The sequence below is a fragment of the Polypterus senegalus genome, chromosome 7 (assembly GCF_016835505.1).
Source record: "Polypterus senegalus isolate Bchr_013 chromosome 7, ASM1683550v1, whole genome shotgun sequence".
Classification (NCBI taxonomy): domain Eukaryota; kingdom Metazoa; phylum Chordata; class Cladistia; order Polypteriformes; family Polypteridae; genus Polypterus; species Polypterus senegalus.
This window is the reverse complement of record NC_053160.1, coordinates 188,566,612-188,854,969: the sequence shown is the minus strand read 5'-3', so window position 1 is coordinate 188,854,969 and position 288,358 is coordinate 188,566,612. Positions and strand designations below refer to the sequence as shown.

The following is a 288,358-nucleotide window of genomic DNA, read 5'->3' as shown; positions in this document are numbered from 1 at the left end:
ACCAAGATTCTTTGCAGTAGAGGCAGGTCTGATGAGATCACCGCCAAGATGGACTGGGAAGGAGCTCATTTTATTAAGTTGCACTTTAGTGCCAATTTGCAGGAGTTCAGTTTTGTTGCAGTTTCATTTTAAAGAGTTCTGCTCCATCCAGGTTTTAATTTCACTAAGGCAGGTTGTGAGCTGAGAAAGCTCTGATGAAGTTTCACTTTTAACATTGAAGTAGAGTTGAGTATTGTCTGCATAAAAATGATAACCCAGTCCATAGCTACGAATAATATGGCCAAGGGGAAACATATAAATACAGAGGAGAAGAGGGCTGAGGACAGAGCCCTGAGGAGCTCCTTGTATGACTGGCACCAAGCTGGATCTGCTGTTGCCAAGACTAACAAACTCTTGCCTATCAGTCAGATAGGACTTGAACCACTGGAGGGCAGTGCCAGAGATACCCAGCATGTTCCCCATTGTGGACAGTAGAACGTCATGTCTGCACTGAGGTCTAACAGAATGAATATGCTGGTTTGTCTGCTGCCATAAGCAAATCATTGGTTACCCGCAGCAGTGCAGTTTCACAACTGTGCTGTACCCTGACACCAGTCTGAAAGGGTTCCATCAAATTATTAGAAGTTAAGTAGTTGATGAGTTGGGAAGCTACTATACGTATAAAACATCAGTTACCCACTGACTCAAAAGAGGAGAGTTAGGATTCTTCCAGTTGAGCAAGATAAGCCTATGTGCCAATAGTGAAGTAAAGGCAATCACAGTTTGTTTGTCCTTCTCCACTTTAAGCCTATCTGGAAGAACATCAAACGCTGCTGTTAATGGTCCAATAGACAAAATGGTCCAAAATGATGTTAATTTTGGCATGGTGGCACAGTGGGTAGCGCTGCTGTCTCGCAGTAAGGAGACCCGGGTTCGTTTTGTGGGTCCTCCCGGCGTGGAGTTTGCATGTTCTCCCCGTGTCTGCGTGGGTTTCCTCCCACAGTCCAAAGACAGGCAGGTTAGGCACATTGGCAATCCTAAATTGTCCCCAGTGTGTGCTTAGTGTGTTGTGTGTGCCCTGCAGTGGGCTGGCGCCCTGCCCAGGGTTTGTTTCCTGCGTTGCGCCCTGTGTTGGCTGGGATTGGCTCCAGAAGATCCCCGTGACCCTGTAGTTAGGATAATGGAAGGATGTTTGGTGTTAATTTGTCACAGGCTCAAAACATGCGCCCCAACGAGGCTGGAACTTGATCGCAGTGTTCGCAGGTTGGATCTCGCCCTGGAAACATTTTGAATGATTTTTAACGAGACAGATGTGTTCTGTTTCTGTCTCGTTCCTGATGCTTGCTGGATTGGGCACCTCCCTGGATTGATGGATGTAATCATTAAACTTCCTCTTCAGAGATATTGTGACAAGGTGTCCTCAGAATTTAATGGATGTTTAGGGCAATTCACAACACAGAGAAGCCAAACCTGTGCTCACCGTGATGACATCTGGCACTGTCACCTGGTGGAATCTTCCAGATTTACATAAAGAACGTGCGCAAGTATAAACAGTACAACGCTGGCGCAGCAGTAGCATCCGCTGGGGCACACGTCACGTCACGTGAAGTAGAAACCTGGCCTTAGACTGATACTTGATATCACTTTGATAGTGAAATGTGTTAAAGTACAGTATGTGTGTTCAATTTTACAGGTAAGTCGTTAACTTAATTCAAATAATGAATACCGTTAATAATTACACATGTTGTGGCGGCGCTGCTGCCTTGTAGTAGGGAGTCACGTCCCTGGGGTTTGCATGTTTTCCTGGGTGGGTTTCCACAGTGGGCTTTGGGTTTGGGCATTTGGTGACACTAAAATGACGCCAGTGTGTCTCTCTGTCTGCTCGTGTTCACCTTGCGATGAGCTGATGATCCGTCCAGGGATTCTGTTTCTGTCTCGTGCCCGATGCTTGCTGGAATGGGCGCATCCCTGGATTGATGGTTTTAATCATTAAACGTCCTCTTCAGAGATATTGTGGAAAGGTGTTCTCGGAATTTAATGGACGTTTACATCACGTCACATGATGTATAAACCTGGCCTACTAATATTGATTCTCCCTGCAAATGTAAGATGGAGGGTAGACCACCTACTCACATCTTGTCTCATTTTTTTTCCCATACAGACAACAAAAAAAGTTTGTGGAAAAATGCTTTATATTTATTTGTGATATTTATCCCTAGATATTGAAATTGATTTGCTAAGGTAAATGGGAAGGGGTCCGGTCCAATGTTGTGGGCTAGAGAATTCACTGGAAAAGCACACTTTTACTCAAATTGGTTTTGAGTCTTTTGAAAATCTGCTAATGTTTTTAGGACTACTGGCACATAAATTTGTTGGTCAAATATATAAAGTCTCATATCATCTGCTTATAGTGATATTTTCTGGAGTCCTTCTCCAAAATTCCTCTGTATCTCTAACAAATTTCTAAAAGTAGACAGCCAGTGGTTCAATGGCAATTGCAAAGAACAGAGGCGATTAAGGGCATCCTTGTCGAGTACCACGTTCTTGTTTGAAGTAGTCTGAACTAATGATGTTAATACAAACAGAGGCTTCTGTAACCATATAAAGTAGATTGATCCATGCCCATCCATGTTTGGGAACAGGAACAGTTGTCAGAGCGCCTGGGGTGGTGGTCCTCCTTGGAGAATTGTGGACAGTTGTTGGGTGGGGGTATAATTGAGGACATTCATCACAGCAATGTCGAATGCATAATCAACCTGCGGTGCCCCACCGTGACTCATTACCATTAAATACAACAGTAACTTGTGGCCCAATGACGTATGGTGTATCCATACTGAGGCTTGGCAGATGGGATGCTCTGCTCATAGCTAGCTTGCCTTCTTCCCGTGGTGCATCCTGCTGCCACCTCTTCACCAAGTCAAACTCTGCACTAGAGATCTTATTAGGCAGCAGCTTAGAATATGCTCTGGCATTCCCGTCTTTGGACAGAGGGGGGCAGTCTAGTTTCTTCACTCCACCAGGTCTCAGCAGTGCTAATTGGGTGGGCTCAGGCGAACATTGTGGACTGTCTGGATCAGGAAGTCTTTGTTGGTCACACATCCTCCATTTGATTCTTCTCTCCATCGCCTATTAAGGTGTATTTGTTTACACATCAAGCAATTATTTTGTAACTCATGCACACACCCACCCAACACCCATGAACTGAACCTGCTTGTCTTTGGGGTGTTGGGAGGAAAACCGACTGAGCCACAGGAAGGACAGACAGACTCCACACAGGTAGAGATTTGAACCCAGAGCCCAGAATTCACAAATTAACTTATAATTGTGCTAAACACTAAAACACTCCGTTTATGCATTTTGGGAGATGTTCTCAGAAGTTTATATGTATTTGAACATCAGGTCGAGCCAGAGGCTATTGCAATGGCCAGGGATGAATGAAGCACAGCACCTCCAGAGAACGCCAAGATCTGGTGTCACATGATCTCTAGTTTCGTTGAGGCAACTGAAACCAAATACGGCCCATCGTGATTGGCTGATGGCTACAATGCAGACAAACCGGTTTGGACGCTTGGGACGTGTGAGCAAGACGGGCATGTGCTGCCTTGAATAACAGGGGAGGAGGAAACGGCACAGCAGCTGGCGGACTGCACTGGCGCAGAGTGCTTTACAGACACACAAATAAATGGGAAACCATCCACCTGTCCGTTTAATAGAGTGCAGTGGATTCACAAAGTCGTCAGGCTCCTCTACTCTCCACACATATTGCTGGGTTGCAGCCTTGTGCTAAAATCATTTCAAGTCAAGTCAAGTCAAGTAGAGCTTTATTGTCATCTCAAGGAAATAACGTCCTCCAGGACCAAAAGTGCAACCTACAACACAACAGGACAATCAGACAGCATTCCAGATACTGTAGATCACAATAGGATGAACAGGACGGAGGAAAAATAATATAATATCTGTACATACAACTGCACATATATAAATTCAAATATACAAATACAAATATGTAAATACCTAAATAAGGAAATATATCTAGTAAAAAGGACTTTGGAGAGGGGGGCACATCAGGGAGGCTGTAACAACTGCAGGCTATAGACTGACGACTATAAGAATTCTCTGTCATCAAGCAACACTCAGAAACACAGGATGACTAAGCAACAGACAACAAACTGAAATCTCACATTAACACAAGTGGTCAGATCCTTTGTTTTGACAACATTATCTATCTATCTATCTATCTATCTATCTATCTATCTATCTATCGTATATTGCCTTTCATCCATCTATCTATCTATTGATCATATATTGCTTGCCTTTCATGTCTATCTATCTATCTATCTATCTATCTATCTATCTATCTATCTATCTATCTATCTATCTATCTATTATATAGTGCCTTTCATGTCTATCTATCTATCTATTATATAGTGCCTTTCATATCTATCTATCTATCTATCTATCTATCTATCTATCTATCTATCTATCTATCTATCTATCTATTGTCTTTCATGTCTATCTATCTATCTATCTATCTATCTATCTATCTATTGCCTTTCATGTCTATCTATCTATCTATTATATAGTGCCTTTCATATCTATCTATCTATCTATCTATCTATCTATCTATCTATCTATCTATCTATCTATCTATCTATCTATCTATCTATTGTCTTTCATGTCTACCTATCTATCTATCTATCTATCTATCTATCTATCTATCTATCTATTGTCAGAGGTGGCTGGGGTGGCGACCTGGCCAGGACGCCCAGGAGGACCGGAGGATGGCTTGCTCCTTCCCCAGATCATCTGGGGGCGACCGCCCTGGTTCCTTTGGGGGCCACGGGTACAGAGCTTTGAAACTCAACCCTGTAGGGGCCCATGGTCACTGCCAGGGGGCGCCCCCATGCCTTTGGAGCCCTGGACCTCAACACTTCCGCCACACCAGGAAGTGCTGGGGGGAAGAAGAGCAGGGACACCTGGAGTGCTTCCGGGGATGCAGCCGGCACTTCCGCCACACAGGGGCGTGTCGGTGGGTGATTGCCGGAACCCACCTGGAGCACATCCGGGTGATAATAAAAGGGGCCGCCTCCCTTCATTCGAGGCGAGAGTCAGGAGCTGAGTGGACTGAGCTAGAGAAGGCAAGAAGGCGGCCTGAAGAGGAAAGTGAAGGCATTGTGTGGCCAGGACTTTGCGGTCTTTGGGGGTTTGTGGTGCACTTTGAACTGTAATTAGTGTAAATAAACGTGTTTGTGGGTGAAATGAACGTGTCCACCTGTCTGTGTCTGGGCCAGTCTTCACACTATCTATCTATCTATCTATCTATCTATCTATCTATCTATCTATCTATCTATCTATATATCTATCTCCTAACACAGGGTCACAGGGGCCCGCTGGAGCCAATCCCAGCCAACAAAGGGCGCAAGGCAGGAAAAAACCCCGGACAGGGTGCCAGCCCTCAGCAGGGCGCACACACCCACATACCAAGCACACACTAGAGACAATTTAGGATCACCTAACCTGCATGTCTTTGGACTGTGGGAGGAAACCCACACAGACACAGGGAGAACATGCAAACTCCACGCAGGGAGGTTAGGGTCAGGTTAGGGTTGCCAGATTAGAAAATTAGAAATACGGGATCTCTCTCTCTATTACTATATATATAAATTTATATATGCCCCCTACAGACCCAGACCAATATATTATACTGTAGAAAAGTAGAGACAAGTTAAAAACATAAAACAAGGATTTTAATGGGTTATGAGGAAAACAAAAATAAAATCATTTGAAAATGATTTAATACAAGCAAAAAAAAATTCTGTAAAAGTGAAATCATTTGAAAATATTTATTTAATACAGACAACAGAGAAATATTATTATTATTTAATACAGGCAGTTAGGAAGAAAGTGGGCCTTGACAAGTCATAACAACCCACTGTGTTGACCCTTCATGTGGCAATGCTGATCCAGAACTGCACAACAGTGCGGCTGGAGAGCCAAATGGTGACAGAGTTGCTGTCCTCAGCCAACCACAGCGACTGGACAAATTACAAACAGGCAGCAAACACTCGTTTCCTCGTTACATTTGAGTTATTTTCATCAAGAGAATCTGAGAAAAGCAAGTATACAGTGGTGTGAAAAACTATTTGCCCCCTTCCTGATTTCTTATTCTTTTGCATGTTTGTCACACAAAATGTTTCTGATCATCAAACACATTTAACCATTAGTCAAATATAACACAAGTAAACACAAAATGCAGTTTTTAAATGATGGTTTTTATTATTTAGGGAGAAAAAAATCCAAACCTACATGGCCCTGTGTGAAAAGTAATTGCCCCTGAACCTAATAACTGGTTGGGCCACCCTTAGCAGCAATAACTGCAATCAAGCGTTTGCGATAACTTGCAATGAGTCTTTTACGGCGCTCTGGAGGAACTTTGGCCCACTCATCTTTGCAGAATTGTTGTAATTCAGCTTTATTTGAGGGTTTTCTAGCATGAAGCGCCTTTTTAAGGTCATGCCATAGCATCTCAATTGGATTCAGGTCAGGACTTTGACTAGGCCACTCCAAAGTCTTCATTTTGTTTTTCTTCAGCCATTCAGAGGTGGATTTGCTGGTGTGTTTTGGGTCATTGTCCTGTTGCAGTACCCAAGATCGCTTCAGCTCGAGTTGACGAACAGATGGCCGGACATTCTCCTTCAGGATTTTTTGGTAGACATTAGAATTCATGGTTCCATCTATCACAGCAGGCCTTCCAGGTCCTGAAGCAGCAAAACAACCCCAGACCATCACACTACCACCACCATATTTTACTGTTGGTATGATGTTCTTTTTCTGAAATGCTGTGTTCCTTTTACGCCAGATGTAACGGGACATTTGCCTTCCAAAAAGTTCAACTTTTGTCTCATCAGTCCACAAGGTATTTTCCCAAAAGTCTTGGCAATCATTGAGATGTTTCTTAGCAAAATTGAGACAAGCCCTAATGTTCTTTTTGCTAAACAGTGGTTTGCGTCTTGGAAATCTGCCATGCAGGCCGTTTTTGCCCAGTCTCTTTCTTATGGTGGAGTCGTGAACACTGACCTTAATTGAGGCAAGTGAGGCCTGCAGTTCTTTAGACGTTGTCCTGGGGTCTTTGTGACCTCTCGGATGAGTCGTCTCTGCTGCTCTTGGGGTCATTTTGGTCGGCCGGCCACTCCTGGGAAGGTTCACCACTGTTCCATGTTTTTGCCATTTGTGGATAATGGCTCTCACTGTGGTTCGCTGGAGTCCCAAAGCTTTAGAAATGGCTTTATAACCTTTACCAGACTGATAGATCTCAATGACTTCTGTTCTCATTTGTTCCTGAATTTCTTTGGATCTTGGCATGATGTCTAGCTTTTGAGGTGCTTTTGGTCTACTTCTCTGTGTCAGGCAGCTCCTATTGAAGTGATTTCTTGATTGAAACAGGTGTGGCAGTAATCAGGAAATTGAACTCAGGTGTGATACACCACAGTTAGGTGATTTTTGAACAAGGGGGCAATTACTTTTTCACACAGGGCCATGTAGGTTTGGATTTTTTTTTCTCCCTAAAAACTGCATTTTGTGTTATATTTGACTAATGGTTAAATGTGTTTGATGATCAGAAACATTTTGTGTGACAAACATGCAAAAGAATAAGAAATCAGGAAGGGGGCAAATAGTTTTTCACACCACTGTAATTACTTATTAAGTACCGTAAGAAGGTAGTAAAAATATATTTTAATTACGAAATTTGAAAATGAACTAAATACGGGGCATTTGGGTGTCCCTGAAAGGTCAGTATGGGACAGGGGACAAAATGATGAAATATGGAACATGTCCCATATATAAGGGATGTCTGGTATCCCTAGCTCAGGTGCATCCCATTGTCCTCATCATCACCGAGGAGTTTGTGGCCAGTTCAGTTGACTGGACTTGACCAGTAAAGGCCCACACACACACACACACGCACACACATCTGTCTGTGGAGGCTCCCACTTCTGAGCCAAAACCAAACCATGAGTTCCAGGGAATTACCTGCCGAGCTCAGAGTCAGGACTGACGTGCGAAATGGAAGCGGCTGAGTTGTTCTTCTTGTTTTTTGAGGTGTGAGAGTTCATTAAAAAATGCATTTTGCTCCTAAAGCCTTTTGGTTTGTTTGATGCTAAGGAGCCATGTGGGGATTTTTAAAGCCTTTTTTTCCCTTTAGAAGGATTTTTTTTTGCTTTTATTTCGCCTGCACAGGAGCAATAGCAGCTGGCTGATTGAGGAGGGTGCGTTTAGAAAGCTTACTTGAACTTGTAGTTCTTGTTATTCGTATTTAAACCAGCGATGCTGAGGCAGAGCAGAAGGCAGCAACAGCTGACACCGGCATCTCTGCAAGTAAATGTTTAGTGACGAATAGTTATAAGGAACAAAAAGAGTAATTCTTTAATGGGGAGAAGAGGCAGCGGCTGACGTCAAAGAGAGGGGCTTCACGGTACGTAGTCAGACGGCCAGCGTTAAGATGCCAATCAGACACAAGTGGTTGTAGTGAGATGGTAAGAAATGAACTGGCAGCAGATATTCACTAAGTGAGTTTTTAAACCTGTTTTACTGCTTTTACAGTCAAGGAGCAGTGGAACAGGTTTGGTAATGTGGGACAGGTACATACCTAAATTTGGAATTAATTGGTCAGATTGAGGAGCATCCACTGGTACAGCGCCTTGCTGCACCCACCACATGATGAAACAGCTCAGGATCCCAGTTGGTGACACCCCAGGCAGACACGTGGTCCAGTCCCCGCCCCCCTCTATCTGTCACAGCCAGATGTTAGGTGGGCATCCCCTTGGCCTGGTCCAGCTGCTCGGGTACTCAGCAATGAGGGTCCTGTGAACCTGACCACCCTCGGGTAATCGCACCACATGGCCGTAGTGTCATAACTGACGCTCCCTCACAATGCAGGTATGTGCCTCAATCGGGACTCCGTGAGCAACACAAAGTCAAACCAACGGTACCCAAGGATTCTCCGAAGAGACACACATAAAGGAGTCCAGTCTTCATCTCAGGTCACTGGATGGCGTCCATGACTCACAAACAGGAAGCACCAGGACTCTAAAGACTTGGACCTTCGTCCTTTTGCAGATATCAGGAGCGCCACACACCCCTTTGTGGTGACCTCATGACCCCCCATGCTCTCCCAATCCGTCAACTGACTTCACAGGAAGAGTCACCAGAGTCACATGAATGTCACTGCCGAGGTCGACACTCTCTCTGCAGACAGACACTCCGCTGAAGGCCTGGAAATAGGAAATAACAATTGGATTTAATAGGAATTTTAAGAATCTCCTCAGTGGGTTAATAAGGAATTAAAAAAGAAACTGCAAAGGAAAAAACAAACAAAGACGTGTAAGAATAATAACTCCCAAGTGAATCGTAGAGCATATGAGAACATGAGGGTGACCATTAAAAAAGATATCAGGGAGGCTAAAAGACAATTGGAGAAGAAAATAGCAGATAAAGTGAAAGACGAGCTGAACATCACTGACAAAGTCATCTAATGTGAGGTGGGCAATATGGACTCTGGGGGCAGCCGAACAGTAGAACAGAACCGGGGTGCATTTCTCAAAATCAATTGATCTTACTCTTCTTTACATACGTTGTTCATAATCTAGTAAGCTTTACAAGCCATTTGTTAGGAGACCCAAAGAGATTCTTTCAGTATTTTAGTGGTAAAAAATCAGTCAAGGGGGTGGCACGGTGGTCCTTCTCCACTTTAAGCCAATCTGGAAGAACATCAAACGCAGCTGTTAATGGGTTAGGAGGGATTGTGACACCAAGGCTGCCTGATAGACAAAATGGTCCAAAATTATGTTAATTTTGGCACGGTGGCACAGTGGGTAGCGCTGCTGCCTTGCAGTTAGGAGACCCGGATTCGCTTCCCGGGTCATCCCTGCGTGGAGTTTGCATGTTCTCCCTGTGTCTGCGTGGGTTTCCTCCCACAGTCCAAAGCCATGCAGGTTAGGTGGACTGGTGATTCTAAATTGGCCCTGGTGTGTGTGTGTGTGTGTGTGTGTGCCCTGCGGTGGGCTGGTTTGTTTCCTGCCTTGTGCCCTGTGTTGGCTTGGATTGGCTCCAGCAGACCCCCGTGACCCTGTAGTTAGGATATAGCGGGTTGGATAATGGATGGATGGATATTATATTATATTATATTATATTATATTATATTATATTATATTATATTATATTATATTATATTATATTATATTATATTATATTACTGCGGTGGGCTGGCGCCCTGCCTAGGGTTTGTTTCCTACCTTGTGCCCTGTGTTGGCTGGGATTGGCTCCAGCAGACCCCTGTGACCCTGTAGTTAGGATATAGCGAGCTGGATAATGGATGGATGGATATTATATTATATTATATTATATTATATTATATTATATTATATTATATTATATTATATTATATTATATTATATTATATTACTGTGGTGGGCTGGTGCCCTGTCCAGGGTTTGTTTCCTGCCTTGTGCCCTGTGTTGGCTGGGATTGGCTCCAGCAGACCCCCATGACCCTGTAGTTAGGATATAGCGAGTTGGATAATGAATGGATGGATTTTATATTATATTATATTATATTATATTATATTATATTATATTATATTATATTATATTATATTATATTATATTATATTATATTATATTACTGCGGTGGGCTGGCGCCCTGCCCAGGGTTTGTTTCCTACCTTGCGCCCCGTGTTGGCTGGGATTGGCCAAGTCAAGGATCAGATGAAGTGGATCAGGGATAGTAAAGGAGGGTTAAAAACTACAGAGAGTGTAATAGCAGACGCTCTAAACTCACATTTTTCTGAGGTTTTCACATGTGAGGAAGTGGATGACCTCCCAGCGGTAACAGGGACTACTAAGGAGGTACTGAGGAATTTGGAAATTGTAGAAGGAGACGTACTGCAAAGATTAAAAAAGCTGAAATCAAACAAATCACTAGGGGCAGATAATATTTTCCCTTGAGATCTTAAGGAGGCTAGTGAGTACAGATAGAAACCCTTGATGCATATTTTTAGGAAGTCACTGCATGCTGGAGAAATTCTGAAGGACTGGAAAACGGCAGATATCATCCCGTTATGTCAGCGTTTCTCAATCTTTAAGTATTTGTAACCCGAGTTTTCATAACAGTTTTAATGGCGCCCCCCTAACATTTTTTTGAAACCCTAATTAAATGTATTCCTTTATATTTTTTACTTCTGATACACTGCCACAAGTTTTATTATACCTACTTAACTTTTGTTGACATTTATCTAACTCTAAATTTATTTTTCTAGTCTCAGAATGTAAGTTTTGTTTTTGTTTCAATTATTGTATTTTTCATATTTTCGATTCTTGTTTTCTTTTTTTTCACATCTTCGCGCCCCCTTTTTTGTTACTTTGCGCACAGGTTGAGAACCGCCGTGTTATGTAAAGAGGGTGACCGGGCAGATCCAAGCAACTGTAGGCCAGTAAACTTAACAGGAAACGTCACAGGAACATTAATGGAATGAATTATTAAGGATAAGATTGAGCAGCACATGGCAAGGACAGGAGTTATGAGGAACAGTCAGCGTGGCGTCAGAAGAGGGAGGTCGTGTTTTACTAACAGGCTGGGATTCTATGAGGAGGCAACAAAAGCATACGATCAGAGAGGAGCTCATGAGATTATTTATCTGGACTTTCAGAAAGCATTTGATGAGGTGCCACCTGAGAGGTTGGGCATCAAATTAAAAGAAGTGGCAGTTCAGGGTGTGGTGTGTACTTTGTAGATGGGTGCAGAATTGGCTCAGACACAGGAAGCAGAGGGTGACGGTGCCAGTGAACTTCATCCAGAATTGGGTGTTAAGAGTTAACAGTGGTGACCAGCAGGGGGCAGTGCTGGGTCTGCTGCTGTTTTTAATATCTATAAATAATTTAGAAAGGAAAATAAATACAACAACAACAACAACATTTATTTCTATAGCACATTTACATACAAATAATGTCGCTCAAAGTGCTTTGCATAATGAAGAAAAGAGAAATAAAAAGTAAGAATTAGAATAAGACAACACTGATTAACATAGAATAAGAGTAAGGACCGATGACCAGGGGGGACAGAAAAAAAAAACTCCAGACGGCTGGAGAAAAAAAATAAAATCTGCAGGGGTTCAGAGGTCATGAGACCACCCAGTCCCCTCTGGGCATTCTACCTAACATAACTAAATGGTCCTCTTTGTGTGGACTTGATGATGATAGTCATGTAGACTTCTGGGTTTTAATCCATCAATGTAGGACATCACGGTGCTTTGATAAGGTGGTGATGGCGCAGGCCGCCATCACAGAAAACCAGGAAAAGAAACAGAAGAGAGAGTAGGGATCAGTATGGATTTTAGAGCCACCATAAATAGTTATGACAATGAATTGAATATACAGAGCATCAGGATTAAATGAAGATGAAGTTATCAGAAAGCCATGTTAAAGTAATGAGTTTTCAGCCGTGTTTTAAAGAGCTCCACCGTATCAGCCTGGTGAATTCCTATTGGCAGGCTGTTCCAGATTTTAGGTGCTTAACAGCAGAAGGCCACCCGCCCGCCTCACCACTTCCTTTAAGTTTTGATCTTGGAATTCTCAGCAGACCCTCATTTGAAGATCTAAGGTTATGATTTGGAATATAAGATGTCAGACACTCCGATATATACGATGGGGCGAGATTATTTAAGGCTTTATAAACCAGAAACAGTATTTTAAAGTCAATCCTGAATGGCACAGGTAACCAGTGTAGTGACATCAAAACTGGAGTAATGTGTTCAGATTTTCTTTTCCTAGTTAGGATTCTAGCAGCTCCATTCTGCACTCGTTGCAAACGATTTATGTCTTTTCTGGGTGGTCCTGAGAGGAATGCGTTACAGTAATCTAGTCAGCTGAAAACAGAAAATCCTCAGATGCAGGTGTGTGAGTGAAGTTTGTCACATCAGACCTAAGAAGTCTCCCAACTGGAATGGCTGCCAAATGGACTTCAGCAAAGCACTGCTGAGGAGAAAGTGTCTGAAGACTGGTATCAAAGGCATATGTCACATGAGGGTACAAGTATGAAGGGGGCTTTGCTCAGTAAGAAATGTGGCACTTTCAGCCTTTAACCACAAAAGGGCGCTAATATAAAGGAGGGGCGCTGCTGAGTAAGAAATGGCGTACTGTCAGGTCTGGACCACATGCGGGGGCTGGCACAACCAATTCTGCCCCCTAGTGGCTCAGATAGACCCATTTTTTTGGACCTGATGTTAAGGTTAACTCGTCAGGGTCCCACTTTTTATAGCTACCCCTACCCCTAGCCTGAAGTTAAAATTTGTAGGTTAAATATGTCCTTGGGCACAATATTTAACCCTAGTTATCCTGATATTTACATATTTTGTATATATAGTGCCTTATTTAATTGTTAACTAATGGACTATAAGTGCCACCTCATCTAATTGAGGAATGCATATACTGTAGATCTTAAAAAAAATTTATAAGGATATTTGAGGTCTAATTAGATTTGGTGTTGCTTAAAATTGGATCTTAAAGCAAAGTTCTAAAAGACAATTTTAAGATATTATTTGAAATACTGTTGGAAGCCATTCTTTTTTCTTTTTTTAAAAGGTATTGGTGGGCAGGAATGTATTTATTTTTATTTTAAAGTGAAAAAGAAGTATAATTAGACAAATCTATGAACACTGGAATTCAAAATAAGATTTTATACTGAAAACGCTCCAGGAGACATCAGTGCCATCAGCACCCCGGCCTGATCCCACCTTCGATGTCAATGGTGCTCATATAACAAGTGAAAGTTAAAAGTAACATGAATCTGCTTGTTGAGCAGCTGTACCCGCACCTCCCAGTTGGCTTTTATACCCGCGTCATAAAAGCCCCTAAAAATACCCCAAAGGTCAAAACCTTTCACCCCGATATGATCTCTGTAACAAACTCAGGAGGGCTCATGAAGAGCAGCCTTGAAGGTTAAAAAGAACAAAAGGTCTGAATTGCAGCCAGCGTCCTGCAGTGGGTGGTTAATTTCATCTATCTATTATATAGTGCCTTTTAGATCTATCTATCTATTATATAGTGCCTTTCATATCTATCTATCTATCTATCTATCTATTAGATAGTGCCTTTCAGATCTATCTATCTATCTATTATATAGTGCCTTTCAGATCTATCTATCTATCTATCTATCTATTATATAGTGCCTTTCAGATCTATCTATCTATCTATCTATTATATAGTGCCTTTCAGATCTATCTATCTATCTATCTATCTATCTATCTATCTATCTATCTATCTATCTATCTATCTATCTATCTATCTATCTATCTGTCTATCTATTATATAGTGCCTTTCAGATCTACCTATGTATCTGTCTATCTATCTATCTATCTATCTAGATATCCTTAAATTCATTCATCCATCCATTTTATAAATCCATCCATCCATCCATCGACCCTTAACACTGTCTGTCCATCCATTCATCAACCCACATCTGTTCTAAACACATCAATCTTTTTTCTAACTCTGTCCTACAATCCATCCATCCATCCATCCATCAATCCAGCCATCCTTTTACTGAATCTATCTGTCCTTACAGTCATTCATTCATTAATTCATCCTTCTATTTTTCTAAATCTAGCCATTCTTTTAAACCCTCTCTGTTCATTCAACCATCCATTCATCTCTCTCTCTTTCCAACCTCAGTATATCCATCCATTAATCCATCAGTCCTCTCTTTTTAACCTTATGTATTAATCTATCCATATACCCATCCATTCTTTTTCTAAACTTATCTGTCCTCACATTCCTTCATCCATCCATTTTCTGACCCACTATGTCAGTCCGTCCATCAATTCATCAATCCATCCCTTTTCTCAACATATCTCTCCTCTCATTTATTCCTCCATCCATTTGCCAGTCTTCTCCAGTGCAGGGTACCTGCACAAGACACCCATGCCACCTGTGCTAAGGACACAACAGGAAGCAGCCCCAGACAAGATGCCAGCTAACTGCAAGCCACACTCGATTCAACAACTAATCTGAGGTCCTCCAGCTTGCCCATCTGCTCACCCGCTTGTCCACCACTAACCCCTCTGGTCACCTGCTAGTTTCTCTTCTTTAGATTATCTCCCATGGCACCAGCTAATGCCCAGAGTGGCAGCGTTCCGAAAGATCTCCCACTTCTGGATTCACTGGGGCTCTGCAGGCAGTCGGTCATTTAGGTCCCTTGGCAGTGACTGCCAGTCAATCTCCTTTTTCACTGCCAGCCCCTGCCCTGTAAAGTCCCTGAATGCACTTTGCCAACCCCGTCGCCCTCTGTTCCTCATATTTTGAAAAAGCTCTCCATCGCTTTGGCTTTCCATTCACTCTGTTAGAGTTTCAGTATTGCGCAGCTGGGACATCCTGATGCCATCCAGAAGCCAGTCAGAGTGGGTATGGTGGCAGGTCTGCTCCATCTGGCACTTTCTTTAATGTGTGACATCATCTTATCATAGTGGGGGTGACAGCTGCCTAGTGACAGGCTGGGTCCCTTAAGTAAACTTCATGTCCCTTTAATGCCAACTCTACGTATTTCAGCTTCAAATGTCATAATGAATATCAGCTGAGTTACAGCTGAGGTGACACCTCAGCCTGCAGGAATTCCAGTTAAAGTTTAACCACAATGAGCCATAAATGATGCAATAATAAAAGGGACTCTGGCATGAAAGCCCACAGGGAATCTGAACTGAGAAGAAGACAGGTTTCCCTACTATGGTCACGTTCTTCAAGTAGGAGAACAATGTTGGCATCTGAATGTCTGCCTGCTTGGCACAATGACAGGAAAAGAATCTGCGCGCATCTTTGCTGATCAAGAAATCCATTCATTGCATCACACACTTGCTGCAGATTTGATGGCTGCACATCCATGATGCGAATCTCCAGTTCCACCGCATCCCAAAGGTACTCGATTGGAATTGAACACCCAAACATTTATCTTGTCTTTCATCCCACCATTACCTTGAACAACCACAATAGATATATATACAGTATATATAGTCACAAACTTGACAAAAGCCACAAAAAGGTTTGGGGCAGCCACCCATATATTGTATCCTGGCTGCAAAATCACATGAATAACTGAACAGGTTGGAATCCAGAAAAGAACTGATTTGCTTGTCACAAAAATGACGGCTTTAAGGGAGAGCGGAGGAAGTGATGTCATCACTAGGATCAGAATCGGAAGTAGTGTCAGAAGGGGTCAGGACCAAGAGTGACATCATTGAGCTCATGTGGGATTTCCCATAACTGGTCTGCAGAGAAGTGAGAGTAAAGAGTAAGCGCACTCCATCACTGCCACCCCCTGCTCTGGCATGGAATTGCTCTCATTCAGGCTAAAGGGCTCAAGTAAGGAGAATTCCTTCCTCTTTTTCCTCTCCAGACCGAATGTTGGAAATTGCACCTGGGCTCAATTATGTCACTTCCGGTTCTGGGCACAACTACCTCATGTCCGGTTCTGGTGCCACAGATGAAGACGCTTCCTGCCCAGACAATGTCATTTCCCCTGCCCAGCTTTAAAACTGCCATGATTTTGTCTACCTGCCAGTTCTGTTTTGGACTGATGTCTGTAACGACCTGGATAACCAAACCTTCTCTTTCTGACAGCCAAATTCAAGTATACAAGTGGCTGCCCCCAAACCTTTTTGCCATTTGGTCTGAGTCCTTTTACAGTACATTCACACTAGCTGTGCTGTCTGTCTATAATGGGTTAGAATCGAAGTAGTCAACATAGACCTACCTCAGCAATAACGTTTGGTGGGGACCATGCAATGCATACATCTCTGTTATATGCCATTTGTTATGGGATTCATAAAAGCAGTGTTAATGTTTGTGATGCACCATCTGTTGTTATGACAACCGCAATGCCTTTTATTACTGAAAATGTTTGTGATGCACCATCTGTTGTTATGACAACAACAATGCCTTTTATTACTGAAAATGTCTGTGATGCACCATCTGTTGTTATGACAACCACAATGCCTTTTATTACTGTTGTTATGACAACAACAATGCCTTTTATTACTGAAAATGTTGGTGATGCACCCTCTGTTGGAATGACAACCGCAATGCCTTTTATTACTGAAGATTTTGTATGTGCTGGAATGGCAGAGACATAGCAACTGGATGGATACACAGACACATATCCTGTGATTAAGATGGATATACAGTACATATTGTCACACTTGCGCATCAGAGAGTCACCTTCTTGGCTCTTCCAAGGTAAGTAATATGACCCTGGAACGAGAGGGGGCCACTGTCATAATGCCTGTTTCTATTCCCACAGCTCCCAAGAAGACACCCAATGAGGAGAACTGACTCTGCTTCCTCAGGTCAAAGGACTATAAATTCAAGATAATCCCAGAAAATTTGGTTGTAGACTCAGCGCAGGATGGAGGTCTACCTCAGCGACGACTGCACTTTAGTGTTTTCTGTTTTCCTTTTTGCACCAAGGAGTGCTGTTTCATTTGTTATTGGCACCATTATTAAACAACGCTGCCCAGTTGGCATCCCAACATTTATTTGGGAATTCCTTCAACCTCGTGCCTTGAAAGTTACTCACCTGTGGGACCCTCTATAGAGAAGTTCACACCTCACAAGAACTTGCTCAAAGTTCAGTTCACACAGATTAAAAGGAATAAATTTACGTTCATAGTTCACCATTTCAATTTTGAACTACAGTAGTTCATGTTCAGTTCATAGAACCTCTTCAATTGAACCAGCAGCCCATCACTACCATTTACCGTTTGGTATTGGCCTAACTGTTGTGGATATTGGTACCAGTGACGTGCTCATGGCTTGTAACTCTTTCAGAGTCAGTCAGTCATTGTCCAACCTGCTATATCCTAACACAGGGAGGCAGGGCGCCAGGCCACCGCAGGACACACACACACACAACAACACACCAAGTACACACTAGGGACACTTTAGAATCGCCTGCATGTCTTTGCACTGTGGGAGGAAACCGGGCATCTAACTGCGAGGCAGCAGCGCTACCACTGCGCCACCGTGCCCCCTTTCTTGAGAGTCAGATTGACAAATCTATGAACCCCAAAAGAGTCGCTTGTTCACTAATCAATTTGCAGCCAGCATGGACATTGCTACTGGTTATGTTTCATATCTCATCTCATTCTTTACACACACATAGCTATGGCGCATATTTGGCTAAGAAAGAACGTTACGTTTATAGCGGCGAGAGAGCGGAGAGAGCGCATTTGCTCCTCACCCTCCATGTGTTCAAAATTGCCGTTGCGATTCCACAATTCATACTCATTCAATACAAATGAAAGTAAAGAGAGATGTCCAAAAAAACAATTCAATTTTGACCTTACGTAATTGCAATATTTAGTTGTTTTTAAAAGCTTTTATTTCTGATGCTTTAATCAATTTTAATAGACTGTTCAACAAAAAGATATCAAGAAAAACAAAAGAATATTTTATTTAAGGACAAAATTTCGTTTTTAAATATTGGATTGTTCCTATTTTTCTTAGTTTGATCCCATTTCTTATAAAACTGAAAACCGTTTATGGTCTTTACCTTTATTTATAAATGAAGTCCGTGCGCTTATCCTTCTCCACGGAAATCTCCGCCACTTTCTTCAAAAAGTCCCTCTGTATTTTCCTTTAGTTTTAAAACTCTTAATCTTCCATTTTGGCAGTCAGTCGGAACAAAAAATACAAATAAGAAGCCCGCTGCAGTGCACTTGACTTTCTGATGTCGCTAACACGTTCTCAAGTACAAGTAGGGGGCGCGAAGTAACAAAAAGGGGGGGGCGAAGATGTGAAAAAAAGAAAATAAGAATCAAAAATATGAAAAAACCATCTGTTGAAACCAAAACAAGTGAACTTAAACTACATTCTGATACTAGAACAATAAACATAGAGTTAGATAAATGTCGATAAGAGTTAAGTAGGTATAATAAAATATGCATCTACATTTCAAAAAAATGTTAGGGGGGCGCGATTTAAACTGTTATGAAAACTCGGGTCGCAAATACTTAAAGGTTGAGAAACGCTGCGCTAACTTATTGACGACACTGCCTGGAAGAACAGCAGCAATGAGCACCTGTTGGGCTCACATGCGCCTCCTTCAGGACGGCACGGTACTGTCTGCCTCACTCACCCTGTGCCTTTTCGCTGCGTTTTTATGGCCGATCAGCGAGACTAAACATGTCACACACAATCATTAAAGATATTAGCCAGACTGTGGAAAGTCACGTCGTATATTAAACGTGTCTGCAAACCTTATATTGGCGGCATACAGAGAGACAGCAAACCCGTCTTTGTGTGATGGAGAGCGCAGTCCGAGGTGAGGTGGGACTTGCGTCTGGCACACCTCCCGTTTCTCTCCTCTATTTAAACAGGAAGTGCGCAAATTCAGCGATTTTGACTATGAAAATGCTCACAATTATTGAAATCATACAGAAAGCAAATTTATAGCACAGACCAGCGGACACATTTATTTTATGTTATCATTATTAGTTTGAGCCTCACCTGTCTCCCCTGACCGCACGTCCCTGATTGGTACAAAGTTATACGAGATGTGGCAGAAAAGTAACGAGACTGGCAACGCTGTGCTGGTGTCCTTGATAGAGCCCGTGTATCAGTCCCCTCCCATAGCTCAGTGCGAGTTTCAACTCCTTCCGTTAACTACGTGATTTTTGTGACTGCTATTAGTGAAGTTGTGTTTTTGGTTGTGCGTCTCGCAAAATGGAACAGCGGAATTTGGAGCAACGTTGTGCCATTAAACGGCAAGTGTGACGTTTGAAAAGTTAAAACAGGCCTATGGGGAACATTTCTTTATCCCGAGCTCAAGTTTTTCGCTGGCACAAATCATTTTTGGAAGGCAGAAAACACTTTGAAGATGAACACCGTTCAGGGAGGCCTTCAACTTCGAAAACCAATGAAAACATCGAACGTGTGAAATCAGTTAGATCAGACCGTCGTTTAACATTAAGAATGTTGAGTGAACCATTAAATTTGAACATATTTACCGTTCATCAAATTTTGACTGAACATTTGCACATGCGAAAGGTCTGTGCCAAAATGGTGCCGAAAAACTGCCCTCTCCATAACCTCAAAAGGCATTCCTGTGGTTCCCCAGCCCCTTTACTCACCTGACCTCAGTCCGTGTGACTTTTTCCTTTTTCTTCAACTGAAAAATGTCCTCAAAGGACGTCATTTCGGGACTTTAGAAAACATCCAAAAGAGTGTAACGGACATGCTGAAGACCATACCGGTTGAAGACTTCCAGCGCTGCTACCAACAGTGGGAACAACGTCTCCATCGGTGTGTAGCTGCCCAAGGGAACTACTTTGAAGGGGAGAACATTGATGTTTGAAAAAAAGAAAAACTTTGGTAAATAAAAAATCAGTCTCATTACTTTTCTGCCACACCTCGTATATTGTAGAAATGGAAGTAAAAGAATACAGTGCACAGTTACGTAAAGTCATTTTCGTAGTTTTCACATGGGGCCTATGCATGCCTATCCTCCCGCTCAAAAAAAAATTAAATAGATGCAAGTACACATATAAATTACCGCTCTATTTCCAAATGGTGACTGTAGAACCAGTGTGTAGGTGAATTAACTTATTATGCTGCCGGTCAAAATTCGCGTCACATATTGCATGTCCAACGAGAAAAAATATAAAGTACAACGTTGTCCTAAAAGCGAAAGCGGAGCTTCAGCGAGTGCTCAGCAGCGGAGGTGCAGCTTAAGCACAAGCAGGCGACACAGACAGCGCCTAATTGATTTCAGGTTATTTTTCCGAATACAAATAAATGGCAAAATTAATATTCGTAAAAATCTACTATTTGTGCTTATCCGAATAGCCTACCGCGTATTCGGATTATTACATCATTACAATTATTACATTACAGGGTAAGGCAAGACATTTAATCTGGACCCAAACCAGATCCAGAATAGCACATAAAACTGAACTCGCTCACGTTCAACTTCTTCACTTGCAACATACGTTAAGTTCACCGTTCTTAGAAAAATGATTTTGTTCACTGAACGCGCTCTTTTGTAGTTCATGCACATCACTGAATTTCAAGGGTCATCTGATTGTCATCTGAAAAGGTCTGGATATTTGTGTCGATGTGTTATTTCCGTTTTTTTTTTAATCATTAATGAATTTACTATCCTGTTTCCGCTTTGTTATTCTGGGGGTGTCCCGACCGTGAATGCGATCTCTCGTCCCGTTCCGCGGTCTCTTTTGTCCTCGCGCACTTGCCGTCCTTTGTGTTTTTGCCGCTTTAAAGTCCCCGCCGATTTGCCGTCATTCACGTAAGGCTTTCAAGATGTGCGCGTTAGTGACTAAACGAATAAAATTAAAAGAAGTGAACACTGTTTAAAAATGATTAGATGATGGCTGTATGATGTTTATCTTTAATTATATATTACCCAGACATTCAGCAAGCGTTCGGTCAGAGCTTTTAATCGCGGTACCCGGCGGCTCTTGACGCTTCTTCGGGCTCCTTGAGCACCACGCGCCGCTGATAAATGCAAATTATTTTACAGGTTGTGTCAACTGTTAGATTTGTTTAATATTTATGTTTCAAGAGCTGCTTCATGACTTATTCTAAAGTAGTTTAACGTGAGCTGTCAAAAGCAGTGGAAAGATTAACTCGTAGTTTTTAGGTTTCTAGGCTGTGGTTCCTTATTTATTTTATACCACGCATACAAATCAGTATCATCCGACCGAAGAACTGGAGGTCTGCATAGCTAGAAAATAATCAAAAGAATTGTATATTGTAATGGTTGGACTTGCTGGACCCCTGCTTCCTTACCCAGCAAACAAACTGACATGGGGCCAGCCAGTGTGGACAGACATATTGGCCTTGTGAGCAGCCAACAATGGCCCAGTTGGGATTTGCACTTTGGTGTAATGCTGGCCCAGAGGGGGCAAACAGTCGGGTAACCCAAATGAGGTCACGAACCTTGCAGGTTTAGGTGAATTGGTGTTTCTAAATTGACCTGTGTGTGTGTGTGTGTGTGTGTGTAAACCCAGTGATGGGCTGGCATCCTGTCCAGGGTCTGTTCCTGCCTTCTGCCTTGTGCTAGCTGGGATAGGCTCCAGCAGACCTCTGTGAACCTTTTCATGACTTGTGAGGTTGGGAGTATGTACTGATAGCGCATTGCCGTGCCAACCACACGATGAACCACCTGAGTGCAGCGGGTGACCCCTCGGCACCACACCGGAACAGTGTGAGGTTTTTTACGGTGGCCACCAACCTCCAAGTTTTCCCTGTAATTTGGAGGATCTGCTTGCAGGGATGGTTAAGTTAGAAAAATGGGAGACTGACCTGAGAAAAGACTTTTTCTTACTAGTCCGTCCATTTTATATACTCGCTTATTTAGAACTAGACATTAAGTCCGTTACAATAATGGGCGCTAGAACAGTAGTGCATAAACATTAGTAGGAACAGTCGATATTAAATGGCAAGGGACTTTGTATGTGGCTGTAATATGCGTCACTGTATTGTATGCCTTTAATTTTCTCTCTTAGTAATATTGGTTTGTATTTCCGTAAAATGCCTGTAATTTTCTCTGACAGTAAAACAGCGGAACCTCAGGTCACGACCATAATTCGTTTCAAAACTCTGGTCGAAACCCGATTTGGGCTTGAACCCAAGTCATTTCCCCCATAGGATTGTATGTAAGTACAATTAATCTGTTCCAGACCATACAAACTGTATGTAAATATATATTTTTTAAGTTTTTAAGCACAAATATAGCTAATTACACCATAGAATGCACAACGTAATAGTAAACTACAGTAAATGTAAAAACATTGAATAACACTGAGAAAACCTTGAACAATAGAGAAAACTAACACTGCAAGAGTTTGCGCTATAGCGCTACGAACCACTCACTAAAAACACTTTTTTTAATGAGTTTTAAGCGCAGGGAAAAAAAATGAACATTTGAAAAATCCATAATTTAATAAACAACCAAGAAAAGTAACATTGCAACAATGCACGCGTGCGCCTGTGTGTCTGTCTCTCTCTCTTTCTCTCTCGCCCGCGCGCTCACATCTCTCTCTCTCTCCCGCGCGCGCACATCTCTCTCTCTCTCTCTCTCTCTCTCTCTCTCTCGCCCGCGCGCTCACATCTCTGTCTCTCTCTCTCTCTCGCCCGCGCGCGCACATCTCTCTCTCTCGCCCGCCCGCGTGCGCACATCTCTCTCTCTCTCTCGTGTGTGTATCTCTCTCGCTGCATAGGGAATGCGCAGGGAGAGACTGAACACGTGCGTCCCCGCGCATGCGCACTTAACCAGAAGACACACAAACACGAACACCTGAACGCACACAGGGGTTTTATTAAAGAGGATAGGGTTGCTGGGCAGCTGAAGCTTGTCCAAGAAAGCAATGGGCACAGGCAGGAATAATCTCTGCAAAGCATACCAACCCATCAGAAGATAAACACACTCATTCACACACATCGTAAAGGGCCAATTTAACATCTTCAGTTCACATAACCTGTGTAACATTGGAGTCTGTAAGGACACCAGAACACTCGGAAAGAAGAAACATGGACGGCAGACTCCACACAAGGAGGATCCAGCATGTGAATGCTGGTCTACTTACTGTGAGGCAGCAGCTCTACCACTGGGCCACCCTGTACAGCTCCTTTCCTTGAAGCTTCTTTGTAGTCTTGTGTTATTTCTTCAAATTAGATAGATACTTTATTAATCCCAAGGGGAAATTAGCGATGTATAATTATAAAGATTGATTAATGAATAAGAAAGGGAATTAAAAAAGACACAACACTAATGCTGCATTACTTCATTTATTCTTACAAAATGTCTTTGCATTTATTGGTATTGGTTTGCATCCTGAGTCCCCCATGCGTGGAGTTTGCATGCTCTCCCTGTATCTGTGTGGGTTTTGTCCAAGTTATCCCAGTTTCCTCCCACAGTTCAACGACTTGCATTAGGTGGACTGGCAATTCTAAATTGGCCCTTGGTATGTGACTGGGCTCTGTGTGTGTGCTCGCCCTACGATGGACTGGCACCCTGTCCAAAGTTTGTTCCTACCTTGTGCCCTATGCTAGCTGGGAAAGTCTCCAGCACCACCTGCAAGAGTGGTGTTTCGGGGTGGCAATTGGGGCAACTGCGCCTAAGGGGGACCCGCTTTTGAGGTCTGCGTGTCCCATTCGAGCAGATTTGTTAAGTTATATTCTCCAGTATGTATGTGTGTGTGTGTGTATATATTATATATATACTCAGCAAAAAAAGAAATGTCCTCTGACTTTGAACTGTTTTTACTTTCAGTAAACTTAATGTGTAAATAGTTGTATGAACACTAAAAGAGTCAACACCATAAGACATCAACTAAAAATGTTTCACAATGTGTCCCTGAATGAAGGGAGGCTCAAAATCAAAAGTACCAGTCAGTATGTGGTGTGGCCACCAGCTGCTTGAAGTACTGCAGTGCATCTCCTCCTCATGGACTGGACCAGATTTGTCAGTTCTTGCTGTGAGATGTTACCCCACTCTTCCACCAAGGCACCTGCAAGTTCCTGGACATTTCTGGGGGGAATGGCCCTAGCCATCGATCCAAATCGATCCCACTCCAGGGTACAGGCCTCGGTGTAACGCTCATTCCTTTGACAATAAACACAAATCCGTCCATCACCCCTGGTGAGACAAAACCATGACTCATCAGTGAAGAGCACTTTTTGCCACTCCTGTCTGGCCCAGCGAAGGTGGGTTTGTGCCCATAGGCAGCGTTGTTGCTGGTGATGTCTGGTAAGGACCTGCCTTACAACAGGCCTACAAGCCCTCAGTCCAGCCTCTCTCAGCCTATTGCAGACAGTCTGAGCACCGATGGAGGGATTGTGTGTTCCTGGTGTGACTCGGGCAGTTGTTGTGGCCATCCTGTACCTGTCACGCAGGTGTGATATTCGGATGTACCGATCCTGTGCAGGTGTTGTTACACGTGGTCTTCCACTGCGAGGATGATCAGCTGTCCTTCCTGTCTCCCTGTAGCGCTGTCTTAGGCGTCTCACAGTGCGGACATGACAATTTACTGCCCTAGCCACATCAGCAGTCCTCATGCCTCCCTGCAGCAGGCCTAATGCACGTTCACGCAGATGAGCAGGGACCCTGGGCATCTTTCACAGTCGGTAGACAAGTCTCTTTAGTGTCCTGCGTTTTTAGAACTGTGACCTTAAATGCCTACTTTCTGTAAGCTGTTAAGGTCTTAACGACCATTCCACAGGTGCATGTTAATTAATTAATTATGGTTAATTGAACATGCATGGAAAACATTGTTGAAACCCTTTACAATGAAGATCTGTAAAGTTATTTGGATTTTTAAAACATTATTGTTGAAATACACAGTCCTGAAAAAGGGACGTTTCTTGTTTTGCTGAGTATATATATATGCTGCTGCTGGAGTATGGGAATTTCCCCTTGGGATTAATAAAGTATCTATCAAATATATATATATATATATATACAGTACATACAGTACAGGCCAAGAGTTTGGACTCACCTCCTCATTCAATGTGTTTTCTTTATTTTCGTGACCATTTCCAGCACTCCATCACTCTCCTTCTTGGTCAAATAGCCCTTACACAGCCTGGAGGTGTCCTGTTGACAAATCAATGATCGTCCAACTAACCGGACTTCTGCACAACACAACTGCTGGTCCCAACCCCATTGATAAAGCAAGAAATTCCACTAAATAACCTGATAAGGCTCACCTGTGAAGTGAAAACCATTTCAGGTGACTGCCTGTTGAAGCTCATTGAGAGAATGCCAAGAGTGTGCAAAGCAGTAATCAGAGTTTTGAAGACACTAGAATATAAAACATGTTTTCAGTCATTTCACCTTTTTTTGTTAAGTACAGAACTCCACATGTGTTCATTCAGGGTTTTGACTCTGCAGCTGCATGAATAAAAGGTAAAGTAGATATCCCAAAAATTGATAGAAATCTACCTTTTCTACCTAATACTTGTATGCAAAATTTGGTTGACCTAAGCGAAAGTGTACTCAAGTTATCACACAGACAGACAGATACATAGACATAATTCCAGAAATGTTATTTTCGAACTCCGGGAGGTCTAAAACGTTGAGATTCATCAAAATGTAATTTTTGGAGGATTCCAATACTTTCCCTATACTTCTTATACGAGAATGTAAAAAGGGAGCAATTTTAGCCAATATAAAAATAATACTTTTTGAAGTCATTCAAGTTATTTCTACTTCTAAAGTCAAAATGTAGCGCTCACTAAAAATGCAAATTCACTGCGTTACTTACTCTGCAACAACATTAAAAAGTGGGAATCTAATTGGCGTAGTGACAACGTTGGCCAGTGATACCAAACCTTCACTGGTTCAATGAGGGATTTGTTAAACTTGTACTTTCAGCGATTAACCCATTTTGGGCCACTAGGAGCAGCCCCCACATTAGGCCAGTATGGGATTCAATTGAGCTTTCCTAGGCCCACACTGTTCATAGTCTGCCCACATGGTGCCACTGTGTGCATATTTGCTGGGCACCTGGCTGGTAGGCCAGTATAACAGATGGTCAGGAAGGGAGCTTTGACATTCCTTGTCCTGACCAGAAGGCCAGAATAATGAATGGAGAGGCATCCCGTCCAGGATGGCTAGCTGTCCCTTTTTCAGATGGGAGGCCAGAGCAAATGAGAGACACTGGGAGACTGCCTGCCATGCTCTGGTTGTCCCTTCCCATACATGGGGTTGCAGAATCCTTTATGGAGAGCCCCTGTACGGACGCCTGAAGAGCAGAATGGGATTTGTGGTCCATTGGGGTGGTGAGGGGTAGCTGTAGGGAGATGAATGTTTAGATGCGAGGACGGTTCTGCCTAACTAGGGAGTGCTTCCTGAGATAATGGTTTTGGAACCAGAAGGTTAAGTTTAAATGGGAGCCCTCCACTTTTCACTAGAGATTCGTAGTCAGGAGAGGAGGAGGAGGAGAAGTGTAGGGAGAGGGGAAAAAATATTCTGAAAGAGAAGTGTACAGATCACGAGAAAGAACCTGTACAAATGTATTTTTGGGTCATAAAATTAATTAATTTGGACCTGGGACTGTCGCCGTGTTGATGTGTCTGGGGTTTGGGGCTCTGTGATGCTCACTAGTAGCCATGGAATACAGCACAGATGATAACAGAATATATTACGAGTCTCGGATTATCAAACCCCCACATTCCAGGGGTTCCAAGTCTGCTACACCCAGAATTGAGGGTTGCTTGATGAGGGAAAGCGTATACCAGGTTAGCGCCACCACCTCCTTAACATAAGAAGGGGCGTTTGGGAGTAAGTGCTTGTTTAGTTTCAACTTCGTCCTTGGTAGGAAGTGCTTACTGTCCTGCTGATAAGTTCACAAATTGCATAAAGAATTAGCAGCAGGGATTGAGCTAATTAGCTGACCTTCCTGTTCCACTTGCAGCCAGCAGTCAACTGTCTCCTCTCCCTGAAGGCGCCAGAAGCAACTCTCTGGCTGGCTGCCCATCATTTGTCCTCCTGCCCAAGGGATGGGTCATTCTGGGCTGTATGTTGTAAGCCATGGGCACAGCAGGTCACTGGCAGGTGGAGTGATTGGGTTGATCCAGCATTTGTATATAGTGAACCTAACCCCCCCCTGCATCACGGATGCCCCGCCCTCCCACTTTGTCTAACCCTGCCCACTTGTCTTTATCTAAAACTCCACCCACTTGACAATTAGGGTATAAGGATCTGGCAGCAGAAATGAACAAGTGGAAACAAGGCAAGCGTTAGGATTTTAGAAACTTCAGTTTTCTTATTAGAGTTGTTGAATAGAAGATTATTCCAGTTCAATGAGCTTTTGTTGAAGTGTGATATGACGAGAGTGATCCTCACCCCAAGATTTAAATTATATAGGGAGGTGGATCACCCGGATCGCTTGGCTTCGACATCGGCTCATGAACTGGTGCACTATTGGCTTAACAAAACTTCGAACGAATATTAATGGCTTCCTAACGGATTTAATAAAAGGTAGATAATAGGGTGTTGTCAGTGTCTCTTATCTCCTGATTGATTGGCCTGGTTTAAAGGACAATTGGGAGATGGAGGTATGTTTTCGTTTTTGTTTGTTCTTTTTTCCTTCTTTTCTCTTGGGGTACTTAGATAGCCATCCCCTGATCCAATTCTGAACTTAACCTCACTGGAGGGGTGACCCTGATGTTAATCAGTATATGGGCAGCTTCAGTGGAGGTGAGTAGGAAGTAAGGAAAGGGAAAGGGAGTTATGGTTTTTGGATTATCTCTCCCTCTCGCCTGATTCTAACCCTAACCCCTAGGGGGTTTAGGCCCTAATGTTAAATCAGTAAAGTGGGCAGTAAAATCAGATGGGGCTTTAGGTGAGGGAGGATTTATTAGTTTTGTGTTTAGTTTCAGAAGGAGGAGGATAGAAAAGTTTTTTATAAATTAAATGTTTGTTTAGGACAATTATACAGAGGTGGGAATTATGAACGTTTATGGTCGGCTTAAAGAAAAATAAATCCCTAATCAAATAAAAGTTGCACATGATCTGGTTTTTAGCTTTAGTGTACTGTTCTGGGGAATATCCATAAAGTACTATATGATGGAACTAATAATGATTGATTTAAAAATATTTTAAAGTGATGTGTAGGCAATGGTTCGTTACAACAGCCTAATTGAAACTTTGTATAAGATTAATTAAAATCATTGGTTGATTCAGGATGGTAGTACTGAGGAGATAATAGTAGGATAGTGCTCAAATAGTTAGGTGATCATGTAGTAATTTAGATGGATTTAGTGATCCTCTTAAAATAAAAATATTATGACGGAAAAAGTGTACCCATGCATTGCCGCAAGGCTCAGATCCCCTAACCTAACCCCCGCCCTCCCACTTTGTCTAACCCTGCCCACTTGTCTTTATCTAAAACTCCACCCACTTGACAAGTAGGGTATAAGGATCTGGCAGCAGAAATGAACAAGTGGAAACAAGGCAAGCGTTAGGATTTTGGAAACTTCAGTTTTCTTATTAGAGTTTGTTTTTCCTAATACACCGGGTGTATCAGACAATCTGAATTGACGGTTATTCACAGTCAAGTGAAGTACCCCCCAATGAAATGCTTTTTCTGTATTAACAAACAGTATGTGGACATGTCATCTTTTAAGATGCTGTTTTAATGAAGATCAGATCTTGACATGATTAAAAAAAATGAGTTTCCATCCACCCATCCATTTTCTACCCCGCTGAATCCGAATACAGGGTCACGGGGGTCTGCTGGAGCCAATCCCAGCCAACACAGGGCACAAGGCAGGAACCAATCCTGGGCAGGGTGCCAACCCACCGCAGAAAAATGAGTTTATTTAATGAAAAATTAACAGATATGCCATTTTTTTCTGTCTGTGGGGGCGGTTGTCCTATGTGCCCACAGCCTTGGGACTGTCCTCTTCTCAAATGAGCCAGGGTGAGGGAGTAAACAATCATGAGAGTTTCATAGCGGGAGCAGTAACTGATTATACAATACAATGCAATACAATTTATTTTTTGTAGAGCCCAAAATCACACAAGGAGTGCCGCAATGGGCTTTAACAGACCCTGCCTCTTGACAGCCCCCCAGCCTTGACTCTCTAAGAAGACAAGGAACAACTCCCAAAAAACCCCAGTAGGGAAAAAAAATGGAAGAAACCTTGGGAAAGACAGTTCAAAGAGAGACCCCTGTCCAGGTAGGTTGGTCTTGCAGTGGGTGTCAAAAAGAAGGGGGATCAACACAATACAATACACAGAACAGAACAAATCCTCAATACAGTATAAAAATAAACATTCTAGAAGTATGGAGCAGAATTTGACAATGGATGACATCAAATAATAGGATTTGGATTTGTTTAGAGTCCTGGAGACCTCTTCCATCAAGCTGCCTCCCCAGTTTGGCCATTCCACAGCTGAAACAGTGCTGGGCCAGCCAATCCAATCAAAGGACCCCTCTTTCCCACGATTCCTGCAATCCTCCATCAGGGATGACTTTACCATAGGCAGGCAAACAACTTGGCAGGTGTGCTGTGGGCACCAAGTGCCACATTTGAATACCGAGAAGAGAAACAGAATAGGTGAGGGTTAGTAACAAATTCTAACTCTCATGTTACTTATGTTTTAGTGCTAATGACTGACAACAGAGATGCAGTCTGTACAGTGAATTTCCCCTTGGGATTAATAAAGTATCTATCTATTGTGGAGCCGATCCGGACACAGACAGGCGGACATGTTGTTTCTCAAACACCACACGTTTATTTACAATTATTTATAATTATTAAATGGTCACACAGACCCAAATAATGGTCACTAAGACCTAGTTCAGTGCACAATCCCCAAATTACTCAGTCCTGGCCACAAATGCCTTTCTTCGGGCCGCCTCCACACCTCCTCTGTGATTCGTCCTGCCTCCTCCCGACTCCAGCGCTGAATGAATGGAGACGGCCCCTTTTATACAGTCCCCGGATGAGCTCCAGGTGTTCCCGGCATTCCTCCCTTGGCCACGCCCCAGCGTGGTCGGAAGTGCCGGCTGTCCTCCCGGCAGCTCTCCGGTGCCGTCCTAAATCTTCCCTCCAGCACTTCCTGGTGTGGCGGAAGTGCTGGGGTAACAGGTCCCCAAGGCATTGGGGCGCCTCCTGGCGGTGACCACGGGCCCCTACAGGGTGGAGCTTCCATGCCCTGTACCTGTGGCCCCCAGAGCAACCAGGAAGGCGGCCCCCACGTGATCCAGGGTGGGCTTTGACCTTCTTCCGGTCCCTCACGGCGTCCCGGCCGGGTCGTTGCCCCTGGCATCCCTGACACTATCTATCTATCTATCATATAGTGCCTTTCTATCTATCTATCTATCTATCTATCTATCTATCTATCTATCTATCTATCTATCTATCTATCTATCTATCTATCATATAGTGCCTTTCTATCTATCTATCTATCTATCTATCTATCTATCTATCTATCTATCATATAGTGCCTATCTATCTATCTATCTATCTATCTATCTATCTATCTATCTATCTATCTATCTATCTATCTATCATATAGTGCCTATCTATCTATCTATCTATCTATCATATAGTGCCTTTCTATCTATCTATCTACAGTTAATCAGCAGCTCTAGTCAGGGTGTGCTAAACTGAAGTCGTGAGTCTTCAGCCTGAGAGTGAAGGGGCATCTCTTATTGTAACAGGCAGACCACTCCACAGTTTAGGGGGTCCTGTAACTAAAAGCTCGACCTCCCACTGTTATTTTATTAATCCCTGGAATCCTAAGCAGACCGGCATCTTGAGATCTTAATGTGTGCTCAGGTTTGTAAGTCATGATAAGTTCAGACCAGTAAGCCGGACCTCAGCCATTTAATACTTTATATGTTAAAAGGAGGATTTTGAAATCTGCCCTAAACTTAACTGGGCGCCAGTGTAAAGATTTAAGAACTGGAGTTATGTGTTCGTATTTTCTTGTTCTTGTGATAATTCTTGCAGCAGCATTTTGTATTAACTGTCAGCTGTATAAAGAACAGTTTGAACATCCAGTGAACACCGCATTGCAGTAGTCAATCCTACTAGAAAGAAATGCAGGAATTAATTTTTCAGAATTCTGTTTATTTAGAAAGTGCCTTAATTTCCTAACATTTTTAAGATGTAAGAAACCTGATTTGGAGAACTTTGTGATGTGCGCTTTAAATGACCTGCTAGAGTCAAAGATAACTCCTAGATTGTGGGCTGATTCAGTAACATTAATGGAGACTCCAACTGAGTTAAATGATGACAGAATATCGTTGTGATCAGCGTCACTTCCTCCAACAATTAACATCTCTGTGTTTAAAGACAAGTCGTTCTCATCCATCCACTCCTTTAATTCACTAACACAACTAATTAAAGACAACATCGGAGAAACTTCATTTGATCTAAAAGAAAAGTAGAACTGGGTGTCATCTGCATACGAGTGAAAATGAACATCTAATGAGAGATCCCAGTGGAAGCCTGTAAAGTGAGAACAGTGACGGTCCGAGTACTGAGTCCTGCGGGACACCATATTGAACTTCTGTGTATAATGATGGAGTCCTGTCAGCACATTTCTGTACGTATTGGAATCGATTTGATAAATAAGAACTAAAGCAAGCGAGCACGGGGCCTGTGAGCCCAACGTCATTTTCTAGCCTGTGCAGTAAAATCGAATGGTCAGTGGTGTCAAACGCTGCATTTAAGTCTAACAATATAATTACATTATTCATACATCGAGAGTATAAAATGCAGTCAAAATGTGCAAAGCATAGCATTTCTCCAAACAATATGACATTGATACAGTGATATCCAAATACATATGCTAAAATTCCAAATAGAAAAGTAAAATCATGTGTTATGCCCACATATGTTAAAAAAGAAAAAAAAAGCATTCATGGGGTGGATTTACTTTCATGTGGCTGCATATGTTCACTCATTCAAGGCACTTCAGAGTTGTCAAATAATCTAAAATGCTTGTCCTCCGAGACTCAGTGCTGACCCCAAGCCTAACTGAGAGCAGTGCTGCTTATAGACTTGGTTAGACCCTAAGCTGTATGAAGCTTAGAAACTCCTTGTTAAAAGTTCAACACTGATGCCTGGGCTGCCCACTGCTGGCGTATTCATCCTAGAACCGTGGGTATTGACAGTCCTAAATTGAGATGGATCGGGCCATTGGGACATAGAACTCAGAAAAGGTGTTTAGGAGAGATGGCAGTGGAGTTTCTAACCAGATTGTTAAATGGAATCTTGGAAAGTGAGAGGATGCCTGAGGAGTGGAGAAGAAGTGGACTGGTGCCGATATTTAAGAATAAGGGGGATGTGCAGGACTGTAGTAACTACAGGAGGATAAAAGTGATGAACCACAATATGAAGTTATGGGATAGAGTAGTGGAAGCTCAGTTAAGAAGTCAGGTGATGACTAGTGAGCAGCAGGATGGTTTCATGCCTAAGAAAGAGCACCACAGATGCCATATTTGCTCTGACGGTGTTGATGGAGAAGTTTAGAGAAGAACAGAAGGAGTTGCATTGTGTCTTTGTGGACCTGGAGAAAGCATTTGACAGGATGACTCGAGAGGAGCTGTGGTATTGTATGAGGAAGTCGGGAGTGGCAGAGAAGTACATAAGAGTTGTATAGGATATGTTCGAGGGGAGTGTGACTGTGATGATGACTGCGGTAGAAGTGACGGAGGTGGGATTACATCAGGGATCGGCTCTGAGCCCTTTCTTATTTACAATGGTGATGGACAGGCTGACAGACGAGATTAGACAGGAGTCCCATGCACTGTGATGTTTGCTGATGACATTGTGATCTGTAGTGAGAGTAGGGAGCAGGCTGAGGAGACCCTGGAGAGGAATGAGGAATGAAGGTCAGTAGGACCACCAGGACAGAATACATGTGTGTGTGAATGAGAGGGAAGTCAGTGGAATGGTGAGGATGAGGGGAGTAGAGTTGGCGAAGATGGAGGAGTTTAAATACTTGGGATCAACAATGCAAAATAATGGGAAGTTTGGAAGAGAGGTGAAGAAGAGAGTGCAGGGAGTGTGGAGTGGGTGGAGAAGAGTGTCAGGAGTGATTTGTGACAGACGAGTATCAGCAAGAGTGACAGAGAAGGTCTACAGGATGGTAGTGAGACCAGCTGGGTTATATGAGCTGGAGACGGTGGCACAGGAGACAGAGCTGGAGGTGGCAGAGTTAAAGATGGTAAGATTGGCATTGGGTGTGACGAGGATGGACAGGATTAGAAATGAGGACATTAGAGGGTCAGCTCAGGTAAGATGTTGGTTGGGAGACAAAGTCAGAGAGGCGAGATGACGTTGGTTTGGACATGTGCAGAGGAGAGATGCTGGGTATATTGGGAGAAGGAGGCTAAGGGTGGAGCTGCCTGGGAAGTGGAGAAGGGGAAGGCCTAAGAGAAGGTTTATGGATGTGGTGAGAGAGGACATGATTATGGTGGGTGTAACAAAGCAAGATGGCGAGGACAGGAAGATATGGAAGAAGATGATCTGCTATGGCGACCCCTAATGTGAGCAGCTGAAAAAAGATGAAGAAAAAGAACTCAGTAAAGGATGTGTCAAAAGGAGCTCAATGCTTTTATTTTAATTAGTCCAAGCAGGGTTCAAAACAAATGTGCATTACCCTCAATAAATAATGCTCAATAAAAGCGTTTTTATTTTTGGATGGAGGTTAAAATCGGGCAATAAACAAACAATCCAATGAATTGGTTAAAACGGAGGCCTATAACACAGACAGGTTCTGTCACGAGCCTCCGTGTCACCTCCCAAAACAATTCCTCCTCACCTTGGCCCTTTTTGGTCTTCTCAGCATGAAGAGAAACCCAGCAAGTCCCGCTTCTTTCTGCCACCGCCATCCCTCACCCCAGTGCTGGTTGAAGCCAATATGGAGCCCTAGGTTGGGAACGAGGACGCACACCTCTTTAATTACCAAAACGCTGCCCCTCAGTGACCGTAATGTAGATGGGGGATTTGAATTGAGTAAAAGGGTCCAGAGTGTGTGCAGATTGACTTTTATAAATCGAGCCATTTGTTGTTCATAGCATGCCTTCAAAAGTTTGGTCCCTCTTGTTCTCAGTAGCGTGCCACATGATGTCTGTAGCAGGTCTTCAAAGAGTTGGTGTTTGGCTAGCAAGGTCACCCACGATGACTGTAGTGACTTACCAGAATGGTGGCCCTCTTTGTTCATAGCACGGATGTAAGTACAGTGTGTGTGCCGCATGAGTTACATAAATGGTGTCCAGTAACTTACATAAACGGCATGTTTGCAGGTCAGGCTTCACCACTAACTACTCTTGTGTGTATCAGTGAGTCACTTCAATTGTCATATTTTGTAAATATTTAAAATATTGTACTGTGCATGGGTGGCACGGTGGCACAATGGGTAGCACTGCTGCCCTGTAGTAAGGTGATGTGGGTTTGCTTCCCGGATCCTCCCTGCGTGGAGTTTGCATGTTCTCTCCGTGTCTGCATGGGTTTCCTCCCAAAGTCCAAAGACATGCAAGTTAGGTGGATTGGCGATTCTAAATTGTCCTTAGTGTGTGTGTGTGCCCTGCAGTGGGCTGGCGCCCTGCCCCTGGGTTTGTTTCCTGCCTTGTGCCCTGTGTTAGATGGGATTGGCTCCAGCAGAGCCCTGTGACCCTGTAATTAGGATATAGTGGGTTGGATGATGGATGGATGGATGTACTGTGCATGTAAGGCACCTTAAGATTGTGTTCACCATGAAAGGCACTATATAAAGCCAAAAGGGTGCAGTTAAATCTCCAGCACATAAACAATCTTATATAAGTGTGAGAACTCCATACCCGCTGCCTTAGTGTGCAAATATGGAAAAAATGATACTGTACATGTAAGATTCCTGGAGATTGTCTTCACTGTGAAAGGCACTATATAACACGAAAAGCTTAGTTAAAAATCCACTTCAGTTGCCATATTGTGAAAACAGTGAAAACTGTCTACTGTACATTTATAGCTCCTTGGAAAGACACTGTGTAAAGGTGCATGTGGGCTTGTAAGGCACATTAAAATTGTGTTCATCACGAAAGGCACTATATAAAACCAAAAGGGTAAAAAAGTTAAATCTCCAGTGCAGGTTGTTTAAGTTTGAAAAATTCACGTCCGCTGCCATCGTGTACAAATATGGAAACAACCGTGCAAGTGAAGTGCTGTTCACTGTAAAAGGCACTCTGATGATTCCTTCTTTAGACCTTTAAAGTTTCTATGAAGGAATCCGATTGTGCATGTAAAGTACCTTGCAATTGTCTTCATCATGAAAGATGCTATTTAAAACTAAAAGGCTATGGAAGATTCATTTCAGTTGCTATCTGTCCACCTGCTTGCCCACTTCATTCTCAGTAAAGTTTAGTACCCAACTCTCCAGTGCTGAGCCCAATCCTGGACAAGATGCCAGTCTTACCAGTTTGGCATATTAGACTGGTGTGGCTCCTAGCTGACCACCCACCTGCTCTTCTCCCTTCATTTCTTTTCAGATTGCAGATGACCTTGTAGGCATTTGACATCTGTGGATTATGGAGAATTTACCTAATATGATTGTGGTGTGGTTCTGTATGCCAGCTCTCAAATGTGGTTGTTTTCAAATCAGTGAGCATCTTCTAATTTCTTGGCACAGAGCCTCATGTTCACTTCTGGGACCCACCGGGCTGATGAAGTGAAGGCCTGACCTAAAAATGACAGGACCAGCTCTTATGCTGGCTTAGTCACGGCCACTTAGTGAAGATGGTCTTGATGAGTCAAACAAAGCAGGCATAGAAAAGTTTGCATTTCACCCAGTATGAAAGATTACGCCATTCTAGAAGGATTTCAGAGGGCGGCTTAAACTCAATAAGAGAAAGAATACCAGTCTCTGGGTAGGTATGTATGTATGATTATATGGGTGGTCACCTACCAGGTAACACATGTGGTTGGTCTGCCAGTCGGCACACATCCGCCACAGTTGCGAGAAGCAAACACGTTGCGTACTCTTTGCATTATTTGACAGTAAACTATGTAACATATATATGTGTATGTATATATGTTGTCGCAGATGGCCGGGGTTCTTGTCCGGCTGGGACTCCTCTTTACTCTATGGACTGGGGGTGCAAGCCTAGTCAGGACAGTACCTCCCCCGGAACGCTAGATGGCAGCCACAGGCATGGGAGTTTGGGACTCAAACCTGTTGGGGTCCATGGCCACCACCAGAGGGCGCTACAGTGGTTCCTAAGCCCATGTGGGCAGTTCTTCCAGCACGCCCGAAAGTGCAGCCAGAAATGGGTAGTCAAACACCTGGAGCACTTCCGGGTGGGCTATAAAAGGAGCCAGCAGCCACCACTCTGGAAGCCAGTGTTGAGAGGAGAGGGACTAAGCTTCACAGAGAGGTGAGGAGGAAAAGAAGAAGAAAAGGAAAAGAGAAAATATTGTTTGTGCTGTGTTTGGGACTGTGTTGTTGTGCTTGTGGGAACGGGATAGAAAATAAAAGCCCTGTGTGCTTTGAACCTGCGTCTTATGTCTGTCTGTGTCAATTATTATATTAATATTATATATATATATATATATATATATATATATATATATATATATATATATACTGCTCAAAAGAATTAAAGGAACACTTTTAATCAGAGTATAGCATAAAGTCAATGAAACTTATGGGATATTAATTTGGTCAGTTAAGTAGCAGAGGGGGTTGTTAATCAGTTTCAGCTGCTGTGGTGTTAATGAAATTAACAACAGATGCACTAGAGGGGCAACAATGAGATGACCCCCAAAACAGGAATGGTTTAACAGGTGGAGGCCACTGACATTTTTCCCTCCTCATCTTTTCTGACTGTTTCTTCACTAGTTTTGCATTTGGCTACAGTCAGTGTCACTACTGGTAGCATGAGGCGATACCTGGACCCTACAGAGGTTGCACAGGTAGTCCAACTTCTCCAGGATGGCACATCAATACGTGTCATTGCCAGAAGGTTTGCTGTGTCTCCTGCACAGTCTCAAGGGCATGGAGGAGATTCTAGGAGACAAGCAGTTACTTAGGGAGAGCTGGAGAGGGCCATAGAAGGTCCATAACCCATCAGCAGGACCAGTATCTGCTCCTTTGGGCAAGGAGGAACAGGATGAGCACTGCCAGAGCCCTACAAAATGACCTCCAGCAGGCCACTGGTGTGAATGTCTCTGACCAAACAATCAGAAACAGACTTCATGAGGGTTGCCTGAGGGCCCAAATGTCTACTGCGCCTGTGCTCACTGCACAGCACGGGGAGCTCAATTGGCATTTGCCATAGAATACCAGAATTGTCAGGTCCACCACTGGCGTCCTGTGCTTTTCACAGATGAGAGCAGGTTCACCCTGAGTATATGTGAAAGACGTGAAAGGGTCTGGAGAAGCTGTGGAGAATATTATGCTGCCTGTAACATCGTTTAGCATGACTGGTTTGGTGGTGGGTCAGTGATGATCTTGGAGGCATATCCATGGAGCGACTCACAGACCTCTACAGGCTAGACAACGGCATCTTGACTGCCATTAGGTATCAGGATGAAATCCTTGGACCCATTGTCAGACCCTACGCTGGTGCAGTAGGTCCTGGTTTTCTCCTAATGCACGACAATGCCCGGCCTCATGTGGCAAGAGTATGCAGGCAGTACCTGGAGGATGAAGGAATTAAAACAATTGAATGGCCTTCACGATCCCCTGACTAAAACCCAATAGAACATTTGTGGGACATTATGTTTCGGTCCATTAGGCGCCATCAGGTTGCTCCTCAGACTGTACAACAGCTCAGGGATGCCCTCATACAGATCTGGGAGGAAATGCCACAAGACACCATCCGTCGTCTCATTAGGAGCATACCCCGACGTTGGCAAGCATGCATACAAGCTCGTGGGGGCCACACAAGATACTGAAAAGCATTTCGAGCAGCAGAAATTAAGTTTTTGAAAAAATGGACTAGCCTGCCACATCTTCATTTCACTCTGATTTTAGGATGTCTACACAATTGAGCCCTCTGTAGGCAGAAAACTTTTATTTCCATTAAAAGACTTGGCATCCTTCTGTTCCTAAGACATTGCCCTGTCGTTATTTGTATAGATATCCAACTTCATATTGAGATCTGATGTATCTAATGTGTTTCTTTAAAGTGTTCCTTTAATTTTTGTGAGCAGTGTATATATATTTATATATGGCTTTGTCAGTCTCATGCAAGTGCTCTTCTCTTGGTTGGCCCAGAGCCCCCTAGTGGTGACTTCATTTTTTGACAACTGTTTTCTTTGGATTGCTTTGCTGGCAACTCCTTTATGCCTTTTGTACTCTTCAGAGCTTCACAGCGAGAGTGCATTTTATAAGGATTTGTTGCTTGCCCGTATTACTAGTTGGAGTTTCATGGTGATATCCCCCTCTAGTGGGCAGTTTTGGATGTTCTTTTGGAACTTCTTAGGTCTTGTGTTTGTACTTTGGGGATCCTCATCCATGCCAGGTGGTCTTGTCAGTTAAATAGCCAGTTCCCATTTCTGCCATCTTATTGTGTAAATTGTGACGAGGGCGTTCCATTGGTGTGAATTAGCCAGTGGCATCTCTACATTAAGGGCAAGTAGAGCATTGCCATACATCTCCAGCAGATGGTGCTGTTATGTAACCATTAAATAAGGAGTACAATCGCCTTAATAATAATTTAATGTATAAATATGGCAAACTCAGCTTAGTCAATTGTAATTAAAATTTTCCATGATATGTAAATTTCATAATTAGGAAAATCTTCTTTTTTTGGATTATGTGACATGCTTTTTCTTCCTGTTTCAGGTCCCTGGAACCTCTCTTCTTACCTTTGCTCAGGTTCTGCCAAGACGGTTGACGGCTGAGCACTCTTAAGTGATCCATAATTTAAAGGGTGCGTGGACTGGCACATCTCTCTGTTGTGTAGTAGTCCTCATAAACCACAACAAATACTTAACTATGGTATAATTTAGCACTTCTTCACCAAAACTGGAAATGTATGAATATTCATTTGTGTTTCTGCTTTCAGTGCTGAATGTTGATCCTGTTCCATGGTGCTTGTACTGTATGGCAATATGTTGATACGCCTTCATTTTGAGTGATTTGTTTATGCCACTATTCAGTTGCCATTTCCTCATCACTAGTGCTTGTAGTGTAATACACTGTGAAGCACAGAGTCTCTCCCGCGGTCCCTCATATGAGTGTACTGCAGCTCGTCTCTTTCCTTGGCCGCTCCCCGTTTTCCTTGCTGTTGTTCTCTATGACACCTTCTGTGCGCCCCACCCACCTGCAAATACATTGCTTGCATGGCTCCACCCCTTCCAACAGCTCTCTCTCTCTCGCTCGCTCTCTCTCAGGCTCCGCCCCTTCCAAAAGGTATTTTCCAGTTATTTAACATTGCTGGATCAATCCTGTTAGCTACCCTAAGTAAGTCTCTTCTTGTTCATTTTGCTGAAATGTACTAACAGTTTTACTTAACCCTAAAACTGACTTTATTTACTTAGGATTTAGGATTTATGTTCACTATATGCGATTGCTGGATCAACCCAATCACTCTACCTGTCACCTCTTGTATTGCAGGAATGTGGTAACAATTTTATTTAATTTGTAAAGTAGCTGTAGATAAAGGGTACTTTGAAAGGAGGAGGACGAGGAGGTTAGGAGCACACGCTGATGCAGCACATTACCGCACCCACCACATGGCACTATATAAAATCGCAAAGTTGCAAGTTTAATCTGATCACATAGTGCAACCATAGGCTAATCCCCTTACCTGCCAGTGCTCTGTCACCTCAAATACTGTGACAGTTTTACTTAACCTGTAATGTGCCTAGGGCTGATGGGTACCTTAAAAGGCACTATATAAAATCACACGTTTGCCAGTTTAATCCCCATCGCTGACTCATAGTGCAAATTTGTGGAAAGGTTACAAGCATTGTATCTTCCCTTTGAAGTGCCTGTGGGTTTTGCTCACCATGGAAATGCACAATACTAGGGGTCGCCAACTCCAGTCCTGGAGGACCACCATGGCTGCTGGTTTTCATTCTAACCATCTTCTTCATTAGTGACCTGTTTATGCTGCTAATTAGCTTCATTTTAATTGACCTGCTCTTGAAGACTCAGACCCCGTAATTGTTTCTTTTTTCTTAATTAGCAGCCAAACAATAATGAGATACAAAATGAGCAAAAAAAAAAAAAAACTGGGGTCCATCATACAATATATGAAAATAAAGAAAGATGAGGGTCTCAGGATTCTGCTCAGGTCCACAAAACATTTTAACAGAGCTCTTAGAAAAGAGAAAATCAACAATTTCAGAAATGTGTGCTAATGCATCATGAGAGCAGCAACAAGCCACAGAGTTAAAGAACGGGCTTAATTAACAACAAGAATCGGCGGCTAATTAAGTAACTGGTTGGAGTGAAGTTGGTCGAAGTTTGAGGCCCTGACTTAGTGGGTCTTCTCTTGGCTCCCTCACTTCACATTTCAATTCTCTGTGGGTGCCATTTAAGGAGAGAAATGAAGCAATTCAGAGGAACGATGAAGGAATTCAGGGAAACAAATCTTAAAAGATAGGTCAATTAAAATGAATTCCCAAGACGTTAATTTGCAGCACAAACAGGGCACTCATTAAAAAAAGGGTTAGAATGAAAACCTGAAGCCACGGTGGTCCTCCAGGACTGGACTTGGCGACCCCTGCCCTGTACTCTTGTGTAAGGCGATAGAATTGCCGGCCACCATATGCTTCCATTTGTGAATCACTTCATCTGCCAGGGCTCATGTATTGAAAGTTGGTAACAATTTTACACCACTAAAGTGGCTAACGGTTATGGGCATCTTGAAAGGTGCTGTACCAAATAAGCCAGTTTAATCCCCAATGCTGACTTGTAATGCAATATTACAAAACTTTTAGCTTGCCTATAAACTGCCTTTCGGTTATGTTCACTGTGGAAAAGTTTTGCCAGGTCATCTGCTGGTTGCCACAAGTGAGTCATTTCACCTGGCATTGCTCGTATTGTAGGATTGCAGTAGCAATTTTAATTAGCCTGTAAAACAGCTGTGGATGATAAACGCTTTCAAATAGCAGTGTTGTTAGTTCATTGGCTCCCTTTGTAGACCAATGCCACCACAGAAGAAATCCAGTAAGAATTTTGAATAACCAGTCAAGTGCCTTCGGGTTGTTTTCATTGTGGGTGCCCCAAGTGGGTTACTTGGCCCGCAAGACTGACCCAGTAGAAATGTGGACATAACTGTGCAGCACCTACAAACTGTTCAAATTAAAAGGCGCTGTATAAAATCGTGAGGTGGCTGGTGTCTACTGCTGAGTCACAATGTGACAAGTCAACCACAGATCCTGTCCGTCCAAGCAGCAGTCGCTTAAATTACAAGTAGCAGGGTGCCTTTGAGATTTGTAAGTTGCTTTGGTTAAGTGCATCAGTCATAAGGAATTAACACAAAGTCACATGGCATTCCTAAGGGTGGCCTCCCATCTGTCTGATCAGATGATTGGCTCTCTCTGTCACTGGCCTTCAAGGATTGCCCAATAAAAGTCACTGAATGATTGACCAGCTCAGATTGGCCTTCATGTAATTTGACACCATTTGTTGCTCCCTGTCAGTCATCTTGATTGGCAGGACTCCAGCAACTTCAGGACAGCTGCTTGATTTAAGCCATTTGGGGTTGAATTACACAGGTAGCAAATATAAATGAATATATATAGGGTGAGGCAAACGTATGAATGGTGGAAACAATTTATTCACAAAACATACTTCACATGTGCAAGATGATTTACAGGAAGGTCTCAACCTGTTCACCATCATGTTCAGCACATGTACTATATGTGCCACATAATTGTGTGTGTGTGTGTGTGTGTGTGTGTATATGTATATATATATATATTGTCAGGGATGCCAGGGGCCATGACCCGGCCGGGACGACATGAGGGACCTGATGTGGGTCTGTGCCCACCCTGGATCACGTGGGGGTCGCCTTCCTGGTTGATAAATAGATAGATAGATAGATAGATAGAAAGGCACTATATGATAGATAGATAGATAGATAGTGTCAAGGATGCCAGGGGCAACGACCCGGCCGGGACGCCGTGAGGGACCGGAAGAAGGTCAAAGCCCACCCTGGATCACGTGGGGACCGCCTTCCTGGTTGCTCTGGGGGCCACAGGTACAGGGCATGGAAGCTCCACCCTGTAGGGGCCCGTGGTCACCGACAGGAGGCGCCCCAATGCCTTGGGGACCTGTTACCCCAGCACTTCCGCCACACCAGGAAGTGCTGGGGGGAAGAAATAGGATGGCGCCCGGAGAGCTGCTGGGAGGACAGCCAGCACTTCCACCATGCTGGGATGTGGCTAGACGAGGAATGCCAGGAACACCTGGGGCTCATCCGGGTCATATATAAAAGGGGCCGTCTCCCTTCATTCGAGGCTGGAGTCGGGAGGAGGAAGGACGAATCTCAGGAGAGCTGTAGAGGCGGCCCGAAGAGAGGCATTGTGGCCAGGACTGAGTTTTGGGGGGTTTTTGTGCACGTGACTGGGTCTTAGTGACCATTACTGGGGTCTGTGTGACCAATTTAAATACTGTAAATATTGTAAATAAACGTGTGGTGGTTGAGAACAACATGTCCACCTGCCTGTGTCCGGGTCAACTTCCACTATATTTATATATATATATATATATATATTGTGGTGGATTGCCGGCAGTTTACTCCGGCCCTCACCCCTGGCCGCTAGGAGGAGCTCTCCTGAGAGCATATCACGGGCCCAATTCCAGCAGGGCCTCATGGACTATGTAGTTTTTATACACAGCCCTGCTGGATACCTTGGGGGCCACTGGGAGTCGCTGTCGGGAGGCCAATAGACTCATTTGGACATCATGACCCGGAAGTTCGTCACAGGAAGAGCGACGGGCTTCCAGGGTGAAGAAAGTACTGTTTACCCTGACCGGAAGGAATAAGGACTTGTGGAACTGTTGGGCAGAAAGACTTCCGGGTCAGGGGGAATAAAAGGACTCTGGGAACTCCCAGACAACGAGCTGAGCTGGGTGGTAGGAGGGCAACACGTCTGGGAGTGGAGGATTGTTGATTTATTATTGTTATTGTGGTTCATGAATATAGTGGAGTGGAGGTGCTTGGTGCACATTATTATAATAAAAGAATAATTGTAGCACTTTTACCAGGTGTTTGGCGTGGTACCTGAGGGTTTAAGGGAGCACTACTGCCCCCTACTGCGACAATATATATATATATATATATATACATACACATATATATATATATATATATATATACACATACACATATATACACATATATACATATACACATATAAACATATATATGTATATATGTGTATAGATATATGTATATGTGTATATATATATATATATATATACATACAGTACAGGCCAAAAGTTTGGACACACCTCGTCATTCAATGTGTTTCTCTCTTTATTTTCATGCCCATTTACATTGGTAGATTCTCACTGAAGGCATCAAAACTCTGAATGAACACACGTGGAGTTCTGTACTTAACAAAAAAAGGTGAAATGACTGAAAACATGTTTTATATTCTAGTTTCTTCACAATAGCCACCCTTTGCTCTGATTACTGCTTTGCACACTCTTGGCATTCTCTCAATGAGCTTCAACAGGCAGTCACCTGAAATGGTTTTCACTTCACAGGTGGGCCTTATCAGGGTTATTTAGTGGAATTTCTTGCTTTATCAATGGGGTTGGGACCAGCAGTTGTGTTGTGCAGAAGTCCGGTTAGTTGGACGATCATTGATTTTTCAACAGGACACCTCCAGGCTGTGTAAGGGCTATTTGACCAAGAAGGAGAGTGATGGAGTGCTGGAAATGGTCACGAAAATAAAGAAAAGACATTGAATGAGGAGGTGTGTCCAAACGTTTGGCCTGTATTGTATGTACTGTATATATATATATATACATATATATGTATGTATATACAGTATGTATGTGTGTATGTGTATGTGTATATATATGTGTATATAAAATATACACTAGGGGGGCAAGCCCTCCTGGCGCATTCAGTGCCCAACCCCCAGTTGCAGCCAGAATATTAGTAAAATCTGTAACTGTACAAAAGAAAAATGGTTATTTATTGCAGAGAAAATTATGAAATTGTATAAATATGTAAAAAAAAAATATTATTTAAAGGGGTAAAAATCATGAAATGACAACAAAATATTTACTCTCTTACCGATTGGAGTATTCCTGTAAAACTGAGGTCCACTGTGCTTGATGAGTATTTATAAGAGACTAAATAAATGATCCATTCATTTTAACTGACAAAGACCACGACTTTCTTGAGATTTTAGTTTATAATTTAAAAACGGAATAAGAATCTGAAAATCTAACAACATCACATTAAAGTTCGAGAAATTCTGAAAAGAATGATACCAAACATGTATACTGTATGTAGGTTTTAAAATAAGCCCGATTTAAAAGCGTGACAAAAAAACATCACATAAAATTGTTGCACAAAATCATTGCACTTTTAGGCTTAGGACTTTATATGTGTGTGTGTGTGTGTGTGTGTGTGTATAAAATTTGTCCTCACCAAATACTTTGACCATGGCGAAGGTGGTAAATAAGTGGCATTGTTAACCACCCTGAGCATGGAAATAGCTGCCTTATAAATGTAATATGTCTTCATCAGTCACTCTGAGGATGGGAAGTGTGATATATAAATAAAATGTGTAACTTGGGAAAGACGCTATATAAATAGAATTTATTCTTGTCAAGCACTTTGAGCCATTGAAAGGTGCTACATAATATACTGTAATACACGTCTTTAAGCACACTGTAACCGTCATTGCAGGAAATGTGGATAGGAAGATGAGATGAAATCATGAAGCACTTGAAGCATGGGAAAGGCACTATATAAATAAACTTTATTCTCATCAATCACTCTGAGCATGGGAAATGTGATATAAATATCATTTTACCATGGGAAAGGCAGTATATAAATGTATCATTCACTGTGATCATGGGAAGGTGATACATAAATAAAAAGCACTTTGAGCCTTAGAAAGGTGCTTTCATTAACAAAACAAAACAAGTAATGCGATGTTTCATCAGGTGGTGGGGTTGAAGGTCGACTTCCATGCATGTCTAGCAACTCTAACAATCTGGTATCAATTTTTTTTTTTGTTGTTGGATGAACGTCTTTACAGCTCAGACAAATCCTGGGGTTGGGGAAACACTGCTTGTAAGGCAGCCGGAGTAACATCATCATCGATGAACTTCACCTCATCGTCTTCTCGAATGAAACATTCAAAGGTCCTCGGATTCTGGAACGGGAAGGCTGACGGACACGCTTGGGATAAGAACAGGGCTGCCGTCTATATTCCAACCCTGGGCTGTCCTGTTGAAAGTGGGGCGCTTGGCCACTGGGTTGCGGAATTCAGGGATGTTAGGGGTGGAATTAACAGGATTCAGGTCCAGCTCTGGCAGCTTGAAAGTGATGAGCTTGGAAGCTTTATCAAATCCACCAAATGGAGTGGCAACCCTAGAGAGAAAACAAAGAACACAGATGGGATGGACGGTGATACTAGAAGCAAACAACAGTGTCTGTCTTCATATAGCGACTCTCTTATCTGTGTTCTGTAGGGTAGCAGAGTGATCGGCTCTGCTGTTTCACAGGCACAGTATGGTGTCCAAGGTTTCAAGCCCTGTGCCTGGTTGTTGCCTGTGTGGAGTGTCCCTGTGGGTACTCTGGCTTTCCAGTGGTTTAGTATGTGTAGATGTACAAGTTTGATTGTGTTATTTTATGCTATTTATTTATTACCAGCTGTGTAAGCCTGTGATGTAAAAAGCCTGGGGCCTCATGTATAACGCCGTGCGTAGAACTCGCACTATAACATGGCGTAAGCACAAAAGCCGAAATGTGCTTGCGCACAGAAAAATCCAGATGCAGGAATCTGTGCGTACTCCAACTTCCACGTTCTTCCGTTACATAAATCCCGATCAGCGTGAAAACTAACGCTTGTGCACGCGCTTTATGTCCCGCCCCAACTCCTCCCAGAATTATACCTATTTGAATATGCAAATCAATATAAATCGCCCTTAAGCGCAGCCTTCTGTGAAAAGACAATGGGAAAAGCACGGGGAAAAATATAAGAATTTCAGCGAATACCAAGTGGAGGCAAAGGAAAAACATACTATTTGTTCAAATAAACTGTGGGATAATCAACAAGAGGAAGTTGATCGAGTGACATAGCGTGTTGGAGAAACTTGAAAGCTCACATTCACAAAATCGCACAGTGCCGGAAATAAAAAAGAAGTCACATATCAAAGTCGCCGTGAAAAGGCGAGTTGTAGCCCACCATCTGAGTGTCATATGAAAGCTTATTAGGGTACAGAGAAAAAAAGGCACACGGTAGGGAAAAAGCACGAAATGTCAACTTCAATCTCGACATTTCTACTTTAATCACGTAGTTTATTTTGTCATTTAGTAGAACATCATAAACGTCATCTTAAAATCGTTTAATTAACCAGTTTCTAAAATCACATCGTAATTAAAGTAGCACATTAAATGCTTTGTTTTGTATTTGATCTTCTACTCGTATGTGCCTATGTGTGTGAATCACTACTTGCTTCTTAAACTGGCTCTCTTCCTCCAACTGGACACAGAGTCCATTACATTCGTGATATTACAGCTCTCTGAATAACTCAAATACTGAGATGTATACGTGATGTCATTAAGAGTTAAAGCACGTTATTAAACATGGGTTTTACAGCGCAGCGATTGTGCACGACCATCGATGAAATAATTTATTGCAGCAGTACTCAGGGGGGCTCTAGGTTTGTGGTGGCACTGGGCAGAGAAAGAATCGGTGGCTCCTTCCCCGCCAATGTCAGTAAGGTAGCTTATGCACGGTGGATGGCCACATCAGTTGCGGAAACTGGATAGCCGCCTCGTGCTCATGACACAAGCATTTAACTTTTGTCGAAATTTGCCGCTGCGTTTTTTGCTGTGTCGTTATTTTCTCTTTCTGTTTTATATTCAATATATATTGGCGTGGCCGCCCCAAGAGTCCATGCTTTTCTTTCCCCAAGTAACCGATCGCCACACAATCAGCTCTGTAATAGAAGTTAAGCCATCTGTAAACTTAGCGCCGATTCTTCAAAACGTTTAAGGAACATTGAAATATCTTCGTAGTACATGTTTAATTATTCTATCCTTCACGCCAGTCCCAGTGAAGAATATAGATCATTTAAATGAAGTTAAAGTTTTACCTGTATAATATAATAAACATATTTTGCTGCATTTCATCTTAAAAATGATATCGTCATCATATGTAAATACGCGCTTTATAAAGTGGCTCAGGTTGTGAGATATTATAACTGTAGTGCAAGTTTACAGTGAGGTGATTGTACTTATAAGTCCTAACAGTTCTACAAGGTGTAATTGATTGAGTGCATTTAAAGTTCTTGGGATTAAACTGTTTTGAACCGCGAGGTCCGTACAGGAAAGGCTTTGAAACGTTTTGCAGTGGCTGAGACAGCGTGTCCATGAAACTGTATACCGATAATTCTCTTTCCGATCAGCTGCTGCTGTGATTCACACTCAGATACAGTGATAGAAATACTCCGAGTCGTGCAGTGAGAGGAATATGGAAAAAGATTACTTTAATTTTTTTGAGCAGTTTATATTACAATATCAAAGTGTATATTGAAATGTATTGTAAAATATGTCAATTATTGATGTTTGTATATTGCAATATTTCCCAAAATATCTCCTTCTATAATACGCTACCGTGGCTGTTCATTTGTCAGTCCAGGATTTTAAATATCCTGTAGCTTGCAAACCGTTTCACCAATTGACTTGAAATTTGGTACACATAATACTACGTCTACTATCCGCTTTCGGGGTGATGATTTTTATTACTCTTTTTATTTTTATTATCGTAGAATCAACTCTCGGCAGCAAGGCGGCTGTGCGGCGCATCTGTATGGGCGTCATTCTCATTCCCTACCACCTTAGCTAATCATTCTTGAGGCAGATTGAAGACTTAAGTGCCAGCTTAAGTGAAAAATGAAAGAAAACGTACTAAATAATTGCACCAAAAAAAAACTAACGTAATCAGTTTTAACGCGAAAAGATGCCGACGAATGAAGTTTAGCAGCGGGCTGCTAGGGTGGAGAAAAGAAGAGCTGATCAGGAAGCAGCAAGCGCATCAACCTCTGAGAGAACGAATGATAAACCGAGACAGAGAAAGAGAGTCTGAACACTAGGAATGGTCAAGTCAAGTGTGTTCACTGCACGCCGTTACTGGTAAGCATATGTCTAATTTTAAAAACTAATAATAATAATAATATATTACAAAATACCTTTGTATATTATAAATTGTAGTTATACTGTACAATGTATTTTAGAGTTTATATTTCAGCATATCAGTTTTGAATAATGCAGTATATTTTAAAAATTGATGAACCTTGACAGTATCATCCACTTGCTATCTCATTGCTGTTTTTTATATTGAGATCTGCTCTTTTGCTGCCACAGTGTGATTTGGCCAAATTATAAACTTGTTATTTAGCCAGTATTTGATTTACCATATCTTACTTTTTGTTATGTATTTTGTTTTTCCCCATTGGACGTTGTTTGTCCTTGAGGAAGTGAGTAATGGCAGGGTGCACTTCATTTTTCCACATATGAAATTTACGTTTCTCTTCATTTAAATTATATAATGGACCTCAAAACATAAATGTGGCCTGACGTTTGATATCATTTTGTCATTTTCCAACTCGCTATATCCTAACTACAGGGTCACGGGGGTCTGCAGGAGCCACTTCCAGGAACAAATCCCCGGGCAGGGCGCCAGCCCACCGCAGGGCACACGCTAAGGACAATTTAGGATCACCAATGCACCTAACCTGCATGTCTTTGGACTGTGGGAGGAAACCCACGCAGACACGGGGAGAACATGCAAACTCCACGCAGGGAGGACCCGCGAAGTGAACCTGGGTCTCCTAACTATGAGGCGGCAGCGCTACCACTGCGCCACCATGCCTCCCGACGTTTGTTATATTAACTCTTTCAGGGCTGATGTTGACGTTTGTCAAAAGGAGGAGTTGACGATAATCGGTAATCAGCTGTAAACTGTGACAAAACCAACCGTTACATTTTTATGGCGTTATTTCAGTGCCACTATTCTGAGCGCACGTAAAAAAATATTGCAAGTGCAAGCACGTAAAAAAATATTGCAAGTGCAAGTGTTGCATTTTGAGGAGAAATTTATTTTGAGCGTACAAAAGCTGAATTTGAGTGAACAAAATTCATTGCTGCGTGCAAAAAATGTATTTCAGTGTTTGCACTTATCCATATACACACACACAATAGCACCCCCTCTCGCTCAGTTTTTTCATTTGCGCTTGCTCGCAATGTGTTGCTTGCGCTCACAACATTCTCTGCTGCGGCTCAACTCTCTGTACACCGTTATAAGTGTGCCACAAAACCAACCAATCACAGACTTGGTTTCAAAAATTCTGATTGGCTCTTACGGTCTCCAATCAGCTCGCTAGCTGCCGCATTCCGGAAACAGTCCGAAATGTATGGCGTTATTTCAGTGCCACTATTCTGAGCGCACGTAAAAAAATATTGCAAGTGCAAGTGTTGCATTTTGAGGAGAAATTTATTTTGAGCGTACAAAAGCTGAATTTGAGTGAACAAAATTCATTGCTGCGTGCAAAAAATGTATTTCAGTGTTTGCACTTATCCATATATACACACACAATAGCACCCCCTCTCGCTCAGTTTTTTCATTTGCGCTTGCTCGCAATGTGTTGCTTGCGCTCACAACATTCTCTGCTGCAAGCGCTCAACTCTCTGTACACCGTTATAAGTGTGCCACAAAACCAACCAATCACAGACTTGGTTTCAAAAATTCTGATTGGCTCTTACGGTCTCCAATCAGCTCGCTAGCTGCTGCATTCCGGAAACAGTCCGAAATGTAGCTAAATCCAGCTAAACTCAATTAAACCCCAATTTGCGGATAATATCTTTAATTATTTTATTTTAAAATATATTATTTGTTAAGACTATCGTTGGTGTAGTATAATGTAGTTGCATTATACAACCATGCCAACTGACTCTCCAAATTATATTTGAGTAGCTCTCTTTTATGTCGTCGAATACTGAACAGCAGCTGATTGAAAACCGTAAGAGCCAATCAGAATTTTTGAAACCAAGTCTGTGATTGGTTGGTTTTGTAACACTTATAACGGTGTACAGAGAGTTGAGCGCGCAGCAGAGAATGTTGTGAGCTTAGCAACACATTGCGAGCAAGCGCAAAATGAAAAACTGAGCGAGAGGAGGTGCTATTGTGTGTGTGTATATGGATAAGCGCAAACACTGAAATACATTTTTGCACGCAGCAATGAATTTTGTTCACTCAAATTCAGCTTTGTACTCAAAATAAATTTCTCTTCAAAATGCAACACTTGCACTTGCAATCTTTTTTTACGTGCGCTCAGAATAGTGGCACTGAAATAACGCCATAGAAATGTAGCTAAATCCAGCTAAACTCAATTAAACCCCAATTTGCGGATAATATCTTTAATAATTTTATTTTAAAATATATTATTTGTTAAGACTATCGTTGGTGTAGTATAATGTAGTTGCATTATACAACCATGCCAGCTAGCGAGCTGATTGGAGACCGTAAGAGCCAATCAGAATTTTTGAAACCAAGTCTGTGATTGGTTGGTTTTGTGTCACACTTATAACGGTGTACAGAGAGTTGAGCGCTCGCAGCAGAGAATGTTGTGAGCGCAAGCAACACATTGCGAGCAAGCGCAAATGAAAAAACTGAGCGAGAGGGGGTGCTATTGTGTGTGTGTATATGGATAAGCGCAAACACTGAAATACATTTTTTGCACGCAGCAATGAATTTTGTTCACTCAAATTCAGCTTTTGTACGCTCAAAATAAATTTCTCTTCAAAATGCAACACTTGCACTTGCAATCTTTTTTTTACGTGCGCTCAGAATAGTGGCATTGAAATAACGCCATACGGATTTTAGTTAAACTCTCTTTGGTAGAAGGAAAGTTAGCTTCATTGGTTTTGACCGAGATTTCCTGCACTCCCGTGGGTATCAAGGGGCAGACGATGGCAAAAATGGCACTGACATCTGGCGAGAGATCAAAGTGAACGCGTAAAGCAAAATACTCTGTGGATGACGTTTTGCCTGTTCTCTCTGAATTGGACTAAGACTTGTCGGACTCTATAATTTTGATACAAGTGATCAAAAACGAATATGAAGTTTTGCAGATTGGTCCTTAGCTAATCGTGGTGCTGAACAGGTTCATCTAGCTGACACAGCCTATGGCACTTTTCACTTGGGAGGAATGCCACTTAACAATGATAAGAGGTAGAAACCAGATTGCAATCCACTATGACCGTGACCACTGCTGCTGCCCCGTGCAGCCATGTGAACCCAGCCTGGCAGGCTTGGCAAACTGGCAGCCACAGCATGCATGCAGCAACAGACATTTTATTTTGATTTCTATGTGAAGCCATAGAATGATTTTTGGAAAAAATATTCAGCCCTCAAAGAGTTAATGTTATTATGTCCTTTATTTATAGACGCTTCTTAAACGAAGATCAAATATTGATATGTCCACATATGTTTAAAAAAGAAAACAACACGTCTTAGGGTGCAGCTACTTTTTCCACATATCTTAGGTGAAGGGCTGACTGCATTTCAGCAGCCGTTCTCGCGAGAGTCCAGAATTTACCAAAGACTCCCCAACATTACCACTCGGAGTGTTTGAGCAGCCTGCAGATGTGCAGAGCTGAGGCGCCCAGTCGTCTTATTTCTTTATCTATTATTGTAACTTTCATTTCTCACAAGGCACTAAATTAATAGATTTATTACTTTTGTAAGCCAAAGGCTGTTTTTTTTTTTTTGTCTGTCTGACTCGTCTAGCACGGAGGATCAGACACAGAAAAGACGCTTGAAAGAAATTCAAATCCTGCCAGATCTGTAGGGTTTTATCTGGGATCTCCTTTAGGGTCTGATTTGGATGAAGCAAATTCTCTTCAAGTCCAAGTTATTAACCTGACGCCAAAGGTTGGGCTGTCTGGGTCAACAGGGCATTTGCCATCCAACTCTGACACGAGTCTGTTTCAGGCTCTGATCTCAACTTGTGATGTGTATAAAGCACATCTGTCCACAGAATCCATCTCTTCCATTCCAACCTCTCCACCACCACAGGCAACATCAAAGAGCTGTCAAAGGACGTGAGGGACAAGACCTGCACAAGACTGGAATGGGCCATCAGCAAGAAGCTTGGTGAGGAGGTGCCAACTGTTGGTGCGATTATTCGGAAATGGAGGCACAGGGCCCACATGCAAACCACACAAGAGTGTGAGGGGGTTCAGGCCGAGGGCATTGAACTCTAATTTCACCTTCGCTTACCTCCTTTAGCTCTGCTGTCACTTCTTGAAGTTTTTTTTTTTTTTTTTACCTGTTAAAATTTTTGTAATCGGGTCCTTCTGGTTTTGGCTCAGGCATGGGCATTTGTGGGTTCAAGGTGCCTTGCAGGTCAGGATCATTGATGATTTCTTGCTCCCATGGTGAGTGGTAGGATTTTGGAATGGCTGTGGTGTTGAACTTCTCTGACGGTACGTCCTTCAGGGGGCCGCCATACCCTGCATTTGAGAAACATCACAGTTTAATGGAAATCGACGACTTGTCTAAAAACTGGGACTAAACAAATTGCTTTGGGATGAGGGTCATGTATATAAAACGATCAATTAGCAGATGCAATCTCTGTATACGTGACTGTGTATCTCAAACACATCCACAAATTACAGAAATAAGGAAAATAATGGGGCTGCACCCATTTAGCATATTGAGATGGGGCTTGCCTTGAAAGGCACTATATAGAACAGGGGTCGCCAAATCTGGTCTTGGAGGGCTGCAGTGGCTGCAGGTTTTCATTCTGACCCTTTTCTTACTGAGTGACCTGTAACTTCTTTTGAACTAATTTGAATTGATTTGCTCTTGAAGACTCAGACCCCTTAATTGTTTCTTTGTCCGTAATTAGCAGCCATACAATAATGAGATACAAAACAAGCCCAAAACATGACCAGCAAACTGTGTCCATCATACATCTTATCATCTACATCATGCTACACCGATCCCTCTCCCACCTGGACTGAGGCAGTGGTGCTGTAAGAATTATGTTTCTGGACTTCTCTAGCGCCTTCAACACCATCCAACCTCTGCTCCTTAGGGACAAGCTGACAGAGATGGGAGCAGATTCACACCTGGTGGCATGGATCGTGGACTATCTTACAGACAGACCTCAGTATGTGCGTCTCGGGAACTGCAGGTCTGACATTGTGGTCAGCAACACAGGAGCGCCGCAGGTGACTGGACTTTCTCTGGTCCTGTTCAGCCAACATACATTGGACTTCCAATACGACTCAGAGTCCTGCCATGTGCAAAAGTTCACTGATGACACTGCTATGGTGGGCTGCATCAGGAGTGGGCAGGAGGAGGAGTATAGGAACCTAATCAAGGACTTTGTTAAATGGTGTGACTCAAACCACCTACAACTGAACACCAGCAAAACCAAGGAGCTGGTGGTGGATTTTAGGAGGACCAGTCCCCTCATGGACCCTGTGATCATCAGAGGTGACTGTGCAGAGGGTACACACCTATAAATACCTGGGAGTGCAGCTGGATGATAAACTGGACTGGACTGCCAATACTGATGCCCTGTGCAAGAGAGGACAGAGCCAACTATACTGACTTAGAAGGCTGGCGTCCTTCAACATCTGCAATAAAATGCTGCAGATGTTCTATCAGACGGTTGTGGCGAGTGCCCTCTTCTATGTGGTGGTGTGCTGGGGAGGCAGCATAAAGAAGAGGGACGCCTCACGCCTGGACAAACTGGTGAGGAAGGCAGGCTTTATTGTGGGGATGGAGCTGGGCAATCTGAGAACCGTGGCAGAGCGACGGGCGCTGAGCAGACTCCTGTCTATCATGGAGAATCCACTGCATCCACTGAACAGGATCATCTCCAGACAGAGGAGCATCTTCAGGGACAGACTGACAGACTGAGAAGACCCCACACTATGCGACTCTTCAGTTCCACTCGGGGGGTAAACGTTAACATTATACAAAGTTATTGTCTGTTATACCTCCATTGTTATCACTCTTTAATTTAATATTGTTATTATCAGTAGGCTGCTGCTGGAGTATGGGAATTTCCCCTTGGGATTAATAAAGTATCTATCTATCTATCTATCTATCTATCTATCTATCTATCTATCTATCTATCTATCTATCTATCTATCTATCTATCTATCTATCAATCAATGAGGTTAATGCTTTGGAGTTCAAACCCTGAGGTTGTTGGTCCAAATCCGTTATGACTCTGTGTGACCCTGAGCCAATCACTTGACCTTCCTGTGCTCCCAACTGAAAAACCAAAACCAAATGTAACCAAATTTTGCGAGTCGCCGTGAATAAAGGCGTCAGCTCAATGTATATATCTATCATGTAGTACCTTTTCAGTCAAGACCAGTGCCCCCGCTCCCATTTAATGATTTGGCTGAAATTCTTTAGAGATATGGAAAAGTTTTCCTTCCTTTGGTCGCTTGTTGTCTGCTCTCACTTGACCTCCCCCTCAACTCATTCTTTGGCATGACAGGCGCTGAGGGGATTGGCGTCGTTAAGTAAATCGTAAACATGGCAGGGATAAACAGGATGAGGGGCTCTTCCTGTCTGCACACTTGGGGAAACAGTTTTTCATTTCTTTAGGGATGCTCGATATTCCTATGCACACTTGTGCAGACATTCATCTTTGTCTCACTGTCATTTGTGTAAACAGCCTTGAAGGGGTGACAAGAATAATGGCGGCTAGAAAAGATATGAGTCTGATGAAAATGCAGTCCTCCAAAGCACTGACAGACACGAGAGGAAATAATGAGACTTCTCGAGATGAAGTTATGGAAACAATTTATATCCTTAATTGAGCTCACTTAAGGGTCTGTGAATATCATCAGTAAACGGACACCGAGGGTCACCCATACTCCTCATTAGCGAATAATGAGTCAGTCGAATCACATGTGTTACTACCACAGTCATCAGACCTAACAGTAATGGACTAGCTGAGGCCGTGGGAGGGCATAGCCTGTCTGGGCAGCATTGGTTGCAAGAAGAGCAGCAAAACAATACTAAAATGTCCAATAAAAAAAAAAAAACAGGTTATCATTACATATACACTGATTAGCAACAATATCTATCTATCTATCTATCTATCTATCTATCTATCTATCTATCATATAGTACCTTTCACATCTATCTATTATATAGTGCCTTTCACATCTATCTATCTATCTATCTATCTATCTATCTATCTATTATATAGTGCCTTTCACATCTATCTATCTATCTATCTATCTATCTATCTATCTATCTATCTATCTATTATATAGTGCCTTTCACATCTATCTATCTATCTATCTATCTATCTATCTATCTATCTATCTATCTATCATATAGCGCCTTTCACATCTGTCTATATATCTATCTATTACAGGGGTCCTCGGGACGCAGTTCCGTTCCTATGACAGTGATGTAACCCTAATTCTAAACACACCCTAGTCTAAGTCACTTACCTATCCTAACATATTTAAAAAACCATAATCTAGAAAATAAAAACACAACTTAGCCACAGAAAAAGGAAAAGGACATAAATATACTGTACTGTAGTAACAAAAAAAAAAGAGTGTAAAAAAAAAAAAATCCTTACCTTTATTCCTTCTCACGTCTTAATTTTTAAAAGTTTTTATGTTAGTGAGCGTTGTAAACTCGAGACGTTGTATGTCGAGACGTTGTAACCCGAGGACCCCCTGTATATAGTCCCTTTCATATCTATCTGTCTATCTATCTATCTATCTATCTATCTATTATATAGTGCCTTTCATATCTATCTATCTATCTATCTATCTATCTATCTATCTATCTATCTATCTATCTATCTATCTATCTATCATTTAAAGCACCTGCCTCATATTGTGTACGTCTCCCACTGACTTGTCGAATCATAGATTCCATAAGACCACCAGAGCTGTTCTGTGTTATTTGTCACCAAGATGTTAGCAGCAGATCCTTTAAGTCTTGTAAGTTTCAAGGTGGGGCCTTCATTTATCGGACTCTTTTTTTTTTTTTTGGCCAGCATATCCCACAGATGTTCATTCAAATTGAGATCTGAGGAATTCATAGGCCAAGTCAACCCCTTAAACTCTTTGTCGTGTTCCTCAAACCGTCACTGAATAAAGTTTGAAGTGGGGTACGGCACGTTATCCTACCTGGAGCGATGGTCTCTGGATTTGGTGGGGTCCTCGGGTCTGGTGTGTTTGGAGGAGTTTTGGGTGCCAGGCCTCCATCCACACCACCCAGTTCTCCTTTGCTGTGTTCACTGATATCGCTCTTCTGTGTCTGGAGAGGCATGCAGTTCTACAAACCAAACAAGGGAAACAAAAAACAGACATCTTAACGACTCGATAGTGTAGTGACAGCCATCAGGAAAGTGAAAAATAAAAATGTGAATACGCGGGGAATTGGTCACCAAAAACAGAAGGGAACCAAGAAGACGGCTTGTGGTGTCGTAAAGGCCCAAAATGCCCTGTCATTAGTCTGGGGATGGAGCAAATCGTAAAGAGTCTACTCCTTCCACCTGAACCCAAAGTGGTCTGTGTGGTCACCCACCTACCTACGTGCCCATCTATAAAAAATACTTAAAAAAGGCAGAAATAATGAGAGAAAGCAGAAGGAGAAATAAATGACTAATAAACAGAAGTGAGATAAAAGACAGAGCCTGGGTCTACAAAAAGATCAAAGGTACTTTGACATTTCCGTGTAATGTTCTGAAGTGACGGTGACCGTTGCTGCCCCCTCCTCCAAAAAGTAAGGACCTACAATGCTAAATTTTGCAACGGTGCACCAAACTGTAACCCTCCTCACTGTGCGGGGGTTTCTAATGAAGTTTATGAGGGTTGGTTTCAACCCAAAAGTGAAATTTCTGCTCATTCACGCAACCATTCAAATGGAAATGTGCCTCGACGCTGATGTCACAGGACGATGGCATCTCGATGAACGGTTTGTTGGCTCACAACTCTCCATGGGCTCTCCCAGCCTCTCTCAGTGAGTTCCTGTGCTACCATTATTTTGTATGGATGGAAATTAAGGTCCTCATGCAAAATCAAAGACGTGCTGGAACGTCTAGGGGACTGCAAAATGGACGCCCTTACAGGTTGGATGTTTTCAGGCGTTTGTACAGTCCGAGGACGGCCTGGAGATTTTCTGTTCAATGTTGTACCCGTCTGTCTAAATCGGAGGAATGCTGAAGTGCGTTTGGAAGGCATGTTGCGTAGTGATGATGGATTTGTTGTTTTTGAAGAACACTTCGACAGTGAAAACACCGGACCAAGACATGTGGCCGATTGAAAGCTACAAGGGACCGCCTATCAAAGGACCACCACACCTCAGCTACCTCTACCTTGGGAAATGTGGTACTTCATTTTGGCTCAACCTGTGTAGAGTATAGGGTGGCACAGTAGCCCGGTGGTTGGCACTTCTACTTCATGGATCTACCGTCTTGGGTTCAAAGATCCCCTTCAGTTCGAAGATTGTCTTCAGAAAATGTAGACTTGCACTGTTGCAACAAAGAGACTGAGGAAATCCTAAAGATTCACTTTCAAGGTTTGATTATTTTTAAAATAAGTATTTGTCTTTGAAATTGACGATTATAATTAAGTTAGTGATGTGTGCTGCTTTGCGTATTTTATTTATACATTTATTGTTGAAGTTGAAGCAGTAACAAGACATACAGTGCATCCGGAAAGTATTCACAGCGCATCACTTTTTCCACATTTTGTTATGTTACAGCCTTATTACAAAATGGATTAAATTCATTTTGTTCCTCAGAATTCTGCACACAACACCCCATAATGACAACGTGAAAAAAGTTTACTTGAGATTTTTGCAAATTTATTAAAAATACAAAAACTGAGAAATCACGTGTACATAAGTATTCACAGCCTTTTCCATGAAGCTCCAAATTGAGCTCAGGTGCATCCTGTTTCCCCTGATCATCCTTGAGATGTTTCTGCAGCTTCATTGGAGTCCACCTGTGGTCAATTCAGTTGATGTGACATGATTTGAAAGGCACACACCTGTCTATAGAAGGTCCCACAGTTGACAGTTCATGTCAGAGCACAAACCAAGCATGAAGTCAAAGGAATTGTCTGTAGACCCCTAAGACAGGATTGTCTCGAGGCACAAATCTGGGGAAGGTTACAGAAACATGTCTGCTGCTTTGAAGGTCCCAATGAGCACAGTGGCCTCCATCATCCGTAAGTTGAAGAAGTTCGAAACCACCAGGACTCTTCCTAGAGCTGGCCGGCCATCTAAACTGAGCAGTCGGGGGAGAAGGGCCTTAGTCAGGGAGGTGACCAAGAACCCGATGGTCACTCTGTCAGAGCTCCAGAGGTCCTCTATGAAGAGAGGAGAACCTTCCAGAAGGACAACCATCTCTGCAGCAATCCACCAATCAGGCCTGTATGGTAGAGTGGCCAGATGGAAGCCACTCCTTAGTAAAAGGCACATGGAAGCCCACCTGGAGTTTACCAAATGGCACCTGAAGGACTCTCAGACCATGAGAAACAAAATTCTCTGGTCTGATGAGACAAAGATTGAACTCTTTGGTGTGAATGCCAGGCATCACGTTTGGAGGAACCCGGGCACCGCTCATCACCAGGCCAGTACCATCCCTACAGTGAAGCATGGTGGTGACAGCATCAGGAACTGGGAGACTAGTCAGGATAAAGGGAAAGATGACTGCAGCAACGTACAGAGACATCCTGGATGAAAACCTGCTCCAGAGCACTCTTGACCTCAGACTTGGCCGACGGTTCATCTTTCAGCAAGACAACGACCCTAAGCACACAGCCAAGACATCAAAGGAGTGACTTCAGGACAACTCTGTGAATGTCCTTGAGTGGCCCAGACTTGAATCCGATTGAACATCTCTGGAGATCTTAAAATGGCTGTGCACCGACGCTTCCCATCCAACCTGATGGAGCTTGAGAGGTTCTGCCAAGAGGAATGGGCGACACTGGCCAAGGATAGGTGTGCCAAGCTTGTGGCATCAGATTCAAAAAGACTTGAGGCTGGAATTGCTGCCAAAGGTGCATCGACAAAGTATTGAGCAAAGGCTGTGAATACTTATGGACATGGGATTTCTTAGTTTGTTTATTTTTAATAAATTTGCAAAAACCTCCTGTAAAGTTTTTTCACGTTGTCATTGTGGGGTGTTGTGTGTAGAATTCTGAGGAAAAAAATGAATTTAATCCATTTTGGAATAAGGCTGTAACATAACAAAATGTGGAAAAAGTGATGCGCTGTGAATACTTTCCGGATGCACTGTACTAATGTAGTGGATAAAGGGAGTGGTGGGGGGAGGTCGGGGACCCCAAGAAAGTTCCGTTCAGGGCCCCAGTTTGGTTTTGGGTGGCGCTGACTGTAGACTGAAGCTCCTGAAATCGCCATAATGCCCTTGAGGTCTTAAAAGACTGCAGGCAGTGGGTTTACCTTTTTTAAGCCAGCATACTTACACTCATTTGGATGTTGGCTTCGTTCTGCAAGTTCTCAAAGGTGTACTTTTCTGAACGCCGCTGGCGCATCTTGAAGAGCCGGGAGCCTCTGTTGGAGAGCAGCGACAGCTCCTCAAACATGATGTCTCTAGGGACGCTGATCTTTTTCCCCAGGTCCATGGTGTCTGATTCTTAAAACAAACAAAAAATAATAAGAAATCCATCAGTAAATGAAATAAGAACACCAATGAAAAGAAGCCAGCCACCCTGAGTGTGCGATGCACATTAACACAATGGTCTCAAACTCCAGTCCTGGTGGGCCGCAGTGGTGCAGGTTTTCATTCTAACCCGTTTCTTAATCAGTGACCAGTTTTTGCTGCTAATTAACTTCTTTTGAATTCATTGTAATTGACTTGCTCTTGAAGACTCTGACCCCTTAATTCAGTGGTCTCAAACTCCAGTCCTGGAGGGCCGCAGTGGCTGCAGGTTTTCATTCTAACCATCTTCTTAAATAGTGACCAGGTTTTGCTGCTAATTACTTCTTTTAATTAACTTGACTCAGGCCCTTTAGTTGTTTCTTTTTCCTTAATTAGCAGCCAAACAATAATGAGACACAAAACAAGCCGCCACATCACACAATATCTGAAAATAAAGAACGGTGAAGGTCTCCATAAGGTTGATCTCTGAACTCGCCAAAACACTTTGATGATGTTCTTATGAAAAATAGAAAATCAACAGTTTTGGAAATGTCAGCTGTGGCAGAACGAGAGCAACAACAAGCCGTGGAATTAAATAACGAGTTTAATTAACAGCAAGAATTTTCTTCTTATTAAGAAACTGGTTGGAGTTTGGCTCGTTTCATGTCTCATTTCTGTTTGGCTGCATTTCAATGAGGAAACTAATCAATTCACAGGACTGAATCCTTCTAACAGGGTTATTAAAATGTGAATTAGCAGTGAAAAGAGGTTACTGATTAGGAAAAGGGTTAGAATAAAAACCTGCAGCCGCTGCGGCCCTCCAGGCCTGGAGTTTGAGACCACTGAATTAATGGGTCAGAGTCTTCAAGAGCAAGTCAATTACAATGAATTCAAAAGAAGTTAATTAGCAGCAAAAACTGGTCACTGATTAAGAAACGGGTTAGAATGAAAACCTGCAGCCATTGCGGCCCTCTAGGCCTGGAGTTTGACACCCATGCCTTAATTGTTTCTTTTTCCTTAATTAGCAGTCAAACTATAACGGGACATAAAATGAGCCAAAACAGGACCAGCAAACTGTGACCATCACACAATATGTGAAAATAAAGAAAGGTGAGGGTCTCAGGAATGCTGATCTGCTCAGGTCCCCGGTGCTCTTAGAAAAGAGAAAATCAACAATTTTGGAAATGTCTGCCATTGCACAATTAAAGCACTAACAAGCCATGGAATTAAAGAACGGGTTTAGAGTTGGTGCTTGTATTCTGAAGTCTGCAGAGATGTCAGAGGTTGAGGAAATTCTAAGAAGGATCCAGTCTCATAAGGGAGTGGTTGGAACTATTGTTGTAAATGCTCAAGGGACACCAGTTAGGACAACGCTAGACAAACTCCACCACACTCCAATATGCTGCACTTTTGTGTCAGATCACAATACTGGCCAGAGCAGGGGTCTGCAACACGTCGCTCGTGAGCTACCGGTAGCTCGCCAAAGGGTAAATGAATCCTACATCAATATGAAAACTTTATTAGATTAATTGATAGATTGATTAGATTAGACGATGTTTCCAAAAAATCATATCACGATCCTTTTAACACAAAATCACGATCCACAATCTGAATTGCACTCATATCTTTTCAATGTGGCAGACACTTAAGAGAATATCTGGACTCAAACTCACCAAGACCTAAGTAACACGTTATTTTAAATATCAAACAAAGTTGAATTCAATTGTTCTCTCGTTCGCTAGTTAAGCGGAGTTAAAGAACTCGGCGTCTGATTAAGCAACTGATTGGAGTGAAATTGGTTGAAGTTTGAGGCCCCGATTCAGTTGGTCTTCTATTGGCCCACTCGCTTCACGTTTCATTTCTTTTCGGTTGCCGAAAAAATTCAGAGGAACAAATCTTTAAAACACAAGTCCATTAAAATGAACGGAAAAGAAGTTGACACTGGTCTACAAAAAATTATTTTTTGTTTGCTACTGGGAACTTCAGAGCAGCTCTTTTGCACGGATTTCATATAAATTAAGCTAGTATGTCAGGTTTTCGAAATACTCATCATTTTGTCACTTTTGAATATCAATATAATATATCAACATGATATCTGGAGTTTGGACTCTGTCCCACCAAAATTGTTTTGATGTGTTTATTCTGAAAACAAACCAGAGACACGTTAAAGTATACAGTAATCCCTCGCTATATCGCGCTCAGGTCCGTCGCGACAAGGCAGGCAAACCAAGCAATTGGGGCCCCAAGACAACGACTGGTTAAGAATAAAATGCAGCGACAAACTGTGTGAGCGCCCCATTGATAGTGAATGCAGTAAAGTGCAATGACACTGTTATCGGGATCCCCCTCAAGAGGCCCCCCTCGCTGACAGCAGCCAGCCAACCACGCGATCTCTGCTGCCGGCAAAATACAAAACTTCCTCCTTGGCAGTCATGAAGCGGAATTATGCTTCAGGAAGCCAAAAAAGAAAGAAGAGAAAATTACATGAGGTCCACGGTGGGCCAAGAAAAGCTCACAGGACTGGCACTTGTGTCAATTGAGCGGGATGTTCGCCAGTCTTTGGACGTGGAGGACATTGTGATTGCCTTTGCAGAAAACAAGGCTCGCAAACAGCAGTTTTAGATAATTTGCACATGTTTGAGAGAACTGAAAAATGTTAATGTGAGTATGTATGTATGTGTGTGTGTGTTTTTAAGTATGTTGGATTTAGTTATTGTGCACTTTTTTAATGTATATTTGATTTTATGGTACAGTGGTGTTTTTTGCAAATGTTCAATTGTTGAAAATGTTAAATTTTATGCACTTTATATGCAACAGCAGTATTTGCACTGTAAACCTTTTTTATTTATATAAAGTGTGAGTGAATTTAAACTGTATGGCTATGCTGCGGTTCCTTTGAGTGCGTGCGTGCGTGCGTGCGTGCGGGGGGCCTCCATGTCCATTTTGCTTGGGGCCCCCAAATTCCTTCAAACGGCCCTGATTGCGCTTCGACTTTCGCGGCTTCACTCTATCGCAGATTTTAAATGTAAGCATATCTAAATATATATCACAGATTTTTCGCTGGTTCGCCGCTTTCTGCGTACAATGGGTCTTTTAATTTAGGTTACATGCTTCCTCAGTTTGTTTGCCCAGTTGATTTCATACAAGGGACGCTATTGGCGGATGGCTTAGAAGCTACCCAATCAGAGCACGTATTACATATTAACTAAAACTCCTCAATGATATACGATATGCTTCCCGCGCGGTGCTTGAGATTGTTTGCTTCTCTCTATCTTTCTCACGCTATCTGCCTGACGGACGGGGTGTGAGCAGAGGGGCTGTTTGCACAGACGACACGGACGCTCCCCTACAAAATGCCGCTTTATCGCTGTGCTTCTGTATACTTAAAAGCACGTATTGATTTTTTGATTGTTTGCTTTTCTTAGCGAGCGCTCGCTCTGACATTCTCTGCTCCTGACGGGCGCTCCTTTAAAGATAAGATATGTTTGCATTCTTTTAATTGTGAGAAAGAACTGTCATCTCTGTCTTGTCATGGAGCGCAGTTTAAACGTTTGACTAAAGGGTGTTATTTCATGTCTAGAGGACTGGTTGGGAGAGTTTATAAGGGCTTAAAATATATAAAAATAACCATACAAACATATGGTTTCTACTTCGCGGATTTTCACCTATCGCGCTGGGGGGTCAGGAACGCAACCCCCGCGATCGAGGAGGGATTACTGTATTTACGTCAGTTTACCTCAGTAAAAAAGTGAGGTCATCGTGCTCAAAAAATGATGGAGGCCCTCGCTTTTGCGCTTGTACTGCACGTCCGTCTCTCTTTACAAGAACCAACAGCAGTCACCCATCAAGCTCAGAGTGAATTTTCTCCAATATCGGTTTTCCATCACCTTTTATATCTTAATGAAATCTTTCCCAGTGCTCATTGCTGACATCGCCCAGATTTGGTGGAATAAAGTCGAGATGAGAATGTAAAAAATGCATCTTCAGTGACATTCGGGCTCCCGTAAGCCGGGTTATTCTCTACCGAAGCGTATTACTGCCACGACATAATAAAAAAAAATATGCTCACTATCACGTTATAACGTGAAAATATTACATTATAACGTGAAAACATCACGTTAAAACGAGAAATTGTATCATGTGATAACGTGAAAATATAAGATAACGTGAAAACATCACGTTAAAACGACAAATAGTATTACGTTAAAATGTGATACTATTTCACGTAATTACGTGATAAAGTTTCATGTTATAACGTGAAACTTTTTTGGTTATCCAGTGAGGAGTGCACGTCTGCAAATGAAACGGCTCATTTACACGACTTGATCAAATTCTACTTTATGCTTGGGGTCAGACATGGAGAGATTCTGCTCCTGCTGACTAAGGTGGATGGTTTTGTAATAAGTATGCGTACACTGAGAAGAATTTTAAAAGACATGGGGCTTTACAGACGAAAGAATCAGTCCGACATTTTGGAGGTAGCATCATTTCTCATTGACCAGCTGGAAGGGCACGGAAGGCTCCATGGATACAAGCTACACCATCTCAGCTGCATTCAAGCTGGGCATGTTGTGACCCAAACCACGGTGAGGCATTTAATAAAGTTTCTAGACCCCCGTGGTGTTGTGCAAAGACGGAGGAATCGACTGATGCGACGCGTGTACATTAATCCTGGACCTAATTTTATGTGGCATGTTGACTCTTATGACAAACTAAAGCCGTTTGGAATATGTATAAATGGAGCGATTGATGGTTTTTCAAGGCTCATGATATGGCTTCATGCTTATTCAACAAACAGCGATTTTACGTTTTAACGTGATACTATTTGTCGTTTTAACGTGATGTTTTCACGTTATAATCTTATATTTTCACGTTATCACATGATACGATTTCTCGTTTTAACGTGATGTTTTCACGTTATAATGTAATATTTTCACGTTATAACGTGATAGTGAGCATATTTTTTTTATTATGTCGTGGCAGTAATACGCTTCCGTAATTCTCTGCTCTGTGACTGCCAAGAAAATTCTGGACAACCCGCACGAATGAGGGTGCTGACTCAGTGGGCTTCAGTGTCCTTTTGAACTCCTCGTCAAAGCATCAGTTCACAGATTTCAGGAGCAACACAAACACCTTCCTTAATGTTGGCTTCACTTTTCTCGAGACCAAACTTATTTCTTAAATGCTGAAAAGCATCGCCGTTTCTGTCCATCGCCTTGACAAAATTTTCAAAGTAACGGTGAATCTAATGAACGAAATGTCCTGAAATGCAATGTTACGTTTAACAGTAAAACCTCGACCTACTGCACCGTCATGTCTGAGTGTCTCGTTATGCTTTAGAGCAAGCGTCCCCAAAGTGGTCGATTTGAACTTTCTAGGGGTCGATAGTTTCAATAAAAAAATTTGGGGGTTGACGACAGCAAAAATAGACCCCCTTACTACTACTATTTGTTTGTTACTTCAAAATATCTATGATTCCTAATTAAGAAGTAAAATAATTCAAAAAAACACTTTTTTGATAAAAACACATTACATACCAAAAAACGAAAAGATAAAATGTGTCATTAAAAGAGTCACACGTAAGAGTGCATGAAAATACATGTAGCAGAAACATGTCTGTGCATTGTCTTATCGAACGTATCAAATCAAGTGCGGACATGAAAAACCGTTACATGTCCTCAGTTGCTCGTGTCGGGCCGAGACAACGGATGTTCGATATTAGCAGAATCTATCAGTCTTGTACGGTCAGGCTTTCATAAAACACTAGAAATTGGTTCGTTTGATGTGACATGTACTTATTTGTGATTTGAACTTTGAATATACAGTGGTGTGAAAAACTATTTGCCTCCTTCCTGATTTCTTCTTCTTTTGCATGTTTGTCACACAAAATGTTTCTGATCACCAAACACATTTAACCATTAGTCAAATATAACACAAGTAAACACAAAATGCAGTTTTTAAATGATGGTTCTTATTATTTAGGGAGAAAAAAAATCCAAACCTACATGGCCCTGTGTGAAAAAGTAATTGCCCCCTTGTTCAAAAATCACCTACCTGTGGTGTATCACACCTGAGTTCAATTTCCTGATTACTGCCACACCTGTTTCAATCAAGAAATCACTTTAATAGGAGCTGCCTGACACAGAGAAGTAGACCAAAAGCACCTCAAAAGCTAGACATCATGCCAAGATCCAAAGAAATTCAGGAACAAATGAGAACAGAAGTAATTGAGATCTATCAGTCTTGTAAAGGTTATAAAGCCATTTCTAAAGCTTTGGGACTCCAGCGAACCACAGTGAGAGCCATTATCCACAAATGGCAAAAACATGGAACAGTGGTGAACCTTCCCAGGAGTGGCCGGCCGACCAAAATAACCCCAAGAACGCAGAGACGACTCATCCGAGAGGTCACAAAAGACCCCAGGACAACGTCTAAAGAACTGCAGACCTCACTTGCCTCAATTAAGGTCAGTGTTCACGACTCCACCATAAGAAAGTGACTGGGCAAAAACGGCCTGCATGGCAGATTTCCAAGACACAAACCACTGTTAAGCAAAAAGAACATTAGGGCTCGTCTCAATTTTGCTAACAAACATCTCAATGATTGCCAAGACTTTTGGTAAAATACCTTGTGGACTGATGAGACAAAAGTTGAACTTTTTGGAAGGCAAATGTCCCGTTATATCTGGAGTAAAAGGAATACAGCATTTCAGAAAAAGAACATCATACCAACAGTAAAATATGGTGGTGGTAGTGTGATGGTCTGGGGTTGTTTTTCTGCTTCAGGACCTGGAAGGCTTGCTGTGATAGATGGAACCATGAATTCTACGGTCTACCAAAAAATCCTGAAGGAGAATGTCCGGCCATCTGTTCGTCAACTCAAGCTGAAGCGATCTTGGGTGCTGCAACAGGACAATGACCCAAAACACACCAGCAAATCCACCTCTGAATGGCTGAAGAAAAACAAAATGAAGACTTTGGAGTGGCCTAGTCAAAGTCCTGACCTGAATCCAATTGAGATGCTATGGCATGACCTTAAAAAGGTGGTTCATGCTAGAAAACCCTCAAATAAAGATGAATTACAACAATTCTGCAAAGATCAGTGGGCCAAAATTCCTCCAGAGCGCTGAAAAGACTCATTGCAAGTTATCGCAAACGCTTGATTGCAGTTATTGCTGCTAAGTGTGGCCCAACCAGTTATTAGGTTCAGGGGGCAATTACTTTGTCACACAGGGCCATGTAGGTTTGGATTTTTTTTTCTCGCTAAATAATAAAAACCATCATTTAAAAACTGCATTTTGTGTTTACTTGTGTTATATTTGACTAATGGTTAAATGTGTTTGATGATCAGAAACATTTTGTGTGACAAACATGCAAAAGAATAAGAAATCAGGAAGGGGGCAAATAGTTTTTCACACCACTGTAATTATTTATTGAGGAGCAGTACTACGAAAAAGAAAATCGGAGGACACAGTTTATTCGAGTTTGAACAAAAATCTTCTGTTTCAAGTAAATTAATTACTTAATTGTTTTTTTTTTATCACAGCTGTCAAAATTGTTTCTTAATAAAAGTTTTTATTTGTTCAGATAATAATATGACTGAACCAAAAAAGAAATGCAGACAGTACAGCTTGGACTATTTGTACTTATTTTGAACTTGCATATTTATTTCATAAATGTCAAAAATGTAAATAAGCTCTGCTGATATTTTTTTGCTTTAATTTTCGTTAGTGCAGGTTTCGATATTAAAAGTTGCACAAGATAATGCCATATTCCGTAGTCTTTTTAACCTTTTTCAATCATTAATTACAAGTGATTAAAATGAAAAGTTTGCTATCTAGTGAAATATTTAATATCGAGTACTGTACAAATTTATTAATTTGAGTAAGTAAAGTAAATGACTAGGGGGGTCGATGGTTTTAAAAATTTTTGGTAAAGGGGTCTGCAGCTGAAAAAAAGTTTCGGAACTCTTGCTTTAGAGTCACATAAGACCTGGGGCCTCATGTATAAACGGTGCATACGCACAGAAATGTTGCGTAAGAACTTTTCCACGTTCAAATCGCGATGTATAAAACCTACACTTGGCGTAAAGCCACGCACTTTTCCACGGTACCTCATACCTTGTCGTACGCAAGTTCTCCGCTCGGTTTTGCAAACTGGTGGCACCCAGCGTCAAAGCAGTGCTACTGTTCCTGTGTGATTACTCATTATTTTCATGATGCGGCTTTATAAATACACAGAAACTAACCGCATATTGTTTATTAGTGTAATGCATCTGATTGTAATTAACTCGTAACAATATAATGGTCCAGGGAACAGCCATAGTATTCCAAATGCCATAACTGCTTTAGCGTTGTTACTCTCACTTCTCCTTCTTCTTCTTCTTCTTCTTTCAGCTCCTCCCGTTAGGAGTTGCCACAGCGGATCATCTTTTTCCATATTACTCTCACTGCACGACTCGGAGTATTTCTATCACTGTATCTGAGTGTGAATCACAGCAGCAGCTGATCAGAAAGAGAATTATCGGTATACAGCTTCAAGGACACGCTGTCTCAGCCACGGCAAAATGTTTTAAAGCTTTTCCTGTACGGACCTCGCGGTTCACAAACAGTTTCATCCCAAGAACTTTAAATGCACTCAATCAATTGCTCCTTGTAGAACTGTCTGTACTTATAAGTACAATCACCTCACTGTAAACTTGCACTACAGTTATAATATCTCACAACCTGAGCCACTTTATAAAGCGCGTATTTACAGATGATGACGATATCATTTTTAAGGTGAAATGCAGCAAAATATGTTTGTTAAATTATATACAGATAAAACTTGAACTTCATTTAAATAATCTATATTCTTCACTGGGAGTGTCGTGAAGGATAGAATAATTAAACATGTACTACGAAGATATTTCAATGTTCTTTAAACGTTTTGAAGAATCGGCGCTAATCTTACAGATGGCTTAACTTCTATTACAGAGCTGATTGTGTGGCGATCGGTTACTTGGGGAAAGAAAAGCACTGACTGCAGTGACGGCTACGCCAACATATATTGAATATAAAACAGAAAGAGAAAATAACAACACAGCTAAAAACGCAGCGACAAATTTCGACAATAAATTATTTCATCGAAGTGAAACATGTTTAATAACGTGCTTTAACTCCTATCATCATGAATATGACATCACGTATACATCTCAGTATTTTAGTTATTCAGAGAGCTGTAATATCACGAATGTAATGGACTCTGTGTCCAGTTGGAGGAAGAGAGCCGGTTTAAGAAGCAAGTAGTGATTCACACACATAGATCACATACAGTAGAAGATCAAATACAAAACAAAGCATTTAATGTGCTACTTTAATTACGATGTGATTTGAGAAACTGGTTAATTAAACGATTTTAAGATGAAGTTTATAATGTTCTACTAAATGACAAAATAAACTACGTGATTAAAGTCGAAATTTCGAGATTGAAGTTGACATCTCGTGCTTTTTCCCCACTGGGCCTTTTTTTTCTCTGTACCCTAATAAACTTTCATATGACACTCAGACGGTGGGCTACAACTCGGCTTTTCACGGCGACTTTGATATGTGACTTCTTTTTTATTTCCGGCACTGTGCGATTTTGTGAACGTGAGCTTGCAAGATTCTCCAACACGCTATGTCACTCGATCAGCTTCCTTTTGTTGATTATTCCACGGTTTATTTGAACAAATCGTATGTTTTTCCTTTGCCTCCACTTGGTATTCACTGAAATTCTTATATTTTCCCCGTGCTTTTAACAGAAGGCTGCGCTTAAGGGCGATTTATATTGATTTGCATATTCAAATAGGTATAATTCTGGGAGGATTTGGGGCGGGACATAAAGCGCGTGCACGAGCGTTAGTTTTCACGCTGATTGGGATTTATGTAGCGGAAGAACGTGGAAGTTGCCGTACGCACAGATTCCTGCATCTGGATTTTTCTGTGCGTAAGCACATTTCGGCTTTTGTGCTTACGCCATGTTATAGTGCGAGTTCTACGCACGGCGTTATACATGAGGCCCCAGGTAATCAGTAACAAATATTTTTTTCTGCTAATTAAACTTGAATAATTTTAAATAAAATTAATAACGATAAGGTAAACAACTCACAGCTGTTAGTAACGTGTGGCGAAATCATTTATCTCTGTGGCATCCCTAGTAGAATTACCGGTATTTATCAAAATGGTTATCCGCCTTTACTGTCCCGTCACCCTAGTTGTCCATAATTAAAAAATGGGACGTGCTGCTGGACCAAAACGGTTTTCAGATTTGGAGTCGGCAAGTGAAACCTGTTAAAGTAAAGGTGAAAGACTCCCAGTAGCAAAATGCTTGTTGACCAGCGTTAGTAGCAAAAACTGGTCACAAAGTAAGAAAAGGGTTAGAATGAAAACCTGCAGCCACTGCGGCCCTCTGGGACTGGAGTTTGAGACCCCTGCATCAGCACAAACAAACTCTCATCAGGTTTGGTTTGCAGGTGAACTGCAGCAGTTACTCCATTTCCCTTCGGCCTGCCCTACGGCATACAGTATACTTAATGCTGTGACTGGTATTTTATTATTAATGCCCGATAGACGTGCCACTCACTGTGTATACTGTGCTTGTGTCAGAACCGCCACTGCAGCTGGTGGTACTACAATATGTGACACCTTGGAAACGTATGGCATCCCCTTCAGATTTCAGCTCCCTTTAATTATTCAAACCATCACATCTTTGGGGTGGAGGAAGAAAACCAGAGTACCTGGAGAAAAGCCCACCGGCACATGGGTAGAGCATGCGGATCTCACACAGATAGTAGCCAGGCTGAGACTCGGACCCCAGATGAAGCATATAACCCCTCTGCCATCTTATATTTCCCCTTTCATCTCCTCCAGCACTTCCAGGAGGATACTGAGGCGTTCCCAGGTCAGCCGAGAGTGAGAATTTCTTCAGCGTGTCCTGAGTCTGCCCTGAGGTCTTTTTCGACAGGAGGTATTCCAATTCAAATGGCCAGACCACCTCAACTGGCTCTTTCTGAGGTGAAGAAGCAGCATCTCTCCTTTCAGCTGCATTCCTCACTTTATCTTTAAGGCCGAGCCCAGACACCCTGTGAACAAAACTCATTTCCACCACCACTTACTGTCTATCAGTGATCAAGTTCTTTTTCGTCACGGCCCACAGCTCATGGCCATAGGTGAGGGTAGGAATGTAGATCGACCGGTAAGTCGAGAGCTTTGCATTTTATCACCATGGCTGACCAGTATAACATCCACATGACTTCCAATCCGTTGTTCGCTTTTTCCCCCACTTGTGAAGAAGACCTCAAGACCTCTTAAATGTCTCCGCTTGAGGCAGCACCATGTCCCCGACCCGGAGAGGGCACTCCACCTTTTTCTGCTAACCATGACCTCGGACTTGGAGGTGCTGCTGATCCTCATCCCTTCCGCTTCACATTTGGTTGTAAATCATCACGGTGCACGTCTGAGGTCGCAGCCCGATGAAGCCAGCAGGACCCACAACATCAACGAAATGCAGAGATGCGACCCTGAGGCCACCAAACTGGAAGCCCTGCACTCCTTGGCTGCACCTAGAAATCCTATCCATAAAAATCAGGAACAGAATTGGGGACAAAGGGCAGCCCTGGTGGACCCCCACCAAGATTGAGTCTGGTAAGGTGAAATCAAATCTCTGCAAAAGGGTCTAAATTATTTAAAAACATAAAACACAAAATACCTGTGACCCTGAATTAGAGTCTTAAGAATGCTCTGCTGTTGTCCATTAAGATCTGGAGGGTCCCAGTGGTGTCCTTCCTGCCTGTTGCATTCTAGAACGGTGACATTAAATACCAGATCTCCCTGTCTGTCCTTAGCCCATGCTAGTCAGACCAGGAATGTGGGATCTTCAATCAAACATTTTATACACCTGGTGGGCTTTGGGGTCTTAACGTAACCCAGCTCATCTACTGGGCAATCAACTGGTAAAGCAATACAGCAAGAAGGGCACCTCATCTTTCAAGTCTAAGCTTAGCCATGCAGGGCACAATCTAAAATGAATGTATCCCCGGTAAAGTTTGGGATGAGGAAGGGGACACGCTGGAGGACAAGGGCAATAACGTGTCTGCTTAGCCGTCCCAGTAGACCTCAGCAGAATGTGGCTCAGTTTTGTCTCCCCTGTCACCAACATCTAAAAACAAAGAAGGCAATGAAACTCTAGTCACCCGGCAGCTGAGGCCTCAAAAAAGTGGCTAAGAGCCCCCCGGTCTCTAATGCTGATGTCACAGTCCCAATCCGGTCTGAAAGTCAATCCCAAAGGAATGCTCACCAGCTGTTCCAGAGCTTCACTCCTTTCCAAGAGCTCCACACAGTTGTTCAGACCCCTAAAATAGCTTTAAAAGAAGAGGAGCAACTACAAAAGGCCAAGGGGTGGCAAGTATGGCTGGGCATAGACACACAGGAGTGCATAAGATGGTCACAATAGAACAAAGAACATCACACACAGGAGCCTACCGTTCCCATTCCCGTGAATCTCCCGGACAATGGCTGCTGCCTGCATCTTCCTTTCCTTGGTCATCATCGCGGTGTGTGACATCATCTTTGGTGATGTCCAAAGAGCCGAGATCTTGGGCGCTGCCAAAAAGAGAAGAAGACAGAGACTGCTAAAGTCTTTCTATCAATCAGCCATTCCACTTCCTGATCTAACGCACTCTGAACGTGACAGTGGACGTCTGAAATTCCCAGAAACTCCCAAGATATTAAACTTCCAGAAAATCGGTACTACTTGAAAAAGAAAAGTCCAAGGTGAGATGCGAGTGGACCAAACTTGGAGGTTTGTCCATCGAAATTGGATCAGATGAGTGGGCCCGTTAGTCATGGAGTTGATATACACACATGGGAGAATCCAAAAGGAGCACTGTGAGGTCTTTTAGAGTCTTGCTGATCCACTGGCCAGTCAGGTCAGGTCAGGTCAGGTTGGGGAGCATGCACTAGTACAGCATGTTGCCGCACTCACCACACGACAAACCAGTTTGGGATCCTGGTTTGCAACCCCCTAGGCAGACAAGTCCCACCCTCCGGAAAAGACCCCCTATCTGCCGCGGCCAGGTATTATGTGGGTGTCCCCTTGGCCTGGTCCAGCCACTCGGGTCCTCAACAGTTAGATGGATCACCCTCGGGTAATCACACCACATGGCCATAGTGCCGTAACTGACGCTACCTCACAATGCAGGTCATGTGCCTCATTCGGGACTCCATGAGCGAAACAAAGTCAAACCAAGGATTCTCCAATCAACTTCAAAAACAAATACAGCAAGCTTAATCTTATAAAGCTAACCCTGGACATGCTGGGCACTGTATAAAAATAAGGGCATCTGGGTGTAAAGCATGGCGTGGATGGACTGGAGGCCTCCTCATCGCATGGCTGGCTCCTCAGGAGTGAAACACAGAAGATAATGAGAAGTCTGAGGAAGGACCAGGACGGCCCTCTGTTTTTTTTTTTTTTTTAGCTGTTACATTTCCATTATAATTAGAATAAAAGGGGGTTTCCATTACGGACCCCAGCTCTCATTTCTGTGTTTTCTATTCTTTCTTATAGTGGACACACCTAATAAACCAGCACTGTAGCTGTGTCAGGGGTCACTGTGCCAGTGTTGAGATGCTCAGTTCGTAGACCCAAGGATGGACCAGCGGGTGAGAGACACAAGGTTCAAGGTGCCAAAAAAAATAAAACACAAAAGCATAGCCTCTTTAGTCATGGAGTTGAAATCAAGCGCTAAATAACGTCCATGAAAACAGTGTAAGCAGAGTGTTTGGTTAATAATTAAAATCCATAAAACCCATAAGATAAATGGCAGTCCCATTCATAGAGCAGCAATCCTTAGTCGCCAAGTACCCTGTTTATTGACAGAGCCCGTCGCATTCCTCGCCCCTTTAAGCTTGCAGGTGATACCAAGATAGGTGGATTAGCAGATAATTTGGAATCCATTATATCATCACAGAGGGACTTGGATAGCAGACAGGCTTGGGCAGATTTGTGGCAAATGATATTTAATGTCAGTAAATGTAAAGAGTTACACATAAGAAGAAAAAATGTTAGGTTTGAATACACAATGGGGGGGTCGGAAAATCGAGAGCCCACCTTATGAGAAGGATTTAGGAGTCATAGTGGACTCTAAGCTATCAACTGCCAGTCAGTGTTCAGAAGCCGTTAAGAAGGCTAACAGCATGTCAGGTTATATAGCGCCTTGATATGTGGAGTACAAGTCACAGGAGGTTCTGCTCAAGCTTTATAATACACTGGTGAGGCCTCATCTGGAGTACTGGGTGCAGTTTGGGTCTCCAGGTTACAAAAAGGACATAACAGCACAAGAGAAGGTCCAGAGAAGAGCGACTAGGCTGATTCCAGGTCTACAGGGGTTGAGTTATGAGGAAAGATTAAAAGAGCTGAGCCTTCACAGTTTAAGCAAAAGAAGATGAAGAGGTGACATGACTGAAGTGTTTAAAATGATGAAGGGAATTAGTACAGAGGATCAAGACTTGTATTTTAAAATGAGTTTATCAAGAACACGGGGACACAGCTGAAAACTTGTTAAGGGGAAATTTCGCACAAACATTAGGAAGTTTTTCTTTACACAAAGAATGATAGACACTTGGAATAAGCGACCAAGTAGTGTGGTAGACAGCAAGACGTTAGGGACTTTCAAAACTCGACTTGATGTTTTTTTGGAAGAAATAAGTAGAAAGGACTGGCGAGCTTTGTTGGGCTGAATGGCCTGCTCTCGTCCAGAGTGTTCTTAACAACTCCAATCTCTGTCCTTGCACTCACGCCTGCTTGCGACTCTCTGCAGTTCTCCTTCTGACGAGCTCCGCTTCTATTCTGCTCCCAGTCAGCCTCTGTGCCCTCTGTCCAGGAACTCGAACCCTTGGACTCTCTTCCTGTCACCTCCTGTCGGTTCCCACATACCAGTCCAAAGTCTGTAAAATCACGACCCTGCTGTCCACCCTGATGATGACCAGACTCACAATACAGCCCTTTTTCTTTCTGCGTCTCCCACCATTTCATTTCTCCAATTTTGCATTTGCTTCCCATCCAACCTGATGGAGCGTGAGAGGTGCTGCAAAGAGGAATAGGCGAGACTGGCAAGGATAGGAGTGCCAAGCTTGTGGCATCAAATTCAAAAAGACTTGAGGCTGGAATTGCTGCCAAAGGTGCATCGACAAAGTATTGAGCAAAGGCTGTGAATACTTATGGACATGGGATTTCTCAGTTTTTTTATTTTTAATAAATTTGCAAAAAACTCAAGTAAACTTTTTTCACTTTGTCATTATGGGGTGTTGTGTGTAGAATTCTGAGGAAAAAAATAAATTTAATCCATTTCGGAATAAGGCTGTAACATAAGAAAATGTGGAAAAAGTGATGCGCTGGGAATACTTTCCGGATGCACCATGTATATATATATATATATATATATATATATATATATATATATATATATATATATATATATATATATATATATATATATATATGATATATATATATATATATATATATATATATATATATATATATATATATATATATATATATATATATATATATATTTTTTATGTAGGTAGATCATTTCCACCTGGTCATTTTAAAAGTAGCTCGCAAGCCGAAAAAGTGTGGGCACCCCTGCTGTAGTTGGTATATAGCGGGTTGGATAATGGATGGACGGATGGATCAATAACATCAATAATATTTTAACTCTTTGAGGGCTGAATATTTTTTCTGAAAAGCACACATTGCACTGGGTTCACACATAAACCAACATAAAACATCTTGTGTTACACGCTCTGGCTGCTGTTGGTGCCTGTTTGGCATCTCTGGCAGCAGTGGCTGCGCAGGGGTGGCTCGATGGCCAGCAGGATTGCACAGCAGGACGGCTACCTCTCTGTTCACACAGCAGTTGCGGTGTGACACAATCTGGTTTGTACCTCTTGTCATCATAAGTGTTGGTCCTCCTAGGTGAATGCTGCTGTAGGCGTATCAGCTACATGAACGTGTTCAGCACCACAGTTAGCTGGGGACCGATAGGCTGATGCTGGTACCTCATTTTCATTTTCGCTATCCATCTTCAGATCACTTGCATCAAACTCGGAGTCCAAAAAGTCAGAGTCCGATTCAGCGATAATATGTAAAACGTCCATGGAGAATTTTGCTTTAGTCTTGCCAGATGTCTTTGCCATTGTAGAAGCTGTTTGCTCTTCGCTACTCATGCACGCGCAGGGAATCGAGGTCAAATCAACACAGCTATGTAACTTTCCCTCATGCAAAGACAGTTGGGCGAGTTTTCTTCGCAGTTTGCAGCCGATTGCCGTCCTCTACCCCTGAATTTCAACAAAAGTCGAACATTAACCCTGAAAGAGTTAAAATTTAAATTGAGGAAGCAGATTCTCTACCCTCTTTTTTATTCTATTTATTTTTATTCATTTATTATCCATTTACCTATTTTTTACTAGTTTAAAATTTTACTCTGCTGGCCCAGCTCTCTTTCTCATGGGTCGATTTGTTTCGAACCTAGTTTTGTTAAACTTGACTTGCTTGTTTGGCATGCTATTTGATTTTAATAAAATCAATAAAACTGCGGTGGGCTGGCACCCTGCCCGGGGTTTGTTTCCTGCCTTGCGCCCTGTGTTGGCTGGGATTGGCTGACCCCCATGACCCTGTAGTTAGGATATAGCGGGTTGGATATGGATGGATGGATAGATATTTATGCATGGGGCGGCACGGTGGCACAGTGGTAGCTCTGCTGCCTCGCAGTTAGGAGATCTGGGTTCACTTCCCGGGTCCTCCCCACGTGGAGTTTGTATGTTCTCCCCGTGTCTGCGTGGGTTTCCTTCCCGGTGCTCCGGTCTCCTCCCACAGTCCAAAGACGTTGGAGATTCTAAATTGTCCCAAGTGTGTGTGCTTGGTGTGTGTGTGCCCTGTACTGTGCATGGGTGGCACGGTGGCACAATGGGTAACACTGCTGCCCTGTAGTAAGGTGATGTGGGTTCGCTTCCCGGATCCTCCCTGCGTGGAGTTTGCATGTTCTCCCCATGTCTGCATGGGTTTCCTCCCACAGTCCAAAGGTTAAGTGGATTGGCGATTCTAAATTGTCCTTAGTGTGTGTGTGTGCCCTGCAGTGGGCTGGCGCCCTGCCCCTGGGTTTGTTTCCTGCCTTGTGCCCTGTGTTGGCTGGAATTGGCTCCAGCAGACCCCTGTGACCCTGTAGTTAGGGTATAGCGGGTTGGATAATGGATGGATGAAATGAACTTTACAAAATATATAAAAGGAACTGTATAATGAATGTGATAGGAAGTATTTAATATAAATAAAAAGAGCTGTGTAAGAGGTGTGAGAGGTAATTTGAAAGATGAATTGAGCTGTAAGATGTATGAAAGACACTATATGAAATAAAATAGATATGAAAGCTGCTATATGAGATGGATATGAAAGGAACTGTATTATAACTAAAAGGTGACGCGTGATGCATAAGCAGATAGATTGATAGAATGATGTGAAAGTCACTATATAATAGACACAGTGGCTAGAAAACGCTCGTTATGATAGATAGGCGCTTCTCCTATATTTCTAAGATAGTTGGTTTGAAAGAAAAACGGACACAGACGTGAAAGGCACGATATAATCGATACAGAAGACAAAAAATGTCCTTTATGATAGATAGTTAGATAGGTAGATAGATAGATAGATAGATAGATAGATAGATAGATAGATAGATAGATGAGAGGCACTATAAGATATGCATGTAAGGAGCTATATTAGATACATATAACTGTATTCATCCTTGAAGCGATATTTACTAATCTAATGTATGATTTTCCTTTCTATTCAGTGTTAATTAATTTGATCATGATATGTGATTTTATTCTTTTTGTGCAAGTCTGAATATTTGTGAAAAAAGAGTGTGGTGTAGATGGGGGTCTGGACTTGAATGTAAGGAAACAAAGGGGGGGACTCCACTTTAGAGAGCAGGGCAAGCAGCCATTGAAACTGGCAGAAGAGTAAGAAGATAACGAGCATCGTATTAATGAACAGTGTGACGTGCTGCGTCAGTGTGTTTGCTTAGTGAGACTCACTAGATAAAGCAGCACATAGCACTCCGGCCACGGAGTGTTCACACTAGTATGGGAGTGAGGGTACAAGCGTACAATAATCGGTTTAAGTACAAACAGTGTAACTGGTGACCCCACATTTGTAAGTAAGGGGCTTAGCATTGGGAAAGCAGTCAACAAGGCAAGCAAGCAGACGGAACGTGAAGTTTAGGAACTGAAAACTCACACAGCGTTTGGTTTGTGTGTGCGGAGATGCCAGCTGATCCAACGCCTCAAGTGCAAGGTTGCTAAACTTGAGGAGCAGGCGGCCAGCCCACTTTGTAGTAGAGTACAGAGGGTTGGGGTTGGGCACCGGGTCCAGGTGTCCTTTAGGGTTGTCTCAGAAAATGTCACCTCACCACAAGTGAGTCACAGTCGGCCATAAGAATAAAACGGGGCACAATGTCCAGGGGCACAGCTGGAAGTACAAACAGTTTTCAGGACCTTGCAGAGTTGGGTGGTGAATCTGATAACCCTGAGGTGATCGGTGGGGATGGGGAGCCACAGAGGGGCACCACAAAACATGTCCCCCGAAAAAAATGAAGTTGTGAAATCATTAACCCTTTGAAGGCTGAATATTTTTTCCAAAACATGCAGTTTCCCGAAAAGCACCCAAAGCAACGGTCTCACACATAAGTCAACCTAAAATATCAGTTGCTGGGTGCTGTGGCCGCCAGTTCACAGTCTTTTGTGGCTCAGGACGCTCACAGGCGGCATGACGGCTGGCAGGAATGTGTGGCCGTCTTTGCGTGACGGCGGCAGGAGTCGCGGTCACAGTGCAACACAATCTGGTTTGTAGCTCATGTCCTTAGGAGTGGCGGTCTTCATCTACACATACGTGTTCAGCATCACGATTGGCTGGAGATCGATCAGCTGATGCCGGGGACCTCACTTTCAATCTCAATCTTAATCTCCAGATCACTTGCATCAGAATCGGAGTCCGACAGGTCAGAGTTCAATTCAGCGATAATATAAAAAACGTTGTCCACGCTTTGTGCCTTCACTTCGATCTCTCACCAGATGTCGATGCCATTTTTGTCGCTGTTTGCTCTGCACATGGAAATCTCAGTCAAACTAACAAAGCTAACTTTCCTTCTAGCAAAGAGGGTCAAACTAAAACGTAATGGCGGGTTTTGTCACCATTTGCAGTTGCTTACTTGCTCTCAACAAGAAGAAAGAGTTAAGGGTTAAGAAGCAGAAAGCCTCATATGATGTCTCGCCTTTTGGGTGCATGGATGAGAGACCTCCCTGGATGGGTGGATAGACGCTTGGCCAGGAGATGGGCTGGATCCAGTTGCCGTTGTTCATGCTGAAACAAGTGACATATAGTAAGTAGGACAGACGGGCAGTTCTGCAAATTAGTTAGGTGCCAAGCTTAGGAGGAGAACTGACAAGGCGGTCTTCTCTGACGTTCTGCCTGTACCACGCACCAGTCTAGATAAGACGGAGAGTGGAAGCACAGAAGGTTTAACACGTCGCCCAGACCTTGGTGTAGGACCGAGAGGCATTGGGACGTGTCCTGGACAGATGGGACCTGTCACGTCATGATGGTTACAGTACACGGTATTGGGGATATGCAATAGTGGGCTACCTGAGGATCATTTAAACTAAGTAAGGGGGTACGGAATTTAGGACTGGTCAGGTTGATTATGTTTCAGCCATGGTGTGCCTCCCGGCTGCAATTTATGTTTGATTAGTTATGTTTTGTGGACGTTGTTCTTCTTATTTATTACTAACTCTCTGTTTATCAGGTGTTCTTCTGCGTTCCTTACATTTTGTGGGTGAAACCTCAAGAGGCAGGACCACCCTGACATCATGGCTGAAAGACCACCCTTAACCTATAATACAATATATTGGGAGGCTGGAGGAGGGGATCCTTCATTATTGTATGAAATCTCTATCTAGAAAAGCCAAATCCCACTGAGTCACTCATCATGAAATTTCCCGCACCACGAGGACTTAGGAGTTGACATTTGGAGAGTAGGTTACCCTTGACCCATAGGTGCTCGCTGAGAGACGGTTTTAAGAATTTCGTGGTCCAAGTGCAAAATCTCTTATAGTTTTTTAGACCCATTTGTCTGTCTGTCCGCTTTTCACGAGAGAACTATTTCACGGATTTAGATTGTAGATTTTTGCGACTTTCTCATCGTGCTAAGTATCACAGTTCGCTTGCGGTAACCGATTTATTAGTGCAAATCCGAGAAAAACTCATCAGGCTGAGGAGCCCTCATCACTCACGTGTCTGCCTCGGGGTGTAACCTTAAGGGCTCGTTTATACTTCACGCTCAGAACACGTACACGTCCGCATCATGGTTGCCACGCGTACCCAGCGTTCATTTGATGCGGCCTCTGAGCAGGTCCTCAGAAATTAACGCGACGCGAGTTGCAATACCGGCAAAAAGTCGGGGGGCGCAGTGTGCTGAAAGTTGGAATGTGACATCAGAGTCTGTGGTTACTATCTACATGTGACAGAAAGTCGCTTTGCGGATCCTACGAGATCGGTGTGCGCGCTTCGATGTTTGATGATTGGTTCGGTGTGGTGAAGCAAAATGCTGACATACAGATGTATTCGTGGTGCTTTCATATTCAAGCGTCGCATATTCCCGATCATAATGACACGATACGTTTTAAAAGTCTCACATACTGTCTTCTGTGCCGTCTTTTTTTGCTAGGGCTTCCATCCGGTCCTGACAGCAGCGGATCGCCAGCTATAGATCGCCACATCGAGCACATTAAATGTATGATAATCGAACTCTCTGCACATTTAGAATCTTTAGATTTATACTTGATATCACTTTCATGGTGAAATGCATTGAAGTACGAGTATGTATGTTACATGTTACAGATAAATCGGTAATTTTGTTTAAATAATGAACACTGTTAATAATTACACACATGGTGGTGACACGGTGGCGGAGCGTTAGTGCTGCTGTTTTGCAGCGAGTCACGTCGCTGGTATTCCCTGCCTGGAGTGTACATGTTTTCCTGCTGGGTTTCCTTCCAAAGATATGCAGATTTGGTTACACTAAAATGACGCTAGTGTACATATGTGAGTGCTGGTATTCATCTTGCTATGAGCTGATGCCTTGTCCAGGGATTGTTTCTACCTCGTGTCCAATGCTGGCTGAAATGGACAAATCCCAGGATTGGTGGATTTAATCATTAAACATCCTTTTCAGAGATATAAGAAGGTGGTATCGTGGCAGCAGAGCCAGAGCTAAGCTAAAAGCCTAGCAACTAGAGAGAAAGTGGAGCTACAAGCCTTCAGTGCCTTCTGTGATCCTGAGAAATGTGAACTCACTACCAAATAAGATCGACGAACTGGTGAAAAATGTCAGGACCTACAGAGAATGCAGTTTGTTGTGTAAATTGTGAATTTCCCCTTGGGATTAATTTATCTATCTATCTATCTATCTATCTATCTATCTATCTATCTATCTATCTATCTATCTATCTATCTATCTATCTATCTATCTATCTATCTATCTATCTATCTATCTATCTATCTATTATATAGTGCCTTTTCTATCCTATCTATCTATCTATCTATCTATCTATCTATCTATCTATCTATCTATCTATCTATCTATCTATCTATCTATCATATAGTGCCTTTCACATCTGCCTATCTATCTATCTATTACAGGGGTCCTCGGGACGCAGTTCCGTTCCTATGACAGTGATGTAACCCTAATTCTAAACACACCCTAGTCTAAGTCACTTACCTATCCTAACATATTTAAAAAACCATAATCTAGAACATAAAAACACAACTTAGCCACAGAAAAAGGAAAAGGACATAAATATACTGTACTGTAGTAACAAAAAAAGGAGTGTAAAAAAAAAAAAAAAATCCTTACCCTTATTCCTTCTCACGTCTCAATTTTTAAAAGTTTTTATGGTAGTGAGCGTTGTAAACTCGAGACGTTGTATGTCGAGACGTTGTAACCCGAGGACCCCCTGTATATAGTGCCTTTCATATCTATCTATCTATCTATCTATCTATCTATCTATCTATCTATCTATCTATCTATCTATCTATCTATCTATCTATCTATCTATCTATCTATCTATTATATAGTGCCTTTTCTATCCTATCTATCTATCTATCTATCTATCTATCTATCTATCTATCTATCTATCTATTATATAGTGCCTTTTCTATCTTTTATAAACAGTAAAAGTCTTGCATAGCAGTAGCGTCCGCTGCATGAAGTATAACCCCGGCAATACTCCGCTTAGTTAGCGAACAAGAGAAATGCTTAACGGATTTAGATCTTTTTTTTTCTTTCTATAATTTGCTTGAACTGATTTTGTGACTTCTTTCATTGCACTAAGTACCTACCATAGTTAGCTTGCGGTACCGATGTATTTATGCAAATCCAACACAAGAGTGGGGGTCTACGTCTCGCCACGTGTTGGAGCGCACCTCGCCTCCGCTTAGCTAGCGATACCCGTTTGTTCAACAGATATTATCACCTACAGATTGTTAAGGAGTAACGCTTGACGTTTTTGTGAGAGAGATCAGAGCTCCATGTGTTTTAGAGGGTAGCTGCTCATTGCCAGACTTATCACGGCCATGTGCTTTTCTCCCCATGCGGGGAACGCTCTCCCATCAGAGCTAAACACGATCAGACACAGTGCCAACGTCTATTGATTTCTTAAGTTTGTCCTGTTTCATTACTATGTGGGTGAATCCACAGGGTACAGCTAGTGTTCATATAATTGTGAGTATTGATTTTTCTCGTTTTAGAATTCGTCTCATTTAAGTTTTGGTGTTTCGAAATTAGGATTTGTTTGCTTTGTGTTGCCTTCTTTTTGCAATTAATCCCAAATTCCTTAGATTACAAATATTGTAGGGTGGCACGGTGGCGCAGTGGGTAGCACTGCAGCCTCACAGTAAGGAGACCTGGGTTCACTTCCTGGGTCCTCCCTGTGTGGACTTTGCATGTTCTCCTTGTGCCTGTGTGGGTTTGTTTCAGGTGCTCCGGTTTCCTCCCAGCAGACCCCTGTGTTAGGATTTAGCGGGTTGGACAATGACTGACTTGTATTTTATGTGGGACTTATACATTTGTTTATTTGGTTTATGCCATGATAAAAAGCGACTTACGACATTTGAGACACGATTGTTTCCTTTTCTTTTGTTTTTCTAATGGGAGTACAGGTTAGGTGAAATGACTTGCTCAAGGTCACATAGTATCAGCAGTGGGATTTGACCCCTCAGGGTTTGATGTCCAAACTCTTAACCACTATGCCATACTGCCGACAGGAAGGCAGGAGGTTTTATGGCTCCTTTCCCTTGAAGGGCAGCTATGTATATTATTCTGTTTTTTTGGGACATTTTGAAGAAGTAAACTGAAGTTTGAACGCTATGCGACTGTTCAATTCCTCCTGGGGTGTTTAAACGTTAACATTATACAAAGTTATTGTCTGTTATACCTGCATTGTTATCACTTTTTAATTTAATATTGTTCTTTATCAGTATGTTGCTGCTGGAGTATGTGAATTTCCCCTTGGGATTAATAAAGTATCTATCTATCTATCTATCTATCTATCTATCTATCTATCTATCTATCTATCTATCTATCTATCTATCTATCTATCTATCTATCTAGATTCCCTTTTTGGGCCTGCGTGGGCCAAAGCCTTCATTTATAGGTTAGCGCCAGGCTGCCTCTTGTGAGGCCAATCTACACTCTTGACTAAGAAAACAAGAAAAGAGTCCACTCTGGCCTTTCTTCCATTGTTCCTCAGTGTTACTAGACCAGTCTAACCTGTTGCTGATGTGGACCCCCCAAATCCGTGTAGCAGTGCACCACCTCCACATCTACTCTGTGAATACTAACCAGGCATTGAGGCTCTTTTGTGTTGTGTCTTCAAGGAGCAGTTTCTTGGTTTTGAAAAGAAACTGTTCAGTTGCAAATTGGTGAAAGAAGGAATGAAATGGAATTGCTTGCCACTTGGTGCAAGGTGAATGGCGACCTGTCTGTCAGTGTGAAGAAGATCTAGGAGATGGTTATTGACCGTAGAGGGACTCGAGCCATTTACAGTCCCTTGTGCATTAATGGTTCAGTGGTGGAGGAGGAGGACGTGGTTTTAAGTTGCTGGATGATGACATGGCGCCTAATCAAACGGGCACAACAACGTACAGTATTCCCTTTCTGAGGAGGCTGAAAAGAGCTGCACATCCATCTTCCCTTCTTATCAGTTTCTATAGGAGTGCCATTGAGAGCCACCTGACGTGCTGCAGTTCTTTTTCATATGGGAGCTGTACCACCTCAGACTGTGTGGACATGACAGCCCAGTCCATCATTAGCACTTTCTTCTCCCCATCCAGAGTGTTTACAGCAATACTCTGTGTCAGAATAGCAAACTCCATCATTAAAGAGCCCATTCAGCCTTTTCACAGATCTCCTCACTCTGCTGCCCTCTGGTAGTTAGTAGGACAGCCTGCCATAAAGCCCTAAATCCTTCTCAGAGGTGGCTTCCTGTTGCTCAGTGTCTCCCACCGTGTATTTATAATTGACATTCCTTTTGCCCACGTGTAGCACTTTGCACTTTTCTACGTTAAACTGCATTTTCCAAATGTTCGCCCAGTTCTGAAGCTTGTCGAGGTTTTTCTGAATTGCTTTTGCTGCCTCCTCAGTGTCCTCCCATCTGCAAATTTTACAAGTTTACTAACTATGCCGAAATTGTAGAAGTAACGGACCAAGGACAGACCCCTGAGGGACTCCACTGATGCCCCCATATTCCTCATCACAAACATTTGTAGCAATGAAATGCATTGCATTTGTCATTCTAACAGATGGTGCATCACAAACATTACCACTGCTTTTAAAAATTGTGTACCATATGGTATATAACAGAGACATATGTGCATTGCATTTGTCATTCTAACAGATGGCACGTCACAAACATTTGTAGTATTACATTTTATTACTACAAATGTTTATGGTGTACCATCTGTTGGAATAACAAATGCAATGCATTTTATTTTGCAAATGCATGCAATATTGCACAATACATTCCAATAGATGGTGCACTACATGCATTACCTCTGAGGTATATATTTATTATTTTGATTTCTACCCATCTTACATGGATAACACAGCTAGTGTGTATATATACTACTGTAGATGTGCTACTAACCTAAAATGGATTGAAATCTATGTAATAAATGTAAACCTCAGTGTATTCTTAATTAACATTTGCCATGAACTGTCTATTGGGATGTATTTTGCTATGCATGTAGTAATAAAATCCACTGCATTTTTCATTCCAACAGATGGCACATCACATACATTTTTTGCAGTAATAAAATGCATTGCACATTTATATTTCCAACTGATGGTGCATCACAAACAATAGCGCTGCTTTTACAAATTCTGTACCAAATGGCATATAACAGAGGCATATGTGCATTGCATTTGTCATTCTAACAGATGGCACGTCACAAACATTTGTAGTATTACATTTTATTACTACAAATGTTTATGGTGTACCATCTGTTGGAATGGCAAATGCAATGTATTTTATTATTGCACGCATTACAAAATACATTCCAATAGATGGTGCACTACATGCATTACCTCTGAGGTCTACGTTTATTCTTTTGATTTCTACCCATCTTAGATGTGTAACACAGCTAGTGTGTATATACACTCACCTAAAGGATTATTAGGAACACCTGTTCAGTTTCTCATTAATGCAATTATCTAATCAACCAATCACATGGCAGTTGCTTCAATGCATTTAGGGGTGTGGTCCTGGTCAAGACAATCGCCTGAACTCCAAACTGAATGTCAGAATGGCAAAGAAAGGTGATTTAAGCAATTTGGAGCGTGGCATGGTTGTTGGTGCCAGACGGGCCAGTCTGAGTATTTCACAATCTGCTCAGTTACTGGGATTTTCACGCACAACCATTTCTAGGGTTTACAAAGAATGGTGTGAAAAGGGAAAAACATCCAGTATGCGGCAGTCCTGTGGGCGAAAATGCCTTGTTGATGCTAGAGGTCAGAGGAGAATGGGCCGACTGATTCAAGCTGATAGAAGAGCAACTTTGACTGAAATAACCACTCGTTACAACCGAGGTATGCAGCAAAGCATTTGTGAAGCCACAACACGCACAACCTTGAGGCGGATGGGCTACAACAGCAGAAGACCCCACCGGGTACCACTCATCTCCACTACAAATTGGAAAAAGAGGCTACAATTTGCATGAGCTCACCAAAATTGGACAGTTGAAGACTGGAAAAATGTTGCCTGGTCTGACGAGTCTCGATTTCTGTTGAGACATTCAAATGGTGGAGTCAGAATTTGGCGTAAACAGAATGAGAACATGGATCCATCATGCCTTGTTACCACTGTGCAGGCTGGTGGTGGTGGTGTAATGGTGTGGGGGATGTTTTCTTGGCACACTTTTGGCCCCTTAGTGCCAATTGGGCATCGTTTAAATGCCACAGCCTACCTGAGCATTGTTTCTGACCATGTCCATCCCTTCATGACCACCATGTACCCATCCTCTGATGGCTACTTCCAGCAGGATAATGCACCATGTCACAAAGCTCGAATCATTTCAAATTGGTTTCTTGAACATGACAATGAGTTCACTGTATTAAAATGGCCCCCCAGTCACCAGATCTCAACCCAATAGAGCATCTTTGGGATGTGGTGGAACGGGAGCTTCGTGCCCTGGATGTGCATCCCACAAATCTCCATCAACTGCAAGATGCTATCCTATCAATATGGGCCAACATTTCTAAAGAATGCTTTCAGCACCTTGTTGAATCAATGCCACGTAGAATTAAGGCAGTTCTGAAGGCGAAAGGGGGTCAAACACCGTATTAGTATGGTGGTCCTAATAATCCTTTAGGTGAGTGTATACTACTGTAGATGTGCTACTAATCAGAAATGGATTGAAATGTACTGTATGTAATAAATGTAAACATCAATGTATTCTTAATTAATGTTTGCCATACACCATCTATTGAAATGTATTTTTACTATGCATGTAGTAATACAATCCACTGCATTTATCATTCCAACAGATGGCACACCACAGACATTTGCAATAATAAAATAAATTGCACATTTATCTTTCCAACCGATGGTGCATCACAAACATTAGCACTACTTTTATGAATCCCATAGCATATAACAGAAACATAGCAACTGGATGGTCACTGAGATACACTGACACACAGACAGACACTGGTCCTTTTATTAAGGTAGATACATTTTATTTATATATATATTTTTTTTTTTGTTTAATTTTTTTTTTGAATTTTAAGTATATTTTAAATGAATTTGAATAATTTATATACATTTAATTAATAAATTAACTTTTCCTTGGGGACAAATAAAGCATAATCTAATGTAATTTAATCTGCCCAGGATGGAATGCCATTTTCTTTCCATAAACCCTGACACTAAGTCAGAAGATATGGAGAGAACATGTGATCTCCATACAGACAATAATCAGATTAGGTCTCAAAACTGGACCTTTGGTATTGTGAGGCAGCAGCATTAAACATGGAGTCACCCCAAACATCTATGACATACCACTAACAAATTCATTTTATTGTGTTATTACCCTGGCAGCACTGGGCACAAGGTGGGAAACATCCTGGGATGGAATGCCAGTGCCCATTCATGCCGACACACCCGCACCCACACATGATGAATGGAGAATCTCTGATGAATCCATTGGAGGAGGTAGAAGAAAGCCAGAGTAGCCATGGAAATAAAACCTCAACCATGGGGAGAACATGCAGACTCCACTAATACAATAACTGGGCATACAAATTCATGATAATGGACCTGTAAGGCAGAAATACTGAGCACGGTGTCACCCTAAGTGTACAAACAGAGATTTTCCAAAAATATTCAACTCAAGAAGGAAACTTTAAAAAAATGAGACCTCTTGTGTAGATATACCTGTATACTGTATGCCATCCACGCATCCTTTAAATCTGCTCATTCTAAAACGGATTATGGGGAAGCTGGAGCCCATCCTGGCAAGCACAGGGCACAAGACAGGCACAACCCCTGGACAGATAGCCAGTCGATCAGAGGGCAAACACACACATAAGCCAGTTTGGCATTGCCAGTCCACCTTACCAGCATATCTTTGGACTGTGGGAGGAAACTGGAGGCATTCAAATAAAACCCATGCAGGCACAACGATAACATGCAAATGCAAAGCAGAGAGGGCCTGAGTTGTGAGGTCACAGTACTACAACTGCGCCACCATGACACCCCATTGTGTACATTTAAATACTTTTATATATAGTGTATATATACTTATTTAACAAGCATGCATAAATCCATCCATTATCCAACCCACTATACCCTAACTACACAGTCACGGAGGTCTGCTGGAGCCAATCCCAGCCAACACAGAGCGTAAGGCAGGGAACAAACCCCGGGCAGGGGGCCAGCCCACCACAGGGCACGTGCAAACACACACACACATACACACACCCACACACCAAGCACACACTAGGAACAATTTAGAATCGCCAATGGGGAGAACATGCAAACTCCACGCAGGAAGGACCCATGAAGCTAACCCAGGTCTACTAACTGCGAGGCAGCAGCGCTACCCACTGCGCCACCATGCCGTTGCATGCATAAATATGTTATATATACCTATATCTACGTGTGTGTGTGTGTGTGTGTGTGTGTATATATATATATATATATATATATATATATATATATATATATATATATATATATATATATATATATATATATATGTATGTATGTATGTATATATATGTGTGTGTGTATATACAGGGTGGTTCAGATCTAATTATGCAGATCCAGATCGTCTGGATGACTTTGATTTATGTGGGGACAATTCCAGTTCGGCACGAAGATGATTCTTCATGTTGTCAGTTCTCGATGGTCCGGAATTTTTCGGGTGATTTTCTATGTAATAAACTTAATAAGTTATAACGTAATGAAAAATGCATAATTAGATCTGGATCACCTTATATATATATATATATATATATATATACACTGTATATACAGTATATATATATATATATGGTGATCCAGATATATATATTATACACACACATACATACTGAATGTAGGATCAGTACTGTTGCATTTACAGAGCATAATGGTATGTATATGTGCTGTATAGAGAGATCCATATATATGGATACAGTAAATATAAATGGGTTTGTAGGCTCATTATTGTCACATTTATAGAGTATAAGTGAAATTCTTTCCATTATATATATATACAGGTATATGTGTGTGTGTGTGTGTATTTATGTATGTGTATGTATATACTGTGTATATATATAATATATAATACACACAAACAAACACACACACATACTGTATGTAGGGTCTGTGCTGTTAACATGTACAGTGCACAATGGTATGAATATATTCTGTGTATACATATATATATATATATATATATATATATATATATATATATATATATATATATATATATATATATATATATATATATATATATATAAATGTATGCATAAAGTAAATATAAATGGATTTGTAGGCACATTATTGTCACATGTATAGAGTACAAGTGAATTTCTTTCTATTCAATATATATATATATATATATATAAATGTGAACACCATCTTGTTGAAAATCAGCGTCATTTTTAGACTTTTCATTGACTGTGCCACCTAACTTTTTCCTCTTGATTTTGTTTTCCTGACCCTCAGCCTTTCGGGATCACCCAGCATATTCCCACACTAACGGTGTGTTGCAGTCAACAGTGCACTACAGCGGTTCCCCTGTCCTTGCCTCGTCCCTCACAGTCCATGTGAGTTTTCAAGGTGACACCTCAAATGTCCCACAATGGCAGTTCCCTTTCCCAATTTCTCTCTCTCCTCTTTTGTTTTAAACATTTTGCCCATTTGAAATGAATGAAGATGCCACCTACCTCTGTGTATTTGGCGTTTTCCAACCTGGCTCAGGTGGGAGCTCCGGGGTCAGCCTGGGGTTGTCTGATTGGGGTCTGAACAGTACCCAATACCACAGTGAACTGGTGGGCTGGGGGTTGGGGTGGGGAATGTCTCCATGATGACTGGCATGCGGCTTACATCAAGCTGCTAAATATAGAGCCAAACACGGCGACCAGTCACAGAGGAGGACGGGACAAAAGGACTGAACAGCCTGCCACACGCAAACACACACCAGCAGCTGTGCCCAAGAATAGCTCTTATTATAGGGCTAACTTTGGGAATATGATGAGCTTGTGCACCCTCAGTTTATCTCCCAATGTGGTGGAACTGATGAAGTGATCAAAGCTGAAATCTGAGAAGCACTGTGCCACTCTGCAGAGGGGCGTCAGGGACAGGCTGGTGCAGCGAGTGTGAAATGCCATGAGACGGATTGTTCCTGTTATGTAAGTGTCCTTAGATAATGGCTGCGGGCTGCTGGAGTGGATTTCCTTCAGTCTGGCGTGTGCACTGGTGGAGGTTAGGAGTCGGTGGAAGTTACCCCCACCGTCAGAACACATCCAGCCTTGGCACGTGTACCCACCACACCCACCTGAAGGCACTGCTTTGGCATGTGGACAGAGAAAAGCTTTTTTTGGACCTTTGTAGGTCAGTGTTATCCTTAACAATCTGCTAAAAACTCGGCTGAAGGCATAACCATGGAAACAGATTTATTTATTAGTGGTCAGGTAGCTCCTCGCTTCTCTTAAACCCCGGTGAAGGTGTTAAAGTGTGCCATTTACTGTACGCCACTAGCACACAGCAAATAAATGTGCCTGGCACAGTGGTCAGTGCTGGGGCCGCACACCTCCTGTGACCCCACTTCACTTCCCAGCCTTGATCACTGCTTGTTTGGTGTTCACAAGTCCCCCATGGCTCTCTGGGGGTCTTCAGGGCTCCACCACCTATCCATGATAAGAGACTTGGGACGGTCCGGTGTTGTCGGCTCCTGCTTCACAGCCTCTGCTGCTGGGGTAGGATTTGGCTCCCTGATAATGGAAGGACAGCGGGGAAGTGCACGTGCTGTTTCTGTCATCCCTTGGAGATCTGTTCTAGTAGTAACAGTAGTACTAAGAGTAGTGGTAGTTTTGTCACATGTATAGTAATAATACAAGGTTAGTATTATTTTTGTAGTGATCTTTAATCCTTTATTCGCCATATACAGTTTCTTGTATACAGAATTTATTTTTCACATACCCCAACTTATTCAGAGTTTTAGGGTCAGAGCACAGGGTCAGCTATTTGTACAGCGCCCCTCAGGCAACTAAGGGTTATGGGCCCAACAGAGTCGCATCCTGTCTGTCACTGCCAGGGTTCGACCCGGCAGCCTTTGAATAACTAGCCCAGATCCACATGAACAGCCATAGTAATAGTAATAGTAGTTTTAGTAGTAATAACCGTATTGTCTCGTGTACAGTAATAATAATGATAATAATAACCATATTGTCATATGTTCAGCAATAAAAATAATATCTGTATTGTCTCATGTACAGTAATAACAGTAATAGTAGTATTGGTGGCAATAACTGTATTGTCTCATGTACAGTAATAACAATAATAATATAATAATAATGTTTTGTCACATGCACAGTAATAACAGCAATAACTATTGGTATTAATACCCATATTGTCTCATTTACAGTAATAGTAATAACTTAGTGTACAATAATAATAATAGTGGTAGTAAAAACCACATATTGTCACACATACTGTACATACAATAATAACAGTACTAACAATAGTGATAATCAATAGTATTGTCACATGTACATTATAGTAATGCGACTAGTGCTGTTGTCACATGTACAGCTATAATTTAATAATGTGAAGAGAAGTGGGTACTGCTGGCATCTCATTGGGTCCATTTCTCCCACCTGGACGTGGTCTGTGTAGTTTTTTTTTCTTTCCCCCCTCTGCATTCCTAGGTATGGTCAGGATGGGACAGATGACTCCAAACTGAGTGTGAGTGGGCTGTGTGACAGACTGGTGCAGTTTCAGGGTTGTTTTTCTGTCTTGTCCAGTCCAGTGATGCCCAGATAGGCCCAGATCTACTACTACTACTACTACTCAGACAATCACTCTCTGCTTACTATTCCTGACTGATTCTTCTCTAGTTTTGCGTTTTCCTAATGTCCTTGTAGTACTAGTAGCATGAGGTGGCACCTGCAGCTGATTCAGGTAGTCCAGCTCCTCCAGGGTGACACATGCATATGTGCCATCACAAGAAGGTTAACAGTGTCACCCACCACAGTCTCAAGAGCATGGAGGAGATATAAGGAGACAGGTTGTTACACAAGGAGAGCTGGACATGGCAGTAGAAGGGCATCAATCTACCAGCAGGACTGGTATCTGCTTCTTTGTGTGAGGAGGAATAGGAGGAGCACTGCCAAAGCCCTACAAAATGACCGCCAGCTGGCTACTAATGTGAATGTGTCTGACCAAACTGTCAGAAACGGACTCCATGAACGTGGTATGAGGGTCCTGTAGTGGGACCTGTGCTCACAGCCCATCACTGTGCAGCTGGATTGGCATTCCCTAAGAATATCACAATTGGCGGCTCCAGCATTGGCACCTGGTTCTCTTCAAAGATGAGAGCACAGGGAGCACATGTGACAGATGTGGAAGAGTCTGAACGTTATGCAGCCAGCAACATCACCCAGCATTGACCGGGTTGGCGATGGCTCAGTGATAGTCTGGGTAGGCATATCCTTGGATGTTCACACAGACCTTGGCGACGGTTCCCTGACAGCTGTTAGGTACTGGGATAAAATCCATCGAGCAGTTTTCAGACCTGGTGCAGTGAGCTCTGGGTTCCTCCTGGTGCAGGACAATCCTGGCCACACGTGACCAGAGTGTGTAGGCAGTTCTGGGTGATGAAGGCGTTGATGCCATTGACTGGCCCACACATTACCCAGACATGAGTCCAACTGGGCCATTATGTGTCGGTTCATCTGATGCCACCAAGTAGCACCACAGACTGTCCAGGAGCTCAATGGTGCCCTGATCCAGGTCTGGGAGTAGACCCCCCTCCCTCCATCTCATCAGGAGCAGGCGCAGATGTTATCAGGGCTCCATACGGACATGTGGGGGGCAAACACAGCACTGAGTCACATTATGAGTTGCCAAGTTCAAATTGTCGGATGACTTTTTTGACTTTGATTTTCATTGTGATGCAGTGGGTTGGCGATTTGGGTTTCCACCGACTGTTGTTGCCTCATTTTGTTCTCAATGAATTACACAAAATATGGCTCAGTAAAAATTTTCCACTTGAATATTTTGTTCATCGAGATCCAATTTGCGATTTAAGTGATCCCTAAGTTTGTTTTTTTTGAGCAGTGTATATACAGTATATAACTAGCCAAAGTACCCGACGTTTACTGGGTATATTTGTAGAATGGGACAAGGTGGGGCACGAAAAAAAAAAGGAAATCGAAGTAGAAGCTATTTATTGAAACAAACTCGTTTACTGCGACTGTTTATGGTAGAAAAATTAAAGAGAGTTTGTCGACTATCAGCTTTGTGGTATTCGTGTAAATGACCGCAAAATCATTCCTCATATAGGGGATGTAATGACGTAGAGAAACTGAGGAAATAACGGAAGGCAAACGCTGATCTCTAAAATGGCAATCTTTAAAATTGTTGCACTGTTGGTAAATGCAGCGAGGTACACAATTGATTATATGTTATTTCATTTATTCTGTTTCTTTGTAAAACGTTCAAAAATGCGGTGCTTGTGACGGTATAACAACGGTAATAAAGAATGTAAAATGTGAGATGTGAATAAAGATAAAGGCGTCAGTCTCTACGTGTCACTTTATTTAAATGAAGGGCTGCTGCAATTAGTGGTGTCACCTGTTATTTCAGGACTCATCTAGACTCGTGTATAGGTAGGCCTGTTGTTTTGATTGGGAAAATGGTTCAAGGGGGTTCTTTAGAGTAAGTGGGCAAAAATCAGAGAGAAGAGGTCCGATACTTCAATCAAATTTACTTATTCAATTATAACATATAAATACATATGAATAGTATAATGCAATAACAATAGATTACAGAAACAAATATATATGCTTACAGTAATATATTTAAAGACACAAACTTATGCTTAATGCAGTGACAATAGACATACAAAAACAAAACTATGCTCACAGTAATATCAAAAGACCCAGAGCCATCATCCTAGACGAGTAGACTGAGGGGGCCCGCTTGTCAGTCTCGTCAGAGGATCAACTCATGTGCCTGTCAAAGACCGGGCGGTGCGCGCATTCCCAACGATTGAGCCTCCAAAGAAACTGAGGGCGGAACCTTCCCTTATATACTAATTAGGTGTCCTTGCCCAAAACCGGTATACGTGGAAGCAGTGCATACAGAAGTGATCAGTTTCAGCACACACCCTTCCACGGAACGCGGTGTTGTCTTTCCCTTACTTGGTCCTATCGGAGACGGCACCTAGTACCAGAAGACACACAATAATACAGTGAAGTCCCTCGAAGTGAAAAACAATTCAGCATGACCCTTTGGCCATCTTCCCAGTACATTCCTTCTTGAAGCTGGTCTTGCACTGAAGCGACCAACGCCCATCTGCTCTCCTGATTCCCTTCCTCTCTTTATTTCACCTTTGCTTTTTACAGAGAAAAATCCTTCCATTACACCTGTCCACGTGTAAGCAAACATCGTAACAACTCATCGCTCTCTCTTACCGTTATACGTAACGTCTGTAATCGCTAATATGTCAGTTACTGTTTTTAGAAATAAGAAGTGATTGTATTCTTATGAGTATTTATAATATTTATAATTTCATTTTTATTATTACTAGGGGAGACCCGGGTTCACTTCCTGGTTCCTCCCTGCGTGGAGTTTGCATGTTCTCCCTGTGTCTGTGCGGGTTTCCTCCCACAGTCCAAAGACATGCAGGTTAGGCGCATTGGTGATCCTAAATTGTCCCTAGTGTGTGCTTGGTGTGTGTGTGTGCCCTGCAGTGGGGTGGCGCCCTGCCCAGGGTTTGTTTCCTGCCATGCACCCTGTGTTGGCTGGGATTGGCTCTAGCAGACCCCCGTGACCCTGTAGTTAGGATATATAGCGGGTGGGATAATGGAAGGATTATAGGCTTCGCCCCCTGCTCACTACGCTCGCTAACCCCCAGGTTTGGTTAACCAGATATACAATTTAAAGAGATTGTTATTTTCATGGGAATTATTACATATGCATTATTTTCACTTTTACTTTAAATCTTCAGTTAAAACAATATTTGGAATGAACTTTTGAATATCACTTTGAATTTTGATTCCGTGTTTGGACTTACATCGTAACAACACAATGTATAACTGCCTGTGAGTGAATTTCATTTCTTTCTCTCTAATAAATAAACCGACGTTTTTGAATGTTTGTCCCTGTGATTTGTTAATTGTCTTTGCAAAAGCTATTCTAAAGGTAAACGTTTTAATACGAATGGCATATCGAGAATCTCCTTTTGTGTCTAATGTTATTTGCGGAATATATACTACGTTACCTTTCTTGTCGCCTGTTAAAATTTTACATGTTAGAATTGTTTGACCAATTTTCAATACAACTAATCTTGTTCCATTGCATAGTCCAAATTACTCAATAATATTACTATATGTCCTTCTTTCTACAGTAATTCAGACGGTGGAAGACCAGACAGTGTTAACAGTTGTAGATATTCTTCGTGATATTGTAAATTGATGTTTTGATCTTCCGCACCAACACCAGCAACTGCTTCAGCATAGTCTACTGATATGTATTTAACCAATTTGCAGTGTAACCGATCGACAATTTTTGCGTTAATACGTTTGACTTCATCGTTTCTCACTGCCATATTCAGATGAATGGGCGATTCTAAACTGGATCTTCGTAAGTGTGTGTGTGTGTGTTGACAAGTAAGCCCTTTAATGGATTGGTGTCTGTCCAGGTAAAGCACCAGAATGACCGTGCTCTTGTTTGAAAATAGTTGTAAGTAGGGACGTGACATAAAAGAATCTCATGGTAAATGTCTCTGTCTCGCTGGACTTCCTTCCAAAAAGTCTTTTCAAAAAGTCCCGTCTCGTCACAGGATTTGTCTCGATTCATCCCAAGGTTTTTTTTTATTATAATAGAGAGATAGAATGAAATAATTAAAAATGTGCAGTTATTAAAATTACTAAAAAATTTCACAAAATGTAATGAAAACCAAAGAAATGTTTGAATTTTACGTATATTTTGTCACATGGGTTTTAATTTTAAATATGTCACGTGAGTGACTTTATATTTTGATGATAAAAAAAAATATTAGTGATGCCCCAGTCTGATCCAGACTTGAGTATTTCTGCCAATAGTGCATTCCCAAATAAAAATTTAGTGTTGTTGGGTGGATTGCAATATAATCCAAAATCTGAAAATGTGCGTAAAAACTTTAAGGGGGAGGGGGGGGCGACACAAAAACTATTCTGAAGAAATGGGGCACACATGGAGAAAGGCTGAGAAACACTGAATTAAGGAAAGAAAGCTGAGGTGTCTGTGTTTTATTTTTAAATGGCGACTCTGTTGTTATTGCTTGCTGTCCCATTTGTCATCCACTGTGCCTCTTTATCGATGTCTCTGCTCTTGCGAGTCGAAGAATAAAGAATTTGTTCTTTTAAGTTCCGACTGGTTTCCAGAATTGCAGCAACTCCTTGAACCGTGAACTTTGTCCTGTCCAACTCGTCCTCCTCGTTAGGGCTTCGTGCTTAAATTTAAAAGAAATGCCAGCAAAGCAGGAGTTAAGCAACAACTCTTTGGTTCTGCTGTTTGCTGCATTGCAAGTCCACTCTCGATGAGGCCTAACCCAGTGACGCACTGCAAAAGCGCACAACACTCCATTGTATATTGCAGTACAGAGCAGCAGTACACGTGGCACTGCTCGGGTAAATCATGGTAAACGTTTGTCGTTTTGTCTGCTCTTCTGGCTTCAGTCTGTTCGGATGTTTCACTTGATCTGAGCCAGCAGGTGGCACACACCATTGGCCGTTATACTGTTCCCTGCGTCACCCATTGGCAACAGGTGCTTATAGCGCGACTGTGATTGGCTCGCATTTGTTTCTACTGCCTGTGGTGGGTTGGCACCCTGCCCAGGATTGGTTCCTGCCTTGTGCCCTGTGTTGGCTGGGATTGGCTCCAGCAGACCCCCATGACCCTGTATTCGGATTCAGCGGGTTAGAAAATGGATGGATGGATGTTTCTACTGCGCTATGCTACTGAGCTGCGAACCTGCAGTTGCCTCGGCGACAGACAAGCAGTCTTCCACAGACGTGCTGCGCTGCGAACCTGCAGTTGCCTCGGTGACGGACAGGCAGTCCTCCACAGATGTGCTGCGATGCAAACCTGCGGTTGCCTTGACGACAGATAAGCAGTCCTCCACAGACCTGCTGCGCTGTGAACCCGCGGTTGCCTCGGCAACGGACAAGCAGCTACAAGAGTTCAGAAACCAGAAACCTCACAATATATAGACAATAATAATAATAACAGCAATAATTCCATCATTATTTCATTATATTCACTTCTGGGGCCCACGTAATCCAGTGTTAAGGTGTCTGCAGCTGAAGCCTATGGTGGCAACATTGTGTCTAAGGCAAGAGCCCACCCATGATGGAGTGCCAGTCTCCCTGCATACTCTGTCACATTTTAGTGCCTCACAGAGATTTGCAAGCTGCTTGCCATTTCTTTGTGAGGGTCTCATTTTGTCTTTGCCTGCACAATTTTATTTGCATCCACCGATTTCCTTAGAAAGCAGGCGTCAGTTTATTAAAGCTCCCCCTGCCTAGAGACAGAAAGGAGAGCAGCTGTCCACCCCATCGCAGTGGGCGCTGGACAGGAAAGTGACAAGTTCGCTTTACACACAGCTGCTCCCCTTGTTCATGAGATCATAAAGTCTCAGGGTGGCTGCTCATTCCTGGGGCCTTGGGTGACCTTATCAGGCTGGGCCTGCAGGATATGAAGCTCGACTTCACGTATCGGGTTATAAGGCTAACAGGTGATTTTGGAGGTATGTTTTGGGGATGAGCCAAAAAAATGTGGTTAAAACCGAAAGTACCAAAGAAAACTACACACCCTAACCAGAACATTAATCTGAAACAAAGATAATGCAAGCTCGAGTGTTAAACCAAAGAAGCGTGAGAAACACGCATTGCTTTTATCTTCAAGATTTTTCTCTGCAAATTCGGACGTTGATCAGACTGGAGTGCCGGTTTATATAGCATAGCATCACAAGAATGACATCATACTGTGTGTAACATCTCTGTAGACACGTCCCGAATTACCCACCATCGCATCTTAGATAGATAGATAGATAGATAGATAGATAGATAGATAGATAGATAGATAGATATGAACAGCACTATATAATACAAAGATAGATAGATAGATGTGTAAGGCACTATATGATAGATAGATAGGAAAGGCACTATATAATAGATAGATAGATAGATAGATATATACTTTATTAATTCCAAGTGGAAATCCCCAACTCCAGCAGCAGCATACTGATAAAAAACAATATTAAATTAAAGAGTGATAACAATGCAGGTATAACAGACAATAACTTTGTATAATGTTAACGTTTACCCCCCCGGGTGGAATTGAAGAGTCACATAGTGTGGGGTCTCCTCAGTCTGTCAGTGGAGCAGGATGGTGACAGCAGTCTGTCTCTGAAGCTGCTCCTCTGTCTGGAGATGATCTTGTTCAGTGGATTCTCCATGATTGACAGGAGTCTGCTCAGCGCCCGTCGCTCTGCCATGGATGTCCAACTGTCCAGCTCCGTGCCTACAATAGAGCCTGCCATCCTCACCAGTCTGTCCAGGCGTGAGGCGTCCCTCTTCTTTATGCTGCCTCCCCAGCACACCACTGAGTAGAAGAGGGCGCTGTAACCTAACACAGGGTCATGGGGGTCTGCTGGAGCCAATCCCAGCCAACATAGGGCACAAGGCAGGAACATTTTGTTATGTTATACAGTAATCCCTCCTCGATTGCGGGGGTTGCGTTCCAGACACCCCCGCGATAGGTGAAAATCCGCGAAGTAGAAACCATATGTTTGTATGGTTATTTTTTGTATATTTTAAGCCCTTATAAACTCTCCCACCCTGTTAACATTATTAGAGCCCTCTAGATATGAAATAACACCCTTTAGTCAAACATTTAAACTGCGCTCCATGACAAGACAGAGATGACAGTTCTTTCTCACAATTAAAAGAAAGCAAACATATCATCTTTAAAGGAGCGCCCGTCAGGAGCAGATAATGTCAGAGAGAGCGCTCGCTAAGAAAAGCAAACAATCAAAAAATCAATACGTACTTTTAAGTATACAGAAGCACGGCGATAAAGCGGCATTTTGTAGAGGAGCGTCCGTGTCGTCTGTGCAAACAGCCCCTCTGCTCACACCCCGTCCGTCAGGCAGAGAGAGTGAGAAAGATAGAGAGAAGCAAAAATCAAGCGCCACGCGGGAAGCATATCTTATATCATTGAGGAGTTTTAGTTAATATGTAATACGTGCTCTGATTGGGTAGCTTCTAAGCCATCCGCCAATAGCGTCCGTTGTATGAAATCAACTGGGCAAACAAACTGAGGAAGCATGTAACCTAAATTAAAAGACCCATTGTACGCAGAAATCCGCGAACCAGCGAAAAATCTGTGATATATATTTAGATATGCTTACATTTAAAATCCGCGACAGAGTGAAGCCGTGAAAGTCGAAGCGCGATATAGCGAGGGATTACTGTATTATATTGTATTATATTATTGTACTAGCAAAATATCCGTGCTTCGCAGCGGAGAAGTAGTGGGTTAAAGAAGCAATGAAAAAGAAAAGGAAACATTTTGAAAATAACGTAACATGATTGTCAATGTAATTGTTTTGTCACTGTTGTGAGTGATGAGTGTTGCTGTCATATATATATATATATATATATATATATATATATATATATATATATATATATATATATATATATATATATACTGTATATATAAATATATATATATTTGCACACACACACATAAACATATATATATATACATATCTATACATATACACATACATACATACACACACATATATACACACAAATACATATATATACATATACATACATATCTACATATATACACACACAGCTATTTCGTATCAGTGCAATACACTGCTTGTTAAAACTGTCATCAAGGATTTGATTCTCATTATTTCTTTCAATCAGGTTCGTATTTGTAGGATGTGTTGTGTTCAAGTTACATTCCGTGTTTGTCAATCGTTGTAAAGATGACAGGTTTCATTCATCGATTCGTTTCTTACTGCATCAATAAACAGCTCGTCTTCTTCTTTATCTGAGACCCGACACACTGCATGCACGGGCTTAGCGGGACATTGACTTTTTCCAACGTGTGCTTTGTTTCCGCAGTAGTTGGATTTATGAATATGCTTGTATGTATCAGACGCTTCATAGTTTTTGCTGCCTTTTCAATTGTGTAATTCGGTTTTTGTTCAGCGCTCTTTGGAACTGTTGCCTTTTATCTGTGCACTGCGTCAGTTCACGTGAGCCACTCGGTGTACTTGTATCGAAGTTTCCCAGCTGTGCTGGTGCCATCTCCTGCTATGTCCATAGCTTTATTTAATGTTACCTTAGTCCTGGCACTTAAAACTTTCTCTTGCAGTTTCGCTGAGTTTGTGCCAAACACCACCCTGACCATCTCATCTTCCTCTCCATAAACACAGTCCTTAACCCGTGAATATTTAGTGGGAGTTTGCTATTGGATTGCCGCTGACGGACGGACGGCCTTATATGGGCAGGCACTAAATTACAAACGCCAGCGGCAGCCTGTCTATGAACTTAATTTAAAGTGTAGGTTTACATCGTGCTTTGTTTCCGAAGTAGCAGAACTCATGAATATGGTTGTATATGTCACTCGCCGCTTCTTATTGTTTCTGCCTTCTCAATTATATAATGCATGTTTTCTTCAGCGCTTTTTGGAGGTCTTCCTGATTTTCTATGTACTGCGTGATTACGTGGGAGGCGTGATGATGTCACATGAAACTCCGCCCCCCCACGGCATTCAAGCTCATCTCCATTACAGTAAATGGAGAAAAACTGCTTCCAGTTATGACCATTACGCGTAGAATTTCGAAATGAAACCTGCCCAACTTTTGTAAGGAAGCTGTAAGGAATGAACCTGCCAAATTTCAGCCTTCCACCCACACAGGAAGTTGGAGAATTAGTGATAAGTGAGTGAGTGAGTGAGTGAGGGCTTTGCCTTTTATTAGTATAGATATAAACAACCTTGGCATTGAACTTGAGTGTGACGTAGGCTTGAGATGTAAATCTGGTTAAGCCTGAGTCAGACTCGGGGTAGCTTGCAACTGTCTGCTTTACAGTGTTAAGGCAGAGTAACACTCAGGACTGTATTCTGCTGCCATCTTTGGATGAAATAACCAAAACATCTTTAATATTTCTATGTAGTATGCCACTCTTATGTAACTTATAAATATTCATGAGTGGGCGGGAGCCTCCAACTGCAAAACACAAGGCAAACGAAAAGCCGTAAAGGCAGTTTTAGATTGAGCTGAAACTGAAGCATTGCTCAACTTGAAATGATCGTGTTGATGATGTGCATTGGTCCTCAGATGTGGACACGGAAAGTGATAATAATGCATAATATGGCACCGCTCAACCGAATCACCCATGATGTGCCTGCTGAATTCAGCTGTGTAAAGCTTCACAATGTTGAGACAATAGCTGTATGAGAAAAAAGACAAAATGATTGCAATCAAGTGCAAGGACAAGCAACCACACAGCAAATATGTCTAAGTAAACTCAATATACAGTCATATGAAAAAGTTTGGGAACCCCTCTCAGTGTGCATAATAATTTACTCTACTTTCAAGAAAAATGTGAAAAACTGGCTGTGCAAAAATGTGTGCCCCCTTGTCGTTGTGCTGATCTGAATGCCTGTCCCTGCTCAATGCTGATTACTTGGTTAGATGAGCTCATTAAGCCTTGAACTTCATAGACAGGAGTGTCCAATCATGAGTGGTCAAAGGTATTTAAGGTGGTCAATTGCAAGTTGTGCTTCCTTCCCTTTGACTCTCCTCTGAAGAGTGACAGACAACATGGGATCCTCAAAGCAACTCTCAGAAGATCTGAAAATAAAGATTGTTGAGTCTCCTGGTTTTGGGGAAGGCTACAAAAAGCCATCTCAGACGTTTAAACTGTCAGTTTCAAGTGTAAGGAATGGAATCAGGAAATGGAAGGCCACAGGCACAGTTGATGTTAAACCAACTCAGGTCTGGCAGGTCAAGAAAAATACAGGAGTGGCATATGAAGAGGCAGGATTGTGAAAATGGTGGCAGACAACCACAGATCACCTCCAAAGACCTCAAGAACATCTCGCTGCAGATGGTGTATCTGGACATCTTTCTACAATTCAGCACATCAGTATGGCAGGGTGATGAGAAAGAAGCCCTTTCTGCACTCGCACCACAAACAGAGTCGCTTGTTGTATCAAATGCTCATTTAGACAAGTCAGATTCATTTTGGAACAAAGAGCTTTGGACTGATGAGACACAAATGGAGTTATTTGGTCAGAACAAAAAGCTCTTTGCATGGTGGACGAAGAACAAGAAAAACACCTGCTACCTCCTGTCAAATTTGGTGGAGGTCCCATCATGCTGTGGGGCTGTGTGGCCAGTTCAGGGACTGGGGTTCTTGTTAAAGTCGAGGGTCGGATGAATTCAACCCAATATCAACCAGTTCTTCAGGATAATGTTCAAGCATCAGTCACAAAGTTGAAGTTACACAGGGGTTGGATATTCCAACAAGACAATGACCCAAAACACAGTTGGCAATCTACAAAGGCATTCATGCAGAAGGAGAAGTACAATGTTCTGGAATGGCCGTCACAGTCCACTGACTTGAATGTCATCGAAAATCTATGGGATGATTTGAAGCAGGCTGTCCATCAAATTGAACTGAACTGGAGAGATTTTGTATGAAGAATGGGGTCAGAAATACCAACATCAGAGTCCAGACCCTCATCACAGGCTACAGGAGGACAGCGTTGAGAGGCTCAAAGGAGCAAAAGGAGGCTCAGCTAAGTATTGATGTCATATCTCTGTTGGGTGCCCACATTTATGCACCTGTCTAATTTTGTTATGATGCATGTTGCGTATTTTCTGTTAATCCAATAAACTTCATGTCACTGCTGAAATCCTACTGTGTCCATAAGGCACGTCAGATATTAAAAGGAAGTCGCTACTTTGAAAGCTCAGCCAATGAGAAACAAAAATCCAAAGAATTAAACTTTTTCATATGTATTCTAAATCCCCAAGGTATACACAAGTATTCACAAACACAGCACACAAATGTGGGGGGACCCAAAAATAACGAGAATATATAAAAAAAAAAATCATAATTTCCAAAGTTGAATCACCCTCTAAATACTCTCCCTGAGGCACAATACACGTGTCCCACCGCTTTTTCCATTGTTCAAAACTCCAGTGCCTCCGTCGTTTGCTTCTTGACCTCCTCCGCATCCTGAAAACGCTTTCTTTTAAGGTCCCTCTTCATTCTTGGAAATAAGAAAAAAATGACAGGGTGCAAAGTCCAGGGAGTACGGGGGTGCAGGACACCGTTGTCAATCCTGTTTTTCGTGAGAAACTGCCGCCCACTCATTGCTGTCGTGATGCAGAAGCCATTCGCCTGATCGCCACAGTTCGGGTTGTTTTTCCTCCGCACTGCCCCACGCGATCACTCGAGCACTTTAAGGTTACAAACTGTTGCCTGCCTCAAAGCTTCTTCTTTGAAAGCCTCTCCAAGCATTGCGACAGCTTCTGCTGCTGGCTGTTTTCCCCAAAGAGGAAACAGAACTTGATGCAAACACGTTATTCATTCAAATCTGCCATCAGAAAATCAACGAAGACGGTAACAGAGGCTCAAGAATAAAAAAATTGATACGGACCTTACAGACCTTTTTTTTATTTTTATTAATTTTATTACAATCCATACAAAGCAATCAAGTTTTTACAAAAAGAAAAATTGAGTTAAGAACAGATCGATCCCCACCCCTGAGAGAGAGCAAGCCAAACGGCGTAAAATTTAGGCTTGTAAACATACCTAAATTAATAAATTCTCTGTGCTTTATGAACTTATTTTAAAATATTACTGATTAGATCCTGCCATGTTTTGAAAAAAGTCTGCACAGATCCTCTAACTGAGTATTTGATTTTTTCCAATTTTAAATAATATAACACACCGGTTTCCCACTGACTTAAAAGAGGAGAGTTTGGGTTCTTCCAGTTTATCAGAATAAGTCTGCGTGCCAACAGTGTAGTGAATGCCATCACAGTTTGTTTGTCTTTCTCCACTTTAAACCCCTCTAGAAGACCCCCAAACACAGCTGTTAATGGGTTAGGAGGGATTGTGAGTCCAAGGCTGTCTGAAAGGTAATTAAAAATGTTTGTCCATTTGGTGCAGGCCCAGAACATGTGACCCAGTGAGGCTGGAGCTCGATTGCAACGTTCGCAGGTTGGCTCTCGCCCTGGAAACATTTTGGAGAGTTTTAGTCGAGACAGATGTGCTTCGATATATAATTTTAAGTTGTATAATTGTATGCTTTGCGCATATGGAGCTCGAGTGAATTCTCTGCATTGCTACTTTCCACTCCTTTTCTGATATATTAATTGAGAGGTCATTTTCCCAGTGTCCTCTTGGATCTTTGAAAGGAAGGGACTGTAAAATGATTTTATATATTGCAGAGATGGAGTCTAAGTCCTTGAGACTGAGCAATATTTTTTCCAGCGTGGATGAGGGTGCAAGATGAGGAAAATCTGGAAGGTTCTGTTTAACAAAGTTCCTGATTTGAAGATAGTGAAAGAAATGTGTAGCTGGAATGTTAAATTTGGAATGTAATTGTTCATAGGATGCAAAGACGTTGTCTATATAAAGATCTCTAAGCAAGTTAATTCCAAATTTTTTCCAGATATTAAAAACTGCACATGTTTGTGAAGGTTCAAAGAGGTGGTTCTCTTGCAGGGGTGCCACAGATAGAAGCTTCTCCGTCTTAAAACGCACACACGTGCCGGTCCCAGGACATAACAGCGGTTCAAAAACGTTACAGTAATGTGTGCATGCCCATCTGCCATGCATCTTGACACCCTACCCATCAAATGAAACTTCAAAGTCTCGTCTTTCCGATGATGTAAACCATTTTGACACACAACAACCACAGCACTGACACTAAAGCCTTTTTTTCAGAGAAGTACATACTTTTAAGAGTTGACTTTCCCTACCTTTGAAGACCCCCTGCAAGTCAAACATCAACATTTCCGAGCAGTATTGATCCCATTGTGTCCGTAAGGCTCCAGCGAATATAATCCAGTAAAACGATTTAGGTCCAAAACACATGATATATCCTCAAAGGGACAAAAACTCCAGAAAACGTTTCATAACTTGAGACCACCTACGTAATTTTTTTTCATTTATATTGCTCATATCAGACGTAATTTGTTTCTGTCGGCGATAACCATGCTACCGCATGAAACACGAAAGTGTTAGCTTCCGAAAGACACCTAAGTTGGCCAATTACGACGGGTCTGGGGTTGACTGGCACCTCGTATAGCCAACCAGTGTCACAGAAAGCTTGAGGATGACGTATAGCTCTGAACTCTGGTAGAATCTACCAGTTTGATTGGACACTGTGACTGACACTCAAAACTTACAGCCAATGAGCAGCCGAGCATTTTGATATGTAACTTGCCATACTAACTTGTAAACAAACGATCGAGCTGCGTGAAGGTGGCATTTGTGCCAGTCTGCAGAGTTGGTGCGTGGTTGTTTATTGTGATTTCGCCAAGTTTTTCGCATTTTAAATATGAATAAAAGTAGAAGTTTAAACGTAAATAAACGCTCGATTAAATAATAGATGCATGTACGCGGCGTGAAAGTATTCAACCGGCCCCAGTGACGTCTAATGGCAGAGAGCGACGTGTGCCACCCTTGTGCTTTCTGCTTGCTAGTGATTGCTGCCATCAAGTGGCACATGGAAAAACGCTGAGCTGTGTTGTAACAGTTTGTAAAAGAAATGTATATAGTTTGTGTGCATTTTATAAAAAAAGTAAAAAATATAAATATATTTTTGGCCCATAAGACTTGTATTGACTATTTTTACATAGAAATGTGTATTTTTTATTGTTTTTATTATTTTTATAACTAATAGAGTGACACTGTGTGTAGATATAGATTCCTTTAGGTGTAAGCTTTCAGTAGAGCCCTCATTGATATCTGTGGGTTGAAGCATTCAAAAGTTTTTACACTTTATCCATACGGTCCAAAATGTGGATAATGGTCCCTCTAAAAAGCCCCTGGACATGCCCACATAAAAGCTGGTGTAAAAATATCATTTTGACTGGTATTCTTTTCAAATTTGAAATGTGAGTAGTCAACAAGTTATTCTGTTGGTACAAAGTGTGTTTCTGTCCCCACCTACCTACTGCAGCTTTATTTTCCTTTATTTTCATAAAAAAACTTAGGCGAGAACAAAAAAATTCGTTTTTTTTGTGAGTTCTAATGTGCATAACTTTTGATCAGTCACACCTACAGTGATTCTGACTACTAAGGGTGAAACTAGAGAATGTGACCTTTACAAAGAGACCAGACATGAGTTTATACTCCAGATAGTTCAATAACAGCAATGATTCTAATTTGGAGAGGTTGAATTACAAGCGATTTAGCAAAAATGACCCCGCATGATAAGGGGTTAAAATGCTTTGTGGCAGTAGGGGGCGCCAGTGCTCCCTTGAACCCTCAGGTACAACTCCAGACACCGGGTAAAAGTCCAATACTTTTTATTTTGTTCTTCAGTGCACCAAGCACCCTCCACACTACTCATACAATAAACCAACAACACTCTATCAATAAACTCTCCTCCTCACCCAGACACTTAGCCACCCTTCCTCCCAGCTCAGCTCCCCGTCTGGACTGAGGCACCCTGACCCGGAGGTATTCCTGTCCCGACAGTCCATAGTTCCTTACTCACTCCTTCCGGGTCAGGGCAATCAGTCCTTTACTTTAACCCGGGAGCACGTCGTTCCTTCCTGTCATGTGACCCTGACGTACTCCCGGGTCATAAGGCATAAAAGAACCCATAAGCCCCCCTACAGCGACTCCTGGTGGCCCCCAAGGTATCCAGCAGGGTTGTGTTAAAACACTACAAAGTCCATAAGGCCCTGCTGGACCTCGGGGCATGTTCCTGCTGTCGGGAGAGCTCCTCCTGGCAGCCTGGGGGTGCGAACCGGCATGGGAAGCCGGCAGTCCTCCACAGCTTTCTACATTGGTTCCAGATTCTAAGTGAGTGGAGCACAATTGGGTTATTAGTGTATTGCCGATAACGTGTGTTTATTGGAGCGCAGAGCAAGGAATACAAAGAAGTACTGCAGGATTTTACTTCTATTGCGGCCCATGCCTGTGTATGTTCTTCTATTTGTGTCCAGGTTCTTATCGCCTTACAGACCTTTTTCCCCAAAGGACGCCGCTTGGCCAAATGATTCCGAGGGCAGCCTGGTACACGTGCTTAGCCGGCACATGTCAGAACTAATGCCCCTCCGGACTCCAGACAAAAATAATAATAATTCTTTGCGTTTATCTAGCGCTTTTCTCACCACTCAAATCGCTCAGCAATTGCAGGTTAAGGGCCTTGCTCAAGGGCCCAACAGAGCAGAGTCCCTATTGGCATTTACGGGATTCGAACCGGCAACCTTCTGATTGCCAGTGCAGATCCCTCGCCTCAGAGCCACCACTCCCAGATCCTTAGCCTTTATTTTTGCTCCCCCATAAGACACCCACCCACTGCCCAAAGAATAGATAAAGAGTCCAAAATGTTCTTACTGTAAATGATAAAATATAATGATAAAGTTGTATTGATGATCAAAACTGGTTGTCTACCTTTGGCTTCCCATTAGAGGAAATAGCAAATATATATATGAAAAAATACTTTTTAAAACCCACGCTTATATTAAGTTAAAAAGTGTACTAAAAAGGGAAAAAAAAGTCTGTCATACATCACTCGTAAAATGAAAGCGTGGGCGCTTTTCATCAATCAACATTCTAAAAACACTTCTTAAAATCTTAGCAAAAGTGCCCAAGCACAAAGCAAAGACAACACAAGACGGGCTTAGGGACGACTCTGAATGTCCTCGAGTGGCCCAGTCAGAGCTCAACCGAACATCTCTGGAGAGATCTTAAAGTAACTCCTCCACTGATGGTCTATATCCATTTTAATGGTGAAGCTGGGTGATAGATAGATAGATAGATAGAAAGGCACTATATAATAGATAGATAGATAGATTATTAATTCCAAGGGGATGGTAACAGCAGGAACTGGGAGACCAGACAGGGTTGAGGGAAAGATGAATGGAGCAAAGTACAGAGTGGCCCAGTCAGATCCCAGACTTGAACCCAGTCGAACATCCCTGGAGATATCTGAATGTAGCAGGCCCCCGATGGTCTCCATCAAAGCTGACAGAGCTTGAGAGGATCTGCAGAGAACAATGGCAGAAGATCCTCAAATCCAGGTGTGTGAAGCTTGTCACGCCAGATCCAGGTACACTGCGGTATGGAATGATGGACAAAGGGTCTTCTTCAAAAGGGCCCTGATTACTTGTGCCAATGTGACATTTCAATTTTTTTGTTTTCATTAAATTTGCAAAAATTGCTAAAATCCTGTTTCCACTTTGTCATATCTGGGGCATGGAGCCCAGGATGGGCTCAGGTAAGGGGAGCCAATGTGGCAGGCTGAATGAATGTGCAGCTGCCCCTGATGTTTCCACTTGTCCTGTTGGCAGCTGGCTGGGTGGCTTTTCTCTCTTTAGCTCAGCTTGTTAAAGCAGGTGCTGTCTGATCCAGTGATCCATGTTCAAATTCTGCTTCTGGTACGTCTCAGGTTGGACATGAAGCAGCTGAGGGAGATGCAGGGCTGGGACCAGCAATTTGACACACTTGGCCACACTGTAGCACCAGCATCTGCATCCTGTGGCCACCATGGTTTGAACCTACTTGAAAAAAATTCTTGCCAGTGATAAAATTTGTACCAGATAAGCCTACAGTGGATGGTCAAAGTGTCGCCAACAACCAGCTGGTATGATTGGCAGTTCCATGGGCAATGGTGACCTCCAATGTAATGCCCTTTACTTTGGCTGTGTGCCATTTGAGAATGTTCTTCTTCTTCATTTGCCATTTGAGTCCGTGTTTGTGCCACCTTATTATACAGATCTAGAAGGCATCATTTTCAGCCGCTCAGTCATACATGCCTTCTCAAACCTGCTTTCGACACGCTGAGCACAATTTGGGCAGGGTATCTGTTCACTAGGACCACTTAACCATCTCTAATCAGTGTGACTCACATATCTTTAGAAATGTGGAAGAGAAAAGCTCAGAGACACAATTAGAGCATTAAAACTCCATACAGACAACAATAAACCTTGGGATTTGAACTCAGAACTTTGGATTCATGGACTAGGACCACTAACCAGTGTTCTCTGTCAATTAATCATTCGATCTGAGGATGACCCAGTGCTGTTTACTGCAGTTCAGTGGGCAAGGCACACATCATACTTAACATCTTGAATGGAGCTTCACCTTATCGTCTGCCCCTGGTCAAGAGATATTACCCTGTGATCCATGGTGGGCATCACCACCTTTTAAATGTTACAAAATGTTGATGTAAAAGCTGTGATGGTGCTATTACTCTAAGCATGGCTGATTCCTTCATAGTCTTTCCATTGACACCACTGTATCCCCAACAGAGACTATAGTGACAGCATGTGGATCTCGAGGCCACCAAGATATGAACCTGTCTGTTTACTGCATAAACGACAGGATTACAAATTGCTTATGCGATCAATGGTCTCAAAATAGTTGACAGCAGATTAATGGCCTTTGAAATAAAGGCCACCATGTGAGGGTGACTTCACGATTTGGAATGTCAGCCACGATCTAAGAATAGCCCACCTTGGCACACTGAACGGTTAATTTATGCTGAGAAGTGGCAAATATGGGGTGTGTGGGCTGCCAGGTCATCTGGGCTTTTAAGAAGAAACGTAAGTGGGCTGGCACAGTGGGCAGTGCTCAACATAAATTCAAGCCCTCCTCCTTGATCTGCCAGCATGATCTGCTGCAAATCTCCCTGATCCTCGGTGCTGGCTCTGCTCCTGAGAGCCCCTCATTAATTAAATGTTATCAGTCACCTAATCCTATTTGTGTAAATATTTACCCATCACACTTTAATGCCATTACATAATTTGGACGTGACATGAATGTGGACGCAAGTCAGAGATTTTATAAGACGATGAATGAACTCTCAAGGAGAGCCTCAGTGGGGAGATGACAACTCCATCTATTATATAGTGTCTTTCACTATCTATCTATCTATCTATCTATCTATCTATCTATCTATCTATCTATCATATAGTGCCTTTCATATCTATCTATCTATCTATCTATCTATCTATCTATCTATCTATCTATCTATCTAATCCTGCCTACTCTACTAATATTAAAATCTATCTATCTATCATATAGTGCCTTTCACTCCTATCTATCTATCTATCTATCTATCTATCATATAGTGCCTTTCACTCCTATCTATCTATCTATCTATCTATCTATTATATAGTGTCTTTCATGTCTATCTATCTATCTATCTATCTATCTATCTATCTATCTATCTATCTATCTATCTATCTATCATATAGTGCCTTTCATATCTATCTATCTATCTATCTATCTATCTATCTATCTATCTATCTATCTATCTATCTATCTATCTATCTATCTATCATATAGTGCCTTTCACTCCTATCTATCTATCTATCTATCTATCTATCTATCTATCTATCTATCTATCTATCTATCTAATAGTGTCTTTCATGTCTATCTATCTATCTATCTATCTATCTATCTATCTATCTATCTAATCCTGCCTACTCTACTAATATTAAAATCTATCTATCTATTATATAGTGTCTTTCATATCTATCTATCTATCTATCTATCTATCTATCTATCTATCTATCTATCTATCTATCTATCTATCTATCTATCTAATCCTGCCTACTCTACTAATATTAAAATCTATCTATCTATCATATAGTGCCTTTCACTCCTATCTATCTATCTATCTATCTATCTATCTATCTATCTATCTATTATATAGTGCCTCTCATTATCTATCTATCTATCTATCTATCTATCTATCTATCTATCTATCTATCTATCTATCTATCTATCTATCTATTATATAGTGCCTTTCAGATCTATCTATCTATCTATTATATAGTGCCTTTCAGATCTATCTATCTATCATGTAGCACTTCTCTCTTCTTTCTGTCTCTGATATAGTGCCTTTACATTATAAATTTTGAGCCCTGTATTTGCTTTCATAAATTAAATTATGTAACTAACAGTGATCTCAAAATGGCCTTTTCTCTGTACCCATTTCTGGGTTAGTGTTAGAAATGTATCACTTTTTCTTGTATTCCACTATTTTTTAATGTTTTCTGATGTATGGATAATGAGTAATATTAATAATAAAAAGAAGTAATAATAAAATGAGGATCATAAAACAGTCTTGTTCGAGGTCAGGGCTGTTGTGGTTTCCCTCTCTCTTTTGGCCTCATCTTTTTTTGATGAATTTGGGCCTTTTTGAGTTGTAAACCTGTAAGTCATATCAGCTGTGAAGTCTGATGAATGTGGACGACTTAAACCGTATTGTAAATTTCTTTCTAGTATTTTTTCCCTTTTAGCAGTGTTGGGCCATGTTCAGGTATTTCTATATTTTGAAATATTCTCCCATATTCATTTCTAAGGTGTATCGTTGACCCTTCCTCCTCACCTTTGCCTTCTTTCACTTATTTATTTGGTTGTCGTTTTCAGATGTTCACACCCGCACTCAGGGTGCTTCCCGTCATCTCTTGTCTCTTTTCTTACAGATGGTAGGCACTCGCCCAGTACAGCCCATTGCCACCAGTTTGCCGTTCTGGAAAGCGTGGCAGGTCATGTCATGTATGTGCCTGGGTTGGTGTGCCGATTTGAACAAACAGACCTGAGCAGGACAAGAAGAGGGTTTAATAAAATTGTTTTAATGAATAGGTCCGTAATCCAAAAAATGTGGTCAAAATGTGATCATAAATGAGCAGACAGCAAGATAAAGCAGAAAAATCCACAGAATCATAAACTAGTTAGGAACACAATGGCAGGAGGCACAAGACAAAGTTTGTCATTTCAAAAATCCATAAAATTCGACATACACAACCAGAAGACTTAAATAAATGGAGGTTACCCCTCGTTGACAAACCTACACAATACCCGAGGACCACCCGTTTTCAGATCATGTGACAGTTACATAATACATGCTGACTGGCGACCTGTTGTGCGTGATGTCATAAGATGGCGGTGGGCAGATCTTTGTATCATAACATTTGGATTAGGCACACGTCTTCGTGAAAATGAATGGAATGGTGGTTCTGAGGCTAGGGATTTGTGCCGGCAATCAGAAGGTTGACAGTGCAAATCCTTTAAATGCTCCTTGAGCGAGACCCTTAACGGGTAATTTCTCCGTCCTGGGTATGACATTAACCTGCATCCAGCCCTGCAAGCGATTCCTCCAACTTACAGGGAAAACTTGAGGGTTGGTGGCAGGATTGGCACTCCAGCCACCATGAAAAACAATCGGCTGCACTCGGGTCGCAATTTGGGTGGTCTGTTGTGTGGTGGGTGCGGCAATGCGCTGTAAAAATCAGTGCATGCTCCCAACCTCTCTTTCTGGCCCTGATTAACAACAGTGATGAGCAAACTGCTGAATTCGTGTTCGGTGAAAGTGCGGGAAGGCTTAGGAATTTCGGCGAACTCAATGGAATGTGTTAAAGTGAAGGGGGAACGAGAAAATGAACTAGTTTTGAGTGGGTTATGATGGTGCGATGGTCAAGTGTCCCTGTGTGCTAGGGAACCATCTGCCGACAACGCTGGATCAATTAGTTTGGACAAATATGTAATCTGAGCTGTGAGGCAACTGTGCCAGCCACGATGCCACTGTGCCCTTTCTGAGTTCACAGTACCCCAAGTCCTTTATCTGTCATTGCGTGTCCTGAGCTGCTATCACTACAACTAACTAACAGACACCCACAGAGGCCTGTGATGTAAGGGATCAGCGTTATGTACTCGGATGCAGTCATTGTCACTACCCCATCTGCACTACATGCTTAATCTCGCAGTGAAGACACAATGTGTGATTAATCTGTGCAGAACAATGAAGCATTTTCAAAATATTCTCATCATGGTCAGCTAATGTACCCCTGAAATGAAAATTTAAACACATGCAGGGTGCAAATCAAGCTAGAGTACTGATCAGGTAGTGACATCACACATACATGTCTATACCGTCAATTATTAGCAGATCGGGCAGCACCATAAGTACGCTTACAATATGCATGCATGAAAGTTCTGCTCAAATCGGGCAGGTAGCACAGAACGGGTAGTGACGTCTCCATCCATAGTTGCTACAGCTCTGTGATGTTACGCTGGCCTCACAAATCATCGCGAGGGGAGAAAAAAGTTTGTCTGAGATGGCTGTTTTTTCTTAGAAAAATTGCCAATAAAGGCCAAAGGCAAACCCGACAAATTTAATGCGAAAAACGTTTCACGACTATTTTATGCTATTAAATATCTTCGTCTCTTGATCGGACACTCTTTCAGTCCACTATTTTTAGTCCGAGCTTTTCCATCTTTGGTCCTAATAAATGGGCAACAATTACAAAACAGTACTGAATTGAATAATCTTTTTATGTTTTCTTATGTGCCAAATTGTTACGATTCTGAGCACTGTTAATGGTTTTGTGTTCAAATTTGCATTTACTTTTCCATTTTCCGGATTTATTTCAGTTCTGGAATATTTTGAGTTCAATTCTATTCAGATTTTGCGTTTTCAGTTTCATTTTGGTGCAAATTATATTTCTTTACGTCGTCATTTTTTTTTCTTTGCACAATGGAATTTTATATTTGTGTTCACCGTCATTTTGAGTGTTTTTTGCTGTCCATAACAGGGGGTCCGTTGCCACCACATAGCCAGTGGAAGCTGCCTCATTGTGACATCTTTTTCTGAAGGGTATTTAAGATGACGACACACAGGATTTATTGTCCAAGATTGTGGATACTTCCTAAATCTTTCGCGAGTGATTCTTAGTGTAGTTGCGTTTTTTCCAAAGTTGCCAAAGTTCAGCAGCTCCAACTCAAAAAATAAAATGGGATTCAACAAAAGCCTGATGCGCAGAAATGATTCCACAGACAAAATATCTTTGTTTTTTAAAAGTTTAGTTAAGTTTCAAAGTAAAAACAGTTACCATCCATCCATTTTCTAACCCGCTGAATCCGAATACAGGGTCACGGGGGTCTGCTGGAGCCATCCCAGCCAACACAGGGCACAAGGCAGGAACCAATCCTGGGCAGGGTGCCAACCCACCACAGGGCACACACCCACACACCAAGCACACACTAGGGCCAATTGAGAATCGCCAATCCACCAAACCTGCATGTCTTTGGATTGTGGGAGGAAACCCATGCAGACACGGGGAGAACATGCAAACTCTACGCAGGGAGGACCCGGGAAGCAACCGGGTCTCCTAACTGCGAGGCAGCAGCGCTACCACTGCGCCACCGTGCCGCCAAAAAAAAAAACAGTTACTAAAAAGAAAATTTTAATAGCAAAAAGGGAAAAATTCACGTTAAGAAAAGTTCAGTTCTAAGCTTAATCTTGTTACATCTCAAATCGTTACTATTTACTTAACATTTCTGAACCATTTCAAAACGGTATGCTTGTCCCATTTCTAAGTTGAAAATGGGTCTTTCAAGTCCCTGCTTACTGGGACCTGTTCTAGACACAACTGAATCAATTATCACACAGTTTCTCAGTTATAGTAAGGAGGTTGTATCTCTTATTAACCTAAAGGGGGAAAAGACAATACCATAAGCTATGACTATGAAAGAAATTTCTATTCTATTCAAATTAAGCAAACATTAATATGAGTTTAACTCAAAACTTGAACTTTCTAAGATTGGTTGTTACACTTAGTTTGTAAATTCTGTGCAGTTCATCTTTTGGCTACATTTTTAGGTCTCGGATTTTTTGGTGTATGTTTTGAGTTTTGTAGCTCTTATGAATGGTGTTTTGTTTTCCAGTTTTATCACATTTTGTCAAGCTGTGTTTGGGAATCTACATATGCTCATATTTATATTTTGGAGTGTAGGATCCATTTCGGAGACGTGGGCCGTCTCATTTTATGGAGCACTTGACTGTACGTCAACATGGAAAGTCATCTGGAGGTGTTGCCGTCGTGAAGGTACAGCATCGAGGTCAGGTTTCTTAAAAAGAATTAGCATATTCTATTGTAAGATGTCATGCTTTGTTATTTTTTGACTGTTTTTTTTTTTGGATTATATTTTAGGACCTGTCTGTTGGTTGTGTTGTCACTGGTTACTGTTATGGTTTTGTTAGGACTGAATTGCTTTTTTTGAATTTTTGTATGTTTTTCTGCATTGATTCTGGTAATCCTACACTCATTTTTTGTTGGTTTTTAGTCCGACATTCGTTTGTGGTGATTCTCTTTTGTTTTGAAGGTTTGAAATTTTTTTTAGCTCAGTTTGTATGCCATTTTGGTTTTTACCCTCGCCACCATCACTATAGCAAATGCTGTTGTTCTTAGGGCACGTCCTCTGCGGTTGTGCCATGACGTGTCTGGTTACAAATCGGGAGTGGTCTTCCCTTAGACCTTCTCGTATAATCAGATATGGGGAATGGATATTTGAGGAGTAAACCACGAGACAATGACTATGGTCTTATTGTATGTATATTAAAGAAGCATCAACAACAAATTAAATTAATAATAGATTGATTAATTATTATAAAAGTAAAGCTGAATAAATCGGACTCTGCAGCTGCATGAATAAAAGATAGAGTACCACTTCTGGTTAGCAGAAATATTTCAAAAGTTGATAGAAATCTACATTTTGTGCCTAATATTTGTAAGCAAAATTTGGTTGACCTAAGTAAAAGTGTACTCAAGTTATTGTGTTTACACACACACACACAGGCAAATGGTATTTTTGGAATCAGGGAAGTCTAAAACATCGAGATTCATCAAAATCTCGAAATGGAATTTTTGGAGGATTCCAATACTTTTCCTATACTTCATATACGACAAAGTCAGGGGTCTAAAACATCGAGATTCATAAAAATCTCGAAATGGAATTTTTGGAGGATTCCAATACTTTTCCTATTCTTCATATACGACAAAGTCAGGGAAGTCTAAAACATCGAGATTCATAAAAATCTCGAAATCGAATCTTTGTACAATTGCATAAATTCTAGACTAATTTAGACATCCCTGAGTCTGATTTAGTTTCTCATTGGGAAAGTATTTGTATCACCCAGAATTTCATTTTTGAAGTTTTGATGAGTCTTGACATTTTAGGCCTCCCTGACTTTCTCATAAACGAAGTATAGGGAAAGTATTGTAATCATCCAAAAATTTGATTTCGAGATTTGATGAATTTCGATGTTTTAGACCTCCCTGACTTTCTCGTAAACAAAGTATAGGGAAAGTATTGTAATTGTCCAAAAATTCCATTTCGAGATTTGGATGAATCTCGACATTTAGACCTCCCTGAGTCCGAAAATACCATTTTTTGAAATTATGTCAGTGTGTGTAAACATGATCACTTGTGTATTGTCACATGGGGGCGAGACCAGACCATGTGGGGGCGACCGCCCTGGTGGCTATGGGGACCATGAGTACAGAGCTTCAAAGCTCAACCCTGTAGGTACCCATGGTCACAGCCAGGGGGCACCCTAATGCCTTGGGAGCCCTGGATCTCAGCACTTCTTCCACACCCAGAAGTGCTGGGGGGAAGAGGATCGGGGACACCCAGAGTGCTTCCGGGTGCACAGCTGGTACTTCCGCCACACCAGGGAGTGCCGGTGGAAGATTGTCGGAATGCAACTGGAGCACATCCGGGTGATTATAAAAGGGGCTGCCTCCCTCCATACGATAGCTGGAGTCGGGAGAGAGGGAAGGAGGCTGCCTGAAGAAGGAAAAGGCATTTGAGGAGTTGGCCTGGACGTTTGGGGACTTTGGGGTTTGTGCACTGTAAATATGGAAAATAAAGCGTGTTGTGGGCGATTTAAACGTATCCGCCTGTCTGTGTCCAGGTCATCTTCTACAGTGTGTTTTCACGGAGGTCAACCAAATTTTGCATACAAGTATTACGTACAAAATGTAGATTTCCATCAACTTTTGGCTATTTCCGTTAACCTTTTATTCATGCAGCTGCAGAGTCCGATTTATTCAACTTTCCTTTTATAATAATTGTTCGATATGTTATTGATTTGATTTGTTGTTGATGGTTCTTTAATATACATAATATAAAAATATAATCCTTGTCTTGCGGTTTACTCCTCAAATATCCATCCGCATATCTGATTATACGAGAGAGTCGAGGGGAGACCATTTTTATTAAACAGTACCAATAGTTATATGGGGGTTATGTTGTTTTGTTTTAACAGGATTTTCCGGGTGTTCTGGTTATTTAATTCATTATTTACTGATTAGTGGGTCTGAAATAGTTGCAGCTTTCATCATCCCGGGTGTCTGCTCTGCTTGTTGTTAGTTGTCACTATGAGGGTTAAATGAAGGGAGCAAACTACATAGGAAAAGGAGTAAATGATAGGAAAACAACAAAAGAGAGCTACGCATTTAAACTTTAGAAATAATAGGGAAATTCTTTTCTAAATGTCTTGTAAATGTAAAAACTTTACTGCTGCGCTTTCCTGAATGCAGAATTAAAGAAGAGAAAAGAAAAGACCAGCTGATGTATAAATGAGATCAATTACTGTCACTGGTTGTGAGGCTGGTTTCAGCCACATGGGGGACCCCAGGACCGAGTTTGGGAACCTCGAAATCGAGAATTGAAAAATAAACCCAGAAATGAATTCTATGACTCAGAAAACCCCCCAAACAAGTATAAGACCACACCACACGATAAAGAATATTAAATAAAAAAATGACTAACACAACCCAAATGTAACAGCCTTGGCTTCGACGATGTTTTGATTGCTCCAGTTTTGACCCGTTTTTCTTTTCACTCGTCTGTTCTCCCACTCATTTCACTGGTTTGGAATCAATTCATATTTTCTTTGTGTTTATTTCAATCGTTGTGATTGATTTGCCACTTGTTTTGGGGGTTTTTAGTCTCATTGAATTCATTACCGTTTTGATGCTCATTTTTCATTTAACAATCTACATTTTTAATTGTATAATTTTGTGGTTCGCTTTGGGCGACATTTTGTATTTCAACGATTGCCGTCATCGTGGACAACCATTGGCAGGGGAGTGTCCTGCTCTGTCAGAGGTCGTGACCTGTGGGTGACCGGCATGACGAGTTAAAAGATTGTCTGAAAGTCCAATCCAGTTTGTGCTAAACATCCTTCTACTTAAAACTTCGATTGTTTGATTCATTTGGTTGTGCATGAGAACTTTTGACTTGGATTTTCATCTCTCTTTTTGGCTTGTTGATTGTGTGTTTGGATCTCGCCCTCCTACGTAGTTCTCACTAAAATATTATGTCAGTTCGAACAGCTGGGAAGCCCACCCATTATTTTGCTTCTGGTCCCTTCCAAATCAAATCTGCTTTTCCGCAAACCAAAGCAGAAGAGTCGGTTTGATTGTTTGCTCCCTGGTTTTGGTGTCTGCTAGTTTCTTACTTCATATGGTGTAATATCGCTGCTGCCCTTGTGGCCTGTCAGTTTTTTTCACCTGTGGAAGAACACAAATCTAAAAGCTGTGTATTTCTTTTTTTTATATACGTGTATTCCAAAAATAATCCTGTTGAGTAGCCTACACAACTAAAACGTGACAAATCATAAATATATTGTTTACTGTTCAGTTCATTACCTGATATCTCATCATTTATATTGCATAAAACTTCAGACTCTGCATATTTTGCCAGATTTCTGTTATGATTCTATAGTGCAGTGCTTGGATCAGCCAGCGGCATGCACTGCAAATATCATCAACCAAAAACTGTTACATAGTGACCCAGACTTACAGTACCAACTCTCTTCTTTTTATCAGATCCTGCCTACTACGCCAAATGTCTCCGATCTCACTAAGCAAGCCACCTCTCATTCCTATTGCGACCTTTCCTTGTAGACAGCTTATTAAACATTAGCGTCATTTAGTCTGTCCGTTTTACATGTCCCAAACGTTCCACTTTCACAATGTCGCCTCCTTCTTCTTCTCTTTCATTTCAAGAGTCACACTAAACGTTAGTTCACTTGTAAAGTTGAGAATCAAACCTCCAATCGATTTTTGTGTTACTGTGAATATCGACTAAAGAAATATTAGAATCACTCAATCCTAATAAGTGGGGTGCCCGTGTTTTAGGTGAAGTTTTTTTTTTCTCATTATTCATTTATTGTCTCCAGACCCTGGGGTACACATTGTAATTCGTGTCACTCCTAGCTTTTCCATAGACCCCACAGTCGGAACCTGAAGCCCTGTACTGAATATCAGAATCTGTTTTCGATCGCTGCGATTGAAAGACATATTTGATTGGAGGACCATACGAAGCGGATGATGGTGGAGCAGAAAGGGTGGCTTTTAAGGAGAGGGGATGCTGTTGGTACTGCTGGATCCCTTTGGAGCGTGGCTTGTAGGAAACCTTCTCTTTCCACTCCATCGGTGGTTCCGGTAGCGTTTTCCTCTGAGCTGCTGAAATAACGCTGGCCGCGACATACTCTTGAACATTTTGGTAATTAAAGGCCTCGTCAACCAGACCCAGCGGACTTCTTGCGGCAGCCTGCCATGGAGTCGGTGCTTTCCCACCATGATCTATGAACGACCTTTGCTTCTGGAAAAGGCCATCGGTAGGCTGGAAGACAGGAGTGGTACATGGGGAGATGCTCTGGAAGTCGGAAGATGGCAGTCTTCTTGGCAGGCTCAAGGATCGACTCCGGTCGAGGCCCTAGGAGGACAAATTCAAGACGTTATGTACAGATAAGCAGCTTGCAATGACAGCCCCCACTTTATACCGCTAATGAAAATTCGGGGACCTGGCACGGCATTTCAAGGTGGAGCCTGAAAGAGCAAAACCTGCCATTTGCTGAGCTACAGTGCAGCTGATGTTTCGAGGATTAGTAAAGTCTGAGTTTAGAGCTAACCTAAACCAAATGGAGATTATCTAAAAAAAAATAAAAGAGGACGTTAGGGCAAATTTGGACTAAAAATTAACTTCTTGAGTGACAGAAATTGAAGCAAAGAGTAGCTGTAGTCAAGGCAAAGATCTGGTACAGGTGAGTCCATAAATCGTAACTGTTGTACCTCACTGCATTTAACAGGAGACAGACACGCGGTTGAAGTAACAAAGTCAGTGTCAGTACTGAGTGATCCAGGAAACCAAATACGAAACCTAAATGTGAACAGAAATCGTAGTCGAGAGAAACGGGAAGTTTAAGAACAGCACAAATGAACTTAGAAATTATTTTGTCTTGAAATCCGCAACCTTGGACAAGAAAGTGAACTTGATACCTGGTGACCCCAGATTTCACTGTAGTAGTGACCTCTAATTTTGCCTATTGAAACCACAGACAAACCACCTGGAAACAAAATGGGTGTTGCAGGAGAAACAGAAGGAGAATTAAGAAGGATTTTAAGAAGAAGGCAAATAAACTTAGACTTTGAGATAAGATAGTGAATTTTATACCCTGTTAACCCCAGATGTCACTCAGGCGATGACCTCAAATGGTCAGTCGGTCATTCTCCAATCCGCTATATCCTAACACAGGGCACAAGGCAGGAACAAACCCCGGGCAGGGCGCCAGCCCACCGCAGGCCACACACACCCACACACCCGGGACAATTTAGGATCGTCAATGCACCTCACCTGCATGTCTTTGGACTGTGGGAGGAAACCCACGCAGACACGGGGAGAACATGCAAACTCCACGCAGGGAGCACCCGGGAAATGAACTCGGATCTCCTAACTGTGAGGCAGGAGCGCTACCACTGCGCCACCATGCCACCACCTTGAATGGTGCCTATGACAATTCTCTAAATTATGTCATCCTATTGGAAAGGAAATGGCATTGTGGGAGAATGTGACAATTAATAAAATCAAAATACAGCAATTTGCAACCACCAGTGTAATAATGAAGACAGTGAAAGAAATGTGTTGCTGGAAAGTTACATTTAGAATGTAATTGTTAGTAGGATTCAAAGACGTTGTCTATGTACGGATCTCTAAGTGATTTAATCCCAAATGTTTTCCAGACATTAAAAACTGCATACGTTTGCGAGGGTTGGAAAAGGTAGTTCTTGTGCAGAGGTGCCACCGATAAAAGATTCTCTATCTTAAAATACGTTCTACATTGGTTCCATATTCTAAGTGAGTGAAGCACTATTGGGTTATTAGTATATATATTAATTCACAAGAAGTTAATTAGCAGCACAAACAGGGCACTCATTAAAAACTGGGTTAGAGTGAAAACCTGCAGCCACGGTGGTCCTCCAGGACCGGACTTGGCGACCTCTGTTATAGCGAGTCCACGGCTCGAAATGGATGGCCAGTTTTTTAATAAATAATCGCCGCACTCGTGCCACGTCCCCATTATAAATAGGAGGAGGGCAAGTGCAGAGGGGGAAGAAAAGAGAGAAGACGGACAGATGGAGGTTAAGAAGGACAGAAGGCAGGAAGCTAAGAGCCGGTGCAGGACTGATCGAGTGAGAGCAGGCTCTCTGGTTAGTGCAGGCAGCCGAGGAGAGACCCCCTGGAATGGGGGCTTGGCCAACACTTAGGGGGGCTGAATGAAGGGCTGGCTCCAGCTGAGCGAACTCAGGAGCTGCAGTGCTCCAGAAGGTGGTTGGCTTGCCGTATAAGACCGGGAAGGCAGCGGGAGTCAGGGAGGCATGGGAGAGTTTGCCCCAGTGTGAGCACCCTGTTCGCTGGGGAACCCGAGTCTCGGTCTGACGGATCAGCTGTATGAAGCCAGGGAGTCGGAAGGCTACCGGACCACTGTGGAGGGCAGCTGCACCTTCAGGTAGGGTGACTCCCCTGTCACAGGGCCCGTATGGGAGAAGCAGGAGAGCCACCAGCAAAAGGAAGTTTTAAAAGCGTACAGTTTCCAGCCTGTTGTTTTTAAACTCGTTTTAAAGGAATATCTATTGGATTTTTAACCTCCACTTTTATCACCGTGATTTTATGGATTATTTATTTATTGACTTTGAACCACTGTACTTTGGGCATCCATTGACTCTTTTTAATAAAAGCACTTCTACACCTTTTAGCTCCATCCCCTTGCTCTGTTTGAGGATTACCAACGGTGTTGGGTTCAAGGGCTCCCAAAAGGAAAGAGGGAGTGTGGAGCAGGACCCACACCTTCACGTAGGGTTTTTAATTCGACTAGGAAAAAGAGAATTTAAACAATTTTTAGCAAACGGCTGCAACAGAACAAAATCTGAAGGGGTCCAAAGACTGTGTGAAAGTGACGCAGGTGACACGGTGAGCCCAGACAACCCCACGTGTCCTCACTTTTCGTTCTCTCCAACCTACTTTTCCTTTACCTGTCCCGACGCCAGTGGTGTTGTTTGGTTGGGGGACATTGTTGTGTTTGGGACTTTAGCCCCTGATCTCAGGCACTCGGCCCCTAACCTTCAACAGTCGTCCGCGAAAAAACCTGTCCTAAGACCTTCAGCCCGTTATCGTTATCGCTCAACCCCAAATATCCTGACTGGGTGGGTGAGCTCTTCACAGGGAAACACACACACACTTTTCCTTCTAACATATGCTGGACTAACTAACTGCATTATTAGAGAGGACGCTAAGCCCTTAAACAATGCTAAAGCTAGCGACTCGCCTTCCAGACACCACTGAAGTGAACATAAACTCCAAAAAAAAAAAAAATTGAAAGCTAAAAATACGAGTTTGGACGGAGGAAATCTCCCTTAGGAAAAGTCAAACAGCCTCATTAAAGAATTAAGAGCCACAGCCACACAACGTGAGGAGGAACCACATTCCTTTATAAAAGACAATAATAGTAGACTAGGAATAGCAGGCATGGCCCACTGGAAAAAAATCATAAAAATAAATTGATGGAGTAGACTTTAAAAATGAGTGGCTCTTGTGTTAGGCACATTTTTATATACACAAACACTTATACATATACATATATGTGTGTGTGTATAATATATATAGATATATAGAGATATATCATACAGATAGATGTATACATACAGTATATATCATTCATAGAGAGAGAGAGATGTACTGTATATATATATATAGATATATATCATACAGATATATGTAGATATATATATTACTGTATACAAATAGAAATAGATTTACTGTGTATAATGTATAATACTGTATATAAATACAGGGTGATGAACAAGCAGATATGAACATGACATTTAACACTCTCAGATCTCCAATTTAGCATCACAGCGGGTCACAGATTAAGTCAACTTCAATATAAATCTGGAATTCATTAGTGGAGGTTTAAATTAAACCACCCCATAATAAGCACTTAATGAAAAACGGATTGATGTAGATAGAGAGCCCCCTGGTGGTTAAGATGTCACACCATAAAGTGTACTGTCTTGCTGTAGGGCCTCCTTCCCGACTCTCTCTGTGGATCAGTGTGTCGGGGCTCACATCTTTCCACTATGGAGATGTCATTTGTAAGTTACTTTGGGCAACAACATCAACTGAATCAACGTGGTCATTGAATTTACTGTCATATATCTGAAACAAATCAATTAAGTTTAGGTAAGTTGAACTTTGCCACTCCAGTGCCGTCATCTATGAGTAGTCGGACATATAATGAATAGATAGAGAGACTGATATGAAAGGCACTATGCAATAGATAGAGAAATGTGAAAAGTACCTTTAAAATAGACTAATACATTTGAAAGGCACTATATAAAAACCAGAGGGATGTACTGGAAAGATACAATATATTAAATGGATAGATAACTGTGAAAGGTGCTATATAATAGATAGATAGGAAAGAGGCAATAAAGAGATAAATATGAAAGGCACTATTGAACAAATAAATAGATACAATGAAACATACTTTACAATGATATATGTGAAAGGTGCTAAATAATAAATTGGAAGGAGATAACAGATAAACAGATATGAAAGGCACTATATAATAAATAAGTAAGAGTTAGGAAATAATGAGAGAGATATAAAAGGCACTGTAGAACAGATAAACAGAAAAAGTGAAATACATATTATAATGTCATATGTGAAAGGTGCTATAATAAAAATGAAACGAAAGGCAATAGATATGAAAGGAATGATAGGGTAGATAATAGATACATGTGAAAGTCACTATAAAATAAATAGATACGAAATAGGTGATAGATATGAAAAGCACTATGTAATAGATAGGAAAGAGGCAGTAGATAGACATGAAAGGCACTATAAAATAAATAGAAAGAGGCAATAGATAAATGTTAAAGGTAGTGTATAATAGGAAATAAGTGATGGATATGAAAAGCACTGTGTAACAGATACATGTGAAAGACACTATATAACAGATAGGAAAGAGGCAATAAGAAAATGATAATGAAAGGCACAACAGAATAGAGAAATGTGAAAGGCACTCTATAATAACTAGAAAGACAATAGATAAATATGAAAGGCACTACAGAGCAGATCAATCGATAAATGTGAATGGCACTATATAATAGTTACATGTGAAAGGCACTACATATTACATTGATAGGAAAAAGGTGATTGATGTGAAGGATGCTGTATAATAAATAAATATGAAAGGCACTATATAATAAATAGGAAAGAGGCAATAGATATGAAAGTCACCATGGAATAGATAAATGTGAATGGCACTATATAACAGATATGTGAAAGGCACTATATGATAAATACAGGAAACAGTTGTTAGATATGAAAGGCACAATGTAATAGATACATGTAGAAGGAGTAAAATAATAAATAGATTGGAAAACGACAATAAACAGCTATGACAGGCACTACAGAACAGACAGATACATGTGAAAATCACTATATAATAAATTAATAGAAAGGCAATATATACATATGAAAGGCACTATAAAACTGATAATTAGATAAATGTGAATGTCAGTATAATTAGATTTTTTTAATGTTAACTTGGATCACTGATAGGCACGCTGCAGAAAAGTCACATGTGAAAGAAGGTCACCTGCGATGTGTTGTGACCTACGCGACTGGACCTCCAGTGCCTCCGGTCCACCTTCGCCTTATAAAGAGACATTTTAATAGATGGGCCCAGAGGGTTTTGGCAGCCACCTGTCAAGTTTCTTTAAATTAACCCAATTAATCTACTCAGGCAGAAGTGACACCCGAGCTAGTTAACTTGAGTGACAATTGCTGGTGACATCAGAGTGACCAAGTCCTATCGCTTATTCTCGGTTCTTCATCCAGGCACTGGCCGATTCACGGAAACTGCTTACAAATCCTGATTTATTGCGCTCATTTTTTCTCATAAAATCCCTGAAGTTTTCCCCTTGGTTAATTGTTAACCATTTTAAAAAATGTTCCTGGACTTGTGTCACTGCGACATTACGTAACTGTTTCACTCAGCTAATGGACTTTAAACGTCGGACGCTTTTAACAGGAATCGGCTTAGCGCGGCGCTCCGTGTTCTGCACTGCCCGGCTTAAGCTGTGCGCTCGCCGTTTATTTACAGGCTGCCGGCTTTGCCCTGATTCGCACCGACCCCCGCTCTCCCAAAAAAAGAAAAAAAAGTCCGACGCCTCAGTGACGTCACGGCTCTCGCCCAGCCCCGAGCCCGCCCTGTCGTCTCCAGTTGTCTGAAGCGGAGTTCAGGCAAATGAGATGTGGCTGCTGCCCCCAGCTGGTAAGGCTGCGCAACTCCAACTTGATGAGTCGAATATCCCATTGTGGACTGCAAGAGGTGTTAGGGCATTCTTTTTTAAAATAACAGTTGGAAATGTTCCGAAAATAAGAATACAAAGTAGGAAGCTGAAATCAGATACCACCAGGAATGCCAGTCTATAGCAGGATCTGGGGGCAAATCATAAAAGTACCATCAAATTCTGCATACAAAAATCAGGCTGGAATTTGAACCTGGGATTTGATTCCATTGGTGTGAGGCAATTATGCCAAGAGCCGAGTCACAGTACAATTATAAAGTCTTCAGCCCTCTTCACCTTCTGCACAACTTTATTATGCTGGATATTAAATTTTCAATAGATATATTTTCAATTTTTGTCCATCACTCTATGCTCTAAAACCCATGCGCAATTTAAAATATGTTTCCAGAAAGGTTTTCAAATTTAATAAAAATTAAAAACTGAAATCTCTCATTCTTAGAAGTATGTAGACACCTAATTCAGTACTTTAGTGAAGCCCCTTTGGCAGCAATTACAGTTTTAGGTCTTTGTGGGGTAAATCTCTACAAGCTTTGCACACCTGGATTTGGGCAGTTGATCCCATTCTTCTTGGCAGATCCTCTCAAGCTCTCTCAGATTGGATGGAGACCTTCTGTGAAGTGCCATCTTCAGTGTTCTCCACACGTGTTCTATGGGGTTGCCGCCTGGGCTTTGATGGGGCAATCAGAGTCTTGTCCTGAAGCTATCTTGTCTGTACGCTCCACGTCATTTAACTGTTGCCCCAGTCTGAGGTGGTGTGCAATCTGAAGCAGGTTTTCTTCAAGGACCGCTCTGTATTTGACTGCATTGATCCTCTCCTTAGTTCTGACCTGTCTCCCTGTCCCTGCGCCCCATGACATGACATTGCCACCACCATGATTCTCCATAAAGAGACGAACAGATGATGAACAGTTTCTGATCTTCACAAGACATGGTGCTTGCAGTTCTGCCCACAGAGTAATCTTTTTGTCACACCAGACCAGACGGTCATCGTCCTTATTCTCCCAAAGTCCTTTAAACTGTTGTATTTTAATCAAGAGTGGGTTCTGTCTGGCCACGCTACCACGTGCCTGGTTGATGGAGTGCTGAAAATGGTGGCTGCTGCCCCCTGCTGGGAAGGCTGCGCAAACCCAACTTGATGGGTCGAATATCCCACTGTGGACAGTAAGGGGTGTTGTCCTTCTATTGGGCTCTCCCATCTCAGCAGAGGACTTCTGAACCTCTGTTACTGTCACCAGTGGGTTCCTGGTCGCCTCACTGAACAGGGCCAGTTACTCGGTTTGATCAGACAGCCCACTTTTACGAAGATTTCTGTTCCAAATTTCTTCCATCTCACAGTTCTTGAGGCCCCTGCACTCCTGGGAACACTCAAAGCTTTACAAATGATTTGATCCCCTTGCCCTGATCTGTGCCTCACCGCAGTTTGATTACGGAGGTCTACAGAGTGTCCCGTAAACTTGGTTGGACTTTTGTAATGACCATACAGTGTGAATTATGGACCTTCTGTCCACGGGTACACACGTGTGTGCTTTTCTAAACGACATCCAGTCAATTCAAATGGCCGCAAGTGGACTCCAGTTATGTTCTTGAAACATACTCACCGAAAACCCGATGGAAGAAACAAGCCCACGTGAGCAATCTATTTAGTTAGCCAATAAAAGGTGTCATTTCTCCTGTATCAGCCTATGGCTAACCCAGTACAACAATCTACTGTTCTAGAAACATCCATCCATCCATTATCCAACCCGCTATATACTGACTAAAGGGTCACAGGGGGTCTACATCTCAAAGAGAAAAAAAACAAACAGGGGGGCACAGCCAAAGGTCCTAGAATACTTCTAGGAATGGGACATTTCAGTTCTTGACGTCTGATAAATTTGCAAACCATGTTGTCACTTTGTCATTATGGGTTATGTGGCACATTTCTCCACTTAAAACTAAAACTAGAACACAGTGAAGTGCACAGAGAGCGAAGGGGTCTGAAGACTTTATCAGTCCACTGTCCTTTGAAGGCATCGCCAACTGATTGGACGCCGGTTACTCAAGGAAAAGTCAAAAATCACAGAGTAGGGAGCTTAAGGACTTCACCTTTAAAAGTGGGATGAGTTTTTCATGAGTTAAAATATGTTGTCCACATCCATCTGTCCATTCATCCATTTTCCAAACCCACGTTATCCTGAGTATCCTGCAATGCGGTGCTCACTGGATGTTCAAACTGTTCTTTATTCAGCTGACAGTTAATACAAAATGCTGCTGCAAGAATTATTACAAGAACAAGAAAACACGAACACATAACTCCATCCATCCATTTTCTAACCCGCTGAATCCGAACACAGGGTCATGGGGGTCTGCTGGAGCCAATCCCAGCCAACACAGGGCACAAGGCAGGAACCAATCCTGGGCAGGGTGCCAACCCACCGCAGGACGAACACATAACTCCAGTTCTTAAATCCTTACAGCGGCTCCCAGTTAAGTTTAGGGCAGATTTCAAAATCCTCCTTTTAACATATAAAGTATTAAATGGCTGAGGTCCGGCTTACTGGTCTGAACTTATCATGACTTACAAACCTGAGCGCACATTAAGATCTCAAGATGCCGGTCTGCTTATTATTCCAAGGATTAATAAAATAACAGAGGGAGGTCGAACTTTTACTTACAGGACCCCCCTAAACTGTGGAGTGGTCTGCCTGCTACAATAAGAGATGCCCCTTCGGTCTCCTGGCTGAAGACTCACGACTTCACACACCCTGACTAAAGCTGCTGGTTAGCTACCCAGACTACATCTCTGTTGTTAGTCATTAGCACTAAAACACAAGTAACATCCGTCCATCCATTATCCAACCCGCTATATCCGAACTACAGGGTCACGGGGGGTCTGCTGGAGCCAATCCCAGCCAACACAGGGCACAAGGCAGGAAACAAATCCCGGGCAGGGCAGAACATAAGTAACATGATAGTTATAATTTGTGACTAACCCTCACCTATTCTGTTTCTCTTCTCGGTACTCAAATGTGGCACTTGGTGCCCACTGCCCACCTGCCAAGTTTGTTTTGCCTGCCTAAGGTAAAGTCATCCCTTATGGAGGATCACAGGAATCGTGAGGTAGAGGGGTCCTTACATCGGATTGGCTGGCCCAGTGCTGACTCAACTGTGGAATGGCCAATAGGGGGAGACAGCTTGATGGCCGAGGTCTCCAGGACTCTCTGAACAAATCCAAATCATATTATGGGATATCATCTACTGTTAAACTCTGCTCTGTACTTGTAAAATTTTTATTTTTCTACTGTATTGAGGATTTGTTCTGTTCTGTGTATTGTATTGTATTGACCCCCTTTTTCTTTTTGACACCCACTGCGCAACCCAAACTACCTGGAAAGGGGTCTCTCTTTGAACTGCCTTTCCGGAGGTTTCTTCCATTTTTTCCCTACTGGAGTTTTTTTGGGAGTTTTTTCTCGTCTTTTTAGAGAGTCAAGGCTGGGGGGCTGTCAAGAGGCAGGGCCTGTTAAAGCCCATTATGGCACTTCTTGTGTGATGTTGGGTTATACAGAAATAAATTGTATTGTATTGTATTGTATGGTCATGGTGAACCTGGAGCCTATCCCGACAGATATTAGGGTGCAGGATGCCAGTTCATCACAAGGTGAGTGCACACACACACACACACACACACACACACACACACACACACACACACACACACACCTTGGGACCCACCTAACCTGCATGTGTTTGAATTGTGGGAGGACACCTGGTGAAACTCAGACAATGTGCAGACTCCATACAGGGATCATAATCTGTGGAATTCGTCTCATTTCATTCTCAAACTTGCTTAATGCCGTTCCAGGTCAGGGGTCTTAAGCTGTTACGCCGTACCCAGAGTTTCATCACTGGCTCAGCGTCGTTTTTGTTTTAACACATTGACTTTGTGGTCATTTGAATACTATTTTGTAATTGCTGCTTCTAAATCTGTTTTCGTTTGGTTTATGTTGGATTATTTTAAAGTATTTTGTTTTGCTTGTTAGTTCGCTTTTATTGGGTGTGTTTCCATATAACCGAGATGGCCACATCTGCCTGTCTATCTGCCTGCAGACAATCCAACTCCTAGAGTACCAATTTTGTTGACATTTGGCCCACTTATTCTGCTAGGAAATTTGTTAGGAAAATTCAGCTTTTGTTTAGATGTCTCAAGTAAAGGACGCTTTACACGTTTTAGAAATTTCAAAATTACCCACAAAAACGTTTTAGCAAAATTTCAAACTTAATCTGTTTTAAAACAGAGAAACATTCTTTGAGTTCGGCCCTGTCACAATACTTGTCTTTTCCAGTGATTTTTGGTCTCGGCGAGTTGGAGGCACACGCCCATGACTTCCCCTTGTGTGGTGTGACATACCCATTGCCACAGTCCAACCAGTCTGCGACTCTCTCTGTGTGCATGACAACCAATGAGTACTCTCCTGGAAGTACAATCCACCTTGTATTTGTGTGCCTGTCCAGTTGCAACAGATGTAGTAATAAAATGCATTGCGTTTGTCATTCCAACAGATGGTATGTCACAAACAGCACTGTCCACGCTGGGAGGACCCCGGATACGCACCCATGGACAGCAGTGCAACCACTGTTTTTACAAATCCTATACCAAATACCACGTAACAGAGACGTATACCTTGCATTTGTCATTCTAACAGATACATTGTTACAAACATTATTAATAATAAATAGAAAATTCTTTACATTTATATAGCGCCTTTCTCACTACTCAAAGCCCTCTTCATGCTTGGGGGATCCTGGACATGCACCCATGATCTCTTGAATGCGAGACAGCAGCACTGCCACTGCTTTTACAAATCCCATACCAAATGCCACATAACAGAGACATATGCCTTGCATGTGTCATTCCAACAGATAGAATGTCACAAACATTAATAGTTATAAATAAATCATTCTTTACATTTATATAGCGCCTTTCTTATTACTCAAAGTGCTCTCCACACTGGGAGGACCCCGGATACGCACCCATGGACAGCAGTGCAACCACTGCTTTTACTAATCCCATACCAAATGCCACATAACAGAGACATATGCCTTGCATGTGTCATTCCAACAGATAGAATGTCACAAACATTTAATAGTTATAAATAAATCCATCCATCCATTTTCTAACCCGCTGAATCAGAACACAGGGTCACGGGGGTCTGCTGGAGCCAATCTCAGCCAACACAGGGCACAAGGCAGGAACCAATCCTGGGCAGAGTGCCAACCCACCACAGTAAATAAATCATTCTTTACATTTATATAGCGCCTTTCTTATTACTCAAAATGCTCTCCACACTGGGAGGACCCCGGATGTGTACCCATGGACAGCAGTGCAACCACTGTTTTTACAAATCCTATACTAAATACCACGTAACAGAGACGTATACCTTGCATTTGTCATTCTAACAGATACATTGTTACAAACATTATTAATAATAAATGGAAAATTATTTACATTTATATAGCGCCTTTCTCACTACACAAAGCTCTCTTCATGCTTGGAGGATCCCGGACATGCACCCATGATCTCCTGAATGCGAGACAGCAGCACTACCACTGCTTTGACAATTCCCATTCCAAATGCCACATAACAGAGACATATGCCTTGCATGTGTTATTCCAACAGATAGAATGTCACAAACATTAATAGTTATAAATAAATCATTCTTTACATTTATATAGCGCCTTTCTTATTACTCAAAGTGCTCTCCACACTGGGAGGACCCCGGATACGCACCCATGGACAGCAGTGCAACCACTGCTTTTACTAATCCTATGCCAAATGCCACATAACAGAGACATATGCATTGCATCTGTCATTCCAACAGATGGCGCATCACATATTTTAACACTGCTTTTATGAATCCCATAACAAATGACAAATGCAATGCACTTGGTGCATCACCAAGGTATGATTAAGACCCTCACAGGCCCCTTGGGCGACTTAGCTCCTAAACAAATTGTTGATCATATTTTTAACAGTTGTTACGGGCAAACAGCGCATCATTTAATGCAGCATGATATTTTTTTACTCTTGAGAATTCAGTGCGAGATTCGGTCACATCATAGAGCTTCACACTTCATCATTTTCTCCTGCGGATACTTAATCGTGTCATTGAGCGCTTCCCCTTGGTCAATAGCCGATACTTTTATCATGCGTGTTGATTGACGTAAAGGCCCCTTGCCATTAAGGACCCCTGGGCATGCACCAAGAACACCCGGATTGTAGGTCTACCCATGCACATCACAAACATTTGTAGTATAGTGTTTTATTACTACAAATATTTTGAATGCACCACCTGTTGGAATGAAAAAGGCAGCGCATTGTATTACTAAATGCATTACAAAATACATTGCAATAGATAGAATGCACTGCTAGGTCTATTCTGATTCATTAAATTTCAGCCCACCTTGGATAGGTGGCCCAGCTAGTTCATATAATGTAGGGACGAGGAATAAAGCAGATGTCACATTACACAACTTCTGTCCCTATCATATCCATTTTTTTATTTGACTGTTCAAATACATTTTGCAAGCAATTCAAATCTGATGTGACCATTTGCCAATATCTGCAACATTATTAAAATTAATGGCTACCTCAACTCAATGTCACATTACACAAAGGGGATGTCCAACTTGATGACTGCAGTGGCTGATCGAGCACGTCAATTTACACAACAATAAATCAGTGGGGGAGTCAAATTACATGATGGCGTGACCACAGTCAGAGGTGCCCTCTAGTGGCAAAGATAAACTTTAAATCACAAGGGCTGCCAGTGCTCTGCCCCTTACCAAACGTGGAGTCTATTTTGTGTAACCGTGATAAAAGTGTCCTGGGTTCAGATCCTTGCCCGGTGACTACCCGCCTGTATGGACTTGGCATTTTTCTTCTGGCTGCTCCCAGAGATTAATGGGTAATTCTTAATTGGCATTGTGTGGCTGAGTGTGTCCTGTACTGCTCTTCTGTTCTATCCAAGGTTGGTTCCTGCCTGGTGCCATCAGGTGCTTCACATCCAATCTTAAACTGGACTAAGCAAATATGAAATATGGCACAGTCAGTGGTGCCCCCTAGTGGCAAAGATAAATTATAAATAACTAGGGCTGCCTGAGCTGTGCCCCTTACCAAATGTGGGGTCTATCGTGTGCAACCCTGATAAAAGCATCTTGGGTTCAGTGTGCAGTGGTGCCCCCTAGTGGCTAAGATAAGCTCTAAACCACAGGGTTTCCATTTCAATAGCCCATTATTGTCTGTGACCTTGTCAACTGTATGACAAAAGTGTCATCTTAATAAAAGCTGCCCAGATGGGACAATAGGATTGCAGGGGGATTTTATTTTCTATTTCTGTTTGGTAAACCAGCATGACTCAATGGCCCCGCATGGCCCGTTTTTCTCCGTAAATGATTTCCTTATATGCATTTGTCTAAGGGACGCAGCTCATGAGACAAGGTCATTGTAATAAGGAGAGCAATTCCAGTATCTGAACCGTTGACACCGCCAAGCCGGAGCGTATCAATGTCAAATGAAATGAATGGCATAGCAAAAGCAGACTTTAAGTCATGCTGGGACTCGATCTGGCAGTTTAGTGGAAATCTAATGAATGCAGCAAACCCAACATCTGATATGATGAGTGCTTTTGGACAGAAGGCTCAGCAAATACTAGCGGGCAGCTGCCGCCCAGCATCCACATCTCAGACAGGGGACTTCTTTGTCAGCCTGCCATCTTCTGAATTAACGGCCCAGTCAGGGAGGATCAGGAGAGTGGACTTGTTTAGTAAATTGTAGTGCCAGGCTTTGTTTCACTGAGGCTTGGCATGGTGGCTTTAGAACTCTCTGTCTGTGTGGAGTCTGAATGTTCTCTCCGTGTCTCTGTGTTTGATTTTTCTCCTGGTACTTCTCTTTTCCTCCCACAGTCTCAAAGATGTCCAGGAGAGGTGAGTATGTGGGCATGTCCAAGGCTGCTACCCAATCATGCCAGGCTAGGCTCCAACCTCCTATAACCTTGACTTGGATTAATCGAGTTTGAGAATATATGTATGTATGTGGGGTGGCACAGTGATCAATGCTGCTGCCCCAAGGAGCCTGTGCACCGGGTTTAAATCCATGTGGAGTCTGCAAGTCCCCCCAGGGTCTTTGTAAACTTCCCTTCAGGTATTTCAGCTTTTGTTCCTCAACTAAGAAGACACGCAGGAGATGAAATCAGACCCCTTCAAAGTGGAAAGTGAGTGTGTGTGTGTGTGTGTGTGTGTGACCGAACTCTGCATTGGATATTATCCTACACTGTTGGCTCCTACCTTGTGCCTGATGCTGCCAGGGTAAGCACCCTTAACTGGTTTAAGTAAGTTTGAGAATTATTAGTTACGTTATGCTACACACTGCGTTGTTCATTGCAGCAAGGGAAGAATACGACAAATGTATCCAATCAGAAAAACAGACACAGAGTGCACAAAGATGTCAATTTAATTACCATAGGTGCCATCTGTGACAGACAGGTATAGGGGCAATGCCCTCCAACACCAGAGTACTGCTAGAGAAAAGTGGCAGTGGTAAAAGTGAGCTACTACAGCTATGCCACTTATCACACCTTAATGAAACGAGAAGTGTCTGTCCAGTTGCTGATGTCTTTGTCATTTCAACAGATGGCGCATCACAAACATCAACATTGCTTTCACAAATCTCATACCAATTGGCATATAGCAGAGACATTGCATTTCATTTATCATTCCAACAGATGGCACATCAGAAATATTTGTGATAAAATGATTGCATTTGTCATTCCAACAGGTGGTGCACTGCAAACATTAACACTGCTTTCACAAATCCCATACTAAGTGGCATATTATGGTGATATGTATTGCATTCATCATTCCAGCAGATAGTGCATCACAAACATTTGTAGTGATACAATTCATTGCATTTATCATTCAAACAGAGGGTGCATCACACACATTAATGCTGTTTTTACAGATCAGTCATTTTCTAACCCGCTTTGTCCTGAAAGGGGTTGTGGAGGGTGCTGGAGCCTATCCCAGCCAGCATTGGGCTCAAGGCAGGAACAAACCCGGGACAGGGCGCCAGTCCATTGCAAGGTGAACACGCGCACACACCAAACACACACTAGGGCCACTTTAGTAATGCCAATCCACCTAACTGCATATCTTTGGACTGTGGGAAGCAACCGGAGAGCCCAGAAGAAACCAATGCAGACATGCAAAGTCCACACAGGGAGGACCTGAAACATGAGCCCTGGTCTCCAGACTGCAAGGCAGAAGTGCTACCACTTGTGTCACTTGCTGCCCTACTTGTACAAATCCCATACCAAATCGCATATTCACTATTCATTTTTGAAGAAAGCTTTCAGCGCCCCTTCGATTCAACAATTGGACACCTGACTATGCATGCATGTCATCATCTTTCATAGCCCCAAATGATTGCTGTAACCAAAAGAAGCGATTGTGTGACAGCAACTTGCTTGGAAACCATGGACTGGGCTGTTCTGTCGCAGCAAGAGATTTTAATGATAACATCAGGAGATGAAATGGAGTCAAAGAATACAAGTGGGGGTCAATACTACAATGACAAATCGCTCTTACGCCAGGTCAGGAATACAAGACAAGAATCAGAAACCGCTGAACGTAAAGAAAGTCAGAATACTGAGATCAGAGAGGCACAGAGAATCGCACATCGAGTATTTCAGTTCAATGACGTATAAATTAGAATTGCACGTATTAGAACTTAGGGGTTACGTCGATGACAACACACATGACGCGGGTTCGTGGAAGAGTTACCTAGGAATTGACCCACGATCCTGACACAAAATGGCACCGCAGGAAAACAATAACAGCGATTGTGTTTTAAAGGAAGGCACACAGAGAAACTACAGTCAAATCTGGATTTCCTGGGTTGCCACATTGATCTTTAAAAAAACACAAAGGGAAATTAAGTACAAAAGTAAATCAAAAGTAAACGCAATTTGAACCGATAGCAACGCATCGAAGCTGACGCAACACAACACGTCCGCAATGGCTTATGGGTAGTTGGAACACGCACAGGGCAGCACTCAGCAGGTAGATTTGTGGAAGCCAAGGTCTCATGAAGTTGGACGCTCGGCTGTGGGATCGCACCGTTTTTGAACGACACGCCGTAGTGAGATTTCGGTGGACTGAGGAGAATGAAACCTGCTAAAATTCACCAACGGATGTCGGCTGAGTACGGAAATGAAAACAGCAGGACTCAGTCAGTCAGTCATTATCCAACCCGCTATATCCTAACACAGGGTCACGGGGGTCTGCTAGAGCCAATCCCAGCCAGGACACGGCGCAAGGCAGGAACAAATCCCGTCTAGGGTGCCAGCCCACCGCAGGGCACACACACCACATCAAGCACACACTAAGAACTCAAAGAAAATGAAATGAAGGGGTGCAAAGGTTTAATGTGTGAAGAACAAGTGGAACTGACGAGACTCGATCTGGTCGACCATCCACGTTGTGCACACAACGCCTTCATCAGGGGGATTGTTGGAAAAGGCGCCATAATGAGATTTGTTTGGGCAGAAGGAGTGAAACCTGCTGAAATTCACCTTGGCATCAACTAGAGTCCTGGAGGGTCGCAGTGGCTGCAGGTTTTCATTCTAACCGTCTTCTTAATTAGTGATCAGTTTTGACTGCTAATTCACTTTTTTTGCTTTAGTTTTAATTAACTTGACTCGAGCCCCATAGTTGTTTCTTTTTTTTTTAGCAGCCAAACAATAATGAGAAATGAAACGAGCCGCCACATGACCAGCTCACCTGTGCCCATCACACGATATCTGAAAATAAAAAAAGTGAAGGTCTCAATAAGGTTGATCTCTCAGTTCACCAAAACATCGTGACGGGTGTTCTTAGAAAAAAATATAAAATCTGCAGTTTTGGAAATGTCTGCTGAGGCAGAATGAGGGCAGCAACCAGCCATTAAATTAAACAACGAGTTTAATTAACAGCAAGAATGGGCTTCTCATTATGAAACTGGTTGGAGTTCGAAGCCCCAATTTAGCTGGTCATCTGTCATCTCGTTTCACATCTCATTTCTGTTTGGCTGTCATTTAATGAAGAAAAGAATCGATTCAGAGGACTGAATCTTTATAAAGGATTAAAATGAAGGGGAAAGGAGTTAATTAGCAGTGAAAACTGATTAGGAAAAGGATTTGAATGAAAACCTGCAGCCACTGCGTCCCTCCAGGACGGGAGTTGGGGACCCGTGAAGTAGATTAACAGCTGAGCGCCTCGCTGTGAGTCTTCAAATTACCCATAAGCCATTGCGGACGTGTTGTATTGCGCCAGCTTCTATCCGTTGCTGTCGGTTCAAATTCCCTTCACTTTTTGATTTACCTTTGTACATTTTTATTACGATTTGGCCCTTTCCCTTTGTGTCTTTTTAGAGATCTGTGTGGTTACCCAGATCACATTGCCATTGCCGTGTAATTTTCAAAATTGACTTTACTTTATGATTAACTCTTGTACCCATCATAACATTGACCCAAATTCTTGCAACCATAAGAAAACAAACAAAGCAATATTAAAGTGTCGTAAAACTATTACACTACGATGCAACACAAAACGCTGAAATAAACGAAACATTAATAATGTCACATTCGTAATAACCACAGTCCCCCGCATTATCATTAAATCAGTATTTTGTGACGTATATAAGACTTGCACAGTAGCACACAGTAATGGAAAAGGATCCCAAAATGCCAAATGTGATATTGTCAGAAACATGTTATGAGCGTGGTGACCAAAAGAGAAATGAAACAATAAGTAAGGTTGACTTTCAAAGAAATAAAGGGTGACACACAGCATGACACTAAAATACCCCAAATATCCTGTCACCGTGACATCTTTCCAGGAAGCAGACCTGGAGCAACGTGGTAATAATAATAATAATAATAATAATAATAATAATAATAATATACTGCGGTGGGCTGGCGCCCTGCCCGGTGTTTTGTTTCCTGCCTTGCGCCCTGTGTTGGCTGGGAATGGCTCCAGCAGACCCTCGTGACCCTGTAGTTTTGGATATAGCGGCTTGGATAATGGATGGATAATAATAATAATACTACATTTTATTTACAGTATATAGCACCTTTTACATGAGCAGACTGGGTCTCATAACCGGTGACGAGGTTGACCCACTCGGCTCATTATTTATTGTAATTCTCTTAAAAGTTGTGATGAGTACGCGGCTCGCTACTTGCTGTGAGCCTATGATATGAACTCTATCTAAACTGCTGCCAAACTTAATCTGTACACTCTTGTTTAGACGCAACTTAAAATTTGACGACATGCTTAGAAATAAAATTTAGTGAAAAATAAAAATTTAGTAACACGGCTTACACGTCATTAGAGTACGTGTCAAATGTCAATGTTATGTCCAAGTGGCAGTACCCTAGTAAGCTAGTAGCTGCTCATTTACAATGGAATAAATGATAATCAAGTTTATAATGAAAACCTCACATGATTGAAATGTTCCATTAACTTAACGATAAACTAGAAATGTTCCATCATATCCTGTGCTTTATAACTTTATCTCATCATACTAATAATCACAGCTGAAAACCACTAATTATCGCTCACGTCGGCGACCGGCGATCCATCATCCAACCCGCTATATCCTAACACAGGATCACGGGGATCTGCTAGAGCCAGTCCTAGCCAGCACAGGACACAAGGCAGGAACAAATCCCGGGCAGGATGCCAGCCCACCGCAGGGCATACACACAGCCACACACTAGGGACAATTTAACCTGCGTGTATTTGGACTGTGGGAGGAAACCCACGCAGGGAGGACCTAGGGAAGCGAACCCAGGTCTTCTTACTGCGTGGCAGCTGCGCTACCACTGCGCCACCGTGCCGCTAAAATGCATAATCCATAATCTAAACTAATTATTAGTACCGAAGAATTTAAATACTAGATATGAGAGAAAATAAATTGCAATAATGTATATGCTAACCGAAATGTGGCGGTATCGAAACAGAAATCGGCAAAAGGCAGTTTTGACCAAATTTTTCGCTGCAACGTTGTGTACTGACAACTAAAAGAACTTGATGACGTAATACGGTATATTATATATGTATATCGCAGTACCGGGCAGATAATGTGTAGTAGTTTTTTTTTTCTTTATTTCGCCTTTGTACAATTTCTTGTATTAGGAATTTGTTAGTTTTCGCATACCCCTTGTGGTCAGAGCGCAGAGTCAGCCATTGTGCCGCGCCCCTGGAGCAATTACAGGTTAAGGGTCTTACTCAGGGGCCCAGCAGAGTAGGATCTCTTTTGGCAGTGACGGGGAATCGAACCGGCAACCTTCTGGATATCAGCGCAGATCCTCAGCCTCAGAGCAGGAAATTAATTTTAATGTCAAACAGTAACCAGTTCATAAAATTTATTTCATGAACGGCCGGCCCATGACCAGACCGGACTCCACGGCCCACCGGGCATTACCCAAATGCCCTAATGGCCAGTCCACTCATGCCTGTGGAAACCAAAGACACAATGGAACCCGTCGGGACCTTCTCAACTCCCACAGCGGTTTGGGAGAACTTAACCTCCGACCGAGTCACCCACAGACACGAGGACCTGGCGTGGACGGCCATACAAGGGGGTCTTCCTCTGCGCTCGCTCACGCAAGTCTGCAAATCGTGCAGATACAGACATTGTCCGTGGTGCGTCCTGCGGGGAGAAGACGCACTACACTTCTTCTGGGACTGCCCGGTTATACGAAAAAAAGAAATACTGTATATGTAAATGTTATTCACACTCTAGAAACAAGAAATGTTACGGACATAACTGCGCCTTTGACATTCTTTACAGTTTTTTTCTGTGCGAGGGGGTAACCTTGATGTATTTTTTACTTTGGCGCGCAGATGCACGCTACTGCCGCCGCCGCTCTTCACTAACTCCGTGAATATGCTAATGACATTTTGAAATGACGCCACCGATTCTTTATTGTCACCGTCCTTCTTTAATTGGAGGACGTGTGTCCTACAAGAGGAGAATACGACGTCCGTTCACGTTCTGTAAAAACATTTTCTGCCGTGTTGATGACACAGACGGAGCCTTTATATAAACACACCCATAATTCATCGCAGTCGGGTGCACCCCACTATTTAATTGTTAGACGGTCGATGTAAAGCACGCTCCATTAAATACGGAAAGGTTGCGGGGGCAACTTGTATACCAAAAGGCATCTTAACAAATGCGTACAGGCCGTATGAAGCAATTTTAAACCGACGCCAAATAGGTATTTGTGAGATGAAAGCTTACAGTATATGTGCATTCTGTAATTACAAAACGCAAATTGACGGTCTTCTCCGTACCGTTTCACGCTAAGTCGACTTCTAATCGCATTAAAGTAAAATTCTTCCCATTTGTGGGGCTGGTGTCTGTCCCAGTGCAGGACTCTCATAAAACCAATGGCCACTTTGAATGAACATTCATGTCTGTAGGAGATGTGGGAGGACAAATAGTGGACGATTCTTCGAATCACACAAGTGCTTTGCAGCTTTAAAACGTTCTTTGAACAAAGCGTCTAAACGTTCAGAGACCAAATAAAAAAGACAAGACACACGCTAATCAAGACTGAACTGCGGGTTGGCGGATATTAGCAGGTGTTACGTCATCCTTCGGATGCCACAACTGCCAGTCCCTTAGGCTTCTATTACTCTTGAGGACCCTCAGTCACCAGTCATCCATAATAAAAAACAAAGAAATAGAAAAGGATGAACGCCGCCAAGACCCCCGACCATCATGCTAAGGTGCTCTACCCAAATAAAGGTGCTGTGAAGATTGGGTTACTAAAGAGAAACACAGAGCTTAAAATAAAACAGCCAAAGGGTCATGGAAACGATTTATAAATAGAGAGAAGGTCAGTCGGAGGATCTGCCAATGTGAACCTGACTGAAACCGAATACTGGCCCACATTCTTAAACACTCATGTGCTTCGTACAAACTACTTGATTATAAACCGCCCTTCTTTGCTGTTTTAAAAAAAAGTCAAGTTTGGAAAATAAATGTTTTTTATGAAGGGTTATATTTGACAACTCTTAGTAAATAATCAGGGTAAGGGGACAGGATACCTTCAGAAATTACAGGGGGTGTAAAGCATCCTCTGCTAGTAAAGTAGTTTATTTCCTTGGTAGTATAGTAAAATACAGTGTAGGAATAGTTGTTTATATAAATTGACAGTACTGGGGTGTTGTGCCATGTTAGCCATTATGAATGTAGTGAGAAGGCAAGCAAAAGGACCCCCTAACTAAAAACATTACAGTATGCAAGGTTTCCAGACAACTCAGGCCCCTTCTTCCTGCCTGAAATTGTGCATATTGAAATCTTTTTAGTTAGGGGGTCATTTTGCTTGCCTTCTCACTATAAATATATATATATATATATATACAAACCGGATTCCAAAAAAGTTGGGACAAATCGTGAATAAAAACTGAATGCAATGATGTGGAGGTGCCAGCTTCTAATATTTTATTCAGAATAGAACATAAATCACGGAACAAAAGTTTAAACTGAGAAAATGTATCATTTTAAGGGAAAAATATGTTGATTCAGAATTTCATGGTGTCAACAAATCCCAAAAAGTTGGGACAAGGCCATTTTCACCACTGTGTGGCATCTCCCCTTCTTCTTACAACACTCAACAGACGTCTGGGGACCGAGGAGACCAGTTTCTCAAGTTTAGAAATAGGAATGCTCTCCCATTCTTGTCTAATACAGGCCTCTAACTGTTCAATCGTCTTGGGCCTTCTTTGTCGCACCTTCCTCTTTATGATGCGCCAAATGTTCTCTATAGGTGAAAGATCTGGACTGCAGACTGGCCATTTCAGTACCGGATCCTTCTCCTACGCAGCCATGATGTTGTGATTGATGCAGAATGTGGTCTGGCATTATCTTGTTGAAAAATGCAGGGTCTTCCCTGAAAGAGATGACGTCTGGATGGGAGCATATGTTGTTCTAGAACCTGAATATATTTTTCTGCATTGATGGTGCCTTTCCAGACATGCAAGCTGCCCATGCCACACGCACTCATGCAACCCCATACCATCAGAGATGCAGGCTTCTGAACTGAGCGTTGATAACAACTTGGGTTGTCCTTGTCCTCTTTGGTCCGGATGACATGGCGTCCCAGATTTCCAAAAGAACTTGAATCGTGACTCGTCTGACCACAGAACAGTCTTCCATTTTGCCACACTCCATTTTAAATGATCCCTGGCCCAGTGACAACGCCTGAGCTTGTGGATCTTGCTTAGAAATGGCTTCTTCTTTGCACTGTAGAGTTTCAGCTGGCAACGGCGGATGGCACGGTGGATTGTGTTCACTGACAATGGTTTCTGGAAGTATTCCTGAGCCCATTCTGTGATTTCCTTTACAGTAGCATTCCTGTTTGTGGTGCAGTGTCGTTTAAGGGCCCGGAGATCACGGGCATCCAGTATGGTTTTATGGCCTTGACCCTTATGCACAGAGATTGTTCCAGATTCTCTGAATCTTCGGATGATGTTATGCACAGTTGATGATGATAGATGCAAAGTCTTTGCAATTTTTCGCTGGGTAACACCTTTCTGATATTGCTCCACTATCTTTCTGCGCAACATTGTGGGAATTGGTGATCCTCTACCCATCTTGGCTTCTGAGAGACACTGCCACTCTGAGAAGCTCTTTTTATACCCAATCATGTTGCCAATTGACCTAATTAGTGTTAATTGGTCTTCCAGCTCTTCGTTATGCTCAAATTTACTTTTTCCAGCCTCTTATTGCTACTTGTCCCAACTTTTTTGGGATTTGTTGACACCATGAAATTCTGAATCAACATATTTTTCCTTTAAAATGATACATTTACTCGGATTAAACGTTTGATCTGTCATCTACGTTCTATTACAAATAAAATATTGACATTTGCCATCTCCACATCATTGCATTCAGTTTTTATTCACAATTTGTTTAGTGTCCCAACTTTTTTAGAATCCGGTTTGTATGGGGTGGTCGGCTGGGGGCTTATGCCCAGCCGGGATGCCTGGAAGCACCAGGAGAGGGATTATACTTCCCCTGGGCCATGAGAGGACAGCCGCCCTGGTCCGTATAGGGGCCATGGGAACCGGGCATGGAAGCTCAACCCTTTTGGGGCCCGTGGCCACCACAAAGGGATGCCCTGAAAGATTGAGGAGCCCTGGATGTCAGCACACCCGGAAGTGCTGCCGGAAGGAATACCAGGGACACCCGGAGTGCTTCTGGGTGCTCATGCGGCACTTCTGCCACACCAGGAAGATCGTCAGGGCGCACCTGGAGCACGTCCGGGTGGATATTAAAGAGGCCGCCTTCCTCCAGTCATTAGCCGGAGTCGGGAGGAAGTAGACAAAGCTTGGGAGAGAGGAGCAGAGGCGGTGAAGGAAGGACCAATGAGAGGCACGGAGTTTAGAAAGGCGTTTGGTGCAGGGGGCGCTGTGTTGTGTGCTGGACTTTTATTGTAAATAAACGTGTGTGTTTGGGACTTCCAGTGTCTGAGGTGACCTTCCACAATATATACAGTATATGTGTGTGTGTGTTTGCAGAAAAATAACCACTGATAACTCTAACACTTTTAAAGTGACCCTCAGAAGTGTTGAAGTGTTTTTACAATTTATACATTTTAAGTGTTAACACTTTAAAGTTTCTGCTGTGTTCCCCAAACATGAACACACAAATATATATATCGTGTATATACAGTATAATGTGTGTGTGTGTGTTTGTGTCTGTATGTAGATGTCATTGTACAAAGTACATGTACTGCATGTATTAATATTCCCAATACCCATCAATCTAAGGCAGAAGTTTGAAAGTAAAGTGGTCTCACTAATTATGGCAAAGTGTGAGAATTTCACTGTGCTCTGTAGACAGGATAATAGTCACCCTATAAACTCATATACAGTACATCATGTCACATATGTGCGTCAGAGGATCTCCTCCAAGGTTCACCAGAGGTACGGGATACCACAGTGGGGCAAAAAAGGAGGCGCAGTCACTAACATTATTGTCTGTGTAGCTCTTAAAGATGGCCGACACTAACAAGCTGTTTTTTGTTAAACGAGACTCCTCTTTATTTTGCTTATGTTATCTTTATACACCATTGAGCATTCTATTTGTTTGAGATTATTTATATTTGGATTATAAGAGGTGAGCCAGCTGGCATCCCACACTTCCTTGATGTTTCCAGTGACCTGCATGTCCTTTCCCACCACATCCGTAAACTTTCTCTTAGGCCTTCCTCTTCTCCTCTTCCCTGGCAGCTCTATCTTTAGCATCCTTCTCCCAGTATACCCAGCATCTCTCCTCTGCACAGGTCCAAACCAACGCAATCTCGTCTCTGACTTTGTCTCCCAACCATATAACCTGAGCTGACCCTCTAATGTCCTCATTTCTAATCCTGTCCATCCTCGTCACACCCAAAGCAAACCTTAACATCTTTAACTTTGCCACCTCCAGCTCTGTCTCCTGTGCCACCGTCTCCAGCCCATATAACATAGCTGGTCTCACTACCGTCCTGTAGACCTTCCCTGTCACTCTGATATCCGTCTGTCACAAATCACTCCTGTCCCTCTTCTCCACCCTGCCTGCACTCTCTTCTTCACTTCTCCTCCACAATCCCCATTACTCTTTACTGTTGATCCCAAGTATTTAAACTCCTCCACCTTTGCCAACTCTACTCCCCTCATCCTCACCACTCCACTAACCTCCCTCCCATTCACACGCATGTATTCTGTCCTGGTGGTCCTACTGACCTTCATTCCTCTCCTCTCAGATCTCTACCTCTCCAGGGTCTCCTCCACCTGCTCCCTACTCTCTCTACAGATCACAATGTCATCAGCAGACATCACAGTCCACGAGGACTCCTGTCTAATCTCGTCTGTCAGCCTGTCCATCACCATTTCAAGTAAGAAAGGGCTCAGAGCCGATCCCTGATGTAATCCCAAATCCGTCATTCCCACCGCAGACCTCACCACGGTCACACTTCCCTCGTTCATATCCTGTACAACTCTTTCGTACTTCTCTACCACTCCCAACTTCCTCATACAGTACCACAGCTCCTCTCAGTCACCCTGTCATATCCTTTCTCCAGATTCATAAAGACACAATACAACTCCTTCTGGCCTTCTCTCTACTTCTCCATCAACATCCTCAGAGCAAACTTCACATCTGTGGTGCTCTTTCTTGGCATGAAACCATCCTGCTGCTCACTAATCATCACCTCACTTCTTATCATAGCTTCCATTTATATTGTGGCGAGTAACTGGGGGTGGTATCCAGCCGGGACACTCAGGAGAATTTGAGGAGGGCTTGTGCCTCCTCCAGACCACGAGGGGATGACCGCCCTGGTGGCTTTGGGGACCACGGGAACGAAGCTTGGAAGCTCAACTCTATAGGGGCCCGTGATCACCGCCCTCAGGACTTCTGCCACACCCGGAAGTGCTGGGGGAAGAAGACCAGGGACACTCGGAGTGGTTCCGGGTGTGCAGCCGGTACTTCTGCCACACTGGGAAGTGCCGGCGGAAGATTATCGGGAGGCACCTGGAGCACATCCGGGTGATTATAAAAGGGGCTGCCTCCCTCCGTTCAGGGTCTTGAGTCGGGAGCAGAGAAGGACAGAGCTCGGGAGGACAGAAAAAGGAGGTGGCCTAAAGAGAGTGAGGCAGTGTGAGAAAGGCCTGGACTTTGGGGGGAGTATTGGGGTTGAGTTTCGTGTGTGGGTGAATTAAAATCATGTCTACCTGTCTGTGTCTGGGCCGGCTACCACAATATATGTATATATAAATATATTGTCAGGGATGCCAGGGGCCATGACCCGGCCGGGACGCCAGGAGGGACCGGAAGAGGGTCAGAGCCCTGCCTGGATCACGTGGGGTTTGCCTTCCGGGTTGCTTTGGGGGCCACGGGTCAAGTGCATGGAAGCCTTTCCCTGTAGGGGCCCGTGGTCACCGCCAGGAGGCGCCCCGATGTCTTGGAGACTTGTTGCCCCAGCACTTCCACCACACCAGGAAGTGCTGGGGGGAAGATTTATGACGGCGCCCGGAGAGCAGCCTGGGGCGTGGCCACCGGAGGAATGCCGGGAACACCTGGGGCTCATCTGGGTCCTCTATAAAAGTGGCCGTCTCCATTCATTCGAGGCTAGAGTCGGGGGGAAGAAGGACAAGGCAAGAGGAGCTGTGGAGGCGGCCCGAAGACAAGGCATTGTGGCCAGGATTGTGACTGTTTGGGGTGTGTGCACGTGACTAAGGCCTGTGTGACCATTGGACTGGGGTCTTTGTGACTATACTATTGTAAATATTGTGTTTAATAAACGTGTGGTGGTGTTTTAACAAGATGTCCGCCTGTCTGTGTCCGGGCAAAGTTCACAATATATATTGTCACACACATGTGTTCACATTATGTGAATTTATGTCTCCGTCTGTCTGTCTGTGTAAACACAATAACTTGAGTTCGCTTTCACTGAGGTCAACCAAATTTTACATACAAGTATCAGGTACAAAAATGTAGATTTCTATCAACTTTTGAGCTCTTTCCGCGAACCATCAGTGGTACTTTACCTTTTATTCATGCAGCTGCAGAGTCTGATTTATTTAACTTTTCTTTCATAATAATTGTTCAATAACTCATTCATTTGATTTGATTTGTTGTTGATGGTTCTTTAATGTCCATAATATACAACTACAATCCTTGTCTTGCAGTTTACACCTCAAATATCCATCCCCATATGTGAGTATACGAGAAGGTCGAGGGGAGCGCACTCCCGTTATTTTATTCTGCCTTTCTTTGTCACACGTCCATGTCCTACATTCTCATTTTTGCCACATCTAACTAGTAGTCCTGTGCTGCCTTTACTGCCCGTGCCTCATCTCCGCCGGTCTTAACATCCTTACCTTCAAGCTTTGTGTTAATTCTTGGACCACACGATTATCCCGACACCTCCTTCCAGTTGTCCCATCCCCAGTGCACTCTTGTGGTTTATCTCGGCGTATACTGTAATTCTCCATCTTGGTCAGCCGCTGATCCTAGGCATTCAAACTTCCCCACTCTTTTTAAAGTGTGAACTAATCCTCTAGTATCGGAAAAAAACAACTCCATGTTGAGCTCCTCATCATTGACTATTAGAGCCATAGATTCTGCTAATGACGTCTTTCTTTTTGATCAGTTGCGTGTTTCCACCATTGGTTCAACCCATTTGGCAGCCTCTTTCTGAAGTCCATCAATTCTGTCACTAGAAGAGCCTGAATTATTGGAGTCGCAGATATTCAACAAGGTTTGAGGAACATTCCACGTGGATTTTACTCCTCGAGGTCCTCAGTGTGCCTTTGTGGTGTTTCCTCTCACAAACCATCCTGTAAGTGGTCAGCAAGTAGGGTGTCTGAAAACGCGCCATTATAAACTTTTTATGGACAAAGAGCCACTGCGTGTATCAATTATCATCCAAAAGATGTGACTTCTGCACACTCAGAAATAGAAGAGAACATTGTGAACGCCGTCCTTTATATCCCAGCACACCCAAAAAATCCACACTACCTATAAATACACTACTACACGTTCTTTTAAACGGGTTTTGAACCCCTGAAAACAAACTTTTGGAAGTGCTCTCCAGGGGTGTATACGTCTGAAAACGCTGGTTCCCCCTTTTCAGTGTCCGTGGGTGAAAACAGAGAGTTTTTAAAAAGCTAATAGCACTCTGATTGAATCCTGCCTCTTACACTTTCTCATTCCCTGATTTGGTCACTGTACACAAAACAAGCGACATTCCCGCTTTCCGTGGCGCTTGTGTTGCTTACCTGTATGCGTCTAAATTGCCTTTGGTAAAGTTTGAAGGCTGGCCTCATATCCACTTTAACGCAATGATACGGTAAGTGTGTGAGTATCAGTGTGCCTGTCCAGTTAGTATGTCTCTATCATTCCAACAGATGGTGCCAACTCACAAACTCTTGTAGTACTAAAATGCATTGCAGTTTGTCATTCCGACAGACGGCAGATCACAAACAAGTGTCATTCTAACAGATGGCGCATCAGAAACATTTATAGTTGTGCATTTTATTGCTCATCAGAAACGTTTGTAGCAATGCATTTTATCGCTGCAAATGTTTCTGATGCGCCATCTGTTGGAACGGCAAGTGCAGCACATTTTATTATTATATACATTGCATAAAAGATCCCCAAAGATGGTGCAGTGCAGAAGTCAAGATGATTGCTTAGATTTCAAAACGTCTTAGAAGGGTACCACAGTTTAGGAAGAACTTAAGAAATTTGACAAATGAGAGGAGACCACTTAGTCCATCAGGCTTGTTTGCAGAAGGGTCCTTTGCCCAGGGCTGACCAACCCCACGTGGGGCCGGTCACGTCAAACGCTGTAACCGGTATGTGTGGACTGTATAAACTTGTGCACAAATTTAATAAAAATAATGATAACATACACCGGATTTTCTCATTACAGTATTCAGCTAAGTTTTTGCAGGATAACACGCAGACTTTATCAAAATATATAACTTCACTAATCTGCTTGAATGGGACACACAGACCTCAAAAGCGAGTCCCCCTTAGGCGCGGGTCGCCCCACTTGCCACTCCCAAACGCCACTCTTGCTTGTTTGTTTCGCTAATAGGTGTGATGTCTCAATCTGCCTTCTACATGGTGGTCCAGGAAAAAGTGGCCTGACCCACCGAGACAACTGCATTACGTGGCGAAGAGAAAGACGATCAGATTTGGTACTCACGTTTCCAGAAGATGGTGAAAGTGAACTCCTTGTGCGTCGATACATCTCTGTGCCCGTTTCAGACATGACGGCAGACGCCTATCCGGTAGCAGACGAGACGAGAGTCGTCTCAGTGGAGGCAGGACCACCCTGTATATATCTATGTCTGTCTCAGTAGATGGAGATATATAGTAGAAAGATGTGAAAGAAGCATTATACAGTCATGTGAAAAAGTAAGTACACCCCATGGAAAGTGTTGACTTTTTTTAACATATTACATCAGGTAAATAGCAGACCTTCATGTAGTCAGTGCTGACAGATAAAGGTGCTGTACTTGAACAAACATGACGAAGATGTGCCTTCTCAATCAATGGATGTAATGGTCTACTGGAAAAAATAAAGTCCATTCATGGCTTCAGAAGCTTATGTTGCCCCCTTTAGCAAAAATGACTTCTTGTTGGCGTATTTCATAACTGCCTACCAGACACTGACACCAACTCAGTGAGATTCATGGCCTCTCCTCCAAGCAAAACTCCTTCAGTGTCGAAGTGTTTGTGGGGTTTCCGGCCTGTCCAGCCCGTTTCAACATTTCAGTGGGATTCAGATGAGAGCTTTGACTTGGCCAGACCATAATCCTCCACAGTCTCCTTTCTGAGCCATTCCTTATAGGATTTGCTGTTATTCTTTACATCATTATTATGTTCAAAGGTCCATTTCAACTTTCAGATAGATGGCCTCACGTTCTCCTTCAATGTGATGCTTCCTGGGCCCTGAGGCAGCAAAGTAATTCCAAACCAGAACACTTCCACCATTAGGCTTCTCAGTTGGTCTTCTCCTGTTAATTCTGTTAAGTATCTCTATTGTTACTGCAGCCAGACAACTCCTTCTTTGATTCATCGGTCCATAGCACATCGTTGCAGAGGGCCTGGTTTTTGCCTAGATGTTTAATGGGAAACTGTTGTCTTGCTCCAATGTTCTTTTTTTTTGGCTTTTTTCCTGGTACAGCTTGCATGAAGGTGAAAGTGTGCAGTCTCTTTTTGACACCAAATGTCTACAAGAGTTACCTGCAAATTGCACGGTGAGATTTAAGACTTCTTTTAGGATCAAATGGTCAGCTCTTGGGATGAAGCTGCTGGGCTGGCCAGTCCTGGACTAATTAGCTGTCATTTGAAGTCTACGTCACTTGTAGATGGGTTTACAGTGGAGTGATTGAAGTTAAATCCATTGTCTGATTCCAAGATTACCTGATTACCTTCATTCTGAAGGCCTCTGGGAACTCTTATGGTCTTGGCATGATGACATCACACACATCAATAGCAAAGAGAACACCAGACCCTCGATGTTTGTGGTTTACATAAGAGAGTCTGGTGAACTTGCAGACTCCCTAAGGAGGTTGTCGTCATGATCACCTCATCTGGGACATCTGCTTCTAATTTGATGGATATGAAGCGGTGATAAATGTAGGCATGGACTAAAATAGGCAAATAGATAGATACGAAAGACACTGTATAATAGATAGATAGATAGATATTTTAGCGCAGTAGGCAGGATTGAATAGCTAGATAGATAGATAGATAGATAGATAGACAGACAGACAGACAGACAGACAGACAGACAGACAGATAGATAGATAGATAGATAGATAGATAGATAGATAGATAGATAGATAGATAGATAGAAATTTTAGTGTAGTAGGCAGGATTGGATAGATAGATAGATAGATAGATAGATAGATAGATAGATAGATAGATAGATAGATAGGTAGAAATTTTAGTGTAGTAGGCAGGATTGGATCGATAGATAGATAGATAAACGTAATGTTTCTATGTGGCAGATCTTCATTTTTGTTCAGTTTAGATTATGAGAATGAATTCATCGTGCCAGTCTGAGGTGCCATTTGTTCGAGTCTATCACCCTTATCTGTAGGTACTGTTGACATGAAGATCTGCTGTTTGCCTCTTCATATACTTATGTTGAAAACTTCAACCATTTCCATGAGGTGTACTTAATTTTTTTGAGATAGGCCCAGCTACAGACTTTCACAGCTCTGCAATTCAGTGGCTCTGGCTGGACAACCAATTGGATTGCCGGCTTTTGTCATGAGCCAGATAACTCCTCCCTCAACCCTAACTTTTACCAGGTGCTATCAGTGATGGATCTTAAAAAGCAACATCTTCCTCAATGGAGTGGAGCTCTGGAGGTCTGCAGTCAGTGTTTATTGATTTTTTTCACATGACTTTAAGAGATATTTACACAGATGTACTGTAAATGGTATCGTATAATAGAAAGACAGACAAACATGACAGACGTTATATAACGAGTAGATAGACAGTTGTGAAAGGCACAGGTAGATTGGTAGATATAAAATGTGCTACATATTGTGCCTTACTAGTCTATAAACCACATACATGAATAGATGTGAAAGGCACTATATAACAGACAGACAAATGTGATGACATAGACAAATAACACAGATTTTGGTATTGTTAGTAAGTGTGTTAAATGCACAGATGACACCAAAGTTGGAGGAAAAGCAGACATTAAGGAGACTGTAAAAACAATTGTCAAATTTCTTTTATGTTTGTGTAGCAGCTTGCTAGACTGGGTGGGGCTAGATACTTGAATGGCAGCAAGATAGGTGTGGCTAAATGCTTGAGAGGCAGCATTCTTGGCGGGGATAGACACTTGAATCTCAGCAGGCTGGGTGGGGTTAAATGCTTGAATGGCAGAAGGCTGGGCGGGGCTAAATGCTTCAATGGCTGCAGATATCTCGTGGTTGCTTAAGTGGCAACTGATTAGGTTGGGCTAAATGTATGAACAAACTACTGAGCCATGGAGTTGAAACCTGGATAACCTTGAAGAAGCCACCGGATTGAGATGTTGGCACAGCTTAGCTATTAACCCAACCAACTGGTGACAAACGGACTGAATGATCCTTCTCTTGTTTGTCAGTTTCCTCTGTTCGTATGAAAGGCAATATATAACAGATAGACAAATGTGAAAGACACTAAGTATGGTGATAGAAAGCAAGTCATGTAAAGAATAAATGTTCAAACTCACAATACTGAGCTACAAATTAAAAATTCAGTAAGATCTGAACTGTGCATGCTCTGCATAGAAGGGGGAACTAAAATGAATGAAAAAACAAGTGAGAGAAGGTCGTCACTCAGACAAGATTTCTGCATTTCCACAAAAACACTGGAGAAGACTCATTCTCACCACCACTACTTTTATCTTTGCAAAAGCAGATTTCAGTAAGACTGGCTCCTAATATTTTTCGTACCCTTGTTACTACTGCTTTGACTTTGTTTTATTCATGTTGTTTTATAGTGGTATCGATTTTATATTGTTTGATAGGGTCAAAGTGTAGTGTATTGTTTGAAGAGGCAACCTGAGTGGGCATCTGTTATGGTGTAGCTCAGGTCTGAAGACAACAGTTTGATCTGCTTGTGCTGAGCTAGGAAATCTCTGTGCTTGAAACAGCTGTCCGCGTGCAGGAAAAGCTGTACACATGAGGCGCTATAAATCAGCTATAGAAAAGGACAGATGCTTTTCTACAATAAAACATGCAAAACAGCAGATAGAGAAATAAATATGAAAGGCACTATAAAAATGGAGAGATATACAGACAAATGTGAAAGGCACTATATAGCAGATAGAGAAACAGGTATGAAAGGCACTATATATTATATCTTACTCCTGTATTAAACACACAGATAAATACATATGATAGATAGGTAGACAAATGAACAGTGAATTGCACTATAGAATTGATAGATATGAAAGGCACTATAAAACAGATTAATAGATGGATATGCAAAAGGCATTATATAACAGATGTGAAAGGCACTATATATCAGATAGATACATTGAAATTAAATGCACTGTATATTGTGACTTACTTCTATATAAAACACATAGATAAATGCAAAGATAAATGTGAAAGGCACTATATAATAGATGGTTATATAGATCATATGAAAGGCACTATAAAATCAGATATACAGACAAATGCAAAATGTATTATATAAGAGAGAAATGTAAAAGGCACTATACAGCAGATAGATAAATAGATATGAAAGGTACTATATATTGGGTCCTACTCCTTTACAAGCACACAGCTAAATACAGATAGGTATGAAAGGAGATATATAACAGATAGATAATAGAACTGACAGACAGTGTGAAAGGTATTATAGAACAGATATGAAAGGCACTACATATTGTGCCATACTACAGTATAAAGCATATAGAGTTAATGGATAGACTTGAAAGTCGCTATATAAGAGACAGCTAGAGAGATGTGGATGACACTATTTAATAGATCAACAGATGTGAAAGACACTATATATATATATATATATAGTAGACAGTCATGAAAGTCAATAGGTAGATAAATGTGAAAGGCACTGTATAGCAGACTGATAAACGTTAAAGACATCATATAGCACATAGATACAATAGGTGTGAAAGGCACTATATAATATGTAATGGCTTACTTTATAACACATATATAGATAGTTGTGAAAGGCTATAATGTAATACATAGATTTTAAATCCATATTAAAATGGATAGATACAATAAATGTTGAAGATACTATATAATAGATAAAGACATAAACACAAAAGGTGCTGTATAAACAAATAGGAATGATACTGCATATTAGATTGATAGTGTGAAAGGCACTATATAATGTACTATTGATAATGTGAAAGGCACTATATAATGTACCGTATATGTTGATGGCACATTGCATTTCGATTTGTGAGCTGCCATGCAGTCTCTCATACAGTAAAAACTAAAATGGGACTCCAATCTTTGACATTTTAAGGGTGGGAGGCAAGAAAAGTGAAAAGCAATCAGCTTATAGGGGGATTATTTGAAAAGACCTTTGACAAGCACAACATGCTGCTGCTGCTCATTTTTCTTCTTTTGATTTACTCAACTTGCAAACAAAAGGAAAACTAAAAACACAAGCAGATGGACAAAAGGATCCTTTAATAGTCCAGTGAGGAGACGTACAGAGTGAGTGTCATAGCAGGAAATGTGACAGAAAGGTCAGGAGTAAACAGACAGCAGTTTTATATATTTATTATTATTATTATTAATAATAATATCTCATTATTGCCATTGTAATTGAAAAGTAAAATAAATAAACAATCCAATGTCCTCCAGAAGTTGTGAGCCTTTTCTTTACAGAGTTGGACTTTTGGAGTTCGTCAGGCTCTGTTTAGCAGTATGGCTGTCTTTAGCTCCTGATCTTCACAATGAAATGAGATTTGTGGTGCAAAGAAAGAAAACAAAAAAGAAAGAAATGACAGAAAGAAAGAAGGAGAGCACTGTGAAGAAACATTAAGGTTGTGCCCCCCAACTTGAGAGCCATAGCTGTGGCAGGCCTTTAACCCTTTTAAGCCCCTTTTAAGGTTTGGGATGCCACAACTCATAAGAGTCAGAAGACTCACAGAAGGCTGCTTGCCCACCGGTGCACTGCCAGCACCAGCAATGGCTCTAAGACACACTGGCAATGACCCGTAAGCCATTCCACAATCTTGTGTGACAATTGTAACAAAATCAAATTGCTAACATTTACTGCCCTGTAGGCTTAGTGAGTCAACGGGCTGCATGCGGCATTGCAGTGGCACTGTCTTCTTGGCACCAAGGAAGACACTAAAAACAGAGCGGTCGACATTTTCGCCAGCTTTCTTTCTTTAAGGCACTTACCCCTTCTGCCTGACATTAATTTACTTGCTCCGGGTCCTTCCCTTGTCTAAATCCTAGGCTCCAACATTTGCTCAAATTCTCTCTCCACACATAGAGAGGCAGTCAGTCCTTGCTGGAGAACCTGACACACATTCGTCATCCCCTTACATCCCCTACAGACTCAACTAAGAAGGCGTCTGCAGATGCAATATGAACAGCAAACATTTTTTTGGTTGTGCGTAAACCTACGGCAAAGACGTTGAAGAATTGTAAAGCATGATGATCGTTTTAAAGTAGTGATACTTCGTGAATATTCCTTCCTATTCTAAAATATATTTAAAAAAAAAAACTTAAAAAAGCAAACTCCTCTTTACTTCAAAGCAAAAAAATTGGAAAGGGTTCGAACAGCAGCCGGTGTCCGCCAACATCACTCACGACACGCTGGTTGATCGCGTTATGCTCACTGATGTCACTCATGGCACGTCTGTCACCATCTCTCTGGAACGTTGAATTCATTGTGGTTAATTTAATGAGTAAAAAAGAAAGATCAAGTTAGAAATTACGATATCGGGGAGTTTGACGCAACTAAGTAAGAATTAGAAATTACGATATTGTTTGAAAGTATGATGTCACGCAGTTTGTCTTAACCAAGTAAGAGTTAGAAATTACGACGTCGGGGAGTGTGTCGTAACTGGGTAAGATTTATAAATTATAATACAGTTTGAAATTACGATGTCATGCAGTTTGTCATAACCAAGTATGAGGTTGAAATTACAATGTCAGGGAGTTTGTTGTTCGAAATTACAGTGTCAGGGAGTTTGTTGTAATTGATTAAGAGTTCAAAATTACAATTTCAGGGAGTTTGTTATAATTGATTAAGAGTTCGAAATTACAATGTCAGGGAGTTGGTTGTAATTGATTAAGAGTTCGAAATTACAATTTCAAGGAGTTTGTTGTTCAAAATTACGATGTTCGGGGAATTTGTCATAACTGGGTAGGATTTATAAATTACAATACTGTTTGAAATAACGATGTCATACAGTTTGTCGTAATCAAGTAAGAGGTCGAAATTACAATGTCAGGGAGTTTGTTGTAATTGATTAAGAGTTCGAAATTAGGATTTCAGGGAGTTTGTCATAACCCGCTAAATGTTGGAAATTAAGATGTTGGGGAGTTTGTTGTAACAGAGTAAGAGGTAGAAATTACAATGTCAGTGAGTTTGTTGTAATCGAGTAAGTGTTAAGTTTTTTCAGAAGAGTTAAAAATTATGATAGTGTCAGAAATTACAATGTCAGGCAGTTTGTTGTAACTAGGTAAGAATCGGAAATTAAGATGTTGGGGAGTCTCTCATAATCGAGTAAGATTTAGAAATTAAGATGTCAGGGAAATAATTGTAACCAAGTATGAGTTAGAAGTTAAGACTCTGGGGAGTTTGTGATTGAGTAAGAGATTTGTGGAATCAGTTTTAATCAAGTAAGAGTTAGAGATTAAGCAGCTGGGGAGTTAGTTGTAACTGAGTAAATGTTAGAAATTTCGATGCCAGGGAGTTATTTGTGACTTAGTGTCAGTCTTGTGACCTTGAGGATCATTTTTGGATTTTATGAACCATTGAATTTGCAGGGAAGACAAAGACTCTCCTTGTTCTTCTAAAGTGGAGGAGAAATCAGTGAAGGACAACTGATGATGTTTCTGACATAATGTCCAAAGCCCCGATCCTCCTGTTTGTCTGGGCATATAAGCCTTCAAACACTCGGAAGTCAGTATTCAGCTTCAGACCAGCTTGAGACCCGGACGGAGTTCCTCCAGTCTTTTGCTATTTTGAAATTTGGCAGTTTTCCTCTTTTTGTAGGACATGTGCTTTTGTTTCATTTTTTGGACACTATTTTTAAATGGGGTATCCCTTGGGACCTCAACACTCATTTGACTGTCATCTTATTCTGTTTACAAATTAAGAGTTAGAAATTAAGATTTTGGGGAATTCATTACATGTAAGAGTTTGATATTGAGATGTCAGGGAGTTTGTTGTAATCAAGTGGCAGTTAGAAAGTAAGATGTCGGGAGTTTGTCATAACCAGGTAATAATTAGAAATTACGCTGTTGGGAAAATTTTTGTAACTGAGTAAGAATTAGTTGAAACCAAGCAAGAGTTAGAAATTACGATGTTAAGAAGTTCTTTGTAACCAAATAAGAATTCGAAATTACGATGTTGGGGAATTTATCGTAATCAGGTAAGAATTAGAAATTACGATGTCAGTGACTTTGTTGTAAGCAAATAAGAGTTAGAAATTACAATTTTGGGAAGTTTGTCGTAACCAGGTAAGTATTAGAAATTATAATGTCAGGGATTTTGATGTAACTGAGTAAGAGTTAGTTGAAACCAAGCAAGAGTTTGAAGTTACAATGTTGGGGAGTTTATCGTAATCAGGTAAAAATGAGAAATTATGATGCCGGTGACTTTGTCGTAACCAAGTAAGAGTTCCAAATTACGATTTTGGAAAGTTTGTCGTAACCAGCTAAGAATTAGAAATTATAATGTCAGGGAGTTTGTTGTAACTGAGTAAGAGTTAGTTGAAACCAAGCAAGAGTTAGAAATTAAGATGTTAAGAAGTTTTTTGCAACCAAATAAGAATTCAAAATTACTATGTTGGCGAATTTATCGTAATCAGGTAAGAATTTGAAATTACGATGTCAATGACTTTGTTTTAAGCAAATAAGATTTAGAAATTACGATTTTGTGAAGTTTGTCATAACCAGGTAAGTATTAGAAATTATAATGTCAGGGATTTTGTTGTAACTGAGTAAGAGTTAGTTGTAACCAAGCAAGAGTTTGAAGTTACAATGTTGGGGAGTTTATCATAATCAGGTAAAAATGAGAAATTATGATGCTGGTGACTTTGTCGTAATCAAGTAAGAGTTCCAAATTACGATTTTGGGAAATTTGTCGTAACCAGGTAAGAATTAGAAATTATAATGTCGGGGAGTTTGTTGTAACTGAGTAAGAGTTAGTTGAAACCAAGCAAGAGTTAGAAATGAAGATGTTCAGGAGTTTCATGTGACAGTCCAAAATGACATTGTTAGGGAGTCATTTGTAAGTATGAATTAAAAATTGAAATGTCAGCAGACCAGTTGTAACCAAGTTACAGTCAGAACATTACAATGACGGGGTATTTCTTGTAATTGAGTAATTGTCCAAAATTACGATGCTAGGGAATTATTTGTAACTGAGTAAGAGTTATAAATTAAGATGTTGCGGAATCAGTTGTAACTGAGTAGCAGTAATTCAGACGTCGGTGAGTCAGTTGTAACCAAGTACGAGTTAGCAACTGAGATTGTGAGGAGTTTGTAATTGAAATTTCAATGATGAGGAAGCTCTTGTACCTGAGCAAGAGTCCGTAATTATGATGTTAGAGAACCGTTTGTAACTGAGTAAGAGTTAGTAGTGAAGATGTTGAGGAGTTCCTTGTAACGTTTGCTAACATTAGATATCACCACATTTCACTACTGAGAAACGAATCGCACTGCAGCTTGGATTGGAAGCGTTGAGAATGACATCATCAAGCGGGCGTGTCACGAGTGACGTTTGTAGGTATGGTGGACTGCAATTGCACTTTATTGAAAAAAATCTCTGCTGGGTTCACCTACCATTCTTTTCTTTTTCTACGACGTAAGGTGTGTGCTGAAACTTTGAGCCTGAAATTTGATAAATTTCACGTTTAAACTGTAATATGTTTCCAGATTGAATTGCTGAATTGCTAATAGTATTAATGAATTGTATTAATAATTTAAAGTAGGTTTGAGTTAACGATTTTTTTCCGTTTTTTTTATGTTAACTTATTGCTTTCATTTTAAGGCACTAAATGTTGCAACACAGACTTATAAAATATTTCCCTCATAAGGCAAATGTTGGTGATACTGCTGTCATGGAGAAGAAACCCAAAGAGAGTCTGTTACTATATACAGCGTCGAACCGTAAAGAAAGTAACAAGAGCGCAATCTAAATCTTCGGGACATGGTAGCTTCTTCCACCCCGTAAGAAACTTTATAAAAGCAATCTAGGGGGTTCCCCCCATGTCTGTTAGGCAAAGTGCAGAAACTCCAAGCAAAGAGGAAATTGCTTTTCATCCAAACCAATTATTCTTCAGCCACGGCTGGTTTCCACACCTGTGCAGTGACGCCGGTTTTCTTTGCGGAAAACTTGGGCCTCGGAGCCATAAGGGTGACTCCCATTCCTTGCTCATTCTTGGTAAACTGAGGGTAGGTGGTAGCTCCCATGGCATTAGCGGCAGACTGGAAGGAAGCATCATGCCCAATGGTAGACATTGGTGTCAACCCGTAGGATGGTCCTCTTGGCACCTGGGGTGGCTGCTGTGGAGTTGCGTATCCAACATTCATCTGTCCAACTGCTTTCACAGGTGGCACAGGCTCATATTTCATTGGCTGCATAGAAGAAGCTGAGGGAGCTTTGGTTTGAGGGGTCTTGCTATCAGTGGGGGGACCATAAGTGAACAGAGAGGAGTTTAGCTGGTAAGGCTGGTGCTTCATGACATCCAGGGCATGGAGAACTTTGGTGGGGCCTTTTGGTTTGGTCTTAGTTTTTGCCGAAGGGCCTGACTTCGGCTGGTTCTTGGCCGCTCCTGGAGGGTAAGAGGGAGACTGAATTGGGTTATATGCCAACGGAGGGGGGGCTCTGACGTTAGGTGAGTATTTCCATGAAGCGGGCAAAGATGGGGTTGGTGATGAAGATCTGGCTTGATTGGCCTGCACAGTGGAGGAGTCCACAACATACTTCTCCATTCGGGACTGCCTTTTGGCAAAAAGCTCAGCGCCCCTGCCCCTCAATGCGGGCATTTCAAAAGCCGGGCCCAGGCCGCCCGCAGGCGCGGCATTTCCCACGGGGGTGGTGGGTGGTGTTTTCGATGAATACGAGTGAGCTGAAGTGGATGGGTATGGCACAGCCGATGGTGACACTGCGGTATTGACTACAGGTGGAGGCTGCCTGTATACAATGGGGGCTTGCTGTGGTGGGATAGGCTGAATGGGGGCCACTATGACAGTTGGTTCTGTGTCTTGAGCTGGCAAGTTGGGTGCTTGAGTTGAAGGTTCAGGCGGAGGAGGAGACCAAGGAGGAGAAGCTGGATTGATGTTTGGTTTAGGAGCCACAGGCGGAGGAGTCTTCTGTTTAACTGCGGAGGACTGCAGGAAGTTGCAAGCTTCTGCACCGAGACTTAGGTAATCTTCTTCTGGGCCGTATTCACAACCAGGAATCCTTTTATCAGGCTTGTTGAGGAGATTTAGAAGCTCAGGGTTGGGTGACACCTTTGGCGGCTCCTTGAAAGTAAACATGGGCTTCGAGGTGTTCCTCTTCCGGGTGTCCTGCAGAATTCCAGTTTTGATTGCCGGAACTGAGATCCTTTCGTCTCGGGACGCAATGTCTTCGCCCGCGCCCGTGGGTGACCAGACTTGCTGGGTGTTGATAGGCACTCTGCACTGTGAAGTATAGTGTGGTTGGGCTGGCACATCTGAAATGGGACTGGTGACACTTCGGATCGGCGAAAAGGGTGCGGCCGCCCTATTCTGCACGCCGGAGAAAGGCTTGGCGGTTCTGTTTGTGCCGGTAGACCTCTGTAATTCTGTGCTCTGGTAGGCTGCGGTGTGCTGAGCCATTTCAGACTTTCCAACGATTCCATTTACATTCGGACCTCCGTAGGTCTGTCCGTGTTGCATGGGCACTTGTGCTTTTTGCCCAACATCGATGTAGCTCTGGCTGCTATGACTCTGATTGTAATCTGTTTTCTCTGAATAAGATGCTTCTTGGACTCTGTAGGTGGCACTCTGCACAGTCTCTGCCCCCATGATTTCCCGGGGATCCTCCACAGGAATGCCCTTCCTTCGCATCTCTTCCTGTTCAGCTGTGATTTGATCGACCCTCTGCCTACGTCGAGCAAACATGAGGGCACCTTTGCCCCTCGTCTCTGGGAGTCTCTCCATTTCCTTTTGGTCGTTGAGATTCTTCTCAATTTCCAGCAGCCCCGTGTCTAAGTTGAGCGTCACAATGCGGCTTTGGCCACCCGCAAAGAACTCGTCGTCGAGCACGGATTCACTCGCAGCTAGAAAGGTGACTTCGAAGGCGTTGTCTGTGTAGCCCTCTTCAGGCTCTTCCGTTTCTTCCTCGGGTTCTTCTTCTCCGGTTCCGTAGCTGACCAGCGTGTACTTCTTGGCCCTTTGTCTGTGCTTCTTAAACATCAACACCCCTTTGTTATTGGGGTTGGGAGCCGCAGTTAGCAAGAGGGCAATGCGCTTACATTTAGACTTGGCCTCCTTCACCTGCTTCTCTGACAGGCTCTCTGAGCGCCTGAGCCCTACAAAGAGGAACAGAGAGAAAGAGAGGAGGATTAGAGGGGGAACTTGAACAAAACGCATTGTCAGGAAGAGTCCAGCTGGGGGCAGCAGGGAGCCTTAGCTTGTGCTCAGGCTTCAAGGGACAGCGGGGGACCCTCAGAAAGCCCATGGCCTGGACGTGACCTTTAGGGTTAGAATGAGACTGGGGATTAAAATGGGCTATCAGTCAGGAGACCACTGAACTTGGAGTCGGGTGGGGAGTTTAACAAGGGCAGATAGAGGGGCCAGACACCGTTTAGGGAAGGTGCTGGACATGGGAAAAGGGAGGGGGTTGATATTAAATGGAGGTGGGAAAAGGGCACCGCCAGTTAGTCGCATACTGTACTCTCATTACTCACTCATTAGGGAAGTTTACTGTTTATTGTTTTATCCTTTTATTTTGAAAATTTGAGAACTCCCCTTGTGTTATCCCTGCACTAATGTTAATTATTTGTGTAGTAAACCTCCTTATTTTAGCAAATTGGTCTCCAAAGTGTCATGGGGTCACAGATGCATCAAGGGCATCTCCTGTTGTTCACATCAGCCGTGGAGAAATGCAATTTAGAAAACAAAGAGAGAAAGAGAGAGAGAAGTACTGACAGTGAAAGGGATTCTGCAGAGACCACTGTCTGTCTGTCTGTCTGTGTTATAAAGTGCCTTACACATTTACCTATCTATTCACGTATTGTTGTATAATGTCTGACGTATATCTCTGTTTCTGTTATATGGTGCCTTTCACATTTATCTAACACTTTATATTGCCTTTAACATATTCATTTATTTATCTATGTGTTAGATAGTCAGCGCTTTACAGTATACAACATCTGTCTGTCTTTCTATTTTATTGTGCTATCTCTCAGTCTGTTGTATAGCACCTTTTCTATCTATCATATAGTACCTTTCATATCTATCTATCTATCTATCTATCTATCTATCTATCTATCTATCTATCTATCTATCTATCTATCTATCTATCTATCTGTTTTGCCCTTCATATCTATGTATGTACAAAGTATGTATGTATTTATTTATCTACAGTATCTTTTCATTCATCCATCCAGTATCCAACCCGCTATATCCTAATTACAGGGTCACGGGGGTCTGCTGGAGCCAATGCCAGCAAACACAGGGTGCAAGGCAGGAAACAAACCCCGGGCAGGGCGCCAGCCCACCGCAGTGTATCTGTCTATCTCTGTATATATAAAATCCAACGTCTGTCTGTCTGCCTGCTTTTCACAAGAGAACTACTTAATGGATTTAGATTGGGATTTTTCTATAATTTGCTTGAACATTCCAGTTGATTCTGTGATTTCTGTCATTGTCCTAAGAATCAGAGTTCGCTTTCAGGAGTGATATATTCACGCTAATCCAAGACAAAGGCTGTTTGCCGAGGGGAGGGGGAAGTGTGACATCAGGAGTAGAGAACTGGGCGGGGCCTCCTCACTGTCCTGTGTCGCTAATACACAGATGGAGCCACGGGGGACAGCTAGTGTATTATATAGTGCCTATCACATCTATCTATCTATCTATCTATCTATCTATCTATCTATCTATCTATCTATCTATCTATCTATCATATAGTGCCATTCACATGATCTATCTATCTATCTATCTATCTATCTATCTATCTATCTATCTATCTATCTATCTATCTATCTATCTATCTATCTATCTATCTGTCAGTCATATAGTGCTTTCTCTCTCAGTCTGTGGTATCTATCTATGTGTTATATAGTGCCTTTCACATTTCACTGCTGAAGGACCGCCCCCAGACTTAAAAGGCAACATGGGAAAGCAAATTCCTTTGCAGTTTTTTTTATTTTTTATTTTTTTTTATTTAATGACTTGTTTTTGAATTTTGCTTTCGGATTATGTTCTCATTTGAATAATTTTCTTATTTTTCTATCTCTTTTGTTAAATAGATCTTATATTTAAGATTTCTTGTTTGCCCTTTTGTACATAAGTCAGGGGTTTATGGTCATCCTCCTCCTTGTGTTTTTTTCCCTCTGTGTTTTCGGAACATTTCTAATGATTGTTTGAACTTTAAATGCCTGTTTTTTGTTTGCGGGGCCTAGCTAGGCGTGAAGCCTCCTACTTTCCTACTGCAGATATTATTAGTTCAGTACATTCAGTCTTATGTAAGCTTCCATATAGCACCGGTCAAAGCCCAATATGGAGCTTCAGGATTCCCCCTCGGTGTCCAGAGCGTGCACCCTTTCAATTAAGGTGGATCTATATTTCTGCGTCAAGCCTACGGCGTAGCTACGCCATTGTCCATGTCACCTACAGAGTAACCGTGGCACAGACCTCAAGAATACGACTGCGTGTCGTGTCGACTCAAACCCTACGCAGACCCCGATGACTCTGAGTGGCCAGTGCAGTAACAACACAATCCCCAAAACGTGTTTCTTTGTCTCAGTTTGCAGGTCGGTGAATGCGTAAAAAAGTGAAAAGATGTGAGAGGCAAACAGTATTACCAGGGCCACGGTTTATCTCACTCAATTGGAATATTTCTGACTGTCGTACACAGGAACAAAATTGGGCTTTCACAGGTTGAGTTTTTTTTGGGCTATTTTACCCCAAAAAAAAAAACTTCATATTTACAATACTTTACATCCACCTGGCACCCCTTCCAGTGCTATGTTTGTTAATATTATAAAATCTCCCCCCCATATCACCCCCCGGTTTAGTGTCATGATATATACTCATTCTTTCTCTTTGACATTTCCCTCAAGGGGTAATCCTATGACCCCCCCTCCCCCAACCCGGGCCCTCTTGCTCTGACCCCACCGTCACTTCCTGGGACGTCTCATTTAGTGTACCTAAGTTATTGGGCTATTTTTTGGGCTAATTCAATATTAGTTTAAGCTGTCCTATAATGTTTTTAAGGATCTGACGACCCAGGGGACAAATACGCTCACCTGCTTAAGAAAATGTGAAGCAAGAGGAGCAGTGATCCTGGAAGCCAAATATTGCCTGCATTTTAATAGATCATTCACTTTTCTTGTACGCTACAAACAATGACAACTAATGGGCAGCCATGTGTCTGCAGTGTGAAGTGACACACAGGTACAGTGTAAACTGCTTTTGATGGCGTGGCCTACACCGAGATGTGTCAATCAAGCTTATTTACACGATGCCCCTCTGTGTCTATAGCATGGATGGTGTGGTCCCCCTCAGCATCCAAAACACAGGCTCCTAGAGTTACCAAAATGGCACCCTCAGTGTCTGTAGCACCAGGTTGGTGTATTCCAGAGTGCGTGCCACTTGGGTTTTTTAAAAGGTGCCCCTCGGTATCTGGAGTCTGGAACTTGCGCCCCTTAACTTTCATAAACTGCACCCTAGTGGCTGCCTATGTTGCCGGCTCTGCTGACATAATTACTTTCTAAGTATTCCTACAGTTAACTTAAAGCTTCTCCGGTGTCTGATTCACTTACATTGGGCTGTTGGACGAGGACAATATACAAAATATACAAATTCACACCACTACCCTCCAGGTTAAACTGTAACTGAACCAGACAACTCCTAGTTGAAGTTGCACCAAATGTTTCCCTGTTTTAAGATGGAGGAGCTCGGACTTTTGGCAATGCTTTTCAAAGGGAGATTTTTGAGATCTTGCAATCTTTTCAAGGTACCACAATGAAAACTCTACGGTGGGCTGGCACCTGGCCCAGGGTTTATTTCCTGCCATGCGCCCTGTGCTGGCTGGGATTGGCTCCAGCAGAACCCTGTGACCCTGTGTTAGGATATAATATAATATAATGACTGCCTGACTGACTGAAAATGAAAACTGAACTGTCACAACAAATTTCCTTGAAGAATAAATGCGGCAAATTTCAATTGGTCCATGGGCAGCTGGGCCGTTCCATACAGATGGACAGACAGACAATCATGGATATGGCAATAGGCTCTGAACTCGTGCAAAGTTCAGTTCACACAGATTAAAATGAATAAATTCACGTTTGTAGGTCACCATTTCAATTTTGAACTCGTTTTGCATTTTTGAAGGAGTGATGATAAATGACCCATGTGTTTAATTTTGTCAATTTTGCATGCCTTACATTAAGCTATTCCAGTGTTCTTGAATAAAATACAATAATTATGAAGACTTTTTATTTTAAATACACTTTCACTAGAGTTATACCCAGCAACAAACATGTATAACCATATATGCTAATATCCATCCATCCATCCATCCATTATCCAACCTGCTATATCCCAACTACAGGGTCACGGGGGTCCGCTGGAGCCAATCCCAGCCAACACAGGGTGCAAGGCAGGAAACAAACCCCGGGCAGGATGCCAGCCCACCGCAGGGCACACACACAAGGGACAATTTAGGATCACCAATGCACCTAACCTGCATGTCTTTAGACTGTGGGAGGAAACCCACGCAGACACGGGGAGAACACGCAAACTCCACGCAGGGAGGACCCGGGAAGCAAACCCTTAAGGGTCTCCTAACTGAGAGGCAGCAGCGCTACCACTGCGCCATATGCTGATATCCTCCAGGTCAAAAAAGAAATTAAATAGATGCAAGTATCCATATAAGTTACTACTCTATTTCCAACTGTGTGACGCAGATGGTGACTGTGAAACCCTTGTGTATGTGAACTAACTTATTACGCTGCCGGTCAAAATTCATGCCACATATTGTATGTCCAATGGGGAAAAATATAAAGTGGCATCACAAAGTCCAACATTTTCCTAAAATCGAAAGCAGAGCTTCACCACGTGCTTGTGTCAGTGATCCAGAATGTCACGTAAAACTGAACTTGCGCATGTTCAAGTTCTTCACTTGCAAATACGTTTCGTTCACCATTCTTAGAAAAATCAGCTTGTTCAATGAAGGCACTCTTTTGAACTTGTTCATGCACAGCACTGCATTGGGTGCTTTGGGTATTATATGTGAAAACACCCAAAAACGGGTCAAAAATGAATCTACAGCTTCTTAAGCAAATCACACAGTCCTTAGTGAGTTCTGAACAGTGCAGATATGCCATTACTGTTACCTTATGAGATCTCATATGTGGTTGATGCCATCTTTAATAAAAACTATCTATGCTACCTGCTGAAGACAGGTAAGAGAGTCTGTTTCAGAATATTTGATATCTGTTGCCCTATGCACATCTCCTGTGCCCTTCATTGGTATCCTTATGTGTTTCTCGACTGCTCTCTCAAACAAACTCCCATGAGTCCTGTTTCTCAGGCCCTGGCCTTTGTGCACCTCCTGTCTGCTTTTATACTTTCATCTTTGAAGGCAACTCTCAGCATGTCTCACACTCGCACTTCCTATTTCAATTGTGTCACCAAAGCCAAAGTGACCAATCTGACCAAAGCCAAACTGTCCAATCAGACCAAAGCCAAGCTGACCAATCAGGCCAAAGCCAAACTGTCCAATCAGACCAAATCCAAGCTGACCAATCAGACCAAAGTCAACTTGACCAATCAGACTAAAGCCAAACTGACCAATCAGGCCAAAGCCAAACTGTCCAATCAGACCAAAGCCAAACTGACCAATCAGACCAAAGCCAAACTGACCAATCAGGCCAAAGCCAAACTGACCAATCAGACCAAAGCTAAGCTGAACAATCAGACCAAAACCATTATTGCCTTTTGATTCTAAGCTTGCCATGTTGCTGTTTTGATTTAGGCAGTTCATAGCTGTTATGATCTCTTCATTTTTTATTTTTATTTTGCAGGGGTATTTTTAAGTTGTAGGGGTCTGACATGCAGAGATACAAAATCTGAGGTTTGTTTTTTGTGTTTTATGTGTCTCAACAAAGTTTACATTTTTTGTAAGAACAATTGGTCTTTCCCTCAGGTGGAAATATTTTCTGGATCCTGTTGTGATGATTGTGCCCTGCAGTTGCTGGGGGCGTGTTCACAGATATCGTGAGGTCAAGGGTGTAAAGGTCAACTTAGGCAACCATGTCTTATCTGACACTGACAATTAAGCCCTCTTTTTGATTATTTCCCAGTTAATGAGTCCTTGCTCTTGTTTTTTTGCATTTTGGTCCCAAGCAAAACTTTTTTGCCTTGTTTTCCAATGCTTTGGTATTTTTGTTCTTCTATTGTTTAATATGAATACATCATTTTTTCAATAAAGATTCAGCATTGGCCTTGGTCTTCCCAGCCAGACGCTTCAAGTTTTCCTCTCCTTTAAGTTAATTTTTGTATATTTTGAAGTGTGGATGCCAGGGCTTTGTTTTGGATGCCTTTGAAACTTGCCATATTAAGTTTGGGGTCTGACTGCCTGGGGTGAGGACTACTTCTATAGAGCAGGCTTAGTGAGGTCCTGGTCTGGCTGTGTAATACTGCTGGCCTGTTTACCCTATTTTACCATTTTGTGTCTGTCAATAACCCATAATGCTTTTCTCATCTCTGAGGAGGAGGAGGAGGTTGGGATCATCCACTGATGACAGCGCATTGCCGCACCTACCACACGGCGAAGGACCCGGATTGAGATCCATGCAACGGGTGACACCTCACCACCACATTGAACAATGTGAGTTTTTTTCTTACAGTTACTGGAGTGCCAATCATGCCACCAACCCCAAACTGGAGGACCTGCTTGCAGATTAATGTCAAAGGCAGTACGGAGCATTTGCAGGTTAAGGGCCTCGCTTGGGGGCTCAACGGAGTAGAGTCTCTTCTGGCATTTATGGGATTCAAACCGACAACCCTTCCGATGGCTGGCACAGATTCCCTAGCCTCTGAGCCACCACTCCACCCATCTCTGAAGATCACTGCATTACTTGCCGCTTTAGTCATCACAAACAGTGTACCGTCACACCCGCCATCTTTTAGGCCAACCTCCTCATTAAATGGGGTGTACAGTATTGGACCTCAGGACTTATCCACTACGTCAGATACCTCACATCTGAATCAGATGCAAATCATTGGAACTTCACAAGAAGTGATCTTGTAGGAACTCGTCCTCTTAGGGTTAGGTTAGTGGAGATGAAAACCCAGAGGGGTTATGTACTGGCACACTAGCTGAAGTATTAATTGTAATGTTAAGCAATTGTAAACCCAACCAGTGAAATCTCTAATAAAACCAATATTATTTATTTGTAGTGCTACAAAATAATCGAATCTCTATATTATATCCCTCTCTCTAAGTCCACTAAACTCCAATTTATAAATAACAGGGATTCCCCACGGATATCCACTGTACATCATCTTAAAAGAATTGACTTAAAAAAAGATATCAAAATATTTAAAAATCCAATTTACATAAAGCAACATCCATTATAACAGTATAAATAAAGCTAAATTTAACATCTATTAGTATGGGATTAAGATTGGGCTGTGATGATCATAGGCCCCGAATACAAACTTAACATCAGATGGAAAGGTCCTGGTCTGGAAAGGTACCGTCGGTTTTTCTCTCCCTCATCACTTGCTATTGTTGTTTCATAGACTTCATTAAACGAAACTACGCACTTTGACATGATCAGGACTTCATGAGACAGCCTTAGTATTTCAATAAGGACGATGCGGATTTCATGGCGATCGAGAAGGAAGCGGTGCGTGGTGCGGTGCAATGGTGTGACACACCAGGGTGGTGAACAGTTGTGCACCGGTTCAAGGAGGCTGGAGTCAAACAGGAGGTCTTGAAGTTATCTGCTATTGGCTTTAGAACCATTACTGAGGCCAGAAAGTTGATACTGATGCCAAATTTCAGCACTGACCCAGCACTAGTTTGGTCTGCTCTTTGTTGTTGAAGTGTGGGGTTATCACCTTTCCCAGATTGACAAGAGACCTCCGAGACCTTCCAAAGGTCGATTATAGATGAATGCCAGTCTGGGAAGGGATTTGAAAAGATCTCCAAACAGTTAGAAATGAACCATTCCAACAAGTGGAGAAGATTAGAACAATCGAGACGAGAGCAGGCCATTCAGCCCCACAAAGCTCGCCAGTCCTATCCACTTATTTCTTCCAAAAAAACATCAAATTGAGTTTTAAAAGTCCTTAAAGTCCACCACACTACTTGGTCACTTACTCCAAGTGTCTATAGCTCTCTGTGTGAATAAAAACTTCAGAAGTTTGTGTGAAATTTACCCTTTACAAGTTTCCAGCTGTGTCCCCGTGTTCCTGATGACCTCATTTTAAAGTCATCATCTCGATCCACTGGACTAATTCCTTTCATGATTTTAAACACTTCAGTCAGGTCTCCTGTTATTCTTCTTTTGCTTAAACTGTAAAGGCTCAGCTCTTTTAATCTTACCTCATAACTCAACCACTGTAGCCCTGGACTCAGCCGAGTTGCTCTTCTCTGGACCTTCTCTAGCTTCTCTTGTGCTGTTATGTCCTTTTTATAGCCTGGAGACCAAAACTGCAGCCAGGACTCCAGATGAGGCCTCACCAGTGTGTTATAAATATTGAACAGACTCTCCTTGGTCTTGTACTCCACACGTCAAGGCGCTATATAACCTGACATTCTGTTAGCCTTCTTAATGGCTTCTGAACACTGTTGGGAAGTCGATAGCTTAGAGTCCACTACGACTCCTAAATCTTCTCTTAAGATGGACTCTCGATTTTCAGACCTCCCATTGTGTATCCAAACCACCCATTTTTACTTCCAATGTGCAATTCTTTACATTTACTAACATTAAATTTCATCTGCCGCAAATCTGCCCGAGCCTGTCTGCTATCCAAGTCCTTCTGTGATGATATAACAGATTCGAAATTATCTGCTAATCCATCTATCTTGGTATCATCAGCAAACTTAACCAGCTTGTTCTTTATATTCCTATCTAAATCATTTCTAGATATTAAAAAGATCAGCGGCCCCAGCACTGCTCCCTGCTGGTCACCACCCTTAACATCGGCCAATTCTGATGAGGTTCCTCACAGCATCACCCTTTGCTTCCTGTGTCTGAGTCATTTTCAAACAACTGCCAGCTTGTCCGGTTCAGACCACCCCAGCAAATTCAGCTTGAGAGTAGAATGCAAGATCCTGAAAGATGTCTTTTAGAACCCGAAAATTTCATCACAGGTAAACAAAAGCAAGGCTAACGTTTCCCCCATGAACAAATCCAAGCCAAAGATCAGGATTTCTGAGCACTGGGCAGATATCTGACCACAGTACCAGAAGACATATTTGGCATAAAACAAAGACAGCATCTGACTTGAAGAACCTGATACCAAGTGTAAGCATGGAGGTGGAAATATTATGGGCCTGGGCAGCTCATCATCATGGAATCCGCTATGAATTCTTCCTTGTACCAGAGGGTTAGACCCCCTGTCAGAAGGTGAACTGAACGTGGACCTTGCAACAGGACAATGGCCTTAAACCTACTGGCACATCCTCCAAGAAATTTGCAGAAAAGAGAGAAATGAAGAGTTCTGGAATGGCCAAGTCAAAGACTGGACTTGAATCCCATCAAAATCCTGCTGGGGAACCCAACATCACACAGCTGAAAGAATTCTGCATGAAGGACTGAGTAAAACGTTCTCCCAGTCAATGTTATTGATCGCTAGACCAGCGTTTCCCAACCTGTGGGCCATGGGGGCATTGCAGGCGGGCCGTGACCACCCCCTAGATGACACCTGGCCCCCCAATGCTTCGACGATTGTGCTCGATTAACAGCTGCAGCATCGCTGGTGGTCACTGGCCGATCCTGGATGACACAAAGCCACTCTGCTTCGACAGTCAAGAAGGAAAAGCACCGTTGATCGCCGTGCTCGATTCATCTAATTCTACCGTGCCCTGGTGATCGAGTGACCCCATAAAACTGAGGCGATCGTGCTAAATTGTCGATGGGGAGACCAAAATGCCAGTGGGTTGCAAACAGCCTGACGTGAACAACTGGGTGGTGGCACCACAAAGGTTAGTGAACACTGCATTAGACAGTCAGAGGAAGGGCCGACTTGAGGTTGTCTCTACTAAACAAGCAACACCAGCTATTAGAGCCAAAGGTAGGCTTACTTTTTCTACAGATGGAAAGTGGCATATCTGTTCATTTTACATTTAGCAAGTCAAATTTTCATTGTGTTTTCCCCCCCAATTGCATCCCCTTTATCTGAAGGTACTCAAGCGGGGTCATTTTTGCTAAATCGCTTGTAATTCGACCTCTCCAAATTAGAATCATTGCTGTTATTGAACTATCTGGAGTATAAACTCATGTCTGGTCTCTTTGTAAAGGTCACATTCTCTAGTTTCACCCTTAGTAGTCAGAATCACTGTAGGTGTGACTGATCAAAAGTTATGCACATTAGAACTCACAAAAAAAAAAGTTTTTTTATGAAAATAAAGGAAAATAAAGCTGCAGTAGGTAGGTGGGGACAGAAACACACTATGTACCAACAGAATAACTTGTTGACTACTCACATTTCAAATTTGAAAAGAATACCAGTCAAAATGACATTTTTTGCACCAGTTTTTATGTGGGCATGTCCAGGGGCTTTTTAGAGGGACCATTATCCACATTTTGGACGTATGGAAAAGTGTAATAACTTTTGAATGCTTCAACCCACAGATATCAATGAGGGCTCTACTGAAAGCTTACACCTAAAGGAATCTATATCTACACACAGTGTCACTCTATTAGTTATAAAAATAATAAAAACAATAAAAAATACACATTTCTATGTAAAAATAGTCAATACAAGTCTTATGGGCCAAAAATATATTTATATTTTTATTTTTTACTTTTTTTTATAAAATGCACACAAACTATATACATTTCTTTTACAAACTGTTACAACACAGCTCAGTGTTTTTCCATGTGCCACTTGATGGCAGCAATCACTAGCAAGCAGAAAGCACAAGGGCATGGCACACGTCGCTCTCTGCCATTAGACGTCTCCTGGGCCGGTTGATTACTTTCACGCCACGTACATGCATCTATTATTTAATCGAGCGTTTATTTACGTTTAAACTTCTACTTTTATTCATATTTAAAATGCGAAATCACAATAAACAACCACGCACCAACTCTGCAGACTGGCACAAATGCCACCTTCGCAGCTCCGATCGTTTGTTTACAAGTTAGTATGGCAAGTTACATATCAAAATGCTCGGCTGCTCATTGGCTGTAAGTTTTGAGTGTCAGTCACAGTGTCCAATCAAACTGGTAGATTCTACCAGGGTTTGGAGTTTACGTCATCCTTCAAGCTGTCTGTGACACTCGTTGGCTATACGAGGTGCCAGTCAACCCCAGACCCGTCGCAATTGGGCAACTTAGGTGTCGATCAGAAGCTAACACTTCCGTGTTTCATGCGGTAGCATGGTTATCGCCGACAGAAACAAATTACGTCTGATATGATCAATATAAATGAAAAAAAATTACGTAGGTGGTCTCAAGTTATGAAACGTTTTCTGGAGTTTTTGTCCCTTTGAGGATATATCGTGTGTTTTGGACCTAAATCGTTTTACTGGATTATATTCGCTGGAGCCTTACGGACACAATGGGATCAATACTGCTCAGAAATATTGATGTTTGACTTGCAGGGGGTCTTCAAAGGTAGGGAAAGTCAACTCTTAAAAGTATGTACTTCTCTGTAAAAAAGGCTTTAGTGTCAGTGCTGTGGTTGTTGTGTGTCAAAATGGTTTATATCATCGGAAAGACGAGACTTTGAAGTTTCATTTGATGGGTAGGGTGTCGAGATGCATGGCAGATGGGCATGCACACATTACTGTAACGTTTTTAAAACGCTGTTATGTCCCGGGACCGGCACGTGTGCGCGTTAAGGGGTCAAATCTGGTTTTCTCCACATATGGTTAATAGAAACAAAAAAACTTTCTTTTTCACATGAATGTATATTTTTGGAAAACAATGCATAACAATGAAAAAGATTAGCTTTAACTCAATTAAAACACAAAATCATCATCAGAAAGAACAGAAACTCGTCTCTATCACTCCACCTCTAAATACCTGCCGTTTTCAAACTGTCCTGCAAGCCAAAAAGGCTCCTGCCCTTTTTAACGAAACACTCTCTGTGCAAACTTATCCTCTTTGGCGTTATTCCTGACTGTGACTTGGGCATGGAATTCTATATAATTACATTTAAACCCGAGTCAGGCGTGGGGTGACGTGTAATAATTTGCTTTATAATGTTAAGCATGAATAACTCTTGGGACAGTATTCTGCTGCCATCTAGTGGATGCTGTAAATAATCAGGAATAGTTCTATGTGTTCTGACACTCTCTGAGAACTCTATGATAACTCATCAATATTCATGAGTGAGGCGGAGCCTCCAGAAAAAAACACAATGGCAAATGAAAAGCTGTAAAGGGAATTTGAGAACAAACTGAAACTGAACCATTGCTCGAATCAAGTGACAGTGATGACAATGTGAAGTGGTCATCAGATGTTGACATGCAAAGTAAAACTGATGCATGATGTGGCACTGTCTGACCAAACTGCCATGATATGCCTGGTGAATTTGGTTATGTGAAGCTTCAGCGTGGTGTGACAATACCTGTGTGATAAAAAGGCAAAATAACTGCGATTGAGTGCCAAGACAAGCAAGATGTCACACAGCCTGGCGTTGTGGTAGCGCACAATAACACAAGGGGTGCGTGTACTCGTGTACTTGGGGCCTCCTCCATTAGTCATGGGTACCCATGCCGTTAATTAGGCTGCGTATGGCAGGAAAAGACCCCGACTCCTTCATTATGACCAATGATGCCAGAATAGGCGAAAGCCAACAGTGACCCTCAAATTAGAGAGAATGTGTAATGCTGCTGTCGTCTCTGTTTTATTGAAAAACATGTTTCTGGGATGTCTCCTTATTTACCTGATGTCACCTGGTCAGCGGTGCGATATTATGTTAGTTAAAGAGCATTAGTGGTGAAGAAAAAGTGAAGGACTCAGAAAGATGATAAAGTCAAATACATCAAATAGCTAGGCAATTGAAAGGCACTATATGATAGATAGATAGATAGATAGATAGATATGAAAGGCACTATATAATAGATAGATAGATTTTAATATTAGTAGAGTAGGAAGATTTAGATAGATAGATAGATAGATAGATAGATAGATAGATAGATAGATAGATAGATAGATAGATAGATAGATAGATAGATAGATAGATAGATAGATAGATAGATAGATAGATAGATAGATAGATAGATATGAAAGGCACTATATAATAGATAGATAGATAGATATGAAAGACACTATATAATAGATAGATAGATTGTAATATTAGTAGAGTAGGCAGGATTAGATAGATAGATAGATATGAAAGGCACTATATTATAGATAGATGGAGAGATAGATATATAGATAGATCATAATTCTTTAATAATAATAATTCTTTGCATTTATATATCGCTTTCTAACTACTCAAAGTGCTCAGCAATTGCAGGTAGATAGGTAGATAGATAGGTGAAAGGCACTATATAACTGGTAGATAGATAGATAGATAGATAGATAGATAGATAGATAGATAGATAGATAGATAGATAGATAGATATGAAAAGCAATATGTAATGGATAGATGGATAGGTGAAAGGCACTATATAACTGATAGATAGATAGCAAGGGCACTATAGAATAGATTTAAAAGACATTTAGTAGTAGATTCAGAAATATTAAGATATGAAATGCCAAATGTAAAAGACTGGTAGAGACATATAGTATGAAAGATAGATGGTTTTGTTTTTACAATAATTCTAATTTAATCATAAAAATAATACAAAACACCAAACTTCACTTTACACACTTAACATACAATTAAAACGATCGAGGACTGTCTTTCCAGTGATACATTTAAATTGCTTGTTTTCTAATTTAGGAATTCCACAATCTACTCCTCCTATCCCCACCCATGTAGTCAAATATAAAACACACACTCCACTCGACTCCACTCCATCTATTAGGCACATAAATTTCCGATCCACATTTGTTTTAAATCGATTCCTTTCCACCATCACACTCCTGTACTCTCCTCCTACTCCGCACATACTTTCAAATACTCATTGAAAGGTTTCAAGTGACTTTACTACTCAAACTCCTACTTCATGCTCTTTCAACTCCTCCCTTAAGTTTTCTAATAATTACAATTACCAATCAATACCCAATCCACCCCCCTGATCAGAGTGTAGCACCTTCCCGAATGCCCACAAATCATTAAAGGTCTCCGTGTCTCGAATCGCATTATGATAAGTCTGCCCCTTCACCAGCTCCTTAAACAGCAGCAGCACATCGGTGCTCATGGAGTTCTTTTCCTTTCTCTTTTCCATCTTAAGAACTGCCAGTCTGCTTGACCAAACAGAAAATTCCCCTGCACACATTGTTTTTTAAGTTTAGAATTATACCCGATACCAAAAATAAACTTTTGAAAAAGACGAATTACAAAAATGTGTTGTGAGCCGTGATTCAGCAGTGCGTCACCGGGCCATCCTGAGATAAGACGATACACCGAGTCCTTTATCTGTCTCGGTGTTTCCTGAGCTCCGATCACTACGGCTAACTAACACCCACAGGGCCTGTGATGTAACACAGTGGTTCTCAACCTGTGGGGCGGACCCCTAGGGGGGCGCGAAGTAACAAAAAAGGGGGGCACGAAGATGTGAAAAAAAGAAAACAACATCTTTGAAAAAAACATCCGTTGAAACCAAAACATATTAACTTCCATCCATCCAACCATCCATTTTCTAACCCGCTGAATCCGAATACAGGGTCACGGGGGTCTGCCGGAGCCAATCCCAGCCAACACAGGGCACAAGGCAGGAACCAATCCTGGGCAGGGTGCCAACCCACCGCAGACATATTAACTTAAACTACATTGTGGTACTAGAACAATAAATATAGAGTTAGATAAATGTCGATAAAAGTTAAGTAGGTATAATAAAATATGCATCTACATTTAAAAAAAATGTTAGGGGGGGTGCAATTAAAACTGTTATGAAAACTCGGGTCGCAAATACTTAAAGGTTGAGAAACGCTGGTGTAACGTGTGACGATGTGTGATGTACTCAGTGGACGGTCCCTGTCACTACCTAACGTGCACCACATAGTAAGGAGCCTAGCATGCTTAATCCAGGAATGAAGACACAACGTGCAATGAATCTGTGCAGAAATAATGAAGCATTTTCATAAGATTCTCAGTATGGTCAGCTAATGTACCCCTCGAATGAAAATACAGTACTGTTTTTTTTTTTTTAAAATGCATGCAGGGTGCAAATCAGGCTGGAGTACGGATCTGATGGTAACATCATGTATGCGCTAAGCAGATCGGCCCATGGCGTAAAGGTGTGAGCTGGGGTACGCTTACAGTACGCCATGTGTGAAAATTCTGTGCATGTGCGATGCAATTCGGGTGGGAAGCATATATTGGGTATTGACGTCCCCATCCAACATGGCAGCTTTAGCTCTGAGATGTCAGGCTGACATTATAAAGCATTATGGGCCACTTTGAGTTCATGTAAGCCTACTGCACGGTGAATTTTCATTGAAATAATTGGAGAGCAAGATGAAATGCTGATGAATTTTTCTCCAGATGTTTCCATTTTCTTCACACATCTAAAAGATGTGCGGGTTTTCCTGTTTCTAGTGGGACGGGGGTCATGTAGTTGGGCATGTCCTTTGAATGACGGAGATCCCCTCCAAGGTGAGCTCCAGTCTCATGCATGATGTTGCCGGGGCGCCGTTCAGTCTTCTGTAGCTACCACAGTGAAGCAGAGATCACCATGGCGAGCCGAATGACATGTCTGAGACCGTTTACAATGCATTACAGACACCCGAGAACTCCTCTGTTTCCGTGTGTGTTAAATGCATTTTAAGATCTCAGATAGATATTTTGACATGATACCATATCCATTATGAGATATCTCAAATGCATCTCCAGATACAGTATGTTGAAATGCATTCCTGGGCATTTTGAGATGTCTCATTGACATTTCGAGATATCTTAGAATAAGTCAGCAGGCACTTTGAGAATTCTGAAATGGCCTTCCTGCAAAACTGCCAATGATTTCAATGGGACTTCCTGTCTATTTTAAGACATCTTGAAGTGAATTTGAGAGACTCCAAAATGAACAGGAAGTTATTTTGGGATTTGTCTTGCTGACCCAGACCTCTTAATATATATGACTGGAGACAACCACAAGTGAATTTTACGTAAAAGTGGGTGGGAACGATTAGACGGCTCCCTGAGTGTCACGTTTCGTAACCAATCCAATGCCTCATGTAGGCGGAGACCAAAATAGAGGCGGGGATTTTGAGGTGGACTGCTTAACCTGGTCTGACACGGAACAAGCGTCTAATTAACGATGAAGTGTCGTCTACTGTAAAGACCCCCACTAACAGAAAGCCCATTACACATGTTCAAAATAAATATAACTTGATGAGAGGGAAAAGCCTTTCCATGGCATCAGGTTACACACTGCCGAATGACAGAGAGGTAGACTTGAAAGACGTGTTGTCGCAGGTGCTGTGTGGGCTCTCTGTTGTTCAGCGTTATGATGACAGCGTAGGAGTCGACGTAAGCCCGAAAGAATTGGCAGCCATATGCATATAAATATAAACTGCAAAACGCGCATTTAAAGTAACCCACTCAAAAGGACCACCATTAAGAGAGCGGATAACGAAGAGCCACAGGAGATGCAGATTTCAGGGCTCAAAACACCCAAACTACCAAATCTGCTGACGACACCAGTAGATGAACAGGTGAGGCTGCACGGCGTCCACCTTCTGACTGCCCATCCAAGTGAATAACTGAACAAATTTAACAGGACCGTGTCCCATGCCATGACAAAATGGCCGCATCATTTGAACACGTTGTATTTCCATGGACCACAATGCTTTTCTGAACTCCATTTGCTGTTGTTATATAGTAAGGTGATAGTTAAAATGACAGTAAGATCTCATAGCAGACGGAGTGTGAAGCCCAGTAGCCGTGTGTGTCTGTCAGTCTGTCTGTCTCTACTGTCACTGCACTCATTACAACGTACAAATTAATTAGTAAGCTTCCGTTACCTTGTGCTACTGAGCTCTTGAATTTTAGCCTTTTATTTTCTCTTAGCATCACTTCTTTTGCTGAGTATCTTTAGTTCTCTCTCTCCCCGGAAAAATCAATGGGTTTGTGTTTTAGGATGAAGCCCTGTGGGTGGAGCCTTTTGCAGCCCCGCTATTCACTACACACTTTTTAATGGGTGGTCCCCAGTCATATGCATTTGATTTGTCATTCCAACAGATGGCACATCACAAACATTAACACATTACGACTGCTTTTAGAAACAGACTGCCATTGAACATCCTCTTTAAGAAAACCCCTGTGTGCGTCCAGGTGTCCGTGTGTGTGTGTGAAGTGCACATGCGCGGGGCCACACGGAACATGTTCAGTCTCTTCCTGTGCATTCCCTGTGTGTGCAGAAATAGAGAAACACACAGGTGCGTGCGCGAGAGAGACAGACACACACACAGGCACGTGTGAGACAGACACACACACACACACACACACAGACGCGCGAGAGACAGACACACACACACACACAGGCGCGCGTGAGACAGACAGACAGACACACACACGCGAGACAGATGCACACACAGGTGCAAGAGAGACACACACACGCGAGAGACAGACAGACACACAGGCACGCGTGAGACAGACACACACACAGGCGCGCGTGAGACAGACAGACACACACACGCGAGACAGATGCACACACAGGTGCAAGAGAGACACACACACGCGTGAGACAGACACACACACAGGCGCGCGTGAGACAGACAGACACACACACGCGAGACAGATGCACACACAGGTGCAAGAGAGACACACACACGTGTGAGACAGACACACAGACACACACACAGGCGCGTGTGAGACAGACACACACACACACATGCAGGCGCACGCGTGCATTGTTGCAATGTTACTTTTCTTGGTTGTTTATTAAATTACAGATTTATCAAATGTTCATTTTTTTTCCCCGTGCTTAAAACTCATTAAAAAGGTGATTTTAGTGAGCGGTTCGTAGCGCAAACTCTTGCAGTGTTAGTTTTCTCCGTTGTTCAAGGTTTTCTCAGTGTTATTCAATGTTTTACATTCAGTTTACTATGACGCTGTGCCTTCAATGGTATAATTAAGTATATTTGTGCTTAAAAACATATATTCGCATACCGTTCATACAGCCTGGAACAGATTAACTGTATTTACATACAATCCTATGGTGTAAATTACTTTGATTCACGACCAAATCGGGTTACAACCAGAGTTTTGGAATGAATTATGGTCGTGACCCGAGGTTCCACCGTATTACTGTCAGACAAAATTACAGGCATTTTACGGAAATACAAACCAGTATTACTGAGAGAGAAAATTAAAGGCACACAATACAGTGACGCATATTACAGCCACATACAAGGTCCCGTGCCATTTAATATCGACTGTTCCTACTAATGTTTATGCACTACTGTTCTAGCGCCCGTTATTGTAACGGGCTTAATGTCTAGTAAGAACATAAGAAATTAGGCAGATGAGACGAGACCATTCAGTCCGTCAAGCCTGTTTATTTAGCTAATAGCTGAGAGGCCCCCATATCCCATTCACCTTTTTCTTAAGGGATGTCAAGATTTCTCCTTCCGCTCCATGTTACTGTAGTTTGTTCTGGAGTCCCAGAACTCTCTGGGTAAGAAGAAGTTCTTCCAGGCTTCAGTTTCAAATGCACTTCCCCTTAATTCCCACTGATGTCCTCGAGTACCTGACTCACCCTTGAGCAGAAAGACTGTGGCTGGATGTCCTTTATCAGTGCCATTGAGGATTTTAAAGACCTAGATGAGGTCCCCACATGGTCTCTGCTCGAAAACTAAACTGTCAATTCTCTGAGTCACAGTAGGACACGTCTTTAAGTCCAATGATGCACTTGATTGCTCTCCTCTGCTCCTCTCCTCACAAGCAGGGTGTTTGTGCATGTGCCTCTAGAAATTGGGCTCTAAAGTGAAGTCCATTCTACACATTTTAAAAAATATCTTGCCCGCAATTATAATGGAGACCATGGGGCACGGGGCACCACCGGATAATAAAAGCTTACAAACTTATTGAATATATCCAAGACATCTGTCGAGTATTGATCAAGTATTGTAAAGTAGTTTACACATGTCATTTTTGAACAAAAGCCATTTTTATAGAAGTCAGCGTTTGCCTTCTTCCGTCCTAAGCTCTCACCCCCTTTTGAAGTTGCCAAATCACAGAGATCTTTTCATGCCACGTGGCTGGTTTTGTTTTGATTTACTTTTGTAGTTATGTAAGAGCTCACATAAGCGAATAGAAAATGCATTCTTATGACGAGAAAAACACTACCAGGAATATGCAATAAAAGTGACGATTTCCAGACCCCTTTTGTTGGCAGTGACATTCATGACTCTGGTGACTCTTCCTGTGAAGTCAGTAGACGGATTGGCAGAGCACGGGGGGTCATGAGGTCACTGGAAAGGGTAGTTTGGCGCTCCCGATATCTGTGCAAAACGACGAAGGTCCAAGTCCTTAGAGTCCTGGTGCTTCCTGTCTTACTATATGGTTGTGAGACATGGACGCTATCCAGTGACCTGAGGCGAAGACTGGACTCCTTTGGTACTGTGTCTCTTCGGAGAATCCTTGGGTACCGCTGGTTTGACTGTGTGTTGCTCATGGAGTCCCGAATGAGGCGCATTACCTGCATTGTGAGGGAGCGTCAGTTACGGCACTACGGCCATGTGGCACATTTCCCAGCTCATAAGATCCTCATTGTTGGGGACCCGAGTGGCTGGACCAGGCCAAAGGGTCACCCACGTAACACCTGGCTGCGGCAGATAGAGGGTAATTTCCGTAGGGTGGTACTGGACCGCGTGTCTGCCTGGGGGGTTGCCAACCGGGATCCCGAGCTGTTTTGACGTGTAGTGGGTGCGGTAATGCGCTGTACCAGTGCATGCACCCCAACTTGACTTGACTTTTGTTGTCACTCGAATGCTCCAGTAACACGGTGTCCTAAAGCACAAAAATCCCAATATATTCCAAAAACACTTCCAAATGTGCCCAGTAGAGGGGGGTATACTGCCAAAACCCTGTAGATATTGTAACCACTGCCGCAGGGGGCTTGGCCAAAATTCAGAAACCCCCTCTTAAGCAGTTTTTCAATGGGAAACAAGCCCACTCTAACAGCTCCTTTTTGCGGGATCAGCGGCAGGCTTGCTGGCTTTCGAACATTTAAAAGATGGAGCCACGGCCATCCTGCGGTCTCACTCTCCTGTCAACAGACTCCCTCTGCTCCGGTCTCTACTTCTGAGCTGCTGTACCCTCTTGATGAGGAGGACTTTGCTTTCTTTTGAGCAGGAGTCGGGCTGAGGCGTCAAGTTTGTCAGCTGTTCCTTGTGTGGCTGGACCGCTTCTGAAAGAGACTCGTGTCTGTATCCGCTATCAAGTTTTCTACTCCTGTGCAACTTTGTGACCTAAGCTTGACAATATATGGGCAACGCAGAATTTTTGTAAAAATAACAAGATTTATTTCCACTCAGTAAGTCTCACAATGAAACTCTGAAAAGCACAAAAGGCATAAAGGAGTTGCCAGCCAGGCAATCCAAAGTCAACACAGTCCAAAAAAACAGATCACGGGTTCAACAATCCAGTAAGCACACACGGCCGGGCAGAGGTGGCCTTAGGGGTGTGTGTTGGTGTCCTAGGGCTGACCAACCCTCCCCACGTGGGGCCGGTTACGTCAAACGCTGTTACCAATATGTGTGGACTTTATAAACCTGTGTGCAAACTGAATAAATATAATGCTAACGTACACCGGATTATCTCATTACAGTATTCAGCTACATTTTTGCAAGATAACACGCGGACTTAATCAAAATATAATGATATAATCTATTAAAAAAGTGCAATTCATAATGACGATACCACGACAGTGAGAAACGTGATGCAGAGTCTTGCGGAAATTAGCAGGGCCTCTTCGACAAAAGTATCCCCTGAGTCTCGATACGCAGGATGTCGTAGTCCTAACTCACACTGATGTCACGTCAGTCGGTTATCCTGTTTTTGTGCATTAATATTCGGACATGTTTATGGCCTACAAATAAAATGTGAGTTTCAGTGTTTCGACAGCAAGTGTGAAATTAACGTAGAGGTGCCATCAGGAAATCTCACAGCGGTTTCCACTTTTCTCACCTTCCGATTGGAAAAGTCATCGAGGACGTCTTTGTCGTCTAATCTCGATGCCATGTCTTTTTCTATAGATAGGAGAGGCCAACCCAGTGACTAATGGGCTATAGACCTATTTTAGGAAGGGATTATACTGGCGACCCTTTTCAGGTGATGAAGCTGGACTATGGAATGTTTTCAAAGACGTCCACATATGGAATTTGACCTTGAAGAGGGATTTTAAAAGGGTTCCCCTTAGAAACATCTCAAATATATATACAGTAGACCCCCACGAAGTCGCAGTTCAGGGTTTGCAGCCTCAGTCATTCGTGGATTTTTCCTTAGAACCTAACTAATTATTGGCAACACTGTATTATAGTGCGAACACAAAGCAACCATAGAGGAAAACGTGGATTGTGATGGTGAAAGTAGCCAATCCGAGAGCGTTCTTCATTTCTCCTTGCTGCTGACTGGCTGCTGCCCTGTGACACATCTCCGGCTGAGCGTTCTCGTGTTTTCCATTTTGTTCTTCTTAGAGCCCCAAGATGCCGCCGAAATGCCCTGCACCAGAAAGTTGACAGTTCGAATCCTGGTCACTGCCAAAAGAGATCCTACTCTGCTGGGCCCTTGAGTAAGGCCCTTAACCTACAATTGCTCCAGGGGCGCGGCACAATGGCTGACCCCAAGGGGTATGCGAAAACTCACAAATTACTGATACAAGAAATTGTATAAAGCGAAATAAAAAAAAAAGAAAAAGAACAGAATCACTCGGATCCTTACGTTTGCCCTGCACATTAGATCAGATTACAGTACACCCCCACGAAGTCGCAGTTGAGAGTTCGCGGCCCTCAGTCGTTTGCTGATTTTTCCGTAGAACCTAACTAATAATTGTTAGCAGAAACGCAAATATCCTCCACAATTTTTTATGGCTTTTTTCGTGGCAATTCTGTACTGTAGAGAGAACACAAAGCAACTGAAGAGGAAAAGGCGGCTTGTGAAGGTGAAAGTAGCCAATCCAAGAGCATTATTCATTTCTACTTGCTGCTGATTGGCTGCTGCCTTGTGACGCATCTCCGGCAGATGCAGCCCAGCATCATAACAGTTTACCACGTGTCGCTATCCCGAGTGTTTTGCTGAGCGTTCTCGCGTTTTTCTTTTTGATCTTCTTCGCCCAAATGCCCTGCACCTTCTTGTGAACCGAAGCGCCAGAAGACACTCCAGGAGAAGGTTGAACTGCTGGATTTGCTCCGGGAACTAAAAAGTTATGCCGCAGTAGTGCGCCATTATGGCATCAACGAAAGCACCGTACGCTACATAAAGAAGAGTTGCAAGGGATGATTGAACCACGGGATCTCTATATGGTTTGGGCTCTCAAAGTTAATAATGGCTGCCATTCAGACATATAAAACCCTCCTCGCCACCATGAAGAAACAACGACAGCAACTTCCCATCACAATCTTCCTCAAACCCCACCAGAAGAAGAAGACCCGTCCGAAGATATGACACCTCCTAAGGTGGCTAAAGAGGGGGTGCCACCTGAGGAGCTGTAAATCCTCTGCTTTGCTGTGCAGTCATTATCTTCATTACATACCTTCATCATACTCATCATCATTCATTATGGTGAGTACCAGTACATTTTACTGTATTTTTATTAAATTAAATTATTACATATTTACTCTACTTATAACAAAGTAGTCGACCAAAGAAAACGCACTTGCATGAATTCCAGTACATAGAGGGGTAACATCGATATTTGACATTCTAGCACTGCGGAGACATAGCAGCACAGTACTGTACTGTAGACGGGTTTAACTTTACATTCTTTATTTTTAGGTAATGCATTAAGTTTGAAATGAAATGAAAGTGTTTTGGGGGGGCATATTTAGGGTTTAAACTCTAAAAATAGTTATAAAAATTTTTTAACCACATCCAAAATTCATGGTTTTTCACAACTGGTGGGTGCTCTAGGAACACAACCCTTGCAAATTTCAGGGGTATACTGTATATTGTAGAATAAAACTTGACAAATCTGCTCGAACGGGACACGTGGACCTCAAAAGAGGGCCCCCCGTAGGCGCAGGGCCCGGGGTGGTTGCCCCACTTGGCATCCCCAAACGCTGCTCTTGCAAATCTAGAAACACAAACTCCTTAGCACATACCAGGAACTGTGGGAGACCCTCTGTTACCAGCAGTGATTGGCAGGTGGCTCCGCCTCTTGTGGAACCCCCACCTCCAAAACATATGGTAGACAACACAGGCAGCCAAAAATAAAGAAAGACGCACAAAATCAACAGAAATCAATGAATCAACAAAAAGGACATTAAATGTGAATTCGAAGCCCAGCCAAGGGTTTCTTCTATCGAATATTTTGTGTTGCCGAATCATACAGGAGATGATCTTATAAAAGGTACAGGAGGCCCCACCGCCACCGAGATGACTGCATGATCAAATTTGGTACTCACATTTACAGAAGATGCTGAATGTGACCTCCTTGTGTGTCCATACATCTCTGTGCCCGTTTCAGCATGTTCAGGTACACTCTTTGCAATGGGAGTCGTCACGGTGGAGGTGGGCCACCCTGTATAATATCAAGTGGTCACCAGTTCAATGCCAAGCTTTGTTGCTGACCACGTGTGTGTGAGCCTTTATCTCCACAGTCTCATCTTTGTCAGATTGATGAAGCCGCATTTTACAAACTGTGCATCATCTCACAAGTGCAACACGCCGACTTCAGTTTACTCCAATAAGCCTGCGCATGTCCACAGATCTCAATCCTATATAGCGCCTTGGCAGTGAGGTGGAACAGAATGTTCACAAAGGGAAAAGATGTCCTTGGAAACTATGAGTCTGTCAAGTCAGCAGGGACCGATATCCCCAAGAAATGCGGATAGCAGCATGAAGAAGATGAATTGGGGCTGCTGTGGACGTAAAATGTGGGTGCCCCGTTGCCCAGTAACAGAGCAAAGGACATTTACATTTATGTGCATGGCAGACACTTTTATCCAAAGCAACTTAGAAAAGAGGTCAACGTAATTGAATAAATGTCAGTCTTGGGGGGTGTTTGGGAACAGGACAGTAGATCAAAACTGACCATCACGAGTGGAGCGTTCAGAACAAAAATACAAGTATGTTACAATTTCTAGATAATACAACCTAAGAGGGTCTTCAAATGCTTCTGAAGCACATTGTGGACACCAGGGGGTGCTCCAGGTCTCCAAACACCCAACATAAACAGACGCAGACGCAAGGTGAAAGCAAAAAAGAGTTTCTTATTGTGGGAAAACTCTTCTTTTCAAGCGATTCCCACCACCACAGCCCCATTGACACACAATAAAGCACAAGCACATCTCTTTTCTTCCTTCTCTCGCTGGTCACTGCCTCCTCCACTCCTCCTCGCCAGCATCATCCACCTTGGTAAATGGCCTGTATTTGATATAGCGCCTAACTAGAGTTCAAGAACCCCCCTAGTCGCTTTACAACACAACAGTCATTCACCCATTCACACACACATTCATACGCTGGTGATGATAAGCTACTATGTAGCCACAGCTGCCCTGGGGCACACTGACAGAAGTGAGGCTGCCGAACACTGGCACCACCAATCCTTCCGACTACCACCAGCAGGCAAGGTAGGTTGTGTCTTGCCCAAGGACACAACAGCTGCATTCTCATGCCGGGAGCCAGGATCGAACCTGCGACCCTCCGATTGCTGGACCACCCGCTCTACCGACTGAGCTACTGCTGCCACTTATAACCTTATAACTGACTCTGGCTCACCTGGATAAGGTCGAGTGGCTCCTTTTATCCCGGACCTGATAGTAATTCCAGTGCCAGGGCATAGCACAATAGAAATACTTCTGGGTCAAACAGAAATCCAACAAAGCAGGGATGAGGAATCCATGTATAGCACCCCCTGGCGGCTCCCACAGAGCCCAACAAGGTCATTCTAGGGAATTACAATACCCAGAGTGCCTTACGGGTATCCGCGGAGATAACATCGCCCAAGGAAGCTCAAGGGAGCCTGTGGGCCTGCTGTGTTGTGTTGCCCTGTCCTTCCAATATGCTAGTCTCCCGGCAGACTATTGTTCCTGGGTCCAACTCAGCTAGGATGCCCATGTACCCACTATCGCATTGCCATCTTCTGTCTGTCTTCGGGGTGAGGAAGGACAATCTTTACCCTATTTCTTGTGGCATCATAGGGCTGGCCTCCAGTTAAGGGACTGTGCTCCATCCCAGCCGGTGTGTCCACCCACCTGCGCCATCCATCACGATATCAAGGGAGTCAGAATTCTGAATGGAGGTGGGCAGCTCGTTCCACCAGCATGAAGAGAGTCTGGACTGAGGTTTGACACCTCGTGTTCTGCATAAGGTGGACAGCGACTAAAGTGTCTTAACAGGTCAACATGTTTTGGGCTTCCCTGAAAACAGACAGACCACTCCTGGAGTGACGTCTACCTGTCGATGTGCCAAAAATGGTGTAAGCTGGTAATAAATGTTATGGGGCCCACCGCACCAGTTGGTGTTGGATAACTTTTCTCATTTCAGTAAACTGTTTGAGGTCCACAGACTCCCACCCGGACCCCAGTACCGTTTACACTGCATAACCCTAATCTGAAGTCGCCTCGGATCATAACAAGCGGACTCTGAAGAGAAGAGGAACAAACAAAATGGAGGACGCCACAGAAATGAATCAAATCAAATGACCCAAGTTTACTGCTTTTCTATTCTGAAACTTAAGTAAGGAGTGCAAATAAAATTGAATTCCATATTAAAAAATCTAAAACAAGAAACATTTTGGCTTTGTGAACATCGTATTCTAGCCATTGTAAGACAAAGAGTAATAAAAATGAACGTTCTTTTGCCATACTTGACCAACTTTACATAACCTGACAAAACAAAACTCGTCCTAAAGGTGACTGTCATGTTGGGGAGACTAAAAAAATATTCTGAGAGAAAAACGTGGAGACAAAGACTTGAGACCGGGATGTCTTACCGAACCGTAACTGAAATTAAAGCAAGTCCAAGATACACTGGAAAAGCAAAAGGATGTTCGACATTAAGGCTTTGTATCCGCAAACTCCCATCGCATCATTAACCAAAGGTCATGACCCCCAGGGATACACGCCCAACAAAGTGTGCTGTTAGTCCTAATGACAAGAAGACAAAATGGCGCCGATTCACATACTGAATAAATTAACAAAATCAAAAGGAGTCTTCTAATAAAAAACTAAATCAGGACCCATTAAACCCCCCAAAATTAACTCATAAGAAACCTGCAAATAATTTGAATAAGTCGCTCCTTCATCACAGTAATGGTAGAGAGAGTAGCCAAAAATAATTTTGAGAACAACCAGGAGAAAAGACGTAGTGAAAAAGTCAAAAAAGAAGAGTCGAGACCTGGGACTTCTACCAAAGCCTTAACTGAAGGCAAAACGAGAGCCACGCTGAAGACACACACACACACGTTGATCAAAGGTCATGACCTCCAAGGACACGCCCCCATCAGTGACATGATGTAGTCCTAATAATGAGAAGCCAAAATGGCGGCGATTGACTGCCTAAATAGATTGAGGAAAGCAAGACTTCTGATCTAACGCCAGATTCAGAATCGGGACCACTAAAACCCTCAAAATGAGTATGAGAACTTCAAGAAAGATGGTAAGAAGCTTACAAAGAACTTAACTGTCTAACTCATTCATAACAGCAATATCAATATAAAATTGAAATATTCAGAATTTTTGATAAATAACTTTTGAGGTCTAACGAAAATTAAAGATCCGTCATCATTTTCACAAAACTTTGTTTCTTAGTATATCTGAAGACAGTCCATCTTATGGGGTACATTTTGTGTCTCATTTCAAAACTCCTTTTATTTTTCACTTTGTTGGTAAGGCATTACGCATCAGTCATGTGACACAACACGCCCATTGTTTTCTGTCTTTCTTGACACGGCCATTTTAAGGCGCAACCTGCACGTCATTCTCATTGTTACACTACAGTTAAGATTTGGGTTGTGGGTGGGTGTGGTTATCTTCTTCTAGACCAATGATGTCGACTGCATGGGTGTGTCATGTATTGGGATTGTCGGGTAGTGGGCGTGTCATGTAGAGGGTGCGCTGTGTAAATCATATGACATAAGCAGGCAATGTGATTGGCTGTTCAGTGGACTTGTCAAAGTGTGGCGCTCCAGAGGTCTGCTGCTAGACCCTTCTCAAAAGGACAAAGGAGAGGGTAACATCCACAGATTGAGTTTACTCGAAAAACTGAGGGGATACATGGCAAATTAAGGGACAGCTTGGAAATAATTTCGAGTTTTATTTAATTGTAAAATAAGAGAACATAAGGCTAAAAAAGGACATACAGTGCATCTGGAAAGTATTCACAGCGCTTCATCACTTTTTCCACATTTTGTTATGTTACAGCCTTATTCCAAAATGGATTGAATTCATTTTTTTCCTCAGAATTCTACACACAACACCCCATAATGACAACGTGAAAAAAGTTTACTTGAGGTTTTTGTAAATTTATTAAAAATCAAAAAATTGAGAAAGCACATGTACTTAAATATTCACTACCTTTGACATAAAGCTCCAAATTGAGCTCAGGTGCATCCTGTTTCCCCTGATCATCCTTCAGATGTTTCTGCAGCTTCATTGGAGTCCACCTGTGGTCAATTCAGTTGACTGGACCTGATTTGAAAGGCACACACCTGTCTATAGAAGGTCCCACAGTTGACAGTTCATGTCAGAGCACAAACCAACCATGAAGTCAAAGGAATTGTCTGTAGACCTCCGAGACAGGATTGTCTCGAGGCAAAAATCTGGGGAAGGTTACAGAAAAATGTCTGCTGCTTTGAAGGTCCCAATGAGCACAGTGGCCTCCATCATCTGTAATTGGAAGAAGTTCGAAACCACCAGGACTCTTCCTAGAGCTGGTCGGCCATCTAAACTGAGCGATCAGGGGAGAAGGGCCTTAGTCAGGGAGGTGACCAAGAACCCGATGGTCACTCTGTCAGAGCTCCAGAGGTCCTCTGCAGAGAGAGGAGGACCTTCCAGAAGGACAACCATCTCTGCAGCAATCCACCAATCAGGCCTGTATGGTAGAGTGGCCAGACAGAAGCTACTCCTTAGTATAAGGCACATGGCAGCCCACCTGGAGTTTGCCAAAAGGCACCTGAAGGACTCTCAGACCATGAGAAACAAAATTCTCTGGTCTGATGAGACAAAGATTGAACTCTTTGGTGTGAATGCCAGGCGTTACGTTTGGAGGAAACCAGGCACCGCTCATCACCAGGCCAGTACCATCCCTACAGTGAAGCATGGTGGTGACAGCATCAGGAACTGAGAGACTAGTCAAGATTAAGGGAAAGATGACTGCAGCAACGTACAGAGACATCCTGGATGAAAACCTGCTCCAGAGCGCTCTTGACCTCAGACTGGGGCGACGGTTCATCTTTCAGCAGGACAACGACCCTAAGCACACAGCCAAGACATCAAAGGAGTGACTTCAGGACAACTCTGTGAATGTCCTTGAGTGGCCCAGACTTGAATCCGATTGAACATCTCTGGAGAGATCTTAAAATGGCTGTGCACCGACGCTTCCCATCCAACCTGATGGAGCTTGAGAGGTGCTGCCAAGAGGAATGGGCGAAACTGGCCAAGGATAGGTGTGCCAAGCTTGTGGCATCACATTCAAAAAGACTTGAGGCTGGAATTGCTGCCAAAGGTGCATCGACAAAGTATTGAGCAAAGGCTGTGAATACTTATGGACATGGGATTTCTCAGTTTTTTATTTTTAATAAATTTGCAAAAACCTCCAGTAAACTTTTTTCACGTTGTCATTATGGGGTGTTGTGTGTAGAATTCTGAGGAAAAAAATGAATTTAATCCATTTTGGAATAAGGCTGTAACATCACAAAATGTAGAACAAGTGATGCGCTGGGAATACTTTCCAGATGAACTGTAGCAGTGCTAGAAAAGGTCCAGAGAAGAGCGACTAGGCTGATTTCAGGGCTACAGGGCACAAGTTAGGAGGAAAGATTAAAAGAGCTGAGCCTTTACAGTTTAAACAAAAGAGGATCAAGAGGAGACCTGACAGGATATATAGCGCCTTGATGTGTGCAGTACAAGTCACAGGAGGTTCTGCTCAGGCTTTATAACACACTGAGGAGGCCTCATCTGGAGTACTGGGCGCAGTTTTGCTCTCCAGGGTACAAAAAGGACAAAACAGCACAAGGTCCAGAGAAAATCGACTAGGTTGATTCAGGGCTACAAGGAATGAGTTATGAGGAAAGACTGAAAGAGCGGAAACTTTACAATTTAAACAAAAGAAGATTAAGAGCAGACCTGACTGAAGTGTTCAAAATTCTGAGTGGAATTAGTTCAGTTGATCGAGACTTGTATTTTAAAACGAGTTCATCAAGAACACAGGGACACAGTTGGAAACTTGTGAAGAGTAAATTTTGCACAAACATTAGGAAGTTTTTCTTTACACAAAGAACGATAGACACTTGGAGTAAGCGATCAGGTAGTGTGGTGGACAATAAGACGTTAGGGACTTTCAAAACTCGACTTGATATTTTTTGAGATGAATTAAGTGGATTGGACCGGCGAGCTTTGTTAGGCAGAATGGCCTGCTCTCGTCTCGATTGTTCTAATAAGAGAGAGTATTGGCCTTTTCAGCAGCTGAATAAGAAATAATTGAAACAACGAATACTCAACAAAGAGAGGCTGCGTCACGAATTGCAAAGCAGATGGATTAAATGCCTAAGTACATTTTGCTTTTAAAATTGTGAATTGCCTAATTAAATTTTAATAGTATTATTCGAATATAAAAGTGTCAGACGTCAGCCACTTAAATCAAGTATGCAGCCACTCGCAGTGTTAGCGGTGTGAAGCTTCCTCGGTGGCAAGTGAAGTTTATAAAGAAGATCTCACTTCAGAATTCCTACAATGTACATTGAGTAACAGTTTGGGGGGCTCAGCCTTGAACGTCAGTCCTGCTGTGGAGTTCACCCTGATCAGGATGGCTGTTCATGTCGGTTTCAAGTAAAAGTCGACTCGGTTGGCTATACACCCTATTGTAGCATACAGCGGCACAAAATAACAGGACCACCATGCAACATATATACTCACGTCTTGAAATCCGAAAAATCGATCCTAAAATCAGACCCCGACTTACACGCCCATTCAAAAATGCGACACTTAATATTATTTTTTTTTACATCTTCTTGCCTCCTCCAATCTCGACATCAGTTTCTCAGACACGTCGACTTTTGTTGCAGCAGCGCAGTTACTAATTTCTTTCAACCACTTCAACGACTTTTATTTTAAAACCAGCTTCATATTTTCTTCTGTTTGAACGCTCCATCGTAAATAAGGGATGCTCTTATGATAAAGGTGTATGAGGGTGTGAGATATAAAAAAAGACAAAACAGTGCAAATGTCACTTCGGAATAGTTTGGGTATTAAATACCGTGTGGTCACGTGGGCACAACAGAGAGAGACAGAGAGAGAGGTTAGGAGGACACGCTGGTACAGCACATTTCCGCACCCACATAGAAACAAAAGGCCGTGTGCTCCGTGGTTCCTCTGTCAAGTGGGCGGGCGTTAGCAGATCCGAATCTCTTGGACCAATAGCGTGAGTTTTCCACATTCGACTCAGAAATTCTACGGTAAACTCAAGCCCCGACTTATCCACAGGAGAACTTAAACGCGAGTATATACGGTTCATAAACGCAGGGCAAGAGCAAGACAAGTAAAGAACTGTACCATATTATAAATAGACAAACTAAGGGGCTTCGACCCCCTGCTCGCCAACCCCGCCAGCGCTACATGCCATTGTGAAGTGTGGCGCTGAACGCACCTCAAGGAGACGCGGCCGCTCCTCCGAAACCCCTCTTAAACGGTGATGCATTTTCCTACCTCCATTATCTCTAACCTGCTCTGCATGTGCATCACAGGACTTTCTACCAAAGGGTGTAAGTATGACGTGACTTGTCCGTCTCGCGGGACGTGAAAGTGTCTCTCTGTCTCTCTTCAAAAGATCACGTCTCGTCGCCGGAAGTGTCTCATCGCAAGATTTTTTTTACATAATAGAGAGATATATAAATAATAAAAGGACTTGCAGATATGACATAGTCAGTGTCCAGTTATAGCTGGCGACCATCACTCGGACGTGAGTGTCGTGTATTGTGCCTGTGCCATCTGGGAAGGCTAAACTGATAAGACTTTGGGTTTTACCAGAAGCGTCCTTGATTGCTCGATGGCCAGAAAACCAACCTGAGTGCACAGCACACTCCTGACAAAGTGACACCTTCCCAAGATTCACTTACTGAAGCGCGCCCGACAAAGTACTTGGGCATTTTGCTACAACGAGTTCTGTGGCTTTGACTATTTGTTTTTATACGTTAGTTAGTTTCGGCGGCACGGTGGTGCAGTGTGTAGCGCTGCTGGCTTGCAGTTAGGAGACCCGGGTTCGCTTCCTGGGTCCTCCCTGCGTGGAGTTTGGATGTTCTCCCCATTTCTGAGTGGGTTTTCTCCCACAGACATGCAGGTTAGGTGCATTGGCGATGCTAAATTGTCCCTAGTGGTTGCACTGTGGTGGGCTGGTGCCATGCCCGGGGGTTTGTTTCTTGTCTTGCGCCCTGTGTTGGCTCCAGCAGACCCCCGTGACCCTGTAGTTAGGATATAGCGGGTTGGATAATGGATGGATGGATAGTTAGTTTCACATCTATAATTGTGAAGAAGTCCCAAGGGGTATGTGTGGGTATTTAACGCCCCCAATGTACAATCCAAGTCCCTCCATCATCCATCGGATTTTCAAGAAATGGAGGCGCCATGGATGACCCTGCATGGTTGAGGACACCATCATGAAGTTGGTCTTCTTCTCTGTCAGGCTACCTGGGGTGAGGCCTGAGGCTAAGGCTGACTGTTATGCTGGTGCACCACACCGAGGAAGGTTATCGTAAAGGAGATCGGGAGAAACGACGTAGTCAAAGCCAATAAAATAAAAGGGTCAAATCCAAAATAAGATTCAAAAATCCCAGTCGGGAATTCAGGATACCAAAACAATAGTTTTTTTTAAAAAGTGTGGCGGTAAACAAAAGGCTGTTGAAATTTGTCGCCTGAAATGGCGACTTTTTAACCCTTAAACTGCCACACACTTGGGGGTTAATGCACCCCCTCGCACGCCAAATACTTTTTTGCTGCTCTTTTTAATGAAACATTACAATTCACCAAGAAAAAGTGAAATTGTTATGGAACAGGTTTTTTTTTTTTTCATGCAAAGAGCATCACAATTACTGCTGATAACACTGATCATTTTACACATTGACAACGAACTGTAAAAACTGTTTAAAAAACGAGTGCGACAATCTATTGTTATATGTAGAAGGTGCAACTGACGCCATTAATGAAGTTCAGTAAACCACCGACTGTGCCAGCTGCGCTTGCACTGACCGCACAGAGAGGCCAACGCTGATGCCTGCAGGCCAGTCGAGTGCAGCGGCTCAATCCCAGGGACGGTGATGCTGCAGTCCTGCAGGGGGCGCCAGTGGTCACGAGCGGGCTGCTCAATGAATGTACAGCACTGGCGGACTGGCAAATTGCACTGGGAACCAACTATAGGCGGTTTCGGTTGCAGTCTATGTGGGACACAGACCAGGGTCAAAAGTGCTACAAGGTGGCATCTCTGTGCCAATATGCCATCATCATCATTTAATTAACTTATTGTGGAAACTCTGGTAAGAATAAACCCAGAGGACACAGACTTCAGCTGTTTAACATTACGGTGAAAGTCATTTTAAAGCCGCGATGTTAGTAAAAATGTGCCCCTTTTTGCAGGCCCTTAATATAACAAAAGTGTCTCCTTATAAGCACAAGAAAAGACTTTTGAAATCTCTGGTGTGTATCACTTACAAACATAAAACACACATAAACATTAATAAGAAAGCAAGAGCCGAGAGACGTGAAGCAGCGCAGTTGAACTCGGCCCTCTTCTACCCGTTCGCCACAGATGGCTCTGTTAGTGACACCTTTTTAAGTGTTGCATGTGCCAAATAAGCCCTCGGCCCCTGAGCCCATTAATAGCTCTGGCCATTACTTCATCCACCTCGGCCATCAATCAAGCTGTTCTCTGGGCTCTAATTTTACTCTGTGATGGCACATGTCATGTAAAGGCACAAGTCATCTGTGCATTCTGTGCACGAAACCAACGGCATGAGATAACCCCGGGGATTCAAGAAGGCCTGGCGGCCTTGGGAGAAAAATCAAGTAACGATAATAGTCATAAAAGCAAATAAAATACACACTGCAGAGCTGTGAATGTCTTTATCTGGCTGGCTGTCTCATGCAACGCCCTGCTTTGTAAAAACAGACACGAGAGAGAGGGAAAGAGATGAAAGGCAGTATGTAATAGAAATAAGGAAGGAAACAAAAGGCGCTATATAAAGAGATGAAAGAAAGATACTTATATAATAGAATGGAAAGAAACACAACAAAAAGGAAAGTACAATATAACAGACAGAACAAGAAATGACAGGCATTATATAACAGAAAGAAAGAAAAAGAAATGAATGCTATGTGATTGAAAGAAAAAATGAAAGGCACTATAAAACAAAGGAAGAAACTGAAAGCCTTATAAAGCAAAAAAAAAAAAAAAAAGAAATTAAAGGCACCATATAACAGAAAGACACGGCAGACACTATATACCAAAGAAAACTAGAAAAAGAAATGGAAGCAAAATATAACAGAGAAAGCAATGGAAGGCACTATATAGAAGAAGCAATTTCAATGTACTATATAAGACTTAGAAAGAAGTGAAAGGCGCTATACAACATTAACAGAAGGAAATGGAAGGTACTCTATAATAGAAAGAAGTGAAGAGGCACTAAATAATAGAAAGAAAGAAATGAATGGTGCTGTATCCATCCATTATCCAATCTGCTCTCTCCTAACTACAGGGTCACAGGGTCTGCTGGAGCCAACCCCAGGCACAAGGCAGGAAACAAACCCCGGGCAGGGTGCCAGCCTACCACAGGGCACACATACACACAATTTAGTATCACCAATGCACCTAACCTGCATGTCTTTGGATTGTGGGAGGAAATCCACGCAGACACGAGGAGAACATGCAAACTCCACACCGGGAAGCGAACCCAGGTCTCCTAACTGCGAGGCAGCAGCGCTACCCACTGCGCCACCATGCCACCACTGGTGCTGTATTATATAAACAAAATAGAAGGCTCTATATAATAGTAAGGAGTGAAAGGCTCTGTGCAATAGAAAGAATTTCAAGACTTTGTATAACTAAAAGAAAGGAATGAAATGCACTACATAACAAGGAAAAGAAATGAAAGCCACCATATAACTGAAAGAGACTTAGGAAATGGAAGGCATTTTATAACAGAAACAGAAAGAAGTGGAAGGCAGAATATGATAAAAAAAAAATGAGTGAAAGGCACTATATAATAGAACGAACTTAAAGGTACAATATAATGAAAAGAAACTAAGAAAGATAAACGATGGGAAAGGCACTCTACAACAAAAACACAAGGAAATGGAAGGCAGTATATAATAAAAAGCAGTGAAAGGCACTATATAATAGAAAGGAAGACACGATAGAAAGAAAGGCACGATGTAACCGAAAGAAATAAAAGACACCATAAAAGACAGAGAGGCATTTTTTAAAAGACCGATTGAAATGAAGGGCACTACATAACAGAAAGTGAACATGAAAGACGCTATATTATAGATAGGCAGATAGAAATGAAAGGCGCTATATAACATGACGCATTCTAGGTGGGGAATTAGAAACTAAAGGCACATAAAATAGATGGAAATGAAAGGCACTATATGATTGCTAGATAAGTGGCGCCCCATGAAGCCCTTCCTGTTGTGACAGACGACAGACAGACAGACGCGTCAGTCCTTTTCATTTAACCCTTTAACGTGCAGCACTCTCCATGCGTTGATTAAACCCCAGCTCTGCCAGCGGCTCCAATCGGCTAAAATGAACGCAGCAGTTTTAATGACAGTCCGGTGTCCCGGTGGTCTCGTCCGTATGCTCATTGAGTCTCAAGGCGGACATGGCGTGACGGCTAACTGAAGCTGCACCTCAAGCCGTTTTGGTCTTTTTATTTTCAGCCCAACGGTAGTCTCGCCGTCACGATAAGCGCAGCACTCGTCACTCTCTACCCCATAGCTCCGTTTTCAACCCCCCGCCATGCCCCCCTATATATTCATATATGCACACATTGAATTAAATGGCAGCGCAGCGCTGGACAGATCCACATCTAAAAATAAACCGGCTGGATGGCAGCACTCGCACCGCTCGCTCCTTCACCGGCGGACCGACGCTCGAAGTTAAGCCACAAGTTGCTGACGAGATAAGCGCCCCTACAATCCCCCCGCCCGTCCGCCCACCTCCAAGTCGCGGCCGCATTTAAAAATGTGTTAAATTCGGCCCGTTTTGGAGCTTTTTTTTTCCTGACTCACCTCCGAGTCCAGCAGGCAGAGTGAATGGCGAGCTCACTTTTGACGGCAGAAGCTTTTGGAGGATCGGATAACCGGCCAGAAGTCCACATGCTGGTGTCTGTCAAACGCACTTCTGCAAGCATCATCAGCCTGACAAGCGCTCCTTATGTTATTCTTATCGCCTCTGCTGTCCCTGCCCAGGGCTGACGTGCGCCTGGCCGCCTTCAAATCCCGTCTGGCCTGACGACTTTTTCATTCTTTAACTCTTTCTTTCTTTATTTATTGACCAGCTGGCTTCAATTAAAAGGCAACAAGTGCATCGCAGCTTAGAAGTGACCGGCGGCGGCGAGAGCCCGCATTGTGCTAATGTGTGAAGGTGCCAGTCCTCGACACTTACCCCCCTCCCCCTCTGCCCGGCTCGAGTGGTCCCCAGGTGGTCCCAGGGTGGTCCCCGGGTTTACTTACTGGCGTGCCTCGCCCGGTGCTTGTTGGGTCGGCTTTGATCCCTCTCCGATTCCGAGTCCCTCTCCTCCTGTTCTTCTTCTCCTTCGTCTTCTTCTTCTTGCTCACCCTCTGACGAGATTCCAAAGGAGACTGTAACGGCGGGAGGTGCTTCAGTGGACCCTCCTTCCACCCACCCCCTCCTGCCCGACTGTGACCTACACAAGACCACCACCTCCTCCTCCTCCTCTCCCCGTTCCTCCTGCCTTCCCTTCAAAATGGGCTGCAGGGTCAATTCCACCCGACTTTGGGGGGCCAGGGTGCTGGCTGACCGCTGGTCGCCTGTTCCTGTCAGCTCTATTTTGCCCCGGGAAATCACCACAGGCTGAAAGGAAGGCCCTGGGTGGGCACCCTCAGAATCTGGCACCGTGAAGCCCTGGGTGACCCCTGTTAGTGGCCAATGCCCCATTCTCAAGGGAGCCCCTCTGACATCTTCATGTTTGCCTTCAGGGAAGGACAAGCACAGCTCCACCACCTCTCCCTGCTGAAACTCCATTGCCCCTCCAACGTCACACTTTGCTCCTTGGCTGCTGTTGGATTTGGGGTCTCGCAGCCGGGCACCAGTGGACAAATCAGTGTCGCTCTCACTTTCCCCATAGTAGGCCTCATCTTGAGATTCTGAGATGTAGAGCTCCCTCGGAGGAGGTGCCATGCGGGATGGCCAGATCTGCAAAGTGGTGCTCCTCATGCCTGGCATAGTGGTGGTGGGGGCACCATCAAAATATGCCGATTCCAACTCTTGATCGGGGGAATCATGGAAAACTGTGGATGACCTGTTTGGAAAGAAAAAAAAAAAAAAACATAAAGCTTATATTTAGGGTCACTCAGAGGGGATCAGACCTCCACTGTGCATCATCTTAAGTGGGAGAACGAAAAGGGGGCAAAATATGGAGACCGAGAAGAGCATCAAGGAAGGCTGAGCAGAGAAACACGAGTGTTAAATCTCACATCTGAAGGAACTTCATTGGAATCCTACTGAACTCCCTAAGAAAAAAAAACACCCGGACATGTAAACACGCGGAGCATCTGTCATCTCCTCGGGACGTTTAGTCCAAGTCAGGATTGTGGAAAACTGAACTGGCAGCAGTAGGGGGCGCCCTTGGGAGGAAATCCACGTGAAATGAGAGCCTGCAGTGGTACCCACAATGAAACCCCCAGAGCCGTGAGGTGGCAACGTGGCACACTGATGACTATAAGAAAGAACCATTGAGATGGATTGTGTTGCCATCTCTAAAGGGCAGACCCTGAAAAAAAGGCACAATGAGCTTTGAGATGATCTTCAATGCTAAAGGCACTTTATAAGAAATCTCCTCATCCACTCACTTACTGGATTTGTCCAGCGTTAGATAAGAGTTGCAGGGATGTTATTAGGCACACTGAGGACAAGGCAGTTCTAAACACCCTGGCATGGCCATGTGAACCCTTGTGCCAACATACTAGAGGTAAGAAACAAATAAAACCTACATATTGTATAAATCGTAAAAGGGTCTGCATGTTAATGCACCTCAGCAGACAAAGAAAGAAAGAAAGAAAGAGAAAGAAAGAAAAGCACTATATAATAGATAGATAGACAGATAAGATAGATATGAAAGGCACTATATGATAGATAGATAGATAGATAGATAGATAGATAGATAGATAGATAGATAGATAGAAATGAAAGGCACTATATAGGTAGATAGATAGATAGATAGATAGATAGATAGATAGATAGATAGATAGATAGAAATGAAAGGCACTATATAGATAGATAGATAGATAGATAGATAGATAGATAGATAGATAGATAGATAAATAGATAGATAGATAGATAGAAATGAAAGGCACTATATAGGTAGATAGATATGAAAGGGGCTATCTACAGTGGGATGCAAAAGTTTGGGCAACCTTGTTAATAGTCATTATTTTCCTGTATAAATCGTTGGTTGTTATGATAAAAAATGTCAGTTAAATATATCATATAGGAGACACACACAGTGATATTTGAGAAGTGAAATGAAGTTTATTGGATTTACAGAAAGTGTGCAATAATTGTTCAAACAAAATCAGGCAGGTGCATAAATTTGGGCACCACAAAAAAGAAATGAAATCAATATTTAGTAGATCCGCCTTTTGCAGAAATTCCAGCCTCTAAACGCTTCCTGTAGGTTCCAATGAGAGTCTGGATTGTGGTTGAAGGTATTTTGGACCATTCCTCTTTACAAAACATCTCTAGTTCATTCAGGTTTGATGGCTTCCGAGCATGGACAGCTCTCTTTAACTCACACCACAGATTTTCAATTCTATTCAGGTCTGGGGACTGAGATGGCCATTCCAGAACGTTGTACTTGTTCCTCTGCATGAATGCCTTAGTGGATTTTGAGCAGTGTTTCGGTCGTTGTCTTGTTGAAAGATCCAGCCCGGCAGCTTCAGCTTTGTCACTGATTCCTGGACATTGGTCTCCAGAATCTGCTGATACTGAGTGGAATCCATGCGTCCCTCAACTTTGACAAGATTCCCAGTCCCTGCACTGGCCACACAGCCCCACAGCATGATGGAACCACCACCATATTTTACTGTAGGTAGCAGGTGTTTTTCTTGGAATGCTGTGTTCTTTTCCTCCATGCATAATGCCCCTTGTTATGCCCAAATAACTCCATTTTAGTTTCATCAGTCCACAGCACCTTATTCCAAAATGAAGCTGGCTTGTCCAAATGTGCTTGAGCAGACCTCAAGCGGCTCTGTTTGTGCTTCCTCTTCATCACTCTCGCATACAGCATCTCCTTGTGTAAAGTGCGCCCAATGGTTGAACGATGCACAGTGACTCCATCTGCTGCAAGATGATGTTGTAGGTCTTTGGTGCTGGTCTGTGGGTTGACTCTGACTGTTCTCACCATTCGTCGCTTCTGTCTCTCCGAAATCTTTCTTGGTCTGCCACTTGAGCCTTAACTTGAACTGAGCCTGTGGTCTTCCATTTCCTCAATATGTTCCTAACTGTGGAAACAGACAGCTTAAATCTCTGGGACAGCTTTCTGTATCCTTCCCCTAAACCATGATGGTGAACAATCTTTGTCTTCAGGTCATTTGAGAGTTGTTTTGTGACCCCCATGTTGCTACTCTTCAGAGAACATTAAAGGAGGAGGGAAACTTACAATGGACCCCCTTAAATACTTGGATTCACCTGTGTATGTAGGTCAGGGGTCACTGAGCTTACCAAGCCAATTGGAGTTCCAATAATTAGTTCAAAAAGTTTGGGAATCAATAAAATGACAACGGTGCCCAAATTTATGCACCTGCCTGATTTTGTTTGAACAATTATTACACACTTTCTGTAAATCCAATAAACTTCATTTCACTTCTCAAATATCACTGTGTGTGTCTCCTATATGATATATTTAACTGACATTTTTTATTGTAACAACCAACGATTTATACAGGAAAATAATGACTATTAACAAGGTGGCCCAAACTTTTGCATCCCACTGTAGATAGATAAATATGAAAGGCACTATATAGCTATTAATAACCCACTGTAACTACTATAACACATAACGTTAACGTATCTACATATAATAAGAAGTTAGATATGAAATAAAGCTGTGAATGGCACTAAACAATAAAGAAAGATATAAAATGCGCCATATATTAATATGAAAGGTAATGTACAATATGCAGAAAAGAAAGTTGCTATGATAGAAAAGGTGAAGGTCACTGCATAACAGTCATGTACATTTGAAGCACATTATATGATGGAGAGATAGATAGACATGAAAAGCACAATATAATAGACGGCACGGTGGCACAGTGGGTAGCGCTGCTGCCTCGCAGTTAGGAGACCCATCTGGGTTCGCTTCCCGGGTCCTCCCTGTGTGGAGTTTGCATGTCCTCCCCGTGTCTGCGTGGGTTTCCTCCCACAGTCCAAAGACATGCAGGTTTGGTGTATCGACGATCCGAAATTGTCCTTAGTGTGTGCTTGGTGTGTGTGTGTGTGTGTGCCCTGCGGTGGGATTTGTTCCTGCCTTGTGCCCTGTGTTGGCTGGGATTGGCTCCAGCAGACCCCCGTGACCTGTGTTAGGGTATAGTGGGTTGGATAATGGATGGATGAATGGCATTGTATATTAGACATGCAGAACTGGCAGGCATAATCTTAGATATACGGGTATGAAAGGCACCATGTATCAATTTACGGTAAGACATAATAAAATGAGATCTGAGGAAAAAGGGCTTGACTGACGAGGAGGTGCAGGACCAAGCGTTTGGTGAAGCCAAACCTCATATAGAAATGGGAAGCAGAAATGAAGCAGAAGAAGAAGATATGAAAGGCACCATCTAACACACACATGCTTATGAAAGGCACTGTAAAATATTAGCAGTTTTATTTAGTGATCACTTAATACTTGTACTACTGGAGTATGGGGAGGTGAAGTGACTCACTCGGGGTCACACAGGGCACCAGTGGTCAGTGCTGAACTTGTGAATTGGTGATTATTATATAAAGTGCCTTCTATAGTGAACGCCATCTCAAAGTGCTTCATGAATAATTTAATAATGGTCCCTAATGTGTACAAATGGAGAACTGGCAGATGAAGTGACTTGCTCAGGGTCAAACAGCGTGTCGGTGGGGGAGATTAAACATATGAATTGCTCAATTTCATATATAGTGCCTTGCATAGTGAACGCTATTCCAAAGGCTTCAGATGTTCCCATCCATCCATCCATCCATTTTCTAACCCGCCGAATCCGAACACAGGGTCACGGGGGTCAGCTGGAGCCAATCCCAGCCAACACAGGGCACAAGATGTTCCCATAATTGTACAAATGGAGTATTGACAGTGTAAGTGACTCCCTCAGGGTCATGCAGAGACACTGAAATGACAGTCTTGTAATTTGTTATCTAATGCCATCGCCACTGCACCAACCCCATTAATCAAGAAAGGTGTGCCAAAACAAAGCGCGTTCAGGCCAGGAATGTAACTGGGGTCCAAAAACTGAGGGGGCCAACTATTTCTGCGGTTCCCCTCTTACTAGACAGCTGCCTCCACGATGACTGTCACTCTGTCTACAGGATGGCAGATGCTGAAGACACTGTGCAGTTCTGTTGGCTTGATTAGTGCCTCTGGCCCACCGTCTTGACTTTTTAAGGTGGGCATCCTTGAAGTGCCATTAATCAGCAGAAGATGGAGAAGCGCTGGGCTATAAAAGAGAAAAGCCCGAGAGTTGTTATGATTAAGTGGACGCTATGTGAAAAATGCCTTCATTAAATCCTTCCCATTAAACCGGCCTATTTATGGCCCGAGCCACAGGCGTGGAGTGCTTGAGCAGGCAGCCTCACCACGGAAAAGGCCCGGCAGTGTAAACATTTCCATTTTGGCTGCTCGTCCCTGCACATTCTTAACAGCAGTTTTCCACTTTTAAAGACAGAAGGCTGCAATTCGCCAGGCCTTTGAATTGCAACTGGCCCATGTCTGCGGCCCACCCTCTTCCGGGGGTCTTCTGCGGAGACTGCATTGTTTTCACGTGGATACTTTTATGAATGTGTCAAATCCCGGAGATATGAAAGTGTGCTGAGCTGACCCCTCTAGAGTGACTGCGCCCTGAGATGGACAAGCGGCCCAACATGACTCGCCCCCAAGGCTTCTGGTGGGGTCTCCAGGCACCTGCTAGTTTGGATGGAAATAAGCAGATTTAGAAAATGAATGAATGAATGAGCCCTGATGGCATACAGTAGCCCCCCTAAGGAAGACCAAGGAAAGGAAAGAAAATGAAAGTGAAACAGTGAAGAGAACCTCTCAGGTGGTCTGTAGGTCTTGGCTAAAGAATTTAACAAATGCCCGTTTTCAGCTGCTTTGCTTTTTTTCTTTCCTTGAGTGGAAACAGGAGACCATGAAGAAAAAACGCAAGAAAACGCATCGAACGTCCAGAATGGGAATGCGGAGCAGCAGCACAAAGCCCCCTGCCACTGCACCCACCCCGCACCCGTGCCGTCTTGTCATAGGTGATACTTCAGCAGTATGGTGGCACAGAGCCAGCGTTCTGGGTTCAAATTCAACACGTGCCCACCGTCCGTGCTCAGTTTGAATGAATCTCCTCATCTCTGTGTGGGTTTTCCTCAGGGTCCTCTGCCTTTTGCTGTCGTGTCCCCGTAATGTGCAGGTTAGGAGTCACTGGGGACTTGTGCATGTGGGAGTAGGCCTGATAATGGACTGGCACCCCATACGTGGCTGGCTATCGTCTGTTGGCACGGAGTTGAATGCACAATGTTTTAAGAATATTATATTATATTATATTATATTATATTATATTATATTATATTATATTATACTGCGGTGGGTTGGCACCCTGCCCGGGATTGGTTCCTGCCTTGTGCCCTGTGTTGGCTGGCATTGGCTCCAGCAGACCCCCGTGACCCTGTATTTGGATTCAGCGGGTTAGAAAATGGATGGATGGATGGATTGATATTATATTATATTATATTATATTATATTATATTATATTATATTATATTATATTATATTATATTATATTATATTATATTATATTCATGGGCAGCACGTTAGCACAATCCTAAACAGGGCTGTGGGAGACTGGAGCCTCTCTCAGCTAGTATAGCGTACAACACAGGATGAAACTCTGGATGGGGTGCACACACACACACACACATACCCACCCATAAGGCCAATTTAGTGTCACCAGTTCACCTCACCTGCATGTCTTTGGACAGTTGGAGGAATCCCAGTTAAAACCCACAGAGACACGGGGAGAACATGCAAACTCCACACAGTGGGGGCCTGGGATGCAAACCTTTGTTTCCCTACTATAAGACAGCAGCCCTGCCACTGTGCCACCATGACACCCACATTTACTGATAGTATAGTATAGTATAGTAAATTACAGTATAGTAGTAGCTGTAATAGTAATATTGGAACAATGGAATATTCATGGTGTATATTATATTATATTATATGCTGTATATACTAGCTACAGTATGTTATCCGTCAGACAGATAATAGAATACATTTAAAATGATTAAAATGATTTGATACCTCTTGCCTTATGTGTACCCTCAGCATCCTCCCTATGCCTTTCTCTGGTGCCCTCGTGTGTCTCGGGCTCTCTTGCCCGGCGCTTCTTCTCTTGACTGCGTTCCCCTCCTACTCAGACTCTGTCATTACGAGGCTCATTGCTCTCCTCCTGACCCATTTTTGCCTTCCACCAATGGTAGACGGACCCCCATTCATTACCAGCTGTGAAAACATCTTCAGTATTCTTGTGCCCACTTCCCATGTTTGGAGGTGACCTCTCGTTGATCCTCCTTCGTCTTTTCCTTGCCCAACGCTTCCTGTCTTGATGGTGTTTGACTGAGCAGCCGCAGTAGAATTGACCAATCCTATCAAAGCCCAACTAGCCAATCGGGTTGCTCCAAGGGACCAGCCACACACACACACACACAAACATTAGCTTTTTATTATATAGACTAGCCACACTACCTATCAAAGACAGGGGGTAACAATAGAATAGAATTTAAAAATATTTACTATTTACTGCCCCACACGTACTTTTCCTTGATATTCACCTGTGTGATTGATTTTTTGTCTGTTTCTCTGTTTTTCAGGCGCGTTTCCATATAGCCTGCTGCTATAACTCTATCATTTTCAAGGCACATTTCTTGCTTCCTGTTTGCTATTTTACTTCCTGCCATTGAGGACGACTCTCAGTGTGCCTCCTACACCTTCACTCCTCCTTGTGTGTCTCACCTGCGCACTTCCTCTTTCAATTGTGTCACCAAACCAAAGCAACCAATCAGATAACTCTGAGGGACTGTATACACAAACATAGAAACCTCAGCGTTTTATTATATTATATTATATGATACTACTACCAGTTCATCCTAGCTTAGCCCAAAAGGAAGATAAGACAAAGCAGGTGTAACACTTGCAGCCTTCTCATTGGGACACACAGACATTTATTTTTCTTTAGTATTTTTTATCTTCCCGTATTCTTCAGCTTATTTAGTCATTGCAAAATTGTATTGTGTAATTAGAGAATCAGACTTTACTTGGCAGCAATGAACAAATCTTCACTGACCTCGACCCTCGGGTCTTCGTTCCATCCACTGCCATGGCTGTTGCCTTCCTGGCCTGAAGTTTTGTGTTTTTTTGCTCCTCGTATTTTTTTTGTTTTTGCCCTGTTGATATTTAAAAGCCTAACTGCCATTGTTGGGCCTGTGCAGACTGGAAGCCTGAGATTTGAGTTTAAGGGTTAGGCTGCCTGGGGTGACGCCTATCCAGTTAGCTCAGAGTGTGTTTCGGTATCTCATTTCCAACGTCCCGTATTTATTTGTGAATTTTGAGTGCGCTATCATTGTTTAACCCTTTTGATATCCTACTGTTGATGAAGAAGTTTATCATTTGCCCTGGAGACCCCCTTTCTTCTTATGACTGTTGCTGACAACTTGATTAATGTGGTCATCGGGTGTACGCATTTATCAATATGGGATGCAGAGAAGTCTTTAATGTAATATAATTCATTTGATTTATATTTTCTTTTGATTATCCCAGTGGCACTGAGTCGGGATGCTTGTTAACGTTAAACAATTCTGGCAGGTCCCCTCTTTATCTCCGCTGTACTCCCCTCATTGTTTGCTCTGAGGGTCTCGTCTCTGGACTTCCTCCACGACTGTTATGTCTTTTTTTTTTTGTAATGTGGAGTCCAAAACTGTCCACCTTAAGCTGTCCAGCTCAAACTTGACCTTGACTTGTACCCCACACATTTTGGGGGCGCTATATGTAACGTTTTTACTTCTGGTGTGTAATGCTTTGCATTTTCTGAAATGAATTTTGGCCGCAGGTTTGCCAAATGTTTCAGCTGATTCAAGATTAGGAGACCAAGTTGCATCTTCTGAATGTTAAACAGAACTCTTTGTCGTAAATTTAAGTAATTTCCTTCGGGATTAATAACCTTTTCTGATTCTGATGCTGGAATTGAGAATTATGCTGACTTCTCATTTGTGACACGTTAATGCTAATGTATAGCACCTTCAGAAAGTCCTCAGACTCTTCACGCTTGTCACGTTTTCTTGTGCTAAAGTCATTTCAATTCATTTTTATTCCCCCAATACTCCATACCCCGGACTGGCCGAGTGAAAACAGGACTGCAAATTTAATAAAAATAAAAATAAGCTGAAAAATCCCACTGACTGTCACAAGCATTCAGACCCTGCAACTGAAGTCCCTCTGGCGGCCATTCCAGCCTGGAGCCTCATGAGGTCTGACACGTCTAGATTTGTAGATTTTTCTGGCCGTTCTTCTCTGCAGATCCTTTCAGGCTCAGTCAGGTGGGATTGACGACCCCCCCAAGTGGACTGTCAGGTCTCTCCAGGGAGCTTTTGATTGGACCTTCCCTTTAGCCACTGCTGTGTTGTCTTTGTGTCCTGTTGGAAGGGTCCAGAATGCTCAGAGCAGGGGGCTTTGCTCCGCTTGGCTGTCCCTCAAGCCCGTCTGATCTCTCTGTTCCTGCCGCTGAGCACCAAAGCCCACAGCCATGACACTGCCACCACCGTGTGTCACCGTTAGAATGGTATGGCAGAGGTGACAGGTTTCCTCCGGACACGGTGCTGCTCTTGGTTTCATCTGACAACAGAATCGTGTTGCTCACAGTCCAGGGGTCCTTTAAGTGCCTTTGTGCAAACTCCAGGTGGGCTTCCATGTTTCTTCCCAACTCCATGATAAACCCCAGAGTCCTTTTTGTACTTTTCTCCTTGGAGCTCAGCCCGGAGTGACCATCAGCTTCTTGGTCACCTCTCTTACTAAGACCCTCCTGCCACAATCAATCAGTCTGTGCTGGGTGGGCAGCTCTGGGAGTCGTCATCATTCCAGACTTCTATTTAAGAATTGTAAAGCTCTTGGGAACATTCAGCCCATTCTCCTTTGACCCCATGGCTTGGTTTGTGTCAAATGTGGGACCCTCTCTAGAGAGGTGTGTGTGTCCCTCCTAATCAATTGAACTGGACCACAGGTGGACTCAAGGTGTACAAACATCTCAACGATGGTCAGCAAAATGGGGTGCACCTGAGCCAAAGTAAAAACGGACTAAGTACTCGTGTCAATGGGATAAAAAAAAGAATGAATTCTGTTGTCACTTTGTCATTTTGGGGTCCCAAGTGGTGCTCGATGAGGGGACAATGAATTGAAATGATTTTTAGTGAAGGCTCCTCCAAAGGGACGCCCATGGCTTCTATTTAGGCAGCAGCTCATTCTGTACGGTCGTAAGTGGTGCGGCCTTGACTTTCAGCACAGATGCCTCCTCCTCCTCCTCCTGATGAATAACGACAGGCTGGGCTTTGCATTGTGTAAAAATAAACTGGAGTTGTCCATCATACGTGCTGCAATGATGAGGCCATGAAAGTGTAAATAGAGCCAATGACAGACAGAGGAGGACTACGGACCACCGCACTAGCGCATTACGGCAGATGAGCATCTGGGGTCTCATTTAATAACAGTTTGCGTGGATTTGAGCGTGAAAATACAAAATAAAAGGGGGAGACACGGTGGCGCAGTGGGTAGCGGTGCTGCCTCATAGTTAGGAGACCCGTCTGGGTTCGCTTCTGTGTCCTCCCTGCGTGGAGTTTGCATGTCCTCCCCGTGTCTGCGTGGGTTTCCTCCCACAGTCCAAAGACATGCAGGTCAGGTGCATTGGTGATCCTAAATTGTCCCTCGTGTGTGCTTAGTGTGCCCTGCAGTGGGCTGGCGCCCTGCCCAGGGTTTGTTTCCTGCCTTGTGCCCTGTGTTGGCTGGGATTGGCTACAGCAGACCCCCGTGACCCTGTGTTAGGATATAGCGAGTTGGGTAATGGATGGATGGATGGAAATACAAAAAAAAAAAAAGAAACAGGAAAATGTGTCTATTGAAAAATAACATGAAACATTAAACAGACACAGTCGGGTAAGAACAACGGCGAGCGGCGAAATTCACAGATGTGTTTATCGCAGACAGTGTGCTGCACTTGGCGGTGGTCTTGTTTATATAAGGAATATCTAAGAAATTTGACCTCCGGCCGTCTTAGGGCTGATTTATACTTCAGTGTCGAGTCTTCAAAGTAGCCCACGTAGCCAGTGGTGTAAGTGTGACATATAACCCGCTGTTCGTTCAGTTACTTTCTAACCCGCTTTGTACTGGTCAGGGGGGCCTGCTGGAGCCCATCCCAGATAGCGTAAGGCGCACGGCAGGAACAGACCCTGGACAGGGCGCCAGACACACACGCCAAACGCACACAGACAACAGAACGCACACAGACACACATGTATATATACACACACACACACCACCTCCACCAACCACACTAACCCCACACCATCCACACACACACTCTCACACACCAGGGCCAATCCTGCTGACCTGCATGCCTTTGGAGGAAACCCACAAAGGGAGAACATGTAAGCTCCACGCAGGGAAGACCCGAGATGTGAACCCTGGCCCCCTTTACTGCTGTACTGCACCGCCGTGCTGCTTCCTATGCAATTCACGATTCATTAATCACAATCACCTTGCTAGTATGCGTACGCCTCAAATGCCGCCCTGAAACATCCATATATGGAGCATGCTAATCAGCCTCATACATATGCAATCACAACGCTGCACAACTTCATTGGCCGGTAGAGCAGCCTCTCCCTGCTGACACACTCAGACCCCGCCCCCTGCATTCAAACATATCTGGCTGTGCTCTGCAACTGAGAGCGTAAGATCATAGACAGAAGAGAGACAGATCATGTGTGGCATTATAGCGCCTCTCCTTTGTGTTCTGGTGTTCAGGAAAAGGCGTGACGTGCCAGTGTCTGAGCAGGAGGTCACTACCACCTGTCACATATTGCTGTTACAATGAAAAGTGCGGGCCGCGTGAAACACTGAGGGTTCAGACACTTATCTTACTGACACGCCATCCACCACATACAGCACCGTCACGTCTGCCAAAGCTACTTTGTCTCAAAATAAATGAATCACCATGGAGACATGACATTTAACTGACCGACCTTGGATGACTTGTGCATTAATGGGTTGTCGCTGCTCACAGTTAATAAAAGCAGCATCATCAGTAGGTGCCCTTTTTGCAATTTGAGTGCAGTCAATCGCTCCGATTACGTTAGGAGAACCGGACTCGGCTGCAATGCTCCGTTTTATGAATGTGCAGCCACACCGTATGAAAACTGAATGTAGTGCCTCAGCGGTCCGTGAATGGATTCCAGCACAGCAGACATGACGGAGTGGAGCTTGGCTGACCTTTTTGGCCAGTCCTCTGAGAAGTGACAACAGGTAGTCGATATAAACTGACAGCAAACTGAAAAAGTTCTTTACTGCAAATACACTACATTAGTCCTGTTAACAGGGAACTAAAGTGCAGTCTGTGCATCCTATTCGTTTAATATGTTTGTCATGTCAACGCACATTAGAACATATATGACTTCTGATACATGTGAGTTGTCACTGCTTGTTCCCTGCTTCATCGAGGCTGTCACCATTTGCTAGTTTCTCCGAAATGTTCAGAGTTGCCGAAACTATACGCATATTCACCTGTGATAGTCCGGGTTGGCTCCATGCTGTTTTGGCAACTTGAACCTGGAGCTGTCAACGGTCTTAACCGAGGATGAGCCGTGCAAAGGAGGACACAAACAGTTAGTGAGGATTGGTGTAAAAGTCACATAAGTACTTAAATTAAAACAATGGTGCTCCAAATAGTCCAACAATAATAATAACAATAATAACAACAATAATAATAATAATTCTTTACTTTGTCACACATGGGAGGAAGTCTAAGGGCTTAACTGAGGGCAATACTACAGAGACAGAGCTTAATGAAGCGCACTAACGCCTTCCTCCCTCTTCTCTAGACCTCCAAAAGGAAAGAACAAGCAAAACCCCACCCACTTCTGGCACCAGACCACGCCCTTCCGCCGACCTCACTTCCTCCTATGTCCCACCTCTTCCTGCTGGACTTCCATAAAGCCCAAGCACTCCACTCACCAATTCAGTAATGTCTTACTCGGTCTTTAATGATTATTCCCTTTTGGACTGTTATATACTGGGGTTTGGGTTTGGATTCCCAAAACTTTATAATTGTTTTTCGTTTCTTCACAACATTTACATGACGCTTTTCTCACTACTCAATGTGCTTTACATTGTGAGTGGGGAGCTACTTCAGCCACCACTCCTGTGTGGCACCCACCTGGATGATGTGACGGCAGCCATTTTGTGCCACACATTAGCTGTTGGGTGGTGAAGGGGTGAGAGACAGTTAGACAATCAGAGACCGAGGATGATTAGGGGGCCCAAACGTGTCCCACCGAGACAGCACAGTACAAGACACAAAGCACAAATACAGCAGCGCACGGCACTTCTTTTCTTTGCCTTCTCTTCTCTCTGTCTTTGTGTCTCTTTCTCTCTCCTTCCGCCTCCACTCTTCCTCCAGCAAGCTTCGTCTTCACCCCCCAACTCTGTCTCCCGGAGCAGGGGCAGTGGGCTTCTTTCATCCTACACCTGGGAGTACTGTACTTCCGGTGGCATGTTAGGGTCATCCAGAAACACTTCCAGGTGAGACAGAAACCCAACAAAGTAGGCCTCTGCAGCACCCTCTGGTGGCACCCAACAGGGCTGCACTGAACAACTACAACTCCCATGATGCCCTGTAGGAATTTGAGGCACTGCTGCAACCCAGGGGGGGCTGCCACTTAGAGCCTTTGGGGTGGGGCACTAATGCCGTGCGCATGTTCTCTCCCTGGTCCTTTATTTATGAAGACATCCTGGCCATTTAAGGGTCATGGCTGTCCGCCACAAAGACCCTCTGGTGAAGTTTTGTTTTTGTATTCCAGAGCTTAAATGAACAAAATCGTTTGCTTCAGTAGGTTGGGAACACAAAGAGGCCAAAAACCCCAGCGATGAAGTCGAAGAAACTGCCTGCAGGGCTCAGAGGCACAGATGTGAAGAAGACTACAAAAAACAAAATGTCTGCAGCATGGATGGTTCCCAAGAGTGCCGTCTTCTTCATCTTCATCATTTTCTTCTATTGCTGTACCCATTTTTATATGAGGTTGCAATTTATTTATTTATTTATTTTTTTTGCTAAACTTCTCCATTAGAGGTTTCGGTGTGATTTTTATGAATGGATGCCTTTCCTGATGCCAACCTTCTCCACTTTCTGGGGGATTGGGATGGCGACGTTTCCTAAAGCTGCCTGTCCAGGTCAAATTGAGCAATTGTGGGAGAAGAACCATGATATGAAAAAAAAGGTGATAAAGAACCTGATGGTCACCCTGACTTGGCAGCAGAGAATCTGTTTGGAGATGACAGAAAGTTCTAGAAGGACCTCCATAACTGCAAGAATCCACTAATCTGGACTTTGTGGCAGAGTGGCCAGACAGAAGCTACACAGAAACGTGGAGCTTCGAAAATGGCACCTGAAGGACTCTCAGATTAAGAGAAAGAAGGTTCTCTGGTCTGATGAAGCAAAGAATGAACTGTTTAGCCTCAGTTCTAAGCATCACCTTCGGGGGAGACCAGGAAGTGCTCAGGACCCCATCTAACTGGGAGTCACGCTGGTGGCAGCGTCAGGGACTGGGAGACGAGTCCAGTGTCAAGGGAAACATCAATGGAGTAAAACACAGAGACATCCCTAATGAGACCTGCTCAGAGTGGGCCGAGGACAAAACACGGGAGTGGCTTAGGGACAACTCTGGGAATGTTCTTGAGTGGCCCACCCAACTGAACATCTCTAAAGGGACCTGCCTGAGGACAGCTGTCCACCGATGGCCTCCATCCAAGCTTTGAGTTTGAGAAGATCTGCAGACAACGATGGCAGAAAGTTCCCAAATCCAGGTGTGTGAGGCATGTCATGTCAAACCCCAGAAGACTCCAGGATTGAATGGCTGCCACAACAAAGTGCCAAATAAAAGGGTCTGAATGGGGGACATTGGGGTTTCAATGGAATATTTCAGTTTTTTAATGTTTAGAAAATTGTGCACAAATTCCTGAAATCTTGGGTTCATGTTGTCATTCTGGGGTATCAAGTGTTACTGGATGAGGGAGAAGATGAAGTTTGAGGATTTGAGCATCAGGCTGCATGATCACAAATGTGTAAACAGTGCAGGGTCCGTGCAATCACACATCCTGACCCCCTTTCCCAGGGCCAGTATAGAATATCAAGTCACCCTGACACACGGTTGGGGGTCGAGGTGGTTGGCACAAACTCATTACAGATGTCTGCTGGTGAGGCCCACCATGTGGCTAGCGACTCCGGGGTCCTCTCATGTCTCATCAGGCTGGCATACAATTCCATATTTTTAAATGTATTAAAAAATGGAAGACATGACAATCTTTACCGTTTAATTAACATCTGCAGGCTCTCCTCCACGTTGGCAAGGATCATCATAGCATCGGGCCAGGAGAGGTCTGAGCAGGGCTTTCCGTTGATGGAGACCACTTCATCGCCCTCGCTGAGTCCTGCCAGGTAGGCCTTACCTCCTTGTTCAATCTGTGGAAAGGAAGTGGCATTTATTTTTAAATGGAACTGAAGGCTTCTCAAAGTAATAAAAGAAACAAGCAAACAGTCTTTATGGCATATGGCGCCTTTCTACAGCAAATACCATCCCAAGAAACTGTCTCTATGCTCTGGAGCACAGGCAGGTCAATCAGCTTACTCAGGGTCACATTTGGGTGATTCAAGGTGGAGGACTGAACTGACACAGTGACCATTTGTCACATGCAAGCTGTGCTGCTCGTCTAAGAGAGCACCATGCAATACATACTGTAAGTCTCTGTTATCTACCAATTGGTATGGGATTCGTAAAAGCAGTGCTAATGTATGTGATACGCCATCTGTTGGAATGACAAATGCTATGCTTGTGGCTCAGTTATATGCCATTTGGTATGGGATTTGTAAAAGCAGTCCTAATGATTGTGTTGCACCTTCTGTTGGAATGAAAAATGCAATGCATTGGTATGGGATTCGTAAAATCAGTGCTAATGTTTGTGATGTGTTATCTGTTGAAATGACAAATGCTATGCATTTTATTGCTGCAGATGTTTGTGATGCACCATTTGTTGGAATTGAAAATGCAATGCTTTTTTGTTGTCTGCCATTTGGCAAAGGAATTGTAAAAATAGTATGTTTGTTATATTAGACAGATGCAATGGATATGTATATTGTACATTCCATTTGCATGGGATTTGCAAAAGCAGAGTTAATGTTTGTGATGCACCATCTGTTGGAATGACAAATGCTATGCTTGTGGCTCAGTTATATGCCATTTGGTATGGGATTTGTAAAAGCAGTGCTAATGATTGTGTTGCACCTTCTGTTGGAATGAAAAATGCAATGTATTGGTATGGGATTCGTAAAATCAGTGCTAATGTTTGTGATGTGTTATCTGTTGAAATGACAAAAGCTATGCATTTTATTGCTGCAGATGTTTGTGATGCACCATTTGTTGGAATGACAAATGCTATGCATATGTCTCTGTTATATGCCTTTTGGTACTGGATTTGTAAAAGCAGTGCTAATGTTTATGATACACCATCAATTAGAATGACAAATGCTATTCGTTTGTCTCTATCAAATGGCATTAGAATTGGGATTCATAAAAGCAGTGTTACTGTTTGTGATGCACCATCTGTTGGAAAGGCAAATACTATGCATATGTCACTGTTATATGCTACTTGGTATTGGATTCATTAAAGCAATGCTAATGTTTATGATGTGCTATCTGTTGGAATGACAAAGCCTATCCTATTACTGCAGATGTTTGTGATGCACCACTTGCTGGAATTAAAAATGCAATGCATGTGTCTCTGTTATATGCCATTTAGTATAGGAATTGCAAAAATAGTGTTATTGTGATATTAGACAAATGTAATGCATATGTATATTTTACATTCCATTGGTATGGGATTTGCAAAAGCAGAGTTAATGTTTGTGATGCACCATCTGTTAGAATGACAAATGCTATGCATATGTTTCTGTTATATGCCTTTTAATGTTTAATGTTTGTGATGCGCCATCTGTTGGAAAGATAAATGCAATGTATATGTCTCTGTTATATGCCATTTGGTATGACAATTGTGAAAGCAGGGTTCATCTCTGTGATGCATTACCTTCTGAAATGACAAAGACATAGCAACTGGATGGACACACAGACGCTTATCCTTTTATTAAGGCGGATCACAGTGAACCTGCTTTATCCTTTATAGCACTGAAGAGGGCGCCACTAGACCACAGTTTCTGCTAATCAGGCAAAGGTGTCGCCGTATCACTCATTTTAGCTGTACAACTTTAGATGGTGAGACTAAATCAGCAAGAACACAGGGAAGGCATGCACATGTAGAGGGTAACCCTGCTGTCCTATGATGATGATGGGGTCTCCACAATTTAATGATTTCATCAGACAGAAAGAAGGAACTGGCAGAAGGCTTTATAACTAGGAGATCAATTACAATAAGTACCAGGCTGCTGTATAATCGGCATCTTGTAAACAGGATAGGATCAAACCACCAAAACTTTGTGTGGTTTCAACTGCAAAATATGCATATTGCAAAAAAAAAAAAAAAAAAGAAAAATAGGTGTTTGCCAAAAAATATCCAAATGTGGATACCTGTGGAAATATGTGGAATGTGCACGGGCACAATTGTACACAGTTTACCTTTATAAACCACAACCACCTTGTAAATGTGAGTACGTCAAGTCACCCCGGACCCTGCCTGAAAAAAAAAAATCGGCTGATGGTGAGTAATACCATAAAATGTTATTTTCATTTCGACGTTTTCACTTTTAAACGTGTAAATATTTGCATGTATAGCTTATTTCGACAGCACATATCGACAGAACACCGACATGCGCAGCTTGAGCTTTATTTGGAAATGTCACATCAGGCAAGGGTGACAACTAACACAACAGGAAGGCACAAACCGCGACAAATAACTGCCAAAGAGATTCTTTCTTTCTTTCTTTCTTTTTCTTTCCTCCCAACGGAAAACTCCCAAGTGAAAATGCAGCGGATCAGAGTCGGCAGCGCCGAGAAAAACTCTTACTCCACAGTGCCATCTAGTGCCTAAACGGGGAATATATGGCACAATGAAATTGAAGGAAGACGTAACAGCACAGTGAAATAAAGAGCAATGCCAGAACAACTTTTGGGAAATGAGCAAATGGTTATTTTGTAAGTTCCAGTCTTAAAGGGAACTCAAATAGAGGTCTGAGGTTTAATATGTTTGTCACATCAACGCACTTTACAATAACGGCAAAGTAAATTATTATGAGCATCCGTTGCCACTTGGCTGCATTTCCCCGTCACCATTTCCCAGACAAGGTGCGTATGGCAGCTCAGAGTTGGCGTAAATATGCGCGTCTGCACATGCGTACATTTTGAGCCTGTTATTTTCTACATACGCAAGTTTGAAAACACCGAACCCCTGGCGATCAAAAGAGGATCCAACGCGCAACCGTGCATAGCCGCAATAAACGATATGGTGTCTCCCATGATGTGGATGTGAGTCATGTGATTGGCAGTCACGCATGGCAACGGTAAATAATGTGACGTCACCCACGATAAAACAAGGCAGCCAATATCCTGTGATGCAAGACAGTAAACAATATGGCGTCACAAACAATACCCACGCTAAATAAAATAAAGATTTAAGTAATCAAATCAAACTTCTAACATTAAAAAAATGTAATGACAAATACTCAAACACACAACTTGAAATATATCATTCTATTAAATGGTTATTTTGTAATTTTTTTAAGAGTTGAACTTTATGTAAAATAGTTCACATGAAATAGTGAGGTATGCAGATTCACACACAATGTGGCGTGAAGAATCTGAGGAACACATTCAAAGAACAAAAAGACCAATCCACAAGTTAGGATCTCCACGAGAGAGAACTCTGCTGTATCAATCAAACCATTCAGGGAACTCGGATTACTTACTTAGGGAATGGAAAACAGATAGATAGATAGATAGATAGATAGATAGATAGATAGATAGATAGATAGATAGATAGATAGATAGATAGATAGATAGATAGATAGATAGATAGATAGATAGATGTGTAAGGCACTATATAACCAAAAGAAAGATGTGAAGCAATTAAACCCTACATAATGCATTGTTATGTTAATACTATAGTAATACTATAACAGATAGAAATATGAGATGTGTGAACTGATATTAATTAGATAGACAGGCACATTTGAAAGGCGCTATATAGATAGACAGATAGATGAGTATAAGTGAACCTTGCAGTGTCCCCCTGTGGCTCTGTGGCTTTCTTGCCATGTCCCCCAGATGTGTAGGTGGCGACTCTGAATTGTCCCCAGCATATTCAGAAGTGTCAGCTGCAGTTGCTGGTGAACACAACTGGGGTCTTGCTCTGGACTGGCACCTGGATTAGTTCCTACGTGTGCCCAATGTTGTTGAGTATGTTATGCCAGGTTCCTTACTGTACATGGTGGCATATCCCATGAAAACTGAATTTAAAAGCCTGACTGATTCCACTTCAAACATCTGCTGCTGCTGCTATCTGCGAAACAACGTGACCAGTAGATGGCGCTGGTGTGAAGCCTCACACTAAATTTTAAAACGGGGTCTGAAGCCATCGTCACAAAGAGGGGGACACGGGCCAATGTGGTGAGTGAACACTCAGACATGAACAGAACACGTGACAGCTGAAAGTCCAACAGATGGCTGACGTCATTTCACATCGTCTCGGTCTCACCCTCCTGCTCAGGATGTTAATATCCGCGTGTCACATAATGCAAAATAAAAAAAAAACAAAACATTTTTTCAAATAACAAAACAACGGTTTCCTTCTTGAGCTGGTAGTTCATAAATATTTGCACATGTAGTGGTAGTGAGGAGTTTGTTTCTATCCCAGCAGTGTTAGCACAAAGTCTGAAATTAACAAAAATGTTCTTTAGTACGTGGCTTGAATAAAGACAAGAGTTTTATGGCCAGAAGAGAGGATTGTTTGCACCCCTCAGTCTGACACAGACAACCCGTCTACAGATCCACATTGTATGGAAAAACTCATTAGAAACTTCAAAAGACTTTGTTGGACAGTTATCTTATCCAAAGATCTTGACCATCCATTGTTCTTCTTGCTTGTTAAATGAACCCCAGCATGAAGGAGTCTATTAATTTTTTACATTTAAGATTTCTCACATGAAGGTTTCCCAGTGTTATTTCTTGTCCTAGTGTGTATAGAAACACGGGGAACTCCAGTTTCTGTGTTACATCTCGTCTGAAGAAGGGGCCAAACCTCACTCCATATAATGCAACAACCACCTTAAAAAAAGGATAAGTGTCTGTGTGTCTGTCTCTGTCATTCCAACAGATGGTGCATTAGTAAACATTCACTCTGCTTTTACAAATCCCGTACCAAATGGCATATGAGAGAGACATAACACATAGCATTTTTCATTCCAACAGATGGGGCTTTACAAACATTGGTGCTGCTTTTATGAATCCCACAATAAAATGGCATGTAAAAGAGACATGTGTATTGCATTTGTCATTCTAACAGATGGCACATCAGAAACATTAACACAGCTTTTACAAATGCCATTCTAAGTGGCATCTAACAGAAAAATGTTAATTAGATAGATTTGCATTTTTCATTCCAACAGATGGTGCATTAAAAAACATTCAGTCTGCTTTTACAAATCCCATACCAAATAGCATATGAGAGAGACATAACACATAGCATTTTTCATTCCAACAGATGGGGCTTCACAAACATTGGTGCTGCTTTTATGAATCCCACAATAAAATAGCATGTGTATTGCATTTGTCGTGCTAACAGATGGCACATCACAAACATTAACACAGCTTTTACGAATGCCATTCTAACTGGCGTCTAACAGAAAAATGTTAATTCGATAGATTTGCATTTGTCATTCCAACAGATGGTGCATTCTAAACATTTACAGTAGTGCATTTTACAATTACAGATAAGTGTGTGTGTCTGTCTAGTTGCTATATGTGGTGTGTCTGTGTGAGCGTTCATATATTTATTTCATTTTTGAGGTCTGCTCCCCTCTTTGCCTTTCATTGTGGCAGGATTTCCCAACATTTTGTAGATTCGATCAAGAAGTTCCCACTTGAATACGCTGTCAGTTAAGAATGGGAGATAATAAGCGGTGGAAATCGTTTGGGGGTCTGAATGCCTCTTCAAGGCACCGTGTTAGTCTGTCAGATGTGTGTTTGTGTGATTCGCTTGTTTTCGGATGGTTTGGCTGACCGTCCAGAAGCAACGCCAGGTTTGAGGCCCCCAGAGTCAGCCTTACAACAACACCACGGGACCCCCCCGGCCCTGGCTGCTCTTTTCCCAAACAGGAAGTGCGATTTCACAACTTTCCCAAAATAAAGAATGTTCATTGAAGCTTCAGCTCATAACGTCCCTCAAGAGCTCTTTGACCGGGTTGGGCTGCTGACTTCTTTTATTTTTTTATTTCTTTTTATTATCCAGGCCTGAGACAACACGGCACACGTTTCAAATCTCGTTAAAATGTTTCTGACGTCTTTCCAGATCGGATGAGGCTTTGTGACGACGAGACTCCCACAGCGCTGCTGCATCGTCTCCCGCTTCATTACACTTAAGAATCTTAACTCGTCAGAAATGGCCCATCAGTTGTTCCAGACGGGCGCAGTTTACTGAGATGGGGTGCCCAGCTGGAAAGACGAGTGGACCAGTAGGGCAGTGAAGAGCAAATATAAGAAACATCGAAGGCAGAGAAAGGCCCACATAGAAAATGCTCAGGGGTGGAGGACATCTGGGGGCATCGGAAATCATGGGGAGGGGTATACTGCCTGTAATGGTAGGGAGTGGGCAACCTGGATTATGCCAGGGGGTGCCTGATCCTTAATGTATTATGGAAGCAGAAGAACTTTCTGAGGAGCCTCACTGACAAATTCACCAGCAACAGCTGAATCCACTAAGAGACCCGACTTTCAGTGTCCCCATTGTCTGAGAATGTGTGACAGTAGCATCAGGCGCGTTCTGTCACTTTCATTCATGCCATGGAGAGGGGACTTTAATGACCTGTTAATCACGGCCATCAGCAGTGTGTCTGTCTGCGGAGAGTGTCGACCTCGTCATTGAGAGGTTTACTTACCTCGGCAGTGACGTTCATGTGACTCTGGTGACTCTTCCTGTGAAGTCAGTAGACAGATTGGGAGAGCATGAGGGGTCATGAGGGGTCATGAGGTCACCACAAAGGGGTGTGTGACGTCCCTGATATCTGCAAAAGGACGAAGGTCCGAGTCTTTAGAGTGCTGGTGCTTCCTGTTTATGAGACATGGATGCTATCCAGTGACCTGAGATGAAGACTGGACTCCTTCATGTGTGTCTCTTCAGAGGGTCTTTGGGTCCCACTGGTGTGACTTTGAGATGCTCATGGAGTCCTGAATGAGGCACATGACCTGCATTGTGAGGGAGCGTCAGTTACGGCTTTAGAGCCATGTGGTGCGATTACCCGAGGGTGATCCGGCTCATTGTTGAGGACCCGAGTGGCTGGACCAGGCCAAGGGGACGCCCACCTAACACCTGGCTGTGGCAAAAAGATGGAAATTTCCAGAGGGATGGACTGGACAGCGTGTCTGCCTGGGGGGTTGCCAACCGGGATCCCAAGCTGTTTGCTGTGTGGTGTGTGGTGGGTGTAGCAACGTGCTTTACCAGTGGATGCCCCCCAACCAGATGGAGAGAGGTGAATAAACATGTGTCATTGCCACATTGTCAATGGACCACCATAAAGAAGATAGCAAGCATGATGTGACAGCTGGACACAGAGGGTGGCATCCTGCATAGAAGCACGGAATGCCAGGTGGCAGGCCAGTAGCAGGAACCAAGTGGTGGGGGGCCAGGGGGTTTAGAAGAGCTGCTGGAAAGACCTGGGGGTCTCAATTAAAAAACTTGGGGTGGATTTGAGTGTAAAATATGCGCACACCCAAAATACTGGAAAATGCATACGGCAAAAAAAAAAAAAAAATACAAAATTTATAAAAGCGTTTAAACAAACAATTAACAAACGAAGTGCTGATCGGCGAATATCGCCAACGTGTTTTTTACTGTGAATCTGCTGCAATTGTTGGTGATCTTGTCTGCCGAATGTTGTTAGAAAATGAAGTTGGGCTTTCAGGCCCCGTCCTCACTTGGTTTAGTTCTTATTTATCAAATGATATTGATCACAACAATATTCTGTCATCATTTAACTCAGTTTAATATTAATATATACAGTTAGTTAGTTAAGTTAATTAGTTAGTTAGTTCATTTTACTGAATCAGCCCACAATCTCCGAGTTCTCTTTGACTCTAGCAGGTCACTTAAAGCACATATTACACAGTTGTCCAAATCTGGTTTCTTACATCTTTAAAATGATGGGAAATGAAGGCGCTTTCTAAATAAACAGGATTCTGACAAATTAATTCCTGCCTTTATTTCTAGTAGGATTGATTACTGCAGTGCGGTGTTCACTGGATGTTCAAACTGTTCTTTATTCAGCTGACAGTTAATACAAAATGCTGCTGCAAGAATTATTACAAGAACAAGAAAACACAAACACATAACCCCAGTTCTTAAATCCTTACACTGGCGTCTGGTTAAATTTAGGGCAGATTTCAAAATCCTCCTTTTAACATATAAAGTATTAAATGGCTGAGGTCCGACTTACTGGTCTGAACTTATCATGACTTACAAACCTGAGCGCACATTAAGATCTCAAGATGTCGGTCTGCTTGTGATTCCAAGGATTAATAAAATAACAGTGGGAGGTCGAGCTTTTAGTTACAGGACCCCCTAAACTGTGGAGTGGTCTGCCTGTTACTATAAGAGATGCCCCTTCACTCTCAGGCTGAAGACTCACTACTTCAGTTTAGCACACCCTGACTAGAGCTGCTGATTTACTCTACAGACTCCATCTCTGTTGTCAGTCATTAAAACAGAAGTAACATGAGAGTTAGAATTTGTGACTAACCCTCACGTATTCTGTTTCTCTTCTCGGCACTCAAATGTGGCACTTGGTGCCAAGGCCCACCTGCCAAGTTGTTTTGCCTGCCTAAGGTAAAGTTATCTCTGATGGAGGATCGCAGGAATCGTGTGAAAGAGGGGTCCTTTCATCGCATTGGCCAACCCAGCTCTATTTCAGCTGTGGAATGGCCAAATGGGGGAGGCAGCTTGATGGATGAGGTCTCCAGGACTCTAAACAAATCCAAATCATATTATGGGATATCATCTACTGTTAAATTCTGTTCCATACTTGTAATATTTTTATTTTTGTACTGTATTAAGGATTACTTGTGTTCTGTTCCGTGTATTGTATTGTATTGTGTTGTATTGACCCCCCTTCTTTTTGACACCCACTGCACGCCCAGCCTACCTAGAAAGGGGTCTCTCTTTGAACTGCCTTTCCCAAGGTTTCTTCCATTCTTTTCCCTACAAGGTTCTTTTTTTGGGAGCTTTTCCTTGTCTTCTTAGAGAGTCAAGGCTGGGGGGCTGTCAAGAGGCGAAGCCTGTTAAAGCCCATTGCGGCACCTCTTGTGTGATTTAGAGCTCTACAAAAAAGAAATTATATTGTATTGTCCTAGAAATTCACCCCCATGGCTGACGTTAGGCTAATTTATACTTCTGCGGCGAGTCTGCGCCGTAGCTCCGTGGTGTGATGTAATCCTCAAAAATGCGTGCACCCAACGCTGACCCCTGTGCCGACTCTGATTGGCCAGTTTAGCAACTATCTATTTCTTAAATCCCAATTTCAGCTCGCCTCCCGCTATTGTGAGGTATACAAGGGGCAGATCGAGAAAAGACTTGTCGAAGGAGTTTAAAATACACCCGTCTACATGATACCCCATCGCCACACTAGAAGGACAATCGCCAGTCAGTGGCATGAAATATCAGCTCACGTCGGTTTGGAAGTCGGCGAACGTATGAAAAAGTGGGAAATTGTGAGGGACAAATACGTACGTGACCTCAATTCTGTTATATACTCTTTATCAAAAATAAAAAGGCAAATAAACAATTAAATTTGTTGTATTTAATATTAATATATACAGTTAGTCGGTGTTATGTATAACAATATTCCCCTGGCATTATTCTATTCTCTGATTAGATTTTCTGATATTCTGTTATATACACTGTAACGATACAATGTATACATTTTACATTTGATGATAATGCATTGAATAATTATAATAAAATATAAAAAATACGCCCGCTTACGATATAAAGCGCGAAGCAGGATGAGCGCTGGTCCTGCCTGAGTCCTGAGTTTGAATGGATCGTTCGCTTTTCTTGCGTGCTATCAACACCGCCATCTAGTGTTCAGACGTGTGCCTGCAGCGCGTCGCGACACACAAGTTTTAAAGGCTTTCTAGACGGACGGCATTAACATCGGCGCAGAAGTTCTTCCCCAGCCTTCAGGCGAACAGTTTTCGTAAAATTTGCAGCTGATGACAGCAACAGGCTGTTTAGAAAAGCTGACCGTGATTTGTTAAGTTTGACGTCTTTGTTGTTTTCTTCAAATAATATCAATAAAAAAGAAAAGATGGCGTTATTAACAAATTCATTACTGTAGATATGTAGCTTGGGCGCAGACATTAGAGCTGCCTTCCATGTCATAGTGTCGCCCAGACCTTCATGGTCAGCACACAAATATTTATTATACAGTCTTTGTGGAATTAATAGCAATACTTATCATATTTTCATATCCGACTGAACGCACGTTGATTCCTGCTGTTTTATAATTTTTTTTCGTCTTATTGGGGTGATGAGGTGCGCAGATTTGCTCTGAATCAGTCGTTTTCTTCCAAATAGGAGAAGCGGAGCACTTGGGCCAATGAATGGGCAAAGGGGCGCATTCGTGACTGGGACTTGGGCTTATTCCAGTCTCTGTGCCAGTGTCCCTGTGCCCACCCATTTTTGAAGTTCCTCTTGTGTCGATGCCAATGCCCCCTTCCGCACCCTGTGTTCATGATCCACATGTTTTGTGAGTGTGCCAAGAGCATGGCGCTCCTTAAGCATTGCCCCGACTCTTCAGTGGATTTAGTGAAGCCCGCCACTTAAAGTTTGGGACAAGTGGAAGTACATGAGAACTGGCACCACTTTCATCAAGTCACCGTGCACACGATATCACAAATCCCGATTAGATATGTGACAAGCGGGCTGTTCTGTCTCAGGCTGTGCCCGATGAGAGGGTCTGCCGTAGCAGCTGAGTGGCATCAGTCAAGGCGGCGTGTCTCTCATAAGAACTGCACCTTTAAACGACGTCCTCACTGCGGCCATCTCATCTGGAACTGGCAGTTGAAATATGAAAGCAGGTAGAGAAGAGCGCTTGGCACTGCCTGGTAGGAGCCATGGGACGATCAGGGTGGTTTACTGAGGGATTGGCGAGGAAAGGAATAGCCGATTAGGCGGCGGTGTGACCATTAGGGAGCAACATATCGAACAGCTTTGAGAACCCGCCAAGGACCTCATTTTAGTGAGTTTATATTGCACAATTGTGAAATGAATTTTAGAGTGTGAGGTGCAAATGAAGGAGAGGAGAACCAAAGAAACGCCAGGGTGCCCACCGGGGCCTCCCTGTTTACTGCCAAAGTCCGAAAAAATGGAAAAATATATTAGAACATGAGAGCAATCTGGACAAGAAAAGACCACTCAGCCCAACAAAGCTCGCCAGTCCTGTCTGCTCCATATCTTCAAAATCACGTCAAGTTGAGTTTTGAGGGTCCCTAAAGTCCGACTGTCCACCACACTACTTGGTTGCTTATTCCATGAGTCTCTGGGTCTCTGTGTTAAGAAACATTTGTGTGAAGTTTACCCTTCACAAGTTTCCAGCGGTGTCTCTGTGTTCTTGATGAACTCATTTTAAAGTCACCGTCACCATCAGGTCAGGTCAGGTCAGGGAGCCTGCAATAGTACAGCACGTTGCCGCACCCACCACACGAAGACACACCTCGGGGTCCCGGTTGGCAACCCCCCCAGGCAGACACGCAGTCCAGTCCCACCCTCTGGAAATCGCCATCTATCTGCCGCAGCCAGGTGTTAAAGGGCGTCCCCTTGGCCTGGTCCACAATGCGGGTCCTGTGAGCTGGATCACCCTCAGGTAATGGTGCCACATGGCTGTAAGTGCCGTAACTGACGCTCCCTCACAATGCAGGTCATGTGCCTCATTCGGCACCCCGTGAGCAACGCAAAGTCAAACCAGCGGGACCCAAGGACCCTCTAAAGAGACACACATGAAGGAATCCAGTCTTCATCTCAGGTCACAGGATAGCATCCATGTCTCATAAACAGGGAGCACCGGGACTCTAAAGACTTGGACCTTCGTCCTTTTGCACCACACACCCCTTTCCAGCGACCTCTTGACCCTCCATGCTCTCCCAATCCATCTACTGACCTCATAGGAAGAGTCACCAGAGTCATGAATGTCACTGCCAAGGTAAGTAAACTTCTCGATGGCGAGGTCGACACTCTCTCTACAGACAGAGCCTCCATTGACTCCACGAAGATCACAGGATCATCTGTAAAGTCAAGATCCGTGAATCTTTCTTCAGATGCCCCACAACCACTGGACCCCACGACTCTGCCCAACACCCAGTCCATGCCAGCATTGAACAGAGTAGTAGCAGAACAGACCCCTGACGGACCCCAGACTCAGCTGGGAAAAACCCAGAGGGTCTGTCTCCTCCACTCTGCATAGCAGTCACAGTACCAGTGTACTGTCTCGATCCACTGCACTCATTCCCTTCATCATTTTCAACTCTTCAGTCAGGTCTCCTCTTCATCTCCTGTAAAGGCTCAGCTCTTTCAATCTTTCCTCCTAACTCATCCCCTGTAGCCCTGAATCAGACCAGTCACTCTTCTCTGGACCTTCTCTTGTGCTGTTATGTCTTTTTTATAGCCAGGAGACCAAAACTACACCCAGGACTCCAGATGAGGCCTCACCAGTGTGTTATAAAGCCTGAGCAGAACCTCCTGTGACTTCTACTCCACACATCAAGGCGCTATATAACCTGACATTCTGTTAGACGTCTTAATGGCTTCTGTCTGGAAGTTAATAGCTTAGAGTCCACTACGACTCCTAAATCTTCTCATAAGGCGAACTCTCGATTTTCCAACCTCACATTGTGTAATCAGACCTCAAATTTTTACTTCTTATGTGTATTTCTTTACATTTACTGACATTAAGCTCTTAAAACTTTCAACTCCCTCAATCCACATCCCCTGTAGCCCCTGAATCAGCCTAGTCGCTCTTCTCTGGACCTTTTCTTGTGCTGTTATGTCCTTTTTATAGCCAGGAGACCAAAACTGCACACAGTACTCCAGATGAGGCCTCACCAGCATGTTATAAAGTTTGAGCAGAACCTCCTGTGACTTCTACTCCACACCTCAAGGCGCTATATCACCTGACATTCTGTTAACCTTCTTAATGGCTTCTCAACACTGTCTGGCAGTCGACAGCTTAGAGTCCACTATATCCACTTTTGAATTTTCAGACGCCCAATTTTGTATTCAAATCTAACATTTTTAGGTCCTACATATAATACTTTAGATTTACTTAAGGATAAATTCCCTTGACTTGTACTCCACACATCAAGGCGCTATATAACATTTTAATCACTTTTGACCTCTGCCTAGACATGCAGCTAGACATGACTCCCAGGTCCTTCTCAATGGAGACCAAAACTTCACCCAATACTCCAGATGAAGCATCAGCAGTGTGTTATAAAGCACATATAGGGGTTATTGATGGGGGTGGGTGGAGGAAAGGGATCATTTTTTGTTTTTTTTTAATAAATAGGGGGCTCTGCCCCCTGCTCGCTTCACTTGCCAGCCCCCATTGGTGTGCCTCCTCCTTTAGAGAAAGTGATTGTATTTAGAGTGTTGGTATATTGAAGAGTATGCGGGGCACACAAGGAAGACGGTTTGGTCCTTAGTTATTATTACAGTGAGAGTTTCTTCAGTATGACACTACAACTGTCTATTTTAAATACCCTAGAATAATAAAACGTAGTCAAAAGCAGAAATAAATAACAATAGATAAAAATAAATAAATAAATAAATAAAGTACAGTGGAACCTCGGTTCATGACCATAATTTGTTCTAAAACTCGATTTGGTTGTGAACTGAAGTAATTTCCCCCATAGGATTGTATGTAAATACAATTAATCCGTTCCAGATCGTACAAACTGTATGTAAGTATATATTTTTTAAAGTTTTTAAGTACAAAAATAGTTAATTACACCATAGAATGCACAGCGTAATAGTAAACTAAATGTAAAAGCATTGAAAACGGAGAAAACCTTGAACAGAGAAACTAACACTGCAAGAGTTTGCGCTATAGCGCTACAAACCGCACGCTACATACACTTTTTTTTTAATGAGTTTTAAGCACAGGGAAAAAAAAATGAATATTTGAAAAATCCGTAATTTAATAAACCACCAAGAAAAGTAACATTGCAACAATACACGCTACGAACAGATCGCTGGAAACAGAAGTGAAAACAAAAACAAGCCAAGTGCATTCATTAACTGCCTTCTCTGCCTTATGCGTCCAGCTCTCTCTCTCTCTCTCTCTCTCTCTCACTCGCTCACTCGCCTGTGTGTGTGTGTCTCTCGCCCTCTCTCTCTCTCCTCTCTCACTCGCTCGCTCACCTGTGTGTGTGTGTCTCTCGCCCTCTCTCTCTCTCTCTCTCACTCGCTCGCTCGCCTGTGTGTGTGTGTCTCTCGCCCTCTCTCTCTCCCACTCGCTCGCTCTCTCACCTGTGTGTGTGTCTCGCCTCTCTCTCCCACTCGCTCGCTCTCTCACCTGTGTGTGTGTCTCTCGCCCTCTCTCTCTCTGTCTCACTCGCTCACCTGTGTGTGTGTCTCTCTCACTCTCTCTCTCTCTCTCTCACTCACTCGCTCACCTGTGTGTGTCTCTCTCTCTCTCTATCTCTCACTCTCTCTCTCTCGTTCGCTGCACAGGGAGAGACTGAGCACGTGCAGAAATCATCGGTGCGCACAAACCGAAAGGGACACTGGCTTGTTTGTATACCGAGTGTGTGGTCGTGAACAGATGCAAAAGTTTGCCGAACGTTTTGGACGTAAACCGATTTGTACGTGTTCCGAGATGTTCGTGAACCGAGGTTCCACTGTAGTGTCTTTTTAACAACCCACCTCGTTGGTTTGCTTTAAAAAGCAAGCACATTTCTCGGAGAGCTACGCATGTTCATATATATATTTTATTGTTTAAAACTACTATTTTACACAGAAAAAGAAAAGGACGCTTTGAGATAAGTTTGAGAACGACATGACTTTTGTCTTGTAAACAACATAAGAAGATGTTTGCCTAACCTATGGAGGCTCTGATCGGGGCGCTCGAGAGACTGAGTGAGGGCTCTAAATGTCTGGGCTTGTGAGGGTCCTGATAAAAACCAAAGATCCGGGCCTTTAATGACCTCTTAGGCACGACCATCAGCAGTGTGTCTGTCTGCGGCGAGAGTGTCGACCTTGTCATGAGGTTTACTGACCTCGGCGGTGACATTCATGTGACTCTTCCTATGAAGTGTCACAGGTGGCTGGGGGTGGTACCCAGGCGGGACGCCCCGGAGGACCGGAGGAGGGCTTACATCTCCCCCAGACCATGTGGGGGCGACTGCCCTGATGGCTTTGGGGACCATGGGAACAGAGCTTGGAAGCTCAACCCTATAGGTGCCCATGGTCACCGCCAGGGGGCACCCCAATGCCACACCCAGAAGTGCTGGGGGGGGGGGAGAAGACCATGGGACACCCGGAGTGCATAAGGGTGTGCAGCTGATATATCCGCCACACTGGGGAGTGCCAGCGGAAGCTAATTGGGAGGCACCTGGAGCACATCTGGGTGGGGGTAAAAGGGGCTGCCTCCCTCTATTTGATTGGTTGGAGTCGGGAGAGGAGAAGGGCAGAGCTCGGAAGGAGAGGAGTGGAGGCGGTCAGAGACAAACAGAAGGCATTGGATAGAGAGGCCTGGACTTTGGGGGAGTTTTGGGGGTCTTGCTGCACTTATTGTAATATACTGTAAACAAACGTGTGTTGGGTGCTTAAAAACGATGTCCGCTTGTCTGTGTCCGGGCATCAGATGGATTGGGAGACCATGGGGCAGTCATGAGGTCGCTGGAAATGGGTGTGTGGCGCAAAAGGACGAAGGTCCAAGTCTTTAGAGTCCTGGTGCTTCCTGTCTTGTGAGACGTGGACGCTATCCAGTGACCTGAGATGAAGACTGGACTCCTGTGTCTCTTTAGAGGGTCCTTGGGTCTCGCTGATTTGACTTTGTGTTGCTCACAGAGTCCCAAATGAGGCACATGACAGCCATGTGGCGCCATTACCCGAGGGTGATCCAGCTCGTAGGATCGTCATTGTTGGCTGGACCAGGCCAAGGGGTCGCCCACGTCACACCTGGCTGCGGCAGATAGAGGGTGAGTTTCTGGAGGGTGGGACTCGACCATGTGTCTGCCTGGGGGGTTGCCAACCGGGATCCTGAGTTGTTTCGTCGTGTGGCGGCGCCCTGTGCCAGTGCATGCTCCCCTATTTGGCTTGACTTGCCAAACCATCACAGTATTACTTGACCTCTTATTTAATTAGTGTTCTGCATAGGTAATGTATTTTCTGGTTAATTTTTAACACTGTGATTTATAAAAATAAAACTGATGTGATTTCCTATGTCCTCTTTAATACCGAAAAGTCGCGGAAAAGGCGGCCATTCGTTTAACGGGATATGTTGGCGTAAATGCGGGATGCGTTTGAAGAGCGCCATCAGCCACAGGATTTCACTCATTTCACTCTCAACGTTTCCTTCCCGTTTACCGTTGATCGAGATGTCGTTTATTTTTTGTGTAAGTTAAAAAAAAAAAAGAGAGAGAAATTTTACATTGATATTTGAATATCAGTAGTTCAGTAAAAATGATCCTTGGATGTTTGATTTCATTTTCAAGTATTTACCTTTGAAAATATAACTCTGTTGTTGTGACTATCTGGGTATGTTCAAATAAATAAAGATATATGGAATGTTACCATTTGTTTGTTATACAGTCAGCACTGTCCAGCGTTGCATTCTTACTCTATTTTTGTGTAAATCAAATGAAAATTGGAGTAAAATAAAAATATTTTTGCCACTACTTACAGTCATAAGAAAAAGTTTGAGAACCCCTCTCAGCCAGCATAATAATTGACTCTCCTTTCAAAGATAACAGTGGCTTGTCGTTCATTTCCGAGGAGTACTGCGGTGTTTTCTGAACAAAGATTTTTAGTGACGCAGTATTTAGTTGTATGAAATTAAATCAAATGTGACAAACTGGCTGTGCACAAATGTGTGTCCCCTTGTCATTGTGCTGATTTGAATGCCTGTCACTGCTCAATGCTGATTACTTGGTTGGATGAGCTCGCTAAGCCTTGAACTTCATAGACCGGAGTGTCCAATCATGAGTGGTCAAAGGTATTTAAGGTGGTCAATTACAAGTTGTGCTTCCTTCCCTTTGACTCTCCTCTGAAGAGTGACAGACAGCATGGGATCCTCAAAGCAACTCTCAGAAGATCTAAAAACAAAGATTGTTGAGTCTCCTGGTTTAGGGGAAGGCTACAAAAAGCCATCTCAGAGGTTTAAACTGCCAGTTTCAACTGTAAGGAATGGAATCAGTAAATGGAAGGCCACAGGCACAGTTGCTGTTAAACCAGCAGGTCTGGCAGGCCAAGAAAAATACAGGAGCGGCATATGAAGAGGCAGGATTGTGAGAACGGTGACAGACAACCACAGATCACCTCCAAAGACCTGCAGGAACATCTCGCTGCCGATGGTGTATCTGGACATCGTTCGACAATTCAGCACATCTGTATGGCAGGGTGAGGAGAGAGAAGCCCTTTCTGCACTCGCACCACAAACAGAGTCGCTTGTTGTATCAAATGCTCATTTAGACAAGCCAGATTCATTTTGGAACAAAGTGCTTTGGACTGATGAGACACAAATTGAGTTATTTGGTCAGAACAAAAAGCGCTTTGCATGGCGGAAGAAGAACAAGAAAAACACCTGCTACCTCCTGTCACATTTGGTGGAGGTCCCATCACGCTGTGGGGCTGTGTGGCCAGTTCAGGGACTGAGGCCCTTGTTAAAGTTGAGGTCGGATGAATTCAACCCAATATCAACAGATTCTTCAGGATAATGTTCAAACATCAGTCACAAAGTTGAAGTTACTTAAGCAGGGGTTGGATATTCCAACAAGACGATGACCCAAAACACAGTTCAAAATCTACAAATGCATTCATGCAGAGGGAGAAGTCCAATGTTCTGGAATGGCCGTCACAGTCCCCTGACTTGAATGTCATCGAAAATCAATGGTATGATTTGAAGCAGGCTGTCCATCAAATTGAACTGAACTGGAGAGATTCTGTAATGAAGAATGGGGTCAGAAATACCAACGTCCAGAATCCAGACCCTCATCACAGGCTACAGGAGGACAGTGTCGAGAGGCTCAAAGGAGCAAAAGGAGGCTCAGCTAAGTATTGATGTCATATCTCTGTTGAGGTGCCTGTCTAATTTTGCTATGATTCATATTGCATATTTTCTATTAATCCAATAAACTGAATGTCACTGCTGAAATGCTACTGTGTCCATAAGGCATGTCAGATATTTAAAGGAAGTCGCTACTTTGAAAGCTCAGCCAATGAGAAACAAAAATCCAAAGAATTAAGAGGGCTTCCCAGACTTTTTCATACGACTGTATATACATTAACGACATCCCGTGCTCAGGTGCCTCCTCACTCGCTTCCTTACTTCCCTCAGCTGTTCGTCGTGCTCACTGTTCCCTTCTTCTTTACTCCACCGCTTCAAGCCTGTTATTGTTCGCCTTGCTTCACATTTTCCTGCTGGTGACTCCTGCCTTTTTATTTAGTTTCTTCACACTCCTAATCCTCCGGGCAGGCCTCCGCGTACTCTACTTTTGAAGGCCGGCGCACCAATGATGTTACTACGAAACTTACAAACAGCAAAACTTTGTAACGACACCAGGCTTCAGATCAGATCTCTGCACAAGAACCTCATTGAGGCGAGGGTCTTCGCCTGCACTGGCTCAGGGGAGACCCTCTCATACCGTCTGACCTCCCATTCCAACTCAAACGCCGGGTCTGCCTCACTAGGACAATAAATAAGTCACAGGGCCAGACTCTTAAAAAAGGACGCCATTGACTTGACACAAGATGGCTTCTCACCTGGCCAGCTGTACACTAACATGTGAAGAGTGAGCTCAGCAGACCAGCAGCCTGGTAATTTTACAGCCCGAGGGCGTCGTTTACAAAGAGATCCTGACATCCTAAAGATGTGCATTTCTCATACACAACATTTACAATCATAAATGAGACTCTTTACAATCATCAGATTCACTCTCAATACTAAAATAAGCCTACATTGACAATCATATTACGTTATTTTTAAAATGTTTCCATTTCTTTTTCATAACTTCTTAAACACACTAGCTTTCCGCTGTGAAGCGCCCGTATTTTGCTAGTGTCTTAAAAATGTAAAAATCATTCTGCTGTGCTTTCTTAATGTAGAATATGAGAATAGACCAAAAAAACAGCTAATTAATTGAGATCAGTGCTATCAGTTGTCATTGATTATGACCTGAAGCCACAGTGGGGTCCCCCAGGCCTGACTTTGAGAACCCCTGGTTTAGACCACCGTACTGACCCCATGTAACAAAGGCGCTATATTGCGCCCGACCCGACACAGATTGGACACGGGAGGCACGTATAAAAATCAATAAACTGCTTGTTTTCTTCGGCTGGAGGGCACGTCTTCCCCGTTTCCCGCAGTCCCAGAACAGAAACTACAACACCAAAACACTCCTCTCTCTTTCTCTTCCACCACCACTCCTCCCATCAAGCTGTGTCCGCTGAGTGGTGGTTGCTGGCTCCTCTTATGGCCCACCCGGAAGTGCTCCTGGTGCTTGATCACCTGTTTCCGGTTAACCGGGTGGGGCTGAAGATTCATCCAGCTGGGCTCAGGGACCCATGCTGCGCCCCCTGGTGGCCACCCCAGATCCCGACAGGGCTGTGGAGAACTCCATCTCCCATGAAGCCCTGTGAGAGACCGAGGCACCGCTCCAACCCCTTTGGGTGGCCATCCAGCATCCAAGGGGAGCTACTGCACCGTCCAGGGGTTCGCCCCCTTAATACCCATCGAAGAGGTGTCCCGACCGGGACAAGCTGACCCCTCCACATTCAGGTGCATTTATATGTCAATCAATTGAAACCCCAGATGTAGACGTGGAACTAATTGAACTAATTCTGGGACATCTAAAATCCAGTGGGCTTCACCTGTCAGGGTGGTCTTGTTAAAGGTGGTCAATTCAATTATTTATTTGAACTTAATTTAGACCACTTTGCAAAAATCTGTTTTCACTTGAAGGGTCTTTTTCTGTGGATTATTCTCTCAAAAAAGCCAAATAAAATCCCCTGCGAGTCAGCGTTGTGCAGTATAACAATAAAATGTCAGCTCCTCAGTGTGGCCCTGTAGATGTAAAGATGGACGAATCATCAAAGACCACCAGTGGTGAAGTCTCTATTAATATGCAGTAGTTTAGGATCTGTACATCTCGTTCAATTCCCTGCTGCCCACTCGGTCCAGCCAGCTGCCCGGCCGTATGACTTATATGGTTATCTGCCCGGCCAGAAGGGCTTTTATCGTAAAACTGCTCTGATCTCTCGTGCCAGCAAGATAAAACTGAAGATCTTACAAAGCAAACCGCAGCCATACAAGGAATGGGAAATGTGCAAGCAGATGTTCGAGAGGAATTCAGACCCTCTGCCAGCACTGGCCGAATGAAGCAGAAACAAAGTGGGATTTCAAATGAAACGTTTTCTCCTGAGGGGCGGCACGGTGGCGCAGTGGTAGCGCTGCCCCATGGGTTTGCTTCCTGGGTCCTCCCTGCGTGGGTTTCCTCCCACAGTCCAAAGACATGCAGGTTAGGTGCATTGGCGGTCCTAAATTGTCCCTGGTGGGTGTGTGTGTGTGCCCTGCGGCGGGCTGGCACCCTGCCTAGGGTTTGTTCCTGCCTTGTGCCCTGTGCTGTCCTGTCCAGCAGACCCCAGTGTCCCTGTGTTGGGAAATGACTGATTGAGTTCTCTTCTGCTGCTCACAGCATACTGGGGGAGTTTGGCAGAAACAGCAGATATGACGGGTCACCAGAGGAGGGTGAGGCTGGCATTTGGTGTCCATCTGGCACCACTGCTATTTGTAATGCACATCAATCAGCCCCCCCAACATTAAAACCACCAGCCTGATATTGTGTAGCCCCCCTTCCCCCCAAGTCAAGCTGATCCACCCAGGCCTGCACTCCACAAGACCACTGAAGGTGACCTATGGCACCAAGACAAGTCCTGCAAATTGCAAAGTCAGGGGTCACCTTGGCTTGGACTTGTCGGATTGAGAGCCAGGGAGTTTGGGTGCCAAGTGTACCCCTTCAGCTCTTTGTTGTGTTCCTCCAACCATTCCTGATCTGTTTTTTGCAGAGTTGCAGGACGCGTTACACTGCTGAAAGAGACCACTGCCATCAGGGAATGCCGTTGCCATGAAGGTGAGGGGGTTTACATGTTCTGGAACAATCTTTAGGTAGGTGGGACGTGTCAAAGTGACGTCCACGTGAATGCCAGGTTTCCCAGCAGAACGTTGCCCAGAGCATCACACTGACTCTGCCAGTTTGTCTTCTTCCCATTGTGCCTCCTGATGCCATCTCTTCCCCTGGTAAATGACACACACACGTCCGCCTGTCCACTTCATCTCAAAGACCTTGTGATCCATCAGACGGGGCCTCTTCCTCCATTGCTCTGGGGTCCAGTTCTGATACTCACCTGCCCATTGTAGGCACTTTCAGCGGTGGAGAGGGGGTCCACATGGGCACTCTGACCAGTCTGAAGCTACACAGTCCCCACTCCCCCCCAACGTCCATTGTAGGCACTTTCAGCGGTGGACAGGGGGTCCACATGGGCACTCTGACCAGTCTGCAGCTACACATAACTTCATTTTAGTTTAATCCTGATGCTCTGAATATTCAATTAATTATCATTACTATTCATGGTGGCTTCATGTAATGTAAAGCACATTGAGTTACATCATTTGTATGAAAATGTGCTATAGAAATAAATGTTGTTGTAAATTATTGCTGTATTTACTGGGCAGCACGGTGGCGCAGTGGGTAGCACTGCTGCCTCACAGTTAGGAGACCCGGGTTCGCTTCCCAGATCCTCCCTGTGTGGAGTTTGCATGTTCTCCCCGAGTCTGCGTGGGTTTCCTCCCAAAGACAAGCAGGTTAGATGGACTGGCGATTGTAAATTGTGCTTGGTGTGTGTGTGCCCTGCGGTGGGCTGGCGCCCTCCCTGGGGTTTGTTTCCTGCCTTGCGCCCTGTGTAGGCTGGGATTGGCTCCAGCTTACCCCTGTGACCCTGTAGTTAGGATGTAGCGGGTTGAATACTGACTGACTGAGTGTATTTACCCTACTTATGCCATGATTTCCAGTACTTAGAAGGGTAACTTCAGTATTTTACATTCTAGCAGTGCGGACACATAGCAGCACAGTACTGTACAGTAGACGGGTTTACCTTTACATTCTTTATTTTAGGGTAATGTATTAAGCCGAGTTTGAAATGAAATTAAAGTTTTTTGGGGGGGCATATTTAGGGTTTAAACTATAAAGAAATAGGCATTTGTGGTGGGGCTACATAATAATAATTGTTTATTTCTTTGTCTGTGCGGAGTGCGTTTTGTTTTCATCGTCCCGTTTACTGTCTGTTATATGTGCGTCAGTAAATGTTGTCCCTGTAAGTGAAGAGGGGAAGGATGACGGAGGAAGACCGCAACCCAAGACGGAAATCACCTGTTGGATCCACCAGTTACATCCGGGACATTCTGCATTTAAACAAGAGGAGTGTAACGGAGAGAAAGAAGGAAGGAGAGAGAGAGAGAAAGAGGAGCATAAAAGAAGACGACTTAGCCATAGTAACAGAGCAGCCCGGACTACAGACAGACACCACTCCTTGATTTTCTTTTCTGCAGCAGTACACAGCGCACCAGTCACCACAGTTCTCAGTCCCTTTTCCCTAGCTGGCTCCACTCCTTCTTCCCAGCAAGCTCAGTCTTCCTTCCACCCGATTCCGGCTCTCAGAGTGGTGTCTGCCGGCTCCTCTTATAGCCCACCCAGGAAGTGCTTCAGGTGATAATTGACCTAATTCAGGCAGCAGTGCCACCCAGGCGGGCTCAGGAAGGGATGAGCTCCAGTGTTCCACAATAGCGGCCCCGATGCAACCAACCCAGGGGGGCTGCCACCAAGCGTTCTGGGGGACGTAGTGTGCATCTCATAGCTGCTCCCCTGGATCCAGTGTCAAAGGGGGGTCCCAGCCATCCGCCACACCATTCATTTACCAACTCATCACTGCCGATCATTGCTTTATTAACATCCAATTCATCATCACGACAGTCAGCACCGAGGATCCCCGGGGTTCGGATTCATCCCAGCCATTGCCAGGACTTTTCACCGTGAAGTTTCGGGAAGGAGCACAATAACACTACAGCCAGTGCCAATAGCGCCGGACTTTATTACCGTTGGACTCATTTATTACCACATTTCAATTGCTGTATTTAAATAATCTGCGTTTGTATTTGTGTTCCGTGTTTCTATTTATTGTTCAGGGGTGAGGGAGGGTTTTTATAAATAATAGTATATAGGAAAGCAGAGCAACATGGCAGGTGGGCAGTGGCACCAAGTGCCACATTTGAGTACCGAGAGGAGAAACAGAACAGGCGAGGGTGAGTAACAAATTCTAACTATCATGTTACTTATGACTGACAACAGAGATGGAGTCTGCACAGTTAATCAGCAGCTCTAGTCAGGGTGTGCTAAACTGAAGTAGTGAGTCTTCAGCCTGAGAGTGAAGGGGCATCTCTTATAGTAGCAGGCAGACCACTCCACAGTTTAGGGGGGTCCTGTAACTAAACGCTCGACCTCCCACTGTTATTTTATTAATCCTTGGAATCACAAGCAGACCGACATCTTGAGATCTTAATGTGCGCTCAGGTTTGCAAGTCATGATAAGTTCAGATAAGTAAGCCAGACCTCGGTAATTTAACGGTTTATATGTTACAAGGAGGATTTTGAAATCTGCCCTAAACTTAACTGGGCGCCAGTGTAAGGATTTAAGAACTGAAGTTATGTGTTCATATTTTCTTGTAATAATTCTTGTAGCAGCATTTTGTATTAACTGGCGGCTGAATAAAGAACAGTATGAACATCCAGTGAACACCGCACTGCAGTAGTCAATCCTACTAGAAATAAAGGCAGGAATTAATTTGTCAGAATCCTGTTTATTTAGAAAGCGCCTTCATTTACTAACATTTTTTAAGATGGAGCTTTTGATTAAGATTTGAGCTTTTCTTTTGTATTCTCCTTTTTTACGTAGTGAGAAGTCAAGCAAAATGGCCCCTGTTATTGGCTAACTAAAAAGATTACAATATGCAGGCTTTCGAGACAACTCAGGCCCACTTCTTTGAAAGTTTACATGTGGTAATCTTTTTAGTTAGGCTGCCATTTTGCTTGACTTCTCACTACACCCATAATGGCTAACAGGGTACAAACACCCCAGTCCTTTTTCTTTTGTAAATAGACTATTGGGATTTACCCTCTGCTCGCTTTGTTTGACCACTTTGTGTCTCACATTGTGAAGGGGCTGAACGCATGCTAAGGAGATGCGGTCGGATCAGCTGCTGGCTTACTGCTGCTGCTGTGTGCTGAGCTGCGTGTTGATTGTTTAAAAGCCTGTACAGCAGCTGTCCTTTTGTCTCCCTGCCTTGTCTCACGTCACGTCAAAGTGTCTCCGAGAAAATCATGTCTCGTCTCCTTCCAAGCTGTGCAAGATTATTTATTTTTTTATAACAGAGAGATATCTGTTTTTTTTAGCTGCGTTCACATCTAATTAATGAAGCACATACAGTGGAACTTCGGGTCACGAATGTCTCTGAACACGTACAAATCGGGTTACGACCGAAAAGTTCGCCAAACTTTTGCATCTGTTCATGACCACCAGCCAGTTTCCTTTCCAGTTCATATGCGCCGGTGATTTCCGCACGTGTTCAGTCTCTCCCTGTACATTGTTCTCGGTCAGACGTGCGTGCATGCAAGGTTAGTTTTCTTAGTTGTTTATGGTTAGTTTTTGTATAAATTGAGAATTTTTCATTTTGAACTTTCATTTTTTTCCCAGTGCTTAAAACTGATTAAAAAAAAAAAGTGTTTACAGTGAACGGTTCATAAGGCTGTAGCGTGAATTCTTACAATGTTAGCTTTCTCTGTTGTTCAAGGTTTTCTCTGTGTTAGTGAGTGTTTTTACATTTAGTTTGCTGTTACACTGTGCATTCTATGGTATAATTAACTATTTTTGTGCTTACAAATCTTAAAAAATATATATATTTACATACAGCTTGTACGGTTCGGAACGGATTAATTGTATTTACATACAACTCTATGGGGGAAATTACTTCAGTTCATGACCATAACGGTTTACGACTAGAGTTTTGGAACGAATTACGGTCGTGACCCGAGGTTCAACTGTATCATGAAAAGCCCGTGTCTGTCTGTCCACACAAAACAACTCCACCCCCCACTGGACCGATTCTGTTGACATGTGACACGCTTATACTTGTAAGAAATTTGTCGAGACAGTTGAGCTTTTCTTCAGAAATCCCGAACATGTTTCTAAAATTTCAGGCGTATTTGCAAACTCGTCCGTCTTCAAAAAGAGAAACGCTTGGTGCGACCTCAACTAGGAGCGACTTTACTCTTTCAATTTTACCTTGAGAATGGTTGCTCAAACTTGTGGATGTTCTACACAGGTCAAATTCCACTTCAATAAACTCCGTTTTAATGAAATCGTTTATAGCAATTTTTTGTTTGGAGTTCTGGCCAATTCTTACAGAACTAATGTATAAAAAAGTGACCTCCATTTTATCTACAGAATTCATTACAACAATATAATTTTTCATACTAAAGTAGCAAATCTCCCGAATTTCTTCTGTACAGTAGTCCGTCGCTATATTGCGCTTCGATTTTCACGGCTTCACTCTATCGCAGCTTTTATGTGTAAGCATATCTAAATATATCGCAGATTTTATATGTTAGCATATCTAAATATATATTGCGGATTTTATATGTTAGCATATCTAAATATATATTGCAGATTTTATGTGTATGCATATCTAAATATATATTGCGGATTTTATATGTTAGCATATCTAAATATATATTGCAGATTTTATGTGTATGCATATCTAAATATATATTGCGGATTTTATGTGTAAGCATATCTAAATATATCCTAGATTTTATATGATAGCATATCTAAATATATATTGCGGATTTTATGTGTAAGCATATCTAAATATATATTGCGGATTTTATATGATAGCATATCTAAATATATATTGCGGATTTTATGTGTAAGCATATCTAAATATATATTGCGGATTTTATATGTTAGCATATCTAAATATATATTGCAGATTTTTCGCTGGTTTGCGGATTTCTGTAGACAACGGGCCTTTTTACTTTCTGCACATGCTTCCTCAGTTGGTTTGCCCAGTTGATTTCATACAAGGGATGCTATTGGTGGATGTCTGAGAAGCTACCCAATCAGAGCATGCGGTTAAGTTCCTGGGTGCTGATTGGCTCAGCAACGGAGAGCAGCATTCGATTCCGCTTTGCGTTAGCCAGCATCTCGTCTCGCTCATTCAACATCAACGTGTTTTGCTGTGTAAAGAGTTAACTTTTGTGCTCTTTTGTGTTTTCTTTTTTTTTTTTTTTGTGTGTAGTCAAATCCTTCTTTATGTCCACAAAACGATCTGCTCTTGCTACTGCTTCAGGGGCCGTGCCCAAGCGCCAACAGAAGATACTAACGATTGCCAAAAAGGTAAAAGTTTTGGATATGTTGAAGGAAGGGAACAGCTACAAATTTTCTGCGTACTTAGTACATGTACGTACGTTTAGTGTCACTGTACACACATTTATAAAATTTTTCTTGCATTGTACGTATGTATTGCGGGTGGCCTGTCTATCGTAATGGCTGTAACAACTGTGATATCGGAGACACTCGTTATCTTTAAAATAACATTTAGGTTTTATTTATACTTACATGTTGTAGATTTTTCATTTATTTTTATATTACCTAATCGATTACAATATGTTTAAACTGTATTATGTATTCAATAAAACTCCTCAATGCTATACGATACGTATATTTGTGCGTGGTATATAAACAGTGTGTTTACAGACATAATTTCAATGAATCGTATCTAATATCTAAGAGAATATAAAGGGTTTATGCTGTATAACTGTGCGGGAATTGTTTATAAGAGTGTGGGAGAGTTTATAAGGGCTTAAAATATATAAAAATAACCACATAAAGATATGGATTCTGGAACGCAACCCCCGTGATCGAGGAGGGATTACTGTACTTGCCCCAAAAATCACGAGTCAGAAACTCCACCGAAGAGCCAATTAGATTGCACGTTTACGTCCCTTGGTGTCCTCGATAGTCTGCGGACCTCGAGAAGGGATACTGCAGTACACCAGAGGCATTGTGGGTGTATCCAGGGTGTAACTGTTAATTTAAATGTGACTTGCGGAGCTCTGGATGGTTGCCGCCGCTCGACTCTGTCGCTTATTTCCAATAAGCAATATTTATTTATTGCTCCAACATTGATGGACTAAAAGCCAGAAGTCTACGTGACCATCATCATCATCATCAAGTCCTTCCGTGAGAACCCTAAATCCAAAGAGGACTGTTTCATTTATGTGAGGTAGAATGTCCAGAGGGGACTGGGTGGTCTCGTCGTCTGAAGCCCCTGCAGATTTTATTTTTTTCTCCAGCCGTCTGGAGTTTTTTTTTGTTTTTTTCTGTCCCCCCTGGCCATTGGACCTTACTCTTATTCTATGTTAATTAATGTTGATTTATTTTATTTTCTTACTGTGTCTTTTATTTTTCTATACGTCATTATGTAAAGCACTTTGAGCTACTGTTTGTATGAAAATGTGCAATAGAAATAAATGTTTGTTGTTGTTATTTACGTGTTTCTCGAGGTGCGCTTTGACTCCACTGAGCACGTTGATCAGATTCAGCAGAAGGGCAGAATGCCGAGCTTCCATTTTGTTTTTGCTGCGGAGCCAGTTTTCAACGTGTTTCATGTCAAGACTTTAGGGGCTTTCAAAACTCGACTTGACCTTTTTTTGGAAGAAATAAGTGGAGAGGACTGGCGAGCTTTGTTGGGCTGAACGGCCTGCTCTCGTCCAGAGTGTTCTAATGTTCATAAATTCGCCGACATTTTAGCCCATGGAACGCCTGCATTTGAAGGCATCTTTGAATTTTGTGCTTGCAAATTTATTCATCCATCGATTCCTATTTATAAAATGTGACCTTCATTTTCTCAAACTTTTTATCATGATCTTTATATGTAAAACTTTTCGAAGTTAATAAAACAGACAGCAGCAGCCAGAGAGAGCTGGTCAGTCCATTAGGCAATGTCACCCAAGGTGTGCCATTTATGAAAGTTAAGAGGAGTGCATTGTGGGACACCTTGTATGTAGCTAAAGACCCTGACCTCTGGCACCCAAGCCCCTGATCTTTCAGTCCCAGACATACATGGACACTCGTGGCTCATCGTGCACCATTCACATTCCAGTTACAACAATAGAAGAATTTAGCCTCACCAAGTCTGCCCCAGACCTGATCTTTCGCCACAGACTGTCAGTTTCTTTTGCTCTAACAAGAAGGAGACACCCTGTTGGTTTCCCAAGACTCGGTAAAAGGGTAGGTGTGGCGTTAAGTATTTTTTGTATTGCATTATTACAAGGGACGCTCAAAAAGTCTGTTGTGTTGGAAATGGTGAAGGCGGGAGGGAGGCGTAGTGATTGGTCGTATCTGAGTGTCATTTGACTAGTTCTGTCTGGCAGAGCCGGCTGCCCTTGCAGTTTAGTTATAAGAGTTGTCACCCTGTGGTGAAGATGGTTGCCAAACTTATTAATGGCACCAAAGATGAACAGCGTCCTGTCATACGCTTTTTGTGGGCAGAAGGTGTGCGGGGATCACAAATTCATCTCATTATGGGGATAACGCTCTCTCTCATAGAGTCGTCTTTGAGTGGATTGAAATGTTCGAAAATGGCCGTACTAGTGTGACGGGTGCAGAGAGCACTCGGGTCGTCCAGCTACAGCCACGTGATGATGACGTGAAAGCAGAGGTGCATCAGTGGCTACGCGCTCAAACATTTATTGCTGATGACATTAAAAAGTTAGTGTGATGCCGGGAAAATTGCATCGCAAAAGGAAAGGGGACAATGTAGAAAAGTGATGGCATTTCTTTTTGAAATTCTTAATTTTTTTTTCTATCTATGTATTATAAAGTGTCTTTCACATCTATGTATCTATCATATAGTGCCTTTCATATCATATATCTACCTATCTATCCCTCCAAACAGGGCAGACACTCTGTGGTAAGTAACTGGACTATCTTTCATATCTATCTATCTATCTATTATATAGTGGCACTATATAATAGATAGATAGATAGATAGATATGAAAGGCACTATATAATAGATAGATAGATAGATAGATAGATAGATAGATAGATAGATAGATAGATATGAAAGACATTATATAATAGATAGATAGATAGATATGAAAGGCACTATATAATAGATAGATAGATAGATAGATATGAAAGACATTATATAATAGATAGATGGATATGAAAGGCACTATATAATAGATAGATAGATAGATGGATATGAAAGGCACTATATAATAGATTAGATAGATATGAAAGGCACTATATAATAGATAGATAGATAGATATGAAAGGCACTATATAATGGATTAGATAGATATGAAAGGCACTATATAATGGATTAAATAGATATGAAAAGGCACTATATAATAGACAGATAGATAGATAGATAGATAGAAATGAAAGGCACTATATAATAGATAGATAGATATATATGAAAGGCACTATATAATAGATAGATATTGTAAGGGATGGCAAGCAGTTTATCCTGGTCGGGACACCCCAGCAATGGAAGGATGGGGGAAGGCAGCTTATCAAGGACACTGCCTCCCCAAAGACGATAGATGGCAGCTTCCCTGGACTGCAGCAGTGCCCCGGATGCCTGCAGGGCACTATGGGACTTGGAGTTTGGCAGCACAGCCCTGCTGGGTACCGTGGGTGCCACCAGAGGATGCTGTGGGAAGTTGGTGGGAAAACAAATTCTCGCCTAACCCAGGAGTACTAATGGACTATGACAATGGAAGCCCCAAGGTACTTCCGGGCTATTTTTAAAACCTGAATTCTTGAGCTGACCCAGAAGTGCTGGCAATTCACGTGGGAGGAAGAACAGAAGCACTTCCGGGTCAAGGACTATATAAAGGACTGATGGGAACCCAGCAAGGGAACCAGAGTTGGATGGTGGTTTGACAGAGCTTGCTGGGAGGAAAGCAGGAGAGTATTGTGTTTATTTGTATTATTAGTATGGCCTTTGTATGGTGGTGGAGGTGCTTCAACGCAGCCTCTATTGGAAAAGAAGGAATAAAATATCTTTTTTGTGCTTTTACCTGGTGTCCTGGACGTTTGTCTATCGGGCTTGAGGAGCAGCTGCACCCTCATGTGCCACAGTATGAAAGGAACTATGTAATAGATAGATGAAAGGCATGATTAGATAGATAGATAGATAGATAGATAGATAGATAGATAGATAGATAGATAGATAGATAGATAGATAGATGGCACTACATGGGTGGACTTGGATAAGCAGCTGGTTTCTCCTTCAGATTTCACTCAAACATTATTAGGACCAGACGCTGTAATGGAGGGTCCTCGTTATCAAACTGACCATTTCCCAATGAGGAGGGGCTACCTGCACATGAGAAAAAGTGACTTGGGTACTCCGAGTTGGCAGCAGAGTGGGCAACTCCCATCTACCCAGTAGGGGTCACATGCAGGGGCTTCCTGGGTAAATCAGTCATCTGGCTCCTGGGGGCTACGGGTATGACTGGTACCAAATTAAAGGAGGCCATTAAAGAGTTGGCAGAGCAGGCGGATTTGATGATTGTTTTGGGGGCTTAATTCCACTATAAGACCAACTGTAGGGAGTGGCGGGGGAGACGTCCCCTTTCGGCCCCTGAAACCAGGAGATTTACTTGGTGGGGTGCACCAGCTGACAACCCAGCAGCTGACTTAATGGGCATATGCCGAGCAGGAATGATGCCAGCTGTACACCAAACCATATGATGCGTCCATAAACACGATCTCCATTCTGCAGTTCTGTTGGTGAAGTGACACTTTCAGCTTTTATTTAATAAAACATCACACTTGAGGGGTCCTTGCACAGCTACCACTAAAAACACAGTTTGGACTCCATAATATAACGTACTTGAGAGATAAAAAAACAAACACACACACACACAAGATTATTAATAGACTTGGCAGTGTGGGTCTGCAGCCAATCAGGGTGGGCAGCAGAGTTGGCAGCAGGAGGCGTTGTGTCATCGTTACCTTGGGCAGAATGGAATGCAGCAGAGCTGGCAGGACGCGCAAAGCGAAAACTGTTGGTGTGAAAAATGATGAAAAATGGGCAGCCCAATTAGACCCGTTAATAGTCCCTCTTAAGGAAGCGGGCATCGGCGCAGACATTCTTTTCTGTCCAAGTAACCATTTTCTTTGCTTCTTTTTTAGGAAGTAAAAAGAGAAATACCAAAAAAAAAAGAGAGAAATGATCAAGATCTAGAAAGACAGAAATACTTCATCACCAAAAAGAAAAAAGAAACGTTACGAGAGAGAGAGAGAATGTGGGGAGGCTTCATGGTGTTCCTGCCTCGCAGCTCCCGAGCCCCCTGGTCCAAATGCATCACCCCGCACCCACCCTCCCCACCCCGTGCCCACACAGAGTTTCCTGCTGCTTTTCACATCCCACAGACCCCTCAAGTCAGGCCCATTGTCACTGGTGCAGTGTGGCTTTGGTTGATCAACACTTCCAAACCTGCCCCAGTGTCTGTCCTGTCACAATCTTGAAAATTTTGTCGACAATTAAATGAAATAAAAATAATTCACGCGTGCATTCATTCCTTATCCACTGCTTATCTGAGGCCCAATTGAGGGGGGCAACAGAGCCACATGTCTCTTTTCCCCCCAGCCACACCTGCCAACACCTCTGTGGGATCCCAAATATGTTCCCAGGTCAATCCATTGAGCTCTGGGTAAACCCCCTCCCCCTCATGGGGTCTCCTCCCAGAGGAGTAGTTGGAAGTTAGCAATGGTCAGTCAGTCAGTCAGTCAGTCATTATCCAACCCGCTAATCCTAACACAGGGTCCCGGGGTCTGCTGGAGCCATCCCAGGCAGCACAGGGCGCAAGGCAGGAACAAACCCCGGGCAGGGTGCCAGCCCACTGCAGGACACACACACACACCAAGCACACACTAGGGACAATTTAGGATCGCCAATGCACTTAAGCTGCATGTCTTTCTGTGATTAAGCAACGCCTGGCAAGGACGGGAGTTATTAGGAACAGTCAGCATGGGGTCAGAAGAAGGAGGTCGTGTTGTACTAACAGGCTGGAATTCTACGAGGAGGCAACAGAAGGATACGATTAAAGTGGAGCAGATGAGATGATTGATCTGGACTTTCAGAAAGCATTTGATAAGGTGCCACATGAGAGGATGGGCATCAAATTAAAAGAAGTGGGAGTTCAGTGTGATGTTTTTAGATGGGTGCAGAATTGGATCAGACACAGGAAGAAGAGGGTGACGATGGTGTGAGGAACCTCATCAGAATTGGCCGATGTGAAGAGTGGTGACCAGCAGGGGGCAGTGCTGGGGCCACTGCTATTTGTAATATATATATATAAATAATTTGAATAGTGCGCCCTGCCCGGGGTTTGTTTCCTGCCTTGTGCCCTGTGTTGGCTGGGATTGGCTCCAGCAGACCCCCGTTACCCTGTAGTTAGGATATAGCGGGCTGGATAATGGATGGATGGATAAGTAACAAGCTGGTTAAGTTTGCAGATGATACCAAGATAGGTGGATTAGCAGATAATTTGAAATCCGTTATATCATCACAGAAGGACTTGGACAGCAGACAGGCTTGGGTAGATGAAATGTAATGTCAGTAAATGTAAAGAATTACACATAGGAAGTAAAAATGTGAGGTTTGAATACACAATGGGCGGTCGGAAAATCGAGAGTCCACCTTATGAGAAGGATTTAGGAGTCACAGTGGACTCTAAGCTATCAACTGCCAGTCAGTGTTCAGAAGCCATTAAGAAGGCTAACAGAATGTCAGGTTATATAGCGCCTTGATGTGTGGAGGACAAGTCACAGGAGGTTCTGCTCAAGTCTTTATAACACACTGGTGAGGCCTCATCTGCAGTCCTGGGTGCAGTTTGGGTCTCCAGGCTACAAAAAGGACATAACAGCAAAAGAGAAGGTCCAGAGAAGAGCGACTAGGCTGATTCAGGGCTACAGGGGATGAGTTAGGAGGGAAGATTAAAAGAGCCGAGCCTTTACAGTTTAAGAAAAAGAAGATGAAGAGGTGACATGATTGAAGTGTTTAAAATTATAAAAGGAATTAGTACAGTGGATCGAGACTTATATTTTAAAATGAGTTCATCAAGAACACGGGGACACAGTTGGAAACTTAAGGGGAAATTTCACGCAAACATTAGGAAGTTTTTCTTTACACAAAGAACGACAGACACTTGGAATAAGCGACCAAGTAGTGTGGTGGACAGTAAGACGTTAGGGACTTTCAAAACTCGACTTGATGTTTTCTTGGAAGAAATGAGTGGACAGGACTGGCGAGCTTTGTTGGGCTGAATGGCCTGCTCTCGTCTGGAGTGTTCTAATGTTCTTGGGACTGTGGGAGGAAACCCACGCAGACACGGGGAGAACATACAAACTCCACGCAGGGAGGACTCGGGAAGCGAACCCTGGTCTCCTTACTGCAAGGCACCAGCGCTACCTACTGCGCCAAGTTAGCAATAGTGCATCATTTAAATGAAATGCTCTGTAAACATATTTACATTTTTATTTCAATGAAACGAATGCAAATGATTTCACAAAAATTAATATCACATGCGGTTGCGAAAAAACACACGCGAAATACAATCATGTACTAAATTAATATCTTAGTAATTTTAATGTTCCCAAAAAATAACTTCCGTTTATAACATTATTGATTAGAACTTAAAGTTGTATGCCATGCCTGAAGGGTAATCAGTTTGGCTGTTCCTGTGATTTTATAGCAGAAATAACAGCAGACATCTTGTTTCTCCGATCGCCTGGATTACCGGTAACAAGCCGGTGTGTTTCTTCATGCCGGTCCCAAGCCCGGATAAATGGGGAGGGTGACGTCAGGAAGGGCATCCGGTGGAAAATTTTGCCAAATCAAAATGCAGACAACAATACAAATTTCCATACAGGATCGGTCGAGCCCCGGGTTAACAACGACCGCCACCAGTACTGTTAGCCAACAGGGTGCTGGCGGAAATTGGGCTACTGATGGCCGACAAAGGAGAAGAAGGGAGTTTGCTTGAGACGTGTGCGGAGGCAGGAGGAGAAGAGGAAAGCAAAGAGAGGAACTTTGAGGTTTATGGATGTGGTGAGAGAGGACATGCAGGTGATTGATGAGTGTAACAGAACAAGATGGCGAGAACAGAAAGATATGGAAAAAGATGATCCGCTGTGGCGACCCCTAACTGAAGCAGCCGAAAGAAGAAGAAGTTGTGTAATTTCGAATTTGTTCAAACCTTGTTGTTTTTTTTTAAAGCATCAATGAATCTGTAAATAGTTCGGCCACGCACCACCGATAATCAAGTGGCGAAAACCGTAAACGCACATCTTGAAACGGCCGTTGTGCTGACAAAACACGTAAGGAATCCGTTACAATCGTACAATACCATACGACATAACACGGATTGCACTTAAAATGTAATACTCGCCTTTAATGGAGGCAATCACGCAAACTATTTTCAGTGGAACACGTTGAGCTGTGAGTCGTAGAAGAACACTACCTGAGTGAACTTTTGTTATTTTCAATGTCGGGTAAGGTTTATTACATTTGTAATTGCAATTAAAGATATGCACATAAACACCGGGGCAAAATATAGGGTGGTCCAGATCGAATTATGCAATTTTCATTACGCTATAACTTATTAAGTTTATTACATAGAAAATCACCCGAAAAATCCCAGACCATCGAGAAGTGTGCGAGCTGACGACATGGAGAATCGTCCTCGCAAGTCAACCAGACGATCTGGATCTGCATAATTAAATCCGGAAAAGCCTGTATAGTGGTGGCGAAATGTGTGTGTGTTTGGGGGGGAATTACCGGGGGTGAAATGTGGGGGGCAACTTATCCGGACGCCGATTCAGTTGGAAAAGCGGCTGTGAATCGTTAGTTGGTAATAAACGCAGTGGTCAGGGTCCACTCTCATTTCGTGTGTGTGTGTGTCGGTCTTTTCACATGCTGTGTTATATTTGATGTTGATGAGTAGCGGTCTGGTCCAACGCATAACACTAAAGCACTTCATGAAGGTGGCACGAACCTTTAATTTGATCGTAATCACATTCCGTCCAATAGTACTTTTACAATACTGTAAAGGGCGGCACGGTGGCGCAGTGGGTAGCGCTGCTGCCTCGCAGTTAGGAGACCCGTCTGGGTTCGCTTCCCAGGTCCTCCCTGCGTGGAGTTTGCATGTTCTCCCCGTGTCTGCGTGGGTTTCCTCCCACAGTCCAAAGACATGCAGGTGAGGTGCATTGGCAACCCTAATGTGTGTGCTTGGTTTGCACCCTGCAGTGGGCGTGCGCCCTGCCCGGGATTTATTCCTGCCTTGCGCCCTGTGTTGGCTGAGATTGGGTTGGACGATGACTGACTGATAATACTGAGGATAGGGATCTGCACTGGCAATCGGAAGGTTGCCGGTTCGAATCCCGTAAATGCTCTGCTCTGTTGGACCCTTGAGCGAGACCCTTAACCTGCAACCAAGAAAAGAGCTATAGTATAAATGCAAAGAATTATTAATACTGAAACTGTAAAAATGCTAGCGACAAGTAGTGTTGATTCAAGCGGCCCAGCGCTAGGTTTCTGTTTTGGTTTTGAATCCCTTTGTGCTTCTTCTTGTTTTGTTGCAACCATTAATTCGTATGCTTATATTCTTTTATGTCAAACACTTTACTGTTACTTGTTTAAAAGTTCGATGTGTTTGTTTTTTCCGTAATATCTGAGAAGACTAGCTGCTCTGTGGCTTCCTTACACACGATATTATGACAATAATGGCTTCTTCTGTAATTGTAATTCTTTGATTTATGATTTGTCCCTGCTTTTCTTTTTGATCTCCATTTTTTGACTTTTACTTCGGACGGACTTTGATTTTTTTTTTTCTTTTTTGTCTCATGCTTACATCTCCGAGTCTGTTGGGTTCTCACAATCATCCTCAGCGTCTTTGTCTCTTAAGGAAAGCCAAACACGTAAAGTTTTTCTTTTTGGAATCCGTCAAACTCGGACAACGACAGTCACGTCACACCAACCTTTCTGCCGTTGTCTCAAAGATACCATTTGCTCGACCTCTGGCACCGATCACCACAGCGAACACTGGCGCAAAAAAAAAAAAGCTACCGTAACACAAAATGGCGATGGTAATAATAATCATTCTTTACATCGATATAGCGCCTTTTCTCACTACTCAAAGCACTTCAGTGAGTGGGGAGCCACGTCAGACACCGCAAATGTGCAGCACCCACCTGAATGAGGCGACGGCAGCCATTTTTGCGCCAGTACGTTCACCACACATGAGCTATTAGGTGGTGCAGGGGTGAGAGAGACAGTTAGCCAATCAGAGACAGGGAATAATTAGGGGGTCAGACCAGGCTTTGGTGGGCAATTTAGCCTGGACGTTGGCATAAGTCCTACTCTTTATGAAGGATGCCTAGGGTCTTTAGTGACCAGAGAGAGTCAGAATGTTTGGTGTTACATCTCACCTAAAGGATGGTGCCATTTGTATGGCACAGTGTCACCGTCACCGCCCTGAGATCCACATTAAGACTACAGGTGGCCGACTCTTAGAAGATTCCTGCTTGTTCCAAACTTCTTCCATTAAAGGATTATGGAGGCTCCTTGGACACTTCAATGCGACCTAATCTGTTTCTAATAATTCTTTACATTTATGGAACGCTTGTCTCACTACTCGAAGTGCTCTCCACACAAGGGGGTCCCAGGATGTGAACCCATGATCTGCTTACTGTGTGCCACCATGCAAATTGCTTCTGTCACCTGTCACCTTGCCTCGACAAAGACCTGTCCGTGAGATCGGCAAGCAATTCCTTGGACCTCATGGCTGGGTTTGGGCTCAGCTGTGGGACCCTCTGCTGACAGATATTGTGTGCCTTTACTAATTGGGTGGACTCCAAACATCTCAGTGACAATCAGTAGAATGAGATACGCCTGAGCCAAAGCAAAGGGTCTGAATACGTGTTGTGACCACTAGAAGGGGCTTCTGCTGCCCAAACCCCGACACAGACAGACAGACAGATGCGGACACAACTTCAGTACACACGTTTATTTTTTCTTCTTTTTCCAAGTGGGAGGCACCACTGCATTCTAACAGATGGCGCATCACAAATACTAATAGCAATAAAATGCATTACTGCAAATGGTTGTGATGTGCCATTTGTTGGAATGGAAAATGCCATGCATATCTCTTTGGTATATGGCATATGCCATGGGATTTATAAAACCAGTGATGTGGCATCTGTTGGAATGGTATAGGCCACAGATATCTCTCTGTTATATACAATACAATACAATTTATTTTTGTATAGTCTACAATCACACAGGAAGTGCCGCAATGGACTTTTTACAGACCCTGCCTCTTGCCAGCCCCCAGCCTTGACTCTCTGAGAAGACAAGAAAACACTCCCAAAAAAACCTTGTAGGGAAAAATGGAAGAAACCTTGGGAAAGGCAGTTCAAAGGGAGACCCCTTTCCAGGTAGGCTGGGCGTGCAGTGGGTGTCAAAAGAAAAAGGGGGTCAATACAACACAATACACAGAACAGAACAAATCCTCAATACAGCATAAATATCAAAATTTTAGAAGTATGGAGCAGAATTTAACAGTTGATGATATCACATAATAGGATTTGGATATTTTTAGAGTCCTGGAGACCTCAGCCATCAAGCTGCCTCCCCCTATTGGTCATTCCACAGCTGAAACAGCGCTGGGCCAGCCAATCCGATGAAAGGACCCCTCTTTCCCATGATTCCTGCGATCCTCCATCAGAGATGACTTTACAATAGGCAGGCAAAAAACTTGGCAGGTGGGCTGTGGCACCAAGTGCCACATTTGAGTACCAATATGCCATGGGATTCATAAAACCAGTGATAATGTTTGTGATGTGGCATCTGTTGGAATGGTATAAGCCATGTACAGCATATCTCTCTGTTATATGCCATATTTCTATTATATGCCATATATTTTGGGATTCATAAAAACAGTGATGTTTGTAATGCGCCATCTGTTGGAATGGCACAGCCATACATATCTTTCTATTATATAGCATATGCTATGGGATCCATAAAAACAGCACAGTTCAAGCACAGCACACTGCACAAAACGCTCTTCTCGTCTTTCTTCTTCATTCTCTTCCTCTTTGTCCACCTCCACTCCTTCTCCAGCAAGTTTCGTCCTCCTCCTCCTGACCCTGGGGAGTAGCGGCCACTGGCTCCTTTTATAGGACACCAGGCAGCGCTCCAGCTGTCCAGCAAGCTCCTTCCAGAAGCACTTCCAGGTGTGGTGGAAGTGCTGCCACTCAGAGCTCAACACAGTGCCCACTGGTGGTACCCACAGGACCCAGCAGGGCTGCTCCAAACTCCAATTCCCAAGGAGCCCTGTGGCACCACTGCAACCCGGGAAGGAGGGGGGCTCCCACCTAGCGCTCCAGGGAAGGTAATCTCCTGAATAAGCGTTCTCCCCCCAGTCCTTCCACTATCGAGGCATCCCGGCCGGGTAAGGAAACCAGTGTGACAATGGGATATTTCAGTTTTTTGTTTGTAATAAATTCCCAAAATTTCCTAAAATCCTGTTTTTGCTCCGACATTCTGGAATACTGAGTGTTGCTTGATGAGGGAAACAATGAATTGAAGTTATGTCAGAACAAAATGTGACTAAAGTGAAGGGGTGTGAAGGCGCTATATATAAATCAGTGGATTCCTTAGACTTTGAAACCTGCAAATGATGTTGGAAAAAATGTAAAATACCAAGGAGCTATCAGGCAAATTTAAAGTCACTATCCAAATCATGGCAGTGTAAAGAGTTTGATTGTGTTACAGTTAACAATGTGTGCTGTGACTCGAGTGGGGGGGCGCATTATTTAAATAAGAATGGAATCAGGAGACGAATGGCGATGTGATTTAGCAGGCAAAAGTCGACACTCCAATCAACAAACCCGTAGTGTGAAATCATTGTCTGTGTTGCGCCATCTGTTGGAATGGCACCTGCAATGCATAGATCTCTGTTAAATGCCATATGCTATGTGTTTCGAAGAAAAAAAAAAAAAAAAAAACAAACAACAGAGCAGACCAAAATAAATTTCAGGCAAGCGGAGCTAAAACTAGAAACCAAAGTTGTAGTTAAATAAGAAATTAATTTAATATTGGCAAAGGAAACAAAATGACAATGCTGGTCTTTTGTTTGTTGTGTCCACAACATTGGATATCCAGCAAGGGCACAACGCAAAGCTTTTTATGATGGCACCAGTCCTGCTGCCCATCTAAGACGGGTAAAAATCAAAGGGATGTCATGTGATGATTTACAGCCAACCCGTACTTCGAGTCGAGGGCCAGAGGAGAACACTGGGCGGTGATGTTCTAGAAATGACCAGAAGAAGCAGCAGTAAAACATCTTTTGTTACTGTTATTGTTATTAATCTTAATATTTCACAGAGTCTCATATATTTTGTGACTTTGGGGTCCCTTTAAGATTTGCTTTGAACGACGCTCCCTCACGTAGCTAATTCTTATGCATTCACCCCCTTCCTTACAGCGGTGTTTCTTAACCTTTAGGGTCCTGCACCCCAGTTGACCAACTAGTAGAAACTGCAAACTGACACCCCCCCACCAATGACATGGTGTGATTGGGGGTTCCCTTTGGTGAAACAAGGTCACTTAGAAATGAGGAGACATATTGCTGCTGAGTGCTTAGGCGACCCACCCTCTTGTGAACCCAAACCCAATGGATGAGAAACACCGACTTCGGCAACCCACCACAACCCACTTGTGAGCCAACGACAGCAAGTCACAAATCCAGTGGATGACCAATGCTGCCATACACGGACCTGGCCTGAGGCCACAGAGATGTGAAGATTAGCTTGTGCTGCTCCATGCTGGCAGTTAAAATATGTCTGCTGGTGACCCACACCAGACTCACAGAGCCCCGATTGCAAAGACCTGCACACTTTGTGACCAACACTTTGTGGCATTCGCTTTTGCAGTGCACCATCTATTGGAATGTATTTGGTAATGTATTGTGTTTGTTATTCCAACAGATGGCACATCACAAACATTTTTAGCAATGAAATGCATTTGTTGTTATTGGAATGGCACATGCCATGCACATTTCTCTGTTATATGCCATATACTATGGGATTTATAAAAACAGTGATAATGTTTGTGATGCGCCATCTGTTGGAACGGCACATGCAAAGCATTTTATTACTACAAATGTTTCTGATGCACCATATGTAGGAATGGCAGAGAGACACAGACACACAGGCACTTGTCCTTTTATTAGTGTAGATTGTCACACTCTTCTTGTTGGCCTTGCCCAGCAACTGATTGGCGAGCAGACCAAACTGAATGAACAAAATGGCCGCATCACCATCACAAAGAAAAAGGAGTGGCCACAAAACATGTTTATGTTTAAATGTTACTTCAGATGTGTCTACCGGTAAGTAAAAAAAACTTATTGTGTTCCATGGCCTCAAACAACGCCTTAGTTATTTTTAAAGGTCTACGAACAACTGAAAAACATTAAAATACACGATCAGATCACAACACCACGATGCCAGGTTTATGTTCAGATTGGCTTTATTTATTGGTTTTTGGCTTACGCTTCATCTTCTGACCCGTCACTCTGTTCTTGTGGCTGCCTCTGCTCACCTCATTGCAGTACAAAACCCAAATTGTGGATTTTTTTTTTTAACTGTTTTTGATATTTGGAAAGTTTTTGTTTCACTTTGTTTGAAAGCATCTCAGGCTTCGACAACGTTCTTCCACTTGCTCGCAACTCCTGCATTCAGATGAACCACAGGAGCTTTGGTGTGGTCGTTCGGCCAACTGGAGTTTTCTTAATCAGGCTTGAGATATGTAGAAAGATAGATAGATAGATATGAAAGGCACTATATAATAGATAGATAGATAGATAGATAGATAGATACTGTAGATAGATATGAAAGGCACTATATAATAGATAGATACTGTAGATAGATATGAAAGGCACTATATAATAGATAGATAGATAGATAGATAGATAGATAAATTGCTGAGGAGACATTCACAAGGACATTGACTCCCTAAACCGCTGCCACTTTGGACCCGCTCGATTGTAAACCTGCATTACTTCTGCTCTTAAATCCTCCTCAGGACTCTTTGGCCTCAGCGCGTTTGCTAAAAACTGACAGATGAGCGGCTTTTTTTTTTTTTTCTCCCAACTGCGCTGATTTGATTCCCTTAAATGGAAGTTGTGTTCTTTTTTTCTTTCTTTCTTCTGCTTCTCCAAAGCTCCAGCTGAATTGTTATCTCATGACTCACCACAGCTTTAAAGGCGCTGGGCACTCTGACACACAAAACACAGAGAGGTGCTGCCCACCACGTTCTCCTGCTGGGGGGTTTATTAAAAAACAATCCTTTTTTATAACACAGCATTCATATCAACGTGTAGAGGAATATGCACTGTGCATTAGTGATCGTTCAGGAATGGTGACTGGAGCCCCTCAGGCACACAATAAGCCAGCCTGGGGTCACCAAGTCACCTTGTGTGGTGTGGATGGAGGAAACTGGGAAACTCCAGACAGGGTCACTATGTCCACAAACGGTCAGATACACGTGGACTGACGGACATCACTGCAAATAGGGGCACACTGGGCTGGGGAGCAGAGAAATTCAAACAAATTTCAGACTCAGATTTAACTCCATCACAATATACGTTCCCATTTACATCTTATGTAGTGCCTTTCATATCTCTATCTTTTGTGGTGTTTTTTTTTATATCTGCCTCTCTGTCTGTCTGTGTTATACTGTGCTGTGCCACTCACATCCATTTAGCAATCTGCTATATAGTGCTTTTCATATCTGCCTGACTATCTATTATATAATGACTTATCTATTTAGATAGATAGATAGATAGATAGATAGATAGATAGATAGATAGATAGATAGATAGATAGATAGATAGATAGATAGATAGATAGCGTAGTTGGCAGGATTAGATAGATCCTTTCCGTATCTATCTATCTATCTATCTATCTACCTACCTACCTGTCATATGGTCCCTTTCATATACTATCTCTCTCTCTCTATCATATAGTGCCTTTCAAATCTATTTATAAATATAGTGCCTTTCTTCTGTCTATATATTTATGATACAGTGCATTTCATTCTATCCATCAACAATATAGCACCTTTCATCCATTCATCTAAAATATAGTACCTTTCATCTGTCCATCTATCTATCATATAGTGCCTTTTCTATCTTTCTCTTTATCTGCTTATTTATCTATACTGTAAATCTATCTATAATATAATGCATTACTTAACTATCTATCTCAGTTCATTTTTCCCATTCTATCCCTGCAATTGTTGGGCACAAGGCAGGAACAATACCTAGATAGACAGACAGACAGACAGATGTGAAAGGCACCATATAATAGACAGATAGATATCCAGACAAAATTCCATCCATCTATAACATAATGCTTTTTATCAATTTATGTATGTGATTTATAGTACCTTTCATATCTACCTGCTACAAATATGTTTTATATCTATTTCCCTAAAGTACATAGTTTAGTTCAATTCAATTTATTACTGAACAGAATTCTTCTCTGAGCTCTAAGCACTATAGTGTTTTACCTCTTTGCCAATCTCTCTCTCTGTCTCTCTCAGACTCCATATCTACTGTAGGGCCTTCCGCAATACTATTTAGTGGCTTTCATAGATATCGAACTATCATATACTGTAGGGATTTTCATGTCTATCTCTCCATAGAGAGAGTGTCTTTCCTATCTATAACACATTGCCATTCATCTGTCTAGCTATCTATCTATCTATAATATAGTGCCTTTCATTGATCCATCTAGCCAGGTTTCTCTCTACTAATAATATAGTCTCATTTATTTATCTGAAATATAGCACATTTTTGTATCTAGCTACAGTATGTATTTGTGATAATAATATGCATCCATTCATCTATGAAATTATTCTTTCATCCAACCATTCTTCAATCCATAATATAGTGCCTTCTGTTTATCAATCTATCTAGTATAATGCCTCTCAGTCATATATATATATACAGTATATGCCTTTAATATCTATCTATAATATAATGTCTTTCATCTATCCATCTATGATAGAGCAACTTTCATCCATCCGTCCTAAACATAGTGCCTTTCATCTGTCTGTCTATTAATTATATACGAGTAGCACCTTCTTCCACCCATCTATTATATAGCGCCTTTCATCTGTCCGTCTTTCTATCTCTTCTTTAGCACAGGACCACATGTTCACGTCCCGGTGTGCCTGACGCAGCAGCTGCACTGGCAGGGTTGTGTGCTGACGCCCACTGGCTGTACCCGCTGTTATGCCACACAGCCCTGATGATGGCATCTCATATTTTCAGATTCTCTTTTATCGATATCTAATAAAAGCACACACCTTAAAGCTGAGCCTCTGGTTGTTCCAGTGCTGCCCTCGATTAACTTATGAACACGACTGCTCTTGATTTACAGGTGCTGGTCATAAAATGAGAATATCATGACAAAGTTGATTTATTTCAGTAATTCCATTCAAAAAGTGAAACTTGTATATTAGATTCATTCATTACACACAGACTGATGTATTTCAAATGTTTATTTCTTTTAATTTTGATGATTATAACTGACAACTAATGAAAGTCCCAAATTCAGTATCTCGGAAAATTAGAATATTGTAAAAAGGTGCCACCTGGTGCCACACTCACTCTAATCAGCTAATTAACTCTTAAATGGTCTCTCAGTCGAGTTCTGTAGGCTACACAATCATGGGGAAGACTGCTGACTTGACAGTTGTCCAAAAGATGACCATTGACACCTGGCACAAGGAGGGCAAGACACAAAAGGTCATTGCTAAAGAGGCTGGCTGTTCACAGAGCTCTGTGTCCAAGCACATTAATAGAGAGGCGAAGGGAAGGACAAGATGTGGTAGAAAAAGTGTACAAGCAATAGGGATAACCGCTTGTACCCTGGAGAGGATTGTGAAACAAAACTGTGGGGGAGATTCACAAAGAGTGGACTGCAGCTGGAGTCAGTGCTTCAAGGACCACCACACACAGACGTATGCAAGACATGGGTTTGTTTCAGCTGTTGCATTCCTTGTGTCAGCCACTCTTGAACAAGAGACAGCGTCAGAGGCGTCTCGCCTGGGCTAAAGACAAAAAGGACTGGACTGCTGCTGAGTGGTCCAAAGTTATGTTCTCTGATGAAAGTAAATTTTGCATTTCCTTTGGAAATCAAGGTCCCAGAGTCTGGAGGAAGAGAGGAGAGGCACAGAATCCATGTTGCTTGAGGTCCAGTGTAAAGTTTCCACAGTCAGTGATGGTTTGGGGTGCCATGTCATCTGCTGGTGTTGGTCCATTGTGTTTTCTGAGGTCCAAGGTCAACATAGCCGTCTACCAGGAAGTTTTAGAGCACTTCATGCTTTCTGCTGCTGATGAACTTTATGGAGATGTAGATTTCATTTTCCAACAGGACCTGGCACCTGCACACAGTGCCAAAGCTACCAGTACCTGGTTTAAGGACTATGGTATTCCTGTTCTTGATTGGTCAGCAAACTCGCCTGACCTTAACCCCATAGAAAATATGTGGGGTATTGTGAAGAGGAAGATGCAATACGCCAGACCCAACAATTCAGAAGAGCTGAAGGCCACTATCAGAGCAACATGGGCTCTCATAACACCTGAGCAGTGCCACCGACTGATCGACTCCATGCCACGCCGCACTGTTGCAGTAATCCTGGCCAAAGGAGCCCCAACTAAATATTGAGTGCTGTACCTGCTCATACTTTTCATGTTCATACCTTTCAGTTGGCCAACATTTCTAAAAATCCTTTTTTGCATTGGTCTTAATTTATATTCTAATTTTCCGAGATACTGAATTTGGGACTTTCATTAGTTGTCAGTTATAATCATCAAAATTAAAAGAAATAAACATTTGAAATACATCAGTCTGTGTGTAATGAATGAATCTAATATACAAGTTTCACTTTTTGAATGGGATTACTGAAATAAATCAACTTTGTCATGATATTCTAATTTTATGACCGGCACCTGTAGATTTGTTAACTTTAGGAGATGCCTTACATTAATGTGTTTAACATGGAAGGTGCTGTGTGAAGAAACCACAAATCAATGTATTCCATTGAAGGTTTGATCCCAGTGGTGAACTTCTCTCGTGTGCCAGTATGGCCTCCCAGTAGGATTCGGTGTAGCGAGTCGCCCGTGGAGTGCGCAGGCCTCCTCAAACACAAACACGGCCCCTCCGCTCAACATGGAGGCGATTAGAAACGGGCTGAACTCGCGACACTCTCTCGTCTTCAAGATGAGGTTTATTATTGTAACCAATGGGTGGCCAAAAGGTTCTTTTATTTAATTTTCTTTTTTAAAAGGGGAAATGTGAAAAATGGTTTCACATTTACAAAGAATGCAACTGCCTGCACATGTCCGTTATTAAGAGATTTGCCTTGTGGCGGCGTCTCTCTGCATTTCTACACAACTTCGTCCAGCTGGCCCTGTTCTTATAAAACTGCAGTCATGATTTACGGATTATCAATAAATGAAGGCAAAGCTGAGTGCCATGATGAACAACGCTGCACATCCTTCGCTGTGACACAGGAACACTGAGCACTTTCAGCCAATGAGTTACTCAGCAGTAGTCAGTCAAGGAACACGACTGGGGGTCCGCGACAACGCGCCTGTTTAGCACCTCACTAGGACTGGGACTGCCAAGTCAAGTTTTGCTTTCTTTTTAAATTTTCTGCCTTTTAATTCATTCTGCTGTGTTTTTAGAAAATAGCGTGTGTGTTTTTATTTTAAGAGCTTCTGTAAAATGCCATATTTCCATTTTGGGACAATTAAGTTCTACCTATCTGTTATATAGCGCCTTATCTATCTACCTATCTGTTATATAGCGCCTTATCTACCTATATTAAGAGAAAAGCCAAGCAGAATGACCCCTTTTATTGGCTAACTAAAAAGATTACAATATGCAAGCTTTCGAGGCAACTCAGTCCCTTTCTTCAGACGAGATGTAAGTTGCCTCGGCCCTTTAGTAAGGATATAGTGGCTTGGATAATGGATGGATGGTCTACAAGAGACTGAGAGAGACAGTCAGCAACACTCCAGCGCTCCCTGGTCTGGCGTAGAAGTACTATTGTTTAGCTGTTTCCCATGAGCACGTGTGTGACAATACTAACAAGCTATACATTTGCAATATCATGAAAGACGTCGACTTTCTGCAGAGCCGAAGTCATTTTTCCCGCCAATGTCCCCAGACTTCCGCGTATTTCACTTTTTCTTGACCGGTTTTACAATTCCAGCGGGTCACTTTGTTCATATTTGGTTGCATTTCCTTTAAATAGCTTCACTTGAGCCAAACGTTTTGCTTCACCTTCCACAAGCGTCTTACGATACGTTACTGGAGTTTTGTCCCGTTGCTCCAGACAGGACTGGTGCCACTGGAACAGGCCCGTAGGCCTTGTCGCTCGCACTCGCTTCTTCAGTTCAATCGGATTGAGGTCAGGGCTTTGTGATGGCCCCTTCAATCCCTGGACTTTGTTGTCCTTGAGCCATTTTGTCCCAACTTCTGAGGTCTGCTTGGGGTTCTTGTCCATTTGTGACTGAGCTTTGACTTCCTGGCTGAGCTCCTGAGATGTTGCTGCTGCCGTGTCCGTCATTTTCCTTCTTCACGATGCCGTCTGTTTTGTGACGGTCACCAGTCCCTCCTGCAGCCCCCACGACTTGACACTCCTTCCCTCCATGCTAGATGTTTGAGATTCTGTGTTCTTTGGCTGGCAATGTGATGGTTGCGGGCCGTCTCTTTGCTCCGTCTTCCATAATGGGAGCCTCTTGAACCCGACACCATTAGTACCGTTACCGAGATGAGCTTGGCAGATGAGGACAAAACAACCCTGAAGCAAGGGGGTGGTGAAAAGTGCAAGTGCCTTTATTATAAAAGATCCACAAAACAGGTTTCCCAACGTGCACTGCTCCAAACTCTCATTAAAAAAAAGTGTTCACAGGTTGAAAATGAATAAATAGAAACACCCGCTAAAAATGAGATTAAAATAACGCATTGCAGGGAACTCACTACCAATCCACAAGCCCTGGTGCCTTCCCTTAGAACTGACGCCACTCCGCCGTACCCTAATCGGACCTCGCAGCCTGGAGAGACATCAACCAGCAGGTGCAGACACCCATCTCATACCATGGCGTCCGCGGGCAACCACCGAGCCCTGCTCCCCCCGAACCGCTGCCAATCCAGGCTTCACCCGGCGTGGGCGCTCTGTACTCCCAACCGCTGCCGTCTCAAATGCTCCTCCGGGCGAGGGCACCACCAGAGTGTAATGGTCACTCCTGCTCCCACAAACCCTCAACAGGAGCGACCCACAGCCCCCTAAGAGTAATGGCCACTTGATCCTCCTTGGGGTTCTACTCCCGTCCACCTGCTTCCACTCTTGATGACCACCACGTTTTCGTGACAAATGAGTCACGTGGGTCCCCTGTGCTCCTCTCAGTCCCCTATTGTGCCTCGCCTCTCTCGTGAAACTCCATTCCCTTATTATGAGCATTTAAATGACTTACGAACACTTTGAAACCACGAAAAAACGGCATGTGATATACCAATCGCCTCAACTTGATGTCTGGTTACGCAAGACCTCAAGCTCTTTGGGGTGATGATCTATTGTTTTGTTATCCCTGTAGACATGAAAATCAATCAATCAATCAATCAGTCATTATCCACCCCGCTATATCCTAACTACAGGGTCACGGGGGTCCCTGGAGCAAATCCCAGCCAACACAGGGCGGAAGGCAGGAAACAAACCCCGGGCAGGGTGCCAGCCCACCGCAGGGCACACACACACCCACACACCAAGCACACACCAGGGCCAATTTAGAATCACCAATGCTCCTCACCTGCATGTCTTTGGACTGTGGGAGGAAACCCACGAAGACACGGGGAGAACATGCAAACTCCACGCAGGGAGGACCCAGGGAGTGAACCTGGGTCTCCTAACTGCGAGGCAGCAGCGCTACCCACTGTGCCACCGTGCCTCCCATTCCCGGGAAATCCTGCTTGATTCCGGCACCACTAATGACATCATTTCTGCTTTCCCTTCTTACAGCACCACTGCCTCTGTCCAGGTGGGTGAGGAATCAGTGTAGCATATAGATGATGGCATCGTCTGCTCCCACCTTCTCCTGGTATGTGAACTGCAGAGGGTCGAGGGCATGGCGGACCTGTGGCCTCAGGTGGTGAAGCAGCAGCCGCTCCATGGTCTTCATCACATGTGACGTCAGAGCGACAGGCCGGAAGTCAATCAGCTCACTAGGACGTGATACCTTTAGGACAGGGGTGATGCAAGATGTTCTCCAAAGCCTCAGGACTCTCCCCTGTTCCAGGCTCAGGTTGAAGATGCACTGTAGAGATGTGAAAGGCACTATATAATAGATAGATACTATGAAGAGCACTATATAATAGTCGCACTTTAGGAGCTTTCAGAACTCGACTTGATGTTATGGTGGATTGGACTGGTGAGCTTTGGTGGGCTGAAGGGTCTGCTCTCGTCCAGATTGTCTTAATGTTCAAAAGTAAAATGTCATTACCGTCCCTTACTGTTTCATTATTTTATTCTTTGCTACTTACCATCGCCTAATCATATTTTTGTTTTTCAGAAACGTGTCTTTCTCCATCTCATAAAGCCCTCTGAGCCACACCATTCGCATGACAATGTGCTCTTGACATAAATGTCACTTTTATGTTGTTCGCTCTCCATATTTGGCCGACTATCAGAAGATTTGTTATGTGCTTTTTCCAAGAAATTATCAGATTCAATTTGTTTTTCTCACTCATCAGTCCCAACGTTTAAAAAGAAAAGTGCGTCTCCGGTTTGGGTGGAGCCCTGAATTCCTTGAAGACTAAAGTTGATTTGTGGGTGAAGAGCACATGCTGTGCATTTAAGTCAAGTCATCATTTTAGACCTCCATGCCAAAGACATCCCATTACACATGGCACACATATTTACACAGGATATTTATGGCTGAAATGAAGCCAGCGTCGGGGAGGCCTAAACAAAGTGAGAGGCCACAGAGCTACGCAGCACGCCGTCCGTCACTTACGGTTCATAAAGTAAAGCCACTCCAGGAATGTAAAATAAATTCTGTTTTTTTTAATGATTTTTCTTTTCCTTCTGACAAATGGTCAGTTTACCTGTTTAACTGCACACCCCCCAACTAAGCCAGGCTGGGCTGGGGGCCCCTAAGTTATCCATTTCCCTTTCCCAGACTAAGGGGTGTGGGATCAGGTGGGGGTCCTCAGTTATGGAACTTTCTGACTGATGTCTTGAGGCGTTTCCATCAGGATTTCTAATCCTCCTTCCTCACGATGCCATTGCCTGTCCCTTTACCCCTACAATATGATGGTGGTCTGCAGCCCCACCTTGTTTCTCAGTTAGGGTAGATTTTGGTTTAAAAGCCTCACCCCCTGTTCCTCCATACATAGGAAGTGATCATTATGAAGAAACATGGATCTGACTCTCCTCCAAAAGTCCAAGGGCCTCATTTATGAAACTTTCTTTTGGATTGGAGTGTGAAAATATGTGCACACCAAAAAAAAACAGGAAAATGTGTACATCAAAAAAAATACAATAATAAAATGTGGCATGTGTAGAATTCTACGTAATTTACCGTTTAAAAATCACAATCACCTGTAAGTGTGTGTACGTGAACGCTCCACAAACGCCACCCTGAAACATCCATATAGGGAGCAAATCGACCTCATCCACGCCCTTTAATGGGGGTAGTGGTCAGTCTGTGGTGTGCTGGCCTGGTAACGGCACTTCAACAGAGGACCACCGAAACAACAAGCTAATTAAAAAGGGCAGGCTCAGTTATGGGGGGTGCACTCTGGGCCTGATGGAGGTCTTGGTGGAGCAGAGAATGAAGACAAAACTGGGTGCCATTATGAACAACACTGCACATCCTCTCGCTGACACACCAACACTGAGGACTTTCAGCCAACGAAACCTTCAGCAGAAGTGGGTCACGAAATGCAACAGGGGGGGCTCCTTCATACTTACCGTAATACATCTGTCCTACAAAGTCAGGAGTTTCCTTTCTTTTTAAATTTTCTTAATTTTTATTCATTATATTTTGTCATGGACGGCTGGGGTCTTTGCCTAGCCGGGACGCCTCCAAGCTGGAAGGACCAGGCGAGCAAGCGTGTCCAGAGCATTACCTCCCCCAGAGCGATAGATGGCAGCCCCCCTGGGTTGCATCGATGTCTCTGACTCCCGCAGGGCTCCATGGGAATTGGAGTTTGATACAGCCGGGTTATTATAAAAGGAGCCAGAGTCGGGAGGGGGGAGACAAAGCTTACTGAGGAGGAGAAAAGATAAGGAAAAGCATTGTGTTTGTGCTTAGTGGGACTGTTGTGCCTGTGGGAAACGAGGAAGGCGTTTCCCACGAGGTGAAGGAACATTTGTGCTTTGATAAGTGCCTCCTGCGTCTCTCTGTGCTGGGTTGAGTGGCAGCTACGCCCTCTATACTTGTTACAGTATATATATATATTTTTGTTTTATAGGTCTGATCACAATCTGATATGTGGGTGGTTACCTACCAGGTAACGCTTGTGGTTGGTTGGCCAGTTGGCAGACATCCTCCTCGTCCTCTCAGTTGCGAGAAGCAGCTCAGAGATGTGAATGCCAAATAATGCAAAGAGTACACGACGCATGTTTTTTGCCCTAATTGGGGCTCGTCAGGTTTACGCACCTTTGCTTCCCCTTGTGAGGATCGAACCTCGGACGCCTTTACCTGAGGCGAATATATACCTATTTATGCATTTATTTATTTATTTAAAGTGCTTCTATAAAAGGCCAAATTTCCCCTTGGGGACAAATAAAGTTCTATGTATCTATCCTGCCAACTACGCTAAAATATCTGTCTATCTATCTAACCTCATGTCTAGTAGAGCAGCACCTCCAACCCAACACTTCGAGACCCCGCCACCTGCATCCAAAAGTATCCGGCTGCTCTCCGCAACTGAGAGTGCAAAATCACATGTGGCATTATAGCGCCTCTCTTCTACAATCAGGGGGTTCCAGGAAAAGCATAAGAATAAATCATCCGAGCAGGTAGGCACTGTCACCTGGCGCGTGTAACGAGTGACGTCATTGCCGGTACAATGAGTAGCACAGGCCGTGTGAAACACAGAGGGTTCAGCCTGTTCGTTCACCCACAAGCCTGCCACCGTGCAGAGCACCCTCACGCCTGTCAAAGCTACTTTGCCTCAAATTAAATGAATCGCGGGTTGACACAGCATTTGCTAGTTACATCTTGGATGACTTGTGCATTAATGGAACGTCACTGCTCATGGTTAAAAAAGCAGCATCATCAGTAGGTGCCCTTTTTAGAACACGAGTGCAGTAAAGTGCTGTGACTACATCAGGAGAACCCGGGCCCGGCTGCAAATTGAATTTTATGTTGGCAAAAACACATTATGTTCTCGGTCTGTGCACTCACAACATACAAGATTGAATGTAGGACCTCGCTGGTCAGTTAATGGCTGGCAGAAATATTTCTGACCTGTCAGCCAGTTCACGATCAAGTGACAACAGATAGTCGATATAAACCGATGACAAAACAAAACAAAAAAGTTCTTCGGTGCAAAATACGCAGCATTGGCCCTCTTAATAGGGAACTAAAATAAAGTCAGTGCCTTACATTCATCATTTGTGTGGATCAATATCCATCCCGCTATATCCTAACACAGTGTCATGGGGGTCTGCAGCCAACACAGGGCGCAAGGCAGGAACAAATCCCGGGCAGGGTGCCCACCCACCACAGGTGGATCAATATGTTTGCCATAATAATGGCTCAATGCTATGAATTACTACACACAAGTCGTCATTTTGCTGATTTGGCTGCAGTTCCCCACATCAGCAAGGGTGTCGCCATTTCCCATTTTCTCCATAATGTTACATACGAGTGGGTCAGAGATGCCATAAACTAAAGCTACGCATGTTCACCTGTCAAGTTCTCTTTTATAACTCTCAACGTTTGCACTGGAAGTTGCGCACACGCACACACACACACACACACACACACACACACACACACACACACACACACACACAGAGCCTCTTTTTGTGCAAACACAAGTTTTATAAATGAGGCTGCCCAGAGATAACAGGGACCTTAAGGTTCACCCTGCAATTCCAGGGCCTCCAGGCCATCGCCCCCTCGTACTGACAGAGCAAGAAAAATGAAAAACTCAGCCTGAGAGTCAGAGTCGGGGAAAAAGTGAAAACTAGGAATCAAACCCAAAATGAGAAACAAATGTCAGAGCCAAATACCAAGATCAAGGATTCAGTAACCAAAATTAAGGTTAGGGTTACAATAAATATGTTTGATTTTGGTTTAATGATAAGAACTCATATGCCTACTTGGCAATCCTGAAAGCCAGGAGGATCAAAAAATGAAAAAAACCATGGACGACCGACACTTTACTGACGTTGAACGTATTGGTGGAAGGCCGACTGAAAGTGGAAGATTATTAAGGATCGTTCCAGAGGTTTTATGGTTTTTCTCTCCCTTTTTGTTTGTTTTTGCTTCACAAGATTATTAAGAATTTGTGCCAGAGGTTTTAAATTTTTTCTCTCCCTTTTTGGTCATTTTTACTTCAGAAGGATTATGAAGAATCGCTTTAATGTAGACATGCCCCTTTTGTGCCTGTGAAGGCCGAAGCCTTTTTAGCATTTAAAAGCCATGACCCACTCGACGACTCTTCCAGCAGTTTTGAAGTAAGGGCCAGGATATACTTGACACTCTGAACGCTTACGTGCACCCATCATGGCTGCCCCGCATTCCCGGCCCTCTTTTGTCATGTCCTCGGTTCACGTCGTCAGAAATGAACACAATGCGTGCAAAAACGTGGGTGGCCTGTGTGTTCAAGTTTTGGTAGGTGACATCGGCATCGTTGTTTACTATCGACACCCTCATAGCAGCAGACACGCCAGATCGCCAGCTCTTCGAAAGTGGAGGAGGAAACGTGCAAAACGAAATGGAAGCAGATTCGAGACAGATACGTCCGTGCAAAGTAGAAAATGTCCGAGAACAGAAGTGAGGATTTGGTCATTGCAAGAGAACGCAGTGTGAGGGCCGGCCACATCGCAGCTCCAACAGGATCAAGGATGTTTGACGAGTGGTCCAAGGTGGGTAAGCAAATCACCAAACTTCAGTGCTGCCGTACGAACAGATTCGTGGTGCTTGTCTTCCTTACAAGCATTGTACAGTGCATCCGGAAAGTATTCACAGCGCATCACTTTTTCCACATTTTGTATTGTTACAGCCTTATTCCAAAATGGATTAAATTCATTTTTTTCCTCAGAATTCTACACACAACAACCCATAATGACAACGTGAAAAAAGTTTACTTGAGGTTATTGCAAATTTATTAAAAATAAACAAACTGAGAAATCCCACGTACATAAGTATTCACAGCCTTTGCTCAATACTTTGTCGATGCACCTTTGGCAGCAATTCCAGCCTCAAGTCATTTTGAATATGATGCCACAAGCTTGGCACACCTATCCTTGGCCAGTCTCGCCCATTCCTCTTTGCAGCACCTCTCAAGCTCCATCAGGTTGGATGGGAAGCGTCGGTGTACAGCCATTTTAAGATCTCTCCAGAGATGTTCAATCGGATTCAAGTCTGGGCCACTCAAGGACATTCACAGAGTTGTCCTGAAGTCACTCCTTTGATGTCTTGGCTGTGTGCTTAGGGTTGTTGTCATGCTGAAAGATGAACCGTCGCCCCAGTGTGAGGTCAAGAGCGCTCTGGAGCAGGTTTTCATCCAGGATGTCTCTGTACGTTGCTGCAGTCATCTTTCCCTTTATCCTGACTAGTCTCCCAGTTCCATCCCCACAGCATGATGCTGCCACCACCATGCTTCACTGTAGGGATGGTATTGGCCTGGTCATGAGCGGTGCCCGGGTTCCTCCAAACGTGATGCCTGGCATTCACACCAAAGAGTTCAATCTTTGTCTCATCAGACCAGAGAATTTTGTTTCTCATGGTCTGAGAGTCCTTCAGGTGCCTTTTGGCAAACTCCAGGCGGGCTGCCATGTGTCTTTTACGAAGGAGTGGCTTCCATCTGGCCACTCTACCATACAGGCCTGATTGGTGGATTGCTGCAGAGATGGTTGTCCTTCTGGAAGGTTCTCCTCTCTCCACAGAGGACCTCTGGAGCTCTGATAGAGTGACCATCAGGTTCTTGGTCACCTCCCTGACTAAGGCTCTTCTCCCCCGATCGCTCAGTTTAGATGGCCGGCCAGCTCTAGGAAGAGTCCTGGTGGTTTCGAACTTCTTCCACTTACGGATGATGGAGGCCACTGTGCTCATCGAGACCTTCAAAGCAGCAGACATGTTTCTGTAACCTTCCCCAGATTTGTGCCTCGAGACAATCCTGTCTTAGGGGTCTACAGACAATTCCTTTGACTTCATGGTTGGTTTGTGCTCTGACATGAACTGTCAACTGTGGGACCTTCTATAGACAGGTGTGTGCCTTTCAAATCAGGTCACATCAACTGAATTGACCACAGGTGGACTCCAATGAAGCTGCAGAAACATCTCAAGGATGATCAGGGGAAACAGGAGGCACCTGAGCTCAATTTGGAGCTTCATGGCAAAGGCTGTGAATACTTATGGACATGGGATTTCTCAGTTTTTGTATTTTTAATAAATTTGCAAAAACCCCAAGTAAACGTTTTTCACGTTGTCATTATGGGGTGTTGTGTGTAGAATTCTGAGGAAAAAAATGAATTTAATCCGTTTTGGAATAGATAGATAGATAGATAGATAGATAGATAGATAGATAGATAGATAGATAGATACTTTATTAATCTATTCACATTTGAAGGTCTCACATACCATCTTGCTGTTGCATTCACTTTTTTGCCCCCTCGCAGCAGCATCAAACACTGCCACCTGGTGGCATCCTCCAGATTAACATAAAGTACACAATAACGTCCACCAGCAGCCCTAAGAGTCATGGGCGCTTGGGGGTGGGCTACTGTGAAGGCCAGTCATGTGACACGACCAGCCCAACGCGGTCGCCTCGCTTAGTCTACGAATCGCTCTGACAAAATCACAAACATTTCATTTGGTCTTTAGTCGAAGGGCGGGATCTGTGTGCATGAGAGCCGACAGCCAATGAATGCTCATCTCGCAGTACAATGGGCATTATGATGTGGCGATGAGGAACAAGGAACTCAAGTGTCACTTGTCACAAGCAGGAGAGGAGCTGGGGTGTCTGAGACCTCACGTTTTACATTTCATGATGGAATGGGGGGGCCGAAAACCCACCATACTGGTTAACCCTTCGTACAGCTCCGGCTCTGTCAGGCAGCACGCTATAAGCTCAATAAGCTCAGAAGACAGTCGCCAAATGTAACAAGTGCACCGATCTTCAGTCATTTAAGCAGACACGGCCCGGCGACGAGATCACTCGGCAATTGTGACACACCCAATGTCACATAATGTGACATTGGCTTGAGAACAGTCTGCTTCAGATGTTTAGGGGGGCTCTGCCTTATATTGGTGTTTGGTGGCAGGATTACCCCACAGCTAAAGGGGGGGCAACACTGCCAAATAGAGTGTGGCATGGTGGAAAGGCCTAAAGAAGAGAGCAGCACTGTGTAACATTTTGAAAGCCACACGTGTGACAGCAATCGGAGCGGTGGCCTGAGACTTTTTGAAGGAGGGTTCAACCAACAGGATGCCCTTAGCAGTCATCGCCATCGAGATCTGGCGGAGATTTCATCATAAGCAATCAACAGCACTCGGAGCATTACCCGGGAACATTACAGCCACACATTCCAGGACACTAACTTAGTGTGAGTCCATTAAGAAGAATATAAATCATCAAAAATGAGTGTACAAATACTGTCGCAACCCCACGTCGTACCCCGGCCCATTTCAATCTGGGCGACAACTTGAGGTGGGAGAGCATTTTTGAAAGGCCTAAATGGACGGCTCGCAGCAGCCGAGGGGTCATCCAGCAGTCAAGTGCATTAACTCTTCTAAACAAACTGCACACACGCATCACGTGACACTCGCCAGCTTGAGACAAGGAGAGAAAAAAAGAAAAAACGCCCCCCGCGCCCTCGCCAGGCACAATACGGGCTCATTACGTTGTGTGCAAATTCATCAACTGAGCGAAAGCTGCAGCAGTCCACCAGGGTTGGGAGCTTATATGCCAGGTGGCCAGAGTCTGTCGAGCCTTAGCAGGTATTGTGAAGGGTCCCCTGGCTGGCAAGTGGCTTCTGAGGGTGCCACCATAGTGGCACAGGGCAGGGTAAAGTCTATGAAAAAGAGACAAAAACAGAGAGAGAGAGCGAAATAAAGAGACCAGGCTGGCAGGCCAATGTGAAAAAAGACAGAGGATGACTGGGGGCAAAATAGCCTGCAAGTGCAATAGGGGAGGGCATTGGTGCAAAAAAGAGAGAGAGAGAGAAGTGTAGACGGGCTCAATTTAGGAGGCTGGCATGCCAAGGTAAAGAGGCAGAGGCTGCTTGGAGGCATCATGCTGTTGAGGTGCAATATGGAGGGTCACCCATCCAAAAAAGACAGGGGAGCTCACACCGGCTATGATGCATCACCTTGACATGCCAGTGTGAGAAGGCAGAGGCAGACTGGGGGCACAATGCCCTGCAAGTGCAATGGACAAGGGCACCAGTGCATCGGAGAAATAGAGGGAGCTGGGGAATGAGACTCACATTGACTAAGAGACGTCAACTTGACATGCCAGCCTGAAAGGGAAATGCTGATTATGGACATGATGTGCCATGGGCATCACTGTAAGAGAAAGAGACTTGCACAGACTGAGAGAGATCAAGTTGGTATACCAATGTGAGAAGGCAGAGAATACTGGAAGCACAGTGGCCTGCAAGTGCAATGGGAAAAAGTACTGGTGCAAAAAAAGAAAAGACTGACACTGGCCTAAAACACAGCAGGCTGGCATACTGGTGTAAGGATGCATGATGCCGTTAAAGTGCAATAAGGAGAGTCAAAAGTTCAAAAGAGATGGAGAGAGTGACTCACACTGGCTAAGAGACATCATCTCGACAAGCCAATTTGAGAAGGCAGAGGCTAATTGGTGGCACAATGCCCAGCAAGTGCAATTGGCTATGGCACCAGTGTAAGTGAGAAAGATAGCGATAGAGTGAAACTCACAATGTTTAAGAAACGTCTACTTCACATGCCAGTGCGAACAGAAGGACTAACTGTGGACATGATGCCCTGCAAGTGCAGTGGGGAGAGGCACGGACACAAGAAAGAAAGTGTAGCTAGCACTGGCTCAAAGAAAGCAGGCTGGCATACCAGTGTAAGGAGGCAAAGGCTGATTGGAGACATGATGCCCTTGAAGTACAATAAGTAAGGTCAAATGTCCAAAAGAGATGGAGAGAGTGACTCACACTGGCTAGGAGACATCATCTCAACATGCCAATTTGGGAAGGCAGAAGCTAATTGGTGGCACAATGCCCAGCAAGTGCAATAGGCTATGGCACCAGCATATGTGAGAAAGACAGCGAGAGAAAAAAACTCACATTAGTTAAGAAACTTCTACTTCATGTGCCAGTGCTAACGGAAGGGGCGGACTGTGGACATGATGCCCTGCAAGTGCAGTGGGGAAGGGCACCACTGTAAGAGACAGAAAGAGAGAGACTGACTGAAAGAGATGAAGCTGGCATACCAATGTGAGAAGGCAAAGGCTGATTGGGGGTACAACTGTCTGCAAGTGCAGTGGAGAAAGGCATTGATACATAAATGAGAGGGTAACTGACATGGGCTCAAAGAGAGCAGGTTGGCATGCCAAGGTAAGGAAGCAGAGGCCGATTGAAAGCATGATGCCCTTTGGTACAATAAGGAAAGTCACAAGTCCAAAAGAGATGGAGAGAGTGGCTCACACTAGCTAATGAACATTATCTCGATATGCCAGTGCGAGAAGGCACAATGCCCTGCAAGTGTAATGGGTTAAGGCATCAGTTCATACCACAGAGAAAGAGAGAGAGTGGCTCACAATGGATATGAGACATCAGCTTAACATGCCAGTGTGAAAAGGAGGGGCTGGTCATGGTCATGATCTTTTGTAAGTGCCATGGGCAAGGGCACCAGTATAACAGGCAGAAAGAGAGAGAGAGAGAGAGAGACTGACTGAAACAGACAAAGCTGGCATGACATTGTGAGGAGGCAGAGGGTGACTGAGTGCATGATAGCCTGCAAGTGCAATGGAGACTGGCACTGGTGGATAAAAAGAAAAGGTGTGAGGAGGCAGAGGCTGATTGGCATGATGACCTTGGAGTCTCATATGGAGTCTCTTAAAAAAAAGAGAGCAGTAAGAAAAGAAGGCCCAGGGTACTGCCACATGGCACAAGATGGAAGGCAACTCAGCAGGAAGTTGGAGACCTTGATCAGGCATAGCTGTCAAGGAGCAACCCATCTACTGACCACTAGGTGCCAGGTGCTGTTCCTCAATGCAAAAGGAAACTCATTAGTGTGGATACCGAGACTGGCATAACGAGGTCAGGTTGGCATGCCAGTAGACAAAAGCAGGAAATTCTTGAGGGCACAATGCTTTGCAAGTGAAATGGGCAAGGGCACCAGAGCAAGACAGATAGAGGGGCTCCACATAGGTAAAACGGTCAAGTTGGTATGACAGTGTGAGAGGACAGTGGGTACTTTAGGGCATGAAGACCTTGAAGGTGAGGGTTCCAGTGTATGAGAAAAAGAGACATTCCAAAAAGTTAGGAGACATCATCTTTACATGCCAAGGTGGAACGCATGGGCTGACTGGGGACATGATGCCCTGAAAGTGTAATGGGCACCAGCATATGAAAGAAAGAGAGAGACAGAGTGGCAATGAGGAAGGATGCCATGGAGAGTGCCCCAGGCAGTCCAGGAGATTGTAATAAAGAGAGGTGAAATTGAGGGCTTTCAAGGGGCAACCCATCTACTGACCATTACATGCCAGTGACTTTTCTTAAAAGCAAAGGGAGGCTCCGATTAATGTAGAGATGGGTAAACGTTTGCATGCCAGTTCAAAGATCCAAGGGATATCTGAGGACACAACATCATTTAAATGCAATGGGCAAGGGTACCAGTACATGAAAGAGAGGTGTAACTGACACTGGCTCAAAGAGAACAGGTTGGCATACCAGGGTAAGGAAGCAGAGGCCGATTGAAAGCTTGATGCCCTTTTGTGCAATAAGGACTCACATTCACACTGTGAGACATTATCTCTTGACTTGCCAGGGTAAGCAGACACATTGCCCTGCAAATGCTGTGGGCGAGGGCACCAATTTAAGAGACAGAGAGAAAGAGTGACCCGTACTGATGGAAAGAGATCAACTTGGCTTGTTGGCAGTGGCACTAATAAGGGTAGAGGCTGCTCAAAGGCACAAGACCTCCGTGTGAACTGGTGGGCACACAGATGTCCATTTTAAGAAACCTCACCCTTTAATGGTGCAGAGATACAAGAGGCTGGTATGGCATATTGGGAGAGGGCCAGTCAGGCTCTAATAAGCCCCGCCCCTAACAGCTTCTCAGGAATTGACTCCAGGAGGAAGACTGATGGTCACCTTATGGCCAGGGTTCCTTCTGGATTTAGGGACAGGAGAACGGTGACAAGGGCGTATTAAGAAAGCCCGGGCCATGAAAGATTGAAAAAGATGGCAGACGAGGGTCATACTGGCAAAGGGAGCTACCTAGTAGACTGGGGTTCAAATATCAGGCCTCATCTCCTGCTTGTCTCATGTTGTTCTGGTGCTTTGTGATCTCTTTACTGATTTGGCCTTCGTGTATTTTGTCATTTCTAATCAGCACTCTATTTCTATATCCCCCCCCCCTCTAGGATCATGATGTGGTGGTGGTGGTGGCGATGGTGGTGGGAGGGTGGGGGTTGCGGGGTCATTTTCCATTTACCAGTACATAGTAATCTTTATCAGAAGATGATGTGGCAGCCAGCCATCCGGCCCAAGTAGCAGCCTGCACTGACCGTATTTGGAAATCCCAGCACAGCATCCAGCGAGTGTTCACCGCTCAGCCATTATTCAACCACCTTTCAGCAGACGAGTCGCCTCCCCACCCAACATACACCACGAATCATGAAAGTTCAAACCTGTCACGGCATCTCCATTAAAACAAACCCGTCGCAGTGATCAGTAGAGTCCATCGGAGGCTGAGAAATAGAAGACCTGGAGGGCTTTAGATCTCCAGCTACCTCAGGGACTCTGACCACCTAATAGAACTTCACTGAAGAACCCAGATGGTGGTCTCAGATGACCAACTGACACCACAACCCAGAAGGAGATGCTCAGCCAGACTCCTGCACCTCATAGAAAACTTTAGTTGTCACCCCCTCCACCTCCTGAAACCTTCTGCTTAGAGCTGTTAACTGGCATAAGTAAAAGGAGTGACCACATGGGGGCCTGCAAACAGTGAGGAGCCCCCCCAAAAAAAAAAAAAAAAATCACACAGAGAAGGCAGTCAGCCACCAAAATGGCTGGACAAGTGAAATAAATGAAGAGGTTAGGGTTAGGACTAGGGCTGCATATCCTGCGTATCATCAAGACATTGGCAGAGGAGGTTATACAGGATGGCGCAGAGAAACAGGAAATTTTGGAACTAGGTGTTGGTGACCCTGGGGCGTCTGGGACCCAAGTGACCTCGTTCAGAGCCCCTTGCCATTAGTTATAATGGAGTGATGTACAACAAGCGTTCGCTGTGAAAGACGATTGGGGTATTGAATTTCGTTGTCATTACCAGTTAGAACGTCACGGTCGTGTCCTGTCTGCTCATCCGACTACAACACGGGTGTGTAATTTCGAAGAAACGGGTTCGGCCTTTAAAAAAAAAAAAAGAAGCCCCCAGTTGGAGCCACTTTGCCTACTGCCCGACAATCGATGGCAGTGATTCAACGATTGGTTGGAAGGAGCGTCATTTCACGCAACGGTGACATTCCATGGCCTCCAAGGTCCCCAGATCTCAATGTCTGTGGAGACATCTCAAAAGCCAAGTATGCTGCACATGTCCTGCAACCAATTGCTGAACTAAGGAGAATGATTGGAGAGGACATTGCTGCCTTCCTCTTGACGTGCGACAGTCGAGCGATGCTGAATTTCCACAACGGAGAAATGGACGACACCATCATGATGTTCTCTTCAAGACATAAAATGAATATTGAATGAATACTGACTGCCATCAAAGATTGCATATTCTGTACAATTGTCATTAAACGTATTTTGTTACTATGTGTTTATTTGTGCATTGAACGTCAATTGAAAATTTCCCGTTTCCCTGCACCCACCCCTTGTATTTCAGGCAGCGTTCCTCTTTTAGGTCCACTTCATTCATTTATCAATGTTAAAATGACAAATTCTTTACTTGCGTTATGTTGAAGAATGCATTTTGTGGGTGGTCTACACAAGAGGCAGAGCCACCTGCCCTTCATCCTCTAGACTCTGCTCCCAGTCCTCTGCGGTTCATTGTGAATGTGCTCGTGGTACGCCGAGCTCACTTGACTTTATGGTGTGCCTTTTGTGATTTCTTGGATATTTGTAACCTTTGTTCCATTTTGTAACTTCACTCGGGTCCTAATTGGGGGTCCTGAGTTGGTTCATCGTGTGGTGGGTGTGGCAGTGCGCCGTATCAGTTCATGCTCCCTGCCAACCTTCCTGGATTGTGTACCTGAACATCGTTTGCATTTGGTGCCTTTGTGCTCCTCAGAGTTTACTTTTGTTGAAGCTTTTTATTAAAATCTCTCTTTTTATTTTACAAAGACCCTTCATTACCCCCCTTTTTTGTATCTAGCCAGGGTGGCACATTTGTACTGCTGCTGCCTCCCAATAAGCAGCCCAGGGTTCACGTCTCAGGTCCCCCCATGTTGTGTTTGCATGTTCTCCTAATGACTGTGGGGGGTTTCCTCTGGGTGGTCCGGTTTCCTCCCACAGTCTGACAAGCAGGTTAGGTGGAATGGATATCCTAAATTGGCCCTGGTGGGTGGATGGCGTGTTTCTGCCCTACGATGGACTGGCACCCCGTCCAGGGTTTGGTCTTGCCATGTGTTCTACAGTATGCCAGCGAGGATGGGCTCAAGCGGACCCCCACAACCCTGTTCAGGACTAAGTGGGTTAGAACATGACTGACTGACTCTATCGAGCCAGGGTTTAACTATTTATTCCCCCTCTAGAGGGATTTTTTTAGGACTTTTTATGCTTAGTTCTTAACAGAGGATTCCAAGCAAGATGAGATGGCAGATAATGGAGAATCAGCCAAATTGTTATAGAGTGAACTGGAGAGCATACAGGTGTGTGAAACACACACACACACACACACAATTAGAGGGGGGCTACAAAAATGCCAATGCCACCTCCCAGCAGGAGAGGATGCCATCTGCAACAACATCTCCTTTTCCACCAGGATTAAACCCTCCCAGGAATACGGACGTCACTTACTCTTGAGATCTGAGGAAAGCCAGCAGAAAACATTCCTGCTGCATTGAAGGTTCCCAGGAGCCCTGAGAGGCTCACCCTGCCGAAGAGATGCCAGCTTGGCATGCCAATATGAAAAGGAGCAGAGGATTATGGGCATAACACCCTGGAAGTGCAATGGGTACCAAGGAAAGAGACAAAGACAGGGAGAGACCTGCACTGACTGAAAGAGAAGGCAGTGGCAGCTTGGGGGTCTGAAGGAATTTAGAAGATGTTGGGTGGCACCAGAGACAGAGAGACAAACAGAGTGCCAGCTAGGAAAGAAAGCTGAATAGGATGTCACCAGACACAGGACAGGTGACTGAGCAGACTGTAACTAAAGAGAGGTGACATGGTGGGCTTTCACAAAGGATCTTTTAAAACCACAGAAGCAGGACGTCGATTTTATGTCTTATTCAACGGATGGCATCGTTTTTTACAGCACAGCGTCCACGGCACTGCACTGGGGTCCACATTCAGACCACAGGTTAAGCGCCCCCTGCTGGCCTCACTAACATCTCTTCTAGCAGAAGCCCAAACTTCTTCTAGATGGTCTCCTATCCAAGTACTGGCCGGGCCTGAAGGTGCTGAGCTTCAGGTGAGTGACCTCTTCTGAGGTGCAGGTGGGATGGATGCGGACTCAAACCCACTGGACCAGTTCAGAGTCAGCCAGTCATTTGGATTTGCTACTGAAGAGTGTCTGAGAAATCCCACACGGACACAGGGAGACCCCAGGTGTGACTCGGAGGCAACTAATGGGATGGGCACTTAAAAGAAACCACACACTTCAAACCTAAACTAGAATAAACGTTTGTAACTCTAACGACTCTAATGAGGCCAAAACTGATTAAAATGGTATGAACATATTAATTATAATGTATTTAGTGGAACACACACACACACACATACACTATATATATATATATAAATATATAGTGAAAAAAAAGAAAAATACAATGTAAGGCAAAACAAACTAGAGCCAGCCTGAGCAGTCACATTAAAAAGTAATTATGGGGTCATCCGCTCACTCATCCACCTTAAGGAATAAAAAAAAAATGTTCACCAAAACCTTCATGCACTCCTCTGTCGTCTCGCACTCCCTCTTCTGAACTTTGGCTGCACTGCCTCTCTGTTGGTGAGCCATTGTCCAGGTCACCCCCCGAATCCAAGCAGTGGTGGCGAACGGCCATCTGTACACCAGCCCGGGTTTAAGCAATGCAGGGAAGACCTCCAGACACCCCACTGAAGTGTCTTCTGGGAAATCTGATGCAGTAGAAACTGCAAGGTGGGGTGGCGGCAGCCCAGTGGCGGTGTCTGGTTCGGGGTGAGGCTGGGAAGGTATTTGTTAAGATGTTTTATATGTATGGTGTCCCATTACTATCCAGTTGGCATGGGCCATGTACCATTAGGTTGATAGATATTTAGATCACTATAGATAACTAGATAATTAATAGATAATTATGAAAGGTGCTACATAATAGATAGACAAAGTAACAATTAGGCAGATATCAAAGGCACTCTCAGATAGATAGATAGATAGATAGATAGATAGATAGATAGATAGATAGATAGATAGATAGATAGATAGATAGATAGATAGATAGATAGATAGATAGATAGATAGATAGATAGATAGATAGATAGATAGATAGATAGATAGATAGGCAACACATTCATTTAAGATATACTACATATAGTGCCTTTCTTTCTTTATGAAATGTAAAATGACCAACATTAAGATTTGAAAGGCGCTATATTATGCTTGGTGTTTAATGGCCCCACTTACAGCACACATTACATGGTGCCAACAAGGCAGAATCCCCATCTCAGATCCATTCTGTGTGTCATTGATTGCTCTCTATAACTTATTTTAGACGTCATGAAGAGCTGCTTGTCACGCTGTGGACGCCGAGTACTTGTGTAGAGTTCAGGTGAAAGCCCTCGAGGTATGGCGGCTGCCCAGTGCCCATTTTTTTCCTTCCTGTACTTTTTGTGCCCACCGCTGTTCGGCGAGGGGTTGTCAGTGAGATTCGAGCTGCAGACGACATCATCACCTAAAACTTCACAGATGTCCGTTGTTTCTCTAAACTACTTAAAGAGTTGCACAGCCATTGGCTTTCACATGTAGAGATGGTGGCACGGCCAGATCATTCATCCATCCATTATCCAACCTGCTACATCCTAACTACAGGGTCACGGGGGTCTGCCGGAGCCAATCCCAGCCAACACAGGGCACAAGGCAGGAAACAAACCCTGGGCAGGGCGCCAGCCCACTGGAGATGGCCAGATCAGTTTCTGCTAAATTATAGAAAAGATCAGCAAGAGCTCTTTAGATAAATGCCCACATGGACACAGAGAGAAGATGGAATTTCCACAGGTAGTGCCCAGGCTCAATTAGATCTCCAGTCTGCCAGTTTGGATTAACCAAGATAACCAACAATCAGGGTGCCCAAAGGGACTTTAATTAAAATGCTTAACTAAATGTTAAATAATTTAAAAATAAGCAAGAAGGGAGCAGGAGCCAATCTGGGCATCAGCAGGTGCAAGGCAGGAACCACTTCTGGACAAGATGGCAATCCATAACACACCCCTACACTTACATTGGGCCGGTTTGAAAAATTCAATACAACTAACAACAAGGGAACAATGAGGAATTGTTATAGAAATGTCAAATTAAATGTTAAATAATACAATGGAAGACAAGGATTACTTAGATAAAACCTAACATGGCCAACAGGGAAACAGTGCAGTCTCCACCGAGACAATCTCTAGGCTGGGCTAAAACACAGGTCTGTGGGGCAATAGCATAGCAGGGATGCCACCATGCCAGCCAGCATTTCTGATGTCATACATGAATCCAATTCAGGGTCACAAGGAGCCAATCTGAGTGGCAGCAGGTGCAAGGCAGGAACCAGCTGCAGACAATCCATCACTGAGCCCAGTCACGCACCCCTACACTCGCATTGGGCCATTTTGGAGTATCTAACAAACAAGCAGGGTACTCAGTGGAACTTTATTAAAATGCTAAATTAAATAATATAAAGAACGGGCATGGAGCACTCAGATAAAAACCCACAAGGCCGTGGAGGGAATGCGCTATGCCCAGGCTGGTCTTGGGAGTAGTAAGGCAACAGGACTATGCAGTGTACCACTATGTACCAACTTTAATATAAGGTGGCATCACCAGACGCCATTCATCAGCAGACCTGAGTGGGCGAGATGGAGCACAGGACCTCATGAGTGTCTCCATATACAGAGGTGCTGACCCACTGACTACCCTGTAGGTGGGCATCAAGGATTTTAACTCAATATGTGCTGCTACCAACGTAGTGAGCTGAAGAGAAGAGTGGCATGTGCCCACCTTGGCTGGCAAAACACCAGACATGGCCACAACTCTTTGAATCATCTGAAGAATCTTGGTGGCACCTGCCGGTACTCTGGTCAGAAGGGAGCTGTGGTGGACCAAAGCCTGGTGCTGCGTACTCCGCCAGATGTGGTCTGATCTCGTAGAAGGTATAGTGAGTGAATGTGGAAGGATGGGAGACTGCAGCAACACGGACCCCGAAGAACAGCTGGTCATTGCTGTGGACAGACTTGGCAGGGGTTAATGATAATGAGCTGAGCTGAACAACCAAGCCGGACGAGTCGGGATATCAAGAAGCTCGTCTTTGTCATGTTGAGCTGGAGATGGTGGTCCTTCATCAAGGTCGAGGTTAACCAAGATTCTAGCTGATGAGGTGTGTTCCTCTGGTGGGACAGCTGCTTATATAACTGATCTGAGAAACAGTGGGATAGGACGATAGGGACTAATTAATAATAATAATAATTCATTACATTTATATAGCGCCTTTCAAGGTACTTGACATGCATTACACAGCGATGGGGAGCCACTTCAGCCACCACTAATATGCAGGGCAGCATCCACCTGAGTGATTGATGGCAGCCATTTTTGTACCAGTACGCTCACCGTCTCACCACACATGAGCTATTAGGGGATGAAGGGGTGAGAGATAATCAGCCAATTAGAGATGAGGGATGATTAGGGGGCCAGAATGACCAGACCGTGGTGTGCAATTTTGCCAGGACATTGAGATAGTCCCTATTCTTTACAAAGGATGCCCAGGGATCTTTAAAGACCGCAGAGAGTCAGGGCCTCAGTTTTATGTCTTACCCAAAGGGTGGTGCCATTTTTATATCCCGCTGTCCCTATCACTGCACTAGGGCACTGGGGTCCACGGGGTCCACAGGGTAAACCTCCAACTGGGTCTCACCAACACCTCTTCCAGCAGCAACCCCAGCTTTTCCTAGAGGGTCTCCCATCCAAGTACTGGCCGGGCCTGAACATCTTTACCTTCAGGTGGATGACCTCTTCTGAAGTGCAGGTGGGATGGCCGCTGGCTACTAAGGAAGAGAGAAGAGGAGAGGACCCAGCACCCATCCTTGGGGCACCTCCATTCTTTCTTATTTTCTCTCTTTGCCAGGACAAATGGTGTGATCTGCCCAAGAGGTAGGACTCAAACCACCTGAGGTTTGATAGAAGGTCAGAGATGGAGGTGAGGAGATCTTGACAGTTATCTGGGTCAGTGGTAGAGGAGGATATGAATGTAGCCTTAGTAGCCTGTAGCAACATCTAATCTCAAAGGAAACCAGAATAGGCTTTGTAACTCATTTTTACCTTTGTGACTTCTGGGAATGCCACACCGACTTTAGGACAGCATCTGTACTCTGCAGTGATAAAACAACAGGGGTATCCACGGTGCCACCATGTACCCCAACATACCAACTCAGGGTGGTGACATGCCAGTGCCAGTCTGTGAGGCATTGGGTGCGAGGTAGGAACGAATCCGTCAGTAGGCTAAAGTAACCAAACCTACATGTCTTTGAGGACTACAGAAGGAACATGCAGACTCGACCTGGACGAGGACACGCAGTGTGGTGTTGAACCCAGAAGACCTCCTCCAAGTAGAGAGTCGTGCTAGTGAGCCACCTGGTAGAATGCAGCAGCCTACAAAAGGGTAACTTGTGTGTATGGATAACGAAATATTAACAATGCCTTGCAAAGACATAAATCCTCCATCTCACTGTGCTGGTTGGCTCATATTTCATTGTGAATAGATTATTAGGAATTTGACATAAGTAATATTATGGTGGATACAGAGGTGGTCATGACATGCAGTTTACTCCAAAGAAAGAAAAGAAACAAAAAAAGAAGGCCAGGATCTTCACTGCTCTGCCCAGCACAGCCTCACCATAACCCAGCCAGGCCCCTAACACTACTTGCAGGCTTCATCCAGAGCAGGCCCAAAAATTTGTTTCACCTCAACAATTTGAAATAAAGGATCAGGAGATGAAAAAATAAGCAGGGGTCCAATCAAACCAATCTTACGCCAAGCCAGAAACATCAAACAAAAATCAGAAACCGTTGAAATAGGAAAAGTCAGGACACTGAGATAAGAAAGACACAGCAAGTCACACGTCAAGTATTTTCTAATCCAAAATGTGGATAATTCAAAATTTTTAAAAAATTATTCCATCCATCCATTATCCAACCCGCTATATCCTAACTACAGGGTCACGGGGGTCTGCTGGAGCCAATCCCAGCCAACACAGGGCACAAGGCAGGAAACAAACCCTGGGCAGGGCGCCAGCCCACCGCAGAATTAATATATTAATTAATTAAAAATAAAATAAAAATCACACAGGCTGGAACACTCTGAGGACGACAAGTCACACACTTTTGTGGAGCCATGGGAACATTGCCTAGGCAACAGCTGACTCTCATCAACTGGGAGTACTAAAAACACTTCTGAAAATGCCCACTAGAGGGGGAAGTCACAGTTAAACCCTGACAAGCATTAGGCAAAGACAACATCAATAATATAACAGTCGATACAGATGTGGTCATGACATGCAGTTTTCTTTAAAGAAACAAACAAAAAAAAAAAAAGTAGGCCAGGATCTTCACTGCTCTGCCCAGCATAGCCTCACCATAACCCAGCCAGGCCCCTAACACTACTGCAGGCTTCATCCAGAGCAGGCCCAAACATTTGTTCCACCTCAACAATTTGAAATAAAAGATCAGGAGATGAACAAATAAGCAGGGGTCCAATCAAACCAATCTTACGCCAAGCCTGAAACATCGAACAAAAATAAGAAACCGTTGAAATAGGAAAAGTCAGGGAGCCGAGATAAGAAAGACGCAGCAAGTCGCACGTGAAGTATTTTTTAAATCCAAAATTGCACAAGCCGGGACACTCTGAGGATGACACATGTCACACACTCCTGTGGAACTATGGGAATGTCGCCTAGGCAACAGCTGACTCTCGTCAACTAGGAGTCCCAAAAACACTTCTGAAAATGCCCACTAGAGGGGGAAGTCACAGTTAAACCCTGGCTAATATTAGGCAAAGAAAACATTGTTATAAATATAAAGATTTTTTATGTACAAAACTGTTTGTAATAAACAAGACTGGAGCTTCATAAGAGCACACAAAGCAAGAAAAGGAGTAAATCCCAAAGTAATCCAAGAAGTCCCAGGACAGATTGTAACCACCAGGGGGCGCCACTAAGGCCCAAACCACAGATACAGTAAAGCCAAACACGATTTTGGTTTGAAACAAAAGATATTTGTTTATCCAACACACCTTTCCAACAAACGCCCATCAAAAGGTCAATAACTGATACAAAGATTTTGTCATTTCTTCCTCCCTCCAAGAGTTTTGCCCCCCTGCCACCTCAACCCTGACTCCCCAATGTGAGGTGGTGGACTTCTTTTCCAGTGTCACCACATTGCTTATTGAGAGCACTTCCACGTCACGTGGAAACCAGTAATGTCCACACCTGACAGCGCCATTCGGTGCTACCCAAGGACCCTCAACAGGGTTTCAATTCCCATGCAACCCAGTGGGTGTTCCCGATTGGCATCAGCCACGAGGCACACTGCCACCTTCCATTTGGGGGTATGAACTGTTCTCAGAGTTCACATTAAACACCAATCCCACCCAAGGTGAAGATTACAGGATGTTCTGACTGGGTTGCGTCTCCAGTCCAGCGGTCCTTCCATTAAGGCATCCAGTCCGGGCAGGAGATTATCCTCCATCCTGGTTGGGATGCCTGTCCTTTCTCTCAGGTATTTTTTCCAAAGAATCATCAAAAATCAGAGCAGGTGGTCAAAAAAAAAATCAGGAAATCTAATAAATCAGATAAACTCATCACTTGTAGGCAGGCTTGAAATGAACCACCTGGCACTGTGGGAGACCCTTCAGATTTATGGAGTATGATTGACAGGTGGCCCCGCCTACTGGGGGACCACCCACAAAACACATGGAACATAACAAAGATGGCTTATATGTTAAGAAAAAGAGACAAAAACATGAATGTGAACCTAACCGAGGATGGGAGCCTGCGTGAGACACGACACGGGCACCGGTGAGAAATCCAACATGGCATCATGGGAAGATGATACAAAAAATGATTAAGTTGTAAAGGAAGAAAGAAAACGAAGGTCAAAGTTGGGTTCCCCGGGTATAAAAAAACCTCCTGGTTTGCCACTTAAACCTTCCAAAAAAATAGAAAGAGAAAGACGTAGAAATTTTAAGAAATGTACCAACCAGAACAGAAAAGGGAAATGGATGTAGAAGGGAGCAAACAGAAGTGCTGCAGGACTGGAAACTGACCGGAGGTCCAAGTAAAGACAAGAAGGCAAAAACTGCTGAGCCACATCACCACCTGCAAATCATAATCAGCAGGCTGTGGGCTCATGGAAACTGGACAGGCCAATATAATAATAATAATAATAATAATAAAACACTACATGGACAATGCTGTCTACGTACCAGCAGTTGACATCCTCTACAAGAGTCCATGACATGGCAATGCAGCTCTGGCCTCAAAAGTAAAATAAAAAGTCCACCAGAGGGATGTCCTGAAGCTACCAGGATGTACCACACAGCAGAGGAGCGTGAGAGCCACCAGGTCACACTTACCCTGTCTGAATACACTGGCAGACATGACAAAGTGACATCTATTGTGACATCTACTGCGCCATGTGTCAGCATCTAGGGATACAAGGGTCTGACAAGTGCTGTGAGCACATCCCAGATGAGGCAGACACCGCCAGGGTCTTGTAGGATGTGTCCATTGTCACTGACCGGCTCACACTGGACAGTCACCCTGGTAAGCCGTAGTGCTGCACAATAAGAAAGAGGAGGACATGCCTGCTGATCGCTACGCCCATTCCTGGTGATGTGAACGTCTTACAGAAAGAGACGGAGAAGCTCAGCAAGTACAATGACATGCAAATCAAGAGCAGCAGGAGACAGGAGTGGGAGCAATCAGAGACCTCCAGAAAGATTTCAATGACCACCTTCAAAAGCTACAACCAGGGCAACCACTGCTCTGATGTGCTGTTGATGTCTGTGGATATCCAACACAGTAGACACCACGAAAAGGTGAGACGAGGAAGAAGGTCCACAACATCATCATCATCATACGAAGAAGAAGTAGAGTGGGCATCAAGAGGGGAGAGGCCAGGACTTGTGATTATGGATCTTAAAATCATTTCCCAATTGTTCCATCCTTATGTCATTTTCTTGCTTTCTGTTTATAATATTATTATTATTGGCATTTCCTATTTATTAAAGATGCTAAAATAATTTCCCAATTGATTCATCATTGTGTCTTCTCTATGCATGTATTAAATATCTGAGCTAATAATAATAACAACAATACCAATAATAATAATAATAATAATAATAATAAATCTGATCAGTTTTTTAACACAATCATGGCATTGACACAATGACGGACCATTTAGGAAATTATTTTAACATCCATAATAAAGGAAAGGAACTTAATGCTCATCATCATCTTCATCATCATTATTATTAAGGGTGTGATTAAGAGAAATTCCATTCCTATGTACTTAAGAGTTTAAAATTAATTTCCTGACTGTCACATCCTTGTTTCATTTTGTTGCTGTCTTAATTTTGATCACATAGTATTAATACTACTAATAATAACAACAATAATAATAAAGCTATTATTAGTAGTATTATTGTTACTATAAAGAAGACGAAGAATATTAATCAAGATATTGTATTGCTATTATTATTACTGTTGTTGTTCTTATCATCCTTATCCAGTTTATCATTTTTCCCAAAGCGGGTTATCCTGCGTCTCTAGCCCTGATAAGAATACCTAGAAAGACGCGCACCCGGCCATGAACACAACACAGTCATTGCACCCAATCAGGAATTTTGCCAGCAATGTGGTTTTAATTAAAGGCGAACTCCACAAGCGGCTCTTCGCATTCTAAAGGTGCAATTCGCCCAGAACAACATAATCATCTCACTGTTGTTTTTTTTATTATTATTATTATTTTAACGCAGCAACTTTAGCCCAAAGTCAAAATCATCGAAAGCGCAGCCATTCCAGCGACTGGGAGTGAAAGTTGTTCTTACCAGCTGCGCTCTGAGAGTCGGCTCAATTTCTTTTCTATTCTATTCTTTCAAACTCCACAGGTTTCGTTACGACCCGTCTACCGCTGCCCCTCACTGTCCTGCCCCGCGTTCTGTCGGTACCTCCGCCTGCTTTCCCGTGCCTTTCGTTTTCTCTCCTGCCGTTTTGTTGATCCCAAGTTGTGTTTAAAGTAGGGGGGCGAGGTGGGCTCCTAAGGCGAAGTTCTCAGTTCCAGCAGCACATCCACTTAAAACAAAACCAAACGGCGCGTGCATTGCAAATACAATCGGCTTCGGCAATCGTTCCATCTGCTTACCTTCGAGACCTGCAGGGGTTTCTTGTCCTCCTTACCCCCCGACAGGCTGAAGCCCCAAGGCGCTCCTCCGAGGACAGTCACGCAGATATAATCCCCAGCACCCATCCTGGCGGCTTTCAGCGGCGATCTCTTGAAATGAAAACTTTCATGCAGCCGATCTCGACCCCTCCCTAGTGTGCCCTCTGATGAGGAGCGGTACCTCCGTATGTTGGGTAAGGGGCACTCGCATCACACAAAATCAGCTGGAGCCCGGCCTGCCCGCGTGCGTCAGAGCGATGGCCACGCCCACCGAGTCCCGCTAGCGAGCTAAAGCTAGGGAGCCGATTAGAGATAAAGAGCGGCCAGTCAGTCACTGCACTTATTTATATAGCGCCGTTGACGACAGGGGGCCCGGGGCACAGTCCGAACGAGTCCGTAAAGGTGTGCGCACATCATGTGCAAGTATTAATGGTGAATCAGCTAATGAAGATAGGCGTGCGGGTGCTTCACCGTAAATAACAAGTGTGAGCTACGAAGTGAAGACCACAAAGCTGACAGGAAAAAATGAAAGGCTTTCATATTGTTTATAACGGTACCTCAACTTAGGTAGGCCTGCAGAAAAGACACCATATGCAAGATTATATATATATATATTTAGAGAGAGAGAGAGAGAAGGGCGCTACTAGCTGTCACCTAATAGTATCACCTAATAGCTGTCACCCGTGGCTCCGCCCACGTAGTAGCGAAACAGGACAAACTTTAAAGTGCAATAAAAGAATGTAATTCTGGTCAAGCGGAAGGAAAGTACGCTCCAATGAGAGTGTCCTCCGCGTGGCGAGAAAAGCGCGTGGCCGTGATATCTCTGCCAATCACTAGGGCCCCGCCCCCTTCCCCTCAGAGTCGCTCTCGGATTCCCGCAAATAAGTCGCTACTGTAAGGGCACTATAATAATTAGCAGGATGGGAGAAGTCGCAAAATAAACTGGAATGGTCAAGCAAATTATAGAAAGAAACCCCGATCTAAATAGTAGTTTTCTCGTGAAAACAGACATACGTTGGATTTTATATATAGAGAGATAGATACAGGGTGGTCCAGATCTAATTATGCTGATCCAGATCGTCTGGATGACTTTGATTCATGCGGGGACGATTCCAGTTCGGTGCAAAGACGATTCTTCGTGTTGTCAGTTCGCACACTTCTTGATGGTTCGGGTTATTTCTGGTGATTTTCTATGTAATAAACTTTAGCTAAAGTTATAGCGTAATGAAAATTGCATAATTAGATCTGGACCACCCTATAGATAGATAGATAGATAGATAGATGGATAAGGTGGATTCTGAAACTATAGATCTAGTGACTTTCTTCACACTTTATTGTGTTGTAGATTTCATTTTAAATTTGGCTCATCAATCTACACTCATTAACACCTAATGACAAGGTGAAAACTTGCAGATTTCTTAAAAATCAAAATCTGAAACCTCTCAGGTACGTGGCCCCTTTTGCTGTGGCTGCCCACATTGTGCTCAGGTGCCTCCTCTTTGCTTTAACTCTCCTTGAGATGTTTTTAGGGACTTGATTGGCGTCCACCTGTGGCCAGTTACACTGACTGGATATCGTTTAGAAAGGCACAGGAAAAAAACAAAACCATGAAGTCCAATGAATTCTCTGAAGACCTCCCTGATCAGACTGTGGTGAGGCAGAGATCAGGGCAAGGAGACAAAAGCAGTGGTAAAGCCTTGAGTGTTTTCAGGAAGACAGTGGCTTCAGAATTTGAGAAATGGAAGAAGTTTGTAACCACCAAAGGGCTTTTTTACAGGACTCCTTCAGTCTGCTCTCTTCTTTCTCATGACGAAATGTCAGATGTCATCCATATGGACGGATGTTTGACAATCATCCTAATTGGTGGCCTTGTAGTAAAAGTTAACTCCTTTTGACTCCTATAGTCAAAGTGAAGTTTTTATCACATATGTTTTGTACTTACTGACTCTTTCGTCTTTCCTCCTCCTGCCCCTGTGGTAAAACATACAGGGGGCTTCATATAAAACTTAGTTTTAACTCAGAAACGAATGTACACCATTTCTTAAGCAAAAGTCAGGATTTACAAAGCAAGAACTTGGCATGGAAATTGGCTTAATGTTGCGGCAGGCTTCGACCATCCCTAAGTCCTTTGCAGAGTTTTTTCATGTTGGCTTTTTAGTTACTTCAGGTGACAGGTCAATGAAAGGAACAGAAAATCACATTCTGATGACACATCAGTCACATTCCGATGACCTTGAATTAATTATGTCATTGTTAATTGACGTGTCCTCTCAATACAGCTGTTGTCAGCATTGGTAATAACACTTAATGGGAATTACTTTTAGTGTGTTACCTGTTTATTTTGTGCATGCAAAGAGTGTACGGTGTGTTGTAATTAATTGACAAGCATCTGTGTGTCCAGCCAGTGGCTGTGTCTCTGTTATCCAAAAGATGGTGCATCACAAACGTTTGCAGTAATAAAATGCATTGCATTTTTCTTTCCAACAGATGGCACATCACAAACATTAGCATTGCTTTTACAAATCCCATACCAAGTGGCATATATCAGAGATGTGGACATTGCATTTGTCATTCCATAAGATGGCATATCACAAACAATTGTAGTAATAAATTGCATTGTATTTTCTTTCCAACAGATAACACATCACAAACATTTGTAGTTATTAAACACATTGCATTTCTAATTCCAACAGAAGGCACATCACAAACAATTGGAGTAATAGAATGAATCACACATTTCTTTCAAGAAACATGGTGCATCACAAACCTTTGTAGTAATAAAATACATTGCATTTGTCATTCCAACAGATGGCGCAAGACAAACATTAGCCCTGCTTTAATGAATCCCATACCAAATAGCATATAACAGAGACATCTGCATTACATTTTTATTTCCAACAGATGGCATTTAAATATTTGTAGTAATAAAATGCATTGCATTTGTCATTCCAACAGATGGCACATCACAATTGTAGTAATACAATGCATTGCACTCCTCCTTGAACCGTCACCTTAT

The 288,358-nt window shown here is 43.1% G+C and overlaps 3 protein-coding genes across 3 annotated transcripts; all 3 read right to left on the bottom strand.

The window, feature by feature from the left end:
- Positions 1–45,421: 45,421 nt before the first annotated feature.
- Positions 45,422–90,570, bottom strand: LOC120533082 (myozenin-2-like). Its single transcript, XM_039759737.1, has 6 exons — positions 90,433–90,570; positions 72,866–72,985; positions 60,191–60,360; positions 56,885–57,032; positions 53,026–53,209; positions 45,422–46,060 (listed from the first exon to the last, which is right to left on the bottom strand). The coding sequence occupies exons 2-6, from the start codon at positions 72,948–72,950 to the stop codon at positions 45,826–45,828; spliced, it is 822 nt and encodes a 273-aa protein (XP_039615671.1). The 5' UTR covers positions 72,951–72,985; positions 90,433–90,570; the 3' UTR covers positions 45,422–45,825.
- Positions 90,571–118,209: 27,639 nt separating this feature from the next.
- LOC120533081 (synaptopodin-2) lies at positions 118,210–149,549 on the bottom strand. The gene is made up of 2 exons (XM_039759736.1): positions 149,288–149,549; positions 118,210–120,561 (listed from the first exon to the last, which is right to left on the bottom strand). The coding sequence occupies exons 1-2, from the start codon at positions 149,351–149,353 to the stop codon at positions 120,010–120,012; spliced, it is 618 nt and encodes a 205-aa protein (XP_039615670.1). The 5' UTR covers positions 149,354–149,549; the 3' UTR covers positions 118,210–120,009.
- Positions 149,550–155,848: 6,299 nt separating this feature from the next.
- Positions 155,849–285,444, bottom strand: LOC120533079 (synaptopodin-2). The gene is made up of 4 exons (XM_039759735.1): positions 285,325–285,444; positions 212,745–212,896; positions 197,366–198,174; positions 155,849–161,326 (listed from the first exon to the last, which is right to left on the bottom strand). The coding sequence occupies exons 1-4, from the start codon at positions 285,427–285,429 to the stop codon at positions 159,099–159,101; spliced, it is 3,294 nt and encodes a 1,097-aa protein (XP_039615669.1). The 5' UTR covers positions 285,430–285,444; the 3' UTR covers positions 155,849–159,098.
- Between the last annotated feature and the right edge of the window lie 2,914 nt (positions 285,445–288,358).

Coding starts and splice junctions, on each gene's coding strand:
- LOC120533082 (XM_039759737.1), bottom strand. CDS start 72,950: ATGATGTCACACACCGCGATGATGACCAAGGAAAGGAAGATGCAGGCA. Junction 60,361..72,865: donor GATTCACGGGAATGGGAACG/GTAGGCTCCTGT, acceptor GTTTGTTTTAAG/AATCAGACACCATGGACCTG. Junction 46,061..53,025: donor GATTACAAAAATTTTAACAG/GTAAAAAAAAAA, acceptor TTTTCTCTCTAG/GGTTGCCACTCCATTTGGTG.
- LOC120533081 (XM_039759736.1), bottom strand. CDS start 149,353: ATGTCTGAAACGGGCACAGAGATGTATCGACGCACAAGGAGTTCACTT. Junction 120,562..149,287: donor TTTCACCATCTTCTGGAAAC/GTGAGTACCAAA, acceptor TTGTCCTCCTAG/GGCCTCGACCGGAGTCGATC.
- LOC120533079 (XM_039759735.1), bottom strand. CDS start 285,429: ATGGGTGCTGGGGATTATATCTGCGTGACTGTCCTCGGAGGAGCGCCT. Junction 212,897..285,324: donor AACCCCTGCAGGTCTCGAAG/GTAAGCAGATGG, acceptor TCCTTTCCACAG/ATTGAACAAGGAGGTAAGGC. Junction 161,327..197,365: donor GCACCGGGCGAGGCACGCCA/GTAAGTAAACCC, acceptor TCCTCTTTGTAG/GGCTCAGGCGCTCAGAGAGC.